This window comes from Bufo gargarizans, chromosome 9 (assembly GCF_014858855.1).
Source record: "Bufo gargarizans isolate SCDJY-AF-19 chromosome 9, ASM1485885v1, whole genome shotgun sequence".
NCBI classification, from domain to species: Eukaryota; Metazoa; Chordata; class Amphibia; order Anura; family Bufonidae; genus Bufo; species Bufo gargarizans.
Window position 1 is genome coordinate 47,357,614 of NC_058088.1, and position 288,358 is coordinate 47,645,971.

General features: G+C 43.4%; 1 protein-coding gene across 2 annotated transcripts; it reads left to right on the forward strand.

The window, feature by feature from the left end:
• Positions 1-21,622: 21,622 nt before the first annotated feature.
• On the forward strand, positions 21,623-226,209 carry PCDH11X (protocadherin 11 X-linked). Of its 2 annotated transcripts, XM_044268644.1 has the most exons (5): positions 21,623-22,018; positions 148,325-148,892; positions 206,645-209,131; positions 223,385-223,474; positions 225,466-226,209. In XM_044268644.1, exons 2-4 carry the CDS (start codon positions 148,353-148,355, stop codon positions 223,454-223,456), a joined length of 3,099 nt encoding a protein of 1,032 aa, XP_044124579.1. In that variant the 5' UTR covers positions 21,623-22,018; positions 148,325-148,352; the 3' UTR covers positions 223,457-223,474; positions 225,466-226,209. The 2 variants fall into 2 exon arrangements, with proteins under 2 accessions (XP_044124579.1, XP_044124580.1); XM_044268645.1 differs by lacking the exon at positions 223,385-223,474.
• The last annotated feature ends 62,149 nt before the right edge of the window (positions 226,210-288,358 follow it).

Sequence of the window (288,358 nt, forward strand, 5' to 3'; positions counted from 1 at the left end):
TGACTCCAGCTTAAATAGAGGCTGGGTCACATGCTGCACTGGCCAATCACAGCCATGCCAATAGTAGGCATGGCTGTGACGGCCTCTTGGGGCAAGTAGTATGACGCTTGTTGATTGGCTGCTTTGCAGCCTTTCAAAAAGCGTCAAGAAAGCGACGAACACCGAACCCGAAGCCGGACTTTTACTAAAATGTTCGGGTTCGGGTCCGTGTCACGGACACCCCAAAATTCGGTACGAATTCGAACTATACAGTTCGGGTTCGCTCATCCCTACTAATAATAATAATAAACGTAATTATTTTTTTTTTATCATTTTTTTTTTTCTCACCACGCTTTATTATTTATATTTTCTTTTTCTCTTTAAAAAAAAAAAATATATATATATATAAAACTTAAAGAGGACCTTTCACCAGAATTAAACTTCTAAAGTAACTATACAGGCATGTAGAGCGGCGCCCAGGGACCCCCCTGCACTTACTATTATACCTGGGCGCCGCTCCGTTCTCCCGTAATTGCCACCGGTATCTTTACAGTTAGGCTCCACCCAGGGGAACCTGCCGGTGCCTCCTTCTCCCATGCTGCAGCGCTGGCCAATCACAGCGCTCAGCTCATAGCCTGAGAGGCTTTTTTCTCTCTCAGGCTATGAGCTGAGCGCTGTGATTGGCCAGCGCTGCAGCATGGGAGAATGAGCCGACGGCAGGTTCCCCTGGGTAGAGCCTAACTGTAAAGATACCGGTGACAATTACGGGAGAACGGAGCGGCGCCCAGGTATAACAGTAAGTGCAGGGGGGTCCCTGGGCGCCGCTCTACATGCCTGTATAGTTACTTTAGAAGTTTAATTCTGGTAAAAGGTCCTCTTTAAGCCAAATAAACCTCAAACTTACCAAATGGGTGTCACAACCAGACAGCTGAGAAGCTCTGACAGAGGCCTTTCAGAACCTCCTCCTTGAGTTCTGTGTTGTGGTATTCAGCTCCTCCTCTCATTAGCGTCTCTCAGCTGTTATGTGTTGGACTAATTGTTTCCCTTTAAATTCTTCCCCAGAATGCTTTTCTGGGCGGCTTATATTTCTTCCTGGAGTATGTGTGCATGCCCATCTGGTTCTCCTCTCCTCTACAAAGTTAAGTGTTATACTGTTATCTGTTATTTTCTGTTTGCTGGATCCCAGGTGACCCTGACTCCCTCCGTGTCTGGTGTAGGGAGCCGGTGGTCGTGTCCCCTCACTATTGCAGGGTGCTCAGGGATTATATAGTCAAGGTACGTGGATATGCATACCTCCACCATTCGGATCTATGCATAGGCTGAGCAGCCAGGGAAAGTCCCAGGTCTTCTACAGGGGTCCCCCTTTTGTTCCTTAGCTTCTGGATCCAGCGAGTCATTTATGCATGTTGTTTTGCCTTGTTTCCTGTACACCGTCCGTGACATTATAAGCCGCCATAACCGTCTCAAGCATGGATCCGGTTTCACTTTTGGCTGAACGCCTTCAGGGTCTTTCATTGGAGGTAGCTGATCTCCGCAGGACTTTTTCTCAGCTTCAAGTGACCGGTTCAGCTGGCGTTCATGGAGTTTGTTCTGAGCCTAAGATCTCGCTCCCGGATACGTTCTCCGGGGGTAGTGAGAATTTTGTGCGTTTTAGAGAGGCTTGCAAACTCCATTTTCGCCTTCTTCCCCATTCTTCTGGTGATGAGGAACGGAGGGTGGGGATCATTATATCGCTGCTCAGGGGTAACGCTCAGTCCTGGGCCTTTTCGCTGCCGGAGGGGGCACGGCCCCTCCGTACAGTGGATGAATTCTTTTTAGCCCTGGGTCAGATATATGATGATCCGGATCGTATTGCTCTGGCGGAGTCTAGACTACGTCTCCTATGCCAGGGTAAACAATCCGCAGAAATATACTGCTCAGAATTTCGGAGTTGGGCAGCTGATACTGGTTGGAATGATGCTGCACTCCGAAGTCAATTTTGCCATGGTCTTTCAGAGGGATTGAAAGATGCATTTGCCTTTCATGAAAGGCCTATTTCTTTGGACTCTGCTATGTCTCAGGCCGTTCGTATTGACAGGCGTCTTAGAGAGAGAGGAGAGATCTCTCCTTCCTGTCATACTCGGTCCCAGGACTGTGCAGCGGTCCCATTCTCTGCGCAGGGGTCTCAGTCGCTGTCAGACCCTTCTGAGCAGGAGCCCATGCAGCTGGGGTTGATTGCTTCTGACAATAGAAGATTCAGCCCGCATGGGAGGGTTTGTTTTTGTTGTGGAGGTATTAATCATTTGGCAAATATTTGTCCCTCTAGGAGATTCAGGCAGTTCTCTGGGTATAATAAAGAAACAAAGAGGAAAAAATCTTTGAAAAATGTTCCGTCTGTTACTATTGGCAGGGTTGAGGCGGAGATTAAAGATTTCCCGTTTGCTTGTAGTTCCCGTTTTGTCCTGCCGGCTAGGGTGGCGCTAGAGAGCAAGAACATTTTTTGTGAGATTTTTGTGGATAGTGGAGCAGCGGTCAATCTCATTGATAATCACTTTGCGATAACTCATGGTTTCCAGGTGTGCGCTTTGAGAAAGGATATTCCTGTATTTGCTATCGATTCCGCTCCACTTTCTCAGAAATCATTAAAGGGCATAGTTCACAATATCCGTTTAATTGTGAGTGATGCTCATGTTGAGGATGTGTCATGTTTCGTCCTTAGCGGTTTGCCCACCCCTCTGGTGTTGGGGCTGCCCTGGCTCACTAAACATAACCCCACCATTGATTGGCAAGCAAGGCAAATAAATGGTTGGAGTGACTTTTGCAGAGAGAATTGCCTCATGACATCTGTTTCTGAGGTTGCTACTAAGACTGTACCATCTTTTCTCTCAGAATTTTCGGATGTCTTCTCTGAGAGTGGAGTTCAGGATTTGCCCCCGCACAGGGAGTACGATTGCCCTATTAATCTCATCCCAGACGCCAAGCTGCCTAAATCTCGTTTATACAATCTTTCCCAACCTGAGAGGATCGCTATGCGTGCTTATATCTCTGAGAGTCTGAGAAGGGGACACATACGACCCTCGAAGTCACCTGTTGCCGCTGGTTTTTTCTTTGTTAAGAAAAAAGATGGTTCTTTAAGACCTTGTCTGGATTTCAGGGAGCTGAACAATATCACAATTCGTGACCCTTATCCGCTTCCTCTGATCCCGGACCTATTTAACCAGGTTGTTGGGGCTAAAGTCTTTTCCAAATTAGATTTAAGAGGGGCATACAACCTGGTCAGGGTCAGAGAAGGGGACGAATGGAAGACGGCCTTCAATACCCCTGAGGGCCATTTTGAAAACTTGGTTATGCCTTTTGGTTTGATGAATGCCCCAGCCGTTTTCCAGCATTTCGTGAACAGCATTTTTTATCATTTGATGGGAAAATTTGTATTGGTGTATTTGGATGACATTTTGATTTTTTCTCCCGATTTCAAAACTCATAAGGAACATTTACGTCAGGTCTTGCTCATCCTGCGGGAGAATAAATTATATGCGAAACTGGAAAAATGTGTGTTTGCGGTTCCAGAAATTCAATTTCTGGGGTTTCTTCTCTCCGCTTCTGGTTTTCGCATGGACCCCGAGAAGGTCCGCGCTGTGCTTGAGTGGGAGCTTCCTGAGAATCAAAAGGCGCTGATGCGTTTTTTGGGCTTTGCCAATTATTACAGGAAGTTCATCTTGAATTATTCTTCTATTGTTAAACCACTCACTGATATGACCAGAAAGGGGGTAGATTTTTCTTCTTGGTCAGTAGAGGCGCGTAAGGCTTTTTCTGATATCAAGGAGAGTTTTGCTTCCGCTCCCATCTTGGTGCAACCTGATGTTTCGTTACCCTTCATAGTTGAGGTTGATGCTTCTGAGGTGGGTGTGGGGGCGGTCTTGTCTCAGGGTTCCTCTCCTGCCAATTGGCGACCGTGTGCCTTTTTCTCAAGAAAACTCTCCTCCGCAGAGAGAAATTACGATGTGGGAGATAGGGAATTGTTGGCCATCAAGTTGGCTTTTGAGGAATGGCGCCATTGGCTAGAGGGAGCCAGACACCCTATTACCGTATTTACTGACCATAAAAATCTGGCCTACTTGGAGTCAGCCAAGCGTCTGAACCCGAGACAGGCCAGATGGTCGTTGTTCTTTTCTAGGTTTAATTTTGTTGTCACGTTCCGCCCTGGAGTTAAGAATGTGAAGGCAGATGCCCTGTCACGTTGTTTTCCGGGAGGCGGGAATTTTGAAGACCCGGGTCCCATTTTGGCTGAAGGTGTGGTGGTCTCTGCTCTTTTTCCTGAATTGGAGGCAGAGGTGCAGGCAGCCCAGTCAGAGGCTCCTGATCTTTGTCCTCCTGGGAGGTTGTTTGTGCCTCTCGCTTTAAGACACAAGATTTTTAAAGAACACCACGATACGGTCCTTGCTGGGCACCCGGGGGTAAGAGCCACACTGGATCTCATCGCTCGGAGATTCTGGTGGCCTGCGCTTCGTAAGTCGGTTGAGGGTTTTGTGGCAGCCTGCGAGACTTGCGCTCGTGCCAAAGTCCCTCATTCACGGCCATCAGGTCCTCTCCTTCCCTTACCCATTCCTTCCCGTCCTTGGACACATCTGTCCATGGACTTTATCACGGACCTGCCTCGTTCCTCGGGGAAGACTGTGATTCTGGTGGTGGTGGACCGTTTTAGCAAAATGGTGCATTTCATCCCTTTTCCTGGTTTGCCCAATGCTAAGACGCTGGCGCAGGCATTTGTTGATCACATTGTCAAATTGCACGGTATTCCTTCAGACATAGTCTCTGATAGGGGCACGCAGTTTGTTTCCAGATTCTGGAAGGCTTTCTGTTCTCGCTTGGGGGTTCGGTTGTCATTCTCTTCTGCTTTCCACCCGCAGTCGAATGGCCAGACAGAGCGCGTCAATCAGAATCTGGAGACATATCTGCGCTGTTTTGTGGCGGAGAATCAAGAGGATTGGTGTTCTTTTTTGTCCCTTGCTGAGTTTGCTTTAAATAACCGTCGTCAGGAGTCCTCTGATAAGTCACCATTTTTTGGTGCATATGGGTTTCATCCACAGTTTGGGACTTTCTCGGGAGAGGGGTCTTCTGGTTTACCTGATGAGGACAGATTCTCCTCGTCTTTGTCATCTATTTGGCAAAAGATTCAAGATAATCTAAAGAGCATGAGTGAGAGATATAAGCGTGTGGCTGATAAGAGACGTGTGCTTGGTCCGGACCTGAATGTTGGTGATCTGGTGTGGTTGTCTACCAAGAATATCAAATTGAAGGTTCCCTCCTGGAAGTTGGGTCCTAGGTTTATTGGGCCTTACAAAATCCTGTCTGTCATCAATCCTGTTGCATACCGTCTTGATCTTCCTCAGACTTGGAAGATCCATAATGTTTTTCATAAGTCCTTATTGAAACCTTATGTTCAACCCATTGTACCCTCGCCTTTGCCTCCTCCTCCGATTATGGTTGATGGGAATCTTGAATTTCAGGTCTCTAGGATTGTGGATTCTCGTCTTGTCCGCGGTTCTCTTCAGTACCTTGTTCACTGGGAGGGGTATGGTCCTGAGGAGAGGATGTGGGTCTCAGTGACGGACATTAAAGTCTCTCGTCTCATCAAGGCTTTCCATAGGTCCCATCCTGAGAAGGTGGGTTCTGAGTGTCCGGAGTCCACTCGTAGAGGGAGGGGTACTGTCACAACCAGACAGCTGAGAAGCTCTGACAGAGGCCTTTCAGAACCTCCTCCTTGAGTTCTGTGTTGTGGTATTCAGCTCCTCCTCTCATTAGCGTCTCTCAGCTGTTATGTGTTGGACTAATTGTTTCCCTTTAAATTCTTCCCCAGAAGGCTTTTCTGGGCGGCTTATATTTCTTCCTGGAGTATGTGTGCATGCCCATCTGGTTCTCCTCTCCTCTACAAAGTTAAGTGTTATACTGTTATCTGTTATTTTCTGTTTGCTGGATCCCAGGTGACCCTGACTCCCTCCGTGTCTGGTGTAGGGAGCCGGTGGTCGTGTCCCCTCACTATTGCAGGGTGCTCAGGGATTATATAGTCAAGGTACGTGGATATGCATACCTCCACCATTCGGATCTATGCATAGGCTGAGCAGCCAGGGAAAGTCCCATGTCTTCTACAGGGGTCCCCCTTTTGTTCCTTAGCTTCTGGATCCAGCGAGTCATTTATGCATGTTGTTTTGCCTTGTTTCCTGTACACCGTCCGTGACATTGGGCGGGCACAGGCAAACCTCTTCTTCTTACCCAGCTGACAGTTCTAAGGCGCAGAACCACCTCAGACCCCGCAATTTATTCCCACAACCCCTACTCTATCAGCCAATCATATGCTGTCGCCAGGGTCCAGGTAAACCCCGTAGGTCAGACCCTAAACCAATCACACCTATGTCACTGGGCGAACCTTGTCTGCCCAGTGACCATCATGAAAACAGCGGGAAAATCTTTTCCCGCTCTTACCCTCCACCACCTAAGTTCACCCAAAGGTCAGGTGCATATTGGCAGTTCTGCCATGTATCCCCCTCCTTATAGTCTGGATGCTGACCATTCCGTGTTTTTACTCATACAAGAGACAGTTGCAAACACTATTACCTCATGTACCTCACACAGTGACCAAAATGTACAACTGACCACATATATCTGTACACACTGCATCTATTATACCCCGTACCTCACATATCAGTACAGTGCTGTATATACTATATACCTGTACACACTGCATCTATTATACCTCATACCTCACATATCAGTACACTGCTGTATATACTATATACCTGTACACACTGCATCTATTATACCCCGTACCTCACATATCAGTACACTGCTGTATACACTATATATCTGTACACACTGCATCTATTATACCCCGTACCTCACATATCAGTACACTGCTGTATATACTATATATCTGTACACACTGCATCTATTATACCTCGTACCTCACATATCAGTACAGTGCTGTATATACTATATATCTGTACACACTGCATCTATTATACCTCGTACCTCACATATCAGTACACTGCTGTATATACTATATATCTGTACACACTGCATCTATTATACCCCGTACCTCACATATCAGTACACTGCTGTATATACTATATATCTGTACACACTGCATCTATTATACCCCGTACCTCACATATCAGTACACTGCTGTATATACTATATATCTGTACACACTGCATCTATTATACCCCGTACCTCACATATCAGTACACTGCTGTATATACTATATACCTGTACACACTGCATCTATTATACCCCGTACCTCACATATCAGTACACTGCTGTATACACTATATATCTGTACACACTGCATCTATTATACCCCGTACCTCACATATCAGTACACTGCTGTATATACTATATATCTGTACACACTGCATCTATTATACCTCGTACCTCACATATCAGTACAGTGCTGTATATACTATATATCTGTACACACTGCATCTATTATACCTCGTACCTCATATATCAGTACACTGCTGTATATACTATATATCTGTACACACTGCATCTATTATACCCCGTACCTCACATATCAGTACACTGCTGTATATACTATATATCTGTACACACTGCATCTATTATACCCCGTACCTCACATATCAGTACACTGCTGTATATACTATATATCTGTACACACTGCATCTATTTTACCCCGTACCTCACATATCAGTACACTGCTGTATACACTATATATCTGTACACACTGCATCTATTATACCTCGTACCTCACATATCAGTACAGTGCTGTATATACTATATATCTGTACACACTGCATCTATTATACCTCGTACCTCACATATCAGTACAGTGCTGTATATACTATATATCTGTACACACTGCATCTATTATACCCCGTACCTCATATATCAGTACACTGCTGTATATACTATATATCTGTACACACTGCATCTATTATACCCCGTACCTCACATATCAGTACACTGCTGTATATACTATATATCTGTACACACTGCATCTATTATACCCCGTACCTCACATATCAGTACACTGCTGTATATACTATATATCTGTACACACTGCATCTATTATACCCCGTACCTCACATATCAGTACACTGCTGTATATACTATATATCTGTACACACTGCATCTATTATACCCCGTACCTCACATATCAGTACACTGCTGTATATAATATATATCTCTACACACTGTGTCTATTATACCTCGTACCTCACATATCAGTACACTGCTGTATATACTATATATCTGTACACACTGCATCTATTATACCTCCTGCCTCACATATCAGTACACTGCTGTATATACTATATATCTGTACACACTGCATCTATTATACCTCATACCTCACATATCAGTACACTGCTGTATATACTATATATCTGTACACACTGCATCTATTATACTTTGCACCTCACATATCAGTACAGTGCTGTATATACTATATACCTGTACACACTGCATCTATTATACCTCGTACCTCACATATCAGTACACTGCTGTATATACTATATACCTGTACACTGCATCTATTATACCTCGTACCTCACATATCAGTACACTGCAGGGTATACTGTATACTAATATCCATGGATATCTGTAAAATCTCGCTACATCTTTGAGTAAGTGAAGCACTTTAAGGACTACTTAACCCTCCTCCCACAATCCCCTAATATTCCATAGGTTTGAGAAGTCTGGATGCGGTGCACTGAAACACGTGGGACGCTAAGCACCAACCTGCGGAGTCACGTGGGACGCCAGGTACCGTCTTCGGGGATTGCGGTGAACGCTGCTGGGAGTGGAGGTAACACGAGTTGAGTAGGCTGTTGGAGGGAGGTTACAGAGACCGTGGCACTGACCGCCACGTGGGACGCCTGTCACTACCAGAGCTTTGAGACGTTCTCACAGCTCTGTTTCTCCACCCCTGTGATGATGTCACTACTAGAGCTTGGAGGAGTTCCCTCTGCCCTGTTTCTCCGCCCCTGTGATGAGGTCTTTATTTTCTGTTTCCTTTCTCCCAGCTGTCTCTCATGTGTTTGATTTCGCTCCCTCTAAATCACCCCTCCTCCTTTGTAGAGGTGCGGATTATACTTTTCATTTGAGCTGTAGCTCTCGCTTGAGTAACTTCACCTGTGTGATATCTTTTCACTGGATCTGTGTTCTGCTGAAGCAAGTACTTCGGATATTGTCTGCTGACTTCGGATCTGTTTTCACTGCAGCCGCAACTCCTTCAGTTAAGTGTTCAGACATTGTGTGTTTCTGTTTCTTTGCTGACTGGATCCGAGGCGACCCCGGTTCCGTCCATATACTGAGCAGGGCACCGGTGGCCGTGCCCCTTCCACTATTGTAGGGGTTTCAGTGGTCATCAGCCTAAGGTACGCGGGCATGTCTCGATCCACCATATGGATCCGGACATGTGCATAGCAGCTTAGGGAGAGCTTTTAGGGTCTGACAGGGGTCACCCTTTATCCTCCCTAGTTTGGGTCCGGTCAGTCGCTATTCACTGTGTGTTGCTCACTTACAGCCGTGACAACGCCACGGCTAACACTGTTTAATGAGATATAGCTCCGCCACTATTACAAGTTAGCAAACTGCAGATATAACGGACACAATGTTAATCTAGTGACATTTGATCGCAGCAGTTGTGCCTCTAATGTGGCAAAATATCAGACTCTCAGTTATCACTGACATCAAACCTTCTCTGAAGGAGACAATTATTCCTGTAAGGAGGTAAAGTTTCTGTGGATGTAACCAATTATGTTCCAACATATATAATTGTGTCATTATATTGGAAAGATACAGCGTCTCTATATAGAATTATGTGGGAGTAACAAATTGTGTTATTAATATAATCACATATATAGGAGCATCACACAATGGTGGTACCGGAGTAGCAGTGTTTTGACAATTGTATGGATGATAATGACACGTTATCGGCAGATCTATCATACATACACTTCTCTTGGTATTGCCACTATATGTTTTTAATATTTTATTGTTATTTTTATTTTTTGCTATTTTTAGTTTTTATGTATATTTATGTATTTTGAATGAGGATGTATAATACTAAATGCTGATTCAAGGAAATATCTTCTCTGGATGGTTTCAGATGCAGAGTGCTCGTCTTAAACATACTTATATACATTCACCTAAAGAATTATTAGGGACACCTGTTCTATTTCTCATTAATGCGATTATCTAGTCAACCAATCACATGGCAGTTGCTTCAATGCATGTCGGGTTGTGGTCCTGGTCAAGACAATCTCCTGAACTCCAAACTGAATGTCAGAATAGGAAAGAAAGGTGCTTGATCAACACTAATTAGAACACAAATGAAAGATCTAAAAAAAAGCTGAATTTATCAATTTCTATGTGTAACCTAATAAGGGGCCGAGCCGCTCAGGTAACAAGCAAACTCCTCCAGGAGAATTTCATCATGGCTTTGGCTTCCTGGAAACATGTTCCAGGCTGGGATAGGAAGTTATATGTGTAATTGCTGGGATCAATAGGCAAGGTTAGTGCAGATGACCATGAGGATGGATCCGTTTTTTGCATCGTTCAACTTATCGATCTCCAATTATTGCTTGTCAAATGGGGTAAATATCAAATGTACGAAACCAGAGAAATGTGTTTATTTTCTGGGTGACATCAGCGATAAGTCTACGGAATACATTCTTCTAAAGCAGTCATTAAAGGGAGAGTTCATCTGCCATCCAGCTTCATTCTTGTTTACACTCATCGACAAATAAAAAAACCGAACCCAGATAAAAATGTCAAATTGGTGCAATCTTGTCCTCAGTTATGTCTCAGGCAGATTACATGACACCACAAGAGGGTGCTTCCTCTGCTGTCCCATAAAAAAGCTCTCAGAGGCTACTTTTGGGTAGTATACCGCTTGACGAGAGATTGTTGACTGCTAGACATGCCTCAAAGACATTTCGCCCAGTTGACAGACTTTGAGAGGGGGGCAGGATGGTGGTTTGGATGAATTTACCTCTAAGCCATACATGCTCCAGAAGGCGCAGACCGACTCCAGTAGAGAGGATTATTTGATCCACCAACAAGCACGAGCAGCTCCACAGCTTCTGCCATTCAGAAACAGGTGGCCATTACACATCCTTGTTTCTGCCTGGTCCATTTTAAGGCATTTAGCAGAAAAAAATGTTGTTGTCACTGTGCCCATTACGTGTCCTAACATTGACAGCCACCTTCATTTGCAATAGAGTCATGAAAGAGACACCTGGTCTGCTGTGGACTGGAACAGTATCATCTTTACAAGTAAATCCAGGCTTTGTTTGGGATCCCACAACGATTGGGTTTGAATATGGAGGTCTGTCTGGTGGTGAGTTCTTTAATCCTGCCTTTGCTGTCGAGTAACACACTGCCCAAACTGCTGGCATGATGATCTGGGGAGCCATCACATGTGACAGTCAGTCACCCCTAGTAGTGATGCGAGAGACACTAACAACTCAGTGATATGTGCAGGACATACTTCTACCACATGTGTTCCTTTCATGGCAGGGCTTCCATTTCTCAGCAGGATAATGTTTGCCCGCACATAGAAGGGTTTCCCAGGAATGTCTCCTCCAGATTACACTTCCTTGGCTGCCCAGTCACCAAATATATCACCAACCTAGCATTTATGGGACCATCAGTGATGCCAGCTGTGATGCCAACTTCAACAACCTATGAGTGTACAGGATCTACAGGTCCAGCTGTGGGCAACATCTGTTGGCAAATGTGCCACAGAATACCATACAGAACCTGTATGCCTCCATGCCCAACTGTATCTCATCTTGTATCCAGGCTAGAGGCCATATCTCATCTTGTACCTGAGATGGAGGCTGTATCTCATCTTGTATCTAGGCTAGAGGTATCTGGGCTATAAGTCATATCTCATCTTGTATCCAGGCTAGGGTATGTATCTCATCTTTTCTTCAGGTTAGAGTCCATATCTCACAATGTATCCAGGCTAGAGGCCGTATCTTATCTTGTATCCAGACTAGAAGTTGTATCTCATCTTGTATCTAGGCTAGATGACATATCTTATCTTGTCTTTAGGCTAGAGGCTGTATCACATCTTGTATCCAAGCTAGAGGCTGTATCTCATATTGTATCCAGGGTAGAGTCTGTAGCTCATCTTGTTTTCAGGGCAGAGCCCATATCTCATCTTCTGTCCCGTCTCAAGGCCATATCTCATCTTGTATCCAGGCTAGAGGCCATATCTCATCTTGTATCCAGGCTAGATGCTGTATCTCTTCTTGTATCCAGACTAGAGGCTGTGTCTCATCTTGTATCCAGGCCAGAGGATGTATCTCATTTTGTCTTCAGGCTAGAGGCTGTATCTAATCTTGTATCCATGATAGAGGCTGTATTTTATCTTGTATCCAGGCTAGAGGCCGTGTCTCATCTTGTATCCAGGCTAGAGGCCATATCTAATTTTGTCCCAAAGCTAGAGGCTGTATCTCATCTTTTCTTTAGGCTAGAGGCCGTATCTCATCCTGTATCTAGGCTAGAGGCCATATCTCATCCTGTATCTAGGCTAGAGGCTGTAGTCCTTCTTGTATCCAGGCTAGAGGCTGTATCTCATCTTGTATCCAGGCTAGAGGCCATATCTCATCTTGTATCCAGGCTAGAGGCCGTGTCTCATCTTGTATCCAGGCTAGAGGCCGTATCTCATCTTGTATTCAGGCTAGAGGCCATATCTCATCTTGTATCCATGCTAGAAGCTGTATTTTATCTTGTATCCAGGCTAGAGGCCATATCTCATTTTGTCTCAAAGCTAGAGGCCGTATCCCATCTTTTCTTTAGGCTAGAGGCCGTATCTCTTCCTGTATCTAGGCTAGAGGCCGATTCTTATCCTGTATCTAGGCTAGAGGCCGTATCTCATCTTGTATCCAGGCTAGAGGCCGTATCTCATCTTGTATCCAGGCTAGAGGCCGTATCTCATCTTGTATCCAGGCTAGAGGCCGTATCTCATCTTGTATCCAGGCTAGAGGCCGTATCTCATCTTGTATCCAGGCTAGAGGCCATATCTCATCTTAGATCCAGACTAGTCATGGCCTAACCGGGTCCTAGAACCTCCTTTCAATTGTACAATTTTCTCAATGACCTTCTCCTTTCCTCTAATATTCTAATCACTCACATTTATCATCATCACCTTCACACATAAAAAGCCTCAGACTAACAACTCCTTTGGGATACAGAGAGGCTGATGGTAGGGCAAGTAAATGAAATCTATTGATCTCTGTTATCAGCCCTCTATATACAGTTTCTCCTCAAGTACCTATAATATGATAAAGCGCCACCTTCCCTGTCATGTGGCATCTTCTCTCCACCTGCTCCAAAATCCAAGGTGACCCACACACCAGACAAATTATGTGTAAGGCAGGAGGCAATGATTCGACAAAGAGTCAATTTAGGAATCTGGAATTGTTGATAGAAGTTTTTCAGGGACTGGATTAAAAAGGGTTGGTGCCATGTAAATGACTGCAGTGCACATTATTACCACTAGGTGGAGCCAAAAAATATTAATTTTACCCAGTGAACATATTTCCCTTAACAGCGCACCGTGTGGTCAGGAGTGGTATTACAAGTGAAATTCACCAATAGTTTGAATGTGAAAGCTATTAACTTGAAGAATTCTTATGATATATGAATACTATGAATTTACAGAACATTTTTAATAAAGAGATCTATAGCTGTGCGTTATTATGCCAGGTCTCAGTGGCATCCCTAGACGTGGCTCCCGCTATTGTGCCTAGAGTCAATAAGCTTACGCTTCTACATCCAATTTCCAGAATGAAGAAAATGATTGTGACTTCTGCCAAGAAACAAGAGGGAAGATTACAAGACACCATCCAGGGCCTTCACATATAAAGGTTTATTGGCCGGGGGTTAATGCCAGAACCGAGTGCAGATTTGTGTACAGGGTGCAAACAACATGGAGATTAGTGCAGAAGCCGGGACAGAATCTGCTAACTCCCTGCATTATATTTAAATCCTTAAAGCTCTAAGCAGGAAAGATAGAAGCCACCATTTGTGCTCCGCCATAGACCCCGAGCACAGATCTTATTCATCGACAGCAAAGCTCTGCAGGGAGTGAAGGGTTAACAGTAAATCTGAGAAGGGAGAAGATGAAATGCAGCAGATAACAATGGTGCTTCCGCTCATAAATCCGGAGGATTGCACCAGAGTCTTGTGCTGCCTGTAAACATGGGAACCTCCATGGAGAAGAGACGGAGAGATCTCAGGGCTGGGAGCATGCCCTCTTCTGAGGAGCGGAGGATGTGCAGCTTCATGTTCACACACAGCTCCAGATCCACAGCCGCTGCTGACAGGACGCGATGGATGGATATGAGAAAGATAGATGGATAGATAGATAGGAGATAGATGGATAGATAGATAGATAGATAGATAGGAGATAGATAGATAGATATGAGATAGATAGATAGATAGATAGATAGATAGATAGATAGGAGATAGATAGATATGAGATAGATAGGAGATAGATAGATAGATAGATAGATAGGAGATAGATAGATAGATAGATAGATAGGAGATAGATAGATAGATAGATAGATAGATAGATAGATAGATAGATAGGAGATAGATAGATAGATAGATAGATAGGAGATAGATAGATAGATAGATAGATAGATAGATAGAACTGCCTGCCATGGACTGAGAGGAGCCCGATATACCATGGACTCCTATACCCCCACCCTGGACCTGTCCCCACCCCCAACCCTACCCAATTATTTACCACATGCTTTGGCAATGCTAAAATGTATTTAGTCCTGCCAATAAAGCTGATTTGATTTGATTTGATTTGATAGATAGATAGGAGATAGATAGATATAAGATAGATAGATAGATAGATAGATAGAAGATAGATAGGAGATAGATAGATAGATAGATAGATAGATAGATATGAGATAGATATGAGATAGATAGATAGATAGATAGATAGATAGATAGATAGATAGATAGATAGATAGATAATAAAAATATTCCACGGCACTCCAGAGAAGTAAAATAAATGTGACTTTTAATTCACCACCGTTTCGGTCCGCACACTGGAACCTTCCTCAAGCAGTGATATACATAGTGGGTATAACGGCATATATATAGGGAGATCACCATTTTTTTTAATTTTCTGCATTTTTGGAGATTGGATCACTTCAACATCCGCTGGCACCCTTTTGCTCTTTGGACGTGCGGTGCGGTTCATACTATATAACATTTTTGCTAGATAGATAGATAGATAGATAGATAGTGTGGAGATTCGCTCTGGTAGGCAGGTCAGCGGACACGGTAAAGAGGCAACCACAAAGTCTTTAACTTAAACAGTTCGGTGTTTATTCACACAGAAGGCAAAACAAAATAACAGATCACAGTCTTGGTGTTCGTTCACACCATGGAAAGTCCACAGAACACAAACATTCACCTTGTTAGCAGTTTTTCATCAGCGGTCCCCGGCAGGCTTTAGGGGCCTGTTTTCCAGCATGCGGCTCTCAGCCCTTTTGCACGGCACACGCCTTCAGATCCCAAAACACAGTGACTCCACAGCTTCACTGTGAGATGGAGGATAATCCACACACCTGACAGTGCTGACTGCTTTATATAAGCCTCCCAAGACCGGGCCTGGAACGTGGGGAGTAGCCACCCACCCAGCACTTTGGCTATTCCCAGTAAGAGCCGTCCCGGATCAGCTTTACATCCATACTAACCAGCTGAAGTGTCAGACTGCAATCTGCAATACTGACACTTCAGGAAAAAAACGGCTGTTACCTCACCGAGGTCAGGAACCTCGGTGACACATACCGTCCATCAATGACGACCCCTTGTTCCTTCCTACATACCTCCCCCTTTGTTCAACCCTGAGGGAGTTGACACACATTAAACAGTGTACACGAGACAGGGCATTCGTGTTTCCTAGTAACCGGCCTGCCATTTGTTCCACAGAAAAAACAGAAATTTTGCAAAGACAGAAACCACCAGGTGATCCGGGCATTTATCTCCTTGGCTTGGCTCGTCCATTTGAGAGGGGAGTGGTCGGTCACCAGACGAAACTTTCTCCCCAATAAATAATAGCGGAGAGACTTGAGTGCCCACTTGATGGCCAGGCACTCTCTCTTCAATATACTCTACCTGGTCTCGGCTGGGGTGAGCTTCCAGCTGAGGAAGACAACGAGATGCTCCTCCCCGTTGACTTTCTTAGACAGTACAGCACCAAGACCCACCTCGGAGGCATCGGTCTGCACTATAAACTCCCTTTTGAAGCCGGGTGTCACCAAAACCGGGGAACCACACAGGGCTGACTTCAAAGCCTGACTTGTGTCCCTTCAAAAGGCCTGTCAATGGTGCGGCGACTGTAGAAAAGGTACGACTTTACCTGCAGAGTAGTGACAGGTCGTGGCCAATTCCTGAATTGCCTTAATTTTGTTCACCTGAGGTTTGATAATTCCGCGCCCAATTACATACCCCAGGTACTTGGTCTCTTCTAACCCTATCGTTCACTTTTTGGGTTAGCGGTTAAGCCATCCTTCCTAAGGGAGTCCACTACAGCCTGTACTTTAGGTAGGTGACTTACCCAGTCGGTACTGTGGATAACAATATCGTCCAGGTACGCCTAAGCGTACCGACCATGTGGGCGTAGTACAACATCCATTACCCTTTGAAATGTGGCGGGAGCGCCATGTAGACCAAAGGGTAATACCTTGTACTGATACAGCCCCTCTAGTGTGATGAAAGACGTTTTTTTCCTTGGCAGCCTCCGTCAAGGGTACCTGCCAGTACCCTTTGGTGAGGTCCAACACAGAAAAATACCGGGCGTGGCCTAACTTCTCAATAAGCTCATCCACTCGGGGCATGGGACATGCGTCAAACTTGGAAACCTCATTAAGTTTGCGGAAGTCGTTACAGAATCGTAATGTCCCGTCCGGCTTGGGTATTAAGACTATCGGACTGGCCCATTCACTTTTTGACTCCTCGATGACACCTAGCTGTAACATCAGCTGCACTTTCTCCGAGATGGCTTGTCGCAGAGCCTCGGGTACCTGGTATGGTTTCAACCGGATTCTGGCCTAAGGCTCAGTGACAATGTCATGTCGGATGATAGAAGTGCATACAGAAGGTCCGAAAACACATCCGTGTTTCTGCTCACGAACTCCCTGGCCTCCTGAGTATGTTTATAGGAAAGGTTGTCAGCAATCTTTACTGTGGCAACTGCTTCCCTCGTATCAGACCGCGGGACTGGAAACTCTACCCCCAAAAACCCGTCCGGGGGCTGTTGTCTGTACTGGTCTCCCTATCTTTCCACGGTTTCAGTAAGTTTACATGGTACACCTGCTCCGGCTTTCTCCGCCCGGGCTGCTGTACCCTGTAGGTTACCTCCCCAACTTTTTCGAGCACTTTGTAGGGACCCTGCCACCTAGCCAGGAACGTTTGCATGCATTCTCAACCAGTTGTGGGGATTCGCTCTGGTAGGCAGCTTAGCGGACGCAGTATTGAGGCAATCACAAAGTCTTTAACTTAAACAGTTCGGTGTTTATTCACACATAAGGAGAAACAAAATGACCGCAGTCTTGGTGTTTGTTCACACCATGGAAAGTCCACAGAGCAAAACGTTCACCTTGTTAGCAGTTTTTCATCAGCGGTCCACGGCAGGCTTTAGGGGCCTGTTCTCCAGCATGCGGCTCTCAGCCCTTTACACGGCACACGTCTTCAGATCCCAAACCACAGAGACTCCACAGCTTCACTGTGAGATGGAGGATAATCCACCCACCTGACAGTGCTGACTGCTTTTTATAAGCCTCCCAAGACCCGGCCTGGAACATGGGGAGTAGCCACCCACCCAGCACTTTGGCTATTCCCAGTAAGAGCCGTCCCGGATCAGCTTTACAGCCATACTAACCAGCTGAAGTGTCAGACTGCAATAATGACATTACAGGAAAAAAACAGCTCTTAGCTCACCGAGGCCAGGAACTTTGGTGACACGTACCGCCCATCAATGACGACCCCTTGTTCCTTCCTACAATAGATAGATAGATAGATCATACAGACACGGGTCTACCCAGCACAAATCTGATTAGATAAGAAACAATTTATGGGCTATTATGCAATTTTTGATTGTTTTTATACTTTCTGGCTACGTTCACAGGAGACTATTTTCAAGCCGCATCTAATCTGCATTATTTGCGGATCGCACACAGACCCACTCACTTCTAGAGATCCGTGCTGCCATGTTGCACATTATAGAGCAAGTCCTAATTTTGTCCATTTTGTGGACAGAACAGACATCTTTACAGTGGAGCCCGCAAACAGTGCAGGAGACACACGGACGGCATCCGTATTTTTCAGATCCGTAATTTGCGGACCACAAAACGCGTACGGTCGTGTAAATATAGCCTTACACTTTTTTTTCACTTTTGTGTGTTTAGCAGCATATTTTGCAGAATTTTGCATGAGATGCACCCCAAATATCGCTGTGGTGCACTGTGAGCTACACATGCCCCAGAACTAGGAGACGGACTATCATGTGCACGCATGTGCCTTTGGACCGCTTCCTTCTACCCACACCCCAGCCTGATTTTTTGGGGAAAAAGTCAAAAGTCAAAAGCCCCCAAAAAGCTACAAAGTTAAAAGCTAAATTTTGCCACTTTTCTACGCCAGAAAACTAGCATCGAAGCTTCATAAATCTACCTCACTGTGTATAAAAAGCATCAGGAAAAACACGACAAAATCCGCCTTCCCGCGCCACCAATTTTAGATCTGGAGTGAGTGGGGAGAAGTCACAGATAGCAGCGCGACAAACCGCTGCAACGCCATCTGCGCCTTAAATAAGCCGAATATAGGCGTATTTCCGGCTAATAGATTACCCCCTTAGTCTTCCCCTCTGCACCTGCCGTTAGAGTCCTCTAGTTTATGATGAGGGGTGCACCCTGTCAGAAATTAGGTGCATCTGTGGCAGTCCTTGCACCCGGCGTAAAAACCATACCAGCCCCTGGGGACTTGCAAGTATTTTACTTAAATAGTCACAAGTCCCTTAGTAAATAGGCCCCAAAGCTGAGGCCGCACCTAGACCTTCTGTATCGCCGCTTATTGATAATAACTGTGGAGTGACCGCAGCAGCGCAGATGATCGCACACAGCAGGTCTAGGTGCAGCCCCAGCCGAATTCTCTCCGGCCTTCCCCTGTTCATTCAGATCCTGCAGCTCCCTCTGAACGCTGCGCAGCCGCCTCATCCTCCATGGGATATCAATGAGGCTCAGGGGAGCAGAGATCACAGGACGGAGGAGGAGGAGATTGTAAGAAACTTCTAGCAGAAAGATCCCAGAGGGAGCAGCACATCTGCATCTATCTAGAGCCTGGGGGGTTACAGCGCTCCTGCCACCCACACCGTGATCTGCCAATACCACCATCATCCCACAACCAGGCCTCTCATCATCCAGGGAGACAAACATTTATACATCTTCTCTTCGTATAGACCGTCAGCCACAGATCAAGACTGTAAACTGGAATCTCCCAGGAGTTGGTGCCTTGTGAATGAGGCTCATTGGGCTGCCTGGCATGGAAAGGGTGCCTTGGGGTGGGGGAATCATTAGCAAAGGGCTGCATGCTAGGATAAAAAAAAAAAAAAAAACTGCCTGGCAAGTAAAGGGTGTCTGATGAGGTAACAGGCCAGCACAGGGTGGTCACCCATACACCGGGGCCTGGCACGTAAATGGTGCTTGATGCCTTGCATGCCCAGGGTAGGCGGTTAAACAGGTCAGGGTATGCTGTGGTTACCGGCCGGCCCTGCGCACAACCTCATAAGGGGGGTCTGAGGAAATGGTCCCTGGAAGTTGCTAAGGGGCTGCGGATATGGGGAGGCTTCTTAAAGGGGTTAAGCCTCATGCACAAAGTCCCGATTCATTTTAATGTGTGCATTCAGACATCAGTGTTTTAGCACGGTCCGTGGGTCCGTTTTTTTTTAGCACGGATGCGACTCTCGTATTTTGTCCGTGTTCCTCACGCCCATTAATAGTCTATGGGTCCGTGAAAACCACAGATGCCATCTGTGTTGCATCCGTGTGTTTCACGGATCATTAGGAAGAGATGCTTTGAAAATATTTTTTTTAGCTGTTCAGTGTCAGTGAAACCCGGAATGGCACACGGACAGCAAAATAACGGACACATGGACCCAACACGGATCCTTCACGGATGCATCACTGACCACCTGCTCACGGATTTGGACGTGTGAATGAGGCTTTATCCAGGATGAGAAAGACATGGCTGCTTTCTAAGACAGCACCACCCCTGTCCACAGGTTGTGTGAGGTATTGCAACTCAACCCCATTCCCTTGGGACAGGGAGGTGCTGTTTTTTTATTTATTTATTTATATATTTCTTTTCTTATCCTGGACGACCCCTTTAATTTCTCCTAGTCAACAGCCGTGAACTGCACGGTGGTAGCTTATACGCTGCAAACTGCTTGGCATGGAAAGGGTGTATGGTGGGTGTACGGTGGCATGGGGGGTATTAACTGTCAACAGCAAGAAACTACCTAGAGGAAGCGGAGGCCCAACAAGCCGCCTTGGCACAGCATAGTGACCACCCATTCATGGTGGCCTGGGGCATGAAAGGCGTCAGGATGATTGCAGAGAGGTCAGAACCGCCGCCACAAGAAACGCATGGCGGCCTCTTATAAACCGCAGCCTTGTACAGGCCCCTGATCTACTAAGGTTCAGCTGGCAGAGGGGGGCACTGGGGTAAGGTGGCTGCATGTCCGTCATGTACAGTATATGCAGTTTAGCATGGTGGGCAGGGATGCACCTATCTGGGGACATGCAGGGTGGTCTGGTATACAAAGGGTTACTGATGGGGATGGTGTCTGGCACCCTGAGAGCTGCAGCCAGAGGCAGTGGGGTCTGCCAGGGGCTCTCTCTGGGGGTCTCTCTGGGGGACCAGAACCAACAAGACATCAAGACAAGGATCTTCCCCTGAATCAGCCTGTAGAGCAGCAGCAGAACTACGACTCCCACCATCCCCCGGCTGGTGGGGCATGCTGAGACTTGCAGTGACACAACAGCTGGAGCAGGTGTTTGTACATGGTGATTACTGTGGGGCTCCCAGGAGATGGGCATGTGTCTGCAGAGAGCTGGATCCATGGCGCCCACCTCCTCCATCTCTGAGGCCCCTGCATGTTTTGCACGGTGCACGGAATGCACACACAAGGGGCAGGCAAGGGGGTTAAGGGGTTAAAGATGGAGGCACCGGGCAGCAGCCCCTAACCCCGCAGGAGTCCTCGCTCTGTCCCAGGCTGCGCTGTCTGTCGGATCAGCCTCGTTACATTGTATCCATCTGCAGCAGATACTGTACCAGCAGCACCCCACTGCACATCACGCTGCAGCCCTGACAGCGGCCACTCGGCTCCAGTCCCTCCTAGGAGCCCCGGAGATGCTGCAGAGCCTTGATTTCCTGCAAGTGGACTGAGGGGGGAAGCATTCTGCAAGATACCTTTAAGAGCAAGCAAAAAACAGGGAAAGGTTCTGTGATTTGCATGCTAAGCCCCTCCCGCCGCTGACGTCACTGCTGGAGAGGAATGCTGGCTTGAACAGTGCTGGATTCAGACAGCAGGCTTCAGCTGCTCCTGACAGACTCTGAGGTCTCCAGCAGACACCATCACTACTGCAAGACCCAGGATGAGGGATCTGTCTGCAGGGATCACCACCTGAGCACCTGCTGCCAAGGAATAGATCTGCCCCCTGCATCCTTCCCACACAACTTGTGCCAGACTTTCCCACACCTGCCTGGCTCTGTGGATTTGGCATTGCTGCTCCCCATTAGAAGACTCAGCCAGAACTTTGGATACACTTGTTCCTGGAGGGATCCAGCCTTTTGCTGCTGCATGGAATGCAGAAGGAGCTATTGAGTCCAGGGTTAGCTTTGAATGGTTCAACTTGCCAGCGGTGGGACTGCTATCCTTATTGTAGATGATGCTCTGGAGTTGCTGCAGAACTATCACACCACCATCTATGCCATAGAGGAATTAAAGGTAAGCCAGGATCCCCCTCCTTGTGCAGCTCCCATACAGTAACTGGGCTCCCAATTAGGATTCTGAGCGCAGAACTGTCAAGTCACATGAAAGTAACCCTTGTTCTTCACATGCAAATGCAATAAACTGCAACTGAGGAGAGGATGGTGATGCTAGAACTGTCCATCATCACCTCCATATACTGCAGGTGGCTGGGGAAGGCTTCCTCACCTCTCGCTAAATGTGTGTAATGCAAGATTGTAGCCTCCAGCGAGACAGCTGTGCCATCACCTAGCATCCCTCAGTCAGTGCATGCATGTACCTGCATCAGGTAAGAGGGGTGCAATAGCCTTGTGCAACTTGCCTGTTGTGTCTTATTCACACTGGTCTTGCAGATCTAGGGGATTGCGGTGATGGGCTGCAGAGTTATACAATGGTCAGGCAGGAGCACTTGGCTGCAGAGGCAGAAAACACTCCAGGCACTTGGTGGATGTGGAATAAAATAGGTGATGATTGCATAAGGGGAGCCAAATGCAACTGGTAGGGAGACCTAGAGACATGGAAACCCGGAGCTTGTGCGTCTGCAGGGGCTTCAGAAGGTGCACGATGCAAATAAATAAACAATTGACAAATTTAATTTCTAGTTACAATGTATATATAAATATAAACAAGGGAAATATAAAAAATATAATGTAGAATTAGAAGAATCGGCATAAAATAAATGTATCCTATGGGGGTCTGGTGCTATAGACAGTGCCCCGAGCCCCCGGCGTGTAGATCCTGCTAGGCACTTATGCTTAAAGACGTGCGCTATTTACCATGCCGAGCCAAATGCAGGAGTGGAGCTAGTTGTAGTGCTGAACAGTTCTTGCATATTCCAATGAACAGCCTCTCCGTTTAGCTGAGCCTAGTCTTTCAGCATCAGCTCAGTGTTATTATGTTGAGCCATTGGAAAGCAAAAAAAAATAAAAAAATAAAAAAAATCTACCCACAGGCTGCAGTAGATGCATAGCCAAAAAGGACCCCCTGACAGCAAAGATGCCAGGAGATGGGTCCGCGGAGAGGATCGGGGTTATATGAACGAGCAATTAACGGATTCATATAATTATTATTGTGAACTAGGAGAGCCCGGCCGCCTGATGCCACCGTCCTCTGCAGGGGGATATTGATTAATGGCTGTGCTGTAGATATATTCAACACGCACAAGTAGTGTCCAGGTAAAATCAATTTCAGAATAAAACGCTTTGCCACAGTTGCTTGAGTCGTACATAATGCAGACCAGTGCTCGGCATCAATCTTGGAGGAAGCTTTAAATTTCCCTGTCGAACAGAATGAGTCTGACAAGAAATATACATATACATCTTTCATGGAGTCTCTGGAGCCGTAAACTAAAAAGAATGGCTGCTTTAAATAGCAGCAGAAACTATCTGTGGTCGTCACCGACATCTATCTATCTTCCCATCTGCAAGGTGCACATAATTCCCCATATGTCGCCTCCATAATTCATGATACCGGGATACATGGTTTTTGCCTATCATACAGTAAATCCTGAATAATGATTTCTTATAGGGGGGGGGGGGTTGGAATGGAAGAAAATATGTGGTCAGGAAATGTGAAGATTCCAAGATTTATCTCACTTCTCCACCAATTTCCCACGCACAGTGTTCCGACTTAGTAGGACGCATGGGGGGTTTGAATTTGGAAATCTGAAGACGTCTCTTGGATTGTTCAAAAAATAAATAAAAAGATGTGTTGTTCTTAGAATGTGGGTCTTGGGAATTGTAATAGAGAGGGATACTGGTGGTGCTGGTCTTCCAATGTTGGCCAATGGATTATAGACTGGTAAAAAAAACTTCCCGTGTTCTCTTGTAGGTTTCTCAGATGCAACCTCCGTGTTGACAATGTGAACACAATTTTCCTTACCTTATCACCGTGCCCTCCTTGTTCTTCTCGGGGTGGGCGCCTTCTTCGGTGGAAGGCTGTTTTTATGCTTCAAGGATCATTTCAGTGCCACGTTGTACTGTCTATTCTGTGAGATTGGTTTTTTGACTGCATTGGAGAAGATCATTGATCTGAACTTGGGGTCTTCAGATAGATTTATATTCAACGTAGAGCAAAGTGATGAAGACGTTCACAAGCGAAGCTAAGGTCCTTATGGTAGTAAGGGATCAGGTTCACCATGATATAGTAAATGGTCGGTGGAACTGAAGACTGTATTTATGGTTGGTGCGGTCCAAAGGTTACTGTAACTGTGTGGTCCCCACTCACCAAAATACTTATGTCTAGAAAACCTTCCTAGATTACTTATATGGGTAACTTAGTAGAGCCAAGTAGCAAAAACATATGGGGTTAACAAAACAAAAGGGAAATAAGCAAAGCGAGCCCGGTCCAATGATGTATGAAGGAACCTCCACCTTACAGTGCTAGTAGGGTGAGTACAGCCCTGGGTAGACATGGTCCCCTGCCGTCCCACCTGGTTTATGAGTTTTCAACACCTCGTGCTCTTCACTTCTTCCCTTTCTCAAGGCGCTGTAGACTGTCATCATTCCAACAAATTGATGTAAAAAGTTCAAAACATAAAGCTTTAAAGGATCGTGTCTTTTCAGGTCTAGTCTGTGAATTAGAGGCAGATCCTTTGCAGAAAATATTTTTGAAAAAAGCTCCTGTGTCGGAGGATTTAAGCCAGTCCTCGTAATTGCCTCTAAAGTGTTATTTAGCAATCAAGACCTGGATTAGCAAGGTATGGATTTTCCAACTTGCAGTCATTGCCTTTTGTCATCTTCAGTGTGTAAATCTAAATATGAGGATGAAGTTTTTTGTTTTTGGTTTTTGGTCTGTTGCGAAAGTTTTAGTGTCTTGGAGACTTTGGTTCCCACTTAAGTGTAAACTCCCTGCTTCTGCATTTATTAACCATTCCATTAGGATACAGTAATTGACATGAGATCCAGTTGGGTGAGGATTTGGGCAGAGCCAGCGTTGAGTGCATCACTTTTTGGATATTTGGAGATGGCACCTTTGCCCAAGGTCAGATGTGGCGCAGCACAATAAAGTCCTGCCCGTGTCTTACCTGCCACATTACCTGTGTTTTCCATAGAATTTGGCTACTGAATAGTTCATGTGGATTATGCTCCATGGTGCAAGATCCGCATTGATGGAATGGAATTACCATTTTTGAGACGACCACTGAGGTTTAGGGTTCATCATTGCAGTAATTTGATTTCCACACCTGAATGAATTGCTCCCTAAGGTGAGACTCTTCCTTTACCTCTGAGCAGGGTCAGCGAGGAACTCTCGGTGGGGTCTTTTCCAGGCGCAGCGTTCGTGTCAGACACATTGATTTTGCTTTCCCATAAGATGTTATCTTTCTCATTAACAGTCATGATCCTTTAAGTAAATACGTTTTGTGTTTTTGTGCATGAGTGTGGAACCGGGGTCATCCTTGGAGACACGTCTTCATATGTTTTACCATTCAGCGGGCTTAATGATCAATTAGCTGCTGTATATGCAGAACTGATAACTGGTAAGAAAAGCAGAGAATTAGCAGAAGATGTCAACATGGTTACCCCCCCCCCCCCTCCAAACCTACTAAGATCTGTGACTCTTTGATGTCCGTGTGGATTGTGTTGTATCCAGGCACAAGATATGAAAGGTTTGACCATTGACCGTATAGATATTCTTATCACTGAAGTAACATCAAATTAAAACCTTGGGGATCAAACCAAATATTTCCATCTAGAATGGAGCCCTGAGCTTCCTCCCATACTGTTCTGTGTAACAACCTTGATGACCCCAGATACTCATCTATGTATCATTAGCGTGGTCTTTGTATGACATTCTATGGGTTGCATATATGAACACCCCCCGGGGCTGACAGAACCTTGTGCTCAGTTCTTGTAAGACAATGCGACATTTGAATGTATGGAGCCAAGACTTTCTACTGGCTGATTGACAGGTCTGGTGTGTAGATATGGATGCAGCAGAGCCGGGTTTGACAGGTCGTGATGTGTTATCACAAGGTTTTCATCAAAACCATTGACTTATTTCATCTCACTGAGACACAAAAAGCATCACCTTAGGATTTCATGACAAATCCAACTGCACAACATCTGTATCGCCCACCTACGGCTAGCATGGGGCCATGCAGTAGGTTGTGGAGTCAGTCATCATTACTAGTGGGGTCTAGATCTATGTAGGATGCATGGTTGATCCCAATAACTGGCAGGGCTATAGGCTTACAAAGGGGGCCGTGAGGGCACCTAGGAAGTTGGGTTCATACAAAGTAGAACATGATGTCATGTTATGTTAGTTGGGATAGGTAGAGCCATAGATCCCATCCAAGAAGAAGAAGGTCAATGTCAAAAACCAAAATAGGGCCCCCTGCTGTCTGATTCATGTCATTACACCCCATCAACCCCCCCCCCCCCCCCTTCTATTGGGGTCCAAGGAGCAGCATTGCTTTTATTACTATTATTGTGAACTAAAGGAGCTGTTCTTGCAGCTAAAGAGAAGAGTGATGGTGGCCGCCGTCACCCTTATCTGGACCCCATGGTCCACCATGTCTCCAAGTTTCCATCTGTATGGAATTTGGTTGGGGTATTGTTCTATTTGCAAAGACCTGCTTGTGTTTGTAGTCCCTGAGAAGGTCTACAGCCTTACTCTGCCCAGTGGACCTGATGCGTGAAGTCACCCGATAGGTGTCGATGCTGAGATCCTGGACTGAACGTGTTCTGCATCGATTTCTCTGCTGATCTTTTGATTCGACGTCTCTAATGAAGCTTTCGGGGATTGAATTGTCCTGACGTTCATTGTATTTCCTTTATTCCTTTCCATTCAAGATGAGATAACAAAGCGTTCAGTTTTTAGCTTTTGTAGATGGAATATCATTTACTATATAAAACTGCAGAGATAAAGGGTGGGCGCCTGGTAAGTGTCTGATCTAATGACTGTTCTCCTGTGGATTCTGGATCTTCTTCCTAGAACATCTCCTACCCTATTACTACAGGTGTAACCCCTTGTCACCAGAACTAATGATATGTTCCTCTCATCTTCCATGAATTGGTTAACCCTTTAGTCCCCATGTGCCGCCTATACTGAGCTGTTGTGACACGCGTCTTCCATAAGCATGCTCGCTGTGGAGGAGAAGAACAGATTTATGCACCTGAACTGAGTGAGTACCCTGGGTGTAGCATCAGCACCCCTAGCACATTACAGTATGGTGGCTTTTTGCTATAATGTGCATTTTCTGATGTATTGTGCTATTATACAACATACTTTTAATTTTCTTACACTAGGTGGTGGGGACCCCATGTTATTTGGCTATTTGGCCCGTTGAATAATAATTCTGCCCCTGATAGTACTAACTAACAATCAGTGACTGAACTCCTCATGGGGAAGGATGGCACTTGTTTTGCACTTCTGCCTTGCAGCCCCGAGTTCGAGTCCAACCATGGGCAACATCTGCATAGGATCTGCATGGTCTCTGTGGGACCTCCGGTTCCCCCCCCCCCCCCCAACACTCCAGAAAATTGGCTTTCTATGAAATTGACCTTAGTAGATCTGGAATTAGACTGTGGACGCCTCCGTAAGGCACTACGGAATATGTTGGAGCTGTATAAGTAACAGAGAATTCAATCTACGGGTAGCAGATCATTTCCCCATCTAATTCTAAGCCATTAAATAAGGAATTCGGGGTGTGAAGGCCGCTTTCACATCTGCGTTTTTGCTGTCCGAATTTTGAGAGACGGCACGGGTGCACGCCGTTCCGGTTTGTTTCATTTTGGTCCCCATTGACAATGAATGAGGACAAAACTGAAGCGTTTGCCCTCCGGTTTTGAGATTCGGTAGAGGAAACACAGATAAGGCTACTTTCACACTTGCAGCATTGGATTGCGGCAGGCAGTTCCGTCGCCGGATCCGTCAAAACGCATGCAAACTGATGGCAATTGTCAGATGGATCAGGATCCTGATCCATATGACAAATGCATTGAAAAACGGATCCGGCATTTCTTTTTTTAAATTTTTTTTGCGGTCTGAGCATGCGCAGACCTCAATGCCGGATCCGTTTTTCCAGACGGGGCCGTCATTAATGCATGTCAATGGGGAAAAAATGTCGGATCTGGCATTCCGGTAAGTGTTCTGGACTTTTGGACGCAGATAAAACCGTAGCATCCTGTGGTATTATCTCCGTCCTGAACAGTCAAAAAGACTGCACTGAAGACGTCCTGATGCATCCTGAACGGATCGCTCTCCAATCAGAATGCATTGGGATAAAACTGATCAGTTCTTTTCCGGTATTGAGCCCCTAGGACGGAACTTAATGCCGGAAAAGAATAACGCAACTGTGAAAGTGGCCTTAATTGGGGTTTGATCTACAGAAAAAAGTAACATTTGCTGAATGCCATTGATACAATGTTGCAGATGGCTGTAAAGGTCACAGGGGTCACATGATGTCCAGCACAACGGAATCACAAGTGAAGATGACTCTGATCTCGCCGCCGCCGCCGCCTTGAAGTCACCGTTACCTTTCTAGAATTGCGCTCCGTCTGTCTCTTAATGGTTACCACTCGCCATAGACCTCACAATGTAGAGATTGACTTTGTCAAGACAAATCTTTGTCCCCAGGAAGACGGAGAACTTACGCTGCGGCGAGCGGCCCTGCGCGGAACACAAGTCAGTGCTGTAATAAGCGCCAGTGATTGCCAAATGAGACATCAGGCGGAAAAAAAGTTGCAATGAATCAAAATGACATCCAGACTCCAATGTATCAATCTGGTGACCCCTCGTTAGATGTTCTGGGTGTGAGGAGGATAATTGGTGGGAAGCTGCAGTGAAGGAGCCTCTGAATGACTGGAATCATGAGAGGGGAAGTATGGAAGTGCGTGCGGCGGGGTCAGGGTTCTGCCGCCTGATCTTAAAGGGGCAGGCCAACTAATGAGCAATGATTAAAATGGATAAGGAGCAAGGGACAGCAGGGCTGCTTGCTTATTATCTTCAGATCAATATGTTGCCTTACCCCAGGATCTCTGCTTGCTTTGCTTGTAGCCTTTCTTTTTGTCATTATAAGACAAGATGTTTGCATCAAGGTATGAGGTTTATGAGGAACGGCGAGGAACTTGTAGAGATGTCTGGGTGTGTTAGCAGTGCCTGGTCACATCGCACTCTGCTGCATTGCTCCGGGTGGGATCTGTATACCCCGTCTATCATAATGAGGCCCCCCCCTTCCAGTGACTCCTTCCGCGCCTCGTGCTCCACTTTCTATTTATAGCAATGTTGCAGGAGGGTGCTCAGCTCCCATAGGGATAGGGGCCGCATCTGAAAAGGTTTACCCCTAACAGCACCACCTACAGGGAATAGTCCCTTACAGATGTAGCAGAGATGAGTGTGTGTTGTGGCACAGCTGCAGGTAAACCTATTGCAAAGATGTGCACAAAAAAGAGCTCAATGACAAATTCAGCTCAGCTACACGGTCTATATCGCTGACTAAGCTAATGTTCGCGGTTCCATGTTTGCTGTATCCAAGGATACATTCAACTCTCCGTTTCGGAGATCCGGCGCAAATGCCGGCTGTTGGCCGGACTAAAAAACGTTACATGCGATGTTTTTTGCCAGAAATTGGCCGGATCAACGCTGGACCCCTTTGCAATGAATGGGGATCTGGTGGTGAAGTAGAGGATGTGTCGGAACAGGGCCTGAGGCCTCTTTCACACGGCCGATCTTTTTATTTTTTTTCGTTGAAGGGCTTTTTTGTGTTCCATTCACGGTCCATATACGGAACTATTCATTTCAATGGTTCCGCAAAAAAAACGGAATGTACTCTGTATGCATTCCGTTTCCGTTTTTCCTTTCCGTTCAAAGATAGAACATGTTCTATTATTGTCCACAAATCACGTTCCGTGGCTCCGTTCAAGTCAATGGGTCTGCAAAAAAAAAAAAAGAAACGGAACACATACGTAAATGCATCAGTATGTCTTCTGTATCCGTTCCGTTTTTGCGGAACCATCTATTGAAAATGTTATGCCCAGCCCAAATTTTTTTTTTCTATCTAATTACTGTATATGCCATACGGAAAAACGGAACGGAAATGGAAACACAATGGAAACTAAAAAAACGGAACAACGGATCTTTGAAAGCCGTGCGGTTGTGTGAAAGAGGCCTAAGGCCTAGTTCAAACGATCGTTTTTTTTTTGGCGAGTGTACGGGCCGTTTTTTTGTGTTCCGTAGACGGTCCGTGTACGGAACCATTCATTTCAATGGTTCCGCATTAAAAACAGAATGTACTCCGTAAGCATTCCATTTCCGTATTTCGGTTTTTCCGTTCCGATGAAAGATAGAACATGTCCTATTATTGCCCACAAATCACGTTCCTTGGCTCCGTTCAAGTCAATGGGTCCGCAAAAAAAACGGAACCCATACGGAAATGCATCTGTATGTCTTCCATATCCGTTCCATTTTTGCGGAACCATCTATTGAAAATGTTATGCCCAGCCCAATTTTATCTATGTAATTACTGTATAATGTATATGCCATACTGAAAAAACGGAAAGGAAACTAAAAAACGGAAAAACGGATCCGTGAAAAACCGACCGCAAAAACTATAAAAGCCATACGTTCGTGTGAAAGAGGCCTAAGTGGGTTGATTTCCAGGAAGGGTTATAAGAGGGACAGTTTCTAGGACCTTCCTCGCCCTGCATTTGTGATGTACTGTATGGCACTGTATTATTGAAGCACCGTATGGCGGTAGTATATGGTGCATGACTCTACGATTACCACCTTTTTCTCATCTATTCTCCATTTTCTTACTTTCTCTCATTGTTTTGCCCCGGGGTCCGTACATTTCGCTCTGATCCTGATATCATATGGAAGGGGCTGCGCACAAGGACGTGAGATGTGGTACCAGGATCTGCATCTGCCTGGCGGTTATAGGGTTAACCAAAGCTGAATCTATCCCCGGGGGTCTCCTCTGCTGAGCGTCCTGGGTGAATATAATGGGGCTGCGTGTTTTCTCCATGTACGAGCCGTCCTTAGGACGTGACTTCTGCCTTCGGATCATGTGCAGGCTGCAGTACCGCCGAGGGCCACAGAGGGCGCTGCTTCATTGCAGTCGACAGCTCGCCGTGACATCTGGAAAACAAGATGATTTTATGATTACTATTTTCTTTCCCTGCATTTACCGTTCAAATTCTTAAAGCTATGAAATGATTGTGTATTATACGTGTATAACGAGCGCGCCCACGAGACTGGATCCTGCGACATCATGGCTCTTCTGATTGGGGTATTAACTGGATTACCGGGGAATCCTGCCCCATGTAATACAATGATATCTGAGCCTCTGGTAATCGGCCACGGTCTGCAGTGACCCCCTATACGCGCTGCCCACGGTCTGTGTGCGATTTTACGGTTCGTGCTGTGTGCAGCTAAACAACAACACTGAACCATCAACGCAGCAGACGCTTACGCTTGGTAACGCCAGCGCGGTGGCATCGGGTCTACCCAAATAAGTCATTAGAAATGGCAGTGGTCCAGCATAAAAGTTTAATTGGATGATTCTGGTTGTGCATTATCGCTGGCGGGATTAATATTAAATGTGTCGGACTGGAAGTGATTGATTTCAGATCCAGACAGTCAGCAAAGGATAGCGTCGCCATATAGGAGTTGCCATATAAGAGCTCATTGTAGGAGAAAGCCGCCATATAGGAGCTCATTGTCCTGTAAGAGAGCGTCGCCATATAGGAGCTCATTGTCCTGTAAGAGAGCGTCGCCATATAGGAGCTCATTGTCCTGTAGTAGAGTATCGCCATATAGGAGCTCATTGTCCTGTAAGAGAGCGTCGCCATATAGGAGATCATTGTCCTGTAGTAGAGTGTCGCCATATAGGAGCTCATTGTCCTGTAAGAGAGCATCGCCATATAGGAGCTCATTGTCCTGTAAGAGAGCGTCGCCATATAGGAGCTCATTGTCCTGTAAGAGAGCGTCGCCATATAGGAGCTCATTGTCCTGTAAGAGAGCGTCGCCATATAGGAACTCATTGTCCTGTAGGAGAGCATCGCCATATAGGAGCTCATTGTCCTGTAGGAGAGCATCGCCATATAGGAGCTCATTGTCCTGTAAGAGAGCATCGCCATATAGGAGCTCATTGTCCTGTAAGAGAGCGTCGCCATATAGGAGCTCATTGTCCTGTAGTAGAGCGTCGCTATATAGGAGCTCATTGTCCTGTAAGAGAGCATCGCCATATAGGAGCTCATTGTCCTGTAAGAGAGTGTCGCCATATAGGAGATCATTGTCCTGTAAGAGAGCATCGCCATATAGGAGCTCATTGTCCTGTAATAGAGCGTCGCCATATAGGAGATCATTGTCCTGTAGTAGAGTGTCGCCATATAGGAGATCATTGTCCTGTAAGAGAGCATCGCCATATAGGAGATCATTGTCCTGTAGTAGAGTGTCGCCATATAGGAGCTCATTGTCCTGTAAGAGAGTATCGCCATATAGGAGCTCATTGTCCTGTAATAGAGTGTCACCATATAGGAGCTCATTGTCCTGTAGGAGAGCATCGCCATATAGGAGCTCATTGTCCTGTAAGAGAGCATCGCCATATAGGAGCTCATTGTCCTGTAGTAGAGCGTCGCTATATAGGAGCTCATTGTCCTGTAAGAGAGCATCGCCATATAGGAGATCATTGTCCTGTAGTAGAGTGTCGCCATATAGGAGCTCATTGTCCTGTAATAGAGCGTCGCCATATAGGAGCTCATTGTCCTGTAAGAGAGCGTCGCCATATAGGAGCTCATTGTCCTGTAAGAGAGCGTCGCCATATAGGAGCTCATTGACCTGTATGTGGTGGTATGGTGTTGTTAGGATGACACTGGCACGTTGTTGTTAGGATGACACTGGCACGGTGTTGTTAGGATGACACTGGCACGGTGTTGTTAGGATGACACTGGCACGGTGTTGTTAGGATGACACTGGCACGGTGTTGTTAGGATGACACTGGCACGGTGTTGTTAGGATGACACTGGCACGGTGTTGTTAGGATGACACTGGCACGGTGTTGTTAGGATGACACTGGGACGGTGTTGTTAGGATGACACTGGGACGGTGTTGTTAGGATGACACTGGGACGGTGTTGTTAGGATGACACTGGGACGGTGTTGTTAGGATGACACTGGCACGGTGTTGTTAGGATGACACTGGGACGGTGTTGTTAGGATGACACTGGCATGGTGTTGTTAGGATGACACTGGCACGGTGTCTTTATTATGGTGGTGGCACGGTGTTGTTAGGATGACACTGGCACGGTGTCTTTAGGATGACACTGGCACGGTGTCTTTATGATAGTGAGACCATTGTGTCTTTATAATGGTTATGCCACGGTCTCCTTAGGATGGAGCTGGCGCGGTGTCTTTATTATGGTTATGCCACGGTCTCCTTAGGATGGAGTTGGCGCGGTGTCTTTATTATGGTTATGCCACGGTCTCCTTAGGATGGAGTTGGCGCGGTGTCTTTATAATGGTTATGCCACGGTCTCCTTAGGATGGAGTTGGCGCGGTGTCTTTATTATGGTTATGCCACGGTCTCCTTAGGATGGAGTTGGCGCGGTGTCTTTATTATGGTGGCGGCACGCTCCTCTAGCTTGTTTGTAAGATGCAGAGATTGTGTGTGACGCTGTGGAATATGTTGGTGCTATACAACATAAAGTAACTGGAAGAGAGGGTCAGACTGGTCATGATGGAGCCTGTGCGCGGCTCGCACTATAGTCCGGTGGACCCATGTAGTTGATCACAGCATTATTAGCATGGCTCCTCGGGCCCTTCTCAGGCCTAGCCATAGGGATGAGCAGCGGTGGGACTTGCGGTGGCTCTGTTGGTCAGACATGGATGACTGTATCCTTGAACATCTCCCAGGCTAAATGCACCAGGTTCCTCTAAACATCCAGAACTAAGTGCAGAGCAGCTAAGTGCACCTAACCCCGAATACATACCTGGAAATTTCCCTTCAGCCGTTATAATGCATATTAATGTAGATTTCCAGCGGCTCCTCAGATAATAACCGTGTAAAATTCCTTCTCCTGGAAGCTGACAGGCCTGGAAACTAAAAGCATGCATTACTGAAAGGTTAAAAGCTCGGCAAGCTTCTTCCGGTCCTATATGTCTCGCCACCAGGAGCCACCATCTTAATGAATCAGGCACAATAGCCTAATGGTTCCCACATTCGCCCTTTAAGATGCTCACTGACAACAGCATTTAGTCTAGACTGGGGTCGTTCATGACGTCAGCCCATTACCTGACTGCAAAGGGTTAACACGCCGACACATTGTAGGAGCTGGCTGACTTATTTCTATTAATAAGTGTGATTCATAAGACAGATGTAAATGGAGTCTTGGAGAATAATGAGAGGGGGTTATTCCTTCTGTTCTTCCATCTTAAAGGGGAAATCCGGCTAAGATTATTATCGGAAGATTTCATAAGATATCATTGGTGGTGCGTCCAACTCAAGTATTATTGTGTCTCCAGGACAACTAGTATTCCGATATGTTTCTGGATTCTTGTTGGTTAAAGGGGCAAAGTGGCACGCCCTACAAGATATTGTACCTGAGCATCGCAAAGGTTTTATCCATGGAAAACTGTTCAGATTGTTTCAAGACCAATAAAGTGATTGGATGTGACTGCGTTCCATAGAAACGATGAAAATGGTAACTTTGTGTCTATGGGCAACGTAATATTTACCAAATATGTCTCCACCCCTGCTTAGTGTCAGACAGCCCATGCAGAGCTGAATTATAGGGTGTGTTACCATCATAGTGACTTGGGGGGGGGGGGGTCTCCGTTAAGTTGTTAAAGAGATTGCTTATCTTCAGCTCGTTTTCCCACCATTCAACTTGCCGCCTACAGTTTTCCTCTTTCCATGTCATTGCACCGCCTGTGCGGAGCTGTAGACGGCCTGGAGTTGGTATTTGAACAGGAAGGGTTTGCTATGAGACGCAGGTGGTTATAGCGGTATATTGGCACCTCTAGGACCCCACCTGTAAGGAGAGCCACAAATACAACCAAGAAGAGGAGGGGTAGGTGCAGGAGTGTGGCTGAGTATCTGTAGACATTGTGGGAGAGGGCCACATACACGTGACCACCTCTTCTACATGTGGCCATAGAAGCGAGGGCCTAAACTTAAGAAGTGGCCCCATTAACAGTTTTTTAATTCTTGAGATCATAAAACCCTTTAAATATTACCAGAAGGATGAGAGAAGAAAGCCTGGAAGACCCATCACTGGGGAGTGAGCAGGATTACGGATTTGGGACCAGCCTTTCGAAGTCCCCTTTACATCCTCATCCTTAATTTAGTTTTTTTATTAGCAGTTGTTTTATGTAAAAAATAAATAAATAAAAAGTCCATTAATTACGCTTATTATTTTAGTTTATTATTTTGTTAATTTAATTATTAATTTTGCTTTTTTTTTTTTGTTAATTTAAATCTTTTACTTATCTTAATTTCATTTTTTATTTTCCTGATTATTTTTCTTTTATTTATTGTATCACCTTATTTTTGTTATTTTATAATTTTTTTATTATGCCGAATATTTTTCTATTATATTATTTTTTATGCAATATAAAGTGTGTTTTTTGTTTTTGTTTTTGTCTTTTCCTTCTCATTGTTCATTGCACATTCTGGCTGGAATAGTCTTTGGTTTTCTCACCTGCACGGCCCGTCCCTTCGTGAATGCCACTTAATACTTTGCGTTGTTCGTAATGTACAGGAATATTTTGCATCTATTATGGAAAAAAATAAGTTATACGGCGGTAGTTAGCGGCGCGGCAGCCATGGTGTAAGTCTTCGTGTTTGTCTTTAATGAGATTGTTGTTAAGAATTATGTTTTGCTATTACTTGCAAACCCTAAATAGTCTCTATAATATAGTTTACAAGGAAAGCATTTTACTAGATTAATATATCTCAAATTATTCTGCAGTCGCGTAAAAAGAACAGGTAAATGAGTTAAAGCCTCTGGGAAATTCTCTGCAGTTTTCTTTTTTTTTTTTTTTTTTTTTTTTTTTTTCTCACCCCAGAAGAATTTTTTATTACAGGATGAGAATATATCTGCTGCAGTATCAATTCACACTTTTAAGCTCTGTTTAAAATGGGTAATGAATCCTGAAAGATGACTTGATGCTACAGCAGATACATATATTGATGCAATTAACCAGAGAGTAAAAAAAAAAAAAAAAAAAAGAGTGAACCTGTGAAAAAGGCCCAAAAATAAAGTTCTGGTGCAAAATGACTTCAGAAAGCTCCAGAATGAAATATGCTATCAATATAGCAAGCTTCTCTAAAGAGTATGAAGACTTTTTTGCAATCATTTGTCATTTCTCCAATGCATCCAAAAATAAATAAATAAATAAACAAACAGCTTTGCAAATGTTGCAAATTTAAAATCTCCTTGAACTTTCTGTATACAGCTCCTATGCATAAATCTGTTTCCATGGTGACAGACTGCAAACAAACTCTCTGCAGTCAGATCCTTCGGTGATATATTGCTTTACCGCCTATTTTTGTTACTTTCAGGTACTATGAGAGGTGAAAGTAATACAATAAGTTCTAGGCAGCCCTCAATGATTAACTCTTAGTGCAGTCTAAAATCATTGACCCCTTCACCCCTGCAAAATATGTCTAAAAATAATCTAGACAACAAAGATTAGATAATCGTGAAATGCATTGCTAAGATCTACCGTATGTAATATATTGAGTAACGTTGTAGCCAACTTATCGTGAGTTGCATCAAAGCTACACTTCCAATTCTAAGAGATTTTGGGAGATCGAATGGCAGAGAGACAGCAAGAGGTTTCAAAAAACATCCCGAGTGAAAACTAAAAAATCTGGAAGTCACTTTGGATGTGACCGGAGTAAGCGTTATGGCAGAACCTTAGTAAAGGCGTGTATTGGCCGAGACACTGGGCAATGTTGTAAACAGATAAGGTAGGATTTCTATTTCCGGTGAATAATCGGCAGCAGAAGAGCACTGTACGCGGGATGTTGCACTTTGAAAAATCACTTAATAACTGAAAGCTTGTTTGGTTTTTTACCCAATTAGATCATAGGCCTAGTGGAATGGCGGTTCTGCAATCTCTGGAAATACACAGAAGTACACAAAGCATACGGAAGGCTTTCTGTTTTCCGGCCATTAGAATCCATCTTTTCATTAAGTCGACCAAAGATTTTGGACTTTTCTGTAGAAGGAGTTTTGTGGCTCGTTAAGTTGTTTCTTCTCCCAGTTTCCTGTAATTACTTTCTTCCGTCATGTGTTGTTTCACGTATTTGATCAATTATCTAAATGACATGAAGTCGGCTAAAATTATCAATCTTATTTAGTCTACATGGATTCCTTGAGATGTTCTCTGTGAGCTCAGACTCATGGCTCAGAGTTGGAAAGATCCAACTGGATATCTACATACAAGGAGCGCTCAATTTCGCTGAGGTGTGAATTTTACCGCCCATAGAAATGAGATAAGTATGCATGCTACATTTGGTTCATAAGCAGATCAAAGATCCAGGATTTCCCATGAAAGCAGATGATATCATCGGTCAATAGAAAACCAGAAAATGTCATCCCTCCCTGCACAATGACCTCTGCAAAGATCACAGAGCATGCCTACAACACCTTCCCTTTGAAGTCAATGTGTGATGATCACATCTCAACTCCTCCCCCTCCCTGCACAATGACTTCTGCAAATGTGTGATGCTCACAGCTCAACTCCTCCCCCTCCCTGCACAATGACTTCTGCAAATGTGTGATGCCCACAGCTCAACTCCTCCCCCTCCCTGCACAATGACTTCTGCACAAGTCACAAAGCATGCCTACAACACTCTCCCTTAAACCTCAATAGGTGATGGTCTCAGCTCACATCCTCCCACTCCCTGCAAAATTACTTCTGCACAGGTCACAGAACTTGCCTACAACACTCTTCCTTAGAATTAAATAGGTGATGGTCACGGATCGCCTCCTCCCTCCCCCTGCCAGTGATGTCTGCACAGCTTACAGTGTTTCAAAAATACAAACTTGCATTATCAATGAGCCTGATAACACGGATGACATGTTCCAGTGAGCAATGTAATTCATACTCGCCAACCACAGGTGAAAAAAAACCTTCAATGTCTTTTACTGCTAGATCCATTACATAGTCATATAAGAGCATTCATCACGAAGGATGCTGAGACGGACATCGTTCACACCTCCTCCCCTCCACGTGACGTTTCGGGAGCACACGCCTCCTTACTCATGCATGTGCAGAGAGGAATGCTACTATTGACTCCACAGGTTACAAAGCATGCCTACAATGCTCTCTCATACATTTTAATAGATGATGGTTACACCTCCTCCCCCTCCATGCACAAGGACCTCTGCACAGGTCACAGAGCCTCTTCCATAGAAGTCAGTAGTTGATGGTAAAGACTTGCCTCCTCCCCCTCCCGGCACAGGTCAGAGAGCATGCAACAATACATTCCCATTGAACTCAGACTACAGGTTACAGAGGTCTATATGGCTGCTGTACAGCAGCTCCGACAAGAATGCCACCCCAATCATCATGTTGACAAAATAGAAAATAAAAACAGATGAGAAAAAATATTATGTGTCAATATCTAGTTTTATTATGAAAAAGCAGTATACAGTTGCAAGAAAAAAGTATGTGAACCCTTTGGAATGATGTGGATTTCTGCACAAATTGGTCATAAAATGTGGACGGCCACTCCTAGGGAGAGTAGCAGCAGTGCTGAACTTTCTCCATTTATAGACAATTTGTCTTAACGTGGACTAATGAACAGCAAGGCTTTTGGAGATACTTTTATAACCCTTTCCAGCTTTATGCAAGTCAACAATTCTTAATCATAGGTCTTCTGAGAGCTCTTTTGTGCGAGGCATCATTCACATCAGGCAATGCTTCTTGTGAAAAGCAAACCCAGAACTGGTGTGTGTTTATAGGGCAGGGCAGCTGTAACCAACACCTCCAATCTCATCTCATTGATTGGACTCCAGTTGGCTGACACCTCACTCCAATTAGCTCTTGGAGATGTCATCAGTCTAGGGGTTCACATACTTTTTCCACCTGCACTGTGAATGTTTACATGGTGTGTTCAATAAAAACATGGTAACATTTAATTCTTTGTGTGTTATTAGTTAAGCAGACTGTGATTGTCTATTGTTGTGACTGAGATGAAGATCAGATCACATTTTATGACCAATTTGTGCAGAAATCCACATCATTCCAAAGGGTTCACATACTTTTTCTTGCAACTGTATGTAATACATTTCCTTTAGGGATTCAATAAGCTCTTTCTCTACTTTACCCAACCCATAGAAAATAGTGGGGAGAATAAGAAACGCATGTGCACAATGTATTTGGTAGATGCACATATTGTCCAATGTAGTCAAGTCCAGAGAATCCCGTCAGTCCTTACTTAATGCTTCTATTGTCCTCATTTTTGTCTCCTGACTATAAGAGATGAGGCGCTACCTGCGAGCCCTTCTTGCTACACAAGCTCCTGTACATTTATATAAAATCTTCATACTGCGCACAAAATGTGTGTCGCTGCGGGGCTGAAAATATTTTAAGGCAACATCCAGGAAGCATAGATAATTGCATTGCTGAGCGCTAAGTTGATATACCACATTAATAATGTTTTCATTTTCTTAGTCTTACCTTTGGACATTTACTGTTCAGAAAGATTAAATGTTCATCGGCCTTGGGTGGCGAGCTGTCAGCTTGGCTTTCGTCTGACAATGTGGATAAAAGATAAACTGTGTCTCAGACTTTTCCTCTGCACAGTTGTGCTCATACGTACATTTCTCCAGAGGAATCGGAGGTGAATAAATCACATCACCGACCAAACGCTAACAGGAATTATCATTATGTTACAGGTAGAGATGGGGAAAGTACAAGTCAGTTCTTTAAACATGTAGAAGGACAAAACACACAACGAAGCACTACACAGCCTGGACAAACCCCATAATTTTACAGTACAATACCCAGGTTATACCAGCATAGTCCATATCACTATATACAAGAAGATGTATAACTTATACCAGCTGTACATATATAATTATATACAGGAGATACCCAGGTTATACCAGCTGTACATATATAATTATATACAGGAGATACCCAGGTTATACCAGCATGCTCCATATCACTATATACAAGAAGATGTATAACTTATACCAGCTGTACATATATAATTATATACAGGAGATGCCCAGGTTATACCAGTATGCTCCATATCACTATATCCTGGAAGATGTGTAACTTATACCAGCTGTACATATATAATTATATACAGGAGGTGCCCAGGTTATACCAGCTGTACATATATAATTATATACAGGAGGTGCCCAGGTTATACCAGCTGTACATATATAATTATATACAGGAGATGCCCAGGTTATCCCAGCATGCTCCATATCACTATATCCTGGAAGATGTGTAACTTATACCAGCTGTACATATATAATTATATACAGGATATACCCAGGTTATACCAGCATGGTCTATATCACTACATACAAGAAGATGTATAACTTATACCAGCTGTACATATATAATTATATACAGGAGATGCCCAGGTTATACCAGCATGGTCCATATCACTACATACAAGAAGATGTATAACTTATACCAGCTGTACATATATAATTATATACAGGAGATACCCAGGTTATACCAGCTGTACATATATAATTATATACAGGAGATACCCAGGTTATACCAGCATGCTCCATATCACTATATACAAGAAGATGTATAACTTATACCAGCTGTACATGTATAATTATATACAGGAGATGCCCAAGTTATACCAGTATGCTCCATATCACTATATCCTGGAAGATGTGTAACTTATACCAGCTGTACATATATAATTATATAAAGGAGATGCCCAGGTTATACCAGCATGCTCCATATCACTATATCCTGGAAGATGTGTAACTTATACCAGCTGTACATATATAATTATATACAGGGGATACCCAGGTTATACCAGCATGGTCCATATCACTACATACAAGAAGATGTATAACTTATACCAGCTGTACATATATAATTATATACAGGAGATGCCCAGGTTATACCAGCTGTACATATATAATTATATACAGGAGATGCCCAGGTTATAGCAGCTGTACATATATAATTATATACAGGAGATGCCCAGGTTATACCAGCATGCCCCATATCTCTGTAAATATGTAGATATCTTACACTAGCTCTTGGTCAGGACTCTGTTGATGTTGATACTGAAGATGTTGCAGTTAGTAAATTATTCAAGATCTAATTAAGTGTCTAGAAATTGTTCCTTTTATTAGCTCATGGATATTTTATGGATGAATTTGTATGAAATGAGATTTCTTGCATCATTTTGTAAGTGTTTAGGGTATTGCCGGTAATTGCTATGACCTTCCATGGCCAATCACCTATAGTAGGAATACTTATATTCTGTAAAGAGAGCCCAGAATTCGGAGGTAATCTTGGGGTCCCTGTTTAGTACCCTCCTCCATTAGCCGGAGAGGAGATGATTGGGAAGACTGAGGAAGCCTCGTCATAGGAGCTTGCTAATCCTGATATAAAAAGGCATAAACACATGTTCAGAGCCCGTGCGCTGATAGCACGCCAAATGGTTTTAGCAGCAGTGACAATTCTTAAAGAGATCAATATATCGATCAGTTCTGTGCTGGAAAGAACCGAGTCTGGTATTATTGTACTGTCCACCCAGAAGTACTGAAATAATTATGATAAAGGGTTTGTTTAGTAGACGGCCTTCTGGAAGCGGTTGGACTGCTGCCCTGGCAGTGGAGAAGTGCATTAAATATAATTACCGCTCAATGTTTGATCACAAAAAAAGCATTAGACTAACAAAATAATAGGTAAACACGGAGGAGGAACTAGTTATTTCTGTGCCCGGGGCGCGTTTCAGGGATCGCCTTCCAAAATTAGCCGGGCGAAACTGTAGCCAATCAATACTTTAGTAGAGCACAGAGCGGATACACTGTATAGGCTTCACCGTACGGAGGCTGCGGACGCAGGAGCTCACAATTATTATAATATACTGTATCCCTATCAGTGAACGCATGAGGACACGGAGCTTATTTCACCAAGGAAATCAACGCCATATTGAATTCATTTTGCCCCCAACAGATTTTACCTTTTTTCGGTTAGCCATTCTTTATGTCACGGCTGAGGATGGGGAAAACCCTCAGCCGTGCGATGCCAGAAGATGTTAAGTGCTGCTTGGCCAGGACGACAGTATTAGGGAGCAGGTCACCTCCTATCGCGTCCCTAAACTGACCCTGACTCCTAATCATATGAGTCAACCCTGAAGGTGGGAGGACTCATACACCGGATGCCTTGGGGTCCCTGCTAGCCCTCAGGATTGCCCTGGAACAAGGAGCAGGGTAAGACGACCTGTTCTTCCTAGGCACGGAGGAACAGGAGTCTCACTAGCCAAGCTGCAAAGGGAAGAGGACATAAACGGCCTATGGATATGGCAGGAGGCTGAAAAGCACTTCCACACCTACCTGCCATAGACACACAGACTGGATCCCGTGCAATACAGCAAGTGTCCACACCCAAACACCAGTGGACACAGCACACACAGAAACACACAGGAACCCAGATCCATAGGTGCATGACATAACCACACACCTAACAGAGAGGTTGCTAGGTGTAACCGCATGCCATTGCAGCAAGCTGCCTAGCACCACCTCAGGCTGCTATACTGCGACAATACAACACTTGTTGCCCGCGGCAACCACAAGTGAGGCAGCACACTAGCGGCCCTCACCTGTGGTTGATCAACCAAACCAAAACCGCAGGCAACCGCATGCGGATCAGGCGTCACGACCATGACCGTGGCTGTGACACTTTAGAACTCCCGTCCGTCCTTTTACCCGCCCTAAAAAATAAAAACAAAATCCTCTATTCTTAGACACCACACAATGGATACATTGTGCTTCATGGGTATACATGCCTATAAGTGTAGGGGATTTGTATCCATGTATTGCATTAGGGGCCATGCTTACAAAGGTGTTCTGACAGTGCACCATTCGGGTTGCATAAGCCCTCTTGTGCACTTTCATACGGTGGGAGGGGTGTAGAGGGATTTTTGTCCATGACATATCCAGTACTTGCAATATGTAGAGGTATAAGGTAGTATTCCTAGGGGAAGAAGATCTCTAGACCTATGGATTCCACTGGAGAGCGGGGAGGCTGTATGGTCCATAGTAGGGCATCTTACAGCCTCAATGAACTGCCAGACAAACTCGCTCATCGCGCTCTGCCTTGTGCAGATGTTGTATAAATTATAGAAATCCTGTTCCTAAGTCTTGATTGGGAGGCCACAGCTTCAAGGGGGGAGGATGGAGCTTGATGCAAACGTTCATCCAAAAATGTGAATGCATTCACTGAAAACCATATACTTCCCCATTCTATGGATGAATGAATGTAGATTTTGACCCACCAGTATTTGTCACGGATGGTGTTGCAGAAAACAAGAAGTAAAAAATAAAGATCCGACTGACTTGATCCCAAACTAAGGAACAAAAGGGTGAGCCCTATTAAAGCCCTATAGCTCTCCCTGACTGCTCAGCCCATGCAAAGATCTTGGTGATAGAAAGTTGCATGTCCACGTACATAGACTGAGTGACACCTGAAAACCCTATAATAGTGAGGGGACACGACCACCGGCTCCCTGCACTTAATACGGAGGGAGTGAGGGTCACCTAGAATCAAGCCAACAGGAAAACACAAATAAAGGGATAGACTTATCTGAGAAACCAGCAGTAGAAAACTTCTAGCAGTGAGCACAATCCAGGAAGTAGTATAAACCGCAAAGTGAAGCAGTATGGGAGGGGATATAAAGAGAGGCAATCACTGCTAATAGATGACAGCTGGAAGAGGGAGAAGAGATGTCAAAGCGAAACAAAAACAAAAGAACATCATGCAGGAGGTACTGAAGAACGTCTGTCAGAACTTCTCCGAGATCTGGCGGTGACAGTATTTCAACCATGGACTTCCACAATCGACATCCAGGAGTGGGTTCATTATAGTCAAGCACAATAACTATGTGTAATAACAATTAGAGTTGAGCGAACACCTGGATGTTCGGGTTCGAGAAGTTCGGCCGAACATCCCGGAAATGTTCGGGTTCGGGATCCGAACCCGATCCGAACTTCGTCCCGAACCCGAACCCCATTGAAGTCAATGGGGACCCGAACTTTTCGGCACTAAAAAGGCTGTAAAACAGCCCAGGAAAGAGCTAGAGGGCTGCAAAAGGCAGCAACATGTAGGTAAATCCCCTGCAAACAAATGTGGATAGGGAAATGAATTAAAATAAAAATTAAATAAATAAAAATTAACCAAAATCAATTGGAGAGAGGTCCCATAGCAGAGAATCTGGCTTCCCGTCACCCACCACTGGAACAGTCCATTCTCAGATATTTAGGCCCCGGCACCCAGGCAGAGGAGAGAGGTCCCGTAACAGACAATCTGGCTTCATGTCAGCAGAGAATTAGTCTGCATGTCATAGCAGAGAATGAGGCTTCACGTCAGCCACCACTGCAACAGTCCATTGGCATATATTTAGGCCCAGCACACACACAGGCAGAGGAGAGAGGTCCCGTAACAGACAATCTGGCTTCATGTCAGCAGAGAATCAGTCTGCATGTCATAGCAGAGAATGAGGCTTCACGTCAGCCACCACTGCAACAGTCCATTGGCATATATTTAGGCCCAGCACCCAGGCAGAGGAGGGAGGTCCCGTAACAGAGAATCTGTCTTCATGTCAGCAGAGAATTAGTCTGCATGTCATAGCAGAGAATGAGGCTTCACGTCAGCCACCACTGCAACAGTCCATTGGCATAAATTTAGGCCCAGCACCCAGGCAGAGGAGAGAGGTCCCTGTAACAGAGAATCTGGCTTCATGTCAGCAGAGAATCAGTCTTCATATCATAGCAGAGAATCAGGCTTCACGTCACCCACCACTGTAAGAGTCAATTTTCATAAATTTAGGCCCAGAACCCAGGCAGAGGAGAAAGGTCCCGTAACAGACAATCTGGCTTCATGTCAGCAGAGAATCAGTCTTCATATCATAGCAGAGAATCAGGCTTCACGTCACCCACCACTGTAAGAGTCAATTTTCATAAATTTAGGCCCAGAACCCAGGCAGAGGAGAAAGGTCCCGTAACAGACAATCTGGCTTCATGTCAGCAGAGAATCAGTCTTCATATCATAGCAGAGAATCAGGCTTCACGTCACCCACCACTGCAACAGTCCATTGGCATATATTTAGGCCTAGCACACAGGCAGAGCAGAGAGGTCCCGTAACAGACAATCTGGCTTCATGACAGCAGAGAATCAGTCTGCATGTCATAGCAGAGAATCAGGCTTCACGTCAGCCACCACTGCAACAGTCCATTGTCATAAATTTAGGCCCAGCACCCAGGCAGAGGAGAGAGGTCCCGTAACAGAGAATCTGGCTTCATGTCAGCAGAGAATCAGTCTTCATATCATAGCAGAGAATCAGGCTTCACGTCACCCACCACTGTAAGAGTCAATTTTCATAAATTTAGGCCCAGAACCCAGGCAGAGGAGAAAGGTCCCGTAACAGACAATCTGGCTTCATGTCAGCAGAGAATCAGTCTTCATATCATAGCAGAGAATCAGGCTTCACGTCACCCACCACTGCAACAGTCAATTTTCATAAATTTAGGCCCAGAACCCAGGCAGAGGAGAAAGGTCCCGTAACAGACAATCTGGCTTCATGTCAGCAGAGAATCAGTCTTCATATCATAGCAGAGAATCAGGCTTCACGTCACCCACCACTGCAACAGTCCATTGGCATATATTTAGGCCTAGCACACAGGCAGAGCAGAGAGGTCCCGTAACAGACAATCTGGCTTCATGACAGCAGAGAATCAGTCTGCATGTCATAGCAGAGAATCAGGCTTCACGTCAGCCACCACTGCAACAGTCCATTGTCATAAATTTAGGCCCAGCACCCAGGCAGAGGAGAGAGGTCCCGTAAAAGAGGATCTGGCTTCATGTCAGCAGAGAATCAGTCTGCATGTCATAGCAGAGAATGAGGCTTCACGTCACCCACCACTGCAACAGTCCATTGGCATATATTTAGGCCTAGCACACAGGCAGAGCAGAGAGGTCCCGTAACAGACAATCTGGCTTCATGTCAGCAGAGAATCAGTCTGCATGTCATAGCAGAGAATGAGGCTTCACGTCACCCACCACTGCAACAGTCCATTGGCATATATTTAGGCCTAGCACACAGGCAGAGCAGAGAGGTCCCGTAACAGACAATCTGGCTTCATGACAGCAGAGAATCAGTCTGCATGTCATAGCAGAGAATGAGGCTTCACGTCAGCCACCACTGCAACAGTCCATTGGCATATATTTAGGCCTAGCACACAGGCAGAGGAGAGGTTCATTCAACTTTGGGTAGCCTCGCAATATAATGGTAAAATGAAAATAAAAATAGGATTGAATGAGGAAGTGCCCTGGAGTCCAATAATATATGGTTATGGGGAGGTAGTTAATGTCTAATCTGGACAAGGGACGGACAGGTCCTGTGGGATCCATGCCTGGTTCATTTTTATGAACGTCAGCTTGTCCACATTGGCTGTAGACAGGCGGCTGCGTTTGTCTGTAATGACGCCCCCTGCCGTGCTGAATACACGTTCAGACAAAACGCTGGCTGCCGGGCAGGCCAGCACCTCCAAGGCATAAAAGGCTAGCTCTGGCCACGTGGACAATTTAGAGACCCAGAAGTTGAATGGGGCCGAACCATCAGTCAGTACGTGGAGGGGTGTGCACACGTACTGTTCCACCATGTTAGTGAAATGTTGCCTCCTGCTAACACGTTGCGTATCAGGTGGTGGTGCAGTTAGCTGTGGCGTGTTGACAAAAGTTTTCCACATCTCTGCCATGCTAACCCTGCCCTCAGAGGAGCTGGCCGTGACACAGCTGCCTTGGCGACCTCTTGCTCCTCCTCTGCCTTGGCCTTGGGCTTCCACTTGTTCCCCTGTGACATTTGGGAATGCTCTCAGTAGCGCGTCTACCAACGTGCGCTTGTACTCGCGCATCTTCCTATCACGCTCCAGTGCAGGAAGTAAGGTGGGCACATTGTCTTTGTAGCGTGGATCCAGCAGGGTGGCAACCCAGTAGTCCGCACAGGTTAAAATGTGGGCAACTCTGCTGTCGTTGCGCAGGCACTGCAGCATGTAGTCGCTCATGTGTGCCAGGCTGCCCAGGGATAAGGACAAGCTGTCCTCTGTGGGAGGCGTATCGTCATCGTCCTGCCTTTCCCCCCAGCCACGCACCAGTGATGGACCCGAGCTGCGTTGGGTGCCACCCCGCTGTGACCATGCTTCATCCTCATCCTCCTCCACCTCCTCCTCATCCTCGTCCTCCTCGTCCTCCAGTAGTGGGCCCTGGCTGGCCACATTTGTACCTGGCCTCTGCTGTTGCCAAAAACCTCCCTCTGAGTCACTTCGAAGAGACTGGCCTGAAAGTGCTAAAAATGACCCCTCTTCCTCCTCCTCCTCCTCCTCCTCCTGGGCCACCTCCTCTTCCATCATCGCCCTAAGTGTTTTCTCAAGGAGACATAGAAGTGGTATTGTAACGCTGATAACGGTGTCATCGCCACTGGCCATGTTGGTGGAGTACTCGAAACAGCGCAACAGGGCACACAGGTCTCGCATGGAGGCCCAGTCATTGGTGGTGAAGTGGTGCTGTTCTGTAGTGCGACTGACCCGTGCGTGCTGCAGCTGAAACTCCACTATGGCCTGCTGCTGCTCGCACAGTCTGTCCAGCATGTGCAAGGTGGAGTTCCACCTGGTGGGCACGTCGCATATGAGGCGGTGAGCGGGAAGGCCGAAGTTACGCTGTAGCGCAGACAGGCGAGCAGCAGCAGGATGTGAACGCCGGAAGCGCGAACAGACGGCCCGCACTTTATGCAGCAGCTCTGACATGTCGGGGTAGTTGTGAATGAACTTCTGCACCACCAAATTCAGCACATGCGCCAAGCAAGGGATGTGCGTCAAATTGGCTAGTCCCAGAGCTGCAACGAGATTTCGCCCATTATCACACACCACCAGGCCGGGCTTGAGGCTCACCGGCAGCAACCACTCGTCGGTCTGTTGTTCTATACCCCGCCACAACTCCTGTGCGGTGTGGGGCCTGTCCCCCAAACATATGAGTTTCAGAATGGCCTGCTGACGTTTACCCCGGGCTGTGCTGAAGTTGGTGGTGAAGGTGTGTGGCTGACTGGATGAGCAGGTGGAAGAAGAGGAGGAGGAAGCCGAGAAGGAGGAGGTGGCAACAGGAGGCAAAGAATGTTGCCCTGCGATCCTTGGCGGCGGAAGGACGTGCGCCAAACAGCTCTCCGCCTGGGGCCCAGCTGCCACTACATTTACCCAGTGTGCAGTTAGGGAGATATAGCGTCCCTGGCCGTGCTTACTGGTCCACGTATCTGTGGTTAGGTGGACCTTGCTACAGATGGCGTTGCGCAGTGCACACTTGATTTTATCGGATACTTGGTTGTGCAGGGAAGGCACGGCTCTCTTGGAGAAGTAGTGCCGGCTGGGAACAACATACTGTGGGACAGCAAGCGACATGAGCTGTTTGAAGCTGTCTGTGTCCACCAGCCTAATGACAGCATTTCATAGGCCAGTAGTTTAGAAATGCTGGCATTCAGGGCCAGGGATCGAGGGTGGCTAGGTGGGAATTTACGCTTTCTATCAAATGTTTGTGAGATGGAGAGCTGAACGCTGGCGTGTGACATGGTTGAGACGCTTGGTGACGGAGGTGGTGGTGGTGGTGTTGGTGGTACATCCCCTGTTTGCTGGGCGGCAGGTGCCAACGTTCCTCCAGAGGCGGAGGAAGAGGCCGAGGCGGCAGCAGCAGAATAGGCCGAGGCGGCAGCAGCAGAAGAGGTAGCAGGGGGAGCCTGAGTGACTTCCTTGGTTTTAAGGTGTTTACTCCACTGCAGTTCATGCTTTGCATGCAGGTGCCTGGTCATGCAGGTTGTGCTCAGGTTCAGAACGTTAATGCCTCGCTTCAGGCTCTGATGGCACAGCGTGCAAACCACTCGGGTCTTGTCGTCAGCACATTGTTTGAAGAAGTGCCATGCCAGGGAACTCCTTGAAGCTGCCTTTGGGGTGCTCGGTCCCAGATGGCGGCGGTCAGTAGCAGGCGGAGTCTCTTGGCGGCGGGTGTTCTGCTTTTGCCCACTGCTCCCTCTTTTGCTACGCTGTTGGCTCGGTCTCACCACTGCCTCTTCCTCCGAACTGTGAAAGTCAGTGGCACGACCTTCATTCCATGTGGGGTCTAGGACCTCATCGTCCCCTGCATCGTCTTCCACCCAGTCTTGATCCCTGACCTCCTGTTCAGTCTGCACACTGCAGAAAGACGCAGCAGTTGGCACCTGTGTTTCGTCATCATCAGAGACATGCTGAGGTGGTATTCCCATGTCCTCATCATCAGGAAACATAAGTGGTTGTGCGTCAGTGCATTCTATGTCTTTCACCGCTGGGGAAGGGCTAGGTGGATGCCCTTGGGAAACCCTGCCAGCGGAGTCTTCAAACAGCATAAGAGACTGCTGCATAACTTGAGGCTGAGACAGTTTCCCTGGTATGCATGGGGGTGATGTGACAGACTGATGGGGTTGGTTTTCAGGCGCCATCTGTGCGCTTTCTGCAGAAGACTGGGTGGGAGATAATGTGAACGTGCTGGATCCACTGTCGGCCACCCAATTGACTAATGCCTGTACCTGCTCAGGCCTTACCATCCTTAGAACGGCATTGGGCCCCACCATATATCGCTGTAAATTCTGGCGGCTACTGGGACCTGAGGTAGTTGGTACACTAGGACGTGTGGATGTGGCAGAACGGCCACGTCCTCTCCCAGCACCAGAGGGTCCACTAACACCACCACGACCATGTCCACGTCCGCGTCCCTTACTAGATGTTTTTCTCATTGTTATGGTTCACCACAACAACAAATATATTATTTGGCCCAATGTATTGTATTCAAATTCAGCGGGATATAAATTTGAGGCCTAGTATTTAGGCGCTGGGTGACCGGTATGGATTTAGTGACAGAATTAGACTTGGAAATGCACAGTAGCGGTGTGTGTGAAGTTATTCTGAATGACCCAATGTGCACCTTGAATATTATATACCCTTTTTGGGATAGATTTCAAATAGCTCTGATATAGCAGGAACCACTAAATTATGAAATTGCTAAATTGGGAATTGTACTTCAACCCAGAACAAAAAATGTGCTTTGACGGGCACTAAATAACTTTCCCAGCTACAACAGGACAGCGGTAACGAGAGATTTAGAGGGATTTAAATTTGAGGCCTAGTATTTAGGCGCTGGGTGACAGGTATGGGTTTAGTGACAGAATTAGACTTGGAAATACACAGTAGCGGGTGTGTGTGAAGTTATTCTGAATGACCCTATGTGCACCTTCAATATTATATACCCTTTTTGGGATAGATTTCAAATAGCTCTGATATAGCAGGAACCACTAAATTATGAAATTGCTAAATTGGGAATTGTACTTCAACCCAGAACAAAAAATGTGCTTTGACGGACACTAAATATCTTGCCCAGCAACAACAGTACAGCGGTAACGAGAGATTTAGCGGGATATAAATTTGAGGCCTAGTATTTAGGCGCTGGGTGACCGGTATGGATTTAGTGACAGAATTAGACTTGGAAATGCACAGAAGCGTGTGTGTGAAGTTATTCTGAATGACCCTATGTGCACCTTCAATATTATATACCCTTTTAGGGATAGATTTCAAATAGCTCTGATATAGCAGAAACCACTAAATTATGAAATTGCTAAATTGGGAATTGTATTTCAACCCAGAACAAAAAATGTGCTTTGACGGACACTAAATATCTTGCCCAGCAACAACAGTACAGCGGTGGGTAACGAGAGATTTAGAGGGATTTAAATTTGAGGCCTAGTATTTAGGCGCTGGGTCACCGGTATGGATTTAGTGACAGAATTAGACTTGGAAATGCACAGAAGCGTGTGTGTGAAGTTATTCTGAATGACCCTATGTGCACCTTCAATATTATATACCCTTTTAGGGATAGATTTCAAATAGCTCTGATATAGCAGAAACCACTAAATTATGAAATTGCTAAATTGGGAATTGTACTTCAACCCAGAACAAAAAATGTGCTTTGACGGACACTAAATATCTTGCCCAGCAACAACAGTACAGCGGTGGGTAACGAGAGATTTAGAGGGATTTAAATTTGAGGCCTAGTATTTAGGCGCTGGGTCACCGGTATGGATTTAGTGACAGAATTAGACTTGGAAATGCACAGAAGCGTGTGTGTGAAGTTATTCTGAATGACCCTATGTGCACCTTCAATATTATATACCCTTTTAGGGATAGATTTCAAATAGCTCTGATATAGCAGAAACCACTAAATTATGAAATTGCTAAATTGGGAATTGTACTTCAACCCAGAACAAAAAATGTGCTTTGACGGACACTAAATATCTTGCCCAGCAACAACAGTACAGCGGTGGGTAACGAGAGATTTAGAGGGATTTAAATTTGAGGCCTAGTATTTAGGCGCTGGGTGACAGGTATGGGTTTAGTGACAGAATTAGACTTGGAAATACACAGTAGCGGGTGTGTGTGAAGTTATTCTGAATGACCCAATGTGCACCTTCAATATTATATACCCTTTTTGGGATAGATTTCAAATAGCTCTGATATAGCAGGAACCACTAAATTATGAAATTGCTAAATTGGGAATTGTATTTCAACCCAGAACAAGAAATGTGCTTGAACGGACACTAAATAACTCGCCCAGCTACAGCACTAGGGACAGATTTAGCTGGATATAAATTTGAGGCCTAGTATTTAGGCGCTGGGTGACCGGTATGGATTTAGTGACAGAATTAGACTGGGATATGGCCAAAAAATAAACAGACTATTGCTGGTTAAATGCACTTGGTGTGACAGCTTCACCCTGATGTAGGCTTTAGCCAAAAAACAACCACACCATTGAGGGTTAAATGCACTTGGTGACAGGCGCAGCTTGCCCCTGATTTTGTATATGGCCAAAAAATGAACAGACTATTGCTGGTTAAATGCACTTGGTGTGACAGCTTCACCCTGATGTAGGCTTTAGCCAAAAAACAACCACACCATTGAGGGTTAAATGCACTTGGTGACAGGCGCAGCTTGCCCCTGATTTTGTATATGGCCAAAAAATGAACAGACTATTGCTGGTTAAATGCACTTGGTGTGACAGCTTCACCCTGATGTAGGCTTTAGCCAAAAAACAACCACACCATTGAGGGTTAAATGCACTTGGTCGCAGCTTGTGCTGGCGCACCACAAGACACAAAATGGCCGCCGATCACCCCAGAAAAATGAGACTGACAAACGGTCTGTGCAGCCTAAAAACAGTGAGCAATTGAGGATCAGCAGCTCAATGACCCACAGCTGCAGATCGATCAATAATCAAGTCCTTTGGAGGAGTTAATCTGCCTAATCTCGCCCTACTGTCGCAGCCGCAACCTCTCCCTACGCTAATCAGAGCAGAGTGACGGGCGGCGCTATGTGACTCCAGCTTAAATAGAGGCTGGGTCACATGGTGCTCTGGCCAATCACAGCCATGCCAATAGTAGGCATGGCTGTGATGGCCTCTTGGGGCAAGTAGTATGACGCTTGTTGATTGGCTGCTTTGCAGCCTTTCAAAAAGCGCCAAGAAAGCGTCACAAAAGCGCCAAGAAAGCGACGAACACCGAACCCGAACCCGGACTTTTACGAAAATGTCCGGGTTCGGGTCCGTGTCACGGACACCCCAAAATTCGGTACGAACCCGAACTATACAGTTCGAGTTCGCTCATCCCTAATAACAATGTCTAAAATCCCTATAGGCAGGATTTTAAGGTGAAATGATTTGATTATCTTCTCAAAAGGTGGAGTCAAAACACTGTCCTTGGCTAGGACTAATGGATAATGGTTTCCATGTATAGGAATGTGGAGCGCAATTATTGGTTTAATGCAATAGAATAGGTGTTTTGTAACACTCTGGGTCACCTTAACATTGTCTTTGAGAAATCAAGAACCAATGCAGGATCCTTGCCTCATCACTTTAAAATTAATTGGAGGGTCCCAGTTCAAGGACCCCCGACAGTCTTATTTTTTGATACATCATCATCAATTCAGTCGAGCAAATGAGTGAACTGAAAAAAAAAAACAATTCTTTGTTAAGAAGTTAGAAGTTTTGCAAATTTCTCCTTAATGTGGAATGTTTCTTTTATTGATAAAACATTTACAATGTATCAAACAATCACCAACAATATTTGGCAACTAATGAAAAAATTATATTGTTTCTTTAAATGAATGAAATCCTCGTCCTCTGTCTAGAGCAGACCTTCTTGTCTGTCACTTGGAGTATGTTATTTGCGTCTCCTTCTTCAGCCCGGGTGGTGAGCCAGTGGGGTAGAATAATAGGAATATCTATATTTTACTAAAAAGCTCTTATTTGAATATTTTCCGAGTGCTATCTATCAGCATCCACTTTGCACAAATAACATGTTTGCCCCAAGGAGCGAGTGCTTAATGTGCCAAAACTCAGTATAATAAATATTGGAAGAGGCTGGATCCAGCGCGACACTGGGAGAGTGCAACCTGCTGCTCTCTGCTCATCCACTTCATTATACATGATCAGGAGGAGGGACTGCGTTCCTGCGTGTCGCTGAGGTCGTGTAGTGGGGACATGCATGTTATTGTGCTTTGATTTTCTAAAAAAGAAATTACCAGATACACTTTATATTGTTTGGACACTGGTTCCAAGCCTCAGAGGGTCCTAGATTGTCACAATAGTGCGGACACAACTAAAAAGTCAATTCACAGACGTTATGGAATCAAGAATAACATGAGGTTCAAGGCTTCATAGTTCTATACTCGGATCTACAATATGGAGACTTATAACTGTATTAGTATAAAAGAAGGTTAAACAATGAGAGAACAACTTGGGTTTTCAGAAAAAGGAATGTCTGGAACGTGAACAGAAAAGGTGACATAATGTACAGAACAATGACACTGACACTTGGGGTACAGGGTAATGACACTGACACTCGGGGTACAGGGTAATGACACTGACACTTGGGGTACAGGGTAATGACACTGACACTCGGGGTACAGGATAATGACACTGACACTCGGGGTACAGGATAATGACACTGACTCTTGGGGTACAGGATAATGACACTGACTCTTGGGGTACAGGATAATGACACTGACTCTTGGGGTACAGGATAATGACACTGACACTTGGGGTACAGGATAATGACACTGACACTTGGGGTTTAGTATAATGACACTGACACTTGGGGTACAGGATGATGATGCTGACACTTGGGGTACAGGATAATGACACTGACACTGGAGAACAGGATAATGACACTGACACTCGGGGTACAGCATAATGACACTGACACTTGGGGTACAGGATAATGACGCTGACACTTGGGGTACAGGATAATGACACTGACTCTTGGGGTACAGGATAATGACACTGACTCTTGGGATACAGGATAATGACACTGACTCTTGGGGTACAGGATAATGACACTGACATTTGGGGTACAGGATAATAACACTGACACTTGAGGTACAGGATAATGACACTGACTCTTGGGGTAGAGGATGATGACACTGACATTTGGGGTACAGAATAATGACGCTGACACTTGGGGTACAGGATAATGACACTGATACTCGGGGTAGAGGATAATGACACTGACACTTGGGGTACAGGATAATGACACTGACACTTGGGGTACAGGATAATGACACTGACACTTGGGGTACAGGATAATGACGCTGACTCTTGGGGTACAGGATAATGACGCTGACTCTTGGGGTACAGGATAATGACACTGACTCTTGGGGTACAGGATAATGACACTGACTCTTGGGGTACAGGATAATGACACTGACACTTGGGGTACAGGATAATGACACTGACACTTGGGGTTTAGTATAATGACACTGACACTTGGGGTACAGGATGATGATGCTGACACTTGGGGTACAGGATAATGACACTGACACTGGAGTACAGGATAATGACACTGACTCTTGGGGTACAGGATAATGACGCTGACACTTGGGGTACAGGATAATGACACTGACTCTTGGGGTACAGGATAATGACACTGATACTTGGGGTACAGGATAATGACACTGACACTGGGGGTACAGGATAATGACACTGACTCTTGGGGGACAGGATAATGACACTGACTCTTGGGATACAGGATAATGACACTGACTCTTGGGGTACAGGATAATGACACTGACATTTGGGGTACAGGATAATAACACTGACACTTGAGGTACAGGATAATGACACTGACTCTTGGGGTAGAGAATAATGACACTGATACTCGGGGTACAGGATAATGACACTGACTCTTGGGATACAGGATGATGACACTGACATTTGGGGTACAGAATAATGACGCTGACACTTGGGGTACAGGATAATGACACCGACACTTGGGGTACAGGATAATGACGCTGACACTTGGGGTACAGGATAATGACGCTGATACTCGGGGTAGAGGATAATGACGCTGACACTTGGGGTACAGGATAATGACACTGACACTTGGGGTACAGGATAATGACACTGACACTTGGAGTAGAGGATAATGACACTGATACTCGGGGTACAGGATAATGACACTGACTCTTGGGATACAGGATGATGACACTGACATTTGGGGTACAGAATAATGACGCTGACACTTGGGGTACAGGATAATGACACCGACACTTGGGGTACAGGATAATGACGCTGACACTTGGGGTACAGGATAATGACGCTGATACTCGGGGTAGAGGATAATGACACTGACACTTGGGGTACAGGATAATGACACTGACACTTGGGGTACAGGATAATGACACTGACACTTGGGGTACAGGATAATGACGCTGACTCTTGGGGTACAGGATAATGACACTGACACTTGGGGTACAGGATAATGACGCTGACACTTGGGGTACAGGATAATGACACTGACACTCGGGGTACAGGATAATGACACTGACACTTGGGGTACAGGATAATGACACTGACACTTGGGGTACAGGATAATGACACTGACTCTTGGGGTACAGGATAATGACGCTGACACTTGGGGTACAGGATAATGACGCTGACACTCGGGGTACAGGATAATGACACTGACACTCGGGGTACAGGATACTGACACTGACACTCGGGGTACAGGATACTGACACTGACACTCGGGGTACAGGATAATGACACTGACACTCGGGGTACAGGATAATGACACTGACACTTAGGGTACAGGATAATGACACTGACACTCGGGGTACAGGATAATGACACTGACACTCGGGGTACAGGATAATGACACTGACACTTGGGGTACAGGATAATGACACTGACACTTGGGGTACAGGATAATGACACTGACACTTGGGGTACAGGATAATGACACTGACACTCGGGGTACAGGATGATGACAGAAATTTTTATCCAATTGTCTTACAGATAATTTTTTTTTTTAAAGAAAATAAACATTCTTTTTGACTACTGCAGCAAACAATATTTCACATTGAACAGGAGCTTCTTTCACAACCATAAAGTGCAGTTATATATTTTTTGCTTTACTTTTTGCCATAATATTTTAGTTGAAAATAAATTCATAGAAATGATTTATTCTGGTTTCTTAAAGATGGACATAAAATGGACATAAAACTTGATCGTCCTGGCGATTTGGCCGGCGAGGTGTCCAGGTGTAGCGGAGGCGATGTGCGTTATGGTCTGGGAGTGAAGCCTCTTGCTGTTCTGTGAGGGAGTGAAATGTTTTTGGAAATGACTTTGCTAATGTTTTTTTCTTGCAGGTGGCTACACTGCTATATATAAAATGGCAGCAGCCCCCGTAGGGTGGTAGTTATCACACAGTGGGGAAGGAGACATAGCGCACATTTAGATGGAAGCCTAAAGACTTCTCACAATTGCAGACCTGAGATGCAGCTCGCAGGTGCACTTGACTGGTGGTAGAGGACTGCAGCAAACGTCATGAACCGGCATCGTCCCTTCGCTCTTGCACCGCAGGAGACGCGCCTTTCACATTTCCCTTGTCTGTCGCTCAACTTACTCTGCAATTTGTTAAAAAATATTTCTATTTTGTTGGAGCCGCTTTGTGCCGACTCCACATAGGACCAGAAACCATGAAGTTGTCACTCGGCAATTTTGTAGGAATTTCTTTTCCACAGTGAAAATTTTAATGTCGTAAAAATGTTGCATTTGCAGGTTTTGTTTTCTGTACCAAAGTCCTGTGCACGCCCCATACAGTGGCATCGACAGGCGTCTGTTATGGCCCCCGGGCATTCCATGTGCTGCTATACGGGGCCTCCGTGCGGGTTTGTATGATCCTGTATCAGGGGAGAAGACCTCTCTAACCGCGTGTTCACATGGCGGAATTTTCATGCTGATTTTGGTTCCAAAATCTGCATGAAATCTGCGCATAAACCGCGCCTTTTTCATTTCATGTGGATTTAACATGGATTTTGCTGCAGATCTGCATTACCAAGAGTGAAATCCGCAGCGGAAATCCGCACCATAAGGGGAAATGCACACGTTCAGGATTTATGAAATCTGCAGATGTTCGCAGGGAAATCCGTGCCGTCAATCCGCATCAATAGGTGTGGATTTTACTGTCCCCATTGAAGTGAATGGAGAAAATCCGGTCAGAAAAAAACAAAATAAATTGACATGCTGCAGATTTTAAAATCCGTTCCGGAGGTCAAAATTAGGGATGAGCGAATCGACTTCGGATGAAACATCCAAAGTCGATTTGCATAAAACTTCATTTGCGTACTGTACGGAGCGAGCGCTTCATATAGTATTAGAATGTATTGGCTCCAATGAGCCGAAGTTATTACTTTGCGAAGTCTCCCAAGACTTTGCATAATAACTTCATAAATTAATTTCTGCTGTTAAAAAAACATTTCCCGAAATCGAGTTCGGTTCCAGGTTCCACCGAAGCCAAGTTCGGAAAATGTTTTTTTACAGTAGAAATTAATTTATGAAGTTATTATGCGAGACTTTGCAAAGTAATAACTTCAGCTCATCGGAGCCAATACATTCTAATACTGTACGGAGCCCTCGGTACGTACAGTATGCAAATTAATCCCTAATTTTGACCTCCGGTGCGGATTTTAAAACCGTATTGGAACGAAGTTACATGTGAATCGATTTTGGATGTTTAATCCGAAGTCGATTCGCTCATCCCTAGTCAAAATCCAAGCGGAAAAAAATCTGCATCGTGTGCATGAGAATTTCAAATTCTCCTAGAATACAATGTACATGACCTACGGTGAGGATTTTCCCGCACGCAAATCCGCGCAAAAAATCCGCACGCAGAGCTAAATTGGCATGATGTTGGTTTAGTTCAGTTTTCAAATAAAGTTTGCATAGATGTTTTTTTAATGTAGCGTGTGAAGGAGAAACTTTGTAAAAAAAGAAAAGTGCTAAATTGGCTTCCATGTTAGGGCTCATGCACACGACCGTATGTATTTTGCGGTCATGGATCCGCAAAAAATACAGTTGATGTCCGTGTGACATCCTTATTGCTTTGTTTTTTTTGCTGATCCATTGCAACACTGCCTGTCCTGGTCTGCAAAGCGGACAAGAATAGAACATTATCTATCTTTTTTGCGGAACAGCGATATGGAAACGGGATGCATACAGGGTCATTTCCGTTTTTATGTGGACACGTTGAAGTGAATGGTTCCACAAAAAAAGCAGAACAGACACAGAAAAAAAAATGTTTGTGTGCATGAGCCCTAAGGCCTCTTTCACACGAGCTAGTTTTCAGCGCGGAAGCGATGCGTGAGTTGAACGCATTGCACCGGCACTGAATCCCGACCCATTCACTTCTATGGGGCTGTGCACATGAGCTGTGATTTTCACGCAACGCAGGCCCCATAGAAGTAATTGGAGCTGCGGGAAAATTGCAAGCATCCGCAAGCAAGTTCGGATGCGGTGCGGTTTTTATGTATGGTTATTTTTAATACAGAATGCATAGTACAATAGGGCTGGAGGGGTTAAAAAAAATAATTAAAGGGACCCTGTCACCGGGATTTTGTGTATAGAGCTGAGGACATGGGTTGCTAGATGGCCGCTAGCACATCCGCAATACCCAGTCCCCATACCCTCCTGCATGTAGCCATGTGGTTGAGCCCAAATTTCTTGTGATTTGTGATATTTGAGGGGGGGGGGGGGGGAATCTAGAAAAAATGATTTAAATTGAAAATGAATCAAATGTAAAATATTTTTTAGACTGTATTAGAATTACTATAATCACAAAATGCTTGAAGTTGTGCATTGATTTTAAGCTATCACTAAACTCCCAAAAAGATTGAAAAAGGAAAAAATAAAGATGGAATAATTAAAGGGATTATCCAGTCTTGGAGGTAACCGATCGATACCTCGGAACCTGTGCCCCAAAAAATAAAGATGCTCCCAGCTGCTTCACTTCCTCGCTAGACTGGAAGTGTCTTGGTCCCGAAATCACTGGCCTAGGCGATACATCTGGTACAACAGCACATTGCTGCTAGTGGCATGCTACCGACGTGCCGTCACATCACATGACCTCTGAGGCCAGTGATTGGCTGAGCCACTTCCTGTCTGATGGGACCTGGAGCGGCTTGGAACAGCAGAACTGTGGACAAGTGATTTATTTATTTATATTTTTTTTATTGCCCACAGGTTCCAAGGGTTGGGTTAGTCTGCTCCTGGGCTGGACAACCCCTTTAAGTAATAAATTCCTTACCTAAATTACGAATCATCCGAGTACATTCTATACGCTATATCCCACTTCCTCCCACATCATACAATTTCTAATGGATGCACAAATATTTTGCCATCTTTAGGAAAAGCTAAAACAAACAAAGTTGCCGGCGGGATAATTGGCTTTTCACAAATTGTCCCCAGAGCTGAATGATATTTTTACGCCTTGAAGGAGAGAAATTAGACTAAACTCCACTGGGGCAGGAGCGGGTCGGGTTACCTAGAATGAGATTAAAATATACGCACATTAAAAAATATATGCAATTTATGATTAAAAATTCTTAAATCATCAGCGTCGCTCTGGGGGTCATTCCCGGGTCCTGGTGCCTCCGTATATAAAGAGCACATGTCGGGGTCGGAGGAGCTCCTTACGGGTTTGTCATTGGGTTGAGCTTAACTGGTGAGAAACAATTTGAAATTCAAGCATCAACATTGTTACAATTGTTTCCATATTTGGCTGCTTTATTTCTATTGTCTTCTTTGTAAATGCTGATTGCAGAACTTTGTATTTCCACGCCACTTCGGTAAATATTTTTAGCGCTGACGTCAAGCAGCGGGTGGAGAATCGGACTCTTGCGTCTGTTGTAATCACCAGCGCATTGACTTGACCCCTGACCTGTTTTTGTAATCACTTGAAAAAAACTAAAACATTTACAATCACATCCCGGCGTTCAATCACTTTAAATTATCCTGCTTGATTCTGCATCTATATGTGCAACCGCAAACAAACACAAGCATGTAGCAGCACCCTGGGGGCGCTAATATATATGCAAACTCTGAAACATATGCATTTATGTAGGCAGCCCCAGGCGGATTAGGACTCCATAATGTTAGGGTTCAGCTGAGCCACTCTGTGGCCTAGAATATTATCACTGGACCAGATGTTGTTTTTTATTATATTTTTTTACTAAGGAATAAATTATTGAAAAATAAGAAATGCAGCAAAGTGCAATCTGAAAACCTATGAATGTAAACCCCCTCCCCCGCAGTAATAACTATGTGACAGTATACATCCTACAATTGTGCAGATGAAATGAGAAATTCCAATCAATGCTGGATTCCTCGTCTTGATTATGTAGTGTTCATCCTCTATAAACATCAAGTGATTGAGGCTCGGTTCTGGGGCTCATGAATTTTTAAGTTTCCATCAGTGGCCTTCTTCTGTCTGAATAAATTGTGGTGCACAAAGTAACCTACGTACGAAGAACATATGTACACGGCACAGGTCACAAGACATGGCACGCATCACGGTCTATACAGTGTGAAATGTAGCAATACTTGCAACATGCGTTATATTTGGAGTCTAGTTTCACTTAAAGGGCTCGACGCGTTTCGGGGACAGTAGATCCTGAAGAAGGGAATCTACTGTCCCCGAAACGCGTCGAGCCATTTTTACAATAAAGGTGATTGACCAGAAGTACCGGACTACCTGCTGCCTTCATCACTACGACTCTACATGCGATCCTGGCCGGGGGGGTTCAAGTCACAGGTGTTTTATGCTTATCCTGGTGACTACCCCCCCCAGTTAAGTGAGTGTTATTTAAGAGTGTGATTTTGTCTTTTGTTGGGCATCTCTCACTTGTATTACTTACCTTTTATATTTTATTTGTAATTTATCCTCTCATATTAATTCCCATCAATTTTTATCAGTTTCCATCTCTGTCAACCACATCGTCATTTGACTATTGGGTTGTTAGACGGTCTTTCCTGCGGAGCAGGGTATGCTTAGGGTCTTCCACCTGGAGCACCCACCATTTGGATTTCACACCATTGCTCCTTAATACTTTTCTGTGTATTTTAGTATCTATCACGGTTTAGTGGTATTCTTTACTCTTTACTCCTTTCTAATCGCACTTGAAACAAGGTCTGGCGCTCTCTCTCTTGTATTTTTTGGGGGTCTAACCTACAAGTGATGGACTCACCAACACTTTAGACTATCACCCTGTACACCTGTTCCTTATCCTTCAAGTGTTTGTAGTTACAAACACTCTTTGAGCTGCCTCACCTCCCCTCTGTACTATTGCTATTTCAACACCACCCCTGTCGGCGCCCTAATTTTCATTCCTTTGGGATACACTGTGATCCCTACGGGTCTGAATTAACTTCCAATTTTTTCTTTTTTGCTCTTTATCCCCCAGACATAAGGCATCCTTCAGCAGTGATTAGCTGTAACATTGCAACAAGTGATGGAGATTCCTGCAGCGCCCCCACAGTGCAAAGTAAGCATTACATCTGTCCATGTTCTGACCCAGCATGCCAAGTCCTCCAGACCCATGAGGATCCTGATCATGGGGCTCTCCTCTTTGATTTCAGAATATTTCAATAAGCTATTTGAATCCTTTTTTTTAAATTATTATTATTATTATTATTATTATTTTTTTTTTTTTTTTTTTCCTTCTAAACTAGACAATCTTTTTAAAGTGGTTTCCCATGATCCTGAGAAGTGTATAATGTGATGGGAAAATAAATCCAGCCATCAATAGAGGCAAAATGGAGAATCCCAATACAGGGAATGATGGGAGTTGTAGTTTTGCAACATCTGGAGGGCCATGAGTTTGACATCCATGATCTACCTGATAAATGCCATGGGCTGACAACCCGTTTAAAGGCACAGTGCTTAAACCAATGGTGAAAGTCGAGTCTCTGCCTGCTGCTTCCCGCGGGCTCTTTAAATGTTTTCTCTCTTCCCCACAGCCGATGACCTGAGGCTGAGCTGCTCTGTCTTTATGCAGGAATACATATACTGCTAGTCTTGTTACAAAAAATAAAAAAATAAAATTCTGTTTTCCTCCAGTGCTACTTATCTGTATGTAAAGAGCAGCTCGTCTCCCGCTCTCCGCCTGATTATGGCTGATTTGAACATTTCTGCCGATCCTTATAGAATTCATTTATATTCAAATGTTAAAAAGAAATAATGAAAGTAATGGTTGCTGGAAAGATTCTATTATAGTCGCAATTTAACTTTTTTTCTTTTTAGCTGAACTTTTTCTTGATGTTTATTGAGCTGAATCCATTTGTATATATTAATAATAATAATAATAATAATATTATTTTATAATCCAATGATTATAGCATGCTTGCTGCCTCTCTCTGTCCCAGGAGCCCCATTCTTCTATTCAGAGCTTTAGTCACTTTGCAAAACTCCTATTTAGGGATTTGGTTGCCTGCGTTGCTCTTCAGCCTCTATTGACCCGAGCAGAGGATGCCCGTCGTGAGGTTATAACCACTCATTGAAAGTTGTGTCATTAAATACTGCTGGTTTGGACCCTGATGCCACCATGGTTCTTGGGCGATATGAATGATATTGAATGCTACATTCCGCACAAAAGTAAGAACTCCACAGGACCAGGTAGACGCTTAAGAGGTCTTCTGCTGGGAACCTGAAGCTTACAGGGGTTTTCCACTTTGGGAAGTTCCTATGTATGAGAAGATCCTTGATCCCAAATCAACAGTTTCACTATGGAAAAACGTAGCAGTTCTCACAACAGTGCCTCCACAGGGGAGGTGACGTATTACATAATGAGTGGGTTCTCATGTGTCATGCAGGACTGGATAGGTCCTCCAGAGGCAGAAATGCTCATTGGTACTGCTCTTCTCTTTAGACAAAGAGGTGAGCTTCCTGAACAGAATCCTCCTCTATTAGTTGCAATGTCCTGATACATCAATGAGACCCATCAAAGCTTCATGTTAGGGATTCCTCCAGATTTATGTCATTACTTGTTTTCTTGTCCCAACAATCTTCAGAAGAACTGTTGAACTGGCTTGGACCATGGAGCCCAAGAAATGGATGATATAGCAGATGGGGGTAGCTAACCTTCCCGCAGCATATCCTTCCTCTTAGTGTCTCTTTTACGTATGATGTAAATAAGGGTGCGTGCAACATAATCCCCTCATTCCTGCAGTTGTTTCATGATACCTTACCCTACCTGCTCGGTGGGGGTGCAACAAGCAGCACCCCCACTGATCAAATGTCTGTTGTACCCGCTGGTGCTGGAAACATAAGTGTATGGTGGCTGTGCCTGGGTACTGCAGCTCAGCTTTCATTGATGAGAACGTGATAGGTCATCCCATAGACCTTAAATCACTGTCAGGGTGATACTACACTGGGAGATCTTCAGGCAATGAATGGTGACTCATCCATTGGCGCTCCATTGTACCGGCTTGATTACACAGGCAGATTGCTACCACAATAGTCGTTCCTCCTACAGGTGAAACTTGAAAAATTTGAATATTGTGCAAAGTTAAAGGGGTATTCCCATCTTAGACAATGGGGGCATATCGCTAGAAGCGGTAGGACCCGCACCTATATCGAGAACGGAGCGGGGAGCACTGTGGCTGGAGGACCCCAGATTTCCCGGGGTCCATTCACCACCAAGCGCTAATCCACGACTCTCCCATAGAGTCCCATGCGCGGCTCATGCTCCCATTCATTTCTATGGGGCAGGCGGCAATAGCTGAGCCAGCTCTCGGCTATTTTCGGCAGCCCCATAGAAATTCATGGAGGACGGCTGCGCATGCGCAGTGCGCTCTCCTTCACTTTCGGGCCTCGTTCTTGATATAGGTGTGGGACCCGCACCTATAAGACAATGGGGCCATATCCTACCGATATGCCCCCATTGTTTGAGATGAGAAAACCCCTTTAATTTATTTCAGTAATGCAACTTAAAAGGTGAAACTAACATATGAGACTCATTACAGGCAAAGCGAGATATTTCAAACCTTTATTTGTTATAATTTGGATGATTATGGCTTACAGCTTATGAAAACCCCAAAGTCACCATTTTGAGGTCCCCTTTGCTCAGGGGGTATGGATTAATTAGCTGCCTAGAGGGTGACACTTTGAGCCAAGAATATGGAACCTTTTCCCTAAATTTTAATTTTAAGTTGCATTACTGAAATAAATGAACTTTTGCACAATATTCTAATTTTTCGAGTTTCACCTGTATATTCCGTTCCGTTCATTGTTGGCAGCACATCCCTGATTATCGGCACCACATTTCTCCGTGTAATCGGGCATCTTCCATCCTGATAAAGGATTCCCCATCAGGCAATGAATGACCATTTACTCATTGATTAGCTGTTCGATTATACGAGCCAGTCATCAGAACAAGCCTTCATATAAACCCTCGTCCCCTAAAACTGGTCCAGTATCGTAAGGTGCAATAGGGCCTTCGGTCGGGCTATCATCGGGCAGCTTTATACCAAATCTCCACCATAAAATCATGTCTAATCAAATTTGAAAGGAGTAAGATGAGGGGCTGCCCAATTATGCTAATCACTGGAAAATAAAAACAAAAATGCAAACACTGCAATGACATCAGAGGACTGTCATATTACCCCCCCCCCCCTCCCGAATCTCCCATCTTTAGGCATTTCCTGAGATATTTTTGCCCTCCGTCCTCCTTCCTTCTGTAGGCAAAATGTCTGTAAAGCATTGAGCATGCCCTCAATTATTTTTTCCTACTGTTACCGTGTTAGAAAGCAGATGATTCTGTAAGGGCTCAGGATTCCAAAGGTTGGAAGTGGTCGTCTTGAGCTGAAGACCCCTCTCCATAGGGCGGCTGTAGTGATATTATGTAGACCCTTCTGCTCTGCAATACATTGGGTATAGGTCAATCAGCTGTGTCTATTGACTACACGTCATAGAAATTATTAAGAACAGTTCTTTGCCCAGGGTCAGAATTGAGTGCAGGTATTCTAACTCGTTTCGGCATATCTCCGGTGCTTGTGTTATTTTTTGTGTGGGTGCTAAAACCATTGAATGTTCAAAAAAATCTAGACGAAGCCGAATTTTAATGACAGATTGTAGATTCCAGGGGCCATCACTTCTGGAAACAATTTATTTTTGAGTGGTTTATGTTCTTAACCTTGAAATGGTCTTAGCGATCAGCATTGCATATAAGCTATAGCACAGGCCCTACTATCAATCACAGATTAGGGTTTGGAGGAGAATTACACAAATGATTAAAAATAAAAAATAGAAGGGAAATTATTCCAGGTGCAAATATGAAGATAAAATTGCCTGGGGAGGTAATCTAATTTTTTATTTGAATAAAATATTTGAATGAAAATATAAAATAATTGAAGTGTGAATATTGTTCTTCAGCAATAGAGGAGCACAGAGGTTATAAGATGTCTATGAAGCCAAGTGGATTAAGAAAAGTTCCTCCTATACCAAAAAGTGAGGCCTTTTATAAGAGCAGCGGCTTCCCAGATAAAGAAGGTTGTGCTTGACTGAACGGCAGAATAAACCAGCAGCCCGTGCATGGTTAATCCCGCGTAACACAAACTCAGCGTGAAAGGTCTTCCTCCTCATAGGTTAATCCCAAGTTGCTTCTTTACAGGAAAACTAATGGGTTTCACAGAAGAACATTATTCAGGCCTTAATTTAAGGAGAAATTTCTGTCTGTACTGATGTTACCATCAGTGGAGGGGAAATCGTTCTCTATGCTGAGGTAATACTGCAACCAATGTACAAGAATATAACTACTATACTACTGCCACCTATGTACAAGAATATAACTACTATAATACTGCCTCCTATGTACAAGATTATAACTACTATAATACTGCCTCCTACAGGGAGTGCAGAATTATTAGGCAAGTTGTATTTTTGAGGATTAATTTTATTATTGAACAACAACCATGTTCTCAATGAACCTAAAAAACTCATTAATATCAAAGCTGAATATTTTTGGAAGTAGTTTTTAGTTTGTTTTTAGTTTTAGCTTTTTTAGGGGGATATCTGTGTGTGCAGGTGACTATTACTGTGCATAATTATTAGGCAACTTAACAAAAAACAAATATATACCCATTTCAATTATTTATTTTTACCAGTGAAACCAATATAACATCTCAACATTCACAAATATACATTTCTGACATTCAAAAACAAAACAAAAACAAATCAGTGACCAATATAGCCACGTTTCTTTGCAAGGACACTCAAAAGCCTGCCATCCATGTATTCTGTCAGTGTTTTGATCTGTTCACCATCAACATTGCGTGCAGCAGCAACCACAGCCTCCCAGACACTGTTCAGAGAGGTGTACTGTTTTCCCTCCTTGTAAATCTCACATTTGATGATGGACCACAGGTTCTCAATGGGGTTCAGATCAGGTGAACCAGGAGGCCATGTCATTAGATTTTCTTCTTTTATACCCTTTCTTGCCAGCCACCCTGTGGAGTACTTGGACGCGTGTGATGGAGCATTGTCCTGCATGAAAATCATGTTTTTCTTACCTTGCAGACTTCTTCCTGTACCACTGCTTGAAGAAGGTGTCTTCCAGAAACTGGCAGTAGGACTGGGAGTTGAGCTTGACTCCATCCTCAATCCGAAAAGGCCCCACAAGCTCATCTTTGATGATACCAGCCCAAACCAGTACTCCACCTCCACCTTGCTGGCGTCTGAGTCAGACTGGAGCTCTCTGCCCTTTACCAATCCAGCCATGGGCCCATCCATCTGGCCCATCAAGACTCACTCTCATTTCATCAGTCCATAAAACCTTAGAAAAATCAGTCTTGAGATATTTCTTGGCCCAGTCTTGACGTTTCAGCTTGTGTGTCTTGTTCAGTGGTGGTCGTCTTTCAGCCTTTCTTACCTTGGCCATGTCTCTGAGTATTGCACACCTTGTGCTTTTGGGCACTCCAGTGATGTTGCAGCTCTGAAATATGGCCAAACTGGTGGCAAGTGGCATCTTGGCAGCTGCACGCTTGACTTTTCTCAGTTCATGGGCAGTTATTTTGCGCCTTGGTTTTTCCACACGCTTCTTGCGACCCTGTTGACTATTTTGAATTAAACGCTTGATTGTTCGATGATCACGCTTCAGAAGCTTTGCAATTTTAAGAGTGCTGCATCCCTCTGCAAGATATCTCACTATTTTTGACTTTTCTGAGCCTGTCAAGTCCTTCTTTTGACCCATTTTGCCAAAGGAAAGGAAGTTGCCTAATAATTATGCACACCTGATATAGGGTGTTGATGTCATTAGACCACACCCCTTCTCATTACAGAGATGCACATCACCTAATATGCTTAATTGGTAGTAGGCTTTCAAGCCTATACAGCTTGGAGTAAGACAACATGCAGAAAGAGAATGATGTGGTCAAAATACTCATTTGCCTAATAATTCTGCACTCCCTGTATGTACAGGAATATAACTACTATAATACTGCTCCTATGTACAAGAATATAACTACTATAATACTGCATCCAATGTACAAGATTATAACTACTATAATACTGCTCCTATGTACAAGAATATAACTACTATAATACTGCCTCCTATGTACAATAATATAACTACTATAATTCTGCCTCCTATGTACAAGAATATAACTACTATAATACTGCATCCTATGTACAAGAATATAACTACTATAATACTGCTCCTGTGTACAAGAATATAACTACTATAATACTGCTCCAATGTACAAGAATATAACTACTATAATACTGCTCCTATGTACAAGAATATAACTACTATAATACTGCTCCTATGTACAAGAGTATAACTGCTATAATACTGCTCCTATGTACAGGAATATAACTACTATAATACTGCCTCCTATGTACAGGAATATAACTACTATAATACAGCTCCTATGTACAAGAATATAACTACTATAATACTGCTCCTATGTACAAGAATATAACTACTATAATACTGCTCCTATGTACAAGAATATACTATAATACTGCTCCTATGTACAAGAATATAACTACTATAATACTGCCTCCTATGTACAGGAATATAACTACAATAATACTTCCACCTATAGTTGTATATAAATACTAATACTAAAAACCAGACCACACTTATGTTTTTCCTGCCGGCAGCCACAGGATGTGTGTAACATTTCCGCTCCTGCATTATATGTAGTTTTTATGTTGTAGTTTTTATGATTCTTCTTCGCTTAGATTAGAACTTTTCTAAATGTGTTGTAAATGTCTCGGGACTCGTTATGAAATGCATTTAAGATGTAGCAAGAATTGACAGGAATGAATGTAGTCGTCTTTCTACGTTTCGTTTACATGACAAAACCTTGATATTAATCCTTTATGGACAATGAAAAACCCCGTAATGTGACAGGACAGAGGTAGCAGGTGGTGGCTCGTATATGTAAAAAGAAAAGGCCACTTTGACTAGTTAAATATCGAATGACAAATCCTGTCTGAGACGCCTCGTTTTCTTGAGTCAACAGGCAGTTGCTGGTATTTGAATGTCTCCGATTCATCTGCTTGGATCTGGAAAGTTAACAATAATGTGTCACCCGTAGCTTCTGAGCTGCCGTCTAATTAGAAGACTAAGACAAAGCATTTTACTCTTAAATTACTATGTGTACCCCATCTCATAGCATCGGGTGGGTGGAAATGTGACTTGTCCTATGCAATGGGCTGCCTAGTGCTCTGAAGTCTATTCCGATCATTTACATTTAGACCAAGTGACTGGGATCCTGCACTGGTATTGGGAGTTTTAATGGTTTTTCAGTGTTTACATGGCAGGTGCTCTGCTCTCAACTGAATGGTGGTTGCAAATTTGTTTATGAATTTTGAAATATAAGAAAGTAACAGCTGGAAATGAGTTTTTTTTTTTTTTGTTATGTTTTTTCATGAATACTTCATCACAGCAGTGGAAATGTAGTATCACACTGACAAAGAATGATATAGTTTTAGGCTCTGATCAATTAGTGCGGCAGCTTCTGTTCTTAACTCCTTAATGACTGCCGATGCATGTTTTTACGGCATTGTTAGCGGGCTTTATTCTAGTCCGCTGTGTTTTTATGGCGGCCTAGAATAATCACTGCACAGAGAGTGGGGGCTTGTCTCTCATATGAGGGCTAGGCTCCGTCTCTTACAGCGCTATTCTGAGCTGCTCTGGGCCATTTAACTCCTTAGATTCTACAGTCAATAGTGACGGTGGCATCTAAGAAGGGAGGGAGCTCCATGTGTCTCCCATCAGCACCCCACAAATGAGATTGCTGGCTGTGTATTTCTCTGCATGGCAGCCTGAGGCCTAAAGAAGGCCCCAGGCCTGCCTGTAGTATATCATCATCAGGCTGCACCTCTCTGGCGCAGCCTGCTGGTTACTGTCAGTATAGCACTGACAGTATACTACATTGTAAGATTTATGTAAGCGATCAGAAGATTGCCTGTTTAAAGTCCCCTAGTGGGACTAGTAAGAGGTAAAAACACAATAAAAAATAAAAATATATTAAATAAATCTCCAACCAAAAAACATTTTCTTTTTTCAAAATTATCAAAACTGTTGACAGGAAGCATAAAATGTAAACATAATCTTAGAAAGTTTAGTGTCAAGTGTATTGAACCTTTCATCATTGAACCCTAATCATTGGTTATTCAGAGTGGCTGTAAAGACGCCCAACACATGCTTAAAGGGGTTGTCCGGGTTCAGAGCTGAACCCGGACATACCCTTATTTTCACCCCGGCAGCCCCCCTGAGCCTAGCATCGGAGCATCTCATGCTCCGATGTGCTCCAGTGCCCTGCGCTAAATCGCGCAGGGAACAGGCTCTTTTGTTTTCAATAACACACTGCCGGGCGGTAACTTCCGCCCAGCGGTGTTTTCGGTGACGTCACCGGCTCTGAGGGGCGGGCTTTAGCTCTGCCCTAGCCGTTTTTAGGGCAGAGCCAAATCCCAGCCATCAGTGCCGGTGACGTCACCGGGGTTCCTGTCAGCCTCATAGAGAGCCCCGGTATGTCACCGGAACTCAGAAAAATGCCTTTGCCCTGTGCAATTTAGCGCAGGGCAAAGGAGAGCATCGGAGCATGAACTGCTCCGATGCTCATGTCAGGGGGGCTGCCTGGGTGAAAATGGAGGTATGTCCAGGTTCAGCTCTGAACCTGGACAACCCCTTTAATTGGCATCGACAGCAAATTGGTTTAAATTGAAATGTTGTAATGCACCTTTTTCCACGTGGTAGCGCTACAGGAATATTGACTATTCACTGCCAGGCTCTTTCCCACATTATAGCAGATTATTAGGAGTTGTAGTAGGGGATACCCTATGGATTAAAGTGGTTAGATGGATGGGTAATGTCTCAATGCTAGTGTGCATATTTGGATGTTTTTGCATTTGATCCCGGACGAGCCCCCAAGATGTCAGAATGTTGATAGGTGAGTAATTGGAAGTCTAAGGGGGAGAGTTATCAGACTTGGGCCTCATGCACACGACCGTTGTTCGGGTCCGCATCCGAGCCACAGTTTTTGTGGCTCGGGTGCGGACCCATTCACTTCAATGGGGCTGCAAAAGATGCGGACGGCACTCCGTGTGCAGTCTGCATCTGTTGCTATGTTCCGTGGCCCCTAAAAAAAAATAGAACATGTCCTATTCTTGCCCGTTTCGTGGACAAGAATAGGCATTTCTACAATGGGCTGCCCGTTTAGTTCAGAAAATTGCGGACGGCACACGGGCGGCTTCCGTTTTTTGCGGATCCGTGGTTTTCTGACTGCTAAAAAAACGGAACGGTCGTGTGCATGAGGCCTTATGTAAAGTAGAACTGGCTTAGTTCCCCATAGCATTCAATCAGATTCCACCTTTCATTTTCCAAAAGCCTCTGGGATGTTTAACATTATTGGGAACCAGTGTGAGGGAGACAAGCAGAGCAATTAGTTTCCCTAGTAACACGTTCAATACAAGTTATTCCTTTAAAATTGTTTTACACGCCATTCATCACCCAGGGCTCAGCCTGTTCCCCTCCTCTGCCCCATTATTTTCTTTACTTTGCTAAACTAAACATTTGAGCTTGTTAAATTGCAAAGCCTGAGCACTCCAGCCACATTACCAGCAGTAAATACACTATGCAAATAATCAGTTCGTATTCCATTCTACGACCACGGTAGGTCAGCGTGACACTGTTCCATCTGAAAAGAACATGCTACATTGTTATGGGAAATTTACCGAGAATAAAAGAGAAAAAATAACAACATAATTGGAAGTGAGAAGTCCGCTCCAGCATGCAATGGACTATTTCACATTTGGCTCGATTAAAAATACTTGGTGGTCAAGAAAAAATAGTTATATCAGCATGTAAAAGGCGCTCATTCTTCATTAAGTAAAAGATGAAAAGATCCATTCAAGATCTGCACAGTAGAAATCCCCTTTGCTCCTTTTCAGTAACATGGCTCAATTTAATTCTAGAAGCACAAGGGCACATGGCGATAAATCATGGGCCAGTACCGGCATGTCCTGGCACTGCTCGAATCTTGGCTCTAAGCATTCAGCTTCTGTTTATATCCCCTATAGTGCTCATTATTTCTTCTTGGATTCTAGGAAATTTTGTAAATTGAAACATTTATACAAGAATAAAACATGAATGTGAAAATATTTATGATTGTATTACTTTTTACATAATTTCTTCATATAATGTCTATAAAATGGGAAAAAAAATATTATATATATATATACTCACCTAAAGAATTATTAGGAACACCTGTTTTATTTCTCATTAATGCGATTATCTAGTCAACCAATCACATGGCAGTTGCTTCAATGCATGTAGGGTTGTGGTCCTGGTCAAGACAATCTCCTGAACTCCAAACTGAATGTCAGAATGGGAAAGAAAGGTGGGCTACAACAGCAGAAGACCCCACCGGGTACCACTCATCTCCACTACAAATAGGAAAAAGAGGCTACAATTTGCACGAGCTCACCAAAATTGGACTGTTGAAGACTGGAAAAATGTTGCCTGGTCTGATGAGTCTCGATTTCTGTTGAGACATTCAAATGGTAGAGTCCGAATTTGGCGTAAACAGAATGAGAACATGTATCCATCATGCCTTGTGACCACTGTGCAGTCTGGTGGTGTAATGGTATGGGGGATGTTTTCTGGGCACACTTTAGGCCCCTTAGTGCCAATTGGCCATCGTTTAAATGCCATGGGCTACCTGAGCATTGTTTCTGACCATGTCCATCCCTTCATGACCACCATGTACCCATCCTCTGATGGCTACTTCCAGCAGAATAATGCACCATGTCACAAAGCTCAAATCATTTCAAATTAGTTTCTTGAACATGACAATGAGTTCACTGTACTAAAATGGCCCCCACAGTCACCAGATCTCAACCCAAAAGAGCATCTTTGGGATGTGGTGGAACGGGAGCTTCGTGCCCTGGATGTGCATCCCTCAAATCTCCATCAACTGCAAGATGCTATCCTATCAATATGGGCCAACATTTCTAAAGATGCTATCAGCACCTTGTTGAATCAATGCCACGTAGAATTAAGGCAGTTCTGAAGGCAAAAGGGGGTCCAACACCGTATTAGTATGGTGGTCCTAATAATTCTTTAGGTGAGTGTATATATATATATTTTTTCCAGTGATCCCTTAAAGTGGTTACCCCATGATTATTAGAAAAAATGAAAATCAGACATCCTATAGTTCATATGACAATCTCTATCTAATGACACTAGAACCAGTCCTGTACCTCACATGGATCCAGAGATCTTCCCATTCATTAATTTGCAAGATTTATATCAAGCTGGCAGCTCAGGGGCATGTCTTTTCTGCTGCAGCTCAGAGGCGTGTCTTTTCTGCTGCAGCTCAGGGGCATGTCTTTTCTGCTGCAGCTCAGGGGCGTGTCTTTTCTGCTGCAGCTCAGGGGCGTGTCTTTTCTGCTGCAGATCAGGGGCATGACTTTTCTGCTGCAGATAAGGGGGCGTGTCCACGCTCTCCCTGTCACAGCCCCGGAGGCAGTTAAAGGATGAAACTAAGTATGTCCGGCCATTTCAGTGAGATAGACAAAGAAATAAGAAAATTATCAAACAGCAGGTGGTGCTATACAGATACATTTTATTGAATAGCTCAGTGACTATACAAAAATTTACATTCAATTACAAAAGTATTCAGATCCAGGTGCTGCTTTGGAAACTGGAGAATATTTTTCATGGGACAACCCCTTTAATAGGATATTGAGATTATTAAAGGGATTCTCCATCTCTGCAAAATGTATCTTTTCTTAGGATAGGCCATCAATATCATATCGGTGGGAATTCAACACTTGGATGATTGAAGGGGCCACAGTGCTTCTGCACGGTGTCCCTTCAGTGGTTATGTGGAATAGCGCTTTACTTGTGTTAGTGGCTGTCCCTAGTATTGCAGCTTCTTCCCATTGTTTTGAGGCATAGCCACTACTAAAATACAATATGGAGCTCTGCCTAGTAAACAACAACACTTTGAGTGAGCCGAGGTGCGAAGAGTCTTATCCCCACTGATCTAATATTAATGAACCATCCTAAAGACAGAACTGCTTTAAAGGGGCTGTCTAGTCTATTTATATTGTTGGCCTGTCCTCAATATCTGAACGGTGAGGGTCCTACACTCTATACCCCTACCGATCAGCTGTTTGGGAGTACGTCAGAGGTTGGAGTTCTGCAGATTCATTCAGAGCAGCGCTGGTCCCGTTCACTTCCGTAGACAAGGCTGTGTAGTTCTGCTGCCTCCTTCCAGCAGTGAAGCTACTCCCAAACAGTTGAGTGGTGAGGGTGCAGGTTGTTGGACAACCACTGATCAGATATTGATGTCGTATTTTGCCGAGGAGACAACCCCTTTAAGGTTTATTGATAATGTCTGATTTTCTAGAAATACTACTAAGCTACTAAGAAAATACTGAAGAGATTAAAGCACAGATGAACGTGTTTTTAATATAGGTTATTGACTGCACTGGTTCCTCGGGGGAGGGTCCCAAGTGGTAACCTCCCACTAAGGATAGTAGATCTGAACGTCTCCTGACAAAAAGGTGCAACTTCGGCCATGACTATGATAGAGGGAGGTGTACATTGTGTGTGTGCCCCCCAACTTCTGCACGGAGAAGCTTTAAGACCATCACTGGTTGATTCATTTCACAATTTTAATTACCTTTTAGCAGTTTTTTTTCTCCACCTGATGGTTTTGCGCTTCAGCTAGGATAGAGCAGCTTTTTAAGGCACCTATCCATCCATGCTTAGAAGCCAACAGTCCGTGAGCGCTGGAGGGGGCCCCTATGTAATAGATTAGTTCTTTATTTGCTATTTTAGTACAATCCTCTTACTGTTGTGCTCTGTCAGCGACCCCCATACTTTACTTTCCAGTATATGTGTTTGTAGAAGATGAATATCGCTGCGCTTCCCACACACCGCTTGTTCCATAATCCATATCATCGCCAGCCTAAGTACTTCCTGAATTATGATGAGTGGGTTTGTCACATACTTGAGCCATTAAAAGGATTTCAGTTTTTTTTTATTTATTTTTTTCACGCCTGGTAATATCTAGAATTACTGATGCAAGGATCTTTTTTTTTTTTTCTTAGAAAACATAGATAAAGTAGAGTTGTACTGAATGCGCTGGAAAACATATCAGAATATGAGAAATACTAGCTGAGGGCTGGAGGTCTGATAAATCTTAAGGAGCAGTGAAAATATTGGATTTCTGGTTAGATTTTTTTTTAGCATAGGTCAAAACTGCTGACGCTTTGCAGAAAGGCTATATGCTTGTATGTGATCAATGCAATCCCCACATGATGCAGGCTTGCTCCATTATCTTGAAGAGAAGCTTAACCGCTGCTTGCGATAAGTCTCCTCCTAGACAGGTAATGGGGGTTTCTGCCCATAAATTACCTCATTGGATCCATGTCTTACTTCTTTCTGGCGTCCCAATAGTTAAGGCTTGGAGAAGTGGGACAGCACCCACCCTTACATCTGACCTGCTCTTTGATTCTGCTTGGACGTGGAAGGTAACACCAACTGGAGGCACGTGTCAGCTGGATCAACCCTATCTAACAATTTGTTGATCCTGCTAATTAAAATGAGACCCGTCCTTGTGAAAAAATGCTGCATTCCCAAGTAAAATCTGCAAATTAGGTTTTCATTGTCTTGGAGGGGGAGGAGACAGCCTGGATAGTTGAGCTGCTAAGGTACGCTGAGGGGATAGGGCCTTCTTGGTCTAATAGGGATTATCCTGCTGACAGGTGCCCTTTAAAGTTAAAACTAATGACTAAACATGCATCACAACCAATGACTTGATGGCGAGTGCTCCAAGGCTATATAAGAAATGATGGCTTCTTGTAGGTAAGTGGCAAGAAGACCCCAGAAGATAAATATATCAAGTTTCTATTGTTGGGCAATTTAACTCGAATAATCATTATTGATAATCCTATCAATATATATCTTGCCATGATGATGGGTGGACTTAATTTAATTAAGTGCTCCATTTATTTCTATGGAGCTCTGAGAAAAGCCAAGCCAGGGAGCATCTTGGGAGTTCTAGTTTTACCACAGTTGGAGTGCCGAAGGTTAAAGGATCCTAGATGCTTGATTGATTGATGGTCAACAGAAAGCAGAAGAAGCAGGTCCATAGGGGGGAAATCAGTGTTGAGGGCCCTCTCAGTTTCCAGATCCTTGGCACTCTCTAGTTGTTGGCCAAGCTCATGACCATTGTAGTCAAGTACGATCTCCCCTTGGATTTTTTTTGCCCCGCACTTTGTATCATGTAATTGTCTTCCTGATCTTTGTTATATTATTACAATAAGGTTTTCTACATTTTTCATTTTGTGCTAATTGTTCAAGAATAAGGCCTCGTTCACATCAGTTTCTCCTTTCCGTTCTCCGGCTCCGTTGAGGAGCAGGAGAACGGAAAAGACGGATTCTGCAGATAACTGAGACCTAACTGAGCGTAACGGAGCCTAAAGACCCCGTAGACTATAATGGGGTCCGTTCGGTGTCTGCTCAGAACATGATTTTTGAGCGGACACTGAACGGACCCCATTATAGTCTATGGGGTCTTTAGGTTCCGTTACGCTCAGTTAGGTCTCAGTTATCTGCAGAATCCGTCTTTTCCATTTTCCTGCTCCTCAACGGAGCCGGAGAACGGAAAAGAGAAACGGTGACGTGAGCGAGGCCTAACACAAGTCGTCTGTTTCTTATAACGTTGTAACAATGTTGCACATTTTTATTTCCATAGCGTTGGTAATGTAATTTCACAAAAATGCCAAGATAAGGAAAGATACATAAAAGGATGAGCGGGATAAGAATCTTGTGTTCATCCTGTAATAACCCCCTTCTAGCAGTGATTGCAGCACTTATCTCCTGAGATAAGGCCGGCCTCGTATGACGATAGTGGACATAGGAAGCATTGACCTCAACCTTCCATTAATGAATGTGCTGGCGGTTGTTCCCTTGTATCCACCTGATGGAGAATTGAGCTTACACATGGTAAATCGTTAGTACTGATGAACGGCTCTGAGAACACCAGTCCCTTACCTTTGCATCATATTCCAGCCTGGAATGATTTTGTGTAATCGCATTAATGATCTTGAGGTTATTTAATAATTATTATCACAGCTCGTTGGGAATTTCCCTTTACAAAGTTAAATAGCAGGGGACTTCTAACGTTTCTATATCCCTGATTTAATGTTCTGAAGCTGCTTTTTATACAGGAATCCACGGCTAAATGTAGTCTTCAGCAGTGACATCTAGAGGCTGGAGGACTGAAATGTGTTTCTTATAAGTGGGAGGAACAATATCATCTTCATTATAATCTGATTGTTCTCGACCAAAGCTGTTCCTGAAGTGACTTACTAATGGTGGCTGCAATGGCTTCTGTGACCTTATGTTTTGGGGGAGCTTTTTATTAATTATAAATATTTATCTTTTATATATTTTATATTTTTTGGTAATTATTAGATTTTTATATTTATTATTATTAATTCATTTTATTATATATTTTATATAAATTATAAAATATATACTTTTTATTGATTTATTAATTTCTCAAATCTCTGACAAAAAACAGAAGTATACCCCTTGCTTTAAAGTGCCAGCTAAATGCTATCTCACCAGACTCTCCTACACATGCATGCATGTGACTTCAATGGAGAGAGTGGAATATGCTGCTGCTGCTAGAGACCTCTGGTGGTGGCTTATCTCCTGGGAAAACAAAGGACTTGGCATGATCAGACGCATCATGTCCAATCTTTCCTTCCCCTTTCATAGTCAGTTGGTCTTGCCAAAATCAGCAGATTCATCTGAATTTTCTCTTATGAAGCCCAGGGATCTTTAGAGATGATGGAAACCATTGTCAGTTGGGAAAGAATGGCAGGGGCTCTCCAGCCAAGGGTCCAGCAGGAGACTTGGTCATTGCCAGCCCCCCACACATTGACTTGAAAATCTCACCCATCCCATGGGACATGACTAGACTTCTGCATAAGATGGAAACTGGGCAAATCTACGAATCCACTAATGAGCCAAAAAAGTGGATACTGGACCCAAATGTTTGAATAGTTTATTTTGGATATGCTAGTTGTGCCTTGGAGTGATGTAACATATTCCCAAGTCTATTAGCGCCCATGACATAAGGGTATCTTCTTTATACAGAAGAAGAAATACAGTTATTTTATGAAGATGTCCACGTAGCCCGAAAAGATGAGACTCTTGGATTCGGCAGGACGAGCTAAATTGGGTTTTCTTTCCCAAAGATGCCTTTTCATAGATTTTTCTAAGAAAAAAAATAAGTTACTAATAATTGACTTTACTTTCAAGGTTCCTTTGAGAACTGCACACTCCGTCTATAAAATTCCCCTCCGTGTTGTTTCGATGTTTTTTGCATTTTGTGTTGTCTGCCGCCAGCTTGCACTCGACAATCAAATCCCTTGCCTCAGAGCCATGAAATACGACAAGATTTTTTTCTTCATGGCTGAATATGCTCCATTTAAGATCGCTGAGTCCACATTCCACTCCTAAGTTACTCTACAGATGCCACTGGGTATAGAGCGCCCAGCTCCTCTCGCAATAGGAATCGCCGAACAGAACGCAAACCGACATTAATCCATCTGAATAGTAATGGATTACTAAAATAAAATAAAAAAAATAGGTCTAGTCTACAAGAAAACAGTCAATTTCTGCTCCTCCTTAAAGAAATTAAATGAATTCTCTGAGACTATTATACTGATGACCTAGGACCGGGGGGGGCGGGGTCTGACTCTCGGGGGGGCCCCCCGCCTATCAGCTGTTTGAGAAGGCTCCAGCACTTACAGTAGCGCCGTGGCCTTCTCTCAGCTTTCCCTAGGCCATGTAATGACACGTTTATTGGTTACTTGGCCTAGGCGCAATTTAGCCCCATTGAAGTGAATGGTTTTGAGCTGCAATACCAAGCACAGCCACTATACAATGTACGGCGCTGTTCTTGGTGAGCTGAGAGAAGGCCGCACCGCTATTGGGAGCACCGGTGCCTTCTCAAACAGCTGATCGGCGGAGGTCCCCCAACGATCAGATACTGATGGCCTGAGCAGTATGAAAATCTTTAAGCATCCAGCAAAGGTGCGATCAGGCGCAGAAGCTCTGGGCTACCAGGTGACGGCTCTGTATGACTAGCTTGCATTCTAGCAAATCATAGAAAATGTAATAATACAGAAAATATTAATATACAAAACAAACTAAAAAAAAATTATATTTTCTTTTTATGTGATGTTGCAGTCACTTCTACGGCAGACTGAGAGCAAACAGAAAAGTGCCTAAGCTGCCAAGATATAATAACCATAGAGAGAATCTGTTTGAAGGAGCGTTCTCCTCTGGAGCCTATCCGCAAAATATTAAAACTCATTACACGCCGATTGCCTTTGTGACGTGCACAAAAAAATGTTCTGGTTTGGAAGATGCGAAATACTGAAGTATCATCAAGCTTCAAATGTTTTGGACCAAATAGTTTGTAAACACGAAGTCTCGGCGTTGGGCGCCGGGGGAGGGGGGGGGGGGCAATTGGTCATACAGCTTGTTGGCGGTAAATAGATAATGGCAGGTAGAGGACCTTGGCGGATGGGGAGCCTTGTGTTTTCCGTGTCTAACCACTGTCATGGCTGGTGATGGATCATACATTGGATTTATATCCCCAGTTCATGTCCAATAAAATTCCAGTACAGTACAGTAAGGACTGACACTTACACAGGCACAGAATAGGAAAAACCCTTATTGGTGTCGAGGGCAAAGGTTTGACATCATTATAGCTGTGGAGTGGAGCCCACGTCATGTTATATCTGCAGGTACTGTATTATCAGCTACTTGGATATGGCGCCAAATTGACTGTTAAAAGTAACGACAATGGCACCCCATTTTTTAGTAGTGGCATGTCTTTTGGTTAAACATGGCTGCTTTTTTCCAGAATCAGCGCCATATCTGTCCTGTGGTTGGTTGTGGTATTGCAAATCCGTTGCAATAATGCAAATCTATTGCAATAATGCAGTAAATGTGGTTGAGTTGCAATAGAGTGAAATCTGTGGCAAATCCACCCAAAAAAATAAATTAAAAAAAATCGGAGTCAAAATTTGCTATAGAAATGCACAAGACGGGGAAAAAATTACTTCTGTATGGAAACCGCAGTGGTTGGCCAAGCACAGATTCTATAGAGTTAAATCCAAGTACGAATCTGTGACATGTACAACTACAAGCCGAAGTATCAGCCTCAGATTTTATATTTCCAGGAGGATTTTTTTTATTTTTTAGGTTCTGGTGTCTAAAAAAAAAAAAAATTAAAATCTATGGAAAATCTAGTCTAAAAGTTGAGTTTTTCACACTTCGGGGCCCTGACAAATGTCTTTGTGTTTCTGACAAGACACGGTGAAGGAGAAGAAAGTTTAAGGAAACAAAAGAAGGATTTTTGGACTGCAGATACATTTGTATCTATTTATGTCAAGAATATGTCTGAATCGCCTTCGTCTTCCCTCGGCGTTCGTACTGTGCATACGTCTAAAATGTGCTGAATCACACAATCCGGCGTTGGCATATAGGATAATGAGAATACAACTGTCAGGCGCCTCTGATCATCTTCTGATACATTGTAACCGCTACTCACCTTTGTGGGAACGCTTTCTGTAGCCGCATACGCCACAGAAGTGAACGCCGCTGCGAGTATCATCCTAAAGGTATTGTATTAATACCATGAAATGATTTGGGAAGTCGCCCTAATGAATATGAAACATATTGAGAAAAAAATAAAATAAAAATCCTTAAGACCCGTCCTGAATAATTCAACGTTTTTGGTGTTAATAATTTACAGAAACACAAAGTGAGAAATCAGCAGGACTTGGGATGTTGGAAGTTTGATCTGCTATGAATGCCTCTGTAATGAGGTAGAGTCGGAGGCTTTGATGTATTTATAATGAGAATTTAGAGGGTTCACTAATTATTTCAAAAACAAAAAAAATAATTGTCCATGTTTTACCCCCCTCCATAATTGGCCCAAATGGTTTTGCCTCGAGATATAGAAATATGCAGAAAAAAGTTCATGTTTGTTTAGAAGCGGTGCAGGAACCCAGGAGCCACCTACACGCCGGGGTCAAGGCGCAAAGATTAGATTTCACTTTGAAAAGAGAAAGGGAGACACATGTATTTTTCAGGCGGTTAATGAGTTTCTGTTCGTCGGTGTTCACCACCTACTGAAAAATCAACAGTCAGCTGGAAATACAGACGGGGGGGACGACTATAGAGATGGAGCTGGAGAAGTTCATCTAATGAAGATCCTAAGCGAAGACAGAGAAAGTTTAAAAAAAAATAAATGAATAAATAAATTAAAAAGTTGAATAAATAAATAAATAAAACATTAAAAAATAAATATATTAATAAATAAATAAATTAAAGTGCACCTGCCATCAAGATCAACTGCATTAAATAAGGGATACTGTCTCATAGGGTTGCGTTCCCAAGAAAAATACTTTTATTTTATTTTATGCAAATTAGGGCTTAAGTGCAGTGAGAGGCGGGGCCTAGCTCCTCAGCTCTCCAGTGCAATCCCCCTGGTCACTGGAACCCTCATTTGCATATAAAGAAAAAAAAACAAGATTTTCGCAGGACAATGTGTTATGGAGGAATAATCCCCATAAGACAATTGTATAGGGATATACCATTAGGGTGCCACTATAATAGGGAGCAGTAGGGACATTGTGTGCCACGTAGCAGCTCCACATCTGCTGTGTGCACGAGGCCGTGGGGGTTAGGATTTGTTAAAGGTTCAGTTTCACTTTAGTTGATGATAATTATGTCTAGGGTATTAAATAGGATCAGTTCTGATGTAGGGTAAGTGAAGGGGTTAATGTAGAATCGCTCTATATAGATACAATGTATCAGGTATTTCTGGGGTGATCACATGGTATGGAGGCCCCAGATTCCCCGCAGCCGGTCGCTCGTTATTCGTCACGTATGGCGCTCTTAACGACTTCTAAGTAATGTGTTCTGAAGCGCGATAAAACAATGGCCAGAGGGTGACGGCTTCCTGGAGATAATAGCGCGAAGCCCCACGTAAATGTAATAATAAGCTTCCCTTTGATTAGGTGTCACCATAACTCTCCAAGTCCCCAAACAAGCGATTCCTGCTAATTAAAATAAGCCAGAGCCCAGCTGTGATTTTTACATATAGAAAGACTTTAATCATTATCTCCCCTAATATCTTCAATCTAATTGCATTTAGTTTGTTAATAAAAATCAGATTATAATTGGAAAACCCATTAACTGCATTATAGCGAGCTGTACAGGATTTGTGTCAACACCGTATTAAATGGAATTATTTGCTGTTATTACTGCAGGCATTTCCATCCTCAGACAATGCACTGGATACAATGTAACGGTAAATACTGACATATACACCCAGGAGGCGGTCTAAGACCTGCCGCCTGTCACATGACTGGAGCTGTTACTTCCCGGTATGATGTAACTGCATGCATATGGCTTTTCAGGATGTAAGGGAAGAATCGGGTCCTGGTCCTTCTGGGTCAGTCAATACCCCTTCCCCCCATCTTATGGTTTATCTTGGTTTTGTCCAATATTATGACATCATCAAACTGCTCCAATTATGTAATATCCAAAAGGAACTTTGGACGATAAAGACCAGCTGCACTACTACTATGGGACCAAGGAGATCTCACTGACCTATAGTTCCTAACCTTCTGGTCAAGAGCTTTTATTCCATATAGTCAGGTACTATGAGACCCAGCTCATGATAGACCCCACATTTTACCACACGGACAATGTGGACCCAACTCTGGTTAAACTCTTCTTCAAACAACACAGGCCTTATAGACCCAGCTCAGAGTTCCCTTCTCTTCTACCATATGGGTATTGTGGTCCCAGCTCAGGTTAAACACCTCTTCTAACCCTGTGGGCTTTATCGGCACAGCTCATATTATCTATCTTCTCCTAACCAGTTGACAGTATGGACCCAGTTCAGACTTGCCTTCTCTTCATATGGGTAGTTGGACCCAGTTTTGGTGAAACTTGTATTCTAAACCTGTGAGTTAATGGACCCAGCTCAGAATAGCTATCCCTACATAATGGGCAGTATGGACCAACTTGTCTATTATATTGGCAATGTAGACCCAGCTCAGGTTGTCCTCCTCCTCTTCCAGCATACTGTATGGGCAGTGTAAACCCAGCTCAGATTCGTCTCCTTCTCTAGCATTTGTACACTGTGGACCAATCTCTAATTATTCTCCTTCTCTAGCATATAGACAGTATAGACCCGGCTCGGATTACATTGCTCTTCGAGCATATGGGCAATGTAAACCCAGCTCAGATTCCTCTCCTCCTCTAGCATATGAGCAGTATGGACCCAGGTCAGATTATTCTCCTCCTTTATATTATAGTCAGTTTGTACTCGGCTCGGATTATTCTCCTCCTCTAGCATATGAGCAGTGTAAACCCAGCTCGGATTATTCTCCTCCTCTAGCATATGAGCAGTGTAAACCCAGCTCGGAATATTCTCCTCCTCTAGCATATAGACAGTATAGACCCGGCTCGGATTACTTTGCTCTTCTAGCATATGAGCAGTATGCACCCAGCTCAGATTCTTCTCCTCCTCTGACATATGGGCAGTATGTACTGAGCTCAGATTATTCTCTATGGGCAGTATGTACTGAGCTCAGATTATTCTGTATGGGCAGTATGGACCCAGCTCAGATTCTTCTCCTCCACTATGTTATGGGCAGTATGCACTCAGCTCAGATTCGTTTCCTCCACTATGTTATGGGCAGTATGTACTAAGCTCAGATTCTTCTCCTCCACTATGTTATGGGCAGTACGCACTTAGCTCAGATTCTTTTCCTCCACTATGTTATGGGCAGTATGTACTAAGCTCAGATTCTTCTCCTCCACTATGTTATGGGCAGTATGCACTCAGCTAAGATTCTTCTCCTCCACTATGTTATGGGCAGTATGCACTCAGCTCAGATTATTCTCTGTGGGCAGTGTGGATACAGCTCAGATTCTTCTCCTCCACTTTGTTATGGGCAGTATGCACTCAGCTCAGATTCCTCTCCTCCACTATGTTATGGGCAGTATGCACTGAGCTCAGATTCTTCTCCTCCACTATGTTATGGGCAGTATGCACTCAGCTAAGATTCTTCTCCTCCACTGTGTTATGGGCAGTATGTACTGAGCCCAGATTATTCTCTGTGGGCAGTGTGGATACAGCTCAGATTCTTCTCCTCCACTATGTTATGAGCAGTGTGGATACAGCTCAGATTCTTCTCCTCCACTATGTTATGGGCAGTGTGGATACAGCTCAGATTCTTCTCCTCCACTATGTTATGGGCAGTATGTACTGAGCTAAGATTCTTCTCCTCCACTGTGTTATGGGCAGTATGTACTGAGCTCAGATTATTCTCTGTGGGCAGTGTGGATACAGCTCAGATTCTTCTCCTCCACTATGTTATGGGCAGTGTGGATACAGCTCAGATTCTTCTCCTCCACTATGTTATGGGCAGTATGTACTGAGCTCAGAATATTCTCCTCCACTATGTTATGGGCAGTATGTACTGAGCTCAGATTCTTCTCCTCCACTATGTTATGGGCAGTATGTACTGAGCTCAGATTCTTCTCCTCCACTATGTTATGGGCAGTATGTACTGAGCTCAGATTCTTCTCCTCCACTATGTTATGGGCAGTATGTACTGAGCTCAGATTATTCTCTATGGGCAGTGTGGATACAGCTCAGATTCTTCTCCTCCACTATGTTATGGGCAGTATGTACTGAGCTCAGATTCTTCTCCTCCACTATGTTATGGGCAGTATGTACTGAGCTCAGATTCTTCTCCTCCACTATGTAATGGGCAGTATGTACTGAGCTCAGATTCTTCTCCTCCACTATGTTATGGGCAGTATGTACTGAGCTCAGATTCTTCTCCTCCACTATGTTATGGGCAGTATGTACTGAGCTCAGAATATTCTCCTCCACTATGTTATGGGCAGTATATACTAAGCTCAGATTCTTCTCCTCCACTATGTTATGGGCAGTATGTACTGAGCTCAGATTCTTCTCCTCCACTATGTTATGGGCAGTATGTACTGAGCTCAGAATATTCTCCTCCACTATGTTATGGGCAGTATGTACTGAGCTCAGATTCTTCTCCTCCACTATGTTATGGGCAGTATGGACCCAGCTCAGATTCTTCTCCTCCACTATGTTATGGGCAGTATGGACCCAGCTCAGATTCTTCTCCTCCACTATGTTATGGGCAGTATGTACTGAGCTCAAATTCTTCTCCTCCACTATGTTATGGGCAGTATGTACTGAGCTCAGATTCTTCTCCTCCACTATGTTATGGGCAGTATGTACTGAGCTCAGATTCTTCTCTATGGGCAGTATGTACTGTGCTCAGATTCTTCTCCTCCACTATGTTATGGGCAGTATGCACTGAGCTCAGATTCTTCTCCTCCACTATGTTATGGGCAGTATGTACTGAGCTCAGATTCTTCTCCTCCACTATGTTATGGGCAGTATGCACTGAGCTCAGATTCTTCTCCTCCACTATGTAATGGGCAGTATGTACTGAGCTCAGAATATTCTCCTCCACTATGTTATGGGCAGTATGTACTGAGCTCAGATTCTTCTCCTCCACTATGTTATGGGCAGTATGTACTGAGCTCAGATTCTTCTCCTTCACTATGTTATGGGCAGTATGCACTGAGCTCAGATTCTTCTCCTCCACTATGTTATGGGCATTATGTACTGAGCTCAGATTCTTCTCCTCCACTATGTTATGGGCAGTATGCACTCAGCTCAGATTCTTCTCCTCCACTATGTTATGGGCAGTATGCACTCAGCTCAGATTCTTCTCCTCCACTATGTTATGGGCAGTATGTACTGAGCTCAGATTCTTCTCCTCCACTATGTTATGGGCAGTATGCACTCAGCTCAGATTCTTCTCCTCCACTATGTTATGGGCAGTATGCACTCAGCTCAGATTATTCTCTGTGGGCAGTGTGGATACAGCTCAGATTCTTCTCCTCCACTTTGTTATGGGCAGTATGCACTCAGCTCAGATTCCTCTCCTCCACTATGTTATGGGCAGTATGCACTGAGCTCAGATTCTTCTCCTCCACTATGTTATGGGCAGTATGCACTCAGCTAAGATTCTTCTCCTCCACTGTGTTATGGGCAGTATGTACTGAGCCCAGATTATTCTCTGTGGGCAGTGTGGATACAGCTCAGATTCTTCTCCTCCACTATGTTATGAGCAGTGTGGATACAGCTCAGATTCTTCTCCTCCACTATGTTATGGGCAGTGTGGATACAGCTCAGATTCTTCTCCTCCACTATGTTATGGGCAGTATGTACTGAGCTAAGATTCTTCTCCTCCACTGTGTTATGGGCAGTATGTACTGAGCTCAGATTATTCTCTGTGGGCAGTGTGGATACAGCTCAGATTCTTCTCCTCCACTATGTTATGGGCAGTGTGGATACAGCTCAGATTCTTCTCCTCCACTATGTTATGGGCAGTATGTACTGAGCTCAGAATATTCTCCTCCACTATGTTATGGGCAGTATGTACTGAGCTCAGATTCTTCTCCTCCACTATGTTATGGGCAGTATGTACTGAGCTCAGATTCTTCTCCTCCACTATGTTATGGGCAGTATGTACTGAGCTCAGATTCTTCTCCTCCACTATGTTATGGGCAGTATGTACTGAGCTCAGATTATTCTCTATGGGCAGTGTGGATACAGCTCAGATTCTTCTCCTCCACTATGTTATGGGCAGTATGTACTGAGCTCAGATTCTTCTCCTCCACTATGTTATGGGCAGTATGTACTGAGCTCAGATTCTTCTCCTCCACTATGTAATGGGCAGTATGTACTGAGCTCAGATTCTTCTCCTCCACTATGTTATGGGCAGTATGTACTGAGCTCAGATTCTTCTCCTCCACTATGTTATGGGCAGTATGTACTGAGCTCAGAATATTCTCCTCCACTATGTTATGGGCAGTATATACTAAGCTCAGATTCTTCTCCTCCACTATGTTATGGGCAGTATGTACTGAGCTCAGATTCTTCTCCTCCACTATGTTATGGGCAGTATGTACTGAGCTCAGAATATTCTCCTCCACTATGTTATGGGCAGTATGTACTGAGCTCAGATTCTTCTCCTCCACTATGTTATGGGCAGTATGGACCCAGCTCAGATTCTTCTCCTCCACTATGTTATGGGCAGTATGGACCCAGCTCAGATTCTTCTCCTCCACTATGTTATGGGCAGTATGTACTGAGCTCAAATTCTTCTCCTCCACTATGTTATGGGCAGTATGTACTGAGCTCAGATTCTTCTCCTCCACTATGTTATGGGCAGTATGTACTGAGCTCAGATTCTTCTCTATGGGCAGTATGTACTGTGCTCAGATTCTTCTCCTCCACTATGTTATGGGCAGTATGCACTGAGCTCAGATTCTTCTCCTCCACTATGTTATGGGCAGTATGTACTGAGCTCAGATTCTTCTCCTCCACTATGTTATGGGCAGTATGCACTGAGCTCAGATTCTTCTCCTCCACTATGTAATGGGCAGTATGTACTGAGCTCAGAATATTCTCCTCCACTATGTTATGGGCAGTATGTACTGAGCTCAGATTCTTCTCCTCCACTATGTTATGGGCAGTATGTACTGAGCTCAGATTCTTCTCCTTCACTATGTTATGGGCAGTATGCACTGAGCTCAGATTCTTCTCCTCCACTATGTTATGGGCATTATGTACTGAGCTCAGATTCTTCTCCTCCACTATGTTATGGGCAGTATGCACTCAGCTCAGATTCTTCTCCTCCACTATGTTATGGGCAGTATGCACTCAGCTCAGATTCTTCTCCTCCACTATGTTATGGGCAGTATGTACTGAGCTCAGATTCTTCTCCTCCACTATGTTATGGGCAGTATGCACTCAGCTCAGATTCTTCTCCTCCACTATGTTATGGGCAGTATGTACTGCGCTCAGATTCTTCTCCTCCACTATGTTATGGGCAGTATGCACTCAGCTCAGATTCTTCTCTATGGGCAGTGTGGATACAGCTCAGGTCTGCCTTGTGCCTCCTCCTCTAATCTGTGGTCCATGTGGAATCAGTTGAGGTTATCGGTGAAATCGGAGAAAAGGGGGAGGAGCACAGCTCCAGTGATGAAGCTGCTCTAAGGGAGGGAAGAAAGGGGTCAAACAAGCTCCTGGGTGCAGGACTATGATAATGTGAAATTGGCCAGTTTTTGGCGTTGCTCTGGTCCTGTCACTTCTGTACATGCTCCACTGACCCACAGATAATGAAGACATCGAACTCTGCTGCTCCTGTATCATTTTCTACAGAGATGTTCTTCTAATGAGCCAGTGTCCTCATGTAAATTTGCCCACATTTTACAATATTGTGTCCTGGTTTCCTATCAGCATTTTGAAGGTAAAGTACAGAACTAATGACCTATAAGAAATAATCGCATTTTAAGTGCTGTTCTATATGGAAAAAGAGGAACAGGCGGTAGAAGAGAAGTTAAATCAGTGCTCCGCACCTCATTAAATTCCACTGCTTCATACAGCTCCGCTGGGCAGCACATGATGGGATCGCCCTCTGTTCTATTTATCTCTTACTGATCTTGAGCTACATGTCTTATACTGCAGTCACCTCCAGAGCTGTATTCACAACTCTACTGGCTTCAGGATCAGACACTGATTGTTTAATGGTAATTGTACATTGTGAGAGAGATTACTGATTTAGGCCTCATTCACACGACCGTTGTTGTGTTCCGTGTCCGTTGTTCCATTTTCCGTGATTTTCTGCGGACCCATTGACTTTCAATGGTTCCGTTGAAAACTCGGATAGTGCACCGCGTCCGTGATCCGTGTTTCCAGTCCGTCAAAAAAATAGGACCTGTCCTATTTTTTTCACGGACAACGGTTCGCGGACCCATTCAAGTCAATGGGTCTGTGAAAAAACACGGAGGCACACAAGATTGTCATCTGCGTCCGCGTCCGTTTTTTTTCCTATCATTTGCAAGGCAAACTTAACTTAGATTTTTTTTTCACTTTCCTTCATGTCTTGTGATCCTCTAAAAATCAAGGAAGACACACAGAAACAAAAACGGAAACGGATCACGGAACAACGGAACCCCGTTTTGCGTACCGTGAAAAAATACTGTCGTGTGCATGAGGCCTTACTAATGCTATTTAGAATGAAGACCGTGTAAGGCTATTTTCACACTAGCTGGATCCGGCGGGGTTCAGCAAAAACGCTTCCGTTACTGATAATACAACCGTCTGCGTCTGTTATGAACGGATCCGGTTGTATTATCTTTAACATAGCCAAGACGGATCCGCCCCCATTGACTTGCATTGTGGGTCATGCCGGATCTGTCATGCTCCGCATCCCAGGTTGGAAAGGAAACCGCAGCACGCTGCTCTCCGGTATGAGAACGGAACGGAATGTATTTTGGAGCGATCCGTTCTGTTCAGTTACGTTTTGTCTCCATTGACAATGAATGGGGACAAAACGGAAGCATTTTTTTTCCGGTATTGAGACCCTATGACGGATCTCAATACCGGGAAATAGAAACGCAAGTGTGAAAGTAGCCGAAACTCAGCTCAATTTTGGCGCAAATTGTGGCATATTATGCCACACCCCTTTGGATAAACCACACCCTCGAAGAGCGAGTCGCAGTGGATTAATTAATAAATACATCTAAAGCGGAGGTAACATTTTGCTCCAGAAATGCTCCCGATTTGATGCACTTGACACCAGACGCTAGGCGCCATCACACTAGTAAATGTGTTTGCAACGAGGACAACTAAAAGCTATGGTTTAGATTTACTAATGTGTCTGTTCCAAAAATCTGTCAAAAAGTGGTGCTAATGGTCTCTGATTGAAAGATCTGGAGTTTCTACACGAGGGATGAGGCTTAGCAGGAAGGGTCCCGGACAATTGCCCCTCAATTCTGACACTAAGTAAGCGAAAAGTGTCTCCTGGAGCACTGCGATCAACCGGGTGCATGTCTAGACGGCCGGGCTAAGCTTACGCCATCTACAGGATTAGTAAATCTGGGTCTATATCTCCCGCAGTGCAGTGCAGCATGCGTCATGATCACACAGCTAGACATGCAGCAGATTCCGAATGGTAGCCAGCAGAATTCTGAATGCAGCTCTGGTTGAGATATATATATATTTTATTATTTAATTTTTTATTTTGTACTGATCCTAAATGATAAGATGTCTTGTAATCCAGGCATATCCTGAGCTGCAAGCAGAACTCTGCAGGCTGCAGACACTGGATTTCCCAGTGTAACATTTCAGGTGAGGACTTAGGCCCCTTTCACACGGGCGAGATTTCCACGCGGATGCAATGTGTGAGGTGAACGCATTGCAGCCGCACTGAATCCGGACCCATTCACTTCTATGGGGCTGTGCACATGAGCGGTGATTTTTCACGCATCACTTGTGCGTTGCGTGAAAATCGCAGCATGCTCTATATTGTGTGTTTTTCACGCAACGCAGGCCCCATAGAAGTGAATGGGGCTGCGTGAAAATCGCAAGCAAGTGCGGATGCGGTGCGATTTTCACGCATGGTTGCTAAGAGACGATCAGGATGGGGACCCGATCACTATTATTTTCCCTTATAACGTGGTTATAAGGGAAAATAATCAAATTTTTAATACAGAATGCTTAGTACAATAGTGATGGAGGGGTTAAAAAAATAACAATAATAATCATTCACTTGTTTGCGCAGTGCGGCTTCTCTTCTGTCTTCTTCTATGCTGTGCAGGAGGAAAAGGACACGTGGTGACGTCACTGCACTTATCACCTGGTCCATCACATTATCCATCACCATGGTGATGGATCATGTGACGGACCATGTGATGAGTGCTGTGACGTCATCACAGGTCCTTTTCCTCCTGCGCAGCAAAGATGAAGACAGAAGAGAAGCCGCGCTGCGCGAACAAGTGAATTAAGTTGAGTTAAATTATTATTATTTTTTTAACCCCTCCAGCGCTATTGTACTAAGCATTCTGTATTAAGAATGCTATTATTTCCCCTTATAACCATGTTATAAGGGAAAATAATAAAATCTACACAACACCTAACCAAACCCGAACTTCTGTGAAGAAGTCTGGTTTCGGGTCTGGGTACCAAATATGCAGATTTTTCTCACGTGCGTGCATAACGCATTAAAACGCTTTGCACTCGTGGGGAAAAATTGCACATGTTCCCGCAACACACCCGCATCTTTTCCTGCAGCGCACCCGCAACACTCGTGTGAAACCAGCCTTACACTGCATGGCACAGTGGGAGACGTACTGCATTTTCCTTTCTTTCCAGACCTGCAGTCAATAAAAGTGATGGGAATTCTAGATTTCCAACAAGGCGCCATGCTGTGCACAGACCACAAACCAGCAGGGGACGGCATGTCAGAATCTGCAGCCTATGAGCTAACAGAAAGCCAGCAGAATTGTGAATGCAGCTCCGGATAACTGCAAAATGAGATATGAGGACAGTTTCTCAATCGGCATGTATAGATTTAATCTGCAGAGAGGAATGGTCATGTTCTATAGACTTGGTGAGATTAACCGCTGAATCTTTATATGGTCAGTGATACAATGTATCACTTTCACCATTTTCCAGATTTTTATTTTTCGGCTGGCGTCGGAGCAGTCATTTTGCAAAAGCCTTAGAAACGAAGGGCAAAGCAATTACCATGGCGCAGATTTTCCCTATTATTTATGAAATGGAAAGTGCAGACAGCATAGCTGATAATAGAGGCCTCTCCGTGTGCGCCGCAGAATGCAGAGCTTTGGAGGTGGCGCTTAGCATTTTTCGCCTTTTTCTCTTTTTCGGATCAGGCTATTAGTGATAAGAAGCCCTTATTGGCTCTCTCTCTATTTCAGAACCTAATATCTCGCTGTGTTGTGCAGACTTTGTTCAGAGAGACAAACAGAAGTCGTCTTGTCGTTGCTGGTTATTGTGTCACCTGGACGGGGGGGGGGGGGGGGGACGAGAAGGTTTTTGTCCCTCAATAGTGGGGATTGTGACAATGAAGTGATCCACAGTACAAAATTAATCTGCTGAATTTGTTGAACATATCTGCACTCCTTTCCTGGATGTTTTTCTTTTTGATTTAAAGGCTATGTACACCAATTTTTTTTAATGATTGCATATTACTTATTTGGGGATAAAAATATTTTTTTTCAATTGGTCTTTATTAAAAATATTGAGCCGTTCTGTCACAAAGTGGTTAACAGTTTTTCTAGCTGTGTGCATTCTACTTTCACTTTGTGCCGGTCAGATAATAACCCTTATCTCTAAATTACTGAGAGGTCATAAACACTTAAGCCACATTCTTATCAGTAAGAGAAGGCTTGAGCTTTGATGAGTGTTTATAATGTCAGAGAGCAGAGATAAGGAGTCTGTCAGCTCCCTGTCTGACGGAGCAGTGAGAAGATTCAGATTCTGCTAGTAGAGCATCTCAGCTCTGTACAGAGAAAAGGGCTCCATATTTTTAATAAAGACCAATTGAAAAAAAATTTTTTAGCTCATAATGAGTACAATGCACTAATAAAAATAAAAAAAATGACCCCCATAGGTTTACATCGCCTTTACCCTGGGTTCAGACCTGAGCGTTCTGAAACGAGCACTCTGTATGCGCGATTGTACGGGCGTTTACAATCGCGCATACAGAGACAGGCGTGCACACATTGTCCCGCGTTCCCGAATATCTATGTGCGGGAACGTGCGACAAACGCCCAAAAAAAAGCTCAAGAACTTGTTTGAGCATCAGGCGTTTTACAGCGCGATCGTACGCGCTGTAAAATGCCCAGGTGAGAACCATTCCCATAGGGAAGCATTGGTTTCTCCTTGTTGAGCGTTTTACAGCGCGTAGGAACGCGCTGTAAAACGCTCAGGTGTGAACTTAGGATAAATGTTGTGAGTTTAGGACAAGGCAATAAGGCATCGTTAGGGTACTTACGATACAGGCAGGCGACTACACTGCTGTGGGGCTCAGTACCATGCTGTCCCCCAGTTTCACATTCATCTTTCAGGAACCCCTTTCCTGGATGGTTAAGAGGAGCTTGGCCATGTTATTACTTAGACCCAGCATACCGCCGGCACCATATAGCACTACTATGTGTTCACTGTAGGGAACTATTATATATGCCTGTATTATTACTGTTACTCAGCACAGTACGGTGGCATTGCTTAGGAATTGTATGGTACCTGGTAGTGTTATGGCGATATCAAACATTTGCCCAGAGGCTTGAGCAGTAAGCTACTGGGGGGAATATGGAGGGTGTATATCCAAAAATGGACTATGGTGAACGTAACGAATGGAGGTGTGAAAAGTGTCACAATAGGGTGGAATAAAATAAGATATATTTAATAAGGATATATAAAATAAAATGTATCTATCTCATATCTATCTATCTATTGAAAAAGGAAACTCCATGGCACTTCCCAAAAATAGATACGTGTTTATTTCACCAGATGCTAATAAACACGTATCTATTTTTGGAAAGTGCCGTGGAATTTCCTTTTTCATCTATGTTTGACGGGAGGACACCGCCACAGCCGCTGGCACCTCTTTTTCTACTTTGTTCTACTATTGTTTGCAGTGCTGCCCAGCAACTTTGATCTATCTATCTATCTCATATCTATCTATCTATCTATCTATCTATTATCTATCTATCTCCTATCTATTATCTATCTATCTATCTCATATCTATCTATCTATCTTTTATCTATCTATCTATTATCTATCTATCTCCTATCTATTATCTATCTATCTATCTCATATCTATCTATCTATCTATCTATCTATCTATTATCTATCTATCTATTATCTATCTATCTATCTCATATATATCTATCTATTATCTATCTATCTATCTATCTATCTATCTATCTATCTATCTATCTATTATCTATCTATCTCCTATCTATTATCTATCTATCTATCTCATATCTATCTATCTATCTATTATCTATCTATCTATCTATCTATCTCATATATATCTATCTATTATCTATCTATCTATCTATCTATTATCTATCTATCTATCTCATATATATCTATCTATTATCTATCTATCTATCTCATATCTATCTATCTATCTTTCTATCTATTTATCTATCATCTATCTATCTATCTCATATCTATCTATCTCATATCTATCTATTATCTATCTATCTATCTATCTATCTATCTATCTATCTATCTATCTATCTATCTATCTCCTAAGATAACAAAGAGTAAAGTTTTGGGAAACTTTAAGCTGTAAATCCCTTTCTATAGTGAGGGCAGGAACTTCTTCAGGGTCTTGCATTTGTATGGGTTTTCACTATGTTTGTGTAAATGATGCATATCCCATTTTCTAACAGCAAGCCGGGATCTTGTAAATAGCCAGAAAGGGAGAGGCGATATATATTTTATTATAAAAATTACAGAGAAAAAGAAAACTCCTTTAAAACATTTGGCCGGTGTACCCATATGAGCTGCCCTCCCCTCTTACACATCTTATAATAGTGCTACTTTACACCCTCCAAATTATGTACCCCTTATTGGCACCTGTAGGGTTTCCTCTATGGTACGGAGCCCTGTACACACTCGCACCCTCCATATTATGTACCCCCCTCAGTGGCACCTGCAGAGGTTCCTCTATGGTACACATGCCCATTGCACACTCACCCCCCCCCCCCCATATTGTGCCCCCCCCGGTGGCAGCTGCAGGTGCCCTTGAGAGTTTGCCCAGGTCTATGGCGCTGCCACGGTCACCTTGTAGAGGCTTTTCTCCACATGCCGGTATCTCCAGACTTATCTAGGACGGACTGACAACCTCCGAGCGCCGCAGACCGGCCCTCCTATCCCTCCATACAATATGCAAATGGCCCCGACATTCTGAATATTAAAATATTTAAAAGTAGCAGAAGTTCACGAGTCGGACAAAGTTTTAGGTCAAACTGTGACTTCATTTAAATATCATTCTGAGAGAGGCATTTCCATTGCTTTGCCCTGACTGGCAGGATTTAACCCTCTGGGCACCGAACCAAGCGCCTATATCTTATAGAATGACCTATATTACTACATGACCTCATATATATCTATAAAGGGCACAGAAGAACCGAATCATTGGGACTGCTGAGAACCCAGATTTCTTACTATCGCTGGTTCCATTCACTAACAACAAGCAGAGGTTTTGAAAATGATTCAACTGCATTTAATGAATTTTGGTCTCATCAGAGAGACTCTCTCCCAGAGTGCGGTCCTTGCAGAGATCAGTCCATGTCCCACTCCATGGTCTCCGTGGCCGGAGGAACCGCACCAAGCCCCTCAAACGTTGGCCTTACAGATGCCTGCTGCTCTCCGTTCTTGGCTCGCGGCCTCGATGGGGGACCCCCGCTAATATCCATACGTCCAGGGTTTTTGTCTTCAGACCGTCCATATAATCGTAGGCTCTGCGGTTACAGTTGTCTCCTTATTTCGAATCTGCGTTTGACGACAGACACCGGATTTTAAGATGTACTTCCCCTTTAAATCCGCCGGCGCTCCAGAATCCTATCTTTCCTATAATCTGATTATGCATGCAAAGTATTCCATTGTAAAACTGAATTTTAAACAGCTTATCAAATCTGCCCAAAAGACTTTGTAAAGCCGATAAGAAGTGACCTTGCAGTCGTCCATCTTTCCTGACCAGTCGAGTGTTTTTTTTTTCCTCCCTTCTATGCAAATTTCTTCTCTTTTCCGTAATTGCCTGTGGATGAAAAAAATGGAATTGCTTTGTCGTTCAGTTACCTATTGTTCCAGCTGCCTCCGTCCAGTTACAGTCATTAAACCAGTAGTGACAGGAGAGTTTAGCGCGGCTGCATTAATATAGTTCTGTATTCAATGCAAGTCAGCGGTGAGAACGTGAGCACAACTGAAAGAGGCGGCGACGATGTGGGAACCGAGCGGAGGACGAATGCTTCTCAGCGAGTGACGAACGTGGCGATCTGACTGCAGGGGGAATGGGTTTAAAATGGTTTCACTTGATTCACCGTGTCATAGTGTTTAGAAGAGGCATCTATGGGGCCCTTCAACAGGAATAGCCTCAGCGCAGGTCGTCTGCTCCTCGTGGGCGGCGGGAGCCTGAGCCGGCATCGGGTGGGGTGGAAACCCCATGGACTCACTATTTAAAGAGGTTATCCCAGGACTAACGTGAAAAATGATAATCAGACATCACATAGTATGTGTCAGTCTCTTTCTACAGGGGTGCCTGAGGCGAAAACTGAAACGGCGCCTCCCCCCAATGCCAATTTATTAACCTAACCCCTTTGCCACAATGAAAGCACTCATTCCCCAGGTCCTTTCGCTGCCCCCCTCTTGCCACTACCTGGTGCTGCCTGAGGTGATCGCCTTACCTGGCCTCATTGGTGGTGCACCTCTGTCTTTCTAACAAAGCTAGAACCAGCCCTGCGCCTCACAGGGATCCAGAGATCTCCCCATACATTGCTCTGCTAGATTTATATCAAGGTGGCAGCTCAGGGGTGTGTCTTTTCTGCTGCAGCTAAGGGGGCATGTCCATGCTCTCCCTATCACAGCACAGGGGGCGTGTCCATTCTCCCTATCACAGCTCAGGGGAAGTGGTCATTCTCCCTATCACAGAGCAGGAGGCGTGTCCATTCTCCCTATCGCAGCTAAGGGGGCATGTCCATGCTCTTCTTATCACAGCACAGGGGGCGTGTCCATTCTCCCTATCACAGCTCAGGGGGCGTGTCCATGCTCTCCCTATCACAGCACAGGGGGCGTGTCCATTCTCCCTTTCACAGCTCGCCTCCTCTTTTACTGGAGGTGAACACTTGGTCAGGACAAATTAGGCAGTGGGAAAATGGCCCAAGGGTCACTGGAAAGGGTTTAGGCAGAAGCCCTTCTGTCCTGTGTGGGGCCCTGGTTAGATCCTTGCTGTGGGGCCAGTACTTCTCTATATACACCACTGCTTTGGCACCAGTACAATGGCTGCAATTTATTAAAAGCTGTTATCAATTCCTGATTATTGATAGACTGCGGGCTCAGGAGTCGTGTCTGCAGTGACGCGGGGAGTGGGGAGCGCTGCAGACAATCGACGAGCCATGGATCATTCTACAAGAAGCACTTTGTCAGGATAAATGGTTCACGAAAATGAACTGCATTTTGGGAGTAGTTTAATTCACTTTCTATGAATGAATTAGTTGCATGCAGATGGTGTAACAAGACGGCGCCGAGCAAGTGTTATTATGTGACTGATGCATCCTGATCCTCGCCGCCTGCCAGAGGCTCCGCAGGAAACATTGTAGCTGTTATCAATAGCTTCTTCCATCCAAATAGCAATAATAGTAGAATTACAATGTCCTCTCCCTTTCCTTGGTCTTCTTTTTCCTTCTCTTTCTGTCATCTTCTATTTCTGTGGTGCTACATAGGACTGCAGGTAACCTACTACATTATCTGTACTCAGAGAGTTATCACTATGTTATCTGTGGTGTTACATAGGACTGCAGGTGACATCTACTACATTATCTGTACTCAGTGAGATATCACTGTGTTATCTATGGTGTTACATAGGACTGCAGGTGACATCTACTACATTATCTGTACTCAGAGTTATCCCTGTGTTTTCTGTGTTGTTACATAGGACTGCAGGTAACCTACTACATTATCTGTACTCAGAAAGTTATCACTGTGTTATCTGTGGTGTTACATAGGACTGCAGGTGACATCTACTACATTATCTGTACTCAGTGAGATATCACTGTGTTATCTATGGTGTTACATAGGACTGCAGATGACATCTACTACATTATCTGTACACAGAGAGTTATCACTGTGTTATCTGTGGTGTTACATAGGACTGCAGGTGACATCTACTACATTATCTGTACTCAGAGAGCTATCAGTATGTGTTATCTGTGCTCGCTCGTTTGTTTTGCCAGTATTGGGGTGCCTGTGGACGGAGGTTTGACTCTACACTCCTGCAGAGGGTCGTGTGGTTAGCCTGAGGGGTGGCCATTCACTTTGGGGATACTTACCTTCCATACATGAGACTGATGCCCATTGATTTTAATGGGCACCATTTTATACTTTGCTGCAGTAAAGGATTTTCCTCCGTAGTGATAACATCTGCGATCGGTAGAAGGACGACCCTCATCATCCTATAGTCACCAGCTTAATGAAAGAGACCCTGCCTATAGGGAACAAACCTCTTTAAAGGGTTACACTCTTCTGTGTTTACTATGTAACAATCCTCTTCAGGTCGGGGCTGCACCTTATTACGCTGGATTTATTGTAGATGGAGCCGTCACTTATCCACATTTGCCTGAGAACCTTGAAGAAAACAAGGTGAAGCTCTCCTCCCATTGTTTTAATAATTTTCATTAGTGAGCGGCCTGGATGAGAAATCAGCCTGACACCGCGATGAGAACCAGAGGCCTGATTAGCAATTTCTGTAGTTTTTAATTATGCAGAGTGCTCCGACGTTTTTATTTGATAATCATCCACTGATATTAAAATTTTGACACCATTGACCCGACGGCTCTATTGTCGCAGTAAGGATTAGTGTAGTGCGAGGCGGGCGGCGGCGGAAGACAAACCGCAAAGGTCACTCTCATCCGGTCTATGTATTCTCACTGTAAATGTATTTAGTATCATATCTATCTATCTATCTATCTATCTACTGTATCTATCTATCTATCCTCTATGAAATCAAATCAATGAGCTTTATTGGCAGGACTAAATATATTTTAGCATTACCAAAGCAAGTGGGAAATAACTGGTTAGGGTTGGGGGATGGGGACACCTCCAGGGTGGGGGTATAGGAGTCCATGGTATATCAGGCTCCTCTCAGTCTATGGCAGGCAGTAATATATTGTGCTGCTGTGGCCGCTGTGTTCTCCTCTTCCCCCAGCAGTATGGAGAGTCTCTCTTCCTCCTCCATGGAGGTGAAGTCTGGGCAGAGATCAGACAGTCTCCTGAAGTCAGTCTCCCTCACTGCTGAGTATTTGGGGCACCGCAGCAGGAAATGAGCCTCCTCCTCCACGGCCTCCTGGTCGCACTGCTGGCACAGTCTGCTCTCCCTGGGCATGTGCCTCTGTCGGTGACGCCCGGATTCAATGAGCAGGCTGTGGGCGCTCAGTCTGTACCGGCTCAGGATCTGTCGGTCTCTTGGATTGGGCAGTTTCTCCAGATATGGGGCCTATCTATCTATCTATCTATCATCTATCTCATATAAATCTAATTATCTATTTATCTTTTTAGTCTATCTATCTATCTATCTAGCTCATACCTACAGCTCGGTGCTGGCCCTGTAGTTCGGGCTGGTGACCGGGCACTTCCTCCTCATGGTATTTGTTCCTTGTTTTCCGTTTGTTTGTTCCTTGGTTCTGGTGACTGGAAATCTGTTCTTCTTGTTAGAATTTGGCAATTTATGAGCGGCGTACAGCAGGGGCTGAGGAGAACAGGGAGCGGGTCTGTGCCATCTCCTGTTTGTCACTGTGCGTTACATATGTAATCTTCTGCTCCATCAGAACAGATGATATGAGGGAGTAGATCTGCGCCGCGCGCTTCATGAAGAGCCAACCGCATGTTCTGTAATAAAGGGGAGAAGATATCTCTAAATATTAATGTATGCAGAGTCATCTCTACACCGAAATTATAAGAGACCAAACACCCCTCAGCTCATTAGGGGTCCCAACAGATGGACACCCACCGACCAGACATGAGGACACATGAAGCTGAGATGGGAAATCTCCTGTAAAAGAATATCTCCAAGACACCTTTAAGTGAGACCATTGCTCCTACTAGACCTTCAGCCTCCACATGGTGGTGGAGATAAAGCAAGAAAGTCCTTTCAGCCAATCGGAAACACAGAAACAGGTCACATGTCAATATTTCCCCGCCCCAACCGAGAGCAGCAGGAGCTTCTGTCAAGTTTGAATTATTTATTTATATAAAATGTAACAAAACAACAAATTAATCTGTAAACTACTCATTTTATGGTCCTGAAAGTCCCGACGTCTTTGCAGCAGACACCACTTTAGGCGCAGCGGGGGGGGGGTCTTACAGCCCAGAGACCAGAATGGCGGAGCTCAGCAAGTTCAGGGATCGCACTCACAGACCACCTGTTGTGGGGGAAGGGAAGTGACAACTATCAGTTGATGATTGAGTTAAATATCCACCTAAGGGAACATTTGAACCACTTCCTATCATTTACCGCTGTTCTCTCAAGGGTCAGAGGGACAACAAGACGACTACAACCTCTGGTGCGGCCATAACTGACACTTCTACTGGTTCAGGCTGGATCATTTTTAGGATTTCAGTAAAGCAATAGTTAACCTTGTATACAATATCTCTGTGTACTGGATGCAGCTGACAGATAAAAGCATTACATGCTAATGAACCCCATCATCCGTGCCGCCTGTGTAGGAGTAGATCTCCTTAGAAATAGCTTCTCTCTGATGGCGGCCATTTCCCTCTTATGTTTGACCCTTGTTTGTTTCTTCTTCATTTCAAGTTTATATATAGAAAGAAAAATAGCTTGAAAAGGTTTTATTCTCCTGGAGACAACAATGGCGACAATTGTCACTGGGGGGGAAAAAAAAAGAAGAAAAGTACTAGAAGCCATTACGTGTAATTTTTGTGTGTTTCTCAGATGTATTGTCCTTGTGTTAAAGCGATTCACAGAAATATGGAACCTTTCCTTGACTTTTTTTAACTTTTTTTTTTGCGGCTGAACACAGTTTTGCCATTTTCTGAAGGTTATCCTAAACAGAGCCCAGTGCAGAATCTGGCCCCCGCCTACCACGTATCATCTATAATCCTGGTGTCTTTGTATGTGATCAAAGGGCTTTTGCCCCCTCAGACGCCGGGGCCGAGGTGCGACTGCTGCCTCTGCACCCCTAGAGTTCCGTCCCTAGACTGAAATTATTTGATGAACTGACAATGTGTTTTATTGACTATAATTGGAGAAAATGTAAACAATATCTTTCATTGATTCATTGTTGCAAGTTTGATGTAAACAATGTTAAAGGGGTTCTCCGGGCTTTTAGTATTGATGACCTATGCTCAGGATAGGTCATCAATATCAGATCGCTGGGGGTTCCTACACCTGGCACTCCTGCTGATCAACTGGTAAAGAGAGGAAAAGAAGGTCGCACACCGTGCTAGCGCGGCCTTCCCTTCAATGTTTACCCGTTCGCCGTCGACATTGAAGACAAGAATCCATCTCATTCACTTCTATGGGATGGCTTGTTTCTATACACTTGAATGGGGGTGTCGGAACCCTGCTGATCTGATATTGATGACCTATCCTGAGGATAGCTCATCAACAGTGATGGCCAGTTCGCCGTGTTCGTCCGCAAACACATGCGGGCTGCCTTCTTGACTCACAAGTCCGGCGATGCACAGGTAAGCCTTTACCTGTGCCGGTCTGAAACAAATGCGGTCACCGGGAGCAGGCAGTTCCGAGAACAGCCCGATGAAGGCCCCCGGCGGCTGTTCTCGGAACTGCCTGCTCCCGGTGACCGCATTTGTTTCAGACCGGCTCCTGGCACCGGCAAAGGTAAGGGCTTACCTGTGCATCACCGGACTTGTGAGTCAAGATGGCAGCCCGCATGAGTTCGCTGGCCATCACTGGTCATCACTATTAAAATCCCAGAAAACCCCTTTAAATTTAACAGAGAAGAATGTAAAACGTGTAGATGCCTTGGCCAGAGAGACACCTCAGATTTAGATGTATCCCCTTAATGTATTTATATCGTTCAGCGGGGATTATGAAAAACATAGGATGAGAATGTTTGGGGTGACCTTAGGGCATTCTCATGTTAGACAGAAGATAACCCAAGCTCTTTTCATACTGGACAATATGAGAATGACCTAAGCTATACAAGCATAGTCTAACTTGCTCAACCAATCAGAGTCCCTCAGCTGAGGTTCACTTCAATTAGGGCATGTTTACATGGCAGGTTTACACGATACTTGGGCAGAGTATCGGGAACGAATGTTCTTGCAAACGCTTGTTCCTGACAATCTGTCCATCTAAAGTTGCAGCCGATCACCCGATGAACGAGCGAAACGCTCAGGTGAAGCTGTTGTCCGTGCAGGGTAGTAAATTCTGTTTTCTGGGCAGCAGATAATGGTGTCTACACAGCACTCTGCTGCCCAGGAACAATGCAGTAGCATGAGGATGAGCGATGGAAATAGGGCTAGCTTGATCTCTTATTGTGGAGGTGGTCGCTGCAGGTAAATGCAGAGCTTCACCCCTACCGAACGAGCAGCCGGTTCAGGAAAGAGAGCGCTTCCTTCCCAATAATTGGCTGCTCCTCTGCACGTGTACAGCCACCTTGGATAACCTAAGGTCATTCTCACACTGCATGATCTGACTGGCGTTAAGGTCAAAAGATGACTCTGATTGGTTAAGTATGTGAGACTAAGCGTGTATAGCTTCGGTCAGTGATGGCTAACCTCCGGCACTCCAGCTGTGGTGAAACCACAACTCCCAGCATGCTCCATTCATTTCTATGGCGTTCTGAAAACAGCTATGGAAGGGAGTTGTAGTTTTACCACAGCTGGCGTGCCGGAGGTTATCCATCACTGACCTAAGCTATACACGCATAGTCTCACATGCTCAACCAATCAGAGTCATCTTTTGACATTAACGCCCGTCAGAGCAGCCAGTCAGATCATGCAACCAGAGGTTAGCCGTCACAGGCTTAGGTCATTCTCATACTGTCCAACATGAGAATGACCTGAGGTCACCTCGAATGTTCTCATCATGCAGTTTTTGTGCCAAGGTCGTTCTCTCAGTCCCTGGACATATATTCGAGAGATCTCGAGCAGTTTATCCACCACTGTTTGGATGGAGATGGCTAAAAGTTAAGAATCCATTGAAGGGACTCCACACAAGTTGAGGGCACCCTTTCATCTTGCGGATAGATGGTTTGTGTTTCTTTAGAATTGTCTGTCAATGGTTCCCTTGGTTCCTATTGACAGGATAGTTTTTTTTTCTTCTTCTGTTATATTTGTGCAGCCTGTAAACCGATCGTGGACATTGCAAGTAATTGGCTTGTGCTCTTTACACGTAGCGTCCCGGCTCTGATAATTGCTGAGTGTCCTGGCACTAAACATGATGTGTTTATTTGAAATGCAGTAAATTCCATTCAGCCCATTATGCATTACCGTTTGCAGAATACCGCTTGCTTCCCGCCGTGATAATTTGCAATATTTAAAATTAAGTTAAAAATGGCTCCCGCTGGCCTCTTCGGAGTATTTATAGATTCCTCTTTTTGACTACAGTACCTTTTTACAGCATGGGGGATTTTGTTTCGGAGATTGAATTATACGTTGCAGGCTCCTGGAGGCCTCGCCAGTCTATTCTGTGAGTTCAGCGGAGAGCGAGGTGTCTGCGTACGGTATCATTTCAGGTTTGAGATCCGCGTCCTCTTTATAGGATGTGATAATTCTGGTGACATCAAGGTCAATGGCTTTACCCTACGAGAATCATGAAAAAGACCGAGCTGTCTACTGCGGTTTATTCCGATAGCACATCAAAGCAAGAGAGCGCAGCACTGGAGGAACCGTGCGCAGTAACACTTCCAGGACTGGATTATAACGGGGCAAAAGCAGCAAACCATTCACCACCGGACGTGTAGCGTCGACCGAGAGATCAACATGGAAGTGCATATCTGATTGTTACACGGTCACTATATGACGGCATTGCTTGAACCGCATGGCGTTATTTTGGCACTGTCCTATGTTATTCTATTACCGGGGCACTATATGGTTGACGACACGTGACTGTTGTTGGAGCCCTCGATCTGTAGTGCTTTTATTTGGTCACTATATTGCGGTATTTATTGAGCACCATACGCTCATTGTATTAAATGTCCAGGGAGAGATTTATCACACCACTTAGTGCACCAATCAGTAATATCTACTCAGACCTGATAAAATTAATTAATTGCCAATTTGCGCAATCGCGAATATATTGGAGCGCTCTATCTGCATATAAAGCTATTGTAATGTTCTGCCATGCCAACCATTTTCTCCAGTCTCAGGAAACTTCTAGCAGCTTGAAAAATGTAGCAGAAGTGACCCACGCTGGTATCGCGTGCACAATACGCGCATGTTACATTGCCGATTTTCGCAATCAAGAAAATAATGGCGAATTTATGCCGAATATTCGCGAAATGTCACAAATTTGAATATTGCCCCTGCGCTCATCACTATTTATGACGAGGCCCCGTCAGTAGCACTCGCCGCTTTTGATAAATCATGGTCTATAGGTTTGTGTTTCTAGCTCGCCATGTGCCTCCATTATTGGAGCGCTCTGTAGGGCTATTTGGGCACTGTGCGGCGGCATTTGCTGAGCACAGTATAGTAGATTAGGCACTGTATTGTATTACCATGTGGTTTAGAGTATATCTAATTATATGGCCACTATATGACGGTATTGATTGCACTGCATGGCATTATTTTGGCATTGAATAATAATTGAATGTATTTATTATGCACTACATGACTCTATAATCTGAGAACTCTGACACTTTTTGGGCACTGTATGGTGATATTACTTGGGTACTGTTTGGTGATATGTGGGTACTGTATGGTGATATTACTTGGGCACTGTATGGTGATATTACTTGGGTACTGTTTGGTGATATGTGGGTACTGTATGGTGATATTACTTGGGCACTGTATGGTGATATTACTTGGGCACTGTATGGTGATATTACTTGGGTACTGTTTGGTGATATTACTTGGGCACTGTATGGTAATATGTGGGCACAGTATGGTAATATGTGGGCACTGTATGGTGGGTGATATTACTTGGGTACTGTATGGTGATATTACTTGGGCACTGTATGGTGATATTACTTGGGTACTGTATGGTGATATTACTTGGGTACTGTTTGGTGATATTGCTTGGGTACTGTATGGTAATATGTGGGCGCTGTTTGGTGATATTATGTGGGCACTGTATGGAGATATTGGGCACTGTATGGTGATATTACTTGGGTACTGTTTGGTGATATTACTTGGGTACTGTTTGGTGATATTACTTGGGTACTGTTTGGTGATATTACTTGGGTACTGTATGGTGATATTACTTGGGCACTGTATAGTGATATTACTTGGGTACTGTATGGTGATATTACTTGGACACTGTATGGTGAAATTACTTGGGTACTGTTTGGTGATATTACTTGGGCACTGTATAGTGATATTACTTGGGTACTGTATGGTGAAATTACTTGGGTACTGTATGGTGATATTACTTGGGCACTGTATGGTGATATGTGGGCACTGTATGGTGATATGTGGGCACTGTATGGTGATATGTGGGCACTGTATGGTGATATGTGGGTACTGTATGGTGATATTACTTGGGTACTGTTTGGTGATATTGCTTGGGTACTGTATAGTAATATGTGGGCGCTGTTTGGTGATATTATGTGGGCACTGTATAGTGATATTACTTGGGCACTGTATAGTGATATTACTTGGGCACTGTATAGTGATATTACTTGGGCACTGGTGATATTACTTGGGTACTGTATGGTGATATTACTTGGGCACTGTATAGTGATATTACTTGGGCACTGGTGCTATTACTTGGACACTGTATGGTGGTTTTACCTGGGCACTGTATGGCTCTGTTATTTGGCACTTTATGATGGTATTTGGCAGGTAGTATTATTTCAGTATTTCTGGACTGTATGGAAGTGCCTGAGCTGTTTATACATTTTTATTTTTTCATACTCGCCCTTGTTCCTTCGGTTGCCTGAGCCTCCTCTCGTTTTTGCAGGTGAACCCCACACAAAGTGCAGCTTGGTGGCTCACGTGATCAGTCACAGCACAATAATCTACACATGCAGCAGATCTGAGTTTGTCATTCCCACTTCTCATGGTGATATGATTTATGACTCTGCTAGTGGACACTGCGTGATGGCGTTGGTTGAGCACAGTATGGCAGTATTAATTGGGCACTGTATTGCGGTGTTTCCGGGACACTGTGTGGTTGATCTCGGCTCTGCTAGGTCTGAGTGCCTGGCAGCAATGTGCATTGCGTCTAGTGTTGGCGAGTAGGGTCTTCCAGGACCTGTTTTTTGGTCAGCTGGTTGTTTTCACAAGCGAAGGGAGCTATAAATGAGTGGCATTAGTATTCATCCCAGCAGCACGCGGTTTAACCACCGAAGACGTCCTGTGAAATATGAGGCTTTTTAACATCGCTTAGCTTTTTTTTTCCCGCTGGCTGCCCGAAGAGGCACCTGAATCTCCAGCCTCGGTGTCGGTGCCTCGATGAAGGGTGCTCAGAGGTCATTCATAACGACTGTGCAACTTTGACGAATGTGATACATTGTAACATGCGGGGAAAACAACACTTGGTATTCTGCCCAAGGCCCTGCCATTCCGAAGCAGAATGTGCTTTGGCTCTTAAGTGATTTTGCTCCGCTCTACACTTTTAATAAATGCGCTCGCGAGTCGTGGCGCTCGCTCCAGCCCCAGATAACAAAAAGAGAATGAAGTGTCACCGGCTCCGTACAGCTGATTATAATAGAATCTGCCGCAGAGGTCAATGAGGGCCCTTTAAGGCTTTTGCTGTCGATTGAAGCTTCTTTCTGAGCTTGTGACGGGGTCTCCGGTGTCACTGACGTTGTGCCTTGTCACTTTTCTGCAGATATTTGGCTTTTTAGGCCCTTCCTGAGCCTTACTCTTCATGTATAATTGCTGAGATTGCTGGCTGGCTTATGTGACTAAATCCATCCATAGTTTCAATCCTAGATTAAAAGGAGTCTGTCAGCAGTATTGCCCAGGCAGGGGAGAACAGGACAAACATGCCCTTTGTGGAGCTTTTCTCATCAGGAGTAGTGTGAGTATGAAGTTTTATTCTGCTAGGTTCCGCCCCTGTAAGTGCACAGTGAAGTGCTCCCTGCACTGATCTGCCTCATGGCCCCTCCCCTCCCCTCTGAGTGACAGATGTAGGGGTCTCCTGATTGGACGTTACAGCTGTCAGTTAAAACAGTGAACCGAACGTCCCACGTGCCGGCAAGAAGCGACCGTGTCTTTGATTCAGCTGTTAACTTCCAGAAACGCGTTGTCTTTGAATAAATCTAAATCTATTTGACACCTGGTTGTGATATTGCGCCCTGTGTTGTCCACACGTTTGCTTGACTCCTATGGTCCAGCGTTCCTCCAGTTTGGCTCACGACTAAGGTTATCGGACAAGTCCGGCTGCACCAACCAGTAACTATCTTCATCTGGCCTTTATTGTGGTTGCACCCAGTTTGGTGCAACCCAAATAGGTGAGCAAACCGCCTCTCCTGTGTGAGGGCACAGTTATTTGACTTGCTCACCCTACGAGCGCCTTTCTCTCTTTTATATTTTTTTGCCATTATTTGCAGTTAAAAGAGGGGGAGGGGCTGAGGGAGATCAATGTAGAGAGCGCTGCACGGTGAAGCTCCGCCTCCGGCACTTGCAGGAGCAGAACCTAGCAGAATAAAACTTCATACTTGCACTACTGCAGGTGAGAAAAGCTCCCAAAAACCTATGTTTGTCCTGCTCTCCATAGCCCCTACCTAGTGCTGTCAGCAGTTGTGCATGGTCAGTACTGCTGACAGGCTCCCTCTAATGCATCCAGATTATTGACTCGAGCGGGGACTGTTGGTAGTTCTGGTACTCTGGCACCGGACAATCTCTGATAATCCAGAAACTTACAAGACAAGAAAGGAAGCGGGAACCTGACGCATTGTATAGCATTAGACGTAGTGTCCTAATAGGGTTAGATACCCCCCACAAGCCTTTCTTTATCAGCTTAGATACACTAGTTCAGCAGTAGGTGATTAGAAAAGCCCGCCATGTGTGGCTCTCTGAGCCGGTATCACGCATGAAAGGCTTAGATACCGCGGTTCAGTAGCGCAGGATCACACGTGAGAGACGAAGGGTATGTTCACACTGTAAAAATAGAAAAATTCGACACATGTTTTGCCTGGCATTCTGTTGCGGTTTTGCAGTGGAGCTTGTCCATGTGCGGATGCCCACGCCCGGCTTCTGTGCGGTTTCATCGTGGAAATCCCGCCGAGGAGCCTCGCGCTCGCATATTAGAAACCGTATGAAGAAGAGTCTAACATCAGCATCATGTAAACTGCAGCAATAAAACAACAAGAGGCAAATGCTACACAGATATCCACACGGAAAACGCACCGAAATCTGCATGTAAAAAAGACGTGTGGACTAGCGAAGAGCGGCAGGGGCAATATTCGAGTTCGCGATATTTCATGAATATTTTCGGCAAATATTTTTCATAAATTCTCAAATTCGTGAATTTGCGATTATTTTCTTGATTGCGAAAAATCGGCAATGTAATGCGCGCGCAAAACAGTCGTACATTTTCCAAGCTGCTAGAAGTTTCCTGAGACTGGAGGCAATGGTTGGCGCGGCAGAACATTACAATAGCTTTATATGCAGATAGAGCGCTCCAATGTATTAGCGATTGCGCAAATCGGCAATTAATGATGTGCATATTTTGGCGCAATACGTGCAACTTCACATTTTATCAGGTCTGAGTAGATATTACTAATTGGTGCACTAAGTATTGTTGTGACATCACAGCGCTGTGTCTGTAGTATGTATGGACAGGAGAGAAACAGTATTCCCTATCACACTGCCTATCAGCTGCACTGTATCACTATCTAACCTACACTGACTATCTGTATATATATATATAAGCTATCTATCTAACTATCTAATGTAATAGGATGAGGAATAGGATCCAGATGAAAGCGCAGAGCTCAGCAATGTCACTGCTCTCTCTCAGATCTGCAGAATACTGCATACAAGGGCTGCTGGGAGGTTCTTATATAGTAAGGGGGGGGGGGGGAGGCAACTTTCCTATTGGTTGCTAGGGATGTTGCTAAGCTCTGACAAAGACATTGCAGCCTTCTCATTGGCCCACAAGCAAGAAGGGAGGTTACTGGAATATTCACAAATACGAATATATAGCGCTATATTCTACATCTTCGCGAATTCTCGAAGTGCCGATATTTACGATTAAAAATTTGCGATAAGAATATTTGCTCCCAACACTAGTGTGAACATAACCATAGAGGCATTGTATCAGGCAGCATCAGACTGGATAGGCTTAGATACAGCGGGGCTGTATGCACCACACATATCTTGTGAAGGTAGAGTGAATAATATGCTTAGATACACGAGTATCTCCAGCACTTCACATGGCACAGCCTTAGATACAGTGTCTTGTTTTCTGTCACACAGAGTATTGTTAGATACACTATTACTCCCTCCATTATAACACTTGATATGCTTGAATACACTAATAGATCGTGTGCTTAGATACACATATGAAGTGGCGTACCACCGATAGAGGCAGGCCACGCAGCTGCAATGGGGCCTGTGGGGGAAAAGGGGCCCCGCCGTGAATACCAATATGTGAGATATGAGGTATAACAAATGCCATGTGTACAGATATATAGTATATACAGCACTGTACTGATATGTGAGGTACGGGGTATAATAGATGCAGTGTGTGCAGATATATAGTATATACAGCAGTGTACTGATATGTGAGGTACGGGGTATAATAGATGCAGTGTGTACAGATATATAGTATATACAGCAGTGTACTGATATGTGAGGTACCAGCTGTAATTTGTACCTCATACCTTACATATCAGTACAGTGCTGTATATACTATATATCTGTACACACTGCATCTATTATACCTCGTACCTCACATATCAGTACACTGCTGTATATACTATATATCTGTACACACTGCATCTATTATACCTCGTACCTCACATATCAGTACACTGCTGTATATACTATATATATGTACACTGCATCTATTATACCTCGTACCTCACATATCAGTACACTGCTGTATATACTATATATCTGTAAACCCTGCATCTATTATACCTCGTACCTCACATATCAGTACACTGCTGTATATACTATATATCTGTACACACTGCATCTATTATACCTCGTACCTCACATATCAGTACACTGCTGTATATACTATATATCTGTACACACTGCATCTATTATACCCCGTACCTCACATATCAGTACACTGCTGTATATACTATATATCTGTAAACCCTGCATCTATTATACCTCGTACCTCACATATCAGTACACTGCTGTATATACTATATATCTGTACACACTGCATCTATTATACCCCGTACCTCATATCAGTACACTGCTTTATATACTATATATCTGTACACACTGCATCTATTATACCTCGTACCTCACATATCAGTACACTGCTGTATATACTATATATCTGTACACACTGCATCTATTATACCCCGTACCTCACATATCAGTACACTGCTGTATATACTATATATCTGTACACACTGCATCTATTATACCCCGTACCTCATATATCAGTACACTGCTGTATATACTATATATCTGTACACACTGCATCTATTATACCTCGTACCTCACATATCAGTACACTGCTGTATATACTATATATCTGTACACACTGCATCTATTATACCTCATACCTCACATATCAGTACACTGCGGTATATACTATATATCTGTACACACTGCATCTATTATACCCCGTATCTCACATATCAGTACACTGCTGTATATACTATATATCTGTACACACTGCATCTATTATACCTCGTACCTCACATATCAGTACACTGCTGTATATACTATATATCTGCACACACTGCATCTATTATACCCCGTACCTCACATATCAGTACACTACTGTATATACTATATACCTGTACACACTGCATCTATTATACCCCGTACCTCACATATCAGTACACTGCTGTATATACTATATATCTGTACACACTGCATCTATTATACCTCGTACCTCACATATCAGTACACTGCTGTATATACTATATATCTGTACACCTGCATCTATTATACCTCGTACCTCACATATCAGTACACTGCTGTATATACTATATATCTGTAAACCCTGCATCTATTATACCTCGTACCTCACATATCAGTACACTGCTGTATATACTATATATCTGTACACACTGCATCTATTATACCTCGTACCTCACATATCAGTACACTGCTGTATATACTATATATCTGTACACACTGCATCTATTATACCCCGTACCTCACATATCAGTACACTGCTGTATATACTATATATCTGTACACCCTGCATCTATTATACCTCGTACCTCACATATCAGTACACTGCTGTATATACTATATATCTGTACACACTGCATCTATTATACCCCGTACCTCTATCAGTACACTGCTTTATATACTATATATCTGTACACACTGCATCTATTATACCTCGTACCTCACATATCAGTACACTGCTGTATATACTATATATCTGTACACACTGCATCTATTATACCCCGTACCTCACATATCAGTACACTGCTGTATATACTATATATCTGTACACCCTGTATCTATTATACCCCGTACCTCATATATCAGTACACTGCTGTATATACTATATATCTGTACACACTGCATCTATTATACCTCGTACCTCACATATCAGTACACTGCTGTATATACTATATATCTGTACACACTGCATCTATTATACCTCATACCTCACATATCAGTACACTGCGGTATATACTATATATCTGTACACACTGCATCTATTATACCCCGTATCTCACATATCAGTACACTGCTGTATATACTATATATCTGTACACACTGCATCTATTATACCTCGTACCTCACATATCAGTACACTGCTGTATATACTATATATCTGCACACACTGCATCTATTATACCCCGTACCTCACATATCAGTACACTACTGTATATACTATATACCTGTACACACTGCATCTATTATACCCCGTACCTCACATATCAGTACACTGCTGTATATACTATATATCTGTACACACTGCATCTATTATACCTCATACCTCACATATCAGTACACTGCTGTATATACTATATATCTGTAAACCCTGCATCTATTATAACTCGTACCTCACATATCAGTACACTGCTGTATATACTATATATCTGTACACACTGCATCTATTATACCTCATACCTCACATATCAGTACACTGCTGTATATACTATATATCTGTACACACTGCATCTATTATACCCCGTACCTCACATATCAGTACACTGCTGTATATACTATATATCTGTACACACTGCATCTATTATACCTCATACCTCACATATCAGTACACTGCTGTATATACTGGACAGGAACTGGTATTGGGAGGGGCTATGAATGGGGGCCCAGTTTAGATTCTTGCTGTGGAGCCCAGTTATTTCTTTTCCCGCCCCTGCACATGTCATGACCTATCATATGCTTAGATACACAAGTATTTCACCTAGTACTTTACATGATTGGCTTAGATACAGTGACAGTTTAGAATTGGCTGTTTTTTCTTGGGGGGGTCCTAACTTAACCCTGCGGGATCCGTGCAGCGCAGCGGCTGCTCTCACAGGACGGTGTATGTAACTTATAACGGGAGGGAATGATAATCACATTTATTCCGAGTGCCGCAGTCGATTCCGTTCATACATAAGAATTCAAGAAATGCTGAGAGACCTCTAATCGCGTCTTTCTCACCGGCCCGGTCGCCGTTTGGAGGCTGAAACTCGCGGCTTTGGCAGATAAACACATATTACTCGGGAAACCTTGACATTATGGTGTCTAAATTGTCATTGGCTCCAGAGCTTAATTACCTCTATTCTTCCTGCGCAATTCCAGAAAGGCTGAGCGAGGACGCCGAACGCTGCAAATTACAATCCGAGGTTTGATACATTGTAACCTGTGGCTGGAAATGCATCCACCCCCACAATGCAACAATAAGAGGCGCGGGTGCCGCTCTACATACCGCAATGTGGAGCTGGGAGGACGCGTCAGTCACTGGGGCCATGGTCAGAAAGCGTATCGCACACAATAGGCTTAGATACAGCGGCTCAGAAGACAGTACCACATATGATAGGCTTAGATACAGCGTCTCAGAAGACAGTATCATACACGATAGGCTTAGATACAGCGGCTAAGCAGACAGTATCATACACGATAGGCTAAGATACAGCGGCTCAGAAGACAGTATCATACACGATAGGCTTAGATACAGCGGCTCAGAAGACAGTATCATACACGATAGGCTTAGATACAGCGGCTAAGAAGACAATATCATACACGATAGGCTTAGATACAGCGGCTAAGCAGACAGTATCATACACGATAGGCTAAGATACAGCGGCTCAGAAGACAGTATCATACACGATAGGCTTAGATACAGCGGCTCAGAAGACAGTATCATACACGATAGGCTTAGATACAGCGGCTAAGAAGACAATATCATACACGATAGGCTTAGATACAGCGGCTAAGAAGACAGTATCACACATGATTGGCTTAGATACAGCACAATAGACAGTATCACACAGAATAGGCTTAGATACAACAGATTAGAAGACAGCATCACACAGGACAGGCTTAGATACATCAACTAAGAAGACAGCATCACATGATAGGATTAGATATACAACAAAGTAGACAGTACCACACATGATAGGCTTAGATACTGCGGCTAAATAGACAATACCACATGACTGGATTAGATATACAGCACAGTAGACAGTATAACACATGATAGGCTTAGATACAGCAGCTAAGAAGCCAGTATCACACTATGGGATTAGATATACAGCACAGTAGAGAGTATCACACATCATAGCCTTAGATGGCACGGCTCTGCAAACAGTATCACACATAAGAGGATTAGATACAGCAGCTCAGCAGACAAAATCGAACATGTAAGATTAGATAAGGTAAGGTGGCTCTGCAGGCAGTATCACACAGGATAGGATTAGATACACAGCTCAGCAGACAGTATCACACATGATGGGATTAGATACACAGCTCAGCAGTCAGTATCACACAGGATAGGATTAGATACACAGCTCAGCAGACAGTATCACACAGGAGAGGATTAGATACACAGCTCAGCAGACAGTATCACACATGATAGGATTAGATACACAGCTCAGCAGACAGTATCATACAGGATAGGCTTAGATACACAGCTCAGCAGACAGTATCACACATGATAGGCTTAGATACACAGCTCAGCAGACAGTATCACACAGTATAGGATTAGATACACAGCTCAGCAGACAGTATCACACAGTATAGGATTAGATACACAGCTCAGCAGACAGTATCACACATCATAGGATTAGATACACAGTTCAGCAGACAGTATCACACAGGATAGGATTAGATACACCGCTCAGCAGACAGTATCACACAGGATAGGATTAGTTACACAGCTCAGCAGACAGTATCACACAGGATGGGATTAGATACACAGCTCAGCAGACAGTATCACACAGGATAGGATTAGATACACAGCTAATTAGACAGTATCACACATGATAGGCTTGGATTCAGCAGACCGTATCCACAGGCTTAGATACAAACGCGTGTAACACATTATGTCTGTAATAAACAGAAGGGATGAGAAGCGTCTCCTTGTTTTTAGCAGATAATTACATTGTGTAACAATTTTATCCTTAATTAGCGCTTATTATACCAATAATGAACCGTCGGAGCACAGCGCCCATGGGACCGGTTACATGGCGGATTGCGTCAGAGTTGATTGCACTTAACCAGGGCCTGCGGGGTTAATACTGAGCCCAGGCGGCGGGCCGGTACACTGGATCGGCACCATTAGAAACCCATGATGAGAAGTGTCTGCTCTGGGGGGTGGCAGACGCCATGGAGGCCCTGCGTTTGGGCTCTCGGGCCCATGTTCAGCCTCATCTGCGCTCAGCCGTTTGTAGCCTGTAGATGCTCCAGCCGCCCCGTATTCAGGCCTTTTCATGGCGGTGACCGGGGGCGGAGGATCCAGCCAGGGTTTGTTAGCGCAGGCACGGCATACGGAGCTCTCCTGCCTCCATCCAGGGATCGGGCACTTCCCCAGCCCGGGTAATTGCTCCGCAGTGGGGAGACGTCGCTATACGCAATTTGCTTTCAATTGCAGAAGAAAGGACAGAATTTTACATCTGAGGTTCACAGAAGAATTGATTTAGTATTAAAAGAAAACCAGAGAAGGTTTATCCCCCCCCCCCCCCCCCCCCCGTACATCGAGAAAGAAAGATTATATTTCCTATGGATACAGTGAAAAGCACTGACATTATCTCTGGGGTCTGCAGGGCTGAACCGTATGAGATAGGAAGTCAGGGATGTGATGTAATAGGTCAGGGATGTGATGTAATAGGTCAGGGGTCTGATGTAATAGGTCAGGGATGTGATGTAATAGGTCAGGGATCTGATGTAATAGGTCAGGGGTCTGATGTAATAGGTCAGGGGTCTGATGTAATAGGTCAGGGGTCTGATGTAATAGGTCAGGGATCTGATGTAATAGGTCAGGGGTCTGATGTAATAGGTCAGGGGTCTGATGTAATAGGTCAGGGATGTGATGTAATAGGTCAGGGGTCTGATGTAATAGGTCAGGGATGTGATGTAATAGGTCAGGGATTTCATGTAATAGGTCAGGGATCTGATACAATAGGTCAGGGATCTGATGCAATAGGTCAGGGGTCTGATGTAATAGGTCAGGGGTCTGATGTAATAGGTCAGGGATGTGATGTAATAGGTCAGGGGTCTGATGTAATAGGTCAGGGATGTGATGTAATAGGTCAGGGATCTGATGTAATAGGTCAGGGATGTGATGTAATAGGTCAGGGGTCTGATGTAATAGGTCAGGGATGTGATGTAATGGGTCAGGGATCTGATGTAATAGGTCAGGGATCTGATGTAATAGGTCAGGGGTCTGATGTAATAGGTCAAGGATGTGATGTAATAGGTCAGGGATGTGATGTAATAGGTCAGGGGTCTGATGTAATAGGTCAGGGGTCTGATGCAATAGGTCAGGGATGTGATGTAATAGGTCAGGGATGTGATGTAATAGGTCAGGGATGTGATGTAATAGGTCAGGGGTCTGATGTAATAGGTCAGGGATGTGATGTAATAGGTCAGGGATGTGATGTAATAGGTCAGGGGTCTGATGTAATAGGTCAGGGGTCTGATGTAATAGGTCAGGGGTCTGATGTAATAGGTCAGGGATGTGATGTAATAGGTCAGGGATGTGATGTAATAGGTCAGGGGTCTGATGTAATAGGTCAGGGGTCTGATGTAATAGGTCAGGGGTCTGATGTAATAGGTCAGGGGTCTGATGCAATAGGCCAGGGGTCTGATGCAATAGGTCAGGGATCTGATGTAATAGGTCAGGGGTCTGATGCAATAGGCCAGGGGTCTGATGTAATAGGTCAGGGGTCTGATGTAATAGGTCAGGGGTCTGATGTAATAGGTCAGGGATCTGATGTAATAGGTCAGGGATGTGATGTAATAGGTCAGGGGTCTGATGTAATAGGTCAGGGGTCTGATGTAATAGGTCAGGGGTCTGATGTAATAGGTCAGGGGTCTGATGCAATAGGCAGGGGTCTGATGCAATAGGTCAGGGATCTGATGTAATAGGTCAGGGGTCTGATGTAATAGGTCAGGGATGTGATGTAATAGGTCAGGGGTCTGATGTAATAGGTCAGGGGTCTGATGTAATAGGTCAGGGGTCTGATGCAATAGGTCAGGGATCTGATGTAATAGGTCAGGGATGTGATGTAATAGGTCAGGGGTCTGATGTAATAGGTCAGGGGTCTGATGTAATAGGTCAGGGGTCTGATGTAATAGGTCAGGGGTCTGATGTAATAGGTCAGGGGTCTGATGTAATAGGTCAGGGGTCTGATGCAATAGGTCAGGGGTCTGATGCAATAGGTCAGGGGTCTGATGTAATAGGTCAGGGATCTGATGTAATAGGTCAGGGATCTGATGTAATAGGTCAGGGATCTGATGTAATAGGTCAGGGATCTGATGTAATAGGTCAGGGGTCTGATGTAATAGGTCAGGGATATGCATAATATGTAAGTGCAATGAGATAATAAGGGAAAACAAGCTGCTGCTCTGAGATGGTGCCGGACGCTACACACTTCTCCGGACGGTGATAATAAGGAGCTGTTATTACAGTACATAACGGACATGCTATAGCAAACAGGTAAGTCCTGTGAGATAATAAGCCAGTGACAAAAGATCTTTATTATCAGATAATAGATCTACGTTATGTCATAATAGGAACATGAAGATAAAAAGTGCTGCAAGGTGATAACTCACAGGACGGTGTGAAAGGTCTGAACCTGGAGATAATAAGCCAGTGCTGTGAGATAATAAGCCAGTGCCTCACTCTGTAATAGCCTAGGTTACTTTACTTCTAATTCTACATATTCACATGCTCAGGATTGTACAACTCTCATCTGCCCTACTACGACTCCAGCCAGGCGTGACGGTCGGAAGCACATGGTGATCTGATACTGCTATGTGGCGCTGGGTGGGAGGAGCCAGTCGGCTTATAATTGGGGTGTTATAGCATGCGGCCGCTCTGCAGTCAACACCTCTGGTGTGATGTTTAGGTCAGGGCCACCCATGAGAAGAAGTCTTCTGTCTGTGGAGGTTTAGATGATGACTTTGTGCTGCTGAACGCAGACTAGAAGCTGTAGCCGGTGTGCAGCGCACGGAGCTCGTGATGTAATAGCGAGGCGCGTTGCTGCAGCGCTCGGCTATTTATAAGTCAGGGGCCCCCTGTGTACTAAATCCACCAAGACCTCGGTGAATCCGCTGCCGTGTAATGTGTCTCCTGCTGTCCTGAAGGAAGCAAGACAAATAATATGGTAGATGGCGGGGACCTGACCAAATCACATGAAATAAGGAGCTAGATCCCCAAAATCTCTGTTTATATAACTTCCATACATATAACTGTTCATATAAAAAATCTATTCACAATGAATTCACCAGCAGAATAGTGAGTGCAGCTCTGGAGTATAATACAGGATGTAACTCAGGATCAGTACAGGATAAGTAATGTATGTACACAGTGACTGCACCAGCAGAATAGTGAGTGCAGCTCTGGAGTATAATACAGGATGTAACTCAGGATCAGTACAGGATAAGTAATGTATGTACACAGTGACTGCACCAGCAGAATAGTGAGTGCAGCTCTGCAGTATAATACAGGATGTAACTCAGGATCAGTACAGGGTAAGTAATGTATGTACACAGTGACTGCACCAGCAGAATAGTGAGTGCAGCTCTGGAGTATAATACAGGATGTAACTCGGGATCAGTACAGGATAAGTAATGTATGTACACAGTGACTGCACCAGCAGAATAGTGAGTACAGCTCTGGAGTATAATACAGGATATAACTCAGGATCAGTACAGGATAAGTAATGTATGTACACAGTGACTGAACCAGCAGAATAGTGAGTGCAGCTCTGGAGTATAATACAGGATGTAACTCAGGATCAGTACAGGATAAGTAATGTATGTACACAGTGACTGCACCAGCAGAATAGTGAGTGCAGCTCTGGAGTATAATACAGGATGTAACTCAGGATCAGTACAGGATAAGTAATGTATGTACACAGTGACTGCACCAGCAGAATAGTGAGTGCAGCTCTGCAGTATAATACAGGATGTAACTCAGGATCAGTACAGGGTAAGTAATGTATGTACACAGTGACTGCACCAGCAGAATAGTGAGTACAGCTCTGGAGTATAATACAGGATGTAACTCAGAATCAGTACAGGGTAAATAATGTATGTATACAGTGACTCCACCAGCAGAATAGTGAGTGCAGCTCTGGAGTATAATACATGATGTAACTCAGGATCAGTACAGGATAAGTAATGTATGTACACAGTGACTGCACCAGCAGAATAGTGAGTGCAGCTCTGGAATATAATACAGGATGTAACTCAGGATCAGTACAGGATAAGTAATGTATGTACACAGTGACTGCACCAGCAGAATAGTGAGTGCAGCTCTGGAGTATAATACAGGATGTAATTTAGGATTAGTACAGGATAAGTAACGTATGTACACAGTGACTGCACCAGCAGAATAGTGAGTGCAGCTCTGGAGTATAATACAGGATGTAATTTAGGATTAGTACAGGATAAGTAACGTATGTACACAGTGACTGCACCAGCAGAATAGTGAGTGCAGCTCTGGAGTATAATACAGGATGTAACTCAGGATCAGTACAGGATAAGTAATGTATGTACACAGTGACGGCACCAGCAGAATAGTGAGTGCAGCTCTGGAGTATAATACAGGATGTAACTCAGGATCAGTACAGGATAAGTAATGTATGTACACAGTGACTGCACCAGCAGAATAGTGAGTGCAGCTCTGGAGTATAATACAGGATGTAACTCAGGATCAATAATGGATTTATACTGCGTATACTGTATGTTTTATAGTTGTGTAGGTTGACCATACAAGTAGAACTAGTTTACCATGTGCAGCACAGGAATAGCGGTTTTATATTTCCCTTATGATCGGTAGATTGTTTTCTGCAGAGTGTGTTTCACAGGAGTTTTTCTTCTACAGACGGATTGTTCAGCAGGAGCTCTCATCTCTCTAATATTTGCAGGAATTCTTGGCATCACCCCTGAACTCATTGTCAAACTCAACTTGTGATGTTCTTTTGCTGAGAAGCTTTCACTTCTTATTTCCGCTGCTGAGCAGATATTGTCATCTGATTATACAGCGCTGCAGACAAGACCTCCTCAGTGTACAGCCTGCAATGTAATGAGAGAGACTTGAGCTGGAGCATACAGGACACTGACACTTGGGGTACAGGATACTGACACTCGGGGTACAGGACACTGACACTGGGGGTACAGGACACTGATACTGGGGGTACAGGACACTGATACTCGGGGTACAGTATAATGACACTGACACTCGGGGTACAGGATAGTGACACTGACACTTGGGGTACAGGACACTGACACTCGGAGTACAGGATAATGACACTGACACTCGGGGTACAGGATAATGACACTGACACTTGGGGTACAGGATAATGACACTGACACTCGGGGTACAGGATAATGACACTGACACTGGGGGTACAGGATAATGACACTGACACTTGGGGTACAGGATAATGACACTGACACTCGGGGTACAGGATAATGACACTGACACTGGGGGTACAGGATAATGACACTGACACTTGGGGTACAGGATAATGACACTGACACTCGGGGTACAGGATAATGACACTGACACTCGGGGTACAGGATAATGACACTGACACTCGGGGTACAGGATAATGACACTGACACTGGGGTTACAGGATAATGACACTGACACTCGGGGTACAGGATAATGACACTGACACTCGGGGTACAGGATAATGACACTGACACTTGGGGTACAGGATAATAACACTGACACTTGGGGTACAGGATAATGACACTGACACTTGGGGTACGGGATAATGACGCTGACACTTGGGGTACAGGATAATGGCGCTGACACTTGGGGTACAGGATAATGACGCTGACACTTGGGGTACAGGATAATGACGCTGACACTCGGGGTACAGGATAATGACACTGACACTCGGGGTACAGGATAATGACGCTGACACTTGGGGTACAGGATAATGACGCTGACACTCGGGGTACAGGATAATGGCGCTGACACTTGGGGTACAGGATAATGACGCTGACACTTGGGGTACAGGATAATGGCGCTGACACTTGGGGTACAGGATAATGACACTGACACTTGGGGTACAGGATAATGACACTGACACTTGGGGTACGGGATAATGGCGCTGACACTCGGGGTACAGGATAATGACGCTGACACTCGGGGTACAGGATAATGACACTGACACTTGGGGTACAGGATAATGACACTGACACTTGGGGTACAGGATAATGACACTGACACTTGGGGTACGGGATAATGACGCTGACACTCGGGGTACAGGATAATGATGCTGACACTCGGGGTACAGGATAATGGCGCTGACACTTGGGGTACAGGATAATGACACTGACACTTGGGGTACAGGATAATGACGCTGACACTCGGGGTACAGGATAATGACGCACCCCCTTGGGGTGACAGAACAGTGGCCCTGACGGTTTGATGCCTGTAGTTGTTGACTTCCCCTTTAAGATTCGGCCTCTTCCTTCAGATTCCCATATTTCTTGTCTTCTATTAATCCCCTTGTTTTCCTGGAGCCGTGTCACCGAGCGCCACAATAAGCTTATTAAGAATTCATGATTGTATCGGGCTGCATCTCGGAGGATTATTCTGTCCTATTTTACAGCTGGGGAGAACAGCAGAGCCGCGCAGATTGTCTTTCCTAAAAGTAAATCACAGACATGCAGCAGATCTATCTACCCCGAGCTGCGTGACGCTCGCCGAGCCTTTTATAATGATGTCATCAGTCCGTAAAGTATCGAGATTTTATTCCCAGACCGATAAAGCTTTTATGACTTTCAAGTAACAAGTTCATTTTGTGGCGTGGAGATCAATAATACCCAACACGCCGTTACCCGGCCGGAACCGGAGAGAAGGTTACGGATCGCCTGTCGTCGCAGAACTCCAGAGAATCCGCAAAGAAATGATAACCGAGTCTCATCGTTGTAGTCTAAATTCTGCATATCTGGTCAGGCGGTCCAGCACTGAGACCTTAAAAGGTAGTTCCACTTAGTGTATGTAGACAGGTAAGTGACAAATTCAGCTCTGCTGCATCTACTGGATGACAATTTCACATATTTTACATTGGAACAACCAGGGGCTTATTGTCTACTGGGCAGCGCTGCAGTCTATTCATGCGCGGATATGTTCTGCAACTTTCTATTAGCCTTTGTGTTCTCTTAATAACATGCTTGTTTCCATTGTTCTCTTGATACATTGTGCCCACACTGATACATTGTAACAGACCAGGAGGACGTTTGCACTGCAGACCTGTTTAGCTCACAGAGGACAGTGTAGATCTGCGCCCCGTCCAAGGGCTCATGGACAGCATCTGCATTGCGTCCGTTTTAATTTTTTTTGCGGATCCATTGTAACAATGCCTGTCCTTTTCCGTCAAAACGGCCAAGAATAGGACATGTTCAATTTATTTTTTTTGCGGAATAGCCATGCGGACATACGGAAACGGAAAGCACATGGAGTCATTTTTTTTATTTTTTTTGTGGACACATTGAAGTGAATGGTTCCATATACGGGCCACAATTAGAAAAAATGGAACAGACACGGGGAAAAAAAGTGTTTGCGTGCATGAGCCCTTAGGTACGTTTTTGGTCTCTGAATGTAAATTAGAATGCTCCCATTCACTGACGGCAAGCAGAGATCTTAAAAAAAATGAAACAAAGGGGGTCATTTATTAAGAGGGGCATTTTAGACGCCGGTCTTAACATTCCCTATAGAAGGCGATGGACTCGCTGAAGTTATAAAGAGGTTCCGGCCTCTCCATGTAAGACGGCTTCCTCCTACATCAGGGAGTCCTTGCTCCCGAGCCGTTTACCTCCCACATCCTTGTGGCCGGAGGAGGAGGAACTTTCTGTATCGTTTTTTCCTGCGTTAGAAGACGGGCCATAAAAATAAATGATTCCACCCGGCTGAGTACATTGGCAGTAAGAAAACCTCGTTGTGGGGACGCAGTGTACCGCAGGAGGTGACGGCGCAGGCACATGGCCCTGACGGTGTCTCTGACAATCCACGCCGTTCCCGGGAAAACTCGGACTCATTTGTGGTCGGCCGGAAAATATCACATACAATTAATAAAATGCAGGTTATGTAACGATCCCCGGAAGGATTTAGATCTCCTCAGAACGCAGGCAATCAATAGCAGTAATGTTTACAGATAACACCCGCTGCCAAGACAAATGGAAGACGCGCCGCCAAAGACGGCAATTATTTATTGACTTCATTTGTAGCCGGCCAATGAGACGGTCCGGGCTGGAAGAAGTACTTCTCCAAGAATGATGCCTTCTTCTCCCAGACGACATGGCGGAGCAAGGACGGCACCTTTAATTATTTACTTTTATCGTGTGAAAAGAAAATATTTACCTGTTATTATGATCATCGATGCCGGGCGAAGATTTCCCTCAGGAAGCGTTAATTCTTTATTGCGAGAATTCTCGGAAATAACCGGAAAATACTTATCAAAATGTTGTATCTTTCTCTTACCGTGACATTTCTTTGCTAAAAAAATATATATTTTTGGTTAGTTTTCAGTTATATTTGGTTATATAAATATTTTGGATTGAGTTTAAAGGGGTGCCCTGGATTTTACTATTGATGAGATGATCTATCCTTAGGACAACCCTCAGCATTAGATTGGAGGGGGTCCGACTCTCAGCCCCCCTGCTGCTCAGCTGTATCAAAAGGTCGTGAGTAGGGATGAGCGAAACATGCAAAGTCGATTCGCATAAAACTTTCCTAGAATGCTGTACGGAGCGGTTCCAAGTGGTACCTTGGAACCGCACCCGAGTTTGGGAAATAATTTTTTTACAGTAGAAATTAATTTCTGAAGTTATTACCCGAAGTCTCGCGAGACTTTGCAAAGTAATAACTTCGGCTCATCGTAGCCAATACATTCTAATACTGTTCGGAGCGCTAACTAAGTTTTATGCAAATTGATTTCAGATGTTTCATCCGACGTCGATTCGCTCTTCCCTAGTCGTGAGCATTGTGGCCTCTTCATTGTTTACCAAGCACAGTGCCGTACATCATTTAGTGGCCGTGCCTGGTACTACAGATCCATCCTATTCAATTAAATGGGACAGAGCTATGTGTAGTACCACTCACTGCCACTACAGGATGTATGGCACTGTGCCTGGTAATAAACCAAATGCTGTGGCCCCTTGAAGTACACAGTAGCGAATCAGTGAGGGTGTTGGGAGACCGACCCCTGCCGATCTGTCATCGATGGCTTTCCTAATCATAGCTCTTCAGTATTAACATTTTAGACGGATGGTGTTCAGGTTATAATAATATAATCATATTTAGTGATTGGAGTAAAGGGGGTTGGACTCTGGCAGATACCGTTCACCATCTTGAAAAAAATGGGGTGGGGCTGTGACAACCACTACTTATAAACTTGAGTAAACGAGTGGGCGCTGATATCCACTTGAGTAAAAGAGAGGGGCTTTGAAAACTACGTTTTCATACACTTTTTTCCGTGCACAGATTCCTAGGTACTTCACCTTAATTCAGGTCTGACACATCGATGTAATGTAGGGTGGATTTAAACACTTAAAAAATAGATCACAAGTAAAATATAAATAATGGTGGAACTCCCCTTTAAGATAAGATAACCTTGGTGATGTCTGTGAACTTGGACTCACTTCCGTCCCAAAGATTAAGGCCTAAAGGGTGTATTAAGGGTATAGTAGAGTGCCTGATTTTGTGCCCGATGATCGGTAATGAGCGTTCCTATGAATGCTCGCTTGCGATCATCTGGCAGTGTAATGCTGCCACCATATGCCCGATGAGCGCATTCATCGGGCAGTCCAGATCTTTTAGCATACTGAAAGATCTGGATTTGACGGCGGCAGATCGCGCTGTTTAGTAGTGATCTGCAGCCCGCACTCTGCCGTCCTACATGGGGATGAGCGATGGCATAGCAATCACTCTTCCCCATACCACAGAGGACATTGCTGCATGTAATAGCTGTGGTGTCCTCTGCTAGCTATTTGACGACTGCCGGGAGGGAAGCATTCCAGGACCATCGCTAGGGACTCTCAGAAGTGCCCAACTTAGTCACAGGTAATTGGAAGTTTCCATAGTTTATGTCTAACCCAGCACACTGGACATTGGTGGCCCTTCTGAAGATGTTTAACTTCTCCAAGAGAGATCAGTTCTGATCTGATCAGTTATCATTGGATTTAAGTCTTGGGGCCCACAGTTCTGGGAAGCATTGTGGCGCCAACCCATGGACCACTCCCATTTCATCCTCAGAACCTTTCTGTAGCTTTGCATCCAGCCCGTTTACCAAGGAGGAACGCATGACATTTGTGTCCAGTCCCCGGCAAGTCCTAAGGAAGCCTTGATTGTGGTTGGGCAAGTAATTCTGCTGTGGTCGGGCCCAAGCTTTTTATGGCTTGGTCCATACTCAACCCCATGTGTAGAAAGGTTGAGGTCAGTTTGTAGGTTCTCAATAAGACGGTGGTGTCTTCTTAACACAGTAGTTTGGAGGCTCTGGTTTGGAATTCCCCCTAAATACTGTTTGGAGAAATCTGTAGAAGGTCCGGTCCTGACCATGTAATCGCGCAGCAGTGTGCGCGCTGAGGAACGAGGCTTCTGACAGTTCTGCATAAATGAGTCTTGTCGCGGCCTCCAGAACACATCACCCTTTTGTTTTAACAACGCGTCTACATATATTTTGCATTTCATTAGAGGAACACACGTATTCGGGGAGTTTGGATGGAACCTTTTAACACTGGTAATTGTATGTGTTCATTGGAGGAGTCGGAGGTCGTCTGCAAATGCTAAACAGGCTTAAGAAGAGTCACCGGGTCTATGTGACATTTGTGTAATTGGTCAAAAAATATATCATAAAATCTGAGCGTTTAATTCCAGAAAGAACTTTGTGACTTTCACACCGACGAGTCAGAAAAGTTTTAGGGGGTTATTTACTAACAGAAATAAGTCTGTATTAGGTGTGTTTCTGGCGCAGATTCCGGCACAAAGGTTACATGAGTAACATACAGTTGCAAGAAAAAGTAGGTGAACCCTTTGGAATGATGTGGATTTCTGCACAAATTGGTCATAAAATGTGATCTGATCTTCATCTAAGTCACAACAATAGACAATCACAGTCTGCTTAACCTAATAACACACAAAGAGTTAAACGTTACCATGTTTTTATTGAACACACCATGTAAACATTCACAGTGCAGGTGGAGAAAGTATGTGAACCCCTAGACTAATGACATCTCCAAGAGCTAATTGGAGTGCGGTGTCAGCCAACTGGAGTCCAATCAATGAGATGAGATTGGAGGTGTTGGTCACAGCTGCCCTGCCCTATAATAAACACACACCAGTTCTGGGTTTACTTTTCACAAGAAGCATTGCCTGATGTGAATGATGCCTCGCACAAAAGAGCTCCCAGAAGACCTACGATTAAGAATTGTTGACTTGCATAAAGCTGGAAAGGGTTCATCAGTCCACGGTAAGACAAATGGTCTATAAATGGAGAAAGTCCAGCACTGCTGCTACTCTCCCTAGGAGCGGCCGTCCTGTAAAGATGACTGCAAGAGCACAGCGCAGACTGCTCTATGAGGTGAAGAAGAATCCTAGAGTGTCAGCTAAAGACTTACAAAAGTATCTGCCATATGCTAACATCCCTGTTAGTGAAACTACGATACGTAAAACACTAAACAAGAATGGATTTCATGGGAGGACACCACAGAGGAAGCCACTGCTGTCCAAAAAAAACGTTTGGTTGAAGTTATTGCTGCCAAAGGAAGTTCAACCAGTTATTAAATCCAAGGGTTCACATACTTTCTCCACCTGCACTGTGAATGTTTACATGGTGTGTTCAATAAAAACATGGTAACATTTAACTCTTTGTGTGTTATTAGGTTAAGCCGACTGTGATTGTCTATTGTTGTGACTTAGATGAAGATCAGATCACGTTTTATGACCAATTTGTGCAGAAATCCAGATCATTCCAAAGGGTTCACATACTTTTTCTTGCAACTGTATATGAATATATTGAATGTCTGACACGATGATTCTCCACTCTCGTCTGCTGCCGGCTGTTGTAATACAAACAGATAAGACCTGATGATCCCACCTTATAGTAAGCTCCCCACAGTATTGCTGAGGATCATTCCCGCTCCCCTTTATTCTAAGAATTGGTGGAGGTCCCAATTCACTGAGACAAACTTAAAATCACTGACTCGGTGCCTCTGTAGAAGCTCCATTGATTTCTATTGCGCTGTGCTGGGCATTTCACAGTAGGAGAGCAATGGAATCAGTGGAGCTTCCAAAGAAGAGCTGAGATTGATGTTCCAAGCTCCCTAAATCTATGTCCGGCTTCAAAGGGGTTCAGTAAAAAGCAGGAGCCGTGGACGCAGCGAGGATCCCAACCTACAGCACGGTCGATTTTTCTTTTAATGTTTTGCAATGAAATTTCTTCCCTCTCATACAGAGAGGTCCTGTTGCTCGGATATAATAATGATGCATCGAGAAGCTCAGGATGAACACTTTTATAAATGCCAAATAAAATAGAAAAGCCCTACTGCAAGATGCACTGGATTGAAATAAATCATAGAATTTCTACAACTTTCTAATAGACTTTGTCTTTTAATTCTTTACCGATTTCAAGATACAAGTTCATAGTCAATGAATAGAAATGCACTTGTTTCCATTCAGAATCTGTAATCCTGTGCATAGCTCCGGCATTAGCGACCTCCAGCACTCCCAAGCTGCAGGGAAACTACAACTCCCAGCATGTATGCTTGCTAGGCTATTTTTAAAACTCCAATAGAAGTGAATAGGCTGTCCTTAAAATTCTCATAGAAGTGAATGGTGTATGCTGGGAGTTGTAGTTTCAGAACATTTGGAGTACTACGGTAGGTTGCTGAGCCCTTTATATTGCTAGTCCTGCTCTCATCTGAAAAGTGGATACAAGTGCGTCTAATCTAGACATTGTCTGTGATATAGAGCAAATTTGGAAAAAAGTTTTCATACCCTTTACTTTTTTCACATATGATTTCTGCCCTGAATCCCCCATAATAATAAAGGGACAACAGAAAGTTAGAAATCTTCCTTAATTAATCAAAAAGGAAAAACTAAAATCTTTCATTGACATAAGTATTCAGCCCCTTTACTCAGGACATAAGTCTACAGACCCTTTTTTTAGGGACATAAGTCTTCACCCCCATTTGGCAGTGATTCCAGCCTCTAGTCTTCTTGGAGATGAGGCCACAAGGTTTACACCTGGATTTTAGGGGTTCTCTACCATTCTTCTCTGCAGATCCTCTCCAGCTCTGTCAGGATGGACTGGGGCCGTCGGTGGACAGCCATTTTCAGGTCTCTCTAGAGATGTTCCATTGGGTCCAGGGCTCCGGCTGTGGCCCCTCAAGGACATCCACAAAGTTGTCTCTCAGCCGCTCCTGTGTTGTCCTGGTCGTGTGCTTAGGGTCATTGTCTAGTTGGAAGGTGACCCTTCTGCCCAGTCTGAGGTCCAGAGGTCTGGATCAGGTTAGAATATCTCTGGACTTTGCTCCATTCAGCTTTCCCTCCACCCTGACCAGTCTCCCTGTCCCCTCAGCATGACACTGCCACCACCATGCTTCACTGTAGGGATGGTATTGGGCAGGTGATGAGCGGCGCCTGGTCTCCTCCAGACATGATGCTGCCCCCACCATGCTTCACTGTAGGGATGGTATTGGGCAGGTGATGAGCGGCTCCTGGTCTCCTCCAGACATGATGCTGCCACCACCATGCTTCACTGTAGGGATGGTATTGGGCAGGTGATGAGCGGCTCCTGGTCTCCTCCAGACATGATGCTGCCACCACCATGCTTCACTGTAGGCATGGTATTGGGCAGGTGATGAGCGGCGCCTGGTCTCCTCCAGACATGATGCTGCCACCACCATGCTTCACTGTAGGGATGGTATTGGGCAGGTGATGAGCGGCTCCTGGTCTCCTCCAGACATGATGCTGCCACCACCATGCTTCACTGTAGGGATGGTATCGGGCAGGTGATGAGCGGTGCCTGGTCTCCTCCAGACATGATGTTGCCACCACCATGCTTCACTGTAGGGATGGTATTGGGCAGGCGATGAGCGGCTCCTGGTCTCCTCCAGACATGATGCTGCCACCACCATGCTTCACTGTAGGGATGGTATTGGGCAGGCGATGAGCGGCGCCTGGTCTCCTCCAGACATGACGCTGCCACCACCATGCTTCACTGTAGGGATGGTATTGGGCAGGTGATGAGCGGCGCCTGGTTTCCTCCAGACATGATGCTGCCACCACCATGCTTCACTGTATGGATGGTATTGGGCGGGTGATAAGCAGCACCTGGTCTCCTCCAGACATGACGCTGCCACCACCATGCTTCACTGTATGGATGGTATTGGGCGGGTGATGAGCGACACCTGGTCTCCTCCAGACATGATGCTGCCCCCCACCATGCTTCACTGTAGGGATGGTATTGGGCAGGTGATGAGCGGTGCCGGTTTCCTCCAGACATGATGCTGCCCCCACCATGCTTCACTATAGGGATGTTATTGGGCAGGTGATGAGCGGCGCCTGGTTTCCTCCAGACATGATGCTGCCACCACCATGCTTCACTGTAGGAATGGTATTGGGCAGGTGATGAGCGGCGCCTGGTTTCCTCCAGACATGATGCTGCCACCACCACTGTAGGGATGGTATTGGGCAGGTGATGAGCGGTGCCTGGTTTCCTCCAGACATGATGCTGCCACCACCACTGTAGGGATGGTATTGGGCAGGTGATGAGCGGCGCCTGGTTTCCTCCAGACATGATGCTGCCACCACCATGTTTCACTGTAGGGATGGTATTGGGCAGGTGATGAGCGGCGCCTGGTTTCCTCCAGACATAATGCTTCTCATGGTTTGGTTTCTTCTCTGATGCTTTGTCAGCTGTGAGATCTTCTATAGACAGGGCTGTGTCTGTACAAATCAGGTCCAATCCACAGAATTTACCACAGGTGACTCCAGTCAAGCTATAGACACATTTCAGAGATGATCCAGAGAAATGGGAGGCCTCAGAGCGAAATGTCAAGTGTCATAGCAAAGGGGCTGAAGACTTATGTCCATGTCCATTTTTTAATTTGCAAACATTTGGGGGTACTGAGTGCAGATCAGAAAACTGGATTTTGAACGGGTCTGAAAACTTTCCGAACAGCCTGGATTGCAGATTGATACATTGTAGCAGAGGGGTGTTGTCTAGACTGGATACAATGTAACCACTTCTCAGCTGACAGCAGGACTAGCTATGTTTACTGCCTCTGAATGGAAACAAGAGTGTTCTCATTCACCAACAGCAAGCAAATTTTGAAAATGTTGAAATAATAAAGTTTATTAAAAAAGTTTTAGAACTTTCCGTTTGAACAGCAATGCTGACATCTCTTTACCATTTGGAGTTCGGGATCTCAGAAGGTCAGTAGCGTAATGTTGTTTTCTCCATACAATTTGAATATTAGACGTCGCTCTTAATTGCTGTAATGTCTCGCTCTTCGTTATCCGGTTATGTAACCTAATCAGGCTTATCACAGCCCATTAGTATGGAGAGCGGCTGATCCGTCCCCGCACTGAAGTGACAGGATTTTTTGTAACTATTAGATTTATTTGCTCCGTGTCTCGGCTTGGAGACGTGGCTCTCCGAATCTTTCTCTTTTAGCATATGTCAACATGAATTTTTGCTTTGAGCTTATTCCAAGAAGTGATTTTCATAGTGACATTCATGTCTCATTCAAATGCCATTATCCCTTTCCTTGTTTTGTCCTGTCATATTGTTTTATACAAATCTAGCAAATCAAGTCAGAGCCGGGTGTGTGGAGACGGAGGCTCTGTGTGATGGCTGGCTGGGATTGAAGGAGCACCTGTCATCTGCACTGTTGGAAATTATTAATAATGGCTAATTGAAGAAAAAAATAAATCTACATTAATATATATATTTTAAAATATTTTTTAAACAAAAAAAAACCTCCTAAAAGTTTCCATAACACTTAAAGGGATTGTCCAAGACACTCAAAAATGTTACAGAAGGGAATGCTCTAAAATAAATAAATAAATAAAAAGGTTTTACTCACCCTCTCAATCCCCACTGTTTTCTGCTCCGGTGATCCCAATGGTCTTTTGTTTCAGGTCTTGAGCAATGATGTCTCTGACTTCTCCCTGTGATCACTGCAATCATTGTCCTCATTGGTCAGTAGTAATGAGGTAGGTACAAGGCTCTTGCTTCAACAACCCAAGGTAGCCCACTGAGGCCTGCAATTGGCTGCAGCGATCACGTGAAGTAGTCAATGACATCATCGATGCAGCACCTAAAACGAAGACCACCGGGACCACCACTGGAATAGCAGGGGATTGAACAGATGAGTATTTTTTTATTTTTTTTTGTTTTTTTTTTATAGAGCATTCCTTCTGTACAATTGTTGTTGGACCCAGAAAACCCCTTTAAGATTCTGGAGTCTTATGGTGTTTCAGCAAACTCATTGGCGCCTGGTGAGTTTTCGGGCTTCGTTTCCTTCCATCATCAGCATGGTTATCCTCATTGTGGGTAATTTCCTACAAACGTGTAAATTTGCTGCAAGATATAGCAAGCAATTAGCATGAAGCCTGGATGAGATAATTAAGACCGGGCTCCGATAGGTTGCTGTGCGCCTCCACGCTGCTATAACCCCCTGCCAGGCGTAAGGCTTCTTCACAAGACTATATGCAGGCAGGTGATGAAGACAAGTTTAGTGAATGCAGATTCTCGTCTCGATCAGATAATGCGTAAATGGCTCCTATAGATTGTTTCCTTGTTAACTTTTGGTGGTCGATCCTTGGAGCTCATGAGCGATGTGCAGAGGATAAGCTCTAAGTGAACCTACTCTCAAAGTGACCTCTCGCTCACCAGACATGAACTTTGCATCATTCAAACATTTGACTATTGTTTTCCAGACAAGGTCTGTCCTTGGCCTCATGTTTATCCAATTCCTCTAATTATACAGAAGAAGACATTGCAGCCGTTAGTAAGATATCAGATTAGAGTTGGATGAATCTGATGGATTAGATAAAAACACAAGTCAATAGGGATGTGTCCCAGCTGAAGAGGCAACAATGTATCGCTTTGTATCAGGAGAACACAAGATAAGCTTCTGGGTGGGTGCTCCCTCCAAGCTTCTTCTTCTGTGTGGGTGCTCCCTCCAAGCTTCTTCTTCTGTGTGGGTGCTCCCTCCAAGCTTCTTCTTCTGTGTGGTGTGGGTGCTCCCTCCAAGCTTCTTCTTCTGTGTGGGTGCTCCCTCCAAGCTTCTTCTGGGTGGGTGCTCCCTCCAAGCTTCTTCTGAGTGGGTGCTCCCTCTCTATGGATGGAATAATCATTTTCTACCCGATAATTAGGTCCAGGTGACCAATGATGAGGAGTCAGAGCTATAAATTGTGGTTGTTTGTCAAAATCTGATGTATCTAATAGAATAATTAATGGACTGCTTTTTCAATTTTTGTCTCGGGCACCATCAAGGCTACGTGCTTCCCTAACCCTGGCCATAAAGTACTGAAGGAAGGGGGGCCAAAGCTGAACCCTTGTACCAGGGCCCATAAGGCTTTAGCTAGGCCCCTAGCCATGTATGAGTTTGTCCCCACTGGGTTCACCCAAAGGTGTGACCTGAAGCTCTTGGGCTCCAGTGCAAATACCATGACCACCCCCTCCCCAACTACCATGTGTCCAATATTATCCTCATGGTGTCTTATGGGGCAGATGGTCTTTGATCACTCTTATACACAGGGTCTTGGTGTGCCTCTTAACCTCCTATAGCTATGTACCTCCCGGACCCTGGTAGACCATAACTTGTCTAGCGGTCAATAGCCAGTAGCTGGCCCTGTATGGCCTCATCTATAAGGGGTTGGTTGTGCCGGCACATTCCTTTAAGAGAGTTCTCCATTTTAGGTGGAGCCACCTATCAGTTCAGAAAGCCATGCTTTTTGAAAGGAGTAGTCCAGGTAGAATGCATATATCCAGACATATTGCGGACGATAATCCCTCTTGAGAATAAAGAGCTCCAAACACTTTCCATCCTCGATGCGCCAAGTCAACACTGTCATTACGATGAAAGACATGGCAATTTGTAAACCCCATCTCTCCTGCTGCACGGCTCCTGAAGAATGTGAGACCTTAAGACCTGGAACGTGTGGAAAGAATGAGGACACTGAGATCAGCAGAAGAACGCGCTCGTCCTGCTACTCTGCCGCGCGGTATTAGGAGAATGGATTGCGGAGGTGTCATTTTCAGTTCCAATTACAATCTGGGTGGGAGAAGTCTTAGCCCAGAATTTTCCCTGCTTTCTGTCTTGATCATAAAAGAAACCATCCGAGGGCACAAAATGAATCCGCTCTCTGGAGACAAAATACAGGGAGAACGAGGTGAAAAAAAGCTCACGGGGCGAGTATGTACTTATATAGATTCTGACAACCCTGCAGAGGTTACAAGAGGAGCTGGCGCGCCAATTACATCCTGTAGAAACATTACAACGGATTTGTTACTGCATGACCCCGACTGGCAAAAAGTCAGAAGCGGGAGAGCGGGCGAGGCCAGGACGTCTATGGCAGGACATCATTCCATTACAGTTAACAAGCAGAGGCCCCGACAGCAAGAGGAGGTGACCTTGGGTGGACGTTCTGGAGCAACGCGTCCTGCTGCAGAATAACTGTGCTGTGAACTGTATAGGCCGAGCATAGCACACAGAGGGCCAGATCATTAGCTCAAGTCAGAATAATGGAGTGAAAAAGTCACAATATTTTTGCGTAACCGCTAAAACTGCACAAAAATTTGCGACTTTTATTGGCTCTGCGCTATGATCGCCAGTTTTCTGGAAGTGGGTGTGTTTTCTTATGTAAATGTATCTCTAGACATATTTATTATTGCGACAATTTAAAAAGTCGCTAAAAGTTGTGCAAAAAATTGCGCGAGTTGACTCCAGTGAGGACCATGCTTATCTTATGCGACTTTTTAATAGAACATGCGACTTTTTCGTAAAGACGTGCAACTTTTGTAAAGCTGCTTACTGACGGATAAACTGCTACCGTCAAACCACATTTATCACAGTATTAAAGGACCATTAATAAATCTGACTTAGCCAGAAGGGACTTTGGACATATGTAAAAGTGGAGTAAGATGTAAGTGTAATGATAAATCTGGATCTACAGTTGCAAGAAAAAGTATGTGAACCCTTTGGAATATGATCTGATCTTCATCTAAGTCACAACAATAGACAATCACAGTCGGCTTAAACTAATAACACAAAGCATTAAATGTTCCCATGTCTTTATTGAACACACCGTGTAAACATTCACAGCGCAGGTGGAAAAAGTATGTGAACCCTTGGATTTAATAACAGGTTGAACCTCCTTTGGCAGCAATAACTTCAACCAAACCTTTCCTGTAGTTGCAGATCAGATGTGCACAACGGTCAGGAGTAATTCTTGACCATTCCTCTTTACAGAACTGTTTCAGTTCAGCAATATCTTGGGATGTCTGGTGTGAATCGCTTTCTTGAGGTCCAGCCACAGCATCTCAATCGGGTTGAGGTCAGGACTCTGACTGGGCCGCTCCAGAAGGCGGATTCTCTTCTGTTTAAGCCATTCTGTTGTTGATTTACTTCTATGCTTTGGGTCGTTGTCCTGTTGCAACACCGATCTTCTGTTGAGCTTCAGCTGGTGGACAGATGGCCTTAAGTTCTCCTGCAAAATGTCTTGATAAACTTGGGAATTCATTTTTCCTTCCATGATAGCAATCCGTCCAGGCCCTGATGCAGCAAAGAAGCCCCAAACCATGATGCCCCCACCACCATACTTCACAGTTGGGATGAGGTTTTGATGTTGGTGTGCTGTGCCTCTTTTTCTCCACACACAGTGTTGTGTGTTTCTTCCAAACAACTCAACTTTGGTTTCATCTGTCCACAGAATATTTTGCCAGTGCTGCTGTGGAACATCCAGGTGCTCTTGTGCAAACTGTAAACGTGCAGCAATGTTTTTTTGGACAGCAGTGGCTTCCTCTGTGGTATCCTCCCATGAATTCCATTCTTGTTTAGTGTTTTACGTATCGTAGATTCGCTAACAGGGATGTCAGCATATGCCAGAGACTTGCAAGTCTTTAGCTGACACTATAGGATTCTTCTTCACCTCATTGAGCAGTCTGTGCTGTGCTCTTGCAGTCATCTTTACAGGACGGCCACTCCTAGGGAGAGTAGCAGCAGTGCTGAACTTTCTCCATTTATAGGCAATTTGTCTTACCGTGGACTGATGAACAGCAAGGCTTTTGGAGATACTTCTATAAACCTTTCCAGCTTTATGCAAGTCAACAATTCTTAATTGTAGGTCTTCTGAGAGCTCTTTTGTGCGAGGCATCGTTCACATCAGGCAATGCTTCTTGTGAAAAGCAAACCCAGAACTGGTGTGTTTTTATAGGGCAGGTCAGCTGTAACCACCACCTCCAATCTCATCTCATTGATTGGACTCCAGTTGGCTGACACCTCACTCCAATTAGCTCTTGGAGATGTCATTAGTCTAGGGGTTCACATACTTTTTCCACCTGCATTGTGAATGTTTACATGGTGTGTTAAATAGAAACATGGTAACATTTAATTCTTTGTGTGTTATTAGTTTAAGCAGACTGTGATTGTCTATTGTTGATGTTTGAGAAAGGCTCATAGTAGCCGAAACGCGTCACTTGCCTCCTGTATGTGACCATTAAAATACTTTAAAATTCGTACCACAGCGATTGCCGGTCCTCTCTGTGCAAGCATATTGTTGATGAAGATCAGATCACATTTTATGACCAATTTGTGCAGAAATCCATATCATTCCAAAGGATGCTGTATGTATCCTCAACTGTATCTATCTCATATCTATCTATCTGTCTCGTATATTATCTAATTATCTCGTATATTATCTATCTATTTCATATTATCTATATCTCTATCTATCTATCTATCTATCTATCTATCTATCTCATATATTATCTATCTATGGGGTCCAACCTGCCGCCCTCCAGCTGTTGCCAATTACAGTTTTCAGCATGCCTGGACAGCCTACAGCTATTAGGGCATGCTGGGAGTTGTAGTTTTGCAGCAGCTGGAGGGCCGCAGGTTGAGCACCCCTGATACAGAGCATGTCCTATTCTTGTCTGCAATCCCAGAAAAGAAGAGGCATTACTATATAACTTTTGGCCCCGTGAGGTCTGCAATTTGAGGATCGCAAAACACTTGAGGCCATCTGAATGAGCCCTAACTGTGGATTTTCTGGAGCTGCTACAATAAAGGATCTCGAGCGGTTTTAGCCGGCGGGTGGAGGATTTTACTATAATATCGCCCCTTGGGTGCAGGTATATGAATATTTGCAGACTCATTTTCAGATGTGGCTGGGGCAGTTTTTGTAAACTTTTCTGGAGCAGTCAGCAGTCTGGAGCATTTGGAGTATTACATGACGCCGCATGGGGTTCACAGTGCTTAGTGTCGCTGCCTCGAAGCTTTGGTGCTATGAGTTTGAATCCAATCATCTGCATGAAGCTTGTATTCTCTCCAGGACCGTGTAGATTTCCTCTGGGCGCCCCAGATTCTTTCTGCATTCAAAAAACTCAACTTCCCATGAAATTGGCCTTTGCTATATTTCTTTTGCCTCTGATGAAGTTCTACATAAAATGTTGGTTTTGTGCAGAAATTATTTTCTTGGAGACCAACTTAATATCGGCTTTAGTCACAAGGAAAGTTCCTCTATGAGAACGCCAGCCGTCGGTGTATAAACCCTTCATGCATTGTTCCTAGAGGTGTCCTAGTGTGAACATGCTCCAAGCCTGAGGTTTTTGTGCCTTAAATAAGCCTCAAGTGAAGTGAAGGCGGAGAGAGCACAATGTTCTATATATATGATGCCAAAATCTGTATGGAAAAAACTCTGTTGGTCCGTTCCGTGGCCCCGCAAAAACTATAAGTCTTGTCCTATTCTTGTCCGTTTTGCGGACAGTAATAGGCATTTCTATAATGGGCCGTCCCTTCCGTTTCGCAATTTGCGGAAGGCACACGGGCGGCATCCGTGTTTTGGGGATCCGCAAAAACATGGCACGGTTGTGTGAACAAGCCCCTACTCTGCTCCTTCTCTCCTTCATCCTCTACATCCTCCCTTCTTCTTCCTCTTTTTCTCTTCCTTCTCTTCCTCTGGTTCCTTTTCCTCTTTTACCTGGTCTTCCTTCTACTCAATGTCCGCCTCCTCTTTCTTTTCCTATGCTCCGCCATCTCTTCTCTCTTCCTCATCCGTCTAGTCCTTCTCATCTCTTCGCTTCTCTATCTTGCTTCTTTCTCCCTTCTCATTCTTTCGCTTCCTCCTACTTTGGCTTCTTTCTCTTTTCTTCTCTTTCTCTCTCTCCTTTCTGTTCTCTCTACCCTCTTTTTTTTCATCTTTGGCTCTTTTCTCTCTTTCACATCTCTCCTCTTTCCTCTTCTCTCTTCCTCATTTTTCTTAGTTCCCTCTTTATTCTTTCGCTTCCTCTACTGGGCTTCTTTTCTCTTCTTCTTCATTTTTCGCTTCCTCCTACTTCGTTCTTTCCTCTTTCTCTCATCTTTCGCTTCCTCTACTTTGGTTCTTTCTCTCTCATTCTCTTCTTCCTCCTCAACTTTGGCTTCTTTTCCTCTTCCTCCTACTTGTCTACCTCCTCTTCTTCGTCTTTTTTCCTCCTTTCGGCTCCTTTTTTCTCTATTTTCCCCCACTTCCTCCTCTTCTTCCTCCTCTTTCGCCCTTCACGACTTTTTCTTCTTCATCTTTTAATTCATTGCATTTGTTTTTCTTCTTTTATTGTTACTTTTCTTAATTTGTCAATGAATATTAAAATCTTTTTTTTTTCCATTTCTTTTCTTTTTCTCGGTGAATTGTTGGATAATTCAGACCCGATCCGAGAAATGTATGAAATAAAAGCTAAAAATAAAACCTGCTCCTCCTGATATCTTGCCTCCTGCTCAGTCCCAACATATCATCGAGGCGACATCAATAATGACACATCCATTAAGGACATGTCGTTTTTCCAGCAGAAATGTGGCATCGTAGCTTCGATTTCCATAGATTTCCTGTTTAACCCTTTGTGTGCTCTAGTTTTGACACCGTGCTTACTGTAGGTCTGTACTTTCATCGGAGCCAACGCAGGAAAGTCTTGAGCTGCGGCCCCAAGAGGCATCTGGGATTTTAGCTTCATCTATAGAAGGAAATCGTAATTTTCTACCAGGCCCTGAATTTTTTATAAATTCTTCTGCTGCACGAGTCCTCTACGTGTCCAACGTCTATCTGCCGCCATCTGTGTTATCCTAATCAGTGCGTTGCTAGGTGCTTAGCGCGCTAGTTACCAATTTTGCTTGAATAAATCTTAAAATATGAAGGCAGCTTTATTCCTGCTTAGTAAGGTGAGAAGAAGGTCATCATAAGAGGAGCAGCTGCGATGGTTGTCTCTCCCGCCTCATACGAGCAGCCGAGGTGCCATCCAGATTACGACAAATAAAATGAAATGCGTGCAGAATTCAGTCATGGGACCGAAATAGCGGCAGGTTAATAATACATCCTGCTAGAGAGAATTAGACTCCAGATACCGGCCTCCACCGCTAATGGCCCAGCTCCGGCAGCCATGTTGCTCTTCTGTAGACCTGTAGACGTTTAATTCTTACAGTCAATGAAATGAGCAAAAACTTTATGTTCTAGAATGTTGAGTAACTTTGTGTTATTTTTCGTGTATACACTAGTCACATCTAAAGCTGCATTCACCATTGGAATCTTATTAGAAACACCTTCTAGCAGCTTCCATAGCGCTGGAGAAGGAGGCCCTTCTGTCACCATACATGGAGAATATGCCATCTCGTAAATCACCTTCTGGTGCCTGGACGACATGAGGGCTTTGCTTTCTGAATGCTAAAAGGTATCATGGGGCCCATAACCTATTGTGGCACAAGGGCCCCTCTTGCTGTGTCTGAAGGTTTAGATTCTTCCCCAGAAGGCCACAACTTTGGCCATAAAGACTATAAAGCCCAGAATGATCATCAGGAGACATACTGTGTACAGACACTGGTGCAGCAGGGGGTTCAGTGGGGATGGAGCTCAGACTAATTCTAAACGTTGGTCTGGATGTGACTGGAGTGTATTACAAATGCTTTACTAATTGAGAACATTTCCTATGGCTGGAAAGTGTGTGAATAGAGAAGAAAGGGGCCCCACTGTAAATTGGGCCCCCCTTCTGGTGCTACGAGGGGGTGATGAGCAGTGTGAAGGTACAGATCTCTAAGAGTGTTGAGCAAATTGAAGCATCCAAAGTGGCAATTCGGTCCGAATTTAGGAAAAATTTGATTCAACACAAATCCGAATTTCCTTGCGCTTCGTGGTAATGAATCAGTTTTTCCTAAAATGGCGGCTGCATGTGTTACCAAGTGAAAGTAAGAAGCCCGGGAACGGGAGATCACCCATAATGCCATGCAGCCGGCCAATCCGTAGATAGCTACCCCCTGTAATGTCACAGCCCTATAAAACCCTGATCCCGCGCGGTCTCCGCCATTGTCCGTTGAGCTGAGCATAGGGATAGATGAGCTATGGACAGTGCTGCTGCAATAATCCAGCGGCCATGTTTGATCCAGCCACCATGTTCGGTCATCTGGTCATAACCCTAAGAATTTTAAAAGCAAAATACCACTAGGTTCATAGTCGGGAGAGATACCGGACCTTATGGAGGATTATGATCATCCCTGTTGTGGATCCCTCAATTTTATTGCTTTGAGGAAGGTTTTCCTGCCTCGGTGCTGTGTCCCATCTCTGGTACCATCACCCAGGAGAACAGAGGCTGCTGCATGCACCCTCCGGCTTCCCCGAAACTACTGTGGTCCATCCAAAGTCATAGTTGATAAAAGTCGGAGAACCAATCCTGATCTGAATGATACATTGTAACATTCTTTTTTAGTGGATACAAAGTATACAAGGAACCATTTGAGGAGGGATCCACATGGGATAATGGTCATCCGTGTTGTGGATCCTTAAATTTTATTGCTTTGAGGAAGGTTTTCCCGCGTCAATGTTGTGTCCAATCCCTGGTACCATCACCCAGGAGGACAGAGGCTGCTGCATGCACGCTCCGGCTTCCCCGATCTCTGTAGCTGGAGCACACCCGGATGGCCACTGACTCTTCACCATGTTCACATGTTCTCCTTCCTATAAAGGTGACACATTTCGAATCACTACTGCATGCTCCCTGTGGCTTCTCGTCCACTTTGTGAGGTCTTCCATTAGTAGTTAAAATCAATGGGAAACTACTGTGGTCCATCCAAAGTCATAGCTGATAAAAGTCAGAAAACCAGTCCTGATCTGAATGATACATTGTAACATTCCTTTTTAGTGGATACAATTATACAAGGAACCATTTGGCTTTGGGGAAGCACAAGTTCCAGCAGTCCTCTTTCTTTCCTTGTAAAGATTTTAAGACCAATTACATTGTATGATTAAAAAATAAAAAAAAATTGGCCATATTTGCACTGTATTGCACATGCAGAGGCTGTAATCTCCCCCGGACCTAGTCCTGCTGCTCATATAGATATAGGGCTCATGCACACAGCTGTAAGTGTTTGAGGTCCGCAAGTCGCGGGTCCCCACAACAGGGATCCCGGCCGAGCGCATGTCGCCATTTATTGTATAACTTCTGTAGCAATGTCCTATCCTTGTCTGCAAAATGGAGGACAGGGTTCTATTTTTTGGCAGGGACAGAACGCGAAATGCTGTCCGAATCTTTTGCGGCCCCGTTGCTAGGTATGGGTCCACATCTGATATGCCAACAGTGCGGAAGGAAGATATGGCCGTGTGCATGGGGCCTAAGACATAGCTCTGATACATTGTAACAAATTGGGCACCTGAATGATCAGGACTCGGGACCAGTTTTAAGTCACGGAAATGTGAATGGTAAATATTTACATTCCCCGAAAGCAAGCAGAGCTGCTGAAAATAAGGTGTTGAGACCCCAAATATATAAGAAAGCTCCAGACGAAGGTCCACCGAAACGCGTGTCGGGGCTGGCGCCATCCCAGTGGAGACACATAATGGGTAAATAGACTCTGTTTATTGTATGAGATGGTTATATGCACTTTAGTGTTATGCAGTATGTACTATGTATCGCCATTTGTGTCTCCTGTTGCGGATCTCGCCTTTCTCCTGCACTTGGTTTTACGTCTGGATTGTCATTTGTAAGTTGTGTTAGTAAATTATACTTAGATTTCATGCGGCCTGGCAATCTGTATTGGCACCTAGGTTTATACTTGGATTGTGTCCTGTATGGATGGTTGTTTCATTCATCCATTTATTGTTGATTTATGTTTTTTTTTGTTTTTTTTTTGTATATAAGAAGCTGCAGAATTTCCGGGACACCCGTTATCCTCTCGGGTGCAGCGGTGGTGACGTGATTCCCGCCGTTAACCGTTTAATCAGCTGGATCCATTTGACTGTCTCATTATTGCTGTTTTCCTCGGTTGCAGAATATAAAGTTGTATCTGTGAAGGAAATGTCAGGCACTTTATATCTCTTATGAGCGGATTATCGCTGATACCCAGAGAATTACAGCCCAGAAACATGACATTTTCCCATTTCTTCAATTGTAAAGAGGTCACAGCGTGTTTTGGAAATGCACTTGAAGGAATATTCCGGGGGGGGCCCTTAGATTTTCACTTCTAGATGATAGGAAGTAGCACAACAGACTCATCTCACCAGTTCTAACACACGGCTCCAGCACTGTGCGGAAGGGACCTGTAGCTGCGTTCATCCTGAGCCTCCTGGTTCACGAACAGCATGCATTAGCCACTAGCTGGGATGTCACTCTGCATTTCAGTACTGGTTTATTTGTAACCCGTCTGTATGTTAAGGTGGATGAGAATTGCTTGTGCAAACGATGCCCCAAAGCGCGGGCGTTTCTGTGAGGTTTTGTGGTTGCGTCTGGCAGGGCTTAACATGCTTTGAATGGGTATTCGGAACAAATGTGAGTTATGAGGACGGTGGCGCGATCCTCGATTGTCTTGGTGCATGTGTTAGCCATGCAGTTCTGTCATCCTGACTTGGCTTGATCAGGAAGAGAATTCCAGGACTGCGGTGAAGACTGACACATAGATGCGCACAGCTGTACGAGGAGCATAGATAGTCGCTGGATAGTAATGCATATTCATAACCCATCTGAGGTCTTTAGAAAGCTGAGTGACAACCCTTGTGGGCCCTGTAGGTCGTTTCCCTTCTCTCGGGGGAGAATCAGCTCCTTACGATGACGGGGGAGCGGCGAGCGCCCTTCTAGAAGCGGAGGATTGTGTTCTCACACAATAATTCACGGCTCGGTGTAATATTGCCACATGACGGGTCTCACGTCCTGTCACACAGAGGGGACTCCATAGTGTCGGGGGACCTCTTTATTGAACCGGGCGACCCTCGTGGAAGGGTCTATGATAGGTCTGTTGCTAAGCAACAAAGATGACACAGAGAAATGTATCAATTTGGGCAAATTCCTCCATTTAACCCGAAGTCGACTTTCCCATTTGTGTCCTGTTCTCAGGCTTTAATGACTTTTCGGGGTCTCGGAACCTTTCAGACGATTTCCTCAATGTTGCTGCTTTTCTAATACTTTTAAGAAGCTGAGATTTTTAATTTTTTTTCCTTGCTTTGCAATTTGTGCCCCAAAGGGAATAGAATAGAAAAACCGAAAGCAATTACAGGAGGTGCCTCGTCTATGGGACTTTGTAGCTGAGAGAGGTTTTTTTTCAGTTGTTTTTGTATTTGCATTCAAAGCATTTTCTACGTGACCCTCCCGCTACCACCCTGATTAGGTAGGTCTGCGGTGTCCTACTTATCAGCAAGACTCCAGCTCACATGGGGCTGGAATTAAACATGAAAACTGAAGACAGCGAGGTAGATGTCACCTGCAGTCCTATGTAACACCTCATATAGCACCGTGATAACTCTCTGAGTACAGATAATGTAGTAGATGTCACATGCAGTCCTATGTAACACCACAGATAACACATTGATAACTCTCTGAGTACAGATAATATAGTAGATGTCACCTGCAGTCCTATGTAACACCACAGAAAACACAGTGATAACTCTCTGAGTACAGATAATGTAGTAGATGTCACCTGCAGTCCTATGTAACACCTCCGAGTACAGCAGATAATATGGTAGATGTTCTAAAATAAAAATAATGATAAAATGAATATATATATATAAAAAAGTATTTTATTAAAAATCTCCTGCCGTTTTGTGTATACAGATCCTGTGCAGATGATCTGGTCAAAAATCACATACAAGAGCGGTGTAGTCTGACCCTGCAGACACGTGTTACTGTCGTCCCTCTGCCTTATAGCACAAGGTGCCACTGAAGCAAATTCAAGTTGTTCACCTCTTTTTTTATTATGGTCATTTTTTACAAGGGATGTATAGTATTGGATCCTCGGGGGCGGAGTTATAGCTGTGTTTTTTTGTTACTGGTGGCGTATTTATTTAGCATTTGTTTCTTGTTTGGCTACATTGTCCCATTTTGTGATATTGTATCTTTTTGTTATAGGGCCACATATGATCCACATTTTTAGATTTTTTTTGCTCCAGATGTGGTCAATTCAAATCTATAGGAGTTGACTTGAGATGTTGCATTTTACCTCTTGGTGCGTGCAATTGATTATACGGACCCTGCGCCACTTAACCTTCTATAGGTTCCCAGGTAAAAGGCTAAAAACTACCTATAAGTGGCAGGGAACAGGTGACCGCTTCAGACCTGGGGCCCCATTGACGATGTACAAATCAGTAGCGCAGGGATAAGCCACGACATGCTTCCCCTGCCTCCTGTTGGGTTTGCTCATCGTTCCCATGTGCTGGGTAATGGCAGGACTCTGCAGATGGTTCAGGCATCTATAGTGCGAGTAGCTAGGAGATACAAATAGGGAGAAGGCAGCGCCACATGTGCGGCATCAGTTATTAAATGGCGGTTTTTAATAAAACACAAATGTGCTTATCAGATCGCGTTGTGAATAGCTTTTCTTGTTATTTACGATCCCGACCAGTAGGCGGTTTTATCCGTGGCTGCAGCCGTGGTCCTCTATGTAGCTCCAAGGCAAAAAACAGGCTCGACCAGGTGCTGGTAACTTTACATAGGACTGCAGGTTACAACTACTTCTTCTGGTAAGATTCAGTCAGGTGATGACTACTCGCCAGGTAACTGGAAAAAAAATATATTTTCGGATCACCTTTAGGCACTAGGTGCCAGGATATGGATTAAAGGAACATCAGCAGCGATGCGGCAGATTCACCATAATCTTTATTCACAGGGTTGTCAACGTGTTTCTGGGACGGAGCGTCCCCTTCATCAGGACAGTAATGGTAAGACATGCGCAGGGAAGCTTTATAAAGGCACATTTTTGGCGAGCTAATTGAGGAGGGGAGGTACACAGGTGTGTTTTACATAATTGAGTCTGCAGTTAGTATAGTACGGTAGTTTGTTGATGGTGGACAATAATAAAGGTACAATAAGGATACAAATGCTGATAAAATAAAATAAATATACAGGTAGTGATAAAGGTACTGTCACGGCCCCTCAGGTGACTGGTGTCAGGAGATCAGAGAGACTGGCTGAGCGTGGAGGAATCTAACAGCCTCCTTGATTTCTCTTTATTCAGTGTTGATAGGGTTAATGACCACTTCCCTTTTCTCAGCTGTTGCTCAGTGGTCATCACTTCTACCCTTTATAGTCTGACCCCACCCTTCTGACTATGCAGTAGATAGCTTTATTTGGGTTTGGCTGAGCTGGTGTGAGGTCGTCTGTGGTTTTCCTGTTCTTCCATCTCTACAGAAGTTAAGTGTCACATTTGTATGTATTTGTTATATTCCCTGTTGTTGTATCTGGGCCTGAGACAGAGACTTCTATTCGTCCATCTGGGGAGGAATGGGTTGTCTCTGGTCCTATACTTATTCCAGGGCCTTATAGGGAAATCGGGGCCTAGGTATCCTGCTTATGAATGTTCCTACCTTCAAGGTCTATTCATAGTGATAGGTAGTCAGGGCTCAGTTACTGTTCTCCTTCCCTCCTGTGTTCAGTGTGGAGCTCCCCCCCCCCCCCCACCTTGATCGTGACAGGTACAGTGCAGATAAAATAAACTAAAATTTGACAATACAATAGAAAGTAAATCCAATATGTACATGAATAAAGTACACACATCAATAATCGTGGATTGGCTAGTGGTATCGCATATCCACGGACTCTTGCGCCTCCTTACTTGGATATATGAATCCATTGATATGGATTACTTAGATATTCCATGAAATCCATATTAGACCATGTGTTGGATTGTAGTAATTGGGTAGTAGGTAAGGAATTAGGTAATATATATATACACACACACATTCATTTCGTTAAGACCACGCGGGGTGACTGTGTTTAGCTGGTAGATCCAATAGATCTCCCGCTTCTGAAGAAGATCAAATCTGTTGGATGGGTTGGGTGATCTTGATAGTATGTCTTTCTTTTTTTGGCACAGAGCCTCGATAGGCTGTGTTTTGCGTAGAGTTTTTGTATGTTGATTCAGACGGTAATGCCGCTCCTGGGTTGTACGCCCTACATTCTGGAGGCCGCATTCGCATTCAATCATATAGGTCACGTATGAGGACTGACAAGTCAGGTGATGTCTGATGTTAAAGGAGGTTTTGTTGGCATTCGAGGAAAAGGTTGTCTTTTTGTGTGTGATAGTGAAGCAGCGGAGACAGCGGGGAGTGTTGCACTTGTAACTCCCTAATTTTTGGGTGCCTTTGGGAGCGTGTCCCTTCTGGTGGTGCTTGGGTTTGCTTGGCGCCAATAGATTTCTGATGGTGGGGGCGCATCTGTATGTAATTTTAGAATTATTTGGGAGATATTTTTTTAAGGTGTGCGTCTTGTAGTAAAATGTGCCAATATTTTTGTAGAACTTGTAGAATGGTAGAAGTGGATCGGTTCCTGGCATTCTGTTTGTGTTAATTGCGAGCTCTTTTTATACGCGTCTTGTATTATATTGTTGGGGTATTGTTTTTTCGATAAATCTTTTTTCTAATATCTTTGCTTGTGGGACAAAATCCTTATGATTGGTACAGTTTCGCCTGATCCGTGTACACTGGCTGGACGGTATATTTTTAAGCCATTTTCAGTGTGGTGGAAGCTGGTGTAATGAATGGAACTATTAGTGTCGACAGAACAGAAACATAACATACCAGAAGGCAATTCATTGTCGGACACACCACCCCATGCTAACACTAATAAGGTTCGCAGAGGACACGCCCCTCATCAACACAGAAAACACACATCAATATCTCAGGGTAAGAAATTCCCCCAATCAACTCAACCAGAAGAGTCGATCCTTCACGAACCAGAAATATCATGAGCCCCGAAACATACACTAGACACAGAATCACGAGGATTCGGGGACAGCTAACCCCACACATCCCCTAAAGGGGGGGAATAAACATGACCACACTAAAAATATCTACCTACTACTAAATACCTACTACCCAATTACTACAAAATCCGCAAAACACGGATGGCGCCCGTGTGCCTTCCGCAATTTGCGGAACGGAACAGGAGGCCTATTATAGAAATGCCTATTCTTGTGCGCAAAATGGACATATTTGTGTGGGGCCACAGAACGGAGCAACGGACAGAGTGCTGTCCTCATCTTTTGCGGACCCATTGAAATGAATGCTTCCGTATACGGAACGCAAAATAAGTTCGTGTGAACGAGCCCTAATGTGGATTTAATGGAATATCTAAGTAAGGAGGCGCAAGAGTCCGTGGAGATGCGATACCGCTAGCCAATCCACGAGTATTGCTGGGTCTACTTTATTCATGTACATATCACGTTTACTTTCTATTGTATTGTCGAATTTTAGTTTATTTGATTTTAGTTTTGTTTTATCTGCTCTGCACCTTTATCACTACCTGCATATTTATTTTATTGTATCAGCATTTGTATCCTTATTGTACCTTTATTATTGTCCACCATCAGCAAACCACCGTACAATACTAACTGCAGACTCCGGCAATTAGGTAAAACACACCTGTGTACCTCCCCTCCCCCACTCCTCAATCAGCCCGCCAAAAATGTGCCTTTTTAAAGCTTCCCTGCGCATGTCTCACCATTACTGTCCTGATGGACGCTCCATCCCAGAAACGCGTTGACAACCCTGTGACTAAAGATCATCGTGAATCTACCGCATCGCTCATGATGTTCCTTTAATCCATATCCTGGCAGCGCCTACACTGATCCGAAAAAATAAATAAATTCCAATTACCTGGCGAGTAGCTAGGAAGTAGTCATCACCTGATGCAGGAGTTGTAACCTGCAGTCCTATGTAAAGTTACCAGCACCTGGTACAGATAATGGAATATACATCAGGTTATCACCTCAATGTAATTTTTGCATTCCTTGCTCGCAGTGACCCGGTGCCCAGTGGGCGATCGTATTTCCGTGGTGGCGTCTTTAGAATAATATCTCGGGCTGCACGTTTCTTGCTTTCTCTTGTTTTCTCTGGTTTGGGCGTTATCCAGGACCAAAAACTTTTCTTATTAAATCTGTAGAAAATGCTGCTGGTTGCGTCTTTAAACAATAAGTGCCAGTCGGTCTCCAGGCATGAAATGAAATCTCATCGTTAGACGCGGCGGCCAGACACACGGAGCGCGCCTGGTAAAGTGATCCCATGTGAGGAGGGAGAGAGAGCGCCACAGGGGGCTCCGAGCTATTCCTGAAAAAATCCCTAAAGAAGAGGTTTAGTTCCAGGTTTACAATGCAAATCGCTGGACTGAGAAGCCCATGACCAGCATCAGTAGCTGACCCATAGATGGTTCTCTCAGCCTGGAGCATTAAGTCCCCTCTGAGCACCATCATAGGGTCTCGAATCCTGGTCTGTTAGGCTCCATTCACACGTCTGCAAATGGGTCTGCATCCGTTCCGAAATGTTGCGCCTTGTGCAGCGAGGGAGCATGGCTTTGCGGGAAAGTGGGCATGGTCTAAATACTCACCTTTTCGCAAAATTTTTTACAAATTTTTTGAGGAAACAGTGCCAACCTATAGGCAGTGTAAACTTGGACTAGATAGGTTTTTTTGGCGCATGGACACATTTTTGGTGCACAGACAGAATTCTAGCGTAAAGGTGCATTTAGACGTACCAATTACCTTACAGATTATTAGGAATGACCGTTCCTGCAAACGATCGTCCCCAACAATCTACCCATCTGAATCTGCCGCCGATCCACCAATGAACCTGTTATCCTGCAAGTTGATCCAGAGTAAGGCAAAAGAAACCTGTGAGGAACATGTAAAAGCCAATTTTACTCATTTTGGGGGGGCGGTAGACCTTTGTAATTTAGGATGTAAGATTTTGAGACTGTGGTGGTTTCTTGATAGGTATTGAATTATTAATGTCCCTCCTTGTAGCCTTCATTGATCTCTTCTTTGTTTTCTTAGGTCCAGTGTTCGAAGCATAATTCTGGAGATGGACTTACTATCGGCAACGTGCGTCTTGGCAGTTTTGGTAGCTTGTATTGTCTACGAGTCTGGTGCTCAGGAACAGAATTACATCATCAGAGAAGAACAGGGTGAAAACATATCCATTGGGAACTTGTTGAGGGACCTTAATCTGACATTGGACCCTGACATAGCTCTCTCCACCCCTCTCCAGTTCAAACTGGTCTACAAGACTGGAGATGTTCCTCTGGTGCGGGTTGAAGAGAACACCGGTGAGATCTTCACCACCTCAAATCGGATAGATCGAGAAAAGCTTTGTGCCGGCATCTTTACGGAGAACAAATGCTTTTATGAGGTGGAAGTGGCTGTGCTTCCAGACGAGGTCTTCAGATTGGTCAAGATCCGCTTCTTGATCGAAGACATCAACGACAACGCCCCTCTGTTCCCGTCTACAGTCATCAATATATCCATTCCAGAAAACACAGCCGTCAACTCTAGATATTCTGTACCATCTGCCATTGATCCTGATGTGGGCAAGAATGGAATTCAAAACTACGACCTCCTCAAGGTGTGTACTTACCTCCAGCATAAAGTGTGATGTTCTGTAACAGTAGGTAACAGAAAATAAATCTGTTCTGTAAATATACGTTTCCTTACCCTCAACATAAAGTAACATAAGTAGCTGATGTATAGGGAGCTGTTTGCAAGGCTTTAGCAACATCTATCTCATATCTATCTATCTATCTCATATATACAATATCTATCTATCCATCTATCTATCTAATATCTATCTAATATCTATCTATCTAATATCTATCTATCTCATATCTATCTATATATCTATCTATCTATCTAATATCTATCTATCTAATATCTATCTATCTATCTCATATATATCTCTCTATCTATCTCATATCTATCTAATATCTATCTATCTATCTATCTCATATCTATCTCATATCTATCTCATATCTATCTATCTCATATCATATCTATCTATCTCATATCTATCTATCTCATATCTATCTATCTATCTATCTCATATCTATCTCATATCTATCTATCTATCTAATATCTATCTATCTAATATCTATCTCATATCTATCTATCTATCTATCTATCTATCTCATATCTGTCTAATATCTATCTATCTATCTCATATCTATCTATCTCATATCTATCTATCTCATATCTATCTATCTATCTCATATCTATCTATCTATCTATCTCATATCTATCTATCTATCTATCTATCTCATATCTATCTATTAATCTCATGTCTATCTCCCATCTATCTTTCAATCATTATCTATCTCATATCTATCTATCTATATCTTCCTCACTGCGCCTGCGCTGTTCAGTAGGATTTCCCCAGCGCACAGGGCCGGCAGGGAGGGGGTGAACGCTGCCTGGCCCTGTCAATCTAGTCTAGCAGGGCGTGGCCAGAGTTGAGAGAACGGAGCCTCTAGGAGCAGGGGCAACGCCCCCCCTGCACCTAGAGGCGAATTGGCATATTATAAAAGGTATATTTCTGGAGTAACGGGGGCATAGATACAAGTAGGAATAGGCTAGTTAGGTTCAGGTGACATTAGCTAGTTTATTAGGGTTAATTCTGGTGACAGGTTCCCTTTAACTGCAGATTTAACGTAAAGGACTTTTACAAAGTGTTTCTTAATTATTTGCCAATATGTAGACTTGAAATCACCGCTATTTAGTATACATGAGGGATATTAATGAAGCCTTTAATTAATTAGCTTTAAATGAGCTAAAGCGAAAGCTTGCATAAAGTATAAACACACATTTGTCTCCATCTTATTCATTGTAAGTTTGGGATTTTCTGCGGCGTTGGTTTCTGAAACGATGACCTAGATGAGGACTGGGCACTACAGAGCCATTAGCAGCTGGTCCTCCTACAGTACGGCCGCGGGAGTCGCTGACCGTGCATAATAATCATGTCTGCCGCTAACACGTGCCCGGAAAATAGGAAATCTTGGGCTTCTGACTGAGGCCTCTTAAAGCAAAGGCCAAAAAGCAGTCAGCAGTGTCACATAGTATGTGCTGGAGGAGGCAGATCTACACGCCAGCAGTGGACTGCACAGAAGGGAGTCACACAGGATATACAAAAATCTATTTCTAAAATATAAAAACATATTATGGTGCGAAATCCATTTTCTATAATACAGAGCTCCAAATCCCCTCTATAGACAGAGAATTGCTCGAAATACATTGTTATAACCCATAGCCTCCACTAGGGGCAGCATACAACCTAGGCTTTTATGACTGCATGTGCATAGTATGCCATAAGCTTCTGAGCGCCCTCTAGTGGTGGTGTCAGGCAGCCAGGATTTTATTCTACCTCCTAGCAGGGTACTTGGAGCTTTGTGTCACAAAGCTTTAATCTTTTAAAAAAAAAGGGGGAAAAAATCCAGAAATTAAAACTCTTTTTGCTTCACCTAAACACAACAAAATGCAATAAATTGTCAGAACATCTCGTGGTACGGATAGTAGACTATTTGAAGCATCGTTTTTTTTTTCTGAGATGTTTGCTTTGTATTTGCTGACAATACCTGACCTATATTACAACTGATAATGATGGTCTCATTAGTCTGTGTTCTCACCAGGTTGTACACAGATAAATTATTAACTATTTCTTAGCTTTATGGATTCTATTTCTGTTCTATTTCTGTTTCATTTATTCTGCCTTGAGGTCCAAGCACCATGTAATAACGAATGACCAAAGGCAAAGGCTCACTTAAAGATAGATGTATACAGGATGCAGTCGTCGTCTCCTCTGTCAGCACTGAGATACTGAAAGCAACAAATACACATAAAAGAGCAACACAGTAAACCCAGAAATGGTTTATTAATTAAGTGTTGTTAAATAACTCAGATAGAACTAATGTACATAAAAAAGTTGTGTCACTTGGTAAAAACATTACTTTCTTCTGGGACTAGCGCCCCCACCTATCCCTTGGTGGAACTTGATGGACTTGTCTTTTTTTTCAACCGTATTAACTATGTAACATAAACTGTACTACACTCCAGAGCTGCACTCACTATTCTGCTGGTGCAGTCACTGTGTACATACATTACTTATCCTGTACTGATCCTAAGTTACATCCTGTATTATACCCCAGAGCTGCACTCACTATTCTGCTGGTGCAGTCACTGTGTACATACATTACTTATCCTGTACTGATCCTGAGTTACATCCTGTATTATACCCCAGAGATGCACTCACTATTCTGCTGCTAGAGTCACTGTGTACATACATCACTTATCCTGTACTGGTCCTGAGTTACATCCTGTATTATACTCCAGAGCTGCACTCACTATTCTGCTGGTGCAGTCACGGTGTACATACATTACTTATCCTGTACTGATCCTGAGTTACATCCTGTATTATACTCCAGAGCTGCACTCCCTATTCTGCTGGTGCAGTCACTGTGTACATACATTACATTACTTATCCTGTACTGATCCTGAGTTACATCCTGTATTATACTCCAGAGCTGCAATCACTATTCTGCTGGTGCAGTCACTGTGTACATACATTACATTACTTATCCTGTACTGATCCTGGGTTACATCCTGTATTATACTCCAGAGCTGCACTCACTATTCTGCTGGTGCAGTCACTGTGCACATACATTACTTATCCTGTACTGATCCTGAGTTACATCCTGTATTTTACTCCAGAGCTGCACTCACTATTCTGCTGGTGCAGTCACTGTGTACATGCATCATTTATCCTGTACTGATCCTGAGTTATATCCTGTATTATACTCCAGAGCTGCACTCACTATTCTGCTGGTGCAGTCACTGTGTACAGACATTACTTATCCTGTACTGATCCTGAGTTACATCCTGTATTATACTTCAGAGCTGCACTCACCATTCTGCTGTACTGATCCTGAGTTACATCCTGAATTATACTCCAGAGCTGCACTCACTATTCTGCTGGTGCAGTCACTGTGTACATGTAATGTATGTACACAGTGACCTAAATAATGGCTCTTTTGATAAGTGCAACTTTTGCAAAAGTTGCAAAAAAGTTGCAACCTATGCCAGGCAACCTCCTGGTCTACCTTAACACATATACATTACACTCACGGCAAAAATATTATTAATGTGCACCATTTCATAAATTTGGCGCAGGTCCACAAAACAAAGCAGAATTAAAACTGACACAAAAACAACTGCAAGCGATAAATGTCCCCAAAGTGCTTTCACTCAAGCTACATCATAGAGAACATAGCACCTCTTGGTAAAGGTGGAATTTTTAGCAGTTAATTTAGCACAACAGGTGTGTGAATGTTCCATTATCCAACCTTGTACTCTGGGTATTAATAAAAGGGGAGGGGCCGTGACCATCTCTTGTTCATTTGCATAAAATAGGTTGTAATAATGATTCCAGGAGCAGAGGTAATCTCAGCAATAAAAACATATCATGGCTATAGATTAATAGAAAAGGGAATGACTGTTTGCAGCAAGCGGTAAAATAGATGCAGAAATTCTGCTGATTCTGGCCCTAATTTTCTAGTAAATGGGTAAAATAATCCTGATTAGAGAAATATTACCAGTTAATACTCTGCTGGTGCACAGTGTTCCGGTCTTTTATGTCGCTATTACACCAGTGGAAAAGATTTTTATGAACAGATTAGGTTTAAATGTGCTAAATAAAAGAAAGTTATTGATCAAGTACAGGATTTCTAATCATCTGCTGTATTTACTGGCGCTGGCGGGTGCGGACAATATGAAGGTCCATTCTACTACTAGGAGTCCAAGAAATGTATCTGCAGATTAAAGTCAGAGAGGAAAATGTAGACTTAGAGCAATAAACAAACCTCAACATACACAGTCCTATTATATCCTGCATGTACACATTCAACTTATCTCACAATTATGTACAAGAAAATAACTGCTATAATACTGCTCCTATGTACAAGTATATAACTACTATAATACTGCCTCCTATGTACAAGTATATAACTACTATAATACTGCCTCCTATGTACAAGTATATAACTACTATAATACTGCTCCTATGTACAAGAAAATAACTGCTATAATACTGCTCCTATGTACAAGTATATAACTACTACTATAATACTGCCTCCTATGTACAAGAAAATAACTGCTATAATACTGCTCCTATGTACAAGTATATAACTACTACTATAATACTGCCTCCTATGTACAAGTATATAACTACTATAATACTGCTCCTATGTACAAGAAAATAACTGCTATAATACTGCCTCCTATGTACAAGTATATAACTACTATAATACTGCTCCTATGTACAAGAAAATAACTGCTATAATACTGCTCCTATGTACAAGTATATAACTACTACTATAATACTGCCTCCTATGTACAAGAAAATAACTGCTATAATACTGCTCCTATGTACAAGTATATAACTACTACTATAATACTGCCTCCTATGTACAAGTATATAACTACTATAATACTGCTCCTATGTACAAGAAAATAACTGCTATAATACTGCCTCCTATGTACAAGTATATAACTACTATAATACTGCTCCTATGTACTATAATACTGCCTCCTATGTACAAGTATATAACTACTATAATACTGCCTCCTATGTACAAGAATATAACTACTATAATACTGCCTCCTATGTACAAGAATATAACTACTATAATACTGCTCCTATGTACAAGAATATAACTACTATAATACTGATCCTATGTACAAGAATATAACTACTATAATACTGCTCCTATGTACAAGAATATAACTACTATAATACTGCTCCTATGTACAAGAATATAACTACTATAATACTGCCTCCTATGTACAAGAATATAACTACTATAATACTGCTCCTATGTACAAGAATATAACTACTATAATACTGCTCCTATGTACAAGAATATAACTACTATAATACTGATCCTATGTACAAGAATATAACTACTATAATACTGCTCCTATGTACAAGAATATAACTACTATAATACTGCTCCTATGTACAAGAATATAACTACTATAATACTGCCTCCTATGTACAAGAATATAACTACTATAATACTGATCCTATGTACAAGAATATAACTACTATAATACTGATCCTATGTACAAGAATATAACTACTATAATACAGCCTCCTATGTACAAGAATATAACTACTATAATACTGTTCCTATGTACAAGAATATAACTACTATAATACTGCTCCTATGTACAAGAATATAACTACTATAATACTGCTTCTATGTAAAAGAATATAATTACTATAATACTGCTCCTATGTACAAGAATATAACTGCTATAATACTGCCTCCTATGTACAAGAATATAACTACTATAATATTGCCCCTATGTATAGGAAAATTACTATAATACTGCTCCTATGTACAAGAATATAACTACTATAATACTGCTCCTATGTACAAAAATATATAACTACTATAATACTGCCTCCTATGTACAAGAATATAACTACTATAATACTGCTCCTATGTACAAGAATATAACTACTATAATACTGCCTCCTATGTACCAGAATATAACTACTATAATACTGCTCCTATGTACTAGAATATAACTACTATAATACTGCTCCTATGTACAAGAATATAACTACTATAATACTGCCTCCTATGTACAAGAATATAACTACTATAATACTGCCTCCTATGTACAAGAATATAACTACTATAATACTGCTCCTATGTACAAGAATATAACTACTATAATACTGCTACTATGTACTAGAATATAACTACTATAATACTGCTCCTATGTGCTAGAATATAGCTACTATAATACTGCTCCTATGTACAAGAATATAACTACTATTATACTGCTCCTATGTACAAGAATATAACTACTATAATACTGCTCCTATGTACAAGAATATAACTACTATAATACTGCTACTATGTACTAGAATATAACTACTATAATACAGCCTCCTATGTACAAGAATATAACTACTATAATACTGCTCCAATGTACAACAATATAACTACTATAATACAGCCTCCTATGTACAAGAATATAACTACTATAATACTGTTCCTATGTACAAGAATATAACTACTATAATACTGCCCCTATGTATAGGAAAATAACTACTATAATACTACTCCTATGTACAAGAATATAACTACTATAATACTGCTACTATGTACTAGAATATAACTACTATAATACTGCTCCTATGTATAAGAATATAATTACTATAATACTGCTCCTATGTACAAGAATATAACTGCTATAATACTGCCTCCTATGTACAAGAATATAACTACTATAATATTGCCCCTATGTATAGGAAAATTACTATAATACTACTCCTATGTACAAGAATATAACTACTATAATACTGCTACTATGTACTAGAATATAACTACTATAATACTGCTCCTATGTATAAGAATATAATTACTATAATACTGCTCCTATGTATAAGAATATAACTACTATAATACTTCCTCCTATGTACAAGAATATAACTACTATAATACTGCTACTATGTACAAGAATATAACTACTATAATACTGCTCCTATGTACAAGAATATAACTACTATAATACTGCCCCTATGCATTAGAATATAAGTTCTACAATGTTTGCTATTCATAAGATTTGAATGACATTTCTAGATTTGATTTGCTGCCAGGCAGGCCTGTTGTGCCCCTGTGCGGTGTATGTGGCAGTACAGTACGGTGTGGGCTCATGTATGAAGAGCTGTATTTAGTTTCTGTGCTGCAGTTCTCTCTGCAGAGCAGCTCTCTTATTTTGACTCATGTGCCACCTCTCGTGGGTATAACAATGGGTTGAGAAGTGTACTGGCAGCTGCCATGGAAATCTTGGCTTGTATACAATGAAGCTGCCCTCAGCAGGCGGCACTATGGCAGAGGGTGCGCAGCGCGGGCGCCTGTAGCCTCACTTTGGCTCCTGAGCAGGAACAGCTGGAAAGTTCTGAAGTTTAGTGATCACCGTCACATTACTATAGATGTGGAAAATGAATGATCCGTTTCAGATTTGTTTAAAAAAAATACGGAAGGACTGCACTGGAGGAAAGCACTAGTCCATTGATGTGTGGGATCTGCTTCCAGTTATGACCCAGTGATCTGATGAGGTCATGTAAAGTATGGTGGAGGCTGAGTCGATGATCTGATATGGTCATGTAAAGTATGGTGGAGAGTTATCCAGTGATCAGATATAGTCATGTAAAGTATGGGGGAGAGTTACCTGTGATCTGATGAGTAGTGTTGATTGCAAATATTCGAATTGCAAATTTTAATCGCGATTATCGCCTCTTCGAGAACTTGCGAAGATGTAGAATATAGTGATATATATTTGTAATTTAGAATATTCTAGATTTTTTTCATCAGTGACCTCCCTTCTTGATTGTGGGCCAATGAGAAGGCTGCAATGTCTTTGTCAGAGCTTAGCAACATCCCTAGCAACCAATAGGAAAGATGCCCCTCCCCCTTACTATATAAGAACCTCCCAGCAGCCCTTGTACGCAGTATTCTGCAGATCTGAGAGAGAGCAGAGACATTGCTGAGCTCTGTGCTTTCCTGTGTCATTACATTAGATAGATAGCTTATATATATATAATACAGATAGTGGGAGACAGTCAGTGTAGGTTAGATCCTTGGTGCGGCGCTCCGGTCGGGTCTATCTTTCCAGTAGTATACAGACAGATGTACAGCTGGTGAATCCTCACTTCACTGTATGTAATTTATCTCCTTACAGGACAGAAGATAACATTGTATCTGGATCTGTGAGGCCACGCCCCTGAGGCCACGCCCCAATTATTTCTCTGGTGCAGTTTAGATGCTTTACCCTATGGCCTTTACATTAGCGTCTTCAGATCCAAAGATGATTAAAAACAGAGCTCCCCTTTAAATCTCAACTTTTCCGAGCAGATATTTCTAAGGCTTCGGTTTTCCCAGAGACGGTGACGTTTTTCTTTTCATCAGTGCCTGCCCGCCATCCTAACATCTCCGGACCCTTCACCAGCGACGTGATGATGAATCGCTGCGGATTTCTGTTTTCTGGGCTTTTTCTTTCTATTCTGAGCTTATTAAGTTAAAGGGGAGAGAATAGGATCCTGGGGGACAAAAACAAACGCAAAAATCCTTCCTCGATTGTTTCCAGGTAGACGTAAAAGCAACAAAAATGAGAATTAGAATAATGATATAATAACATTGGAAACAAAATACATCAATAAATCATACGGGTATAAAAAACAAAGAAAATATCAATAAAAAAAAAAACATATATATTTTTTAAAATTAGAAGCGTTACACAGCGATTTCCAGGTGAGACGCTGCATGTGCCTCCATTTTGATAGAACTTGTCGCAGACCCTTTTACCGCAGTTGGGACCGCTGTGGCCCAGTGCACCATTGCAGGTGGACTTTCCTATGTAAGAACAATGAGCTCGTTATCAAGTACAGATAGAACCATCCAGACTTGTATTTCACTGGGGTCTAGGTCCAACGGCCTATAATAGGGTTATGTTTATTACCGTAACTGCCCTACGTATAAGCTTGTCCTACCAAGACATTGCGTTGTGATATTCTACCTCTGTAGATAGTCAGACTTTTAAGCATTGTGACCTTTCTGAAATTATAACCATCCAGACTTGCACCAACACATTGTATTCCACTGGGGTCTAGGTCCAACGGCCTATAATAGGGTTATGTTTATTACCGTAACTGCAAGACATTGCGTTGTGATATTCTACCTCTGTATATAGTCAGACATTCAAGCATTGTGACCTTTCTGAAATTGTATCAAAAGTGGAGAAAATGTAAAAAAAATAAAAAAAAATTATATATATATTAGTAAAATAATAAATAAATAAAAATAAATACTAAGATAGTAAATGCTAAAAATAAATTATAAAATGAAAATAGGTGATACAAATACAAAAAATAAGTAAAAACTATAATAATCATAATAATAAATAAAAATGAATACTAAGATAATAAATACATGAATAATACTATAAATAAATATAAAATAAATAATAAATTATAATGTAATAATAACTAAGATAAAATAATTTTACGATGAAAATAATATTGGTTGGCTTTTCTCGCGCAGTTTATATTACTATCCAGACAGACTTGGAAGTAGGGCGGTTAGTAAACGGCGTCCGGCGAGCGAGGATTGTGTTTATCAGTGGTGACAGGCAGCATCGCCGTGCGTTGTCCTTATCAGGTGGTTTGTGACTGGAGCGTGTGTCATCATCCATCATTTCCCTCCTCGGAATAAGTAGGTCACCTGCAGACAGGAGCGCCACATGTTAACACCTTCAGTCTGGTGTCACCTGCTGCGCGAAGCCGCTCGGGCTCCAGGTAATTCCGCGTGACGTCCGCGGTGTCAGAGCCGCAAAATTAATCCTTTCCTTGGATCACGCGGTCAGTAGGACTATCTGGGTCTGGGAATTCCTGTCCTGGCCACTTAGAAGTGTGCGAGCCTGGTCAGAACGAATCTGGATTGTCCTCCCGGGAGAACGTGTTTCTACTGTAAAGCTCTAATGTAATTTTTGAACGGGTGGAAGATGGATGGCGGCGCGCAGAACAGCAGCCTAAACACTTCTTCTTGTGTTTTAATGTAATGCAATCAGGCCGCTGCGCCGTATTTAAAGCTGCCCTCATTACTCTACCTTTATAATCACGAGTTTCCATGGACGTTAGCAATTCTTCCTGGAAGCTCGCTAATGTGACTGGAAGGAACGCGGTGGATTTTTCTGGTCTTTGGGGCTTAAAGGGGAATTCCATTTTTAGTTATCATGTAGGAGGTTGGACTGTAGCATTTTAGAGGGTCAATGAGTTGGATTCTTGGAAGGAAGGGACCCCGACCCTCGGTTATGTCCGAAAGCCTCTTAGACATTAGTCGGGGACTTGGAATCTGCAACATTAGATGGTCGGCGGCTTCAGGGACGTTGAAGAGGTTATGCCTTGATGGATAAATCAGTGGTCATATAGGACAAGCCAAGGAATCGGCCCTGCACCTCCCATGGAACCAGAGCTCCCCCAGTTTGTTGCTCCAATTGCTCTGCTTCCTTTATTTCAGGCTGCCAGCTGGGGGGGGGGGGTCCTTTCTCAAGGAGCGTGTCCTTTTGCAGGGGGTTTGTCCTTTCAGCTGCGGCTCTTTCCTTGTAACTGCCACAGTTTCTAACAGTAGATATGGCTGGTGGCAGTTGAACATTTAAACTGAGCGCGTGCGACCACCTCAATGAGGTGGACAAAAAAATTTAGAAAGTAACGAACAGCAGGTGGCGCTATATACATTTTACTGAACTGCTCAGTGGCCATCACTCAAGTGTTCAGATCCAGGTGCTGGTTTGAAAAATGTTGAATATTTTTCGTGGCTCAATCCTTTTAAGGAGATGTTCCAATCTGGACAATATCGACAGGATATACCATCAATATGTGATAGGTGCCGGTCCTTCCTCTGGGGCCCTCTTTCATCTCAAGGAAGGGGCCCTGAAGCTAATGGAGAGTATCCTGCTCATGTGCAGTGTGCTCTGTGTTTGGGGCCGGGCCCCTCATGAGATCGGAGAGGGTCCCAGAGGGCAGAGCCCATTAATTCTCAAAAAAAGCTGCATTCGTGTGTACCATATGGCAGCACGATTAGACAGTATTGTGTGGGTACTGTATGGCACTTTTATTTTGGCACTTTGTGGCAGTGATATAAACATTTGTATAGGCATAGAAGTACTGCAGTATTATGGGAGCCATGTCTGAGACTTGTATGTTCCCTGTATGAGAGTATGATGTAGAAACCATGTGGTAGTATTATGTGGGTACTGTATAAGTAATGTATGCACACAGTGACTGCACCAGCAGAATAGTGAATGCAGCTCTGGAGTATAATACAGGATGTAACTCAGGATCAGTACAGGATAAGTAATGTATGTACACAGTGACTGCACCAGCAGAATAGTGAGTGCAGCTCTGGAGTATAATACAGGATGTAACTCAGGATCAGTACAGGATAAGTAATGTAATGTATGTACACAGTGACTCCACCAGCAGAATAGTGAGTGCAGCTCTGGCGTATAATATAGGATGTGACTCAGGATCAGTACAGGATAAGTAATGTATGTACACAGTGACTCCACCAGCAGAATAGTGAGTGCAGCTCTGGAGTATAATACAGGATGTAACTCAGGATCAGTACAGGATAAGTAATGTATGTACACAGTGACTGCACCAGCAGAATAGTGAGTGCAGCTCTGGAGTATAATACAGGATGTAACTCAGGATCAGTACAGGATAAGTAATGTAATGTATGTACACAGTGACTCCACCAGCAGAATAGTGAGTGCAGCTCTGGCGTATAATATAGGATGTGACTCAGGATCAGTACAGGATAAGTAATGTATGTACACAGTGACTCCACCAGCAGAATAGTGAGTGCAGCTCTGGAGTATAATACAGGATGTAACTCAGGATCAGTACAGGATAAGTAATGTATGTACACAGTGACTGCACCAGCAGAATAGTGAGTGCAGCTCTGGAGTATAATACAGGATGTAACTGGGGATCAGTACAGGATAAGTAATGTATGTACACAGTGACTCCACCAGCAGAATAGTGAGTGCAGCTCTGGAGTATAATATAGGATGTAACTCCGGATCAGTACAGGATAAGTAATGTAATGTATGTACACAGTGACTGCACCAGCAGAATAGTGAGTGCAGCTCTGGAGTATAATACAGGATGTAACTGGGGATCAGTACAGGATAAGTAATGTATGTACACAGTGACTGCACCAGCAGAATAGTGAGTGCAGCTCTGGAGTATAATACAGGATGTAACTGGGGATCAGTACAGGATAAGTAATGTATGTACACAGTGACTGCACCAGCAGAATAGTGAGTGCAGCTCTGGAGTATAATACAGGATGTAACGCAGGATAAGTAATGTAATGTATGTACACAGTGACTGCACCAGCAGAATAGTGAGTGCCGCTCTGGAGTATAATACAGGATGTAACTCAGGATCAGAACAGGATAAGTAATGTATGTACACAGTGACTGCACCAGCAGAATAGTGAGTGCAGCTCTGGAGTATAATACAGGATGTAACTCAGGATCAGTACAGGATAAGTAATGTATGTACACAGTGACTGCACCAGCAGAATAGTGAGTGCAGCTCTGGAGTATAATACAGGATGTAACTCAGGATCAGTACAGGATAAGTAATGTATGTACACAGTGACTGCACCAGCAGAATAGTGAGTGCCGCTCTGGAGTATAATACAGGATGTAACTCAGGATCAGTACAGGATAAGTAATGTATGTACACAGGGACTGCACCAGCAGAATAGTGAGTGCAGCTCTGGAGTAACTCAGGATTATTACAGGATATCCAATGTAAACGGACTCAGCTTGACATTCCTCTGGATTTTATATTTGTTGTAATGATGAGCGTTAGATCTTCACCTTCTTGTAACCATTTTATGTGCCCAGAATTTCTGAGGGATGTGGAGACATTTTGCCGTTCTGATGCTGATTGTCTTTGGGCTCCTTCCCTCGGGTAATGAGACTCCTATTACACGTCCCTGTGATGAGCGCTGCTGGATGACGGGAGAGCAGAGATCCCGGAGAAGCGCAGCTCCTGAAGATTATCAGGCTTACGGATAACAAGATGAACTTAGAGCTTTTTTAGGCTTTGCGATGAAGCAGGACACGGGAGCCGGTTAATCCTAGTGACAATACGGCGGTCCGGGCGGCGTGCGCGCCGATAGAGAAGATACATCCTGGGATTACAGGTCTGTGACCTCAGCGTCTCCTGCAGGGATCCTGTGCGCAGGCTGCCGGCCAGGGAGATTAGATGGTTAACTCTGCCGCCGCTGCTCGTGTTCTACACGTTAAAGCTCATGCACACAAGCGTATTCGCTTACCGTGTCCGTTCCATATACGGAACCATTCATTTCAATGGGTCCGCAAAAAAACGGAAGGTACTCCGTGTGCATTCCATTTCCGTTCCGCAAAGAAATAAAACATTACGGACAAGGATAGGACTGTTCTATCAGGGGCCAGCTGCTCCATTCCGCAAAATACCGAATGCATCCCTAATTTTTGCGGATCCGTTAAAATACATACGGTCGTGTGAACAAGCCCTTAAAGCCACATCATTCCATGTGTCTATCGAGCACCTGTCTGAGACTCAACCTGATAGTCCGGAATGTAAGAGAAATAGTCCTAGAACCTTACCTGATAGTCCGGAAATGCTGGTAATCTGGCATGTAATGAGAGGTTTCCGTAATTGGAATAATCCTCTTTGAATTATTATAATTTTACTATTTCTCGTTGTATTAACCCCTTAAGGACACAGGGCGTACAGGTACGCCCTTGTGCCCTGGTACTTAAGGACACAGGGCGTACATGTACGCCCTGTGCATTTTCAATCACCGCCGCGCGGCCGGCGGCGATCGGAACCCCGTGCCTGCTCAAATCATTGAGCAGGCACTTGGGGCAAATGCGTCGGGGGGTCCGGTGACCCCCCCCATGTATGCGATCGCAGAAAACCGCAGGTCAATTCAGACCTGCGGTTTTCTGCGTTTCCGGGTTATTCGGGTCTCTGAAGACCCGATAACCCGGAACAGGATGGTGATGGTGGTGTGATTTCACTCCACCAATCACCATCCAGCGATCCTGAGTGGTGATGGTGACATCACCACTCAGGATCGCTTTCTGATTGGTCTGTGGGCGGTCCGGCGGCAGATTCAAAAGAGGCAGGCGCCCCTCTCCTCCTCCTTTTGTGTTCCGGAGCCGGAGGAGAGAGGAGCTGCCTGCACGTGTCTGCTGCCACCGCTGCACCGCTGCCTGCACCCGATCTGTGCCCCCCAGGACCCGATCTCTGCCCCCAGCACCCCATCAGGTACATAGGGACAGCTAGGGAAAGTTTGGTTTAGGCAGGGAAAAAAAAAGGGAAAGGTAGTTTTTTTGAACTTTTATTGCATCACCCCAGTTAGGGTGTCTGGGGTCCACAGCACAGCTGTGTGACCCTAGACCCCCCAGGGGTGCTGCCACTTGCCCCCCTCCCCCTGCCACTTGCCCCCCCCCCCCACCTTTTTTGGGGTGCTTTTTTTTTTTTTTTTTTTTGAGTTCGCTGACTGTGGCCGGCACTTAGCGTCCGGCCACTGTTAGCGCATCGCACACCCCACCGCTGATCAACTTCGGACGGTTGATCAGCAGTTTTGAATTTTTTTTCCCCACATTTTTTGCCCTTTTTTTAGTTAGTTTATTTATTTTTTCTGTTAGTTTTAGGGTGAGTTCGTGAACACCCGTGCCCCCTCACACACGCACACCAAATAAAGAGTTACACACACGCACATATACACGCAGACACACACTCCCCTATGGCCCGCCGGACGTTCTCGGCCGAGGAGGCATACGCCCAGCTTGCCTCCGAGTCCGAGAGTCCCAGTGAGGATGAGGATGACCCCACATTCCTGTTGTCATCCGCATCCTCCTCATCATCTAGCGATGATGATGAGCCCCCAAGGCGGCGGAGACGCCGCCAGGCGGAGCAAGGGGACCGCCATGTTAGGGACCCTGTGGCCCACACTAGTACGAGCAGCTCTGGGGCTCGTACTGGTTTCCCGGCCCACCAGTTAAATCCACCGGAGCACCCTGCCGGTGAACTTGTCTGGTGTAGCCCAGAGCGATACGAGCCCGTGATTCCCGATTTCGTAGGCCAATCAGGAATCCAGATTTCCACAGTGGGCTACACTGAATATGACTTTTTTTGTCATTTTTTCAGTGACCCACTGGTAAATCTGATGGTGGAGCAGACGAATCTGTACGCCCAACAGTTCGTCGCTCAACACCCGGGCTCCTTTTTGGCCAGGCCCGGTGGCTGGACGCCGGTCAGTGCAGCCGAAATGAGGACATTTTGGGGCCTCGTGCTGCATATGGGCCTGGTCAAGAAACCCAGTGCCAGGCTGTACTGGAGTGGGGACGTCCTATATCAGACCCCACTTTACAGTACAGTTATGACACGCTCCCGGTTTGAGGCCATCCGGAAATGTCTGCATTATTCCGATAATGCAGCATGTCCACCCCGAGGTGATCCTGCCCATGACCGTCTGTACAAGATACGGCCGGTCATCGATCACTTTGGGGCCAAATTCATGGAGGCCTATGTACCTGGAAGGGAGGTCGTGGTTGATGAGTCTCTCATTGCGTTCAAGGGGAGACTCATTTTCCGCCAGTATGTGCCTTCCAAGCGGGCGAGGTATGGCGTGAAGCTATACAAAATTTGTGAGAGTACCTCAGGGTACACTTACAAATTTCGTGTATACGAGGGGCGAGATTCCCGGATTCAACCCCCAGAATGTCCCCCCACTCTGGGTGTTACCGGGAAACTTGTGTGGGACCTTATGCACCCACTGCTGGATAAGGGTTACCACTTGTACGTGGATAACTTTTATACCAGTATCCCCTTGTTCCAGTCCCTTGCCGCCAGATCCACGTCCGCTTGTGGGACCGTGCGGAAAAATCAACGCGGCCTCCCTGCCCACCCCCTCCAGGTACCTATCCCCAGGGGTGAGACCCGTGCCCTTACCACTGGAAACCTGTTGCTGGTCAGGTATAAGGACAAGAGGGATGTCCTTATGCTGTCCACAATTCATGGTAACGGCATCACCCCTGTCCCTGTGCGAGGTACCGCGGCAACGGTCCTCAAGCCCGATTGTATCGTCGCCTACAATCGGTATATGGGAGGAGTTGATCTCTCGGATCAAGTCCTCAAGCCATATAACGCCATGCGCAAAACCCGGGCATGGTACAAAAAAGTTGCGGTCTACTTGGTACAGGTTGCCATGTACAACTCTTTTGTACTATCCCGAAGCGCTGGCAGCACAGGGACATTCCTCCAGTTCTATGAGGCAGTCCTCAAGGCCCTGATCTTTTCGGACCGGGAAAGAGCAGGCCGGAGTACCTCGGGAACTGTAGGCGCCCGGATCGTCCCTGGCCAACACTTTCCAGGTGTGGTCCCCCATACTGGAAAGAAGGGACGAACCCAAAAAAAGTGCAGAGTGTGTCGCAGGAGGGGGATACGGAAGGACACGACTACTCAGTGCGACACATGCCCCGATCATCCGGGCCTCTGCATTGACGGTTGCTTCAGGGAGTATCACACTTCCATGGAGTACTAAATTTATATCCCAATTTAGCACTGACATCGGATAAAAAAAAATGGTTCTCAGACTTGAGACACCCAAAAAAACTAAAATAATTTATTAAAAGTAGACATAGGTATTGCCGCGTCGGTAATAATCTCCTCTATAAAAATGCCCCATGACCTAACCCCCCAGATTAACACGGTCCAGAAAAAAAAAAAAGGTGCAAAAAAAGTTTTTTTTTGTCACCTTACATAATAAAAAGTTTAATAGCAAGCGATCAAAAAGTCATATAGCCCCCAAATTAGTGCCAATAAAACCGTCATCTCATCCCGCAAAAAATGAGCCCCCACATAAGATAATCAGATAAAAAAAAATATAGAAAATGACTCTTAGACTTTAGAGATACAAAATTTTTTTTAGGGTATCAAAAAGGATAATATAGTCTAAAACCTAAATAATTGTAAAAAAAAAGTTGACTTATTAGGTATCGCCGCGTCCGTAAGAATCTCCTCTATAAAAATACCCCATGACCCAACCCCCCAGATTAACACAGTAAAAAAAAAAAAAAAATAGGTGCAAAAAAATATTTTTTTTGTCACCTTACATAACAAAAAGTTTAATAGCAAGCGATCAAAAAGTCATATAGCCCCCAAAATAGTGCCAATAAAACCGTCCGCTCATCCCGCAAAAAATGAGCCCCCACATAAGATAATTGGCTAAAAGAAAATAAAAAAAATGACACTTAGACTTTAGAGATACCCAAAAAAAATGTTGTATCAAAAAAGATAATATAGTCAAAAACCTAAATAATTGTAAAAAAAAAGTAGACTTATTAGATATTGCCGCGTCCGTAAGAATCTCCTCTATAACAATATCCCATGACCTAACTACCCAGATTAACACGGTTAAAAAAAAAAAAAAAAACAGTGCCAAAACCGCTATTTTTGGCACTTTTCCATTTCAGTCCGTTTTTTCCGGTAACAAAACAAGGGTTAACAACCAAACAAAAGTTAAAATTTATTACCCTGATACTGCAGTTTACAGAAACGCCACATTTGTGGTCGTAAACTGCTGTATCCGTAAAAGGGAGGCCGCAAAAGGAAAGGACCGACATGGTTTCTGGAAGGCCGATTTTGATGGCCTTTTTTATTGACACCATATCCCTTTTGAAGCCCCCCTGATGCCCCCCTAGAGTAAAAACTCCCTAAAATTGACCCCATCTAAGAAACTACACCCCTCAAGGTATTCAAAAATGATTATACAAACTTTATTAACCCTTTAGGTGTTCCTCAACAGTTAATGGCAAATGGAGATGAAATATCAGAATTTCAATTTTTGGTAACCTTGCCTCACAAAAATGTAATATAGAGCAACCAAAAATTATATTTGCCCTAAAAATACTCCCCCAAAAAATGCCACCTTATCCCGTAGTTTCCAAAATGGGGTCACTTTTAGGGAGTTTCGACTCCAGGGGTGCATCAGGGGGGTTGAAACAGGACACGGTGTAAATAAACCGGTCCATAAAAATCAGCCCTCCAAAAACCAAACGGCGCACCTTTCACTCTACGCCCCGCTGTGTGGCCGTACAGTAGTGTACGGCCACATATTGGGTGTTTCTGTAAACGGCAGAGTCAGGGTAATAAAGATACAGTCTTGTTTGGCTGTTAACCCTTGCTTTGTTAGTAGAAAACATGGGTTAAAATGGAAAATAAGGCAAAAAAATGAAATTTTCCAATTTCATCCCCATTTGCCAATAACTCTTGTGCAACACCTAAAGGGTTAACGACGTATGTAAAACCAGTTTTGAATACCTTGAGGGGTGTAGTTTCTTAGATGGGGTCACTTTTAGGGAGTTTCTACTCTAGGGGTGCATCAGGGGGCTTCAAATGGGACATGGTGTAAATAAACCAGTCCATAAAAATCAACCTTCCAAAAACCATACGGCGCACCTTTCACTCTACGCCCCGCTGTGTGGCCGTACAGTAGGGTACGGCCACATATTGGGTGTTTCTGTAAACTGCAGAGTCAGGGCAATAAAGATACAGTCTTGTTTGGCTGTTAACCCTTGCTTTGTTAGTGGAAAAAATGGGTAAAAATGAAATATTAGACAGAAAAATGAAATTCTCAAATTTCATCCCCATTTGCCAATAACTCTTGTGCAACACCTAAAGGGTTAACAACATATGTAAAATCACTTTTGAATACCTTGAGGGGTGTAGTTTCTTAGATGGGGTCATTTTTGGGTGATTTCTATTATGTAAGCCTCGCAAAGCGACTTCAGACCTGAAATGGTCCCTAAAAATTTAGTTTTTGTAAATTTCATGAAAAATTTCAAGATTTGCTCCTAAACTTCTAAGCCTTATAACATCCCCAAAAAATTAAATATCATTCCAAAATAATTCACACATGAAGTAGACATATGGGGAATGTAAAGTCATCACAATTTTTGGGGGTATTACTATGTATTACAGAAGTAGAGAAACTGAAACTTTGAAATTTGCTAATTTTTCAAAATTTTTGATAAATTTTGTATTTTTTGGTGCAAAAAAAAATATTTTTTTGACTTAATTTTACTAGTGTCATGAAGTACAATATGTGACGAAAAAACAATGTCAGAACGGCCTGGATAAGTCAAAGCGTTTTAAAGTTATCAGCACTTAAAGTGACACTGGTCAGATTTGCAAAAAATGGCCTGGTCCTAAGGTGTAAAAAGGCTGTGTCCTTAAGGGGTTAAGGAGAATTCGGATTTGATTTTCGCCGTCTGTATAACTGATCACAGGGAAGTCTATTTCGGTGAAGCCCCCGGATTGAGTAATCCCTTAATTCCTCAGATATTTAGCATCTTATGCGTTGGCGACTTGAAAGTAAGATGAAAGATGGCGGCGATCCAATGGCAATCTGCCACGCCGGGCTCCGATAACGGCTTCCTGTTGGCCCGTAGGAGTCGCATCTTGGATGGCAGCCATCTTCATTTTCCAAGAGCACGCCGGCCAGAAATGAGAACGCTTTTCCCAAGAACATGTGAGCTCCTGGGAAGAAAAACGGCGACGGCTTCCGATGTCACAAAGGAACGAGACGTCAGAGCCTCAGACTCCGGGGGGGGGGGGGGGTCTGACCATGGGGGGGTCATAAAGAGAGACCCTTAAAGAACAAAGCGACTCAATCTCCAGGAAAAAAAAGAGACAATGTAACAATAGGCAGTTGTCAGCAGGATCAACCCTATTGAATCAGCTGTGCCGTCGTGTGGGTTGATCCTGCTGATTAAATTGATATCTGCCTTGTGAAAATCGGTTGAAAAGACTGTTAATCTTTGTGCAAATGAAGGTTTCATTGCGCGGAGGGGCGGGACTTAGTCTCGGTGCAACTCCAGCTTTTCAGTGCACTGAAGCCCTCATTTGCATAAAGGATAAAAGTCTTTTTTTTTTTTTTCTCACTGATTTTTCACAAGACCGGTGTCATTTTAATCAGCAGGATCCGCCCTACCAATGAAGGGTTGATCCTGCTGATGGGCAAGCAGATTGATAGAATAGAAGCAATGGAAGGGATCTGTAGCTTGGAGCGACCTTCTGGGGTCTTCACTGATTGTCTCTGAATTCAGGACTGCGGGGGTGCAGAGGTACTGCAGCCATTGTTACACCTGCGCCCTGTTACCAGAAGGCACTCCGCCACATTACACCAGTATTACAGATGTCACGTGAGAGGAGTCGTCCCTTACGGATCTTGGGGTGCATTCAGACGGCCATATGTATTTTGCGGTCCGCTATTAAAACATGAATGACGTCCGTTTTTTTTGCAAATCAATTGTAACAATGTCTGTGTTTGTTCACAAAACGAACAAGAATTCGGACACGTTCTATCTATTTGCGGGACTTCGGAGCGGACGTAGGGATGCGGACCGCACATGATGTCCTGTCTCCGTTTTTTTAGGTCCCTTTGAAATGAATGGGGCCCAGGATCTTCTGTGAGCGATGAGATCCTGATCCTCCGGAGGGCTGGTGCGGAGCCAGAACCGTGAGGTGCGAGGTTTCTCAGTGCCTCCTGTAAGTGAAGCTGCACAATCGGCGATGCGCCGAGCTCCTTCTTATGAATATTTTCATTGAATTTTCATTTCCTTGTACAATTCAAGGACAATATAATTTGCATTTTAATGGATCCACTATAATAGTACAGAACATTAGGTCTGCTCCTCGGGTCCACAACTCCCACTCTCCGCGCTGCTGAGCGATCCTTATTGTGGGGGATAAGCATTAATTAGCCGCCATCTTTTACATCTCCAGATTTTATATTATGTTTTTACAGTCAACACATCCAAATGAGCAATAGAATGACGAGCATCGGGGGGGCGGAAAACCTCGTGGAGACGTAACTGTATGATGTGCGCGCACAGGTCCCGAGGGCGCGGCAGCCATCATTGCCCAGAGAAATTTCTATCGGTGATAGGGATCTGAAATCCACCTTGTATCTCGCCAGAGACTCAAGCAGCTTCCCTGATCCCATATACTTTACACTGCTACTTTGCTCTATTTGGACACAGCTATGGTCAGTGACTCCAGCTCAGATGCATTATCTATCAGTCTGAGGCTCAAGCTGCTTCCCTGTGTTCTCATACTTTACACTGCTGCTCTGCTCCATTTTGACACAGCGATCACCAGTGCTGCAGCTTAGTTACATTGTCTATTGGAGTCTCCAGCACTTGACTCATCAGCAGCTTAAAGGGGTCCTCTCACTTTAGTAAGTGGCAATTATCATGTAGAGAAAGTTAATACAAGGCACTTCCTAATGTATTGTTATTATCCATATTGCCTACTTTGCTGGTTGGATTCATTTTTCCATCACATTATACACTGCTCGTTTCCATGGGTTACGACCACCCTGCAATCCATCAGTGGTGGTCGTGCTTGCACACTGTAGGAAAAAGCACTGGCCTGTGTGCGCTCACATGGTCCCGGCCACCAGAGAGGCTGATGCCTTTTCCTATAGTGTGCAAGCACGACCACCACTGATGGATTGCACGACCACCACTGATGGATTGCACGACCACCACTGAAGGATTGCACGACCACCACTGATGGAAAAATGAATCCAGCAAAGGAAGCAATATGTATAACAACAATACATTAGTAAGTGCCTTGTATTAACTTTCTCTACATGATAAATGCCACTTACTGTAATTCAGAGGACCCCTTTAAGTTGCTTCCCTGACCCCCTGTACATTATACTGCAGCTCAACTTTATTAGGACACAATAATTAGTAACTTCAGCTGAGCTGCACTGTATTTCGGCCTTGAGCTGCTTTGCCCCCATGCTTTACCCTGCAGCTCTGATTATAAAGTGATGGGAATGAACTGGACAGCAGACACAGGATGGTTAGACTTGGCATCTTCAGTGTCATAAATATCGCAGATACGTTCTGAGGACATGATTTGAGTGAATGAGGGGTTAATTACCTGTTTAATGTAATTATTGTGAGGAGCCAAATGTGCAGAGCAGAGTCCAGTATATAATAACATCCAGTATATGGCGGCAACCAGTATATAATAACATCCAGTATATGGCGGCAACCAGTATATAATAACATCCAGTATATGTCAGCGTCCAGTATATAGCAGCGTCCAGTATATAGCAGCGTCCAGTATATAGCAGCATCCAGTATATATAGCAGCATCCAGTATATGGCAGCGTCCAGTATATGGCAGCGTCCAGTAAATAGCAGCGTCCAGTATATGGCATCATCCAGTATATGGCAGCGTCCAGTATATGGCAGCGTCCAGTATATAGCAGCGTCCAGTATATGTCAGCGTCCAATATATGGCGGCATCCAGTATATGTCAGCGTCCAGTATATAGCAGCGTCCAGTATATGGCAGTATCTGTATATAGCAGCGTCCAGTATATGGCAGTATCAGTACATAGCAGCGTCCAGTATATGGCAGTATCAGTATATAGCAGCGTCCAGTATATGGCAGTATCTGTATATAGCAGCGTCCAGTATATGGCAGTATCGGTATATAGCAGCGTCCAGTATATGGCAGTAAAAGTATATAGCAGCGTCCAGTATATGTCAGTATCAGTATATAGCAGCGTCCAGTATATGGCAGTATCAGTATATAGCAGCGTCCAGTATATGGCAGTAAAAGTATATAGCAGCGTCCAGTATATGTCAGTATCAGTATATAGCAGCGTCCAGTATATGGCAGTATCAGTATATAGCAGCGTCCAGTATATGGCAGTATCAGTACATAGCAGCGTCCAGTATATGGCAGTATCTGTATATAGCAGCGTCCAGTATATGGCAGTATCAGTATATAGCAGCGTCCAGTATATGGCAGTATCAGTATATAGCAGCGTCCAGTATATGGCAGTAAAAGTATATAGCAGCGTCCAGTATATGTCAGTATCAGTATATAGCAGCGTCCAGTATATGGCAGTATCAGTATATAGCAGCGTCCAGTATATGGCAGTATCTGTATATAGCAGCGTCCAGTATATGTCAGTATCAGTATATAGCAGCGTCCAGTATATGGCAGTATCAGTATATAGCAGCGTCCAGTATATGGCAGTATCTGTATATAGCAGCGTCCAGTATATGGCAGTATCGGTATATAGCAGCGTCCAGTAAATGGCAGTATCAGTATATAGCAGCGTCCAGTATATGGCAGTAAAAGTATATAGCAGCGTCCAGTATATGTCAGTATCAGTATATAGCAGCGTCCAGTATATGGCAGTATCAGTATATAGCAGCGTCCAGTATATGGCAGTATCTGTATATAGCAGCGTCCAGTATATGGCAGTATCAGTACATAGCAGCGTCCAGTATATGGCATTATCAGTATATAGCAGCGTCCAGTATATGGCAGTATCTGTATATAGCAGCGTCCAGTATATGGCAGTATCGGTATATAGCAGCGTCCAGTATATGGCAGTATCAGTATATAGCAGCGTCCAGTATATGGCAGTATCAGTATATAGCAGCGTCTAGTATATATCAGTATATAGCAGCGTCCAGTATATGGCAGTATCGGTATATAGCAGCGTCCAGTATATGGCAGTATCGGTATATAGCAGCGTCCAGTATATGGCAGTATCAGTATATAGCAGCGTCCAGTATATGGCAGTATCTGTATATAGCAGCGTCCAGTATATGGCAGTATCAGTACATAGCAGCGTCCAGTATATGGCAGTGTCCAGTATATAGCAGCGTCCAGTATATGTCAGTATCTGTATATAGCAGCGTCCAGTATATGGCAGTATCTGTATATAGCAGCGTCCAGTATTTGGCAGTATCTGTATATAGCAGCGTCCAGTATATGGCAGTATCAGTACATAGCTGCGTCCAGTATATGTCAGTATCAGTATATAGCAGCGTCCAGTATATGGCAGTATTAGTATATAGCAGCGTCCAGTATATGTCAGTATCTGTATATAGCAGCGTCCAGTATATGGCAGTATCTGTACATAGCAGCGTCCAGTATATGTCAGTATCGGTATATAGCAGCGTCCAGTATATGGCAGTATCGGTATATAGCAGCGTCCAGTATATGGCAGTATCGGTATATAGCAGCGTCCAGTATATGGCAGTATCAGTATATAGCAGCGTCCAGTATATGGCAGTATCTGTATATAGCAGCGTCCAGTATATGGCAGTATCAGTACATAGCAGCGTCCAGTATATGGCAGTGTCCAGTATATAGCAGCGTCCAGTATATGTCAGTATCTGTATATAGCAGCGTCCAGTATATGGCAGTATCTGTATATAGCAGCGTCCAGTATTTGGCAGTATCTGTATATAGCAGCGTCCAGTATATGGCAGTATCAGTACATAGCTGCGTCCAGTATATGTCAGTATCAGTATATAGCAGCGTCCAGTATATGGCAGTATTAGTATATAGCAGCGTCCAGTATATGTCAGTATCTGTATATAGCAGCGTCCAGTATATGGCAGTATCTGTACATAGCAGCGTCCAGTATATGTCAGTATCGGTATATAGCAGCGTCCAGTATATGGCAGTATCTGTATATAGCTGCGTCCAGTATATGGCAGTATCTGTATATAGCTGCGTCCAGTATATGGCAGTATCTGTACATAGCAGCGTCCAGTATATGTCAGTATCAGTAGATAGCAGCGTCCAGTATATGGCAGTATCGGTATTCAGCAGCGTCCAGTATATGGCAGTATCAGTATATAGCAGCGTCCAGTATATGGCAGTATCGGTATATAGCTGCGTCCAGTATATGGCAGTATCAGTACATAGCTGCGTCCAGTATATGTCAGTATCAGTACATAGCAGCGTCCAGTATATGGCAGTATCAGTAGATAGCAGCGTCCAGTATATGGCAGTATCGGTATATAGCTGCGTCCAGTATATATCAGTATATAGCAGCGTCCAGTATATGGCAGTATCAGTATATAGCAGCGTCCAGTATATGGCAGTAAAAGTATATAGCAGCGTCCAGTATATGTCAGTATCAGTATATAGCAGCGTCCAGTTTATGGCAGTATCAGTACATAGCAGCGTCCAGTATATGGCAGTATCAGTATATAGCAGCGTCCAGTATATGGCAGTATCAGTATATAGCAGCGTCCAGTATATGGCAGTATCAGTATATAGCATCGTCCAGTATATGGCAGTATCTGTATATAGCAGCGTCCAGTATATGGCAGTATCTGTATATAGCAGCGTCCAGTATATGGCAGTATCAGTACATAGCAGCGTCCAGTATATGGCAGTATCTGTATATAGCAGCGTCCAGTATATGTCAGTATCAGTATATAGCAGCGTCCAGTATATGGCAGTATCAGTACATACCAGCGTCCAGTATATGGCAGTATCTGTATATAGCAGCGTCCAGTATATGGCAGTATCAGTACATACCAGCGTCCAGTATATGGCAGTATTTGTATATAGCAGCGTCCAGTATATGGCAGTATCTGTATATAGCAGCGTCCAGTATATGGCAGTATCAGTACATACCAGCGTCCAGTATATGGCAGTATCTGTATATAGCAGCGTCCAGTATATGGTAGTATCAGTACATAGCTGCGTCCAGTATATGGCAGTATCAGTACATAGCTGCGTCCAGTATATGGCAGTATCTGTATATAGCAGCGTCCAGTATTTGGCAGTATCTGTATATAGCAGCGTCCAGTATATGGCAGTATCTGTATATAGCAGCGTCCAGTATATGGCAGTATCAGTATATAGCAGCGTCCAGTATATGGCAGTATCTGTATATAGCAGCGTCCAGTATATGGCAGTATCAGTACATACCAGCGTCCAGTATATGGCTGTATCAGTACATAGCAGCGTCCAGTATATGGCAGTATCTGTATATAGCAGCGTCCAGTATATGGCAGTATCAGTACATAGCTGCGTCCAGTATATGGCAGTATCAGTATATAGCAGCGTCCAGTATATGGCAGTATCTGTATATAGCAGCGTCCAGTATATGGCAGTATCAGTACATACCAGCGTCCAGTATATGGCTGTATCAGTACATAGCAGCGTCCAGTATATGGCAGTATCTGTATATAGCAGCGTCCAGTATTTGGCAGTATCTGTATATAGCAGCGTCCAGTATATGGCAGTATCAGTACATAGCTGCGTCCAGTATATGGCAGTATCAGTACATAGCTGCGTCCAGTATATGGCAGTATCAGTATATAGCAGCGTCCAGTATATGGCAGTATCAGTACATAGCAGCGTCCAGTATATGGCAGTATTAGTATATAGCAGCGTCCAGTATATGGCAGTATCAGTATATAGCAGCGTCCAGTATATGTCAGTATCAGTACATAGCTGCGTCCAGTATATGGCGGCGTCCAGTATTCCCAGTACAGAATGCAGGACACTGTTTCTAGTAAAGCGGTGATGAAGGTGAGATGTGTCGCTGAACAATCACACGATTCCCTCCATGATCCGGTGAACCATCGTCGGGGAAATGCCTGGCAACAAGTACAGCTTAAGCCGCGTCTACGGATGTGTGGAGCCGCCTGCATTGGTTTCTTTGTTGCAGGTTTGTATCTACACTGTAATGTACAACAATACATACAATGAACTCTCCTTAATCTGGCATAAGTGGCACCTAAAAAGTGCTGGATTATGAGATAAGTTTTTTGCCACACGTGGATACTCCCTAAGGCCGCTCTTACGGAAGTGTAATATGGCTGCCCCGTATCCCAGCCCAGTGCTGGTTCTGCTGATCTGGTCTCAGACCGTTATTACACTCGTGTGACATCATATTGCAGCCGTGGGCCGAATGATCAGACTTTCTGGAGTATTGAATGCTGAAAACTTCACCGTTTATATTCAGCAAATGTGATTGTTGTTTTTACTTCTCAGTTACACGAAAATACATAAGAATGTCAGTGATTCTGTTGCCATGAATTCCACTGACGATAGTTTTACTGCACAAGTAGATGCAGTTATTTGTAAGATTATTTTCTTCCAATTATTGTTTAAAATGAATGATCACAATACAAGGCTGTGTTCATTTGATTCCAGAATTCAAAAGGAAGTGACCTTCTCAATAGTATTTATAAAAAATGTCCTACCGTTTTGCTGATGCAGTGTGTGTGCAGGTCCTCCACCTATCTGCTGAGTCTGACCTGAATCCATCAGAGTTCTGCTCCTGTTTCTGATGGCTCTCTCTGCTCTCTCTGCTCTCTCCCTCCCTTCTCTCAGTGTTAGGGATAGCAGCAGGGAGAGGGGGAACAAAGTCCGAGGACACGAACCCAGTGTATATAATGGTAGGGAGGGGGAGGAGGTTGTACATGGCAGATGTGTGTGGAGAGGAAGGATAGGATCTGATGAGGGCAGCTCACACAGACTGTAGACAGGGAGGATAGCTCACACAAGGCAATCTGCGGGGGGAAGACAGCAGCATCCTGGACACACAGATCCAGTGTATATAATGGTAGGGAGGGGGAGGAGGTTGTACATGGCAGATGTGTGTGGAGAGGAAGGATAGGATCCAAGGAGGGCAGCTCACACAGACTGTAGACGGGGAGGATAGCTTACACAAGGCAATCTGCGGGGGGAAGACAGCAGCATCCTGGACACACAGATCCAGTGTATATAATGATATGGAGGGCAAGGAGGTTGTACATGGCAGATGTGTTTGGAGAGGACAGATAGGATCCAAGAAGCGCAGCTCACACAAACTGTAGACAGGGAGGATAGCTCACATAAGGCAATCTGCGGGGGGAAGACAGCAGCATCCTGGACACACAGATCCAGTGTATATAATGGTAGGGAGGGGAAGGAGGTTGTACATGGCAGATGTGTGTGGAGAGGAAGGATAGGATCCAAGGAGGGGAGCTCACACAGACTGTAGACAGGGAGGATAGCTCACACAAGGCAATCTGCGGGGGGAAGACAGCAGCATCCTGGACACACAGATCCAGTGTCTATAATGGTAGGGAGGGGGAGGAGGTTGTACATGGCAGATGTGTGTGGAGAGGAAGGATAGGATCCAATGAGTGCAGCTCACACAGACTGTAGACAGGGAGGATAGCTCACACAAGGAAATCTGCGGGGGGAAGACAGCAGCATCCTGGACACACAGATCCAGTGTATATAATGGTAGGGAGGGGGAGGAGGTTGTACATGGCAGATGTGTGTGGAGAGGAAGGATAGGATCCAAGGAGGGCAGCTCACACAGACTGTAGACGGGGAGGATAGCTTACACAAGGCAATCTGCGGGGGGAAGACAGCAGCATCCTGGACAAACAGATCCAGTGTATATAATGGTATGGAGGGCGAGGAGGTTGTACATGGCAGATGTGTTTGGAGAGGACTGATAGGATCCAAGAAGCGCAGCTCACACAGACTGTAGACAGGGAGGATAGCTCACACAAGGCAATCTGCGGGGGGAAGACAGCAGCATCCTGGACACACAGATCCAGTGTATATAATGGTAGGGAGGGGAAGGAGGTTGTACATGGCAGATGTGTGTGGAGAGGAAGGATAGGATCCAAGGAGGGAAGCTCACACAGACTGTAGACAGGGAGGATAGCTCACACAAGGCAATCTGCGGGGGGAAGACAGCAGCATCCTGGACACACAGATCCTGAGTGTATTCAGGGGAGGGTGTGGTTTTCCTGCTTGTTTTTTGTGGTGACATGCTCTTATTCGGCACTTGACCACTGTTGCCAATCACTGTCCTCTGTTGTCTAACTCTGAGGACAGTGATTGGCTGCAGCGATCACATGCTATATACGGACACCTCACTTCTACTGTTTGTAAACAAGCTGCATCATTAAAACCAGATTAGCACTGCAGATAGCGTCACTGGAGAAAGAGGTTAATATAGCATACTTTTTTTTTTTAGACAATTAGAGGGTTTGTCCAAGATTTTAAATTCTCTCAGACAACCCCTTTAATAGGGCTCTGAGTCCATTTTTTCTACTGCAAATTTCCAAATCCCTTTCTTTACCCATAAATGGTAAACTTCAGTCTTCTTGCAGCATCCACTAGGGGGAGCTTAAGAGTTTACTGCATACAGGTATACATCGAACGTACAGTAAAGCAGTATGCAGAGAGCTCCCCCTAATGGTGGCTGCAGAGGATTCAGAGCTCTATATCAAAAAACAAAGCTGCAAACTCCAGAAAAATATCCTATAAAATGAATCAGTTAAGATTTGTGGATCGAAAAGTGTTCTGGCTGCATTATTGTGGGTAGACCTTTCCTTGAAGCTGTTGTGACGTGTCATGTGTTTCCTCTCTAGAACTGGCTCCTGGAATCTCTCAGAAAGCCACTAGTTGACACATATAAGGTTAATTCAACCCAAAATTGATATCCTATGAATGTCTTCACTCGCCATTTACCAGCTGCTGGCCATAGAGCATGTGAGTCCTCGTGTCCCAGCTGCCACATTCACACCTGCAGAGCCTCAGATAGAAGATTTGCAGTGAATTGGATTAATATAGGGGACATGGTGACTCTCCTGGATGGTCCTGTCCTTCCTTCTGTCTCTTATTGCACTTGATGCTTTAATATATTAGGCGCGGTGTAGTCTGCAGTGCTCTGCGATCACGGGTGGAGCAGGAGAACTGGACTTAAAAGGTATTTCAATTGGAAACAAGTTTTCCTTTGAGGATGAAAATCACTTTTCAAGCTAAGAACATTCCAGATGAGATTTAGACAGATGGCAGCTTTGCCCAAGGGATCCACTAAGCAGCTTCATCCTGCGATGCAGTTACCAGACTTCTTCTTGAGGGCAAAATGTATGTATCATGCTGAACTGAGCGCGCCAGAGGGTAACCTCCCTCCAAATAAAACTCCATCAACACAGAAGGGTTTGTGCACCATCAGTGAGAAGTCAAGGTAATTGTAAGCTGTGTGATTCTGTTAGAGGTTCCTCCGGGGGAGTTGGCGGCATCAGAGCCGTCATCCTGTCATGTCTTATTATAGTAATGTCCCTTTAAGGGGGCAGAGCTGAAGGTTGAAGGAAGAGTATGACTGGTAGGCATGGGCTTGTTGTTGGTGTCATTGTCTAGGAGAAGTGCTGCGTCTGTCTTCATTATCATCCCACGTGTATGTGGTCATCGTAATGGACTGGTGTCCAGGGAAGGCGTTGAGTGCAGCTCCATATTCGTCTTGCCTGATTTTGGTTATGGTAATGAAAAACCCTCGGCTCATATCGTTCCAAAATGTACAGGGATCCAAAACCCATGGTTAGCATGCCCACGATTTATGGCTTACTGGCTGTCTGAAACATTTTTTACATATATTTCTGCATTGTACCTTGTGTGATATGAGAAGGAGCTTTGAAACTCTGTAACATCACCTCCTCTCTATAATGAAACCCGTTAACTGCAGATGCCTTCTATGCTCAGTAGGTGGCACCAAGGAGGCCATGCTTGCTTCTCCATGCTTACTCCCATAGACTCCCTGGTATGTGCATCATCAATCAGAGTGGCTCCTCATCTCACTGTCAAACCCATTAACTGCCCTCCTCCACCATCTCCTTAAGTAAAAGCCCCATATCATTGACCAGACCTGCTACAAGGACTGAGGAGAAGCCATTCCTGTGTTTGAGTAGGAGCACGGTCTCTCACCTCATGGAGGAAGCAAATACTCCAAACAAGTTCTTGACCAGGGATGGCCAACCTGAGGCTCTCCAGCTGTTGCAAAACTACAACTCCCAGCATTCCCAGACTGCCTACAGCTAGCAGCCTACAGCAGGGCATTGTGGGAGTTGTAGTTTTACAACAGCTGGAGAGACACAGGTTGGCCATGCCTGTTCTTGGCCTTCACTCATTGCTTAATGTGGTTCTCAAGATGGGAAAGGTTGGGGACCAATGCAACAGAACATAACCATGGATAAAGCAGAAGGATGGAGAGTAGACCAGGACGTGGTTGTAGATCAGTCGCCAGGAGAAATCTCTCCTTCCATCTTCAAAATCATCACATAGTTACATAGTCAATATGGTTGAAAAAATACATAAGTCCATCAATTTCAACCAAGGTTGAGGATGTGAATTTTAGAAAAAAAAGGGGAGTGAGACTCAGATTTCTACACATTTTCATAATCATTAATGTCATTTACTTTTAAGAATTCAGCCCTTTTTAAACCCGTCCACTGTTCCTGCTGTGACCACGTCCTGAGGAGTCTATTCCACAGATTCACAGTTCTTAAAGTGAAGAAGCTTTGACGTCTCTGGAGACTGAACTTTTTCTTCTCCGGTCGGAGGCAGCGCCCCCTTGTCTTCTGAGGGGATTCTATGTGGAACAGCTTTTTATTCCATTTATGTATTTGTATAGGTTAATGATGTCCCCCCTTAGACGTCTCCTCTTAAGACTAAATACGTTTCATTCTTCATTGATTCTTTTATTCTTCTTCTTTCTTCATAACTAAGACCCTCCATGCCCCTTATCAGTTTAGTTGCTCTCCTCTGTACTCTCTGCAGCTCCAGGGCATCCTTTCTATGGACTGGTGCCCAGAACTGAACTGCATATTCCAGATGAGGCCGCACCAACACTTTGTAATGTGGTAATATCACATCCCTGCCCCGCGAGTCCATGCCTCGTTTACTGCATGACAATATCCTGGTGGCCTTAGAAGCAGCTGTTGCATCACCTAGGACATATGAAGCACAGAGATTATTACTACCAAGATGCAGAACTTTACATTTATCCACATTGAACCTCATTTGCCAAGTTGATGCCCAATCACTCAGAGTGTCCACGTCAGTGTCACGGCCACGGTTATGGCCGTGACTCCTTGGGAGCCGCATACAGTTGCCCGCGGTTTGGGTAGTTGTTTCAACCGCAGCTTGAGGCATGATGTTGTTTGCCTCAAGTGCGGTTGCCGCAGACAACAGCCATGTGTGCGGTTCCCTTGGAGTTGTGTGCGTGTGTGTATGCACGTTTGTATGTCTGGTGTGCACTTTGTGTTGTCTGGTGTGCACTTTGACATCTTCCTTTCTCTGTGGCTGCCCGTGGCAACGTTTGGTATGTTGTACATGTGGTGGCAGGGTCCCGGCCTTCGGGCTGTCTCCCAGGACGGCTGCCACCCATGTCGTTGCCTGCGGCAACAGCCACAGTGTGATCTCAGTTTGGTCACTTCCCCTTTATGTGTGTTTCCCTTCTGTGGTGCTGGAAGGGTTAACTCCCTTCCCAGATTGTGTGTGATGTCACTGGGTGTGTCCGACTGTGGGGTGTGGCTTCTTGGCCTATATAGCCTTGGTGTTTGGCATGGCTCAGTAGGTTGCTTCAGTCATGCTTGGCTGGAGCAGCCTCCTGTGCATATTACCTGCCAGTGAGAGCCACCCCTGTGGTCATAAAGATATTGTCGTTATGTTTATGTCTTGCTGTGTGTTGATGTTGTATGTTATGTTCTGTTGGGACCTTCCTATGTGTTATGGTGCAGCTTACGGTTCTGGATTCCTGTTTGCGCAGGGATCCAGTCAGCAAGGCTGTGGCAGGTTGGTGGAACTACTAGTTCGCCTGCCATACCCGTAAGGCTGTATGAGTTCCCCTTTTCCCAACAGCTTGGCCATTGAGACTCCTGCTCCTCCGTGCCTAGGAGGAGTAGGTCGTCTTACCCAGCTCCTAGCTCAGGGATCTGCGGAGGGTAAGTCAGGGATCCGAGGTTCCTGCGCATGGGTCCTCCTACCTTTAAGGTCGGCCCATGCAGGTAGGAGTTAGGGTCAGGTTAGGGATGCTTGAGGAGGTGACCTGCTCCCTATCCTGTTCTCCTGGCCGAGTAGCCACAACATCACCTGGCAACACACGGCTGAGGGTTTCCCCCATCCTCAGCCGTGATAGTCAGCTTGTGGTTTGTGGACATCTTCCATAGACTGTACAATACTACATAGCTTAGTATAATCTGCAAAAATAGAAATGGTGCTATTAATCCCGTCCTCGATATCATTAATAAATAAATAAATAATAGAGGACCCAGCACTGAACCTTGGGGTCACCACTTATAACCCGGGACCATTCCAAATACGAATCATTGACCACAACTCTCTGGACACGGTCCTTCAGCCAGTTTCCAATCCAATTACAGGCTATTCTTTCCAAGCCCATAGACCTTACTTTACCTATTAAACATTGATGGACAACGTTGCCTATTCTCCATTCTCCATGTTCTATAGAATATAATGGAGGTGATTCATGTCACATGTCACGTTCCCAATATAACCATTCTATAAATTTGATTGAACTTTCTGCGTCTTATGATCTCCTCCCACATTGTTCTTGATAAATGAGGGATCAATAGCATGGCAGGGGACGGATGTTTCAGCCACCAGGTATTGTTATTAGGTTTGTATGGGCTGAATAGGATGGAGACTGTTGGGAAGGGGGACGAGGGGAGAGAAGAACGTGTCTTGTAGGTATGGGCCAGCATCAGTCAGAATCTCTGCGTCCATCTCCTCCCGTCTCACACTCCGGTGGTCAGATTAATGAACGGTCCTCTTCTGGTCTTTATTTGTCAGCTGCTGACGTCGGGTGGAGAACGCGTCTGCATTCATCATATCCAAAGCTTTCTATATAAAGACTTATAATGTGACACTGGGAAGATAAAGACGCGGCATGTGATGATATTCCCACATCAAACCATTGACCGGTCTGCATGACAAAGGATCTGACACCTAACACGGCTGAATTATTTCCAACTTTGACAAATGTCATGGCGGCATCTTTCATGAACATGTTCTTATGATCTCCTCAGAGAAATGAGGACAAAGCGCAATAAATGTGGCTGGATGGGGACGGGGGACATCTCTGTGCGGCGCTCGGCCATTGTTCACCTGTTTTCTTGGACTGGAGTTTGACCTTAGGCAGAAAATACATTATGTGGTGATTGAGGTCTCATATGGAGTCATACAAAGCCCAGCTGGGTGAGAGAGGCTGGGAGAAGGTGTGACTGGACCTGTAGGCAGGGCGAGCCTGAGGGGGGTGGTGCCCTGTGCAGAAGCTTCTATTAATCTCCATCCTGTATGTGTACCATATAGTGCCCAATAAATACAACCATGCAGTGTCCAAATAATGCTAAAATATAGTGCCGAAATAACACAACCATACAGTGCTCAAATAATACAGCCATACAGTGCTCAAATAATACAGCCATACAGTGCTCAAATAATACAGCCATACAGTGCACAAATAATACAGCTATACAGTGCACAAATAATACAGCCATACAGTGCTCAAATAATACAGCTATACAGTGCTCAAATAATACAGCTATACAGTGCTCAAATAATACAGCCATACAGTGCTCAAATAATACAGCCATACAGTGCTCAAATACAGCCATACAGTGCACAAATAATACAGCCATACAGTGCACAGACAACACAACTATACAGTGCTCAAATAATACAGCTATACAGTGCTCAAATAATACAGCCATACAGTGCTCAAATAATACAGCCATACAGTGCACAAATAATACAGCTATACAGTGCACAAATAATACAGCCATACAGTGCTCAAATAATACAGCTATACAGTGCTCAAATAATACAGCTATACAGTGCTCAAATAATACAGCCATACAGTGCTCAAATAATACAGCCATACAGTGCTCAAATACAGCCATACAGTGCACAAATAATACAGCCATACAGTGCACAGACAACACAACTATACAGTGCTCAAATAATACAGCTATACAGTGCTCAAATAATACAGCCATACAGTGCTCAAATAATACAGCTATACAGTGCACAAATAATACAGCCATACAGTGCTCAAATAATACAGCTATACAGTGCTCAAATAATACAGCTATACAGTGCTCAAATAATACAGCCATACAGTGCTCAAATAATACAGCCATACAGTGCTCAAATACAGCCATACAGTGCACAAATAATACAGCCATACAGTGCACAGACAACACAACTATACAGTGCTCAAATAATACAGCTATACAGTGCTCAAATAATACAGCCATACAGTGCTCAAATAATACAGCCATACAGTGCACAAATAATACAGCTATACAGTGCACAAATAATACAGCCATACAGTGCTCAAATAATACAGCTATACAGTGCTCAAATAATACAGCTATACAGTGCTCAAATAATACAGCCATACAGTGCTCAAATAATACAGCCATACAGTGCTCAAATACAGCCATACAGTGCACAAATAATACAGCCATACAGTGCACAGACAACACAACTATACAGTGCTCAAATAATACAGCTATACAGTGCTCAAATAATACAGCCATACAGTGCTCAAATAATACAGCTATACAGTGCTCAAATACAGCCATACAGTGCACAAATAATACAGCTATACAGTGCTCAAATAATACAGCCATACAGTGCTCAAATATTACAGCTATACAGTGCACAAATAATACAGCCATACAGTGCACAAATAATACAGCCATACAGTGCTCAAATAATACAGCCATACAGTGCTCAAATAATACAGCCATACAGTGCACAAATAATACAGCTATACAGTGCACAAATACAGCCATACAGTGCACAAATAATACAGCTATACAGTGCACAAATAAAGCTATACAGTGCACAAATAATACAGCCATACAGTGCACAAATAATACAGCTATACAGTGCTCAAATAATACAGCCATACAGTGCTCAAATAATACAGCTATACAGTGCACAAATAATACAGCCATACAGTGCTCAAATACTACAGCCATACAGTGCTCAAATAATACAGCCATACAGTGCTCAAATAATACAGCTATACAGTGCACAAATAATACAGCCATACAGTGCTCAAATAATACAGCTATACAGTGCTCAAATAATACAGCCATACAGTGCTCAAACAACACAACCATACAGTGCTCAAATAATACAGCCATACAGTGCACAAATAATACAGCCATACAGTGCTCAAATAAATCGGTCCAGGCTTATTCATCATTATTTATGCCAGAAACAGCTTTTAGTAATGACTGAAATCTGTGGCAGCTCGGAAGTAGATTTCATTCCGGTGCACGGACTGCTGGAGGAGCCATATCATCTATGATGAGCCCCGCGTCACATCACATATAACATCGCTCCTCCGGCAGCACAGACCCCATCAAGACCGGTAAAGTAGACTCGGGTCTTGATTAATCAGGGCCGTAGTGCCCAAGAATCACCAGCTTTGTCCCTATGACACCTGTTACATGTTAACTTGGCTACTGAAGACATCTGTGTTGGTCCCATGTTCATATGTGTCCGCATTGCTGAGAAAAATGATGTTTTAATATATGCAAATGAGTGTCTAGGAGCAACGGGGGCGTTGACGTTACACCTAGAGGCTCTGCTCTCTCTGCAACTGCGGCGTCCTCTGCATTTTGATTCACAGGGCCTGGTACTGAAAACATCATCATGCATGGTCCTGTCATTCACAGTGCAGAGGACACGGCAGTTGCAGAGAGAGCTGAGCCTCTAGGTGTAATGGGAACTCCCCCATTGCTCTTAGAGGCTCATTTGCATATAGTAAAACATCATTATTCTCAGCAGTGCGGGCACATATGAACATGGGACCAACACAGATGCCTTCAGCTGCCAAGTGCACATGTAACAGGTCAGCCAGTGTCATAGGGACAAAACTGCTGACAGATGCCTTTTAAATAATCCTGCAAGGAGCATCTCCTGACACAATCCTGGCCCTGCCATTATTCCTCCCTTCAGTACCAGCAGGAGATGCCTGAGACAGAACAAGCGGCACAGTCCTCAGAACGGCCGTGCAATTAGGAGCGCGCTAGATGGCAGATTGCAGCACTGTGTGGCATCCGAACATGATATGAGCAACATGAGGCAACAATGTATCTAAAAACAATAATAATAACAATCCGAACATTCTGAACCTCCTGACGAACAGACGCCTACGTGTTTTCTTCTAATAAGTAAAAAAAAAATATTGCTGAAGACACATCCAGCTTCTGTCATCGCTTTCCTGCTGCAGACATATAGACATATTTTTATTTGAATGTTAAAGAAAAAATTGTTTTGTATTAAAGCTGACAATTTAATTGCGTTATCTGCCTACTTTATTTTCACAGATAGAGCAGGTTCTGCCCCAAAGGGATCACTTAAATATGAAAAATAAAAAAAATCTGGTATTTGGAGGCAGAGTGGTGATCTCACATCTCCATAGACCAGGTCAATGTATGGAGAGCGCGGAATGGCGCAGCCAGATTGCAGCTCCGTAAATCACCCGCCACTCTAATGCCCTCTATCGGTGGACGCCCTGACACGGTCATACATTTTTGTGGCCCAAGATGTTTAACAAAAAAAATGAGTTTTCTAATTATAATTGGCGCAGCTTCTTTGTTTTATTATTATATTATTTTCTTTTTTCACGGTAGATCTGGCAGAGCTGGAACGTGCGTTTTCTTGCAGGATGGGATCATTTTGATTGGGCGCCTTTACGTGGCGGGAAAGTTACTGTATGATAGACATCAATAACTGAGCAGAGTGAGGACGCTGGAGAAAAGGCTCATACAGAGCTACTTACCTAAGCCTTTCAGTGAGTGCCAGGTTTCCACTCCCTGACAGCAAGCAGATACCTTGAAAAGTTGGAAAAATCAGACCCCAGACCCGACCCCTATATTAATCAGACCCGACCCCTATATTAATCAGACCCCAGACCAGACCCCTATATTAATCAGACCCCAGACCCGACCCGACCCCTATATTAATCAGACCCCAGACCCGACCCCTATATTAATCAGACCCCAGACCCGACCCCTATATTAATCAGACCCCAGACCAGACCCTTAAAATAAATTCAGTCAACATAAAATAATCAGACCCCAAACCACAACTGATAAATCAATCAGTCCCTAGACCCCTATATTAATTCAGACCCCAGAACAAACCATTACAATGAATCAGACCCCACACCAATCCCTATATAAATCAGACTCCAGACCATATCCTTCATTTCAACCAAAAAACAGACCCCTTAAAATTATTCAGACTCCAGATTAATCCACTAAAATTGATCAGACCCCTAACATATTTCAGACCCCCTAAATTAATTCTGACCCCAGACCAGGCCCCTGAAATAAATCAGACACCAGATTAAACCACCATATTTAGACCCCAGAGCGGACTGCAGACCTCTAGATGAATATGAAACAAGACTAAACTAATCAGACCCCAGACTGGACCCCTATATTAATCAGACCCCAGACCGGACCCCTATATTAATCAGACCCCAGACCCGACCCCTATATTAATCAGACTCCAGACCGGACCCCTATATTAATCAGACCCCAGACCCGACCCCTATATTAATCAGACTCCAGACCAGACCCCTATATTAATCAGACCCCAGACCCGACCCCTATATTAATCAGACTCCAGACCGGACCCCTATATTAATCAGACCCCAGACCCGACCCGACCCCTATATTAATCAGACCCCAGACCCCTATATTAATCAGAACCCAGACCCGACCCCTATATTAATCAAACTCCAGACCAGACCCCTATATTAATCAGAACCCAGACCGGACCCCTATATTAATCAGACCCCAGACCCGACCCCTATATTATTCAGACTCCAGACCAGACCCCTATATTAATCAGACCCCAGACCCGACCCTATATTAATCAGACTCCAGACCGGACCCCTATATTAATCAGACCCCAGACCAGACCCCTATATTAATCAGACCCCAGACCAGACCCCTATATTAATCAAACTCCAGACCCGACCCCTATATTAATCAGACCCCAGACCGGACCCCTATATTAATCAGACCCCAGACCGGACCCCTATATTAATCAGACCCCAGACCCGACCCCTATATTAATCAGACCCCAGACTGGACCCCTATATTAATCAGACCCCAGACCGGACCCCTATATAAATCAGACCCCAGACCGGACCCCTATATTAATCAGACCCCAGACCGGACCCCTATATTAATCAGACCCCAGACCGGACCCCTATATTAATCAGACCCCAGACCCGACCCCTATATTAATCAGACTCCAGACCGGACCCCTATATTATTCAGACCCCAGACCGGACCCCTATATTAATCAGACCCCAGACCCGACCCCTATATTAATCAGACCCCAGACCCGACCCATATATTATTCAGACCCCAGACCCCTATATTAATCAGACTCCAGACCAGACCCCTATATTAATCAGACCCCAGACCCGACCCCTATATTATTCAGACCCCAGACCCGACCCCTATATTAATCAGACTCCAGACCAGACCCCTATATTAATCAGACCCCAGACCGGACCCCTATATTAATCAGACCCCAGACCCGACCCCTATATTAATCAGACCCCAGACCCGACCCTAGACTATTCCCACACAAGACCGTTGCCGTCTTGTCAGCCTAAATGCTCCAGCGCAGGTGTTCCTTTTGGGTCTGTCAGAGGTGTAGCAGAGTGCCTCAGCCGCGCCCCTCCCCCTCTAATATATACGGCTCTGGGAGGTTTTTAAAACCTTCTCTGTACGTTAAATAGCAAATCAATAAAGATAACACGGCACTTGTTCAACATTCAATTAACTTCCTAAATTATTACTTAGCTGAGTTCATTATGTTCACTGTCAGATCGCGGGGAATAATGATCGGAGCGAGTCATATAAATATTTTGTAAATGTTCTTCTGAGCTATTAACAAGAAGAAAGGGCGCTCAGGGCGCGATATGCGAGCATCCGCTAAAAGAGAAAAATGGAAATATAATGGACTCCTATACGATTACGGAGCTTTACTTCCCCCAGTAAGACTAATGGCACCGCTGTATACATATATATACCGTACGCGCCTCACAAAGGTCACTGCTATTAGCTGCTCAGGGGGAGACGTCCACCGCTCTCACCAGATGTCTCACATGGTAAAACACAGCTGGTCCAGATACTGTCTAGTTCTATCAGAAATGAAACCGCAACAGATGTAGCAGAGCAGAGTTTGTCATTGGCTGCAACTCACAATGATAACATATCCAAAACCGTACTATAAAGTAATGTTATATGTGGTGTTACATAGGACTGCAGGTGACATCCACTACATTATCTGTACTCAGAGAGTTATCACTGTGTTATCTGTGGTGTTACATAGGACTTCAGGTGATATCTGCTACATTATCTGTACTCAGAGCTATCACTGTGTTATCTGTGGTGTTACATAGGACTGCAGGTGACAACTACAACATTATCTGTACTCAGAGAGATATCACTGTGTTATCTGTGGTGTTACATAGGACTGCAGGTGATATCTACTACATTATCTGTACACAAAGAGTTATCACTGTGTTATCTGTGGTGTTACATAGGACTGCAGGTGACATCTACTATATTATCTGTACTCGGAGATATCACTGTGTTATCTGTGGTGTTACATAGGACTGCAGGTGACAACTACAACATTATCTGTACTCAGAGAGATATCACTGTGTTTTCTGTGGTGTTACATAGGACTGAAGATAAACCTGCTACAACTACATTTTTAGATATAGTCCATCACACCTCACCCTTTCTTTTACAGATGTGTCACTGAATACTGTAGCCCTAGAATTCTAATCATGGTCCATGCGGTGCGGGGGAGGATCCTGAGGTGGGTCCCAGAGGTTCGGAAGGAATGAAGCGATGCTTGACGCTGCCCTTCGAGCCTATTAGACTTTATTGATGGGTTCGGGGGTTGGGCTCCGAACGTCCTCTGATGGGACCAAGGAACCCAAGCGGTAATGGTCACTGTCAGTTCCTGAAGCGGCGTCCTCGGGCTCTGGGCACACCCGGCTGCGCGCGCTGTGGCGGTGGAGCAGATCCCACATAAATCTGTGCTGACAGCGGATTCGATTTCCCTTTCATTGTGTCAGGAGATGAGACACATTCACATTTCTCCACCAATCAAGGCGATTTAACCTGATGAGCGGTGAATGGATGCGCGACCAATCCGGCGCCACGTGAAGAGCCGCGTTCTGCCGATCATGTCCCTTTGTCACAGCCATCGTAAGTGTAGAATAGAAATCCAGCCTCGTCTGACATCCATAAGACTGCAGAGAGGGATGCGTTATCTGTTCCGGCCGGCGCTGTTACTGTGGAGCTGATGACATCATCACGACATGACATCACTCATCAGACAGGGCTGTCCACAAAGTCACAGCATGAATTCTGGGCCAACAAGAGTTCACAAGAGAGGATGTTGGTGTCCGTGTTTGACCAGGTGTCTTCTAAATGCCACAGCGGCACAGAGTATTTCAGGAGAGCAGTGAGCTGATCTTGTGGAGGTCACAGGATGAGAGTTACATAGTGGAAGGAGCAGGGTCCCCAGCAGCACAGAGGATTTCAGGAGAGGAGTGTGCTGATCTTGTGGGAGGTCACAGGATGAGAGTTACATAGTGGAAGGAGCAGGGTCCCCAGCAGCACAGAGGATTTCAGGAGAGGAGTGAGCTGATCTTGTGGAGGTCACAGGATGAGAGTTACATAGTGGAAGGAGCAGGGTCCCCAGCAGCACAGAGGATTTCAGGAGAGGAGTGAGCTGATCTTGTGGAGGTCACAGGATGAGAGTTACATAGTGGAAGGAGCTGGGTCCCAGCAGCACAGAGGATTTCAGGAGAGGAGTGAGCTGATCTTGTGGAGGTCACAGGATGAGAGTTACATAGTGGAAGGAGCTGGGTCCCAGCAGCACAGAGGATTTCAGGAGAGGAGTGAGCTGATCTTGTGGAGGTCACAGGATGAGTTACATAGTGGAAGGAGCAGGGTCCCCAGCAGCACAGAGGATTTCAGAAGAGGAGTGCGATGATCTTGTGGAGGTCACAGGATGAGAGTTACATAGTGGAAGGAGCAGGGTCCCAGCAGCACAGAGGATTTCAGGAGAGGAGTTTGCTGATCTTGGGAAGGGTAAAAAAGGGTTAGAGTTACATAGTGGAAGGAGAGGATTTCAGGAGAGGAGTGAGCTGATCTTGTGGAGGTCACAGGATGAGAGTTACATAGTGGAAGGAGTAGGGGCACCAGCAGCACAGAGAATTTCAGGAGAGGAGTGAGCTGATCTTGTGGAGGTCACAGGATGAGAGTTACATAGTGGAAGGAGCAGGGTCCCCAGGAGCACAGAGGATTTCAGGAGAGGAGTGAGCTGATCTTGTGGAGGTCACAGGCTGAGAGTTACATAGTGGAAGGAGCAGGGTCCTCTCAGCAGCACAGAGGATTTCAGGAGAGGAGTGTGCTGATTTTGTGGAGGTCACAGGCTGATAGTTACATAGTGGAAGGAGCAGGGTCCTCTCAGCAGCACAGAGGATTTCAGGAGAGGAGTGGGACTTGTGATGCTTTTAAGGACTGTCTGTATGACAGGAAAATCTGTAACCTGCCAGAAGAAGATGCAGCAGAGAAATTGTGGATACTCACAGTTCGCCGTCATCTGTGCCTCCATCTTAATCTCTCATCCGAAATTCACATTTTACTATGAATTAAATGATGTCACATCTCATATCTATCTATTTGCAAAAAAATAAATAATAATAATTCACATTTTTAAGTATAGAAATCTAATAATAATAATAATAACTGCATGGAATGGAAATGTTGGAGAGATGAGAAATCCGCCGCACGTTATCAGGTAGAGACCTGATATTCGCGGATTGCGGCTCCGCTGTCGGAGGGATCGCCCTCGGATCCGTGTGTGAAGCCTGTACGCCCTTAGGCATGTGATGTACCTTGTACTGAACTCGGCAGCCAAAAAATAATGGTCTGGGATCTGTGCAGGCGCCGCGTTCTCTGGAATATGACAAGACGCGGCAGGTTCTCCTGCTCATCGCTAAGCGGAGCCGATATATCTGTGGTGGGGGGGGCATCGGGCTTTCCATGTGGTATTTGCGTTTTCTGGAAGTTTCCGTCTTGTGCTGCTGGTTCTCTTCTGATAGAAGCTTCACCTTAAATCTTGAATCATGTGAAATACACAGATGGCGGACAATTCCCCCCCTTCTTCCCCGTGATGACCGGGGATCCTGTGGGGCACCGGGCGGGAGGACCACGAGCCTCGGACCGGAGATCTGCTTCTCTGCTTTTACTTTCTGAGGACTGTCCGATAATCCAGAATATTTGGTAATCTAGCATCTATCGCCTGATGATTGGCGCTCTGGGAGCCCCCAGCAGTCCCCATACCTTGGCTTGCCACAATGGCACCGCTGGTATCATGTGCTGCTTTATGTGGTGCCATCCTGGCATACAGAGGAGCGATGTATTGGTGCCGCCTATAGCACTGCCGATCTCTTACACATCACAGGGCCTTATAGACCGCCAGATATATTGTTGCCAACCGTCCCAAATTGCTGAGATTCTACCTATTTTTAAGGTAAATCACAGCATTTTTTGTCTCTGCGCTGTCCCACAATCCATGGCTGGCATTTTTTTAAATTTTTATTGGGCGTTACCTAGTGGTTTAATCCAATAGAGATTCCAATATCAATTACCCCCGTCTCCTTGTGCCTCCTGGCTCCTTCTCTGCAGGCTGGCCCCCCCTGGCTCCTTCTCTGCAGGCTGGCCCCCCCTGGCTCCTTCTCTGCAGGCTGGCCCCCCTGGCTCCTTCTCTGCAGGCTGGGCCCCCCTGGCTCCTTCTCTGCAGGCTGGCCCCCCCTGGCTCCTTCTCTGCAGGCTGGGCCCCCCTGGCTCCTTCTCTGCAGGCTGGCCCCCCTGGCTCCTTCTCTGCAGGCTGGCCCCCCCCGACTCCTCTGCAGGCTGGGCCTCCCCTGGCTTCTTCTCTGCAGGCTGAGCCCCCCTGGCTCCTCTGCAGGCTGGGCCCCCCTGGCTTCTTCTCGGCAGGCTGGGCCCCCCCTGAGGGACGTGGAGTCTGGATTATGGGACGTAGAGTCTGGATTATGGGACGTAGAGTCTGGATTATGGGACGTGGAGTCTGGATTATGGGGTCCGGCCTGGGGAATGGCGAGGTCTCAGTGTTGGAATCTGAATATGGAGCCCTAAAGTACAAGGTTTGGCCTGAGACCTGCATATTAGGGTGCCAGTGTTTGGGTCTGGATATGGGGGGCCTCATTTTCAGGTCTTGGTATTGGGGTTTGTATTATTGGGTCTGTTCTGAGGTTTTAGTCTGAACTCTGAGTTTTCAGGTCTGGAACTTGAGTCTCGGGGTCCGGTTTGAGAAATGGTTTAGGTTTTGAATATTGAAGTCTAGTCTGGAGTCTAAATAACGGGGTCTCAAAGTTTGGATCGGAATATTGGGGTCTGAACTATGGGGTTGGGTCTGGGGTCTCAATGTTTGTGTCTGGAAACTGGGGTCTGAATTTTCGGAATTGGTGTTGGGTCTGGAGTAGTTTTGGGTTGTGATCTGGATTAAAGGGGGTATCTAGGCCTTAGAAAAGCTGCAACTTCAAAAGCAATGCGGCTGAGATAATTGGTGACCCCCTCCCTCTATATTGTCTTCATTGTAAGGTCCAAATAGTGAGGACAGGGGACCCCCTGGAAACGTCACGCCCGATAACCCTTGCCCAGTCACATATTGGCAGCTATACAGTCACCTGTGTAGCCTTTACTAGTGATTTCCTATACCAGGGTCAGCAAACTCCAGCTGCTATGAAACTACAACTCCCAGCATGCACACCTGCTTGGCTGAATTCAGAAGGGGGCATGCTAGGAGTTATTATTTCACCACAGCTGGATTGCTGGAGGTTGCTGAGCCCTGTCCTATAAGGCTCCACCACATGGCCCATAGAAGCGGCTCTCTGTACAGCCCAGTGCACACAGCGCCGCGCACCCCCCCTGACAGATCCATTGGAAGCACCAATGCAAATATCGTGAGGCGTCTAATTCCGCTTTCATTACAAAGATATCGATCAGGAGTCGCCTCGAAATCTGTGTAAATGAACAATTATTTCCTAATTATACATTCTGCTGGAATCTGTTCTGTGTGATATGTGGAGTGCCAAGGGGTCTGCGAGGAGCGAGATAGCGCGGAAGACCCCAAGGAAAGTCGTAATGAGAGCAGCAATTTACTGGAAGAATTAACTGCCTCGTCAGAATAAAGTTTAGTACTTTTTCTACTTTTTAATGCTCATTTTATTTTTTATTTTTTCATGTTTTATGCTTATTTTAGCTTTTTCCTTCCTTCCGCTCCTGTTTGTGCTGCTGTTTCTGACAGCTTTGCCTATATTATGCTTCTTGTATGTCAGTATTTTCGTCGTTTTTCACATTTTGGGGGAGATCTATCAAAACTAGTGTGAAGGAAAACTGGCTTAGTTAATTAATTTGAAACCAATCAGATATCAACTTCCATTTTCCAGTGGTGGAATCTGATTGGTTGCTATGGACAACTAAGCCAGTTCTACTTTACACCCCCTTTGTGCTTATTTAAATTTTTAACTTTCTATTCCTAGTTTATGCTTATTCTTGTTTTACAGTTTTGACATTTTTCATGTTTATGTTTTAGTTTTATGCTTTGCATTTTTTTTAGGTTTTTCACGTTTATGCTTATTTTAGATTTGTTGTAGCTTTTCACGTTTTATTGATATAGTTTTGTATTGTACTTTTTCACGTTTTATGCTTAGTTTACATTTGTATATTTGTCGTTATTTCACCTTTCTTGCTTATTTTAGTTTTGTATTCGCCTTCCTTCTGTGGATTCTATGGAGGGTGAAAATACACCCAGTACTTGAGGGTGAAGCCAGGACATGCGATGAGTATTGGGTGGGACCTGGTACTAATCTGGCACTGTGGTCCGGGGTCTGCAGCCTACAGAGGTGGACATACAGTATACACATATACACGTACAGTACGTACAGCTGTTACAATTGTATCCAGTCCAGAAAATCCAGAAAATCCTTTGTGAGCTAATTCCTCATGCACACGACCGTTGTGTGTTTTGCGGTCCGCAAACCGCTGATCCGCAAAACACGGATGGCGTCCGTGTGCATTCCGCAATTTGCGGAACGGCACTGACAGCCATTAATATAACTGCCTATTCTTGTCTGCAAAACGCGGACAAGAATAGGACAGATTATATATTTTTTTGCGGACCACGGAACGGAGCTACGGATACGGACAGCACACAGAGTGCTGTCCGCATCTTTTGCGGCCCCATTGAAGTGAATGGGTCCGCATCCGAGCCGCCAAAACTGCGACTCTGATGCGGACCAAAACAATGGCCGTGTGCATGAGGCCCAACACTGATACATTCTTCCTGTGCTAATACATTGTAGCAAACGGAAAGGACAGGGGAGAGATTTTGCTCCCAGGTAGACGCTATTCTTGATAGTCCTACACAGACATTTGGGCAGAATTTCTCCTTATTTTTCACGGGATTTTTATTTCTGGATGCAGATATTTCTGCTCTCGTGGAACGCACAGGCAGCTGATTTGGGAGATCCACCATTTTTATTTTTATTTTTCTTGGAAGTTGGAGCTGAATGTAGACAGGGATGCGTTACACGGTGCGCACACTACTGGAGACTGCTCCGCACACTGTGGCGCGCTGCGCTTGCTTTGCTGGCAGGTACGTCCCCAGTATTGTAGGATACCCATAGAGCTAATACTGCTAAGAAGCTAAGCATACAGAAAATGACCACAAATCCTCTGTAAGAATCCTAGACGAGCCTCAAGAGCTTAATTCTGACATAGAACGCCATTACCCGTCACATGGAGGGGCCCCTGGGACGTCCTCCATCTTCTACACGTCTCACGCTGAGAGTTATCACGAGGCGATGCACTAAGCTTCCAGTCATCATTCCTGCTCTATTCTATACAAAGTATATGTATTCTGTTGCTATCTCGAAACTGTCAACAATAAACCTGCTGTTGACTGATCCTATTGTGTATATAGTGCACATTATTACTGTTTTTAAGGGAACCTGTCTTATTGAACATGCTATTTGAGCTGCAGCGTGTCATAGAGCAGGAGGAGCTGAGCAGGGTCAAATATAGGTTTATGGGAAACGATTTAGTGAAACTTATCATTTATTTATTTAAATTCCTGCTCATTCTGGACTTTGTAGTCCAGGAGGCGGTCCTATCTGTGATTGACAGCTTTGTGTGTGTACACACTCAGAGATAGGACCGCCTCCTGGACCTCAGAGCCCAGAATGGGATTTAATTCAAATTAGGACTATTGGATCTGTCAACAGCAGCTTGCTGACAGTTAGGCCCCTTTCACACGGGCGAGATTTCCGCGCGGGTGCAATGCGTGACCTGAACGCATTGCACCCGCACTGAATCCGGACCCATTCATTTCTATGGGGCTGTGCACATGAGCGGTGATTTTCACGCATCACTTGTGCGTTGTGTGAAAATCGCAGCATGCTCTATATTCTGCATTTTTTCACGCAACGCAGGCCCCATAGAAGTGAATGGAGCTGCGTGAAAATCGCAAACATCAGCAAGCAAGTGCGGATGCGGTGCGATTTTCACGCACGGTTGCTAGGAGACGGATCAGGATGGGGACCCGATCTATATTATTTTCCCTTATAACATGGTTATAAGGGAAAATAATAGCATTCTGAATACAGAATGCATAGTAAAAAAAAAAAAAAATAATATAACTCACCTACATCCACTTGTTCGCGCAGCCGGCATCTCTTCTGTCTTCATCTGTGAGGAAAAGGACCTTTGATGACGTCACTGCGCTCATCACATGGTCCGTCACATGATCCATCACCATGGTAAAAGATCATGTGATGAGCGCAGTGACGTCATCAAAGGTCCTATTCCTCAAAGATCTTCCCGCTGCCCTCTTTTGATCAGAGTCTGTATAGCCCTTGCTTATATTAATTTATTAGATACACTAGATGTATTAGATACACTAGTATTTTATCATAGCGTATACTCCAGTCACATCCAAAGCTGCATGCATAATTTTGCTGAACATTTATTATTCAGTGTCTTTGCCAGGGCTGCCCACCCACTATAAGTCCTTTTTCACGAAGCAGCTTTCCAGGCAGCAAATTGTCAGGGGTCCAGGTAATAAACATCTGTATGCACATTTTTATAAGTGTACTGTTCACACCAGGCATTGCACGCTCCTCTGAAACTGCATCTACTATAACATAGGACAAGATGTTAGATCAGCTGCTGGGGTTAAATGAATTGTAACTGCAGATCTGGAGGTGGGAAATGTATAAAAGTCGTGATCAATCTGAGGATTTTCAGATTTATTCAAATTGTTTGCAATTATTAAAGCTTCTGCTCCATGTTGTGGAAACACATAAAATATACCGGGATCCCCCCTTCATGGATGAGGATGATGAGGGTAACAGTTAATCTTCTTGTAACATTTCACAGTAGTTGCAGGTTTCTCATCCTTAAAGATCAGCATTTGCTACAATGTTGCAGAAGTTTTATAGCACTGCTACATGCAGTGAATGATGTCACCATAAATCTGATTGGAATTCATGGGAGTAAGTGGGGGGGGGGGGTACAGTGGGTGTGAGGGGTCTATAGCGAGGTGTACACTGGGGGTTGGATGTGCATGGTGGATTATATGTACATGCCTCCAGCACAGTCCCTGAGCCTCAGCACAATGGTCGCACCGGGAGAGTTTGCAGTCTGTTCCCTCATTGACACTTTGAATTGCGCTACAACTTTTAATCAGGAAGTCGGTGAAAATTAAAGTCTCCTCGTAAAAAGCCATAAACTCCAACTGCGCTTTTTCTCTCCGATTGATACTATTGAACTGAAACAAACAAGCTCCAGATTTCTGTGTGGAAGAATCCTGCAATTAACACTACAAGAACTGTGAATAGTTCTGCAACCGAGAATGTGTGTGTTCCACTGCAAACTCTGTAACCAAGTCGACATAATTCTATATTTATTTATGTGTTCTTTACTAGATAGTATCAAATATAACCATTCAGACAGAACATTTACATTGTAATAAAAACACACAGTGACATCACAGTACAGGGATAATAAACAGTGATGTCACAGTACAGGGATAATAAACACAGTGATGTCACAGTACAGAGATAATAAACACAGTGATGTCACAGTACAGGGATAATAAACACAGTGATGTCACAGTACAGGGATAATAAACACAGTGATGTCACAGTACAGGGATAATAAACACAGTGATGTCACAGTACAGGGATAATAAACACAGTGATGTCACAGTACAGGGATAATAAACACAGTGATGTCACAGTACAGGGATAATAAACACAGTGATGTCACAGTACAGGGATAATAAACACAGTGATGTCACAGTACAGGGATAATAAACACAGTGATGTCACAGTACAGGGATAATAAACACAGTGATGTCACAGTACAGGATAATAAACACAGTGATGTCACAGTACAGGGATAATAAACACAGTGATGTCACAGTACAGGGATAATAAACACAGTGATGTCACAGTACAGGGATAATAAACACAGTGATGTCACAGTACAGGGATAATAAACACAGTGATGTCACAGTACAGGATAATAAACACAGTGATGTCACAGTACAGAATAATACACACAGTGATGTCACAGTACAGACATAATAAACACAGTGATGTCACAGTACAGACATAATAAACACAGTGATGTCACAGTACAGGGATAATAAACACAGTGATGTCACAGTACAGGGATAATAAACACAGTGATGTCACAGTACAGGATAATACACACAGTGATGTCACAGTACAGAATAATACACACAGTGATGTCACAGTACAGACTAATAAACACAGTGATGTCAACAGTACAGGGATAATAACACAGTGATGTCACAGTACAGGGATAATAAACACAGTGATGTCACAGTACAGGGATAATAAACACAGTGATGTCACAGTACAGGGATAATAAACACAGTGATGTCACAGTACAGGGATAATAAACACAGTGATGTCACAGTACAGGGATAATAAACACAGTGATGTCACAGTACAGGGATAATAAACACAGTGATGTCACAGTACAGGGATAATAAACACAGTGATGTCACAGTACAGGGATAATAAACACAGTGATGTCACAGTACAGGGATAATAAACACAGTGATGTCACAGTACAGGGATAATAAACACAGTGATGTCACAGTACAGGGATAATAAACACAGTGATGTCACAGTACAGGGATAATAAACACAGTGATGTCACAGTACAGGATAATAAACACAGTGATGTCACAGTACAGAATAATACACACAGTGATGTCACAGTACAGACTAATAAACACAGTGATGTCACAGTACAGACATAATAAACACAGTGATGTCACAGTACAGGGATAATAAACACAGTGATGTCACAGTACAGGGATAATAAACACAGTGATGTCACAGTACAGGATAATAACACAGTGATGTCACAGTACAGAATAATACACACAGTGATGTCACAGTACAGAATAATAAACACAGTGATGTCACAGTACAGGGATAATAAACACAGTGATGTCACAGTATCAGGGATAATAAACACAGTGATGTCACAGTACAGGGATAATAAACACAGTGATGTCACAGTACAGGGATAATACACACAGTGATGTCACAGTACAGGGATAATAAACACAGTGATGTCACAGTACAGGATAATAACACAGTGATGTCACAGTACAGGGATAATACACACAGTGATGTCACAGTACAGGGATAATAAACACAGTGATGTCACAGTACAGGGATAATAAACACAGTGATGTCACAGTACAGGGATAATAAACACAGTGATGTCACAGTACAGGGATAATACACACAGTGATGTCACAGTACAGGGATAATAAACACAGTGATGTCACAGTACAGGGATAATAAACACAGTGATGTCACAGTACAGGGATAATAAACACAGTGATGTCACAGTACTAGGGATAATACACACAGTGATGTCACAGTACAGGGATAATAAACACAGTGATGTCACAGTACAGGGATAATAAACACAGTGATGTCACAGTACAGGGATAATACACACAGTGATGTCACAGTACAGGGATAATAAACACAGTGATGTCACAGTACAGGGATAATAAACACAGTGATGTCACAGTACAGGGATAATAAACACAGTGATGTCACAGCATAGGGATAATAAACACAGTGATGTCATAGTACAGGGATAATACACACAGCGATGTCACAGTACAGGGATAATACACACAGTGATGTCACAGTACAGAGATAATACACACAGTGACGTCACAGTACAGGGATAATACACACAGTGACGTCACAGTACAGGGATAATACACACAGTGACGTCACAGTACAGGGATAATACACACAGTGATGTCACAGTACAGAGATAATACACACAGTGATGTCACAGTACAGGGATAATACACACAGTGATGTCACAGTACAGAGATAATAAACACAGTGATGTCACAGTACAGGGATAATAAACACAGCGATGTCACAGTACAGGGATAATAAACACAGCGATGTCACAGTACAGGGATAATACACACAGTGATGTCACAGTACAGGGATAATAAACACAGTGATGTCACAGTACAGGGATAATACACACAGTGATGTCACAGTACAGGGATAATACAGGGATAATATACACAGTGATGTCACAGTACAGGGATAATAAACACAGTGATGTCACAGTACAGAGATAATATACACAGTGATGTCACAGTACAGAGATAATATACACAGTGATGTCACAGTACAGAGATAATAAAAACAGTGATGTCACAGTACAGGGTTAATAAACACAGTGATGTCACAGTACAGGGATAATAAACACAGTGATGTCACAGTACGAGGATAATACACACAGTGATGTCACAGTACAGGGTTAATAAACACAGTGATGTCACAGTACAGAGATAATACACACAGTGATGTCACAGTACAGAGATAATAAACACAGTGATGTCACAGTACAGGGATAATAAACACAGTGATGTCACAGTACAGAGGTAATACACACAGTGATGTCACAGTACAGAGATAATACACACAGTGGCCCAGATTCAAGAAGCACTTGCGCGGGAACAAGTGTGATTTGCGCCGCGCAAGTACTGATTTGCTCCTATGCAAATTTGGGGCTGATTCTGTAAACCAGTTAAGCCTGAAATGCGGCCATTTTCCCGCGCACGCAGCCTAGCTGTTCCTGCGCAATTTTCGTGCAATTTTGCGCGGGGTGTAAGTTGCGCCTTCATGGAATTCCCTCAGCGAATATGCAAATTAGGTACTGCCGATGATTCAGAAACATGCGCGTGTGATGCGCATCTTGCGCTGGAAGCGTGCAAGCTTTTTTCCCTGGGCAAACTTGCTCCTGTTAAAAGCAGGGGCAAGTTAGCAAAAGATGGCCAAATGTCATCCCAGGTACGCACTTCATTACCCAGGGCATTGATGTCCAGGGCAATGGCTTCATATATAGCCCTCCTTTGGGCAATGGTGGTGTTTGCCCGCTGGGCACCATATAGGACTTCCTTATGCTGCTGGAGTGCAGCAATCAGGATGTCCATCTCTGCAGCCACAAAGTTGGCCTTCCTTATTTTGGTCCCTTTGGGAGGTGCCATGTCTTGCAAAAGGGCTGAATTTCCTTGCTCAGGGGGGGGTAGGAAAAAGCAGGATGAAATTCAGCAAAGAACCTGCGCAAGTCTGCTCCTATTTATTTGCTCAGTGCAAGCAGCTGAGCAGGATTTGCCCTGAAATTATGCTAGCAAACCTCTGCTGAGCCGAAAATTCCTCATTTACATAGGGGCACACCCACTTTGACTTGCACGGCCTTGCGCCCTCAGCTTTGCCTTAAACAGGTGCAAATTAAATGAACAAACGATTCCTGAATCAGGTGGCAATTTGGCAAAATTGCTCCAGCGCAGAGAAATTCAGCTGAGCGGCTCAGGTGTAAGTAATGGGCAAATCTACCTGAATCTGGGCCAGTGATGTCACAGTACAGGGTTAATAAACACAGTGATGTCACAGTACAGGGTTAATAAACACAGTGATGTCACAGTACAGGGATAATAAACACAGTGATGTCACAGTACGAGGATAATACACACAGTGATGTCACAGTACAGGGAAAATAAACACAGTGATGTCACAGTACGAGGATAATACACACAGTGATGTCACAGTACAGGGAAAATAAACACAGTGATGTCACAGTACAGAGATAATACACACTGTCATGTCACAGTACAGGGATAATAAACACTGTCATGTCACAGTACAGGGATAATACACACAGTGATGTCACAGTACAGAGATAATACACAGTGATGTCACAGTACAGAGGTAATACACACAGTGATGTCACAGTACAGAGGTAATACACACTGTCATGTCACAGAAAACATAATAGACAGTAAAATAAACATTGGCATTGCTGTATTTGACCTTTGTGTCCCTTTGGCCCCAGGGCCCGGTTGTTGCTGCCTGTGTTTGTGTGGCTGTAATCGTCGCTGTAAAGCCGGCAGTCATGAAATTCCCTCATGAGAATTTGAAAACCTTCCAGAGTTGATTCTCATAATGTATAAACTTTTATTATCCTGTCAATACTAAACAGAAAAAAGCATGAATTGCTGCAGAACAATGAGGAGCCTCCGCTCTGCAAACAAAACAATTATTTGTTGTAAAAATATAAAATACTAAAGTTCAGTTGAGTTTATTCTGAAAACTGAGGATGTGAATGGGAGCGATGTCAGAATGCAGGAGGAGGAATCAGAAATGTCCTGATAGCAGCTTCATAAACCACTGACAGTCCTGAGACTGGGCTCCTTAGGATACCATGAGGGGCAGCTTGTGTTCCTGATTATTAGGGGATAGCCTCCATATTCTGCTCCTGTTGTGAGGACGTGCTGACACTATGTCCTATGGGTGGACACAAGAACATGGAAGATAGAGCCGCTGACATTGTAGGATGTAGCCACCATACAGGTGGGGGCACTGCAGCTTAGGGTGGTCACATTGCCCTCCTTGCCTCAATAATATTACCATACAGTACAGAAATAAAGCCGCAGTACAATTACTAATAACCAAATCATTTACAGTAGTGCAAGAAAACATATAATGGCCTCATATAATGAACACGTAACAGTGTCATACAGTGCTGAAATAACAGTACCATAGAGTTCTAGCATAATACTGCCATACAGTACATATACAGATGTAGCAGGGTCAGCACTCAAACTCTTAACTCAAATTTCTTAAATTATTGCATTATCTTTAAACAAAACCCATTGAAAAGCAACTGAAGGTGTTTGCTTAGTTTAGATAACACTTCTCAGAAATCTCAGAAAGCATAACCTCATATAGTACACGTAACGTTGGCATAACGTCCCATAACTTCCTTGCATAATACTGTCATATAGTGACTAAATAATAGTCACATTGAGTAAGCACATAAGATGTCTGTAGTAATGTCTAATAAAATCTCTACATAATGCTACCATACGGTACAGTGCTTATTTAGAAGTCTAATATAGTATCTTTACCGTACAGTACTGTAAGGAAGAGCAAACTGGTTCTACTGGTTCGGGATTCGGTCTGAATTTCTCAAAAAGTTGAGGTTCAGTGGAACCCAAATTTTGGGTAATTCGTTTTGCACGAACTGACGAGAGAGAGAAATTTGGTAAACCAAACAAATCTTATCTGGTTCGCTCACAGGCCACAGGTTCCCTGTAAAACACCGCCATACAGTGCTTCTGTAAAGTTCAATATCGGAAGTAGAGATGAGTAGTGATGAGCGGCTGGGGCTATATTCGAAGTCGTGTTATTTCACGAATATTTTGTAGAATATTCATCATATATTCTTGAATTTGAGAACTCAAGATTATTTTATTAAATGCGAAAAATCGGCAATGTAAAAATCGTGTAATGCGAATTCGTAACGCGAAATACCGGTGTGGGTCACTTTGGCTACATTTTTCAAGCTGCTAGAAGTTTTTCTGAGACTGGAGACAATGGTTGGCACGGCAGAACATTACAATAGCTTTATATGCAGATAGAGCGCTCCAATATATTCGCGATTGCGCTAATCGGCATTGATTTGAATATTTTTTCGCACTACATGCAACTTCAGATTTTAGCAGATCTGATTGGTGCACTAAGTATTGTTGTGAACTTGACATTGCTTCCTTCTCATTGGCCCACAAGCAAGAAGCAGAGAGCAATCATGTGTTCAGATGGAAAAAAAATGCTGAATATTCGATGTAACGAATATATAGCACTATATTCTGAATATTCACAAATTCTCGAAGTGGCGATATTCGCGATAAAAATTTGCTATTCAAATGTTCGCGCTGAACACTAGAGATGAGCGAAGATATGGAGAATTCGATTCGGCTGCTTTGCCGAATTTCACAAAGAAATTAGCTTTGTGATGAATTACTTTGTCACGAAGCACATTTCTTTGTGGGTGCAATGACGGGGAACTGCGATCACGCCAGCCCCCATCATTTAACCCCTCAGATGCTGCAGTTATCGCCAATCGCGGCTGACATTTAGGCCTTTCAGAGGTTAATCAGGGTAATAAATAAATAAATACTCACCTCATCCATTTCATTGCGTAAAGGCCGTCGCTGCCATCTTCATTGAAGACACTGCGTGAAATCTCGCGAGGTGACAGGATGACATCATTGCGCTGGCTTGGTGATGTCATACGTCACCACATGGGAGATTTTGCGTGGTATCTTCAATCAAGATGGCTGCAAGGGCCTCTTGCCACAAAAATGGAAGGAAGTATGTATTTTTTTTTGTTTGTTTTTTACTGCCATTTCAGGGAAAATTGATTCGTTACCACAAAGCGCGAGGAAATTTGGCTTCACAGCTAATCCAATTTTTTCCTAAAATTCTGATCAAAGTCAATTAGTTTGACTTTGATTCGCTCAACACTAATGGTAATCATGTAATATGCATCCCACAAAATCACCACATACCATAGCACTGCCATACAGTGACTATAGGGTAGTGCTATATAGTAAACATAAACTAAAACCCTAATATTGCTACATAATAACGAATACCAGGTGGGCGCCTGCTGGGAAGAATCCAGTGGTAAAAGCCCATCAAGCCCTAATTACGGGAAATACCGCAGCTTCTTTTCATGCGACAAGGCTCTTAAATGGAATGAACATTTTTTGTAACGTATTTGGTAAAATAAATTCTGAGTTAAGACAAAATAATTTAATCTGGGGGTTTTCGTTGGCATGCGTCAGTTGGCTTGTTAGATGTTTCTTGAGTTAATCAGTTTTAAATGTTTTTTTTCTGGGAATTTATTTTCACGCTCACTGGCGGCGCGGACCCATCTGGGTAAGAAAATTAGATTAACATCTTGAAAAGTGTATTTAATTTATTAGCTCAAGTCGCTTTCAGAAATGGGTACTGTAGCTATGAATATTCACAGGTTTACGGGAGGTGGAGTGTCGGCGATGGTCATAGAAAGAAGCGGGCAGGGCGCAAATCACCCCCACGTCAACAGAATTTCACAGCTAAAATCTATACAAGAGTCAAACTACCATTCAATGTTTTGCTTTACTGTTTTTTGTAGTTGTGACTTTTTATTAAATCATGTATAAGGAACATAAAAAATTCTTCTGGTTGCCCTTGGAAACATGCAACAGTTTAGTTCTACCCCCTTGACATGTAACATATGTGACCTAAGCTCCCACAATGCACAGGAAACCAGAAGAATTTATGGTTGAAGGCAACTTGAGATATTGGGGGGGATTTATCAAAACTCTCTTTGTTGCCCATAGAAACCACTCAGATTCCACCTTTCACGTTTCAAGGTTCATTTGGAAAATTAAAGGTGGAATCTGGTTGCCGTGGGTAACCAAGTCAGTTTCACACCAGCTTTGATACACCTTCCCAATCACGTTGCCAAAACTCAGGCAAGCTAAGGAACAATGTTTCCACAAATTGTAACCAGCCCACACTTTTTACAGTGTAACATTGTAAGTTGTTGCTCAAAACATTTTTCTCAGACTTTTTGAGATTCTGTTACTCATAGTAGCCAACCCGATTCCAAACTATCCATGGTGATACCCCTGAAATGGATGTTCTGATAAACACATGTGCATTTGGATCTTCTGATTATTGGAGCACTGTTGACCACTTTGTCTCTTTTTTCTGGACCATACTTCACTGGGTACATGGTGCAGAAAAAGGCCCTGGAAGCCCAGATCCTCAGGCAGGTGCCCAACTACCTAACCCACCTCCTTATTTCTCCAGGATTTATAATGTCCTCCATGGGACATATGCTGGTCAGTCATGTTGAACCTGGCCTCACTAGGTTATAATTGTCAAATATTCTTGAGAAGGAATCAGCAACCTTTAGCATCCCATATATCTGTAAAGAATAAATCAAGGCAACTGGACGTACTGTAGATTTCTTGAAAACGTTTCACTCGTTCTTCCAACGAGCTTTCTCAATTGAGAAAGCTCGTTGGAAGAATTGAGAAAGCTCGTTGGAAGAACGAGTGAAACGTTTTCAAGAAATCTACAGTACGTCCAGTTGCCTTGATTTATTCTTTACAGATATATACCATGACCTGGATAAATGAGAACCTTCACAGACTTTAGCATCCCAGCTGCTGTTAAACTACAACTCCCAGCATGCAAGCTTTGACTGTTCCATAGAAGCGACGGGAGCATTCTGGGAGTTGTACTTCCTGAAGAGCTGGAGTGCCAGAGATTGCTGATCCCTGGTCTAATCCCTGGTCTAGAGTGCCTTAATGGATTATACTAATGGAAAATCACCATTAATTGGTTATTATATTGATACTTTTGGATTATATTGTATGGGTCTGAATGTTTACAAAAATACTTATTGTGTTTTTGTTCTTTTTATATTTTAGGGCCAAAACGTGTTTGGACTCGATGTCATTGAAACTCCCGAAGGAGACAAGTGGCCCCAACTTATCGTCCAGCAGAGTCTGGACAGAGAGCAGAGGGATACTTACGTCATGAAGATTAAGGTGGAAGACGGTGGGAATCCCCCCAGATCCAGTACGGCAATTTTACAAGTCACGGTCACCGATGTCAATGACAACCGTCCTGTTTTTAAGGATAAAGACATTGAAGTGAATATACCAGAAAATGCAGCTGTGGGGACCTCGGTGACACAACTTCATGCGACTGATGCGGACCTCGGCTCCAATGCCAAAATTCATTTTTATTTTGGAAACCAGATCTCTAACCTTGCCAGGCGCCATTTTGCCATTGATAATAATACTGGATTAATTACTGTTAGGGAACCCCTGGATCGTGAAGAATCTCATTACCATAAACTGACCGTCTTAGCAAGTGATGGGAGCTCAACTCCTTCTCGGGCCACCGTCACCATAAACATCACAGACATAAATGATAACATTCCATCGATTGATACAAGGTATATTATAAACCCTGTCAATGGAACTGTGCAAATCTCTGAGAAGGCTCCAATTAATACAAAAATCGCCCTGATCACGGTTACCGATAAGGACGCCGATCTTAACGGCAAGGTGACTTGTTTCACAGACCATGACGCCCCCTTTAGGTTAAAGCCAGTGTTTGACAATCAATTTCTATTGGAGACTGCGGCCCCTCTGGATTATGAAGCCACAAGGGAATATGCAATCAAAATTGTCGCCTCCGATTCTGGAAAGCCACCGCTCAACCAATCCGCCATGCTTCTTATTAAAGTCAAGGATGAAAATGACAATCCTCCAGTTTTTACCCTTCCAGTCATTGGTCTATCGTTTGTTGAGAACAACCCACCCGGCACAGAGCTGACCAAAATCAGTGCCACCGATGCAGACAGCGGGCGCAACGCTGAGCTCAGTTATATGCTTGGTCCCAATTCCCCGACCATATTTAACCTTGATAGGCGGACGGGAATTCTCAGCGCCGTAAGGAAACTGGATCGGGAGAAGCAGGACAGGTATACCTTTACAGTCATTGCTAAGGACAATGGGATGCCTTCCCTACAAACCAATACCACGGTGACCTTATCAGTCCTGGATCAAAATGATAACAGTCCCTCGTTCACACATAACGAATATAACTTTTATGTGCCAGAGAACCTACCAACTTATGGCACCGTTGGCCTCATCACCGTAACAGATGAAGATATAGGAGAGAACGCTGAGTTTACTCTCTCGCTTGTGAACGCAAAGGATAATTTTATAATTGATCCCCATACAGGGGTCATTAAGCCAAATATAACCTTTGACAGGGAGCAACAAGGTGCCTACACCTTTCAAGTCAGAGCCGTGGATCGAGGAACCCCTCAAAAGTCTTCAACAGTAAAAGTGACCATATTCGTTGAGGACGTCAATGATAACCGGCCAGTATTTGTCATCCCATCCACTAATTATTCATATGAATTGGTGCCAACCTCAACCAACCCTGGCTCCATAGTAACCAAAGTCTTTGCCGTGGATAATGACACCGGGATAAATGCCGATTTGCGTTACAGTATAATAGGAGGTAACTCCAGGGGTTTATTCACCATTGATGAAAGGAGTGGTAATATCAGCTTGAAGGAGAAAATACTTGCCGGTGATCATGGTTTACACAGACTCGTCATAAAAGTTAATGACTCGGGGAAGCCGGAGCCTTTTCATACTCTTTCACTGGTGCATTTGTTTGTCAATGAAACCATCACCAATGGATCTTACATTCAAGAGCTTGTGAGGAGAAACATGGAAACTCCGGTTGGACAGAACATCGGGGATGGGGAGATAACACCGCAGACCAACGACTACGTCAAAATCATCATTGCTATCATAGCGGGGACCATGACCGTGATTTTGGTAATTTTTGTCACTGCTCTCGTACGTTGTCGCCAAACCCCACGGCACAAAGTGGTTCAGAAGAACAAGCAAAGTGGGGAATGGGTTTCTCCAAACCAAGAAAACAGGCAAATCAAGAAAAAGAGGAAGAAGAAGAAGCGTTCTCCTAAAAACCTTCTCCTCAATTTTGTTACTATAGAGGAATCTAAGACAGAGGATCCTGCCCATGAGCACATCAATGGCACACTGGACATCCCAGTGGAGTTAGAAGAGCAAACTATGGGGAAATATAATTGGGGCACCACTCCGACTACGTTCAAACCTGATAGTCCAGATCTGGCCAAGCACTACAAGTCCGCTTCTCCACAACCCACCTTCCAGATAAAGCCTGAGACACCGGTTGCTCCTAAAAAACATCACGTCATTCAGGAACTACCACTGGACAACACATTTGTTGTGGGCTGTGACTCATTGTCTAAGTGCTCCTCCAGCAGCTCGGATCCTTACAGTGTCTCGGAGTGCAGTTGTCAAGGAGGCTTCAAGGCACCTGGCCCCATCCACACACGACAGGTAAATTAGACATTTCTATTGTTCTTGTTTTCTGTGGAATTTTGCCACTTCTGTCTCTCCTGAATCCTGGTTCTGCCTTGAAATCATTAGCATCGAACCAAAGAAATAGTCACTGCTTGGCTGAGGCCCCAATGATTCATCAATGCTGGGAAAAAAAATTGAATGTTAAGTCATTTGCATTGGGGTTGCTCAGGCCTGTAGATGGCAATGCAGCCCTTTGACTATGGTTTAGAAGAAGAAGCAATGTTAGGGCAGTGACAGGATTGTACGTGTAGGGCTTATCTGGGGCAGGGGCAAAGTGATAAAGACATGCAGAACCTGATAAGTGCATCTAATGGTGATGGAATGGCAGCTTCGGCTGCAGACAGAAAAGCTATGAGCAGAAGGTAGGGGAAGCAATGCAGTAGGTTCAAGCTTCTTCCTATAAAGAAGCATTATCAGAGTGGGGCACTTACTTCACATTTATTCAAGATCCCTCTCGAAAGGATCCAAAACTGACACCATTCAATGCTGAGGTCACCTCATTTTATAATACGTCTGATATCCCAGCACTACTCTCCAGTACATCCCTTTATGCTGCGCACTATGGAGGTAACAGCACCTGCTATGGGGCCCAGCATTCAATGGGGACCTTCTCCATGCAGAAAATCATAAGCTACAGTCATCTGCTGCTGAAGATAATCCTATGGTTGACAGGGACCCCATGGTAGTCCACACTGAGGTTTTGTAGGAGGTTTTTAGGGGAATTGCCCTGCAGGTTTTTCAGCCAAAGCCAGAAGTGGATTTAAAAGGAATTAGCAATATAAGAGGAGGACATGTCCTCTTCTCAGTTGGATCCACTTCTGGCTTTGGCTGAAAAACCTCCTCCGAAAAACTCTGTGTGAACGTAATGACGTAATGACCCTCGCAGGAATTGGGGACCAATGGAAGAAGAATGAAAATGTCAACTAAATATAGATGTTTATTTACATTTAGCAAATAGTTACATTGTATATAAGATAGAAACACGTGGGGTCTATTGTTATTATGTATCCGGCACAGACGTTACTCTGCCTCCCCCGCTACCTTATATCGCCGCGACGTGAAACAAGTGAAAGAGATTCGTAAGTTTGTAAGTTTACAGTTAATTTCTGAAACTGATGAGATGGAAATGACCGTTCTGTGTGTGTGAAGTAAGTGACATCCCAGCGATCAAGATGGTTTAGCTACATGTAGATCGGCACCACCCGTACAGGTAACCTTGTTATAACCTTACAGAGCTGGAGGTAGCAGAGCTCTCAGTGTATTAGCGGAGTAGCTGGAGGGGTTAACTATCCATTACGTAGCATAGTGAACTGCATGAGAGCTCATCTGGACGGGGACGCCTGCGAGACGCTGTGTGCTCCGTAATTCTATAGCAGAGAGGCGTGTGCCGTCAGAGTGTTAGTCGCTGCGCAGTGGACACATATTTGTAATCTTGCACATATTAGACCAGAAACTGCCGACATGAAGGCGAGGGCTGCACAGCGTGACACTGCAACGAGTGTCTTGAGACATTTATGTTGCACAACTTTTTTTGTAATGATAGTCAATGGTGTCGCACTGCGACATGTGGCGACTGGGAAACGACAGGTGCACAAAATCCAACTTGGATGTTTTTTTTTGCGACTGCCGTGTCTCCGTGGCAGTGTGTCTCATGTCCAAGTCCGACACCATTGACTATCTTTACAAAAAATGTTGCGTAACAGATAGTCGCACGACAAATGTCATTGTGTAGCCCTAGCCTAAAGGTGTAGAAATGTTACGGGTCTTTCACTGATTTCATCTGTTTCTTTCGTATACAGTGGTTCGCAGTGACTGACACTCGGCCCAGCATGAGGCCACTTTCACACGTGATTGTGAGCCAAAACCAGGTCCGGCTCTAAACACAGAACCGGAGCAGATCTTCCCCTCTACCTTATGTCTGTGGAGGCTCTAATCCTGGTTTTGGCTCCAATCACTGATGGAAATCACTGACCGAACACTGACGTGTGAATAAATCCTGCGAGAAGATAAAACCATTTATGAAACAATGTATCTCTGTAATGCTTAATTATACAGGCTGACGGAAACATCGAGACCTACTGATATGTACCCCAAGTGTCAGCATCATTATCCTGCACCCCAAGTGTCAGCATCATTATCCTGCACCCCAAGTGTCAGCGTCATTATCCTGTACCCCGAGTGTCAGTGTCATTATCCTGTACCCCGAGTGTCAGTGTCATTATCCTGTACCCCGAGTGTCAGTGTCATTATCCTGTACCCCGAGTGTCAGTGTCATTATCCTGTACCCCGAGTGTCAGTGTCATTATCCTGTACCCCGAGTGTCAGTGTCATTATCCTGTACCCCGAGTGTCAGTGTCATTATCCTGTACCCCGAGTGTCAGTTTAATTATCCTGTACCCCGAGTGTCAGCGTCATTATCCTGTACCCCGAGTGTCAGTGTCATTATCCTGTACCCCAAGTGTCAGTGTCATTATCCTGTACTCCAAGTGTCAGTGTCATTATCCTGTACCCCAAGTGTCAGCGTCATTATCCTGTACCCCAAGTGTCAGCGTCATTATCCTGTCCCCCAAGTGTCAGCGTCATTATCCTGTACCCCAAGTGTCAGCGTCATTATCCTGTACCCCGAGTGTCAGCGTCATTATCCTGTACCCCGAGTGTCAGCGTCATTATCCTGTACCCCGAGTGTCAGCGTCATTATCCTGTACCCCAAGTGTCAGCGTCATTATCCTGTACCCCGAGTGTCAGCGTCATTATCCTGTACCCCGAGTGTCAGCGTCATTATCCTGTACCCCAAGTGTCAGCGTCATTATCCTGTCCCCCAAGTGTCAGCGTCATTATCCTGTACCCCAAGTGTCAGCGTCATTATCCTGTACCCCAAGTGTCAGCGTCATTATCCTGTACCCCAAGTGTCAGCGTCATTATCCTGTACCCCAAGTGTCAGTGTCAGTATCCTGTACCCCAAGTGTCAGTGTCAAATGACATCATTAGATTGACAGGTTCAGTCCACAGATACATTTAGTAGCATAAATAATTAAAAGCTAAATGAAACATTGTGCAAATATATTATATAAAGGCAAATAAATAATCAATAGTGTATGTATATATATATATGTAAAATTAGTTTCAGTAACAAATTCTAATTAAATAATAGATTATAAAATAAATGATAATAAAAAATCAAGATGGCTGACATAGTCATTATTTATAATAGAAAGCTCTGTTAAAATAATTACTTATTCTTCTATATTCATTCATTGTGTTCTATGACTTCATTGAGCCCCTCAGGTATCAGCGTCTGCAGGCGAAATATCCGGTAGGATTCTTTATTTACTAATTGTTGGAGTCTATTTTTAGTGTTTGGAGGAATCCAGTCGATGATGGTGAGTTTTAGATCAGATATATCGCAATTGTGCTGTTCTGTTTCTAAACAAAACACATTAAAAAAAAACATAGAAGAAATACAAGTAACGAAAAACAACACCGTAGCGTCTCTACACAGCACAATCGCGATATATCTGTTCTAAAACTCACCATCAACGACTGGATTCCTCCAAACACTAAAAATAGACTCCAACAATTAGTAAATAAAGAATCCTACTGGATATTTCGCCTGCAGACGCTGATACCTGAAGGTATTCAGGCTTCCTACCACAAGCACTTACTATAGATGAATGAATATAGAAGAATAAGTAATTATTTTAACAGAGATTTATATTATAAATAATGACTTTATGTCAGCCATCTTCATTTTTTTAAATTTTAATTTATTTAATAATCTATTATTTAATTAGAATTTATTACTAAAACAGTGTATTGCTGCACTTTTAAGTCTAATTAAATATATATATATAGTTATATACTATCAATTATTTATTTATATAATATATTTGCACAACGTTTCATTTAGCTTTTAATTATTTATGCTACTAAATGCATCTGTGGACTGAACCTGTCAATCTAATGATGTCATATCCTGTTTTTTGTGTGTAAATTCTGGTGTGTGCCCCTCCTCTGGGTCAGCCTGAGGAAGCCGACGGAGCGTCGGTGAAACGTGTAGCTAAACTAAGACCCGATCACTTTGTTTATGTCTAGTTTTAAACTAAAATAAAGTGTGGTTAAATCTTAGCGCCCCGGTAGTACTGCCATTTTTTCCCCCTAAACTTACCATTGTCATTATCCTGTACCCCAAGTGTCATTGTCCTGTACCCCAAGTGTCATTGTCCTGTACCCCAAGTGTCAGCGTCATTATCCTGTACCCCGAGTGTCAGTGTCATTATCCTGTACCCCGAGTGTCAGTGTCATTATCCCGTACCCCAAGTGTCAGTGTCATTATCCTGTATCCCAAGTGTCAGTGTCATTATCCTGTATCCCAAGTGTCAGTGTCATTATCCTGTATCCCAAGTGTCAGTGTCATTATCCTCTTCCCCAAGTGTCAGTGTCATTATTCTGTACCCCGAGTGTCAGTGTCATTATCCTGTACCCCAAGTGTCAGTGTCATTATCCTGTACCCCGAGTGTCAGTGTCATTATCCTGTACCCCAAGTGTCAGTGTCATTATCCTGTACCCCGAGTGTCAGTGTCATTATCCTGTACCCCAAGTGTCAGTGTCATTATCCTGTACCCCCAGTGTCAGTGTCATTATCCTGTACCCCAAGTGTCAGTGTCATTATCCTGTATCCCCAGTGTCAGTGTCATTATCCTGTATCCCCAGTGTCAGTGTCATTATCCTGCACCCCAAGTGTCAGTGTCATTATCCTGTATCCCCAGTGTCAGTGTCATTATCCTGCACCCCAAGTGTCAGTGTCATTATCCTGTATCCCCAGTGTCAGTGTCATTATTCTGTACCCCGAGTGTCAGTGTCATTATCCTGTACCCCAAGTGTCAGTGTCATTATCCTGTATCCCCAGTGTCAGTGTCATTATCCTGTACCCCAAGTGTCAGTGTCATTATCCTGTACCCCAAGTGTCAGTGTCATTATCCTGTACCCCAAGTGTCAGTGTCATTATCCTGTACCCCGAGTGTCAGCATCATTATCCTGTACCCCGAGTGTCAGTGTCATTATCCTCTTCCCCAAGTGTCAGTGTCATTATCCTCTTCCCCAAGTGTCAGTGTCATTATCCTGTACCCCAAGTGTCAGTGTCATTATCCTGTACCCCAAGTGTCAGCATCATTATCCTGTACCCCGAATGTCAGTGTCATTATCCTCTTCCCCAAGTGTCAGTGTCATTATCCTCTTCCCCAAGTGTCAGTGTCATTATCCTGCACCCCAAGTGTCAGTGTCATTATCCTGTACCCCAAGTGTCAGCATCATTATCCTGTACCCCGAGTGTCAGTGTCATTATCCTCTTCCCCAAGTGTCAGTGTCATTATCCTGTACCCCAAGTGTCAGCATCATTATCCTGTACCCCGAATGTCAGTGTCATTATCCTCTTCCCCAAGTGTCAGTGTCATTATCCTCTTCCCAAGTGTCAGTGTCATTATCCTGTACCCCAAGTGTCAGCATCATTATCCTGTATCCCAAGTGTCAGTGTCATTATCCTCTTCCCCAAGTGTCAGTGTCATTATCCTGTACCCCGAGTGTCAGTGTCATTATCCTCTTCCCCAAGTGTCAGTGTCATTATCCTGTACCCCAAGTGTCAGCATCATTATCCTGTATCCCAAGTGTCAGTGTCATTATCCTCTTCCCCAAGTGTCAGTGTCATTATTCTGTACCCCGAGTGTCAGTGTCATTATTCTGTACCCCGAGTGTCAGTGTCATTATCCTCTTCCCCAAGTGTCAGTATGGAAGAAAAAAAAATCCCAGGGAGGGGTGCTCTATGGAGAAGTATCACGGGGTGGAGATAACGGCTAGGTGTGCAGGTAGGTAGGAACGCTCTCCAGAAAGAGTTGAGCGAGCGCAGGCACAAACATATTGGAAACATATTGCACTCTCCAGGGGGAGATACACATGTAGCTGTAGCACCTCCAAATTGATCCCTGAATTTGAAGCAAAGAAAACCAGGAAGAAGCCGGCTTGAGAGCCGCAGGTTACCATCTAACGCGTTTCAGGCATGTGCGCCCCCTTCATCAGACACCGTCAGTGGCTGTCAGTAGAAGTCATTTCCTGTATGACGAGGGGATCATGAAGTGTTTCAGTGGTGAGGGATTTGTGAATATGACTTTTTTTATCGTTTTACACCAGGCAATTGGCCGGACAACCTCTGCATCTGATTTATGGTTCGGTGCAAATTTCCCCCAATATCTGTTCCTTATTACACCATCTGCTGAGAGGAGAGTGACGGGGGAGGGACAGAGCTCTCAGAGAATAGAGGAGGGCCTCGATGTGTCCCCGTCTACCTCCTCCTCTACTCTTCTACAGTTCACCTCTGTAAACCTAAGGGCTTGTGCACTCGGCCGTAAGTGTTTTGTGGTCAGAAAATTGCGGATCCGCAAAACACAATTCCCCGCCGAGTGCATGACGACTTTTTTAGTTTATTTTTACTTCTGCAGAAATGTCTTATCCTTTTCTGCAAAACGGACAAGAATAGGACGTGTTCTATTTTTTTGGCTGGGCCGCGGAATGGAGTTGCAGTCTCATTTAGATGAATAGGTCTGCAGCCGATCTGCAGAAACATGGATCGGATGCGGACTGTAACTACGGCCGTGTGCATGAGCCCTAAGGCCTCATGCACACAACCGTTTTTTTTTAAGGTTAGCAAAAACGGGGTCCGTAGGTCCGTGATCCGTGACCGTTTTTTCGTCCGTGGGTCTTCCTTGATTTTTGGAGGATCCACGGACATGAAAAATGAAAAAAAAAATCAAAGTCAAGTTTGCCATTGAAATGATAGGAGAAAACGGACACGGATCACGGACACGGATGACAATCTTGTGTGCATCCGTGTTTTTTCACGGACCCATTGACTTGAATGGGTCCGTGAACCGTTGGCCGTGAAAAAAATAGGACAGGTCATATTTTTTTCACGGCCAGGAAACACGGATCACGGATGCGGCTGCCAAACGGTGCATTTTCCGATTTTTCCACGGACCCATTGAAAGTCAATGGGTCCGCGAAAAAAAACGGAAAACGGCACAACGGCCACGGATGCACACAACGGTCGTGTGCATGAGGCCTAATCCCGATAATCTTCTAGGTCCCCGACAAGTAGAGGCGGTGAATCCATCGGAACCAGGGTCTTATTCTGGTAAAATATTTGAACCCTGGTTCATGTCCATCGTAAAGCACAGTACATTCTGAATGAGGAAAGACAGCAGTCATCAATATAAGGGGAGCAGTATGGCAGCCGGGCGGATGCCTGTACACGTAAGACGTTCCTGCAGATCTGCGGGATGATGGTCTTTATAGTCACTGGTTCCCGTCTGTAGATCCGGGCTGTGGAGTTTGGTGACTGCAGTAGCTGCCATGAGTTGCACATTGAGATATTAGAGGCAGGTTGTAGATGATACAGTATATACTGGGACCCAGTATCCCAGTCCTTCGTAGCTCTTGGAATCACATGGGCTTCCGGGGCCGCCACCAGCATCCTCTCCCATCCATCATTTTTATTTGCATAGTAATTGAAAATCAGGGCAAGAACATCTTGATTTTTATGGAGTATCTAAGAAGGTTTACTGATGATGTGCTGAAGGGCGGCTGGAAAAGATAGAACATTTACATAAAACAACATTAACTTGTGCAGTTCCTGAGAAGATTTACTTAAAGGGGATGTGAACTAAAGCAAATGTACCTGTTGCTTTCTGCTGTTGACTGTTCCTGCTTTTATTTCCAGGACCTGCTTTCTTGTTTCATTAATTTGTATTGATTTTTTTTTCATTTCTAACAGTTTAATGTTATGACCTTTTTTCTATGACAAAGCTGCTTGTACAGCTGCAAGTTCAGAGCTCAGGGGGCGTTCCCTGCCTTCCTCCTCTCTATCCTATTCTTATTGCTCGAGTTTTTTTGCTTGCGTCTTCTCTTTCTGGGAGATAATGCAAATGGAGAGCAGGAAAGAAGTACATTATTGTAAGACTAGATAGACAGAGGGAGTGGAGAATGTCAGGACGGCCAGATCAGACACCAGGGGGTTGGTTTGTAGCCATGAAGACCCATAGCTCTGCTTAGGAGATGAATACACAATACACAGGATTTTTTATCAGGGCTATTTGAAAAGGGGCTTCATTTCTCATGGTCGGTGACCTGAAGGAAAAAACGGTGCATAGCCATATTCTGACCCGCATACATTTTTTATATTTCCATCTACGGAACTAGGCGGTTTCAGGGGTTATTTTTTGCGGGGCGATCTGTAGTTTTTATTGATGCCATTTTGGATTGTGTAACTTTCTAATCACTTTTTATTCAATTTTTTGGGGAAGGTGAAACAACAACAAAAAAATAGTTAATTGTCAATTTTGATATTTTTTTTTCATTCACAGGAAAAATATATTTATATTTTAATAGTTCTGGCACTTTGGTATACGGTGATGTATATTATCTTTATTTATTGTTTATTCATTTTTATTTTTATTATGAGGAAAGTATGTTGATTAGAATTTTTATATATTATAATATTTTTTTTTTTATATATATACTTTTTTAAAGCCACCTAGGGGACCTGAATGTGCAATCATTAAGTAGCTTCTCCCATATAGCACTGTGATTTAATAGAGTAGTGTATAGGAAATTCAATATATTCTAATGCTGCACTGCCACCTGCAGGCCTACATTGGAATATGTCTGTGAAAGGCTGGGTGGCCTCATAATGGCTCCAGCCTATCACCACAAATGAATGTGATGAATCTTAGCGCAGCTGACCATGGCATCTGAGGGGTTAAATGTCTGTTATCAGATCAAAGACATTAGCCTCGGATGTATGCTGTGTGAAATAACAGACACCCAGTGCTTATGGCGTCTACTTCGCTCTAGTTATCTTCAAAGATACAGTATCCACTCTACATGTACAGTGCATGTCGTCAAAAGGGTAATTACATTTAAATGGTTACTATACTTTTCAAAAGCTTTGCATAATAGGAGTACAGGTGAATCCAAGAAACTGTGTAATATATGTTATCAGAGAAAAATGCTTCTTTATTTTCCCTCTTCAACTAACATTTTCTGCTATGTCTGTCTTGAGAGAGGAGACAAACTGTCAACTCACTGAAGTCTATGAAGAGGTGAGGGGATGCAGGGCAGAGAGATGCACCCATAGTACTCATAGAGGTCTATGTAGAGGGGCAGTGAAGGAGGAGGAAGACGATACAGAGAGACATACACACTGAGAAACACACATGCTGTTTATAGAAGTCTATGGAGAGGGAAGGGAGGAGGAAGGAAAAGTGTAGCGAGGCACACATACTGCCTATAGAAGTCTATGGAGAGGGGAGGGAGGAGGAAGGAAAAGTGTAGAGAGGCACACATACTGCCTATAGAAGTCTATGGAGAGGGAAGGGAGGAGGAAGGAAAAGTGTAGAGAGGCACACATACTGCCTATTAGAGTCTATGGAGAGGGGAGGTTTAAGAGGAGGAAGGTGATGCAGAGACACACACACACATACTGCCTATAGAAGTCTATAGAAGAAGGTGGTACAGAGAGACATAAACACTTGATGTCCTTTGTAGTTTATGGAGAGGGGAGGGGGAGGAATGAGCTGCTAGAGGAAGAACAAAGCATTTTGTCTGATAAAATACATTGTATAGTTTTTTTTCTTTTTATATTTACCTCTTCTATTGATTCCTGCAAAGCGTTTATTTAAGAATCCCTCCTGCATTGGCTCTTGTGGAAGGTAGCATTGCTTTTCAGTCCTTCATATTAAGGAAGCAGGAAATTTATGGTTACAGATATGAGACTAGAGCATGGTGATCAGTGGCCTACGTTATTTTATTAAAAACAGCAAAAAACAAACAAATGGCTGCTTTATCCCAGAAACAGCGCCACACCTGCCCATGGGTATGTCTGGTACTGCAGCACATTGTAGCAAAGAAGGCTAGCTGCAATACCAGACACAGCCTGTGCACCAGTGTGGCGCTCTTTTGGCATCCATGATTGATCAAAATGACGTATATCTTCCACGTTGTATACATCAAGTCCTTGAAATAGGTCATTCATAGTCATGGCACGATACTTTTGTATCTGTTGCCCCGTCCCTTTCTTCCTATCATTTTATGTGTTATGGAAACAACACTATTAATACATGTCGGGGCAGGGGGAGTGCGCAGTGGGCGGGGCTAGGCGCACAAACAGTTAACCTGAATACCGCCTCATTATATTGTAGGCATCTCAGAGTGGCGCATCAGCAGATCCTGATTTACAGGGTGGAATGTCCCACAGTATATTAATCAAGCACAGAGTGTCCTATATACATGGCTGTAAATTAGTTCCACCGCATTAAACAGCATCAGTTGATATATTTCATATTCATGATTTTTTATTTTTTTTGCCGCGGCCATAAAACTATGAGAATATACGACACCGGCCCCAGTCATCTGCTTATATTCTGCTAATTTAATTGAACCATATGAGACATTGTATCAGTGCCAAGGAATTAATATATCTCATCTGCGGCCAGCTTTAAAGAACAGGAACATGGCGGCCCCCTCTGTAAATCACAGGCCAAATGGAGGTGTTCTCAGGCTCTGTAATGGAGTGTTTGTCCTGGGCGGCCATGACTCTGAGCAGTTACTCCATGAAATGTTTGTCTGCCAAGAAGTGACCCCCGTCCTCTGTGACGTGTTCTTAAAGGGCGATGTCCGCTTTTTCTAGAACAGTTCCTTTCTAGCAGGTTCTGGAGCTTTTATACTGTTGGCTTTGTTCTTTAGTCATTAGTCAGGATGTTGTACTTTCACTATAGTACTTAAAGGGGTTATCAGATATCTAAAATATCCCCAGCCCCCCCAATGCCCGGGCCCCTTGTATGGACTATACTTACCTGTTCCCCGTCACCCTTGTCACTCCGGATCCTTGCACAGCCACCAGTGCATCTCCCCAACGCTCGGATCAAAACATCCGGCGGGGGGTTCGGGGGCAGTGCAGGCAATGGCTGGCCGCGACAGTGACCATTTGATTGGCTGTTCCCCAGGGGCGTAGCTCTTGCACCAGGGCCCATGAGCCTTTAGCTACGCCCCTGCTGTTCCCCCTGTCGCCGGATGCCTGGGAGCAGGTAAGTATAATCCATTGAAGACGCCCTTTAAAGGTATTGTGTCATCAGAAAACGACCAAAGTTTTATAATTTTTGTTAAATTTATTTCACATTTTCTATGCCACTATATTTAAAAATCCAAAAATCTTGCAATTTTAGCACTGACCATTAGGTCTAATAATATGTCAGTACTTCTTGTCCTGTACGGCCATGTCATTATCATCACAGGTAGGATTACAATGACAGATATCACCATGTAACTGTTCACAATAGGTGATATCACAGCTTTCCTGCTCCCTCCTGACCTCTGCACTGATCACACAGCATGTGTGCAGAGCTGTTCTCACCATCAAAGTGATGGACACAGCAGCAGAACCCGGCGGACCCCGTGATATAATGCATCCATATAATAAGACTGCTCACATTTGCATTGGTTATTTTCATTTCGGATTCCTTTGCCATTTCATGCTTCGTCATTCCATTCAGAAAAAAAAAGAAAAGCCAGTCTGATAACATGACAGATCCATTATAAAAGAATCATCATTTCTAGCAGATAGATTGTGATTCTGACAGATTATTACATCATGGGTCCTGTAACAATATGGACGCAGCCTATTAAATACCCAACCCCCACCGTATCCCATCCAGCAAACACTGTATCACTTTGCATGTTCTCTTGTGCGTTTACTGGAAACTGTTGCAAAATAAAACGGATACATTGTGCTTCGTGTAGTGCAGGGACTGGAGGGGCAGAGCAAGACGGCAGGATTCAAGTAGCATCAAAGGGGAGTCCATGTGTCCTGCTCCGTCACCTCTGGCCCAGGGGATAACACAATGTATACATTTTACTGTTCCTTTTAATAAACGTCTCCCATAAAAGACCCAATGGACACATCAGTCTCATGTGTTATAAACATCAGACCAGTGTGATCCCAGCAGCTTGGTACCCTACCAGTCCCAAAAGTGACCTGATCCCAGTCCTACCAGTTGACCTGAGTGGTAAGGTCTGCTCCTTCATGTGCATCGTGTATTTGAGGTGTAAGTAGGTACAACGAATCATTGTGGATGATAGGTACGTATCACCGAGGTGCCTGGAGTAAGAGCCGGTTTTTATATGTCAGCAGCAGTTGCTGTTTGACACCATAATACTTAGTATGGCTGTATAGCTGATCCGGGACGACTCTTACTGGGAGTAGTCAAAGTGCTGGGTGGGTGACTACTCCCCATGTTTCAGGCCGGGTTTTGCCAGGCCTAAAAAACAGCCAGCACTGCCAGGTGAGGAGGATTACCTCAGTCTGACAGTGGAGCTGGGATCTGAGGCTTGTGCCATGCTGGAGGACTGAGACCCGTCTGTAAGGGAAACGGGCCCCCTAAATCCTGCTATGGACTGCTGGAGGCAAAACTGCCAACAAGGTCATTTTTCTTATGTGGACTTTTCATTGTGTGTGAACGAAGACCAAGAGTGCAAAGTGAATCCGAAAAAAAGCAATGGAGGCAGCATGTCCGGTAAAAAAACCCTTTAATGGGCACAGCCAAGTGAACTTAACGTGCAAAAAAGTTGTGACGTTTCGGCCGCTTCACAGCCTTTGTCAAACAAGAGTGCAAGAGTGCAAAGTGACGTTTTGTTTTTGCTTTATGTGTTGATTTAAGAAATGGTCATTTGCCTCTGTACTGCGTCCGCACACCCTGTCCACCAGAGCGAATCCCCACAGAGGACATAATTGGCGGGTGTAATTTCACTTGTTTTTTTTGCGGACGCAAAATCCTGCTAGAAATGTTTCTATAGTTTTTATCCAATAATTCAGAATATTTGATAATCCCACACATGTTACGGTATATCTAATGGATGCCGGATTAACAGAGTTGTGTTACTGTGTTATAGAGGTGACCTTTTTATTTAGATGTGTAGCTTTAGGCTGCATAAAGACTTTAATTATTTTAGAGCACCCCTTGGTGTCCATATCATCCTGCTGAACTTGAATGCTGCCCAGAATCCTTTTCTTTTATTATCCACGTGATATAGGCAATTATATACAGCCTCCTTACAACTGTTCACTGTTAAAATCCACATATATTGTAATAATTAGCTTTACTTATCTCAGACTGAATATTATACTCCAATCACATCCAAAGTTTCATTCATAATTCTGCTGGTCATCTATTCTTTTGATACAGTCAAGCACAAACATAACCTTTGTCCAGAATTACAAGCACGTGGCCTCTTTTTTGCAGAATCCTGTCCACAGTTTGTGTGTGTTGTTGCAGCTGAGCCCCATTCACCTCAATAGAGCGGAGTTGCAATATCAGATACAACCCAAGGACAGATGGGGTGCACTTTATGGAGGGAAGCAGCTATAATTTTTTGTAGTCCTGTTGACACCAAATCTGAGATCCCACAATGCACAGCACACTTGTGGCACAAATTCATCAGAACTGTGAATGCAGCTCTTGCTGTGACTGGAGTATATAAAATGTAAGATAAATTGCAGTATATACACTTTTATGATTTGTTCTTTCAAAATATATTCTGTTTTTAAGTTTCCAGTTTTTTTTACTACTAGTAACAGGGTAGACCGTCAGCTTTGTGTCTTTCTTCCTATGTGTATCTACCTTACTGTCTCCCTCCCCGTCATTGTGTCCAGTCTTGGATTTGCCGTCTTTGTGACAGCCGGCAGGAATCCTCCATGAATTCTGCTCTTATTTTTCTTTCCATTTCCTCTCTGTATGCAGAAAATCTATGAAGGCAATATTTCAATTCTCCAGCCTTCCGTACTCCAGGACCACCGTGGAGTGCATACTGTACTGAAGGCAATCGTAGATTTTCTGGAATCCTTAGTTTAGAACTGTCCAAAAATTCTGGAAATCTGATGGTCTGGCAGTACACTAGTATATAGAATTGGAACTTTTTCTGGGAAAATGTACAATGATCTGTTCTACGAGTATACATGAAAGCGGTCTTCAGCTCTTTGCTCTCCAGCTGTTCATACTTGGAGTTCTTGGGCAGCTGAAGAGTCATAGGTTGGAGACCATCAGTATTCAGTCTTGTGCTGTCAATTGTGAGAATTGTAGACTTTGCCTTTTTATCTCTGTGCTTCACCTTCATCTCTTCCCTTTATTTCAGCCCCTTCGCTTTCACTGGATACTTGACAATGCAGCGTCAGTTAATGTTGGGCAGCCTACAGCAGTGTCTTGATCACTGTTTGCTGTCTTGGTGAGTGATCCTTATCCTTAGAACCATTTGCTTTCCATATTCAGACACTAATGTTAGATGTCCACTGGTAGAGGTAACTATTACTTTCCAGTGCCCCTTTAAGAAGTCTTTGATTTGGGTTGGCTCGCAGATCGGAGACATGGTTAGTAGATGCCATATGACCAAACGTAGCTAGATCCTGCTACGTGGCTGGAACGCCATTGGAAGGAACACAGTTTTTGTCTTTCTAATGAACTTCCAAGTCATGGAGGCCATCAACAGGGCTTCTGGTCAGAAGATGACCTTAAACAGCAACTACTTTTCCATTGATTTTCCAGATAATTTTAGTCTACACATGGTTATATCTGTACCCAGCTGCTCATTGTTGGCTACAATATGACTTTTGTGTCTTGGAAGCTTTAGTCGTTTTTTTTTGTATAATCTTATATGTTTATCTAGTGACCCATTCTAAGATCCAGACTAAAAAATTTTTCCCCCAATTCTAAAATCCAGAATTTAAGATTTCTTACCAGTAATACCATCTAGTCTTTAGGTAAGAAACGTTAATGTTCTTTTTAAAACCTATAGGCTGCATCTAGTTCTTAAATCCTTACATAGACATTGAGATTAGTGTTTTCCTGTAGCTTTGCTGACGGTTATCCTTTAAGTCTGAGAGATGCTAAGAAGGTTAGTAAAGTACAGCATCAAATATTATTAGAAAAGCTTCATAAAAACTGTCTAATTCTGGTACTGTAGGTTGGACTGTGTTCAATAAAGTGGACTGAGTAAGCTAGACATGACTGTGGTGACCTGACTCATTGACTGTGCAGAGTTTCATGAATTGAGTCAATAATCATTCAGTTTTTAAAAAAAATAGGCTCAACAAACTCGTAATAACTATGGTTGACTGACTCAATGACTTTAGGGAATCAATAATCTTCTAGGGCAGTATTTCTAATCATTCCTAACTCAACCATCCCCTACTCAACAAATGACATCAAAGTAATCCCAACGTTTGATCCAATACTATACTGTCTATTAAAATGGCTGGTAGATATATGGTATGTTCCCCCTGGGTTATATGTGCCAAAGGTTGAAAAAATCTGGAGCTTGGTTAACTGAGTCAGTGTCCATGTGTTGCTTTATAAATTGACTCACTGATTATTTACGGTTTGGTAAACTCAATAAACTTCAGTGAACCGGCTCACTGACCATATACTGTGGAGTATGGTAAACCCACTCGATGTGACTGTGGTGAAGTGACTCCATGACCATCTTGTGTTTTTTTTAATTGACCTAATGATCACTCAGGGTTAAATAAGGAAATGATCTAGAAAGAACTTTAGTCAACTCAGTGACAATGAAGGGGTTGGTAAATTGATGCATTGAGCTAGAAAGGACCATAGTGGGGTAGCTCCATGACCATCTAAGGTTTATTTAAGCAGCACATTGATTTTCTAATAACTATATGACTGATGAGTGACTGTGGTGAATGAACTCCTAGAGTTTGGTAAAAATGACTAATAACTGTGATGAACCTACACAAGGATGAATGTAGTTCTGGGCAAACCCAATCAATGTCCACTTAGTTTTGGTGAAAAGACTCAATGAAGTTCTAACGATTGTGATGAACTGACTGAATGACCATGTTGACCATATTACTGTGTTAAGTTAACTTAATGAACATGTAGCATTTGATAAAATGACTCAATGATGTTCTACACATTATTAAAACTGACTCTAATCATTGACTCTAGTGTTGACCCCATTGTGGTGATGTTACTCAATGGCCACGTAGCATTTTGTCATTTGAAGTTCCAAAGATTATTCAAACTGACTCAATGACCACGTTGACTCCATTGTTGTGATAAGTTACTCAATGACCATGTAGCATTTGGTAAAATGACTTAATAACCTTGTAATGATTATGATGAAGTGACTCAATGAGCATGTAGTTTTTGGTGAAATGGTTCGGGAAGAACTTTTTCTCATGCTGTTTCTCTATTTGCCAGCTCTGAGAACGTCACCGCATCTGAGGTCATGTACTGAGATCGTTTGCGTACACAATGAGGTTTAACCAGCAAACGCCGAATATGGAAACAGCACGAGAAAAAAAACCTTTCTACTGACTCTGATTGGCGAAGACTTTAATTTGGATGTGGAGACGAACCCCTTCCAGCACCCATAATGAAAGGTATCCAGGGCAAGATGTCGTCTATGTACCTATCCTTCAAGGACAACAAACTTTGTGTCATACTGTAGTCATCAAAACCAAGGTAGAACTATGAAAAGGACTCTTCCCCATCGCTCACTTGGAGGGATGGTTATAAGTATGATATCAATTGTTTTCAAATATTGCTTGTACAAATATATATCTTTTTTTCTTTTTTGCTTCTTTTGCTTTTTTCTTTTTATTTATTTTTATTTATATAATCTGGTTGTTAATATTGAATTAGGGAGCAATAAAACATATGCATCAATGTAAAAAAAAACACACAGAATGTAACCTTTATACACAAACTTTTTAAAGATATGTTTCCTATAATGTACATTTAATAGACGTGTGTGTAATTTAACAGATTGCTAATTTGCTGGATTACCCTATAGTTTTCTTAAACAAAAAAAAAACAAAAAACCTACAAATGAGACAATAGGATATACAAGCAGAGGAGATGATTTGTATTCTGCAACAATTCAGATTTTCATGCTTTTTTTCTTTTTTCTAATCCAGAAGAGTATTTAAAGGAATATGGTGTTCCCCTTAACATATATTGCTCAATAAAGTGACAGCGTTTTTTTTTAAATTATGTGGCGTATTTGTTTTATGGTATTGCACACTGCATTCATTGTTTTCTTACATTTATCAAAAGTAACCTTTGTAAATATTAGTTTTACCGAAACAAACAAATGTATCTGGGTAAGAATAGAGCTTAGTGGAGATCATACACCAAGCATTGAGGATAGATGGATATGAGATGTTGTGCAGATATGGGGGAAAATCACTGCACAGTTACAATGGTTTCAAAAATAGAGGTGTTAATAGTTTTTTTTTATCAGTTAATAAAATGCAAAGTTAATGAACAAAAAATAAATCTGAATTCAATCAATATTTTGCGTGACACCTTCCCCTCTTTGCCTTCAGCTTCAGTTCTAGATGCACTTGCACAATATTTGTGAAGGAACTTGGCAGGGAGTTTGTTACAAACATCTTGGAGAATGAACCACTGATCTTTGGTGACTGTAGCATTTCTCAAATCCTTCTGTCTCTTCATGTAATCTCAAACAGACTTTAAGATGTTAAGATCAGGGCTCTGTGGGGGCCATATCATACAATCAGGGCTCATTCAGGACGGCCAGTATGCTATCCGCAAAAATGCAGATCCGTTTTTTTGGCGGATTAGATGCTGACCCATTCACTTCTATGGGGCCCTTTTCTATTCCATGGTTCCGCGAAACAAATGAAACATGTCCTATACTTGTCAGTGAAAATCAGGATATGGCCCCATTGAAGTCTATGGGTCCTCAAAAATACCTGAATGCTATCCTGTTTTTTTGCCCAAGAAACGGATAGCATTCAGTATTTTTGCAGACAGCATACAGCCGTCTGAATGAGCCCTCAGGGAGACATTTGGCTGGCTCCAAATGTATTCCTGCAGCAGGTCATTGACCTTGAACATACAGCCAATATCATGAAGAACCAATCTCAGTGTACAGAACAACAAGGAGTCCTGGATGACATGGTCCTCACAGAACCCTGATCTCATTTTGGATTACATGAAGAGATAGAAGGATCTGAGATGGCCTACATCCACAGAAGATCTGTATTTAGTTATTTAAGATATTTGGAACCACCTTCTTGTTACTTCAGTGGGCCAGTACCTCAGGTGGGCACAGGCACCGCTCCACTCACTCACAGCAGTTCCAGAGTTCCAGTAGCAGGCCCAGCTGCCTGTGTCCTGTGGATCTATTAGAAGTATTCTTCACTGAACCTTACCTCATTCTGCAGTATTGCAAGGGTCAACCCCTCCTTTGGTTCTGTGTCACTACTAATATGTTAATCAGCTGTGTTATGTATGCTGTTATCTTTGTCTCACTCACTGCCTGAGCAATAGGTTTACTAGCTTGCTAAATCCTGCAAAGGTTCTTTAATCTGCTTGCCTGCACTTGTACCGACTTCTGCCTGATTCTCGGATTCTGACCATCTACCTATTGACCTGACCCATGTCTGATCGCCATATTGACCCTGAGCTGCCTTCTCTGGCCTTTGGACTTAGTTTCATGGATTTGCATGAACTTTGGCCTGTTACTGACTACGAATTTTGACTGATCCCTCGGTGCCCTGCATCAGTGGCTCTGACCCCTAACTGTAAGCTGTCAACCACACTGGAACTACTCCAGGAGGTAGTGGCCTGGTGGCTGTCTGCAGCAAAATCGGATGTAGGGGTGAAAGGGTCTATAGAGGTTGAAGGGTGAATACCAGGGGTGCCAGGATAAGGCCCTTAGGTTTAGCCCAAAATCACATTGGTTGGTAGACATAGTAGTTCCACTCCATGGTTCTTCAAAAACTGAGTGCAAGTGTACCTAGAAACAATGATGCTGTTTTGAAGACAAAGGGCAGTCAAAGTATTGATTAGATTTAATTTAGGTTTCTATTTGTTTATTCATTTTGCATTTTATTAATTGACAAAAATATACTATTAGCACCTCTATTTTTGAAAGTGTTCTTCTTTTGCAGCATTTTTTCACAACTGCAAAATATTTTTGCACTATACTGTAGATAGATAGATATGAGATACATAAATAGGTAGACAGATAAATATTAGATAGATGTGTTACATAGACATTAGAGAGAGATATATTAGATAACAATTTAGCTGTATTTCCTTCTGTTCTATCACATTAATATTTGCATCTGGGTGCAATGAATTGTTGCCATGATGAAATCACATGACCTCAGTAGCCAATCACTGATAACAATGATACATATTATTCAGAGTACAGTAATTGCGTATGTCACAGGAATTCTTTATGGATTATGTGTCATCGCACTGAGATATCATTTTCACGACAGCAAGCTCAACAAAGGCTAATGGTGGGAACAAGAGGGGAATTTAGAAGCAACAAAGTTTACTGTTATTTTCCTATTTGGAGGATAAGAATGTAAAATTAGAATAAGCCATAGATAAAATAAATGATGACGCCGACCACTAACATCAAAGTCTCAAAGGCGCACTGGGCGAGGCAATGAACTGATTGATCTGGATACTGGTGTTGACAAACACATTCATAGGATTCCGCATATGTAGTCACATCCCCGGACTCACTTTTATCTCAGGTCCTCAAATTCTGTCTGAGGTAAGCAACATGTAATAGGTAATAATTAGAGATGAGCGAATCGAATACCACGAAGTGGAATTCAATCTGAATTTCAGGATAAATTTGATTGATTCACCTAGAAGCCGAATTTCCTCGTTCTTCATGTCAGCGAATCAATTTATCCTGAAATAGTATAAAAACTGTGATAGTGCCGCCCCTGTGATTGTGCCCTTCAGATGCCGCGTTCATACATGATTTCGGCATCTGAGTGTAAATTGTACACTGTTTTTAACAATAAAAAACAAACTTACCGCCTTCATTTGCTCGCGACGGGCCGCCAGCCACCATCTTGCTTGAAGATCTCGGCTGAAATACCATGCGGCCTGAGATTACAGTGTCACGCCGGCCGGTGTGATGACGTAATCTCACGCCGCACGGGATTTCGGCCGAGATCTTCAAGCAAGATGGCGGAGAACGGCACGTCACAAGCAAATGGAGGCGGTAAGTTTGTTTTTTTATTGTTAAAAACGGTGTACAATTTACACTCAGATGCCGCAATCATGTATGAACGCGGCATTTTAGGAGCACAATGACGGGGGCGGCACTATCGCAGCTCCCTGTCATTGCACCCCCTACTCACAAAAAAATGTGCTTCATGACGAAGTAATTTGTAACGAAGCAAAATTTTTTGTAAAATTCGGCGAAGCAGCCGAATCGAATTTTGCTGAAATTCGCTCATCTCTAGTAATAATAAACACAAACTATACCTAGTTCAATAAAAATGTGCTCCTTAAAGCAGCTCTGACTCATCTCCTACCTGATGGCAGCAGAGGATAGAGTGGGGGAAGCTGAGTTCGGTGATATATAGTTTTTTATGATTTGATTTAGTATTTTACCATAAAAATGTGTTTAAATTCTGCAAGAACTCATGGTAAAAGCCTGTGAGTCCTTTTTGCTCCACCCACTGAAGCCCTGTATGTGGGCGGAGTCATCAGGACTCACAGGTTTTCTCTTGACAAATGGAAGCATTTAAACGTCCTTTTACATTAAAATACTGAATCAAATCCTAGAAAACCTTATATCCCTGAGCTCAGTGTCTTCTTGTCTATCCCACGCTGTCTTGAGATATCAGATCTAAAGATTTACTTAAAATACATTTCAGTTTATTGGCTAATACATGTTCTTTTTGTAAAATGTGCTTTAGCTTATTTACTATAATTGTGTGTAGAGACTGGCAGAGGGAATATATAGCTTAAATGAATAAGATGTTGGATGGTTGACATCTCGATGTTCGATGTGCTGGCTCTCACCAGAATTGCTGAAAGAAAAAAATAATAATAATTTCAAAGTCAGTGCCTTGCTTTAGATTTATTTCCTTACTTATGGCTGAAGCGGAGCTTTGGAGATGAATCGACGCGCACCCTAGTGCCTGATAGCATCTGGAAATTGACAATAATCATTTTGATGGTGCGGTAAGCAGCAGAAGGGAAGACACAGCGTGAACTTCATAAGTCAATTTCATTGTTCAATAACAGACTGTAAAACTTGATTTTGGAGTTGGTGAATTAGGTGCCTGTGACCTTTATATAACTCCGCGGAGAGGCGAGCGCAACCCAACAGTGCCGTTTATTCCAATCACTTTGTTTTTTCCTAAACAGACTGATGTAAAGGAGCCTATGAGAGCGCCACCCTTATTATCCAAACGACTGGTAGATATTAAAATTTAATTCAGAATGGCATAAAAACGGCAAAATGAGGAGAAAAATAAAGTATTGTAATGGTGTGAAAATAATTCGGGGCATTAAAAGTCAAAATATGACTGTGAAATAGTCCTGCAACAACTGGAACAAAACCTAATGAATAAAAAAATATGCAAACGTTATTATTGTGGCTCCGAAATTGCATATTTTAAAAGTAATAATATGTATAAAAGAAAATTCAAAAGTGAGCAAGACATTAGGTTCAGATGTGTAAAATAATAGAGGCACTAAAGCAACGCAACAGTAAATATATATAAAAACATTTTATGTTGTGATTACCCTACAGCAGAAATTTCTCACTTTTGGCACTTGCGCCTAACTCAAGGTCAATGCGTGAACGAAAAGCACACTGCGCACGTACACATGCCTCTCCATTTACTGCTATGGGACTTTGAGAGTCCAAAGAAGTGAGTGGAGAGCAAGCCGCACATGCCCGGCCGCCCCTCCATGCACTGCTGTGGGATTGCCAATATCAAAATCTCGTATCAGTGATAGGAGGGTGCCATAGGGCCATATTCTTGAGAGCAGGTTCCAGAAACGGAACCCATACCTATCAGGCATTTGACATATCCTATTCACATGCCACAAATGTCCCAGATAGGAGAGCCCCTTTAAACCTATATTAACTGCCAACCAATTTAAACAGTATCAATGGTCTATTTTATATTAGCCAATATTCCAGCCTGCCTCATCAGTCGTAGTATTAGCTGACCTACTGTAATTAAAGGCTATGTACACCTTTTTTGAGGCAATTTTTTTATGATTGCATGTTACTCATTTTTGGCTAATTATTTTTTTCAATTGGCCTTTATTAAAAATATTGAGCCATTCTGTCACAAAGGGTTAACAGTTTTTCTAGCTGTGTGACTGGTACTTTCACTTTGTGTCATCACCTAATAAACCTTATCTCTAAATTACTAAGAGGTCATAAACACTTATTTAAGCCACATTCTTATCAATAGGATAAAAACGGAGCTATAATGAGTGTCAAAGAGCAGAGATAAGGAGCCCGTTTGCTCCTGGTCCGACGGAAAAGTCAGAAAATACAGAGGCTGCTACTAGAGCATGTCCGCTCTGTACAGAAAAAAGGATGCCATATTTTTTTATAAAAAAATTATTTAGTTTAGCTTAAAATGAGTACAATGCAATCCTAATAATTAAAAGAATTCCTTCTAAGGTGTACATAGCCTTTAAAACCCTCCTGCCTTCATCCACATAAATTCATACCTGGCAACTTGTGCTTTGTAGGATCCTATTTGATAAGACCTTCTCTAGTTCATTGTACTGAAATATATATATATATACAGGTCCTTCTAAAAAAATTAGCATATTGTGATAAAGTTCATTATTTTCTGTAATGTACTGATAAACATTAGACTTTCATATATTTTAGATTCATTACACACAACTGAAGTAGTTCAAACCTTTTATTGTTTTAATATTGATGATTTTGGCATACAGCTCATGAAAACCCAAATTTCCTATCTAAAAAAATTAGCATATTTCATCCGACCAATAAAAGAAAAGTGTTTTTAAAACAAAAAAAGTCAACCTTCAAATAATTATGTTCAGTTATGCACTCAATACTTGGTCGGGAATCCTTTTGCAGAAATGACTGCTTCAATGCGGCGTGGCATGGTAGGCAATCAGCCTGTGGCACTGCTGAGGTGTTATGGAGGCCCAGAATGCTTCGATAGCGGCCTTAAAGAGGACCTTTCACTACTCTACAAACGGAAAAACTAACTATACCTGTGGGCAGAGCGGCGCCCAGGGGTCCCCCTGCACTTACTAGTAAGTCTGGGCGCCGCTCCGTTCGCCCGGTATAGGCTCCGGTGTCTGCGCTCCCTGACTGATTTCTTGTAGGAGGCGTGTCCCTTGCTGCACTGCTGGCCAATCGCAGCGCACAGCTCATAGCCAGGCTATGAGCTGTGCGCTGCGATTGGCCAGCAGTGCAGCAAGGGACACGCCTCCTACAAGAAATCAGTCAGGGAGCGCAGACACCGGAGCCTATACCGGGCGAACGGAGCGGCGCCCAGACTTACTAGTAAGTGCAGGGGGACCCCTGGGCGCCACTCTGCCCACAGGTATAGTTAGTTTTTAGTTTGTAGAGTAGTGAAAGGTCCTCTTTAAGCTCATCCAGAGTGTTGGGTCTTGCGTCTCTCAACTTTCTCTTCCCAATATCCCACAGATTCTCTATGGGGTTCAGGTCAGGAGAGTTGGCAGGCCAATTGAGCACAGTAATACCATGGTCAGTAAACCAGTTACCAGTGGTGTTGGCACTGTGAGCAGGTGCCAGGTCGTGCTGAAAAATAAAATCTTCATCTCCATAAAGCTTTTCAGCAGATGGAAGCATGAAGTGCTCCAAAATCTCTTGATAGCGGCTGCATTGACCCTGCCCTTGATAAAATACAGTGGACCAACACCAGCAGCTGACATGGCACCCCAGACCATCACTGACTGTGGGTACTTGACACTGGACTTCAGGCATTTTGGCATTTCCCTCTCCCCAGTCTTCCTCCAGACTCTGGCACCTTGATTTCCGAATGACATGCAAAATTTGCTTTCATCCGAAAAAAGTACTTTGGACCACTGAGCAACAGTCCAGTGCTGCTTCTCTGTAGCCCAGGTCAGGCGCTTCTGCCACTGTTTCTGGGGAATGCGGCACCTGTAGCCCATTTCCTGCACACGCCTGTACACGGGGGCTCTGGATGTTTCTACTCCAGACTCAGTCCACTGCTTCCGCAGGTTCCCCAAGGTCTGGAATCGGTCCTACTCCACAATCTTCCTCAGGGTCCGGTCACCTCTTCTCGTTGTGCAGCGTTTTCTGCCACACTTTTTCCTTCCCACAGACTTCCCACTGAGGTGCCTTGATACAGCGCTCTGGGAACAGCCTATTCGTTCAGAAATTTCTTTCTGTGTCTTACCCTCTTGCTTGAGGGTGTCAATGATGGCCTTCTGGACAGCAGTCAGGTCGGCAGTCTTACCCATGATTGCTGTTTTGAGTAATGAACCAGGCTGGGAGTTTTTAAAAGCCTCAGGAATCTTTTGCAGGTGTTTAGAGTTAATTAGTTGATTCAGATGATTAGGTTAATAGCTCATTTAGAGAACCTTTTCATGATATGCTAATTTTTTTAGATAGGAATTTGGGGTTTTCATGAGCTGTATGCCAAAATCATCAATATTAAAACAATAAAAGGCTTGAACTACTTCAGTTGTGTGTAATGAATCTAAAATATATGAAAGTCTAATGTTTATCAGTACATTACAGAAAATAATGAACTTTATCACAATATGCTAATTTTTTTAGAAGGACCTGTATATATATATATATTTTTTTTTTGTGATATATTTATTTTTCTTATATTTCTGTGCATGAACTGTGAAGAGCAGTTTCAGAAATTAATCGACTCATCAATGTCCATTTGAGCTGTAGTGCGCATGCACAGTGATATGTACAGTCGTGGCCAAATGTTTTGAGAATGACACAAATATTAGTTTTCACAAAGTTTGCTGCTAAACTGCTTTTAGATCTTTGTTTCAGTTGTTTCTGTGATGTAGTGAAATATAATTACTCGCACTTCATACGTTTCAGAGGCTTTTATCAACAATTACATGACATTTATGCAAAGAGTCAGAATTTGCAGTGTTGGCCCTTCTTTTTCAGGACCTCTGCAATCCGACTGGGCATGCTCTCAATCAACTTCTGGGCCAATTCCTGACTGATAGCAACCCATTCTTTCATAATAACTTCTTGGAGTTTGTCAGAATTAGTAGTTTTTGTTTGTCCACCCGCCTCTTGAGGATTGACCACAAGTTCTCAATGGGATTAAGATCTGGGGAGTTTCCAGGCCATGGACCCAAAATGTCAATGTTTTGGTCCCCGAGCCACTTAGTTATCACTTTTGCCTAATGGCACGGTGCTCCATCGTGCTGGAAAATGCATTGGTCTTCACCAAACTGTTGTTGGATTATTGGAAGAAGTTGCTGTTGGAGGGTGTTTTGGTGCCATTCTTTATTCATGGCTGTGTTTTTGGGCAAAATTGTGAGTGAGCCCACTCCCTTGGATGAGAAGCAACCCCACACATGAATGGTCTCAGGATGCTTTACTGTTGGCATGACACAGGACTGATGGTAGCGCTCACCTTTTCTTCTCTGGACAAGCCTTTTTCCTGATGCCCCAAACAATAGGAAAGAGGCTTCATCGGAGAATATGACTTTGCCCCAGTCCTCAGCAGTCCATTCACCAAACTTTCTGCAAAAGATCAATCTGTCCCTGATGGTTTTTTTTGGAGAGAATTGGCTTCTTTGCTGCCCTTCTTGACACCAGGCCATCTTCCAAAAGTCTTGGCCTCACTGTGCGTGCAGATGCACTCACACCTGCCTGCTGCCATTCCTGAGCAAGCACTGCACTGGTGGCACTCCGATCCCGCAGCCGAGTCCTCTTTAGGAGACGATCCTGGCACTTGCTGGACTTTCTTGGATGCCCTGAAGCCTTCTTAACCAGAATTGAACCTCTTTCCTTGAAGTTCTTGATGATCCTATAAATTGTTGATTGAGGTGCAATCTTAGTAGCCACAATATCCTTGCCTGTGAAGCCATTTTTATGCAACGCAATGATGGCTGCATGCGTTTCTTTGCAGGTCACCATGGTTAACAATGGAAGAACAATGATTTCAAGCATCACCCTCCTTTTAACAGGTAAAGTCTGCCATTTTAACCCAATCAGCCTGACATAATGATCTCCACCCTTGTGCTCGTCAACATTCTCACCTGAGTTACCAAGACGATTACTGAAATGATCTCAGCAGGTCCTTTAATGACAGCAATGAAATTCAGTGGAAAGGTTTTTGGGGATTAAGTTAATTTTCATGGCAAAGAAGGACTATGCAATTCATCTGATCCCTCTTCATAACATTCTGGAGTATATGCAAATTTCTATTATAAAACCTTAAGCAGCAACTTTTCCAATTTCCAATATTTTATGTAATTCTCAAAACTTTTGGCCACGACTGTACATAGGATGCTGTACAGGGAGAGGGAGGAGAAGCTGCATTGTCCTCATCAGTTATGGTCCACCATCTTGGTAATAGAGGTAGTCCCTGTCATTGTAAGCTGCAGCTTGGCAGCCAATTGTGAAGGCTCATCAGCGAGTGAGAAAACTGAAAAATGTTATTATTTAAAATGTATTTATTTTTGTAACATGTAGGATTAACCCCTTAGTGACCACTAATACGCCTTTTTACTGATGTAAACAAAGGGGTTTTTAGCTAAACAGCTGGCTTTAATCAATCATTACATGTTCCCAAAATGGTGCATTAAAGACTATAACTCATCCTGCAAAAAATAAGACCTCATACAAGTACATTGATGAAAAATGGTGTCCCATGTGATCATTATCCTTTCATAATCCTTTAGATCATAGAGAAAAACAAGTCGGTAAAACTTGCTTTGCCAGCATGTCGCCTACAGCTGAGCCATATTGCCCTGATAGAAGATGATGGAGACTGACAACCACTGTATTATGAATGTGTCCTTCCATATATTTTGTCTTGGCTGAATATATCCCGAGATACGTGGCTCAAGATGCCCAGCTTGGTAAAAAAAAATAAAAAAAAATATGATTTTCCGATACTTTGTCACAAGATGTCTATCCTGTATATGGCTATATGTGGCCTCCTACTGGTTGGGATGTGAATTGTAGCCTACCAAAGGTTTTGCAGGCATGTTGTGATATTGGATTTGATTTAATGAGAAATTTAGAGTTCTTAACCAACTTTGAGCTATGGTAAGTGTGGACACATCTATATACGCAGGAAATACCGCCACATGATAAGAAATCATACACAGTAATTGGCATATAAAATAGTAGCTTACTAATTAATAGTAATACTTCTATGGGTAGAAATACTTAAATGTTTTAATGCCTTGTGCGCTGTATTTTGGCTGATACTATATTTTTTAGACACTTTAGGTCAGTACAGTTACGGTACATTCAGTATAGCGGCCTAGTAGAGGAGTGACCGGCGTATTCCTGCTCTAGACGTAAGAGCTGACACTTCAGGTCCATCATTTTCAATATCTGAATATTTAAAATATTTTACATTTTCTGTAACATAATTTCAGTACAAAAATAAATAAATGCAAATAATATTCGCCCGGGTCTTATTGGTATTTAAAATTCTATCAAAACAGAACGAGGCTCGCTTCAATCGTGAATCACTCTGCGTATCCGGATGCAGCGCCTGTACTGGACTGGTATACTGCCTCCTTATTTAATCACATTGTGACCTTTGTGCCGGGAATGAGATTATTTATTTATAATTCAATTTGCCTGAACCAATGGAACGGGAAAGTGAAGGACGGTCGACAGGCGAGCAAAACACCCAAACAAAAAGTTACAGCTCAGCGAGGGGATGTCTATGCCTGATTTATCTAGTGTGCAGCATACTGGATAAAACCTAACGGGGACGACCATTGGAATCTGTTTGACATTAAGGGGCTCGTCTAATTTTAAATTAGTAAGGGGAGTCCAGGATTCCCATCTATTAGTGATACTGGATGGGGAGCTGCTACAAAAATGATGAGATATGTGTAATGCTGTAATGCCTCATGTCACCTGTGGAGGCACTGCAGGCAGTTTCAACACTTAACACAGAGTATTGCTGATTGCTGAGAATAGGTTGTTACTGGGTCACGCTCCACATAAAAAGGGATTGTTCAACCACTTGAAAGGAAATTTCTAGTTGAAAATATAAACTAATCACCTCCACAGCACTGGTTGACCATTATTGTGCTCTGAGCTTCCCGTAGTTACAGTATGGTTTCTACACAGTAGCAGTTCTGGGCTCTCCTATCTAAATTTCCCACACCAGTAAAATAGTGTCAGACTGTTTCCATTTTATGTGGACTGGTTCATGCAGTCATGTGATAGCCTAACTCCACCCAGAATGGGGCTTTTGAAAAGGAGTCATTATAAAAAATAAAATGGTTTTTAAACCTGATCACTGGTCTCTAATGGGAATCATCGATTTCACATTTTGTCATGGCCGGTGGAGTAACCAGGGGTGGCCTAGTGATTGTGCAACCATTAACACGCACAAACAAAAAAAATTACAAAAAACTGTAATAAATGGCTCTCAGGTCATTAATAGCCACTTTCATTTATGATCATATCACTGCCAAAAAATAGCAGAAAATGGCCCCAAATTGTTTTGTGCTAAGAAATGGTAACAAATTGTAATTTTTTTTTGCTCTACTTTTCCAATTTCCATCAATAAAGTCAATGCTGAAAGCATATTAGATGAAATGTATTTTATTAGATGCATCAATTCTAGCAACAAACAGTGATTTCATATTCATGGTTTCCTCAGTTTTGCATCAGTTTACAGAATAAAGGCTTAATTTACATTTCTCTGATACGTGCCCACGTGGCTTGATGACCATCCAGATGTGTTCACCCTTACCTCTGCTTGGATTTGTTTGATAGGCTGCAGTACCCATCACAACCACTTGGTGGCCACACATTTAGCATAGACATCCCATGACACAATATCATAAAATAATTAATTTTTTCATTCATCTCTAGTTCAGTTGAAGGCGCTGCCATCATAATTCTGCTGCTCGCACGCAGCTGTATCCTGGAGCCTAGGGTTGGTTTTACACTGGATGAATTCTCGAAACAAACTTCAATTGATGACACAACAAGTCACTCATTAAAAAGGCCTTTTTCTTGGCACAATGTAAACTGAATGTGAGGCCCCCGGCGGTTACGATTGTCTGCACCTGTCCCTGCTGAGACAGGGAGATGTGCTGCCGACAAACGAGCTGGGGTATTGGGGCAATAATTAATGTTCTTTGTCGATTTATGGCTGATTAATGGATCTTTAAGTCCATATTCATGTGGCCAATATTGAGTGATGTTGATAAATGCAACAACTATTACAGGAAAATTAAGAGTAAAAAAAAAGAGCAATTTTACTTTTCTCCCAACTAAACAAAAAATTTCAAAACTTTTTATAAAAGTATTCCATACTGAAGAAAAAAAAAAGAAACCAAACATATATATCCTTTTACATTCATATTATTTCAATTAATACAGTCAATGAGGAACATGTAGCAAAAAGTTGCCAAAATTAGAAAAAAAACAAAAACATTTCAGGCTTAAAGGGCAGCAGATTTGTCCCTATGACACTGGCTGACCTGTTACATGTGCACTTGGCAGCTGAAGGCATCTGTGTTGGTCCCATGTTCATATGTGTCCGCATTGCTGAGAAAAATTATGTTTTAATATATGCAAATGAGTCTCTAGGAGCAACGGGGGCGTTACCATTACACCTAGAGGCTCCACTCTCTCTGAAACTGCCGCCCCCTCTGCACTTTGACAGGACCAGGCAGTGAAAACGTCATTACGCTTGGCCCCATCAATCACAGTGCAGAGGGACACGGCAGTTTCAGAGAGAGCTGAGCCTCTAGGTGTAATGGTAACGCCCCCGTTGCTCCTAGAGGCTCATTTGCATATATAAAATAAAAAAGCAATGCGGGCACATATGAACATGGGACCAACACAGATGCCTTCAGCTGCCAAGTGCACAGGGAAGCACTGCTGCCCTATAGATGAGACCGCCTGTCCTCTGTTGTCCCTTTGCTATAACATGCTTAACCCTGTGTGACCCAGATCACATTCTTTAGCTGTTTTTGGTAGTTTTCACTTGAAATCACTCAAAAATATTTGGTGTAATCATCTCAGGCCCGCGTACTTATCACATCAGGGGAAAGTCTCCTCTAATCTGATTTTTTTTGTAAAGTTTCCGGTAAGATTGCGGCCACTTAGTTTATACTCTGGAGTCGTGTGTGACAGCTGCAATATATGTTCTCAACCATTCATCGTCATTTTGCCGGAATTTCATATTTTAACGTGACAGTTTTTGAGCTTTTAGCTTGTTTATTGGAAACAGGAAGGAGTTTGGAGAGGAAAGCTGGGCAGAAAATAACAAATAAAAAAAGGACAGAGCAAAGAGTGTGTGTGTGTGTATATATATATACTGTATGTACGTGGGCGCTACGGTTTATGGGATGTGAGGGGCCCCACTGTTCCAATCATCTCAGGCTGTGGACAGGATGACCTCTGGAGTCCTTATTGCCCTTGGGGAAGTTAGACATGAGCTGGGGTCTGCGCTTCTAGATTGTATGTCTGTACAAACTACATAGCTACTGTATATCTGACCACCTGCCAGCACGATCAACCCTAGTAGGGTTAATCCTGCTGTTCTAAAGGATATTTGTGAAAATCGGTCAACAAATGAGGGCTTCAGTGCACTGAGCGGTGGGGTCTGGCTCCCCAGCGGTTTCTTTAATTACTAGTGATGGCCACATCACCTCGGTGCCTTAAATATCACATTTGCATAAAGAAAAAGAAAACTTTTGCCCCAGGAAAGCTGCATCCGATTTTCACCAGTCATATGTCATTGTAATCAGCAGGGTCAACCCTACCAGGCAGTATACCTGGTTTAATAGGGTCGATCCTGCGGACAGGTGCTCTTTAACTTTCCCATAGCCCATTGACACATTAACCCGCTCATAATGCCGCCACACTTATTACTTGCCACTCCTAACCCTAGATTATGAGGTTATTATCCTAAATCAATAAGACTGACAGGAGGGCTAAAGTGGATATGAGTGTCCTGTCCTCCATGGAGAGGTCTGGGAGCAGGTTTCTTCCTCTTTTTACTCTACATTTGGGTTAGAAGCCTCCTCAGAAATGACTAGTGAATTTGACATTCAACAAAAACATTTATAATAGATAATATCAAATTTTTGGAAAAAGATAAAGATTCACATTGACAAAATGACTCTTTTTATTTCATTTTTGGCAAATCAACAACCAGCAGAACCAGAACTGATCTGCATTCGCCTCTGATATGTTACCAGAAACATGGATTTACATTGCTGGTCTGTATGGATTTGCTTTACTCCCCCTCATGTCTCGGCTCCATTGGCTGATATTTGGGGAGTATGGATTCCTAATACATCTCTGTACCCCGAAGATAATGGACACCATTTGCATCTGTGAAGTTTACTTCAGTCTCTCTTATTTTCTTTGGTATTTTGTCACATGTCGTAGCGTTTGCCTTGAATTTTCAACCCAACAAATCAATAGGTCTGAAAGGGGTATTCCCAGGCATGGGATTCCGGTTGTTAAAATTACAACTGGATCGGAGAACCGTGTTCCCGGCTGAGTCCCGATCCAGTGCTCTGGCGGTGGCAGCTGGAGATGTTTGCTTCCATTGCTTTGCGTGCCGCTCATAGTTTAGCTCCTTAGTTGGGTTATATGTGTGTGTAGTGTATATACAGTATGTATGTGTAGTATGTATATGGTGTATTTATGTGTGTTGTGTGTATATATATGGTGTCTGTATATGTAAACATGTGTCGTGATGCCGCGTGTCCACCATTGAGTAGGGAACATTAGAGTTCCAGCCCTGAGTATTCTGATTGTTACCAGTTATCCCCTGTCCACCTGATGGGGATTACTATTAGATCGGTGGGGGTCCTACCACTTGGACCCCCCCCCCCCCACCGATCGCTAGAATGGGGACCTCATACCCTTCAGAGCCCCCCATGAAATGAAAGGAGCGGCAGGTCATCTATATGGGAGTTCTGGAAATAGCTGAGCAATGCACTTGACTGTCTCTGGAACTCCCATAGAGATGAATGGTGGGACAGCACACATGCTTGACCTGCCACTCCTTTAATTTTAGGGGGGGGGCTAAGAAGGGTATGGGATCCTCATTCTCATGATCGTTGGTGTTCCAACAGTAGGACCCCACCGATCTAATAGTTATCCTCTCTCTGTGGACGGGGGATAACTTGTAACAACCAGAATCCCCTTTGACTTATAGGTAGCTGATATATACAACCATTGCCACCGGTAAGTCACGAGACCATAAATATCTGCAATGAACTGAAGTGGTAGGAATTTATAGTGAAGTCCACCATTATCTTATATTCTAGTCATATGTACGTTATACCACCTGTAACCCATCAGTGACTTTACAAAAGGTTTTATCATTACCAGTTTATAGAAATATCAATACTATATGCAAAAAATTGCTACTCTAGACTTATTCTTTTTTATGTATCTGGATATGATTGTAGTACCAGGACTGACCACAGGGTGTGCTGTTAATGAGAGGCAGGCAGCACGGAGCAGTAAGTACTCTACAGCCCCACCTAGTGGTGGAGATATGCAGAGCCATTATTACATCACAGATTATACATTATATCATGCTGTATAGGATAATGGTCTAGAAGATGGTGGATGTTCTGAATGTTATGACTGAGCATTAGTCTTACAGTCTATCTGTCCCAGAGTCTTCTGATTATTGGGGCACTAGTATTACCTTTTCAGGATGAAAAAACTAAATTACAAATGACAAATCCTCCACCGTGTGTTATGTTTTTGAAACCCATAACTGCAGGAAAGTCTACACACAATTCCTCCCCTGCACACTCGGCATAAGGCTCTTAGTGGCCTCCTCGCTCCGCTCATTTATTAATGTCAGTGACCTATGGACATTTTCGACCATGATTGAACAGTCAATGAAGAGTGAACGGCTGTTCTTGGGTGTTGTGTATTGTCTGGAAGTTTAGACAAGTGACCGAGCCTGGGAATTTTGTGAATGTCTTCAGATATATAAAGACATTCATCACAGAGACATAACTTGTGGATGACCCTTATGTGTTATGAATCACAATCAAGTATAACCTTCTTTAGAGGACACTGTGCTTTAGAGAGAAAAAACAAACAAACAACAAAATAAAAAGTAAAAATAAAAACATCAAACATAGAAACAACATTCATTATATCAAACATTTTATTGTCATAGTCAAGGCTTTGTTGACTTGAATGGAGTCCATCAGGTTCCCATCTGGGTTTGAGTATTATTGGGTAGAGAAATTGCCAGAAGCGGGAAACCCAACAGAATCCCATAGTACAAACCTTGTGCGAACAGATCCTAAGAAATCCAAATGTGTCTCAAGAAGATCGTGTTTATCATTGATCCTGTAGGAGAAGCCAATGCCTGCCCAGTGTGGACAGAGCCTATGACCCAATCATGAGTTTTTTTTTATAGTTGCCTTTGTTTTACACATAGAATTGCTTTTTTTATTTTTTTGTTAATTTTTTCAAGTTTTTCTAGTTATTTGTACATTTCTAGTTTTCAAAAACCAATCCTTTAAAAATCTATTTTTGCTTGGAAATGAGACGTGGAAAGCAGATTCTCTTTGTCCTATTTCTTTGCCGCACTGTCTGCTTCGATTTGAGCCGCGGTCTCAGAGATTATTCGTGGCCCGTGCACCAGTCACTTTTAGTAACAAAATGTTGAAATGCAATGTCACTTCCAGACGAGCCGCTGCTGATAAAAACGCTATAAGGCATTAATAGGCTATTTAGCTGATCTGAAAGTAGTTATCTACCCTCTAATAAATGGTAATATATCGCCTCTCTCCGCTAACCCTGAGATGCACCTGACAGAGATTAATTGGTCAAGCTATTTCTTCCCGGAGTGTCACAGCTCTTGTGGGATTAGAGAAAAAGCCCTGATTTTATACAACCCTTGGTTACATTCTTCATGTTTTTCACTCAGGCGACTTTCACATTAGCGTTTTCAATTCCACTATTGAAATCCGTCATAGGATCTCAATAGCGGAAGAAAACGCTTCAGTTTTGTCCCCATTGTCCCCCCAAAATTGAACTAAATGGAATGTACTAAAATGCATTCCGTTACGTTTGGTTGCACTCCTATCGCGGACAGAATAACGCGATGTGGAGCGGAGCAAGACGGATCCGTCCTGGCACACAATGTAAGTCAATGGGGACAGATCCGTTTTCTCTGACACAACAAAAAACAGATCCGTCCCTCATTGACTTTCAATGGTGTTCATGACGGATCCGTCATGCCCATAGAAGACATAATACAACCGGATCCGTTCATAACGGATGCATGCGGTTGTATTATTGTAACGGAAGCGTTTTTGCAGAACACGCTATTGTGAAAGCAATCTTAGGCCTCTTGCACACGACCGTATGGCTTTTTCATGTTTTTTGCAGTCAGAAAAAAACTGATCCGCAAAAAATATGGATGACGTCCGTGTGCATTACGTTTTTTGCGGGACATAAAACAACTGGCCCCTGATAGAACAGTACTATCCTTGTCCGTTGTTTCGGACAATAATAGGACATGTTCTATCTTTGAACGGAACGGAAATACGGAAACGGAAGGCATACGGAGTCCCTTCCATTTTTTTTCCTGAACCATTGAAATTAATAGTTCCGTATACGGAATGCAAAAAACGTAAGGTAAATGGAAAAGAAAACGTTCGTGTGCAAGAGGCCTTAAAGGGCCACGAGACCTAAAATGATCAATTGTCTTTACTTTATTTATTTTTTCTGTTATTTTTGCTATTTCTTCTGTGTGTATTTTTACTTTTAACATTATGATATATTATCTATATTAGAAAAATGAACCCAGAAATATTGCAGTTTTCCTACCGATGAATGAGCAGTTGCCAATAGGCCCATACTTTGTCATTTTTTAGCTTCTTCGTCCTGAGTGGACATTGAGGGCAACTCATTATCAACAATGGGAGGGTTTATAACATCTGTATTCTAGAAATCAAAGGAGATAACCTTGACGATGGGTAATGGAGACACTTCGGCTCCTTCTCCCTCCTCCCTCTCCTTGCACAGTGACTTCTGCACATGTCATGGAGCATGCCCGCTACAGTCTCCCGTAGATGTCAATGAGTCACTTTCGGACTTTTAGTAAATTTTGCCAAATTATTCTAAATAGCAGATCGAAAATTGTAAAAATGTTTTTTTTTGTTTTTTTTGGGCTGGAAATGCATGTAACTGACTAAGCATAGATATGAATTCACCAAGGTTTTTACTTGTGTTGCTAATTAATGAACATCTTTCGAGTCCATCATCTTGGTCTATGATACCCATTGTATTTCAGCTAAAACCTTCACTATTGACAAACTACTTTTCACATGGGTTTCTGCATATATTAAAGGTGGTTAAGGATACTCATGAGCACATTTCCACCATTATGGAGGTCAGCCACCCTTATTGAGATATTGATGTTGGCTTCAAAATTGCAACATATTTGAACAGAATCAAGTTCTTACTTTGTGCCCAATGTCAAGAAGCCCCTGCTCAGCCCAAGCTGGACCATACGTTGGAAAATCAAGAGTATCCATTTATGTTCCTTTCTCCCCTCATCTCTGCTCCTCTATATCTAAAGACTCATAAAAAGTTACCAAGCAGAAAAATGAGACATTAGGCAGAGGAGGAGCGAGCAACTAGGAGGGAAGAAACCTGAAATGTATTTTATTATTACAAAGAAAATTGAGAACCACCCACAGTCCACAAATTAAGCAATAATTGCATCCCAGCTTCTTGTAACATTTAGGAAGCCCTGAAGCAATCACTGCCTTATTATAAACATTGGGGGGTACTTAATTCCACATTATTATTTTCTTTAAATTACCATTTATGTCTCCAAAATGTACCATGGTGCAGTGTATCATGGGAGAAGAAAACTCAGTGTATGTCATTGTAGTCACATACCATGAAATTGCATTTGCATTCATATTTACCTAAGTGAAATTACAGGACGAGCTGGGAGAGACGGGTGACCTGAGCATTTACATATAAGAAGTAATTGTGTAGAATGGAGAGTGACCTTGTTATGTATGCAAAGAGGCAGAATAGGACGCTGTTCACTCTGCCGCCATCGGAATGCATTGTTTTTGGAGTAGAATGGATTAAATGAGGCATGGCTTGCTTTATGTGCCTTCTTGTTAAGAAATTTTAAAGGGCATCTGTCAGCAGTTTTGTCCCTATGACACCTGCTGACCTGCTACATGTGCACTTGGCAGCTGAAGACATCTGTGTTGGTCCTATGCTCATATCTGTCCGCATTGCAGAGAAAAATGATGTTTTAATATATGCAAATGAGCCTCTAGGAGCAACGGGGGCGTTGCCATTGCACTGACAGACTCAGCTCTCTCCGGGGTCACCATTGCTTTTGTTGCACCCAAGCTCCACTCCTTTCTGTGACCAGTCCCTACTTCCTTGCTTTACCACTGCCTGGTCTTGTCAATGAAAGCAGCCAGGGAGGGGCTAGCCCCAAAAAAAGGTGGGGCTTGAGTGCATCTTGAGCACCGGCGATGCCCTCATTGCACCAAATGGTTAATTTGCATTTTAAGGAAAAGTATCGTAACTTAGGAACAGAATCTCAGATTAACAAAAGAAAAACAGTGTTTTAATCAGGTGAATCACAGCTATGTATCTATATAAATAGTTGGATACAGAGGTCGTTGCTGACAGATTCCCTTTAATGCTATGTTTATATTATTCTTCTATTATTCTTATTCTTATTATTGTTTTTATTATATTACAATTTTTTATTATTGTTAAGTATATTTTTATTATTTTATTATATCATTACTTTTTATAATCTTTGCTTAATATTTCATTGTTGTTAGTATTATATTACTATTTTTATTATTGTTATTAAGTGAATTATTATTATTATTTTTATAACTATTTTTTATTATTTAGTTTGGTTATTAGTGTTATATTTTTTATATTATTTTATTCTTTACTATTATTATTTTATTTTGTATTATTTATTATTTTACAGGGGTTTATATTGTTCACTCTGTGACTTGTTGAATAACTGATACTGATGTTATAACGCTATATTTCCAATGAACCTTTGGTAGTAACATACCTTCTGCTGATATCACTTACCTGTCAGTATATATGCTGATTGCTACTTGTCAGGATTGGTTCCCCCTCTATTGACAATGCTACAGTAGATCTAAGCAGGGAGGCAACAATGGGAAAAATATTTAATTTAAAAAGCCCACTAAAGTAACAGAAAATAGACTGAAAATGATTGAAGTTGAAGCAGATTTGTGTGGACCTTGTAATAGAGGCGTTTTCATCAGATTCCATGCTTCCATTGACGTTCATTTATCTGTGTTTCCATCTCGTTCTTTGCATTAATTAAATATTCATTCCCTTACATTCGCTCTGTCTGTTATTGTTAATTCTTGGAAGGGAAATTTACAAGAAATGTTTGTCGCTGCAATCTTCTCTGTGACAAACAATTATAACAGAAATATTGTCTGCAAAATCATCACAGCAAATCAAAAATGAGATGAAGCGCGAATCAATGTAGCAAAAGGAGAAGTCAAAGATGAAAATAGTCACTGTGTGTGCGATACATAGTAATGACAAACAGAGAATGTGTCATCAGAAAATTGATTATTTAAAAGGAGTTTTCTGACTTTATTTTACACTGATGACCGATCCTAAGCACATCAGTAAACGCTGTTATTATAAACAGGTCGGGCAAGATGGCCGTTCCCATAATCATGTACAGAAAATAGAATGAATAAAATATACAATCAAAAAAGAAAAAAAAGAAAAACTATCTGATAGGATGGGGTCCGACACCATAGACCCGCACAGATCAGCGCTTTCAGGAGGTCGCGGTGCTCTGGTGAGTGCTAGGGCCTCAGCTTACCAAGCACAGCGCCGTACATTGTATAGTGGCTATGCTTGGTATAACAGCTCATTTGAATGGGGTGAGGTGAGGCTGGACCACGTGACCGATGAACGTAACATCACTGGTCTAGGGTAAAACATCTGATCTGCGGGAGTACTGGGTGTCGGACCCCAACATATCAGATGCTGAACCCCTTTAAATCAAGTGTTTATGTTTAAGCATTTTAGAAGTTTTGATTTTTTTTTTCAAATTCACATGTCACCATCTATAGTTAAAAAAAAAAATACAAATCCTAAAATCCTGCAGTTCTCAGACTGACCACCAAGCCTCATAAAATGCTGACAATTCCTGTTCTGTAGAGATCACTTCTCAGCAGTCATCACATTAGTCATTTCATGCAGGATTACAGTAACAGGAAACTTATGTACAGGTCACAGAGCATGCTCACAAGCCTCTCCTATAGGGGCCAGTGAACATCTCCTGTCTAATGTGTCTGTGGTCCATGTGGCTGCTGTAAAGCACATCCCTAAATGCTGTGATTATGAACTGGTTAGGCAAGGTGGCCGTTTCCTTAATCATGTACAGAAAATTTAATAAATAAAAATATACAATCAGAAAATAATAAAAGGAGTAGAGAAAAAAAAAAAGAGTATGTACATGGTTTAAATTGGCAGAACAAAATGAGAAAGAACACATTCCCTTTAAGGCCCCATAGACATTATACTAGTGTTGGCTGACTGACAGTAGGGGGAGCTCTTGACTCTCCTCCGACATTAAATTTCGATGCCCGATCCTTTCATTCTTCTAGTAGAGAAGCTTTCATCTCTCTCCACACTGGAAACATGCATGCTTGGCCAAACTGATCAAACGTGTGGGAGTTGAGAGAGATACGGTAACTGTCAACCGATCAAAGCGTTCAACAGAAAACCATTGATGGTCTATGGAAACTACAGCTTGATGGACATCACAGCGTGGTTTTTATGAGACCCATGACTAAGATGGACCCGGCCAACAAACATTCCGTATACTCTACCCCCTTCTCATCAGTCATAGTTGTGTACGTCAAGAGTTTGATCCAGGGGGGAAAAGGAGTAAAAAAAATTACCAAACTGTAACAAAACTGAAATACAGTCCAGTTTACATGTGTCCTCCACCTACACAACCAGGAACATCTAGGGCAGAATTAGCAGAGCTTGCGAACCACTGGTTACCAGATTACTGGAGCTTTATACGATGTGATGAATATTTCTGGTCTTATAAATAATGACCTCCTGATAACTTTTTAGTAAGAGTAGCTCCGGACTGAGCCCAGAGCCCCGGACTCCTCACGGACACCTGTGCTATGTTTTAGTTTTTTATTTGTCTTCCTTGATATGCATCTTATTCGGAGTGAATGTTGATGATAAGCATGTGTGCGTTAATTAGGGATCACAACAAAGGCTACAATAGAACAGAATCTCTCCCCGTCATAAGGTAACTCATTCAAGGAAAGTCAGATTATGTAATAATTGTCAACGAATCCTCCAAAGGCAACGGGATAAGTCAGAGAAACGAACATTGTATTAATAGATTTGTTAATAATCTTCCTAAGATTAATCATTCACCGTGTGTGTCCCCGAATCACCCAGCGGACAGTCCATTTATCATCTGAAAGATCTTGGGGGTTTTGGCTTTTTTATCTGCTAATCGGATCTTCGGCTGTTGCTTTGTCTTTAATAAGGGAATTATGTTTTTAGAAAATACTTAGATTCTTCAGAAGTTTATTGCTAGAGGATAATTTATAATTACTAAAGAAGTATAAATGTAAAGCACATAGGAACACCTCCAGGAATGTATCAGCGCAGTGTTTTATCCGTATGGAAAGAGGGGCCAAGACCCACATGAATCCTTACAAGATTATGTCCAGTACCTCTACGTCACATTATGGTACCTCAAGTGTATTCAGACCCATGGGCAAGAACTACCATAAGTAGAAGAAAAATTTACAAGAAAATAACTACTGTAATACTGCCCTTATTTATAAGAATATAACTACTATAATACTGCCTCCTATGTACAAGAATATAACTACTATAATACTGCCCCCTACATACAATAATATAACTACTATAATACTGCTCCTATGTACAAGGATATAACTACTATAATACTGCTCCTATGTACAAGAATATAATTACTATAATACTGCTCCTATTTATAAGAATATAACTACTATAATACTGCCTCCTATGTACAAGAATATAACTTATAATGCTGCTCCTATGTACAAGAATATAACTACTATAATACTGTACAAGAATATAACTACTATAATACTGCCTCCTATGTACAAGAATATAACTTATAATACTGCTCCTATGTACAAGAATATAATTACTATAATACTGCTCCTATGTACAAGAATATAACTACTATAATACTGCTCCTATGTACAAGAATATAACTACTATAATACTGCTCCTATGTACAAGAATATAACTACTATAATACTGCTCCTATGTACAGGAATATAACTACTATAATACTGCCTCCTATGTACAGGAATATAACTACTATAATACTGCTCCTATGTACAAGAATATAACTACTATAATACTGCTCCTATGTTCAAGAATATAACTACTATAATACTGCTCCTATGTACAAGAATATAACTACTATAATACTGCCTCCTATGTACAGGAATATAACTACTATAATACTGCTCCTATGTACAAGAATATAACTGCTATAATACTGCTCATATGTACAAGAATATAACTACTATAATACTACTTCTATGTACAAGAATATAACTACTATAATACTGCTCCTATGTACAAGAATATAACTACTATAATACTGCCCCCTACATACAATAATATAACTACTATAATACTGCTCCTATGTACAAGGATATAACTACTATAATACTGCTCCTATGTACAAGAATATAACTACTATAATACTGCTCCTATGTACAAGAATAGAACTGATATAATACTGCTCCCATGTACAAGAATATGACTACTATAATACTGCCTCCTATGTACAAGAATATAACTACCATAATACAGCCTCCTATGTACAAGAATATAACTACTATAATACTGCTCCTATGTACAAGGATATAACTACTATAATACTGCTCCTATGAACAAGAATATAACTACTATAATACTGCTCCTATGTACAAGAATATAACAACTATAATACTGCTCCTATGTACAAGAATATAACTACTATAATACTGCTCCTATGTACAAGAATATAACTACTATAATACTGCTCCTATGTATAAGAATATAACTACTATAATACTGCCTCCTATGTACAAGAATATAACTTATAATGCTGCTCCTATGTACAAGAATATAACTACTATAATACTGTACAAGAATATAACTACTATAATACTGCCTCCTATGTACAAGAATATAACTTATAATACTGCTCCTATGTACAAGAATATAATTACTATAATACTGCTCCTATGTACAAGAATATAACTACTATAATACTGCTCCTATGTACAAGAATATAACTACTATAATACTGCTCCTATGTACAAGAATATAACTACTATAATACTGCTCCTATGTACAGGAATATAACTACTATAATACTGCCTCCTATGTACAGGAATATAACTACTATAATACTGCTCCTATGTACAAGAATATAACTGCTATAATACTGCTCATATGTACAAGAATATAACTACTATAATACTACTTCTATGTACAAGAATATAACTACTATAATACTGCTCCTATGTACAAGAATATAACTACTATAATACTGCCCCCTACATACAATAATATAACTACTATAATACTGCTCCTATGTACAAGGATATAACTACTATAATACTGCTCCTATGTACAAGAATATAACTACTATAATACTGCTCCTATGTACAAGAATAGAACTGATATAATACTGCTCCCATGTACAAGAATATGACTACTATAATACTGCCTCCTATGTACAAGAATATAACTACTATAATACAGCCTCCTATGTACAAGAATATAACTACTATAATACTGCTCCTATGTACAAGGATATAACTACTATAATACTGCTCCTATGAACAAGAATATAACTACTATAATACTGCTCCTATGTACAAGAATATAACTACTATAATACTGCTCCTATGTACAAGAATATAACTACTATAATACTGCTCCTATGTATAAGAATATAACTACTATAATACTGCTCCTATGTACAAGAATATAACTACTATAATACTGCTCCTATGTACAAGAATATAACTACTATAATACTGCCTCCTATGTACAAGAATATAACTACTATAATACTGCTCCTATGTACAGGAATATAACTACTATAATACTGCTCCTATGTACAAGAATATAACTACTATAATACGGCCACATATAGATACTAATGTATGGATTTTTGCTGCTGATATAAGATGAATGCTCTTGTTAGTTTTCATGGAGCTCTCGGGGATCTATCTGCGTTACGTGAATTACTGGACATTAGTTCTTGTAGTTTTATAGATTCATGTATGTTGTATAGATTTCTCCTTGAACATATGATGGATTCGGGAGGAGGGGGGGTGCTGAGTTACTGACCCAGTTTTGCAGAGCAGCGGCAGGAGATGAATGATGGTGTAGCCCATTCTCACATACTGGAGATAAGTAAGTGAACCCGTGCGTTCTACATATTGTGATGTTGTTAATGGTATTATCTTTGCATCCTATTGTATTCTATAAAGTCAGCACTTATGTAAATCAGGCCTCTTTATTGTATGAGCTGTGAAGGTCGGAGCTCAGCTACAGGATTAAGTGACTCACAGACAGGGGATCCGGGGGTGCGGGGTGCGGAGGTGGCTTTATAATTCTCAGGAGAAACTCATTTTCTTTTAATCAAATTCTAATGGGAATTGGATGATGTGGTTCAATTAAGCCAAAATGGCCGCTTGTACATGGAATGGGGGGGGGGGGGGGGTAGTGGACCTAGAAATGGAAAGCTAATGAGGTGATTTCAGTCTAATGGACAATAACAAAAGCGAGCACAAGGGTCAGATAGCAGCCTGCAAGATGTACAGCTAAAACCATAGGGAAGTCTAGAGTATGGCACAGTACTGTGTGGTATGACGTAGTATCAGGGGCGGGCTGGTAACTTAAAGTGGAGAAAATACTAAAACTGCCCCTGTTTGTAGTTGGGTCCAAATTGATGGAAGGCAGGATAAGTAATACCATAATTGTGGCACATTATACCGCCCAACAGAGCCAAATACCACCGTGCATCACGAAACACTACCAGCAGCACAAAATACATCCCCGGCTGTGAGGAGGGCTCAGGCGGCCCCCTAGGCATCGCCCACCGGGAGATTTCCCTGTAAGGTCTGTGGCCAATCCGCCCCTGGGTAGTATGGTATGATATGGGCTGGTATAGTGAGGTACGGTAAGGTATAGTATGGTAGTATGTAGTCTGTGGTTTGTTTTACAGTATTGTATGCTATGATATAGTGTAGTATGATAGTGTGTGGCAGGCTATGGATCAGTATTGTGTGGTATACATGTACTAGAGCTCTTTATAGTTTGTAATATTATGGTAGAAAAGTTTGTATTTTATGGAATGCTATGGTGTAGTATGGTCTGATATAGTAGGATATGGTATGGTACGGTACTGTATGGTAGTATGTAGTCTGTGGTTTGGCACAGTTTTGTATGGTATGACATACGCTTTCATATAGTGTAGTTTGATATGGTACAGTATAGCATGGTGTGATAAGGTATGTGGTTTGGTACAGTATTGTATGTTATGATATAGAATGCTATGATATAGTGTGGTATGGTATAGTATTGTGTATATATATATATATATATATATATATATATACATATATAGTGGGGTTTCGCTCTGGTAGATAGGGTAAGTGGACACAGTACTGAGGCAAAAGACAACTTCAGTGTTTATTCACTCTTGAGGCAAATGCACAGAACAATGCGTTACTTTGCAGCCTTGGTGTTACCTTGCACAAATTATAAAGTACATATAAGACAAGTCACCTTGATGTCAGTTCTGCCTCCCGCAGTCCACGGCAGGCTTTAGGGGGCCTGTTTCCTCGGCCCAGGGGTCTCAGCCCTCCAACCTGGCACCAAGCCTCAGATCCCAACACAGAGGTCCTGTTGCTGAGCCCAACTGCCTATTTAAGGACAGCCAGGTGCTGCCAAAAACCCGGACCGGCAATTAAAATCCAGTCCGGTATTTGACCCCACCTGGCTGCAAATCAGCCCAGCAGCACATGCTGGGAGGAAAATACCTGTCCTCCCAGACCATTCCCCTCACTGTGTCATTATATATATGGTATGGTGTAATATGGTATGATATGATGCAGCATGGTATAGAATGCTATGGTCTATTATAGTATGATACAGTATGATATGGTATAGGGTATAATGCTGTCGTATAGAATAGTAGGTTCTGGTCCAGTATGATGTGTGTACGGTATAGCATAGAATGGTATGGTACCTCAATCTGAATGCCCTGCCCCCAGCCCCAGATACAATTCCAGAAGGGCACATTACCCCTGGGCCATGTAAGATCCCATGATGAGGGTGGATGTCGTAGGAAGGCTCCACTCAGTAGCTTCATCTCATGGAATCTCCATACTTTATTTCTTGTATAAATGTATCATGCTCAGTAACCTTTTGGATGCCCTCTTTGCTTATTTGCATATTTTAAAAAATCTGTGCTCCTGGGCATCGGCGCCTGAAGGAACTGAGAATTAACAGCTACAAAGTGACAATGTTTATGATGGAGGAAGAAACACACAGAGAATGTACATCTCTAGTCGGTGGCGTTCCCAGGACGCAGCTTAGGGTTCACAATGGCATCTGTCTGCTGTAAGAGTTTCTATGTAAGACGCTCCAGCATACCCGGCCACGTGCACAAGACCTTAAGTGAGTCTTCAGTTCTATAGTCGGCGAGGCTCCATCATCCTTTAGTTAACACATGTCCTGAGCAGCGTAGAAGAAATATCTGTGACATGGAAACCATCAGCATGCTGATCGACATGTTACTTTATGAGGATATTTTTGGGAGGTATTGCTGTAAATGTAAACTAGTCCTAACTAGATCCATCAGCAGCAGCTTGTCAAAAGATTTCAGGTCGAGTTTTTTTTTTTTCTGAACTGTATACAGTAAAAAAACAAACTAAAAACCTGAAAAGAGCAAAAAAGTAACAACTGAGATAAGCAAGTTTGATGCTTCAAAATGTTACAGAATCTACACAATTTGCTCCTATGCAGTATGTTACAGGGATGTAACGTGCTGTTTTTCATCCCCCTGATGATTTTAGGCAAAAGGATGTCTCTCGTGTACAGATAAGCACATTTCTAGAAATTTATTTTGGGTACGATTCACCAAAAAAAAAATAAAAAAATCTATTCAGGCATGAATTGATTGAACCAGAAATCAAAGTGCTACTAAAGGAGAGAGGGAGTGAAAGAAAGAGAGAGACCCAGACATAATATTCCACTGGAGACAAATCTTGGGGAAAATCTGGTGGTAGCCTAGAACTGTTCAGTAAGTGCTTTTTCATAAAGGACATCTAATTTGCGTACCTTTGGGTTTCTGGGAAAGATATTCAAATTAGCTTTTCATCCCCCCCCCCCCCCAAAAAAAAGAACACTAAACCTATTTGCTGCCAGTAGAAATGAGGTATGTTCATTTGCATGTATTTTTCTCAGGAACGCAGTTGGCTGGACTACTCCTCATGCATACTAGGTGGTCTCCTTAATGAGAAAGAACACCCCCAGAACTTCAACATAGGCCACTGAGCTGACCGGGGCAATTTTCTCTTGAGACACTCAAGATTTCTTGTCTCTTTGGATGGAGAACTGAAATGCACGTCTCATCCTGAGAAGTGTAGTACTAGGATAGTCAGTATTCTAGTCCTTTTTGAAGGAGAAGCGACCTGCACCTCACTTTTCCAGAGAAGCATTACTCGTGGGTATCTCTGTCTCTCTCATAAATTCCAAGTCCGTGGAATCGATTTGCTCATCTTTAGCGTCATCGCTGCAGTTTCTTACACAATTTCTACAGATATTTACAAAAAACTGTAAAATAATTAATCATAAAGAATCAAGGAATTGAGTGTCACATTATATTATACAGAACAGTCACAACATTTACACTACACGGTTTATTTCTGGAACAGATATATTAACTGCCATTAACAGCACAGATGTAGCAGAGCTGAGTATGTTTGTATACTGATGGCGTAATGTGTTATCTAAGGTGTTACCTATAAATGTGTAAGATCTACCGTATTATCTGTACTTACAGGTATACATGTTATATGTATTATTACATAGGACTGCAGGTGACATCTACTATGTTATCTGTACTCAGAGAGTTATTACTGTTATCTGTGGTGTTACATAGGACTGCAGGTGACATCTACTATGTTATCTGTACTCAGAGAGTTATCACTGTGTTATCTGTGGTGTTACATAGGACTGCAGGTGACATATATTACATTATCTGTACTCAGAGAGTTATCACTGTGTTATCTGTAGTGTTACATAGGACTGCAGGTGACATCTACTACATTATCAGTACTCAGAAAGTAATCACCGTGTTATCTGTGGTGTTACATAGGACTGCAGGTGACATATATTACATTATCTGTACTCAGAGACTTATCACTGTGTTATCTGTGGTGTTACATAGGACTGCAGGTGACATCTACTACATTATCAGTACTCAGAGACTTATCACTTTGTTATCTGTGGTGTTACATAGGACTACAGGTGACATCTACTACATTATCTGTACTCAGAGACTTATCACTGTGTTATCTGTGGTGTTACATAGGACTGCAGGTGACATCTACTACATTATCTGTACTCAGAGAGTCATCACTGTGTTATCTGTGGTGTTACATAGGACTGCAGGTGATATCCACTACATTATCTGTACTCAGAGAGTTATGACTGTGTGATATGTGGTGTTACATAGGACTGCAGGTAACATCTACTACATTGCCAAGTAAAACATCAAAATTACATTTTATTTTATTTTTTAAGTAAGTAAATAAATTATACATAAATATGGGAAATATAAATAGATAAATGTTTCCGAGAAATGAATTATTAATATTTTTTTAAACTTTATTCCAGTAATCAGTATAAGTTGCAGAACTTTTTTCAGTTCCGGTTTGCGGTTGGAGCGCTCACTGCGGCCTCATCTGCCTGCGGCCAAAATCTTTTAGTAATAAATTTCTTTCTCATTCAATCTATTTTCCTGTCCTTTCCAGCTTTTAGCCGATCCTAATGCATCTCAATGTGCGTCTCTTACATAACAACAAAGAGCCAAATCCAACTAATTGCCCCGGGTGAAATCCTTCTGATGTTTCCATTTAATGTCTCGCACCCGGTTACATTGTGTCCGGACGCTATCAGGATCCTCCGGCTCTGTCATATTTACCCAAGCAGCTGAGGCCGGGTTTCATCTGGATCATTGCTCTGGAACAGTTCTGCCCCAATCCCAGAATTACATGTAGGTAGTAATATACTTTACATATGCCTTCTAGTCTGTGATATGACATGGGACTGCTGGCAAACCTGTTGGGGGGAGATTTACTTAGCAAGTACATGGCATGTGTCTGATGGGCATGTTAGAACTTTTTACACCTACATAGACGGAGATAGAAAGAGAGTAACATTAGACACAGCTCAATCGTGAGCAGCAGAGGAGAGAGATACAAAATAGCAATGGTGAAGATGCCAAACAAACTGGGGGAATGTATCACCGTGTGCAACATTTAGCTACATTTGATGCAATTTGTGTAATTTCTTCTATCTTGTAAATGGATGCCTCCTGTGACAATAGTGATAAATCTCTCCTGCTGAATTAACGCTTTCCGTACAATATTACACTAGTCATTCACCTTTAAGATTTAAATGAAAAGTGTCACTAAAATTTACTGCAACAATAGGATCTATAGACATAATTAAGGATGAGCGAACCTGTCTCGGGCCGAACCAGGTTTGGTCCAAGCTTTGCTATTTTTTAGACGGCCGACGAACCCCAATATTTTCAGGTTCCTTTGGGCAAATCCAGTAAAACAGGGCATAGCGCCATTTTAGTTCACATCTCGGCGGGAAAAAAGAGAGGAAGAATAAAGGGTCTCACATGACCCTGAGAGGAAGTGGGGGCAGGGCTTGTCCTGATTGGCTCCCAGGCGGACAGACAGTCTGGTTGAGCCAATCAGTGATGCAGTAGGCGGAGAGGTGTCTGAGCAGAACGAGCCTCTATCGTCCATTTACATATATTCAGTTTCCACACAAAATTATTATTTTTTTATATATTTTTTTTTTTGGGGGGGAGGGGGGGGGAGGGTTACATTTCTTCAAATGGATATTCCGGTAAAGTAACTATTTTTTTTATAAAACTGCATTAAAAAGGTTATCCCACTTCGCCTTTTCATACTTACCTGCTGCCACTTCCTGGATTCTGGCTGGGGGCGGGCTTCATCTTGATTGAAGTCTTCTCCCGGCCAGGCCACACGCTGGACTGAATGCGCACGCCGCCGCGCATGTGCCATGGTGACTTATTCCCGGCCAGGTATAGTACAGAGCCGACGTCTGTACTATTCTGGCCAAGAAGAAGTCACCATCGCGCATGCCCGGCGGTGTGCGCGTTCAGGACAGCGAGCGGCCCGGTTGGGAGAAAAGAAGGAGTCTTCTGCGCAAGCGCGGCCACCGGGATTTTGGAGAAGAGCGGTGGCCGTAACCAGGGGAGACCGAATTACAACAATGAGGTAAGTGGGGATGAATTTTATCCTCAACCCAAATTAAGGCCCTTACTGGTGCTGACTGCAGCCCCATAACCATCAGACGGCATCTGAGACTGAAGGGCTTCAAAAACAAATAACGTCTTCAAAGACATCGTCTCCTTTAACGCCACAGAACTGCTCGTTTGGACTTTGCAAGAGAGCACCAAACATGGGACATTCAAAGGTGGAAGAAAGTTTTATTCTCTGATGAGAAAAAATGTAACCTTGATGGTCCTGATGGTTTCCAACGTTACTGGCATGACAAGCAGGTCCCACCTGAGATGTTTTCTACGCGCCACAGTGGAGGGGGCGCCATAATGGTCTGGGGTGCTTTTTCCTTCAGTGGAACAATGGAGCTTCAGGAAGAGCAGGGGCGTCAAACGGCCGCTGGCTATGTCCATGTGCAGAGAGCATTCCTCATGACTGAAGGCCCTCGTCTGTGTGGTAACGACTGGGTTTTTCAACAGGACAACGCTACAGTACACAATGCCCGCAGGACAAGGGACTTCTTCCAGGAGAATAACACCACTCTTTTGGCCCATCCTGCGTGTTCCCCTGATCTAAATCCAATTGAGAACCTTTGGGGGATGGATGGCAAGGGAAGTTTACAACAATGGACAACAGTTCCAGACAGTAGATGGCCTTCGTGCGGCCGTCTTCACCACTTGGAGAAATGTTCCCATTCACCTCATGGAAACGCTTGCATCAAGCATGCCGAAACAATAACGGCGGAGCTACTCATTACTGAGCTCATGTTTGGAAGTTGGATTTCTGTTTTGGGGGGGTTTAGTTTTTTTTTGGAGGTGTGGTCCTAAACTTTTATTCAGCTGAAAAAGCCCGTTTCAGTTTATTTGTTGTTTTCATTAAATTGAATGCTCAAAAAATGTTTTGTCTCACTCTCATTTCTTCTTGTTGCATTTTGAAGCTCTACTTGGAACCTTGTTGAGATCCAGCCTCGCTACATAGGATTTTTTGCCATTTTTCAAGTGGTCTTAAACTTTTGATCAGGACTGATATATATATATTTATTTTTTTAATCTCGTAACACTGTGTGTGTTTAAATATCATCTTTTTGAGACAAATTTTGGAAGCTTGGAAAAATTTAAGACGTGCCAGCGCGGTGAGATATTAAATGCTGCGAAATATGCGTTTACCTATAGCGATATACGTTACAGATAACAGGAGATATGTGGGAGATTATATTGTAAGCTGATATAAGTTATATATTCTGTGGCAGCTCCTATTTAACGGAATTCAGGCAGATCCCCTGCGGTGTCCTTAGGTCTGCAGATAAACTCAAAAATGATATCATATTGCTAGATCTAGAAGTGAAATTTATAATAGTTAGATATGAGATAGATACAGTAGATATATAGATAGATGATAGATAGATACAGTAGATATATAGATAGATGGATAGATAGATACAGTAGATAGATAGATAGATGATAGATAGATATGAGATAGATACAGTAGATATATAGATAGATGATAGATACAGTAGATATATAGATAGATAGATGGATAGATAGATACAGTAGATAGATGATAGATAGATAGATAGATATGAGATAGATACAGTAGATAGATACAGTAGATATATAGATAGATAGATGATAGATAGATAGATAGATAGATAGATAGATAGATAGATACAGTAGATAGATGATAGATAGATATGAGCATCTAACTAGAATCCTCAGATCCTAGGGTGAGATGGACAGATTTCTCCATTCCTCTCCACAGACCCGAATGTTTGGTCTTGCACTTCTAGCTGACTAAGGCCCCGCGTCATCCAGAAGACATATGTCAATTTCTTTCAGAAGCTTAAATGCTATGCAGAGGATTGTGGAGATTGGAGTTTGATAATTCCGCGGTGGAGCCATATGCAGATAAAGCTTAGTGAAGGAAAAAAATCTAATTCAGTTTTTCAATGTTTGAGCGTAAATAATGTTTATAGAGAAGAAGCCAAAATTATTTGTTGACTCCAACAGAACCCGAGTTATGGATTGCTTATCAGACAATGCGCCGCCTTTTAAAGAACCAAATTTGTGTCAAATAAGCGTCCGTCCAGCTGTTCCCAATCCCCCAACATCTGCAGCAAATCCTCTTACGGAAAGTCATTTTGGCTGCGGCTCAGGCCTGACACAAGTTGTTATCGGAAACAAAACACATCGACACCAAAAGACAAATTTATTGTCACTGAGCGCTAAGTTGAGCGTCATTTGCAGGATTGTTAATACAGATGTTTCGGATTTACACAATGCAAAGAGGGAAAAAAAGTGACAATACCCGAGCAGATGCGAATAGAATGTTTATAATTCCGCACATCGCATTCTTGATTCCACATTCATGGACCAAATGATACAATTAAATGTAACTTTTTTTTTTGTTTTGTTTTGCTGAGTATTATATGGATATGACATCAATGAGGTTTAATTGCTTTGAATTGCTTGCATTCCGATGGCAGTCACATAGACCCGCAGCTCCCCTCCCCCTCTCGCCGCCCTCCATCTTCTCATAGTTTGGATTCATTGTTTGCTTATCACATTGCACTTCATCACAGCTCTGATTATGATGCAAGTTCTTTGGGGTTCAAGAATTCAAGATAATTTGGAATTTCTTAAAGGGATAGTCTATTTTGGAATAAGGTGTGTAGATTGACCCCGTTCCACACTCCCTTCTATTATCCAGAGCCCCCAAATGGAAGGAGTGACTCTTCAACTTAATGCTTTCCTCTGTAGGATCACGGACGCAGGAATCTTTCACCTGACAAGAAAACTGCGGGCATTTTAGGAGGGAACAGGAGGAACTCAAAGGGAACATAGGATTCAGTATATTGGGCAGACTAGATGGTCCAAATAGTTCTTATCTGCCGACACATTCTATGTTTCTATGTAACAGGATGACTCAAAGATTGCATTACTGAGTCCTGATAAAATACTCCTATAATACTCCCACAGCCTACACCTTTTCTTAGAATTCATAACTTGAATGTCAGAACTACAATGGAGACTAAACCCAACCAAGAAGGAGAAGACCCTGGAGAGGAGGAATGGACCTACAGTATGTAGAGTATATCAGGGAAGATCAGAAAATTATATATTATTTATAGAGATGAGCAAAGTTTAGAAAAATTACATTTGGCAAGTTTACCGAAGTTAGACAAGAAATTTCATTTGTTCCAAATTAATTTGCTATAGATCAGGTATATCCAGGCCACCCTGCCTTAGGGTACGGCCACAGGGAGCAGCAGTGCTGTGGGCGGGTTGAGGCCATGCTGCAGGGAAGAACCATGTGGCCAATTATCCTGCAGTCCTTCTTCATTGTTAATGGCCACGCGACACCTTTGTTGCTGGTCTGGGGTTTGGCTGGTTAGGTCGTGAGGACAATATGCAGATTATTGCAGTTTTGGCCTGCAATCTCCTGAAGGTTATTTGACAGTAAACACAGAATATTACTCAGCTCTGGCATACCCACTTCTCCAACCCCAGCGCTCTCCTGCCCTGTATCTGGGAGCCCTTCTTCTGCCATCTGCTTTTCCTCCTTTTCTACATTATCTAATATTAATAAGAATAAGTCTATAGAGAAAGCCTGTAAGTCCTGCTTCCTCCTCCTGAGAATAGAGAAAGAATGGGTGTTCTGCATCTCCTCCACCTACCTATAGAGAAAGCCTGTGAGACCTCCTTCCCCTTCTCACACATAGAGAAAGCTGGGGTTTCCTGTTTCCTAAGTCCTGCTTCTTCCTCCCACCTACAGAGAAATCATATAAGTTCAGCTTCCTACTCCCACCTTTGAGAATGCCTGAGAGTCCTGCTTCCCTCAACCACTCATAAAGTCTGTGAGTCCTGTTTCCTCCCCCCATACCGAAAGTCTTGATGTCATGCTTTCCCCTTCCACCTATAGAGAAAGCCTGTGAGTCTTGCTTCCTCTTCCAAACTATAGAGAAAGCCTGTGAGTCCAACTTCCTCTTCTCACCAAAAGAGAAAGCCTGTGAGTCCTGCTTCCTCTTCCCACATATAGAGAAAGTCTGTGAGTCCTGCTTCCTCTTCCCACATATAGAGAAAGTCTGTAAGTCCTGCTTCCTCTTCCCACGTATAGAGAAAGCCTGTGAGTCTTGCTTCCTCTTCCCACCTATAGAGAAAGCCTGTGAGTCCTGCTTCCTCTTCTCACCAATAGAGAAAGCCTGTGAGTCCTGCTTCCTCTTCCCACCTATAGAGAAAGCCTGTGAGTCCTGCTTCCTCTTCCCACCTATAGAGAAAGCCTGTGAGCCCTGCTTCCTCTTCCCACCTATAGAGAAAGCCTGTGAGTCCTGCTTCCTCTTCCCACCTATAGAGAAAGCCTGTGAGTCCTGCTTCCTCTTCCCACCAATAGAGAAAGCCTGTGAGCCCTGCTTCCTCTTCCCACCTATAGAGAAAGCCTGTGAGTTCTGCTTCCACACATTGATTAACATTTATATCTGTAGACCCTCATACAAGGAGAGCTGATAGTCACTGTTTGTAGGAAAGGTCAGATAATATAACATTTTCTAGACCAAAAAAGTAGGATTTTTGACAGATGTTCATATAGGATTCCAATCTGAAACCTATGGCGACTTCTTATTCTTTAGTGAATCCCACCTATGGATTTACTTTGATGGATTTGTTTGAATAAAACCAAGTACCCGCTAATATTTTAATATTTTATGCAGCAAAGATGAAAGACATAAAAAAATAATAAACTTAAGGGACAGATCATGAATTTTTGTGGAGGCCCAGTTGGAATAAAACTGACTCTAATGATTAAAAATGCGTCCTCACGTGGCTTCTATCGGGAGCGAACAAAAGCATTTCTCCCTATGAGTTTAGAAGCTCATATTTTTTCCCAGTTGGATGAAATAACTTAAAAATTCAGTTGAAGTTGGACAAAATGTTTTCCCCGGCTGCTGAAGAATGTCATTCCCAAGCTTTCAAGTGTAAAAATGTCTAAGCCAGTATGTGTCTCAGAGTGCTCATGTCCCGGGAGGGTTTCACCTTTGTAAAACATTTAATCATTTGCGGATTCCTGTCGAGAAGTCGCACTGTACTATTTAAGGAACTCTCCGGCACAATGCAGAGGATAAATCATAAAGCCTTGACTATGTGCCACCTATTCAAAAACACTCAGCCCCAGAGAGCTCCGATCCATAACAAGCCGAATCGGTGAATCTAGAACAAAAAAAGTTGCAAAAATGTATTTATTGTACTTTTTCTTAAAATTTGGAAGAGCACAAGATATATTTAGGCTTGATAAATGGGTAAATGGAGTTTTGTAAGAATAGGTAATGGACGGGCTTGGAGGGGGGGTGCAACTTATTATGCTCATTGTGAAGCTTTGTTAACGAAGAGTTTGAATATGAGGTCGGTGTGTCCTCTGCGGAGATCACTGACAAAACCAAACAAAAAGTGAGAACTATAGGAATTGGGACTGGAGAACTTACTTTAATGGTTTGTGGGATGATGTAGACCCAACAAAGCATATAAATCCCCACCACCATTGTGCTAAGACCTTTGTTCCACCCATCGAAAAAACACAGGATCCTAGGTTCTTGTTGGGAAGCGGGGGCATTGCTAGGGTCTCAAAAGATCCGGAGCCCAAGCTCCAATGCTCAATTCTTGAACCAAACCCTTGTTGCCCTTCTTAGCTGTCTGTAATTGGCACACATAACACTCGAGGACTAAATGTGAGAGGTGGGTGGCCTTCCCAGTGCCCCCAGTCCTGCAAGCAGTGTAGAAATTGTACGAACACCACACCCTTCTCGAGCAGCTGATCTATAGGGGTGACGATAACTGAATCCATCAATATTACAAACTCCTTTTAACTTGGAAAGACAACCCACTTCTCAAATTTAGTCTTCCTTTCCTAGAGGTCTAGGTTAACAGGCTAATAAGGCAGGTCTATCGGGTACTGAGTGCCGAGGAACGCACCAATTAATCAAAATCCAAAATGCCCGCTCCCTCTTAAACCTAAAATCTACCAATGAGGGCGACAGGACACGTTAGATGGTCTGCAGGTCATACTAAAACCAAAGGATTCATCCCATGTTCTTCTATAGCCTTGACGGTAAAGCCCTAACAGGAAGTCTAATGGTGGCCATATTGGTCATCAGATAGAGAAACGGCTGGAGAGAGTTTTTGACAATCCAGGGAGGACTCAAGGACTTGCATTGACTGCTGAGTTGTTCTTAGAGTCTCCATAAGGTGCTGGGTGTGCCGGTGGATATTCTGGTGTAATACCTCTGGATATGGGCCGCCGGCTGCCGTTGTTACATAGTAATGTCATAGAGTCACATAAAACATCAGCCGATTGGAGGGATTTAAACAGCGGGGGACATTGCTGAGACACTCACAAGTCTGGATTTAGGAAAGGCTTGGTGCAGCCAGGCCAATTGTGCCGCATCCTGCGTCTAATTAAACTGCAGCCTGTGTGCTGTCAGGAATGAGAAGGCCCATTGTGCGGCCCGTGTCACCGGCGGCTTTTATTACCGGCGCATTAGTAAAGAATTGAAGAAAGGATCCGAGCAGCTAATGAATTTTGGTTTTATGGGGCGTCTGATTTATGGGCGTCAGACAGAAGGTCTCGCTCTGGAATAGATGGAGTAATTATGTGCAGTGTTCACATGGCGCATGCAGGGATTTATTTGGTGTAATGGGACATGCGTGGTGGACTCTGACTCCATGTGTGAAGAACATGCCAAGTATCTCAGGCCGTCATATGTGATACAGTCTCACAATCACTACATCCCCCATCATGTACTGTCAGTGAATATCATTACGTTCCAAGGACAATGAGCTACTGTATATAATAATCAGGGCCGTCTTTAATATTGATTGGACCCTCCGCAAAAATTTACTTGGGCCCCCTGGATCCCGCCTTCCCACACCTTAGCAGGCAATCACGCCCTCCACCACAACACACACACACAAAAAATCCACACATCTGGTAGAGTCCAGTGAATGACTGTAAATACTTCCAGTTCTGAAGACTCCAGCGGCTCAGGATCAGTGCTCTGGGCAGCTGGGCTCAGGCTGGAAGTGGGCACCGCTCTGCAGGAAGGAGACCAGGGCTCGGCTCACCCTAGTGTTACAGTGCACCCCAGCACCCCACAGTATGCAGTATAGCACCCTATAGTATACAGCACCACACAGTATGCAGTATAGCACCCCACACTATACAGTACCCCACAGTATATAGTAGAGCAGTATAGCAGCCCACAGTATACAGCACCTCACGGTATACAACACATCACTGTATACAGCACCACAAACTATACACGATACAGCTCCCCACACTATACAGTACAGCAGTATAGCACGCCCCCCCACACTATACAGGCCCCCCACAGTATACAGCCCACCACACAGTATACAGGCCCCCACACAGTATACAGGCCCCCACACAGTAAACAGGCCACCCCCCCACCCCCACAGTATACAGCCCACCACACACTATACAGCCCATTACACAATATACAGCCCACCACACAATATACAGCCCACCACACAATATACAGCCCACCACACAGTATACAGCACCCCACTATACAGTAGTTTACAGTATATTAACATAACAGCCACTGTCACCTTTTTCTGATGTAATCTTTACACAAAAAAGCTCCACAGTTAACTTCTGCAACACTCCACAGGACCTGTGATGACCTCATAGCCATGTGACCAGTAATTGCTAGGTTACTGGTCACATGGTAATGATGTCATTAAGGTCCTAGAGCAAAACTCATTAAGGTCCTAGAATTAAGATCATTAACACAGTACGATCATGATGCCTGTGTAGCTGACAGCCTGACACCCAGGGCAGTAGCTAGCAGGGCTCAAGAGGCAGCTGCCCCTTTTGCCCCTTGGTAAAGACGGCCCTGATAATAATATTGTCTGCTGAGCTGTGTATCTAATCCTATCCTGTGTGATACTGTCTGCTGAGCTGTGTATCTAATCCTTATCCTGTGTGATACTGTCTGCTGAGCTGTGTATCTAATCCTATCCTGTGTGATACTGTCTGCTGAGCTGTGTATCTAATCCTATCCTGTGTGATACTGTCTGCTGAGCTGTGTATCTAATCCTATCCTGTGTGATACTGTCTGCTGAGCTGTGTATCTAATCCTATCCTGTGTGATACTGCCTGATGAGCTGTGTATCTAATCCTATCCTGTGTGATACAGTCTGCAGAGCTGTGTATCTAATACTATCCTATGTGATACAGTCTGCTGAGCTGTGTATCTAATCCTATCCTGTGTGATACTGTCTGCTGAGCTGTGTATCTAATCCTATCCTGTGTGATACTGTCTGCTGAGCTGTGTATCTAATCCTATCCTGTGTGATACTGTCTGCTGAGCTGTGTATCTAATCCTATCCTGTGTGATACTGTCTGCTGAGCTGTGTATCTAATCCTATCCTGTGTGATACTGTCTGCTGAGCTGTGTATCTAATCCTATCCTGTGTGATACTGTCTGCTGAGCTGTGTATCTAATCCTATCCTGTGTGATACTGTCTGCTGAGCTGTGTATCTAATCCTATCCTGTGTGATACTGTCTGCTGAGCTGTGTATCTAATCCTATCCTGTGTGATACTGTCTGCTGAGCTGTGTATCTAATCCTATCCTGTGTGATACTGTCTGCTGAGCTGTGTATCTAATCCTATCCTGTGTGATACTGTCTGCTGAGCTGTGTATCTAATCCTATCCTGTGTGATACTGTCTGCTGAGCTGTGTATCTAATCCTATCCTGTGTGATACTGTCTGCTGAGCTGTGTATCTAATCCTATCCTGTGTGATACTGTCTGCTGAGCTGTGTATCTAATCCTATCCTGTGTGATACTGTCTGCTGAGCTGTGTATCTAATCCTATCCTGTGTGATACTGTCTGCTGAGCTGTGTATCTAATCCTATCCTGTGTGATACTGTCTGCTGAGCTGTGTATCTAATCCTATCCTGTGTGATACTGTCTGCTGAGCTGTGTATCTAATCCTATCCTGTGTGATACTGTCTGCTGAGCTGTGTATCTAATCCTATCCTGTGTGATACTGTCTGCTGAGCTGTGTATCTAATCCTATCCTGTGTGATACTGTCTGCTGAGCTGTGTATCTAATCCTATCCTGTGTGATACATGTCTGCTGAGCTGTGTATCTAATCCTATCCTGTGTGATACTGTCTGCTGAGCTGTGTATCTAATCCTATCCTGTGTGATACTGTCTGCTGAGCTGTGTATCTAATCCTATCCTGTGTGATACTGTCCTGCTGAGCTGTGTATCTAATCCTATCCTGTGTGATACTGTCTGCTGAGCTGTGTATCTAATCCTATCCTGTGTGATACAGTCTGCTGAGCTGTGTATCTAATCCTATCCTGTGTGATACTGTCTGCTGAGCTGTGTATCTAATCCTATCCTGTGTGATACTGTCTGCTGAGCTGTGTATCTAATCCTATCCTGTGTGATACTGTCTGCTGAGCTGTGTATCTAATCCTATCCTGTGTGATACTGTCTGCTGAGCTGTGTATCTAATCCTATCCTGTGTGATACTGTCTGCTGAGCTGTGTATCTAATCCTATCCTGTGTGATACTGTCTGCTGAGCTGTGTATCTAATCCTATCCTGTGTGATACTGTCTGCTGAGCTGTGTATCTAATCCTATCCTGTGTGATACTGTCTGCTGAGCTGTGTATCTAATCCTATCCTGTGTGATACTGTCTGCTGAGCTGTGTATCTAATCCTATCCTGTGTGATACTGTCTGCTGAGCTGTGTATCTAATCCTATCCTGTGTGATACTGTCTGCTGAGCTGTGTATCTAATCCTATCCTGTGTGATACTGTCTGCTGAGCTGTGTATCTAATCCTATCCTGTGTGATACTGTCTGCGAGCTGTGTATCTAATCCTATCCTGTGTGATACTGTCTGCTGAGCTGTGTATCTAATCCTATCCTGTGTGATACTGTCTGCTGAGCTGTGTATCTAATCCTATCCTGTGTGATACTGTCTGCTGAGCTGTGTATCTAATCCTATCCTGTGTGATACTGTCTGCTGAGCTGTGTATCTAATCCTATCCTGTGTGATACTGTCTGCTGAGGCTGTGTATCTAATCCTATCCTGTGTGATACTGTCTGCTGAGGGCTGTGTATCTAATCCTATCCTGTGTGATACTGTCTGCTGAGCTGTGTATCTAATCCTATCCTGTGTGATAACTGTACTGCTGAGCTGTGTATCTAATCCTATCCTGTGTGATACTGTCTGCTGAGCTGTGTATCTAATCCTATCCTGTGTGATACAGTCTGCTGAGCTGTGTATCTAATCCTATCCTGTGTGATACTGTCTGCTGAGCTGTGTATCTAATCCTATCCTGTGTGATACTGTCTGCTGAGCTGTGTATCTAATCCTATCCTGTGTGATACTGTCTGCTGAGCTGTGTATCTATCCTATCCTGTGTGATACTGCTGCTGAGCTGTGTATCTAATCCTATCATGTGTGATACTTCTGCTGAGCTGTGTATCTAATCCTATCCTGTGTGATACTGTCTGCTGAGCTGTGTATCTAATCCTATCCTGTGTGATACTGTCTGCTGAGCTGTGTATCTAATCCTATCCTGTGTGATACTGTCTGCTGAGCTGTGTATCTAATCCTATCCTGTGTGATACTGTCTGCTGAGCTGTGTATCTAATCCTATCCTGTGTGATACTGTCTGCTGAGCTGTGTATCTAATCCTATCCTGTGTGATACTGTCTGCTGAGCTGTGTATCTAATCCTATGATGTGTGATACTGTCTGCTGAGCTGTGTATCTAATCCTATCCTGTGTGATACTGTCTTCTGAGCTGTGTATCTAATCCTATCCTGTGTGATACTGTCTGCTGAGCTGTGTATCTAATCCTATCCTGTCTGATACTGTCTGCTGAGCTGTGTATCTAATCCTATCCTGTGTGATACTGTCTGCTGAGCTGTGTATCTAATCCTATCCTGTGTGATACTGTCTGCTGAGCTGTGTATCTAATCCTATCCTGTGTGATACTGTCTGCTGAGCTGTGTATCTAATCCTATCCTGTGTGATACAGTCTGCTGAGCTGTGTATCTAATCCTATCCTGTGTGATACTGTCTGCTGAGCTGTGTATCTAATGCCTATCCTGTGTGATACAGTCTGCTGAGCTGTGTATCTAATGCTATCCTGTGTGATACAGTCTTCTGTCCTGTGTATCTGATCTGCGACTTCCTGACGACTAATGACGGTCTATAGAAAAATGCATCAAATAAAATGACCAGAAGGAAGAATGGAGATGCCCTTTAAATGGGAGGAGCTTTCCTGTACCCCGTTACTACCTACTTTATAGCCATCAGGTCCTGAGATGGGCGTCTGGAGTAAAGGGGACTTGGCGCCTAATCCTTGTCCTTCCGGCTCCTCTAATAATCTTCCACACGACGCCGATCGGTTTCCTTATTTACAGTGATTCCACCGCGTTCTTCCTACGACTATGCAAATGAGTCATTTAATTACCAGCGCGAGGAACGAAGCCGTGATCAATGTTCTTCGAGGCATTGATTTACTGCGCCTCCGGTAACATGTAACAAAAAAAAAATAACATCTCAAAACCTCATAATGAGATTCTCGTCCTCAGATTCATTCTGTTATTTAATATTCACTCGAATTATTGAAAGGAAATATAAATAGAAAGGTCACGAGGAAGTCTGAGAAATAATGCCGCTATCGGGTATTGATCTCAATCAGGTCGTGACGGGACTTGAGGAGCTTCAGATCGGCAATGTCATCCTGAAAGTCACCCTTAGTTCTTAGTAACTGCTCAGTACATAGAAAGAAAGAAAATTCCCATTCAAGACCTTGGCCTCGGACTATTGTATATGGCGGCAGTTTTTAATAGTACAGTATGGCGACATCTTTTATTAACCAGCCATTTAAGGCTTGTTGCATCCCTACGAGAAGTCCTGTTGTGTGTGTTGTTTGCCCACTGCTATTACAGTGTGTCAGCTCCATATAAAGGCTTAGATTATTTCAGCAATGCTTAGCATTGTTATTTGGGAACTGTATGTCGGTATTATTTATACCTATTAGGTCGCCCATTTTTATTGTACTTTATGACAGTTTTTTAAATGTACAGTTTGGCGACAGCTTTTATCAGCCAGCAATTTTGGCGCTTCTGCGTGCGCCTATATGAAGCGATTGTGTGTGGCTGCACGTCTGTGTTATAGCAGTATTATTTTTCCCACTGTTTCATCCTAGTCCTGTGAGCTCTATGTGATGGTATTATTTTAAGACCAGTTAACATCATTATTATGAGAACTATATGTCAGTATTACCTTTGGTTATCTTTAAGATGCACTATATGAGAGCAGCTTTTAATAGTACGGTATGGCGGCAGCTTTTATTAAATATTAATTTTACATAGAACTGGAAAAGCCCTTCAAGGGGAGACAAAATGTAAGTTACTTTTGCCTTCCTCATCCAGAATCCAGCACTTGGGTCTGTATTCATGAGTCGACGTCAGTCTGAACATGACTGTAAAGTCCAGACCCATCATGTATGTAGTAAGACAGCACGTTTACACGCCTACATGCTGTTGCGGTACATATGACGTGACTTACATTGCGTCCAAGAACGTGAGCTGCATGTGAAGGCAATATAGTATTTCCACAATGGTAGTATTATTTCATGATTATATGACAGTATTATTTATGTAACTTCTTTTGTTACCTTTAGTATGTACTATATAGCAGCAGTTTTTAATGGTACAGTTTGGTGACAGCTTTTATTACTTTTGCCATACTGATCCAGAATCCGCCATGAGACAATGTGAGTTAAAGGTCCAGATCTATAGCGGGTGTATCTGTATGCAGTGAGCGGGCGTGATGTGTGTGTTTTTGCATGCTGCGACTGGAGTCTCATCATAGCAGCATTATTTGGTAACTATATGTCAGTAATATTTATGTACATTAGATTGGTATCTTTTAGATGTACTATATGGCGGCAGTTTTTAATAGCACAGTTTGGCATCAACTTTTATTAACCTGCAATTTTACATAAAACTGGAAAATCAGGTTATTTTGTGAAACAAGATTATTAGCAAGGATTTTCCATCTCTAGACATCAAGCCATAGCACGCACCCAGTGCAGAGGGCTATCGGCAGGTGGAAGGAGGGCAAAATTGCGATCATTGATTCCACTTAGTAGCAACATGTCTAACTCTCTTTGCTGTAGTTGCTCTGATAGTAAATCCCGGTGACGCGCGTTCGGTAGATGTGCGGATCGGCCACATAACAAAAGGCGTCTATTTTTAACTTTACCAATAAACCCTCCCAGTAACTGCAGCTAATTCAATTTCTTTAGTTCAGCCATCTAATCGGATCAGGCGTTCAATAATCCCGCTACCTGGCGGTAAGATCCTGCCTCTCCTAAATTAACGCTCCTGATCCAAGCATCGGAATTGCATCAGGTGTCCCACTTCTAACTACTTGGGAATTACAGCGGGCGCGGACTCACACGTGTCAGGGGCTGGAGGAATAGTTACTTAGTAGCCAGATCTGTTTCCAGTGAAGTATCAGTGCACAGAACTGCCGGGAGGTGAGGAGTTAAAGAGGCCCAGAAAATAACAGAATTGGCGGGACCGCTGCCCCTTCTCACGTCACCTGCCATGCACCGTGCCACCATTATAATTCAGCATGTAAAACTCTGTATAGTAAAGTGCACGTCCACCTACTAAGGTGGTCGCACATGATCAGTTCCATCCTTTCTACTGTTAGAAGCTGTGACAGTTGGGGCTCATGCACACAAATGTATTTTTTTTCCACATTTTTTGCTGGTCAGATGCGGACCCGTTCACTTCAGTGGGACCGCATAAGATGCAGAGTGCACACCTGAGTGCTGTCCGCACGCATAAGTCTGTTCCGCAGCCCTGCAAAAAAATTGAACGAATGTCCTATTCTTGTCTATTTTGCGGACGAGGATAGAACATTTGTGAAGGAGTGAAAAAAATAAATGGCTGCAGTCTCTCGGCCCGGGATCTGTACTTTTCGGATCTGCAATTTGCAGACCTGAAAAATGGCTACAGCTGTGTGCATGAGCCCTTCCTGGGAAAGAGCTGCAGCAGAAAAGACACGCCCCCTGAGCTGTGACAGGGAGAGAGCTGCAGCAGAAAAGACACGCCCCCTGAGCTGTGACAGGGAGAGAGCTGCAGCAGAAAGGATTCACCCCGTGAGCTGTGATAGGGAGAGAGCTGCAGCAGAAAGGATTCACCCCGTGAGCTGTGACAGGGAGAGAGCTGCAGCAGAAAGGGTTCACCCCGTGAGCTGTGACAGGGAGAGAGCTGCAGCAGAAAGGATTCACCCCATGAGCTGTGACAGGGATAGAGCTGCCGCAGAAAGGAGATATCCCCTGAGCTGTGATAGGGAGAGAGCTGCAGCAGAAAGGAGATACCCCCTGAGCTGTTATAGGGAGAGAGCTGCAGCAGAAAGGATTCACCCCATGAGCTGTGACAGAGAAAGAGCTGCAACAGAAAGGATTCACCCCATGAGCTGTGACAGGGAAAGAGCTGCAGCAGAAAGGATTCACCCCATGAGCTGTGAAAGGGAAAGAGCTGCAGTAGAAAGGAGATACCCCCTGAGCTGTGATAGGGAGAGAGCTGCAGCAGAAAGGATTCACCACATGAGCTGTGATAGGGAGAGAGCTGCAGCAGAAAGGATACATCCCCTAAGTTGTGACAGGGAGAGAGCTGCAGCAGAAAGGATTCACCACATGAGCTGTGATAGGGAGAGAGCTGCAGCAGAAAGGATACATCCCCTAAGTTGTGACAGGGAGAGAGCTGCAGCAGAAAGGATTCACCCTGTGAGCTGTGACAGAGATAGAGCTGCAGTAGAAAAGACATGCCCCTGAGCTGTGAAAGGGAAAGAGCTGCAGCAGAAAGGAGATACCCCCTGAGCTGTTATAGGGATAGAGCTTCAGCAGAAAGGATTCACCACATGAGCTGTGAAAGGGATAGAGCTGCAGCAGAAAGGAGATACCCCCTGAGCTGTTATAGGGAGAGAGCTGCAGCAGAAAGGAGATACCCCCTGAGCTGTTATAGGGAGAGAGCTGCAGCAGAAAGGATTCAACTCGTGAACTGTGATAGGGAGAGAGCTGCAGCGGAAAGGATACATCCCCTAAGTTGTGACAGGGAGAGAGCTGCAGCAGAAAGGATTCACCCTGTGAGCTGTGAAAGGGATAGAGCTGCAGCAAAAAGTAGATACCCCCTGAGCTGTGATAGGGAGAGAGCTGCAGCAAGAAGGACATGCCCTCTGAGTTGTGACAGGGAAAGAGCTGCAGGAGAAAAGACAGGGAGAGAGCTTCACCAGAAAGGATATGCTCCCTGAGCTCTGTTAGTGAGAGAGCTTCACCAGAAAGGACATGCTCCCTGAGCTCTGTTAGTGAGAGAGCTGCAACAGGAAGGACATAGCCCCTTAGCTGTAATGGAGAGAGAGCTGTATCAGAAAGGACACACCCCCTGAGCTGTGCGAGGAAGAGAGCTGCAGCAGGAAGGATAAGCCCCCCTCAGTTGAGACAGGGAAAGCGCTGCAGTGGAAAGGACACGCACCCTGAGCTGCTAGGCTGAGGATAATCTAGCAGAACAATCAGAGCAATGAATGGGGAGATCTCTGGATCCATGTGAGGTACAGGGCTGGTTCTAGATTTATCAGGAAGAGATTGCCATGTACTGTGTGATACATTGACTTAGACAACACTCCAAGTGATCCCGGTGGATGGGTGCACGCCCCTGAGGGGTTATGTCTATATCTCCCAAAAGCAAAAAGGAGGTAGAGGCAGCGCTCCTATATCCACTGACATGCTGCCTCTGGGGTAAAGCACGGGTCTTCTCCAGCTGATTTGCTGCCTCCACCTTCTATTTGCTTTGTACTAGAAGAAGTCATATTTTTTACATCAATCATGTCATAACCCCCTTGAAGATTGGAGACGCCCTCTAAATGGCCCATCAAATAAAGCAGACCTACACAAGAGCCTCCAGTGATTATTCTGTATTGGAAAAATGCCGGGGTACGTCTTTAAAACCCAACTCCACTGTCTGAGCTGCAAACACGTAACTTGCTGAAAACACACACAAACCCATCAGAGAGATAGCAAAAACATTAGGCGCGGCCAGGGCCGGACTGGGACAAAAAATAGGCCCGGGCATTTTTGACTGAGCAGCCCAATCACATGACCTCCAACAGGCCCCACCCCCTTGCAGTCTAGGGGCGGAGCCAAACCCGGAAGCACAATTGAGGGGCAGGGCCAGCCACCAGTAAGATAGGAAGGCTTCAGCCAACACACAAGCTTTGCAACAACCAACATACAGATCTTGCAACATTATAGGAAGCTACAGAAAAGTCTTATAATATCCTCAGTGGATCTCAACCTCCCCATCCTCACACCCTGTACAGGTCAGTGCCCCCGAAATTGCACTCACAGTTCTCCAGCAACTCTGGCAAATACCACCTATTCCGTACAGGGTGGGTTTACATCTGCGTTATGCCATTCCGTTATAGGTTCAGTTTCAAACGGAATATAATGGAATGGCCAGATGGAATGCAAAACGGAAACCTTTAAGGGTCCATTCACACGTCTGTTGTTTCTTACCTGATCTGTTCCGTTTTTTGCGGAACAGATCTGGACCAGTTCTGTACCCATTAATTTTCAATGGGTCCTGAAAAAAAATCAGACATTGAGCTGTCCGATTTTTTTTTTCAGGACCAATTGAAAATGAATGGGTACAGATCTGGTCCAGATCTGTTCCGCAAAAAACGGAACAGATCAGGAAAGAAACAACGGACGTGTGAATGGACCCCAAGAGGCATTCCGTTTTGCTCTGTCCTAATAGAAGTTTATGAGAAAGCATAACGGAGCCGTCTGGGTCCCTGTCGACAGGACTTTGTTTTCCGTCTTGCATAACAGGAACCAGATGGATCCGTTTTGATTCCCATAGACTTTTAAGACGACGGAGAGCAAACGGAAAGCCTCTTGCAGAGTCTGCACTGTAGGAGAGAGAGATGGCAGTGGCTGTGAAGGGGAAAGTTCCAGAGCACAATGACAGCCCCAGAGCCTTTCTGCTGCCTGACCGACTGTATGCTGCCACAGCGCCAGCCTGCAGGACATCAGAGAGGCCTGGGGTCCACATTATAGCACCACTACATTTACTTATTATCAAAAAGCATCATACATAACCAAGCAAAAGCCAGAATATAATAAAAGACAAAAACATTAAACTACATTTATAATAAAACAATTTACTTACAAAAGAAGCGATTCAGTCGTCTGCTGTGCCGTCCTCTGCTTGCTTCCACTGATTATGTGCCCTCCTTTCTGTCTCTCCTCAGTGCGCAGGCGCACTGTTATGGGGGATCTGTGGATGACAGTATGACACACTGTTATGGGGGACCTGTGGATGACACACTGTTATGGGGGACCTGTGGATGACACACTGTTATGGGGGACCTGTGGATGACACACTGTTATGGGGGACCTGTGGATGACACACTGTTATGGGGGACCTGTGGATGACACTGTTATGGGCATCTGTGGATGACACACTGTTATGGGGGACCTGTGGATGGCACACTGTTATGGGGGACCTGTGGATGGCACACTGTTATGGGGGACCTGTGGATGGCACACTGTTATGGGGGACCTGTGGATGGCACACTGTTATGGGGGACCTGTGGATGACGCACTGTTATGGGGGACCTGTGGATGACACACTGTTATGGGGGATCTGTGGATGACAGTATGACACACTGTTATGGGGGACCTGTGGATGACACACTGTTATAGGGGACCTGTGGATGACACACTGTTATGGGGGACCTGTGGATGACACACTGTTATGGGGGATCTGTGGATGACACACTGTTATGGGGGGACCTGTGGATGACACACTGTTATGGGGGACCTGTGGATGACACACTGTTATGGGGGACCTGTGGATGACACACTGTTATGGGGGACCTGTGGATGACACACTGTTATGGGGGACCTGTGGATGACACACTGTTATGGGGGACCTGTGGATGACACACTGTTATGGGGGATCTGTGGATGACACACTGTTATGGGGGGACCTGTGGATGACACACTGTTATGGGGGGACCTGTGGATGACACACTGTTATGGGGGACCTGTGGATGACACACTGTTATGGGGGACCTGTGGATGACACACTGTTATGGGGGACCTGTGGATGACACACTGTTATGGGGGGACCTGTGGATGACACACTGTTATGGGCATCAGTGGATGACACACAGTTATGGGGGCATCTGTGGATGACGTACTGTTATGGGGGACCTGTGAATGACACTATTAATGGGGCATCTGTGGATGACACTATTAATGGGGCATCTGTGGATGACACTATTATGGGGGCATCAGTGGATGACACACGGTTATGGGGGCATCTGTGGATGACGCACTGTTATGGGGGATCTGTGAATGACACTATAAATGGGGCATCTGTGGATGACACTATTATGGGAGCATCAGTGGATGACACACGGTTATGGGGGCATCTGTGGATGACGCACTGTTATGGGCATCAGTGGATGACACACAGTTATGGGGGCATCTGTGGATGACGTACTGTTATGGGGGACCTGTGAATGACACTATTAATGGGGCATCTGTGGATGACACTATTAATGGGGCATCTGTGGATGACACTATTATGGGGGCATCAGTGGATGACACACGGTTATGGGGGCATCTGTGGATGACGCACTGTTATGGGGGATCTGTGAATGACACTATAAATGGGGCATCTGTGGATGACACTATTATGGGGGCATCAGTGGATGACACACGGTTATGGGGGCATCTGTGGATGACGCACTGTTATGGGCATCAGTGGATGACACACAGTTATGGGGGCATCTGTGGATGACGTACTGTTATGGGGGACCTGTGAATGACACTATTAATGGGGCATCTGTGGATGACACTATTATGGGGGCATCAGTGGATGACACACGGTTATGGGGGCATCTGTGGATGACGCACTGTTATGGGCATCTGTGGAGGACACACAGTTATGGGGCCATCTGTGGATGATGCACTGTTATTAACAGTGCGTCATCCACAGACCCCACCCCATAACAGTGTCATCCACAGATATCCCCTTAATAGACTGTTAAGGGGATATCTGTGGATTGCATGGCACTGTTATGGCGGCATCTGTAAATGACACTGTTATGGCAGCGCAAGCATCTTGTGCTATACAGTCATGTGAAAAAATTAGGACACCCTTTGAAAGCATGTGGTTTTTTGTAACATTTTTAATAAAAGGTTATTTCATCTCCGTTTCAACAATACAGAGAGATTAAAGTAATCCGACTAAACAAAGAAAACTGAAGAAAAGTCTTTTCAAGATCTTCTGTAAATGTCATTCTACAAAAATGCCTATTCTAACTGAGGAAAAAGATAGGACACCCTTGCCCCTAATAGCGAGTGTTACCTCCTTTGGCTGAAATAACTGCAGTGAGACGGTTCTTGTAGCCATCTACCAGTCTTCGACATCGGTCTGAGGAAATTTTACCCCACTCCTCAATGCAGAACTTTTTCAGCTGTGAGATGTTTGAGGGGTTTCTTGCACGTACAGCCCTTTTCAAGTCACCCCACAGCATCTCAATGGGATTCAAATCTGGACTTTGACTTGGCCATTCCAGGACTCTCCATTTCTTCTTTTTCAGCCAATCTTTGGTTGATTTACTAGTATGTTTTGGGTCATTGTCATGTTGCATGGTCCAGTTCCGCTTCAGCTTTAATTTTCTAACTGATGGTCTCACATGTTCTTCAAGCACCTTCTGATACACAGTAGAATTCATCGTGGATTCTATGATGGTGAGCTGACCAGGTCCTGCTGCAGCAAAGCAGCCCCAAACCATGACACTTCCACCTCCATGCTTCACAGTTGGTATGAGGTTCTTTTCTTGGAATGCTGTGTTTGGTTTACGCCAAACATGTCCTCTGCTGTTGTGTCCAAATAATTCAATTTTGGACTCATCTGTCCAAAGAACATTATTCCAGAAGTCCTGGTCTTTGTCAACTTTATCTCTGGCAAATGTCAGTCTGGCCTCGATGTTTCTCTTGGAAAGCAAAGGTTTCCTCCTTGCACACCTCCCATGCAAGTTAAACTTGTACAGTCTCTTTCTGATTGTAGAGGCATGTACTTCTACATCAACAGTAGCCAGAGCCTGCTGTAGTTCTCGAGATGACACTTTAGGGTTTTTGGAGACCTCTTTTAGCATCTTGCGGTCTGCTCTTGGGGTGAACTTGCTGGGGCGACCAGTCCTGGGCATGTTGGCAGTTGTTTTGAAAGCCCTCCACTTGTAGACTATCTTCCGGACAGTGGAATGGCTGATTTCAAAATCTTTTGAGATCTTTTTAAATCCCTTCCCAGACTCATAGGCTGCTACAATCTTTTTTCTGAAGTCCTCTGACAGCTCTTTTGCTCTCACCATGGTGCTCACTCTCACTTCAACAGTCAGGAGCACACCAAACTAAATGTCTGAGGTTTAAATAGGGCAAGCCTCATTCAACATGCAGAGTAACGATCTACTAATTATGTGCACCTGGTGTGATATACCTGTGTGAGATCTGAGCCAATTTAAGAGGGAATACATGTGAGGGTGTCCTATCTTTTTCCTCAGTTAGAATAGGCATTTTTGTAGAATGACATTTACAGAAGATCTTGAAAAGACTTTTCTTCAGTTTTCTTTGTTTAGTTGGATTACTTTAATCTCTCTGTATTGTTGAAACGGAGATGAAATAACCTTTTATTAAAAATGTTACAAAAAACCACATGCTTTCAAAGGGTGTCCTAATTTTTTCACATGACTGTATATATGTGTCATCTCATCATCCACATGATCCACAGATATCTCCCCCCCCCCATAACAGTGTCCCTCCCTATTGTAAGACAGACCCCGCTGTTCCTTATGTAAGTGAGCTATTGAGCTTGTAAATAAACTTGCGCAAAGTATATGAGTAGTTACTAACTACTCATATACTTTGCACAAGATTACAAGCTCAATAGCTCACTTACATAAGTTACTGTCTAATATTCTATCACTAACTTACTGCCTTGGACAGTCAGTGGGCATGGGCAGGCGGCAGCCACAGCCAGTTGGGCACTACTGGGGCGGGCAGGCAGAAGCTGGTGGCTCCAGTCCCGCTCTTCAACATTCAAAAAAGGCGGCCGGCGGCAGCGTAACGTGACGTGACGTCACTCGCGCATGCTCCTCCCACTTTATTAATGAAGGCGGAGCAGGCGCGTGACGTCGGAGTGAGCGACGTTACGCTGCCGGCCGCCGGAAGAGGGAGTCACGAAGGCGGAGCACAGGAGGCGGAGCAGTGGGGGTGGACTCACAGTCAGTATCTATGTCTGTGTCTTTGTGTGATGATTAAGCTGTGCGGCCGAGGCTGGCAGGAGGCGGAGCACAGGGAGGGGTGTGATTAGGCCATACCGGCACACCCACTCGAGCCCTGAGGCGGCCCGACCCGCCCTATGGCCAGTCCACCCTGATCAGACAGTCATGATGATTATTAAGCTGTGCGGCCGGGGCTGGCAGGAGGCGGAGCACAGGAGTGTGATTAGGGCATACTCGGCACACCCACTTGAGCCCTGAGGCGGCCCCCCTGAGGCGGCCCGGCCCACCGGGCAAATGCCCGGTCTGCCCTATGGCCAGTCCGGCCCTGGGCGCGGCCAAAACAACTGTTTGGAACATTCTTAAAAAGAAGGAACGCACCGGTGAGCTCAGCAACACCAAAAGACCCGGAAGACCACGGAAAACAACTGTGGTGGATGAGCGAAGAATTATTTCCCTGGTGAAGAAAACGCCCTTCACAACAGTTGGCCAGGTCAAGATCACTCTCCAGGTGTAGGTGTATGTGTGTCAAAGTCAACAATCAAGAGAAGACTTCACCAGAGTGAATACAGAGGGTTCACCACAAGATGGAAACCATTGGTGAGCCTCAAACACAGGAAGGCCAGATTAGAGTTTGCCAAACGACATCTAAAAAAGCCTTCACAGTTCTGGAACAACATCCTATGGACAGATGAGACCAAGAACAACGTGTACCAGAGTGATGGGAAGAGAAGAGTATGGAGAAGGAAAGGAACTGCTCATGATCCTAAGCATACCACCTCATCAGTGAAGCATGGTGATGGTAGTGTCATGGTGTGGGCATGTATGGCGGCCAATGGAACTGCTTCTCTTGTATTTATTGATGAAGTGACTGCTGACAGAAGCAGCAGGATGGATTCTGAAGTGTTTCAGGCAATATTATCTGCTCATATTCAGCCCAATGCTTCAGAACTCACTGGACAGCTCTTCACAGAGCAGATGGACAATGACCCAAAGCATACTGCAAAAGCAACCAAAGAGTGTAAGGGAAAGAAGTGGAATGTTCTGCAATGGCCAAGTCAATCGCCGGACCTGAATCCGATTGAGCATTTCACTTGCTGAAGACAAAACTGAAGGGAAAATGCCCCAAGAACAAGCAGGAGCTGAAGACAGTTGCAGTAGAGGCCTGGCAGAGCATCACCAGGGATGAGACCAGCGTCTGGTGAGGTCTATGCGTTCCAGAATTCAGGCTGTAATTGACTGCAAAGGATTTGCAACCAAGTATTAAAAAGGGAAAGTTTGATTTATGATTATTATTCTGTCCCATTACTTTTGGTCCCTTAACAAGTGGGAGGCACAGATGCAAACTGCTGTAATTCCTGCACCGTTCACCTGATTTGGATGTAAATGCCCTCAAATTACAGATGACAGTCTGCAGGTAAAGCACATCTTGTTCGTTGTCACTGTGTACATACATTACATTACTTATCCTGTACTAATCCTGAGTTATATCCTGTATTATACTCCAGAGCTGCACTCACTATTCTGCTGGTGGAGTCACTGTGAACGTACATTACTTATCCTGTACTGATCCTGAGTTACATCCTGTATTATACTCCAGAGCTGCACTCACTATTCTGCTGGTGCAGTCACTGTGTACATACATTACTTATCCAGTACTGATCCTGAGTTACATCCTGTATTATACTCCAGAGCTGCACTCACTATTCTGCTGGTGCAGTCACTGTGTACATACATTACTTATCCTGTACTGATCCTGAGTTACATCCTGTATTATACTCCAGAGCTGCACTCACTATTCTGCTGGTGCAGTCACTGTGTACATACATTACTTATCCTGTACTGATCCTGAGTTACATCCAGTATTATACTCCAGAGCTGCACTCACTATTCTGCTGGTGCAGTCACTGTGTACATACATTACTTATCCTGTACTGATCCTGAGTTACATCCTGTATTATACTCCAGAGCTGAACTCACTATTCTGCTGGTGCAGTCACTGTGTACATACATTACTTATCCTGTACTGATCCTGAGTTACATCCTGTATTATACTCCAGAGCTGAACTCACTGTTCTGCTTTTATGATCTTTTGCATGTTCAGTTTCTGTTGACATTATGGTTATTATTTCTTTCTGGATTCTGGACTAGGGTGGACTCATTTCTCAGTACACAATGTTTTTTTCAGTCCACTTTGGTATAAGGACATGGCTCTGGCTACAATCAAGCTTTAATATAATGTGCTTCAGTGATAAAGTAAAACTCTCTCAAACAGCAGATAAGTGGACAAAGAGGTGAGAATCGGTCCAGAGAAATCGATTCATTTCCCACTTACCAGTTACATTCAGGATCTTCAGAAGAATAAACAGGGTATAAGATTGTCTCTCCAGCCTCGTCTCTGATGTCTTGAGTCTTAGGAATTGTTTGGGTGAGAGATGTCATATTGATCACATCCAGACAGAACCTGATACCAGAACTGGATTATTACATTATAATATCATCGTCTGGCTTTCTTGCTGGTTTCCTTTCTCATATCTAATATTGGGACGGCTGGCTGACGAGCGATGTGCTGCCCTGCACCTTGCCCAGAGGTCGGTGATTAGTGATGCAAATTCATTACTTTACAATTACTGTTAAGGAATATGGAAAATATAAGAGATCACTAATAGATAATATAGCAGAATAAAATCTTAATCAAACCATATTATGGCATTCTACCTTGAGGACCAAATAGTCTTGTATTATTTCTATTACGCAGTGATGGCTACAAATTCACAAGTCTTTGATGAGAAGAGTGATCCTAACCCTCAGTATAACTACTAATGACTCTGTACTATGACTGATAATGACAAATACCTGATATATCTGGTGCTTCACAATGGCTATCAACTTTGTACGGAGGAGTACGGCTAGGGAAGTGACTACTGCAGTAATCACTATGCAGTCACATAAAATGGATGTCAATGTGTAGCTGCTCTGCTACAAAAGGGAGAATAGAATATCCGTAAATCATCATGTTCTTATTCCATGTGTACAAGAAAATAACTACTATAATACTGCTCCTATGTACAAGAATATAACTACTATAATACTGCCTCCTATGTACAAGAATATAACTACTATAAAACTGCTCCTATGTACAAGAATATAACTAATATAATACTGCTCCTATGTACAAGAATATAACTACTATAATACTGCTCCTATGTACAAGAATATAACTACTATAATACTGCATCCTATGTACAAGAATATAACTACTATAATACTGCCTCCTATGTACAAGAATATAACTACTATAAAACAGCCTCCTATGTACAAGAATATAACTACTATAAAACTGCTCCTATGTACAAGAATATAACTACTATAATACTGCCTCCTATGTACAAGAATATAACTACTATGATACTGCTCCTATGTACAACAATATAACTACTATAATACTGCTCCTATGTACAAGAATATAACTACTATAAAACAGCCTCCTATGTACAAGAATATAACTAATATAATACTGCTCCTATGTACAAGAATATAACTACTATAATACTGCTCCTATGTACAGGAATATAACTACTATAATACTGCATCTATGTACAAGAATATAACTACTATAATACTGCTCCTATGTACAAGAATATAACTACTATAAAACAGCCTCCTATGTACAAGAATATAACTACTATAAAACTGCTCCTATGTACAAGAATATAACTACTATAATACAGCCTCCTATGTACAAGAATATAACTACTATAATACTGCTACTATGTACAATAATATAACTACTATAATACTGCTCCTATGTACAAGAATATAACTACTATAAAACAGCCTCCTATGTACAAGAATATAACTACTATAATACTGCCTCCTATGTACAGGAATATAACTACTATAAAACTGCTCCTATGTACAAGAATATAACTACTATAATACTGCTCCTATGTACAAGAATATAACTACTATAATACTGTCCCCTATGTGCAGGAATATAACTACTATAATACTGCCATCTATGTACAAGAATATAACTACTATAATACTGCCCCTATGTACAAGATTATAACTACTATAATACTGCTGCTATGTACAAGAATATAAATACTATAATACTACTTCTATGTACAAGAATATAACTACTATAATACTGCTCCTATGTACAAGAATATAACGACTATAATACTGTCCCCTATGTGCAGGAATATAACTACTATAATACTGCCATCTATGTACAAGAATATAACTACTATAATACTGCCATTTATGTACAAGAATATAACGACTATAATACTGTCCCCTATGTGCAGGAATATAACTACTATAATACTGCCATCTATGTACAAGAATATAACTACTATAATACTGCCCCTATGTACAAGATTATAACTACTATAATACTGCTGCTATGTACAAGAATATAACTACTATAATACTGCTCCTATGTACAAGAATATAACGACTATAATACTGTCCCCTATGTGCAGGAATATAACTACTATAATACTGCCATCTATATACAAGAATATAACTACTATAATACTGCCATCTATGTACAAGAATATAACTACTATAATACTGCCCCTATGTACAAGATTATAACTACTATAATACTGCTGCTATGTACAAGAATATAACTACTATAATACTACTTCTATGTACAAGAATATAACTACTATAATACTGCCCCTATGTACAAGATTATAACTACTATAATACTGCTCCTATGTACAAGAATATAACTACTATAATACTGCTCCTATGTACAAGAATATAACTACTATAATACTGCTCCTATGTACAAGAATATAACTACTATAATACTGCTCCTATGTACAAGAATATAAGTACTATAATACTGCTCCTATGTACAAGAATATAACTACTATAATACTGCTCCTATGTACAAGAATATAACTACTATAATACTGCCCCTATGTACAAGATTATAACTACTATAATACTGCTGCTATCTACAAGAATATAACTACTATAATACTACTTCTATGTACAAGAATATAACTACTATAATACTGCTCCTATGTACAAGAATATAACTACTATAATACTGCCCCTATGTACAAGAATATAACTACTATAATACTGCCTCCTATGTGCAAGAATATAACTACTATAATACTGCCTCCTATGTACAAGAATATAACTACTATAATACTGCTCCTATGTACAAGAATATATCTACTATAATACTGCTCCTATGTACAAGAATATAACTGCTATAATACTGCCTCCTATGTACAAGAATATAACTACTATAATACTGCCTCCTATGTACAAGAATATAACTACTATAATACTGCCTCCTATGTACAAGAATATAACTACTATAATACTGCTCCTATGTACAAGAATATATCTACTATAATACTGCTCCTATGTACAAGAATATATCTACTATAATACTGCCTCCTATGTACAAGAATATAACTACTATAATACTGCTCCTATGTACCAGAATATAATTAAAATAATACTATTGTTTCTAGTCTTACTTATAGATATTCTTGTCTTTCTTGGACCTGAATCGGGTGGCTGCTCTCAGCCTTTTTTTTTTTTTTTGTTAAGAATACATGATATTAGAAAAATTTCATTTTATTAAAACCACTAAACTGGAAAGACAAATATTAAAGTTTTGATATTTTCAAAGTTTTATTAGAAATGTTTAAAGGCGAGATCTGATCAATGCTGCCAGCTCCTTCTTATCGTCTATTGCAATTATGTAAATGAGCTTTTGGGTCTCATAAAAGATGAGGAATTGGATGTAGCAAAGAACAAGTTGTGTTATACCGAGACAATTCTCTTCAGCAAGGAGTGCAAATAGAGCTGAATATTACACAGTGTTACCGAGAGTAGAATGGTAGAGTCTACTCCGACCTTCTGCAACCAAAGTAAACATTATTTACAGATTACATAGACTGACAGACAGACAGAATATCTATCTATCTATCTATCTCATATCTATCTAACTATCATCTATCTACCTATCTATCTGTCTTACATAGTTACATAGTTAATACGGTTAATAAAAGACATAAGTCCAGTAAGTTCCACCAAGGAATTAGGAGGGGACACGAATCCCCGAAGAAAGTGAGACTCAGATTTCTACACATTTCCATAAGCTTTAATGTTGTTTACTTTTAAGAATTCATCTAAACCCTTTTTAAACCCGTCCCCTGTTCCTGCTGTGGCCACGTCCTGAAAAAGTCTATTCCACAGATGCACTGTTCTTACAGTGAAGAAGCTTTGACGCTTCCGGAGACTGAACTTTTCCCTCTCCAGTCGGAGGCAGAGCCCCCTTGTCTTTTGAGGTCATTTTTCATGGAACAGTTTGTCACCGGATTTTTTGTGCGGCCCATTTATATATTTGTACAGGTTAATCATGTCCCCCCTTAGACATCTCTTCTCAAGACTAAATAAATTCAATTCTTTTAATTTTTCTTCATAACTCAGACCCTCCAGGCCCCTTATCATTTTAGTTGCTCTCCTCTGTACTTTTTCCAGCCCCAGGGCGTCCTTTCTATGGACTGGTGCCCAGAACTGGACTGTGTATTCCAGATGAGGCCCCACCAACGCTTTGTAAAGTGGTAATAATACATCCCTGCCCCGCGAGTCCATGCCTCGTTTAATGCATGACAATATCCTGGTGGCCTTAGAAGCAGCTGATTGACATTGTGCTGTTATTTAATCTACCATCTACAAGGACACCCAAATCCTTCTCTATAAGTGACTCTCTGAGTGTTAAATCCCCTAGGACATATGAAGCACAGAGATTATTACTACCAAGATGCAAAACTTTACATTTATCCACATTGAACCTCATTTGCCAAGTTGATAGACCGTACAGCTTAATGTCATCTGCAAAAAATAGAAATGGTGCTATTAATCCCATCCTCGATATCATTAATAAATACATTAAATAATAAAGGGCCCAGCACTGAACCTTGGGGGTCACCACTTATAACCTGGGACCATCTGAATAGGAATCATTGACCACAACTCTCTGGACACGGTCCTTCAGCCAGTTTTCAATCTAATAACAATCTATACTTTCCAAGCCTATAGACCTTACTTTACCTATCAAATGCCTATGAGGGACAGGATCAAAAGCCTTTGCAAAATCCAGAAACACTATATCCACAGCCGCCCCTCTGTCCAGACTACTACTTACCTCACTACATCTACAGCCGCCCCTCTGTCCAGACTACTACTTACCTCACTACATCCACAGACGCCCCTCTGTCCAGATTACTACTTACCTCACTACATCCACAGCCGCCCCTCTGTCCAGACTACTACTTACCTCACTACATCCACAGCTGCCCCTCTGTCCAGACTACTACTTACCTCACTACATCCACAGACGCCCCTCTGTCCAGGCTTCTACTTACCTCACTACATCCACAGGCGCCCCTCTGTCCAGACTACTACTTACCTCACTACATCCACAGACGCCCCTCTGTCCAGACTACTACTCACCTCACTACATCCACAGACGCCCCTCTGTCCAGACTACTACTCACCTCACTACATCCACAGCCGCCCCTCTGTCCAGTCTACTACTCACCTCACTACATCCACAGCCGCCTCTCTGTCCAGACTACTACTTACCTCACTACATCCACAGCCGCCCCTCTGTCCAGACTACTACTCACCTCACTACATCCACAGCCGCTTCTCTGTCGAGAATACTACTTACCTCACTACATCCACAGCCGCTCCTCTGTCCAGACTACTACTCACCTCACTACATCCACAGCCGCACCTCTGTCCAGGCTTCTACTCACCTCACTACATCCACAGCTGCCCCTCTGTCCAGACTACTACTTACCTCACTACATCCACAGCCGCCTTTCTGTCCAGATTACTACTTACCTCACTACATCCACAGCCGACCCTCTGTCCAGACTACTACTCACCTCACTACATCCACAGCCGCACCTCTGTCCAGATTACTACTTAACTCACTACATCCACAGCCGCCCCTCTGTCCAGACTACTACTCACCTCACTACATCCACAGCCGCACCTCTGTCCAGACTACTACTTACCTCACTACATCCACAGCTGCCCCTCTGTCCAGATTACTACTTAACTCACTACATCCACAGCCGCCCCTCTGTCCAGACTACTACTTACCTCACTACATCTACAGCCGCCCCTCTGTCCAGGTTACTCACCTCCTCATGAAAACAAATTAGGTTAGTCTGACAACTTCCTGATTAACCTATACAAGTATATAAATGGGCCATACAAAAAATACGGTGAAAAACTGTTCCATGTAAAATGCACTCAAAATACAAGGGGGCGCTGCCTCCGACTGGAGAAGAAAAAGTTCAGTCTCCAGAAGTGTCAAAGCTTCTTTACTGTAAGAACTGTGAATCTGTGGAATAGACACCTCAGGACGTGGTCACAGCAGGAACAGGGAACGTGTTTAAAAAGGGTTTAGATGAATTCTTAAAAGTAAACGACATTAATGCTTATGGAAATGTGCAGAGACCTGAGTCTCACTTCCTTCTGGGATTCGCGTCCCCACCTATCTCTTGGTTGAACTTGATGGACTTATGTCTTTTTTCAACCGTATTAAGGCTACTTTCACACTAGCGTTCGGGTTTCCGTTCGTGAGCTCCGTTTGAAGGAGCTCACGAGCGGACCCGAACGCAGCCGTCCAGCCCTGATGCAGTCTGAATGGAGGCGGATCCGCTCAGACTGCATCAGTCTGGCGGCGTTCAGCCTCCGCTCCGCTCGCCTCCGCACGGACAGGCGGACAGCTGAACGCTGCTTGCAGCGTTCGGGTGTCCGCCTGGCCGTGCGGAGGCGTGCGGATCCGTGCGGATCCGTCCAGACTTTCAATGTAAGTCAATGGGGACGGATCCGTTTGAAGATGCCACAATGTGGCTCAATCTTCAAGCGGATCCGTCCCCCATTGACTTTACATTGAAAGTCTGGACGGATCCGTACTAGGCTATTTTCACACTTAGCTGTTCTATGCTAAAAATAATGCAGACGGATCCGTA

Excerpts from the sequence above, each read along its gene's own strand:
- PCDH11X (XM_044268644.1), top strand. The coding sequence starts at position 148,353 with ATGGACTTACTATCGGCAACGTGCGTCTTGGCAGTTTTGGTAGCTTGT. Across the intron at positions 148,893-206,644 it reads AAAACTACGACCTCCTCAAG|GGCCAAAACGTGTTTGGACT; the intron begins GTGTGTACTTAC and ends TTTATATTTTAG. Across the intron at positions 209,132-223,384 it reads GCCCCATCCACACACGACAG|CCCCTTCGCTTTCACTGGAT; the intron begins GTAAATTAGACA and ends CCTTTATTTCAG.